Source organism: Melozone crissalis, unplaced genomic scaffold (genome assembly GCF_028551555.1).
Source record: "Melozone crissalis strain CALT ecotype California unplaced genomic scaffold, PUWL_Pcris_2 ptg000086l_1, whole genome shotgun sequence".
In the NCBI taxonomy this organism is placed as follows: domain Eukaryota; kingdom Metazoa; phylum Chordata; class Aves; order Passeriformes; family Passerellidae; genus Melozone; species Melozone crissalis.
Genome location: NW_026535863.1, coordinates 735,339 through 977,362, shown reverse-complemented (window position 1 = coordinate 977,362; position 242,024 = coordinate 735,339). Strand labels below are relative to the sequence as shown.

The 242,024-nt window shown below is 52.4% G+C and overlaps 7 protein-coding genes across 8 annotated transcripts; 5 read left to right on the top strand and 2 right to left on the bottom strand.

The window, feature by feature from the left end:
- The first annotated feature begins 3,834 nt into the window (after positions 1-3,834).
- On the top strand, positions 3,835-24,513 carry SYT2 (synaptotagmin 2). The gene is made up of 9 exons (XM_054290741.1): positions 3,835-3,840; positions 18,216-18,398; positions 18,534-18,703; positions 20,347-20,463; positions 20,681-20,848; positions 20,998-21,165; positions 21,570-21,687; positions 22,888-23,021; positions 23,766-24,513. The coding sequence occupies exons 2-9, from the start codon at positions 18,233-18,235 to the stop codon at positions 23,970-23,972; spliced, it is 1,248 nt and encodes a 415-aa protein (XP_054146716.1). The 5' UTR covers positions 3,835-3,840; positions 18,216-18,232; the 3' UTR covers positions 23,973-24,513.
- Positions 24,514-29,748: 5,235 nt separating this feature from the next.
- PPP1R12B (protein phosphatase 1 regulatory subunit 12B) lies at positions 29,749-166,887 on the bottom strand. Of its 2 annotated transcripts, XM_054290664.1 has the most exons (24): positions 166,600-166,887; positions 131,741-131,871; positions 130,412-130,530; positions 127,139-127,298; positions 122,404-122,548; positions 120,016-120,090; positions 117,283-117,362; positions 116,574-116,713; positions 111,523-111,626; positions 107,111-107,308; positions 106,245-106,327; positions 104,018-104,143; positions 97,793-97,975; positions 84,587-84,677; positions 83,466-83,609; positions 82,566-82,749; positions 81,916-82,028; positions 80,573-80,617; positions 46,404-46,420; positions 45,734-45,881; positions 43,976-44,080; positions 43,685-43,738; positions 42,299-42,349; positions 29,749-31,944 (listed from the first exon to the last, which is right to left on the bottom strand). In XM_054290664.1, the coding sequence occupies exons 1-24, from the start codon at positions 166,885-166,887 to the stop codon at positions 31,858-31,860; spliced, it is 2,871 nt and encodes a 956-aa protein (XP_054146639.1). In that variant the 3' UTR covers positions 29,749-31,857. The 2 variants fall into 2 exon arrangements, with proteins under 2 accessions (XP_054146639.1, XP_054146640.1); XM_054290665.1 differs by lacking the exon at positions 97,793-97,975.
- An 11,485-nt stretch (positions 166,888-178,372) lies between these two features.
- On the bottom strand, positions 178,373-182,539 carry LOC128946742 (serine/threonine-protein phosphatase 4 regulatory subunit 3-like). The gene is given in 4 exon segments (XM_054290686.1): positions 178,373-178,634; positions 178,636-178,876; positions 178,879-178,963; positions 182,477-182,539. Coding segments are annotated over 4 exon segments (651 nt in total).
- Positions 182,540-186,741: 4,202 nt separating this feature from the next.
- Positions 186,742-202,826, top strand: CSRP1 (cysteine and glycine rich protein 1). Its single transcript, XM_054290676.1, has 6 exons — positions 186,742-186,885; positions 193,832-193,944; positions 198,794-198,962; positions 199,903-200,029; positions 201,945-202,038; positions 202,427-202,826. Exons 2-6 carry the CDS (start codon positions 193,833-193,835, stop codon positions 202,501-202,503), a joined length of 579 nt encoding a protein of 192 aa, XP_054146651.1. The 5' UTR covers positions 186,742-186,885; position 193,832; the 3' UTR covers positions 202,504-202,826.
- Positions 202,827-208,075: 5,249 nt separating this feature from the next.
- Positions 208,076-208,892, top strand: PHLDA3 (pleckstrin homology like domain family A member 3). The gene is made up of 2 exons (XM_054290678.1): positions 208,076-208,427; positions 208,771-208,892. Exons 1-2 carry the CDS (start codon positions 208,076-208,078, stop codon positions 208,890-208,892), a joined length of 474 nt encoding a protein of 157 aa, XP_054146653.1.
- A 12,772-nt stretch (positions 208,893-221,664) lies between these two features.
- On the top strand, positions 221,665-224,064 carry TNNI1 (troponin I1, slow skeletal type). Its single transcript, XM_054290679.1, has 4 exons — positions 221,665-221,796; positions 221,879-221,968; positions 222,433-222,609; positions 223,957-224,064. The coding sequence occupies exons 1-4, from the start codon at positions 221,671-221,673 to the stop codon at positions 224,062-224,064; spliced, it is 501 nt and encodes a 166-aa protein (XP_054146654.1). The 5' UTR covers positions 221,665-221,670.
- An 8,258-nt stretch (positions 224,065-232,322) lies between these two features.
- LAD1 (ladinin 1) lies at positions 232,323-241,798 on the top strand. Its single transcript, XM_054290672.1, has 10 exons — positions 232,323-232,360; positions 235,499-235,639; positions 236,854-237,331; positions 237,763-237,897; positions 238,599-238,648; positions 239,369-239,441; positions 239,834-239,965; positions 240,244-240,333; positions 241,361-241,438; positions 241,755-241,798. The coding sequence occupies exons 1-10, from the start codon at positions 232,323-232,325 to the stop codon at positions 241,761-241,763; spliced, it is 1,224 nt and encodes a 407-aa protein (XP_054146647.1). The 3' UTR covers positions 241,764-241,798.
- Positions 241,799-242,024: the final 226 nt, after the last annotated feature.

Below are 242,024 nucleotides of genomic sequence, written 5' to 3'. Positions count from 1 at the left end.
TGGCTTACACCAAGCACCTCCTGTCCCCAAGGCTGGCAGCTGTCTGGGCCAACCCCTGGCTGTGGGCTGAGCCCCTCTGTCCCCAGGGAAGGGATCTAAGGATTGCTTTAACTCATCCTCCTGCCACCTCCAAGGGTGCCCACCACTCCCAAAGGTGCCTGCTGTCCCCAAAGGTGCCCATCACCCCACAAGGTGATATCTGCCACCTCCAGAGGGCAAGTTGCCCCCAAAGGTGCCCATGGTCCCTGGGAGTCCCCCTGAGGGGCTGGAGGTGGGTGATGCCAGTGCCTCACCCTCCTGCCCCCTCGAGCTGCTGCTGCCTGGTGGCCTGAACCTTACAATTTTAGCTTTTTTCTAATAAACACAAACAACCTTTTTTTAATTAAATAAAAGATGAAATGGACAAATTCCTGTTCTAGATTATCTGTGTAATTGACTGGGTTTTGTGTTTCTTAACTGCATGGTATTCCTGCCGAGGGGTTTTATAGCACTTTTTAAATTTCTCTTTAAGATTTTGGTCCAGATTTCTACTCACGCCTGTCTGTTTTTGCTTTTTCCTTGCACCCTCCACGTTTGTAAACTCGCTCCATTTTATACCTGATGTTGAGACCCAGCCCCACGTTGTATATAGCTGCGGGAACAATCATAGGGAACAAACAAACACCATCTGGACTCTTTCCACGATTAGTTGTTTTTACTTCAAAGAAATTTTAAAGGAAACATAAAAGGAAGCCAGGAAAAGGCTTGAGGATATTCTGAAAAGACAGAAACAAATCCAGCCCTGCACCAAGTCAGCTCCTGCTGCCCACACTGCCCGCACCAACTGGCATGTCTCTTCTCAGTCGTCTGTCTAACACCATTGGATTCAATAAAGTGATCTCCTGTACTGTCGGCTCCTGGTCCTGTGTCTGTGGCTCTGGCCCTGTGTGGCAGAGGGGAGGGCAGTTGTACACATCACAGAATTGTGATGGTTTGGGGAGGGACCTTAAACCTCATCTCAGTGGAAGGGACACCTTGCACGATCCCAGGATGCTCCAAGTTCCTGGCCTTGAGCATTTCCAAGGAAGGGGTGACCACAGCTTCTCTGGGCAGCCTGAGCCAGGGCCTCACTTCCCTCACAGCCAAGAATTCCTTCCCAATAACCCATCTAACCCTGCCCTTTGGCAGTTTGAAGCCGTTCCCCCTTGTCCTGTCCCTCCAGGCCCTTGTCCAAAGTCCCTCTCCAGCTCTCTTGGAAGGGAGAGGGACTGGAAGGGGCTCTAAGTTCTCCCCAGGGCCTTCTCTCCAGGCTGAGTGTCCCCCACCTCTCCCAGCCTGTCTCCAGAGCAGAGGGGCTCAAGCCCTCAAAGCATCTCCCCCTGTCCTTGGTAGTTGCCTGCCTGCAAAACATGAAGGGAGGCTGAGTAGAAACGCTCCTGGGTTGAAATCTTGGCTGTTTTCAGGATGCTGGGAGCAGTTTTAGGGATTGGGGAACCTCTCTCCTGAGGTCACACTCCTGTAAAGTCTGGGGTGGGCAGAAATGCTCCTGATTTGGAATCTTGGCAGTTCAGGACATGGAAAGCAGCAGGTCCCTTTCCTGGTACAGGAGAGACAGGTCCTGCCGAGGTGAGCAGGGGGAGGAGGGCTCGGGGTGGGTGGGCATTCCCAGGGCCCCTTTTGCCTCCCCAGGTCTGATCTGATCTCCCATTTGAAAGGACACGATGGTGGCAGATGCCACATCAGCGCAGGGGGACAGAGCTGGGACGGTGTCCCTTGTGCAAATCCAGTTTCTCTGCCTGCAGCAGAGCACGGCTGGAGGCTGGAGCAGGCAGGGAGAGCCCGCTCTTCCCGCGGCGCCTCCAAATCTGTTTTCTCCCCTCCGGAGAGCGATGCTGGAGCAGGGACAGATGCTTCAGGAGCCGCTAATTAATGACGGGATGGCGATGAGCTGTAAGAGGCTGCAGTGGCGGATCCAGAGCCAGGAGAGGGCTCTTCCCATCGGCTCCTGCTCCTCCCGCAGGGCGAGTTCACACGAGTTCCTTACGTTGGGTGCGGTCCCGGACAGAGTGGGACCAGTTTGGGTGACGCCCGGCCCCTCGTCCGCAGAGATGTGCCCAGTGCGTGCACCCCGACCTGTGCTGGCTCCGAGCCCTGTACAGGCAGCAGAGCAGGCGGGACAGGAGGCAGGGGAGCGGCAGAAGGGTCCCACACATCGTGACTGCGGGATTTGCCACGGCACAGAGCCAGAGCAATCGGTCCGAGCCATGGAGGGTGGGGGGCATGCGGAGGGACCACACGGAGCTGATGCTGACGCTTCCATTTCAGCGTTTGGGAACACTCAGCGCCCTTTTCAAGAGTGATGGGCAAGGTTCGGTTCGGGTAACCAGCACCCCTGGGTGCTGCAGTGGGGATATGGCCCATGCAGGGCCCCTCCCCTGCCCCGCTATCCGCTGGGAGCTCCTGCCTGGCTCTGTGGTGTTGTCGGGGGCTGGTGCAGGGCTGGGAGAGGGGTTTGCTGCAGCAAAACTGGGGTGTGCAGAGGGTTTGGGTGATGCAGCTCCCAGCTGGGCAGGGACCCCGGGATGCTCCCCCTGCTCCAGGCACCAGCTCTCCAGAGTGTCTCTATCTGGAGCGGCTGGAGCAGCCGGCGCCTCCCTGTGTAGTTCAGATGCTCTGGCTGCGGCACTGGGACTGGGGCTGCTGGAATGGAGGTGACAGATCCTCAGCTGGAGTGGTTTGGCGTGAACCCACAGGGCCCCTGTCCCTGCCTCATGTATGGGGAGTAAGGAGTGTCCAAGGGCTCCCTTTTCCCATTGGAGACTCCGTTGATGGGAAGGGGATCCCACAGCACAGCAGGGGCAAAACTGTCCCCACACTGCTCTCTGCTCCTCACCCGGGCTCCTCGCTTGTATCCCATCAGCTTTTTCCTCACGTTTTGGTTCTAAAACCAAACCTGGGTTCCCAGGAGCCCTCTGGATGTGGGGGGAGGCACGATGGAGATGCCACCACCACAGCTGCCCCCAGCTCCTCTGTCCTGTGGCCGCAGCAGGACGTGGCAGGTCCGTGTGGCGGTGGCAGTGGTGGCAGTGGTGGCAGTGGTGGCAGTGGTGGCAGTGGTCGGTGACTGGCGGGTGGCGATCTGGGCAAGGTCACTGATGAGGAGGGACCAGCGTGCGTGACCAGTGCAAGGTGATGGCCGTGAAGTGTTTGGTGCTGGTGCCCAGTATCAGTGCCCAGTATGAGGTGCCTGCTGTCAGTCCCTGGTGTCAGTGCCAGGTGCCAGCGCTGGCAGTGTGTGAGGTGACCCCAACGCGGGGTGCCTGTGCCCCGTGCCCGTGCTCGGTGCTGATGTGAAGAGCCCCGTCTGAGGAGACCCCAGTGGGGGTTTCCCGGTGCCCAGGGTGAGGTAGCCCCATGGGGTGCCCGGTGCCAGGAATGAGGCGGCCCGATGGGGTGCCCGGTGCCGGTGGGGGTTTCCCGCTGCCCGGTGCCCGGTGTGAGGTGGCCCGATGGGGTGCCCGGTGCCTGGTATGAGGCGGCACCATGCGGTGCCCGGTGCCGGTGCCCGCACGCCCGCGGGCGGTGCCGCTGCCGCTCGAGCCCCGGTGCGCGCCGGGGGGGCCGGGCGCGCCGAGGTGCGGGCGAGGCCGCGGGCGGGGCCTCCCGGTGGCGGGAGGAGCCTCGCGGAGCCACCGCACGCGAGCCCGGAGGGGCCGGGGCTGCCGCAGCGCCGCGCAGGTCCCGCCGCCCGCCCCGCACCGACCGCGCCGACCGCTCCCCTCCCGCCCGCCCCCGCCGAGCGCTGCTAGCCCGGACCGGACCGCACCGACAGCACCGACCGCACCGCTCCCGCCCCGGCCGGTAAGTGCCCGCCCGCACTCCCGCCGAAGTTTCCCCGGTGCCGCAGCGGCGCGTACCGTGCGGGACGGGGCTGCCCGAGCTCTCGCCGAGCCCGTCCCGGCGCCGCCACCCGAGGTGCGATCGTCCCCCGTGGGGTGGGATGGAGTACTCGCCGTGGGCACCGGGTAGTGCAGCTCGCTTCTCCCGGTGCCGGGAGCAGGGCAGGGACCTGCGCTTTTCCCGGGAACCCATGCCGGGACACGGGTCCCAGAGCTGCCCGTGCGGGGCTGCGCCCAGAAGGCGGCTGGGGACGGAGCGTGGAGGGATGGGGAGGGGGCGGCGAGTGGTGCAGGAGGCTGCGGAGCTGGCGGGGAGCGCCCAGGGGGGTGGGGACCCTCCCGAAAGCGTGAGACCCCCTGGGAATGCGAGGCTGCCCCGAGGATGCCGCGCGGTGCCGCCGGGTCAGAGGTGCCCTCTGGGCGCTGCGGGATGCCCCAGCTCCTCATCCCTGCGGTGCCCCACCATGGGTGCCCTTGGGGTGCTGGAGTGGCGGGGGCGCGGGGCTGTTCCCGCAGCATTGCGGGGAACCCACCCTGGTGCTGGGAACCCGGGAGCGGCGTGGCCCCAGCGTGGGCAGCTACAAGCCCCGCTGCGCTGACGGCTTCTTTGTAGCGGCCTGGCCCGGAGCCAGCTCCAGACAGACCCTCCGTCTGGGTTCCCCCGCCGTGGCTGCACCATCTCCGGGATCCTCCAGCACTCCCAGGCTGGCTGGGTGCCCTCAGGGTGCAGCCGTGCACAGGAGGGGTTCGGGATGTCACACTGGGGTGCCGCAGCCCTTGCTGTGCTCAGCACATCGCTGCTCACCTCAGCCTAGTTTTAAAGAGTGATCCCAAAGGAGCTCTGCAAATTGCGCAGGGGACAGGCAGCGTTGCAAGGTGACTGTGGCACAGAGAGGGGGGGGACACAAGTCTGTGTCACCCATTGCTTTGTGGTCTCCAACTGTATCAGCGCCTCTGTGTTTCTCTCCGCACGGGCGCTCCTTGGCGCAGCGCTCTTCTGTACTCGAGAGCGAGCGGCCGGAGTGCTGCGGGTGTCACCCACTGCAGAGCGTCCGACAGCACAGCCTCCTGCGCTGTGGAGCTGCAGGGCGCTGCTGGACTCCCCGCCTGCTCCTCTGCTGCAGCAAAACTTCAGTCCTGAGCGCAGGCTGGTACGGGAGCTGCTGCTGCAGCGGGGTTACTCCTGCACGCACCGAGCGGCAGCGCAGCCACCGGCAGGAGTCTCCAGCCTGCTGCATTATTGCTCGCTAGCACAGAGCCTCGGCCGCACGCTGCCGGAGCTGCCGGACCCCTGGGCACCCCCGGGGCATCCCCGGCGCTCTTCGGCCTCGCTGCGCTGCGTGCGGTGCTTTTGGCCGCAGGGTTTGCGTGGGAGAAAGTGCGGCTCGCGGTGGTCTGTGTGCAGGTGGAGTGAGACATCAAGGGGGCGGTGATACACCCAAGGTCATTGAGGCCAGCAGTGGCAGCGGGAGTCATCTGTGCTGCACAGCCCAGCACAGCCCAGCCCGGCACCCCCGCGCCCCCAAACCCGAGCGCCTCTCGGGGTGATGCCATGTCTCCTCCTTGCTTATGGGTGTAGTGCAGGAATGGGTCTGACCTTGCCCGATCCCCTGGCACCTTGCCCGGCCTCCCCTGGTGAGCACCCCTGCCCTGCTTGCCGGGAGCCAGCCTGGAGCCCTGGTGCCCCCGATTCTGCAGGGCGAGGACGCGTCCCTGGCTGCCTGAGCCCGGGTGGCAGCGGCGCTGAGCAGCACCCGTGGCACTGTGTGCTGCCTCTGCACCCAGGGCCCAGAGGAGGGAGGACACACAGATCCAGTCATACAGACCCTGTATGTACATGTACATAGATATATATTATATATCCATGGCAGGGGGATTTCCAAACACAGCCACTGTGGGATTGCTGCTGACTGCTCCCATGGGAGCTGCCTCCTGCTCCATAAGCCCCAGGGATGGTCACTGGGCTGGAGCTCGAGGCCACTGAAGTGAGCTGGGACTCCCACTCCCCCGCAGGCCCTTCCTCCAGTTCACCATGGTTTTGGCAAAGTCCCAGCTCTGGGAGCCGGATGACTGCGGCTCCTCATTACGACTGGAATTTCTCCTTCCCCGGGCTGCGCAGAGAGCTGCGAGCTGGCAGCCCTGATGTCCTCCAGCAGGATCAATGCCCAGTGTACAGATGGGACCCAGTGCCCACTGGTTTAAAATCCTGGGTTTTTTAATTCCCTACTCCCGGCAGTGCAGCTCGGCACTGTGCCCGGCCGTGCTCCTCCTCAGCCTGGTGGCCACCAGCACCTTCCCCGTGCCAGTTATCTGGAGCTGCTGGGAAGTGCAATCAGCAAAAAGCTTTTGCCCTTGGCTGTGCTCGGCCTTTCCCTCCTGGGTGAGCACCCGGCTCCTGCCCTCAGCTCAGCTCCTGCCTGAGCCTGCGCTCCCCAAAGCGCTCTTTGATTATTAGCCCTAATAATTGTGTTATCGCATTGACTGAACTGTTTCAGATGCCAAAGCTAATTTTGCTCTTCATGCCTTCCTTCATCAGTAATGGGATTTTGATAACATCACGCGTCCAAAAGTATTGGATAAACTTGGCATAATTCCCCATTTATTAATTAAACCGTAAATTAGGCAGCGTGCGTCTGGAACCTGAATGCCCCACTCTGGTGTGATCCTGCTGCTGCTGGGGATGGTGCTGGCCCATTCCTATCAGCCCTGGGCTGTGGGATCCTGGTGTCTCCTGCTGAGTTTGGGGGCTGCCACATCCCAGTGGGACCACCTGCTCCGTTGCTTCCTGCCTGCTGGAAGTTGTGATGTTTCATCAGATCTGGTGTTTGGAGTAGGAATTGTGTTGTCTCTGAATTTAGCTGCTGGTCAGCAGAGTCTGGCAGAGCTCCCTGTTCCCCCAGGGCGGTTCTGCTGCTGCTGGTGCTTTGGGAGGGGTGACTGCAGCCAGCTCTGGCAGTGCTGGGCTGTGCCAAATTCCTGCTGTCTGGAGCCACATCCCACTCTCCCACACAGGAATTTGTCTGACTGTTGCACCAAACCCATCCCCACTGGCTGTGGCCCCACTGGCCTGGAAGGTACTTGTGGCACTGACAGGGTGTCCTTCTCCTTGTGCATCTTAAGGAAAGCTGATGTGTTTAATTAATCTGGGGTGTTTCATGCTCCCCAGCCCTTCAGGGTGCAGCAGACGTGGACTCTGGGCTCGTGCATTCCTGGGGATGTGGGGAGATGGGTATCAAAGTGGGTGCTTGTGGCATGAGGTGTAGGTGGGGGCTGTGGGATGTGATGGGGTAGTCCAAGCCCTGAGTCTGGGCTGAGCTGGAGGTGGCCTGGGGGGTCTGTCCTGCTGCCAGGGACCCGGGGAGCTGCTCTGGGGCCAGGCCATGGGCATTGGGGTGTCTGTGAGCAGCAGAGAGTGTGACATGCCTGTGTGCCAGGCTGCTTTGGGCTCAGCAGAGATGATCTGGCATCTGACATTCATTCTGGCAGTGCTGGCATGGGATGAGGCATCCCTGACTCCTGTGAGCCTCATGTGGTGCCTCACACCACAGCAATTCCACCAAAACACCCCAGAGGTGGGATCAGCCCCCAGACTGCTCAGCATTGTCCCAGGGAGATGCCTCCTACCTTCTCCTGCAGGACACAGGGTGTTCCTGGGGACATGCTGGGACTGAGGGCTGCTGGTTCTGGGGAACCCCAAGTGGCACCACAGCTCCCACCAGCCTCGAGCACAAGGAGGATTCAAGGAAGAAAACAACCCCAAATTTCAGAGCCATGTGTGGATTTACAAGCTCCCTGCGGGCTCTGTTGCTGTCATGCTCTGTTCCCAGGGGAGTCCCAGGGTTTCCTCCAGGAGCTGAGGCCTGGCAGAGCTGGGTTAGTGCCTGGATGCCCACTCTGCCCATGCAGCATGGTGGCACCAGTGCCTGGCGCTGTGTGGGGCTGTGCCAGCTCAGCCTCTGCTCTGTGCCACGGGAGAGCCCAGCAGAGACCTCCTGGTGGAGTGGTGTGGGCCTGGCCATGGGGGACCCTTGGAAGGGATGGTGACCACCAACAGCAGTTCAGGAACCAGGGTGCTTTGCATCTGGTTTTTCCAGGGGAGGAAGACCTGGAAAACCTTCTCCAGGGTGCACTGGTGGAGCAGCTCCTCTGTGCAGCCCTGAAAACGTGTGCTGCTGTGCTGACAGAACACTTGGACTCACACAGGGATGCAGTTCAGAGGGGCTGGGCAGGGACAGATGATCCCTCTGTGGTGTTCAGGGGCTGTGCTACCACCCCAGCCGTGCCCCAGCTCTCCCAGTGACATTTGTCCATCTGCACATGGTTTTTTCATGGAACTCAGTCCTGTGTCCTGGCCTTGGTGGGGCTTTGTGCCGCAACAAAATCCCCTGGGCTGCTGTGGTGCTGTGTCCTTGCTGATCCCATCACTGTGTTTCCTCCCTTCCCTTTGCCACCCCAAACGCCACAAGGCTGGCAGGCCCTGGGGACACAGAGCTCTGCCCTGCCCCTGGGCTGGACAAGCAGCACCAGCACTGCTCCCACAGGATCCAGTCCTGGGGGACCGAGCCCAGGCTGACAGGGGGAGGGGGGTGAGCATTGCTGGGAGCTCCCCAGGGATGGGAGATGCTTTCCTGGATTCTAACACCAGCCCATCACAACCTGGCGCTTGCCTGGGAGCTGTGGAGATCTCCCTGGAGCCTCCCGCTGGAAATGGCCCCTGGTGGCTTGTGCCTGCTGGTTCAGCCGTGCTCTGAGCGGGGAGCCCACGGGGCGTGCCCTCCCTGCTCCGTCTGGGATCGATCCCCGCGTCTCGCCCTGCTCCTGGAGCCGCTCCTGGCTCTTCCCCAGGAGCTGACCTGGCTCCTTTGCTCTCCTCCCTGCTGATCTGGAGCCATCAGCGTGGCACCGAGCCATGGCCGGGAGTGCTGGCAGCGTGGCTGTGGTGCCAGCAGCATGGTGCCCACCCGGGAGGGCAGAACTTGGAGCTCTTGGCTCTGTGGTGGCTCCAGAGTGCCAGGGCAGCTCAGCCCATCACCATCTGGTGCCCTATTTAGCTGCTCTCGTGTTGCCTTCAGAGCAAGGCACTGCTGCTGTGGCATCACAGAGCTGGGGATTGGGCTGGGCTCTGGCAGCACCTGGTACCTGTTTCTGGGAGGCTTCTTTGGCCATTCATGGCTCTGTGTGCCAAGGGTGGGCTGAGTGAGCTGCTGGGGTTGGGGTGAGCCTGGTGGCTGGCTGTGGCAGTGGTCAGTGCCATGTGGGATGTTCCACATGCCCTGCTGGCCTTGGCAACAGCTGTGTCCCCACAGCTCAGGGTGGGGTGTGCAGCATCCCCAGCTGCCTTTTCTGCCTGCGGCACATGGCATGAGCCAAAACCCTCTGGAGGAAGTGCTGGTGGTGAATGTGCCTGCAGCCTCTGCAGCATTCCTGTGGGATGAGCGAGCAGAGCAGCAGTGATGGGAGACAGTGGGAAGCAGAGAGCCACAGTGGAGAGGGGGACAAGGTGCTCATCAGTCCCTTTGCTGTTGGTACCCAAATTTCAGGTGGCAGTGGCTGTGGCACCAGTCCCAGCTCAGCTCCCTCCTGCCCTTCCTTCCTGGGGCAGCTGCAAAGCAGAGCCAGGGCCTGATCCCTCTAGAAAAAGTGGAGTTTGGGGCATCAGCACCTCTGGGTGCCAGGCAGGGCTCTGAGTGCCCAGCAGTGGGTCCTTCTCTCCTGTGATGTGGGTGTTGGCATTGTGGGCTGTCACTGCCCTCGTCCCCCATTTCTCCTCGTTCTGTTCTGATTTTAGAGGCAAAGGCACAGAAAATCCCTGAGCTGCCTCACTGGTGCTGGTGGGTGCCAGCAGTGGTCCCCATGCTGGGAGATGTCCCTGGGCAGGGACAAACCTGCCATCTTCTGAGTCACAATGCTCTGGGGGGCCCTGCCATTGCTGAGAAGCTCCCCAATACCTGCTGGGTGTTGGCTGGGGGTGCTTTGCAGGAGGAGATGCACAGGAGCGAGCAGGGCAGGGTGGGATCATCCCTTCCCCACACTGACCTTCAGGTGTCCATCCAGTGGGAGAGTCCTGGCAGCAGGAGCTGATGGTTTGGCTTGGGAACACCAGCAGCCATCAATCTGGAGCCCAGATGATGGACACAGGCTGCCTTAAGGCTGCATTTACTGCCAGACCTCGCTTGGGTTTGCTGTGAGTAACACAGATCCTCTCTCACAGGCAAGCTCTGGCTGCAAAACCACCATCAGTTTTAATTATTTTATTTTACAAACTCCCCATTGTGAGGCAGGGGCTGAGTTCATTCTTCCTTGAGGCCAGGGGCTCCATGATGAGGAGCCCAGATTCCAGCTGTGGCAGTGAGGCAGGAGCTGATCCTGAGCTGGGCAGTGAGGTGTCCTTCTTGGATTCCTCATCCCTGGGGAAGAGCCTGGGGCTGCTGAATGCCAGCAAATCTTTAGTTTTAATTAGGGAGCTGATGAGGCCATGGGTGGAGTGTGCCCTGCTGGGAGGAGGGTGCTGCCAGCTCTGGTCCCATCCAGAGATGCTGCTGGAGCCTGCAGGATGGGGAGCAGTGCTGGGGGTCCCAGTGAGGTCTGGTGGCTGTCACTGGCACACTCAGAGCTGGGGGAATGCTGAGCTTCAGCCCTGCTCTGGGATTTCCTCTCCCAGGATGCTGCTTTCCATGCTGTGCCTCAGTTTCCCTTGGAGAGTGGGGGTGTCTGGCCAGCAGCTCCTTCATGGGTTTGGGGACAGGAACATTGTCCCTGAGAGGGTGATGTCTCAAGAGCTCAGATCCCGTGGTGCCACTTGCTACTGGAATATCCTCACCCCATCACACCCCTGAGCTGTAGGAATACCCTCCCCTGAAAAATGTGGAGCTGGGAGAGCAGAGACTGCCCTTGCCCTCAGCACAGCGGATCAGGGTGGGAATGTGGGGGGATCCTGGGGGAAACTGCTCCCTAAGCCCTGCGAGCTGCTCCACCATGCTGGGAGCTGAGGGTCTGGTGTGGCACAGCTGATGCAGCTGCTGCGGTGCTGTGCTGGGGAAGGGGAAGGGGAGCAGGGATGGGATTGCACAGCTCCCTGGGCTGTTGCAGAGTCCCTTTGCGGCAGGGTCCTGCAGCATCTCCCCACCAGCACCCCCTCCCCTCCCTCCCCCCTGATCCTTTGGTCTGGTGCCTTCACACATCCCTTGCCCGGGATTGCTTTGTTTATTAAATGACCATTAGAAGCCAAGTCATGTTTTTGCCTTAATTAGAGTCTCCTGTCTCACTGCTGTGAGCTGAACCTCGGGCCCAGCGTGTCCCCTCCATGTCCCACTCAGGCTGGGGGAGCGCTGGGGAGCAGCTGTGCCCGCTCAGGGATGCCTGGGCACTGTGGGGAGCGGCTGTGCCCGCCCAGGGATGCCCGGGCACTGTGGGGAGCGGCTGTGCCTGCCCAGGGATGCCCGGGCACTGTGCCATGGCCCAGCAGGGATGGGATCTCCCCCTCCAGCTCCTGACCCCTAAACAAAACACCTGCTGGCATCGAAATCCAGATGGGGCACTGCCAGTTATCCCAGCTGTACTCTGGGATCTCTCGTCCCCAGGCTGCACTGCAGGGTTGTGCAGGCTCTGTAGGGCCCAGGCTTCCCGCTGGCTTTGGGGTGAGAGAGGTCTTACCTTGAAACGGGCTCAGGATTTTCATTCATGACCATCCAAGCCCAAGCCCTGGCACATTGCAGCACAGTTTAGGGCTCAGCTCCTCGTTCATGGTGCTCTGGGGGGTTCCCACATCCCTGCCCCAGCAGGACAGTTCAGACCTGGCTTTGCCATCCCCTAAAGGAGCAATAACTCATCCCACTGGGCCCTGGGCTGCCCTTCCTTAGCTAACAAGCCTCCCCCAGGTCGGGGTCTCCCTGGGACACTTCATCCCTCTGGGCTGGGGGGGCCGGAGCTGGGACCCCCCCGTGCCTGCCCACACCCAGCCCATGCTGGGTCAGCACTGCTGCTGCTAATTGCTGCCTCAGCCTCATTAATCCTCATTTGTTGCCGTTCCTGCTCTCCATCATTCCCGCGGTCTTCACCATCCTGGAGGGGAGAGGTTCCCGCTGCTGGAGGGGGAGGTTCCTGCTGCCCCTGCAGAGGAGCAGCTGGGTTCCCCCAAAGCCTCACCCTGATGGGGACTGAGCTGTCCAGGGACATCCCGGTCCTTCTGTGCATCCCCAGATTCTCACCCCGGGTCTGGTCCTTGGCAGAACATCCTGGCTGATGAGAGATCCTCAAAGTCCCCCAGCCAGTGACTCCCCCCTCCATCCTTCCATCCCACCCAGACAGGGAGCTGCTGCTGGGGCAGGGGATACCCATGATAACCATGGAGAAACCCCAAATCCCCTTTTTAGTGCCAGGTGCTACAGCAGCAGGAGGGTGATGTCTGGGATGGAGTCTTTGATAGAGGAGGAGGAGGAGGAGGGATGAAGGGCTCAGGAAGGGGATTTTTCAGTGTGTAAATTGCTTTTCTGTACACAGGGGATGCTCTGGGGATGGATGGGGATGGGATTGCCGGCTCCAGCCTGGGATTTGCATCCCGCCAGGCCTTGGGGTGGTGCCGGCAAACAGAATGCAGCAAACGGAATGAGTGCAGGGGGGGACACCCCCACCCCCTCTGCTCCCCAAAACCAGCGATGGAGCCAGGGAGGTTTACACCAGGAAGGGCTGGGTTGGAGCTCAGTGCAGTTTCTCGGGGCTCAGCATCAGCTTCACCGCGGGGAGGGGGGATGGAAACCTGGGGCAGTCTGGGGGCTGAGCTTGGAGGGACCTTGCTGGATCCAGCGCCGGGGGGTCCTAGGCCAGATGTTTGCAGCTGGGGGACACTGTCTGAGGGGTACCGGGTAACACAGTGTGGGGTGCAGAAGGGCTTTAGGGGCTCTGAGAGTGGTGCAGCATACAGGTGCATACCAGGAATGGGGCTGGGGTGATAGGTCAGGGGGTCTGGGAAGTGCTGCAGGCACAGTGTATGGGATGTGCTCTGGGGGTGGGAGTGCTGCAGTGGTGCATTTGGGGTGCTGCACTGAGGGGTGCAGGATGAGGCATTGGGGGCTGCAGGGGGGTGCATTAGGGGAGAAATGCACCGTGGAGGTGATGGGTTTGTGGGGTTCAGGGTTACACACTGGGGGGCTGGAGCAAGATAAAGCCCTGTGGGGGCAGAGGTGGCAGCTGGGGCCCTGTGGGTACCCCACACCGCAGGGGCAGTGTAATGGATGTGCGTGGGCGATGTGCCACTCTCCCCACCCGCTGCCCCTGTGGGTCTCTGCAGCAGCTGCCGAGCTGAAGCCTGTCCTGCTCCATGGGGAGCTCCTGTGGGGTTTATTTTGTGGGAGGAGGGATGCAGTGCATTCCCATGGGATGCATTCCCATCACCCTCCCCTGATGGATGCTGCACCCCACAGAGGGGCTGGGGCATCCCCAGGGACCAGCAAGGCAGCAAGGGGCCCCTTCCCAGCCAGAATTTATTCATCATGCCTTAACCCATGCTCGTTCTTCGGCCAAGGACTGATAGAAATGGTTAATTATAACCCTCATATTTTCTTTGTCCCTAACCTGCGATCTTGGCAGGGGGGGACGGGAGCAGTGGGGGATGGCAGGGAACAACTCCAAACCAGGCAGAATAAAGAGGAAACTTGAAGAACGGCAGCGAGTCCTCGGCAGGGGCAGCCCAGCGGGGTTCGGGGTGCGGTGGGGATTGCGGGGGCCGAGCTCCCTTCCCGCCCGCACCGCCGGCCCTCGGCTCCTCGCCAGCGGCTGCCGCAACTTGCAAAGAGGAGGGGAAAAAATTGCAAAAGGAATGGAAAAAAAAAAAAAACCAAGCAGGCAGCGGAGCCGGAGCAGGACTGCAATGCAGTGCCGCAGCCGTGCCCGCACGGCCCCCGCCCGCCGCCGGGGAAGGGGCCGGGGCTGGGACAGGCGGCCGGGACGGGCCCCACCCCTGAGAACCCGAGCCCGGGGCTGGCAGCAGCTCTGCCCCCGCAGCTGAGGGCTGGGGCTGCCCGCCTGTGCCTGCTGGGGACACGGGGTGTGCCCGGGGACACCCAGGGAGGCACCGCGGGGATGGGACCTGGAGCTGAGGGGGCATCCCCGAGATCACAGTGCCCCCCTGGCTGCTCTCCGTGCCCCACAGAGTGCCCCTCTCCCGTCCCTCCCAGCCTCCCGTCCCTCCCCGGCTGCCCCACGGCACTGCCCTGCCCTGCCCTGCCCATGCCAGGGGCAGATCAAAGCCTGGTGCCCCCGCCTGAGGGCAGGATCAGCCCCCGCCCCATGGCAGGGCCTGTGGGGCGCTCGGCTGAGGGGAGCAGCAACAGGGCCTCCATTGCCTGGCTCCCGCAGGCAGCCCCGGCCTCAGCTCTGCCAGCGCCCGCTGAGCACCACACGGGAGCAATTAGTGATGCTAATTAGGTTGCCCGGGTCAAAAGCAGCCCCTCCAGCGAGGCCTGATGCTGCCTGCAGCCCCCAGCCCCGGGCAGCCCCGCAGAGTTCCCGCAGCAGCCCCTGAAGCAGTAGTTCCCTGGATAAGGGTATGGGCTGCATCTGTGCCCCACAGCCCCCCTGGCACCCAGCTGGCACTCGGGGCTGTGCGGGTGTGTGCAAGCCTTGCACAGGCTGCGGCACCCGCACACACACGGCTGGGTGCTGGCACAGCCACACGGGCCCTGCCTGAGGGGACAGGTGACACAGCCCGGGCGGGTGTGCATGGCCCCGGGGACAGCCCCGGGCACACACTGCCTGTGTGTGCACTCACATACAGCCCCAGGCACAGACTGCCTGTATGTGCACTCACACACAGCCCCGGGCACTCACACACGGCCCCGGGCACACACTGCCTGTATGTGCACTCACACACAGCCCCAGGCACTCACACACAGCACCAGTCACACACTGCCTGCGTGTACACTCACACACAGCCCTGGGCACACATTGCCTGTGTGTGCACTGTCTGTATGTGTCCTCACACACAGCTCCAGTCACACACTGCCTGTATGTGCACTCACACACAGCCCTGGGCACACACTGCCTGCGTGTACACTCACACACGGCCTCGGGCACTCTCACACGGCCCTGGGCAGCTGTGCTCGCACCTGTGCATAGCTATGGGTGCACGCCCGAGCATGAGCATTCACACACACACACACATGCACACACACACACACACACACACACACACACATATGCACACATACACACACACACATCCCCATGCCCTGTGCACGTTCACACACACACCCCCATATCCTGTGCACGTTTGCACATGCACGCACACACACACACACACACCCCTGTATCCTGTGGATACACCTTGCACAACCATTCACACCTTCACACATCTGCATGTCCCATGCACGCCTGTTTGCACAAGTGCATGGCCACACCTGGACCTCCATTTCCCCCAGTGTGCAGACACACAGACACTCTCTGTGCACACACACAGACACTCCCCATGCACATGCACAGACACTCCCCGTGCACACACACAGACACTCCCTATGCGCACACACACACACACACACACTCTCCCCATGCACACACACAGACACTCCCCATGCACACGCACCGGCCCTTGCACACTGATGCCCACCCCTGCACGCTCGCAGTGCACAGACACCCCGGCATGCCTCGCTCTGCCCATGCCCGCCTGTGGTACCCTGAGATCATCCTGTCCCGGATGGCAGCGGGGCCCTGCTGGATCACCCCGGGCAGTGCTGGCCTGAGCGCCCGAGGGAGGAGAAACAGCTCAGCCAGGTGCCCCCTGTGGGTGCTGCCCACATTGTGTGGCAGGTTTGGGTGCAGGCGGGTGCCTTGGGGTTTGTTGTGGTGGGGGGCAGCCCTGGGGTCCCCCACCTCCTGTTTTCTGGGGAGCTTGCAGGGTGTCAGTGGACTGGACCCCACCCATTTGTCCCTGGTTTCCAAACCCTGGCTCTCCTCCCACCCACCCTGGTGCACATGGGTAGTGATGGGGACAAACCCCTGGAGTGGTGGGGACAGACCCACACACACATCCAGATCTCAGCTGCTGGAAGCTTTGGGGAACCTTCGAGGCCTTCAAGATCAAATAATCCTCATCTGGCTAGGGGTGTAGGAGCTACAGGAGACAGGAGAGTCAGGACGGATGGAGACAAGAGATCTCTGCAGCCAGGGCTTGGAACTTGTGGGTTACTGCAAAGGGCCTGGGTGCAGGGCCCTGCTGGGAGCTGCCAGCCACAGCTGGAGCAGGACTGAGAGAAGAGAGGGGCAGAGAGGATGAGAGAGAGAAGATGAGAGGGTAAGAGACTAAGAGAGCAAGGTTCCTATTACAATACCATAAATCTTCTTCTGTGCTGAATATTCTCATTCTCACTAACCAATCTAGTACAAGATACAAATCCTATAGCATTTACACACAGCCTATAAGAATCATTACATTACCACACTATGTTACATTTTAAACCCTAAAAACTCCTCTTTGGGCCCCTTCTGCCAAGCTGTAGGGTCTGCTCTGACCCTTGGGCCTGTCTGCAAGCAGAGGGTGTTGTTCCATCAAAAGGGGATCACCTTCAGCTGGCCACACCATTGTTTTCCTATTGTTCAATAACTGAGGTATCTCAAAGCTTGCTTTCATTTCAATCTCGCTTGTAGTTTCCATATTCTCAAACTCTTTTGCCAGGCAATCATATTTATAAGGCTTTCCTGTTTCATCTTCCCCAATATAGGGGTTAAATGCAGCAGCTCCTGGCTCATCCCAATAAGGATGGGGTTATGGGGGACCTCCAGCCTCCTGCTGCAGCCCCCAGTGCCAGGTTTCAGGGCTAGGTGATGCTGATCTGGTGTTTGGGCTATGACAGTCCCTCAGTGGGTGGGAAGGTGACTGTGGCCAAGGGTGACAAAGCTGCAGCAGCGACCTTGTCTAGGTGGGGGTCACATAATCACATTTTGTTGTGTGAACGACTGTCTCTGCCTCATGGGGGGCCCCCCTAGGTCCCCACACCACGTTCCCCCAGAGCAGGGGTGCAGGAGGAAGGTGTCCAGGGGTGGAGCCACACTCTGGGTAATTCAGTGCTTGATTCACCTGCGAGGTGGATAGAGACACGAGGCAGTGTCAGTCTGGGGCAGCAATACCCCCAGATCTCTCTGGCTGCCTTTTTTGAGGTGAGAACACTCCTTTCTGAGTTCTGCAGGAAAGGAGAGGAGCACCTGGCCCCAGGGGATGGTGCTCTGGCCAAGAGGCTTCTGAGTGTGAGGAGGAAAGAAGAAATGCAAGGAAGGGGGTGCACTCAAGCCACAGCTCAGCTGCCCCCAGAAACTCCTTCCTGGGTTGTCTGTGATCCTGCTGTCTCTGCCTCCCCTGCTGCAGAGCCTGGTGTTCTCCTGAACCCCACTGGCACTGTGCATTCCCTGGCATTCTTCCCTGCTTTGCTCTTCTCTTGCAAGCTGCTTTCTGATGGGGTTGTGGAGGCCCTTTGGGGCTGGAGCTGGGGTTCTGGGGGTACTTTGTACCAGGTTTGCCTGCAGGAGTCAAAGCCACATTTACAGGCTGATGGCTGTGCCCATCCTTGGTGGGTGCTCAGACCCAGCTGGGCTGGGGAGGGGGTGCAGAGCCTGTTGGGCTGTTTGTGACCTGAACCCCTTCCCTGGCTCCATGGAGGAGCAGAGCTGGCCAGGACAGCCCTGTGGGGTTGGGAGATGTGGCACTCGGGACAAGGTACCTGTGACATGTGGGTGGACCCACTGACCTGCACACTGAACCTGCCACTGCTGTGTAGAGCCAGCTCTTCCCTGCTTCCATCCATCCTCAAAACGTGCCCTGCCAAAGCTCCCTGGGGGCTGGCAGAAGAGCAGTTTTGCTGCTGTTCCCAGACTTGGAAGCTACCCTGGGGCTGGGAGCATGTCCTGAGGTCCCACACCAGTGTTGGGTCCCTGTGGGTGCCCCATGCCTGAGAAAAGGAGGAGATGGGAGGGCTGGATTTGTCCCAACTGATCTCATTCTTCTCTCCTGGGGATGCAAACCCCCTCGTCACATCCCAAGGGGCCTTGCCAGGTGAAGTCCTCCCAGGAGTGTCCCCATTGTCCCCAGGAGGCTCAGAGCTGGCACCATCATTGATGCAGGGCTGGGTGATGCTCCCAGTGGCTTTGGAGATGTCAAGGACTGGGAAACCCAGAGGCCAGCTGGGCTTCCCATGGCTTGTGGGGGATCCAGGTGACCTCTCACAGCCATTGGGTCTGTGCCCCTCCAGCAGAAGATGAGGTGTCCTGGTGCAGCCCTGCTGCAGGCGCTGTCCTGGGGACCGTGGGCAGGAATGGGGGCAGCAGGGCTGTGTGACTGTGGGTGATGTGTTCCAGGGAGCCCCTGGCCCACCATGACCTTCAAGCAAGCATCCATGATGGCCCCGGAGGCCACGGCCAGCACGCTGCCCATGAGCACCATGGAGAACTCCACGGAGGCTGCGGGGCCGGGCGAGAGCAAGGAGGACATGTTCACCAAGCTGAGGGACAAGTTCATGAATGAGCTCAACAAGATCCCCTGTGAGTAGCTCCTTGCCAGGTGTCACCCTCCTGATGGTCTCCCCACCGTGCTGGTCCCAGCAGAAGCTGTGGAACCAGGTTTGGGTGGCTGGCAGGGAGCTGCAGGGCTGACCAGGACATGGCCTTTGCCCACAGTGCCACCCTGGGCCCTCATCGCCATCGCTGTCGTGGCTGGACTCCTCATCCTCACCTGCTGCTTCTGCATCTGCAAGAAGTGCTGCTGCAAGAAGAAGAAGAACAAGAAGGAGAAGGGCAAAGGCATGAAGAATGCCATGAACATGAAGGACATGAAGTCAGGCAACCAGGTGATGTCCTCCTGGGCTGCTTGGCCAACAGCCCCTCTGGCTGAGTTATGGGCTGCGTCAGGGCACTCATAGACCAGGCAGCAGATTGCAATGGAGCCACCAGGACCCCGGGATGGGACAGTGGAGCCAGGACCTGGGACAGCAGCACTGTCCTCTTCCAGTGTCTGGTGGCCCAGATGGACCAGGCTCAAGCTGGCCTGGACCTGCCAATGCTCCACCTGAGCCAGGAAATGTTGATTTAATCCCACCTCCCTCTGGGTCAGACTCATTTCTCTGAGCCTTTAGCTGAGAGGGGAGGCCCACCAGGCCAGAACACCGGGCAGTTTGGGATCCCCAGAATGTCTGTGGTGAAGTGGCAGGTGCTGGTAACTCATCCTGGTGGCCAGCCCAAGGCAGGCTTTGGTACCCACAGGCTTGGGGCCACCCCAGCCTTTTCAATGGCCGTGACCCATGGGCATTTGGAGGGGGTGGGAGAATTTGGGTATCTGTTCCTGCTCTTCAGAGCCATGTGGGCACCATGGGCGTGCAGATAGGGCTGGAGCAGGAGAGGGGGCAGGTGTGAGGTGTGATTCCCCAGGTGGCACAAGCCCTGATCCCCCACCCTGCCAGGTCCCTCAGTGTAACTCAGTGTCTGTGTAACACAGTGTTGGTGTAACTCAGTGTTGGTGTAACTCAGTGTCTGTGTAACTCAGTGTCTGTGTCTCTCTTTGCCCACGGTGCCCTCGCTGTCCTGCCCTGGCTGCCTCTGCTTGGGGACACCCTCCACGTAAGTGTCACCATGAGCCTCCTTCATCATCTGCCTCTGGGTGGGATGGGGGACTGGGGACACATCAAAGAGAGGGCAAGGAGCTGGGGCTCCCACCCCATGGACTGTGCTTGGAGAGGCAGCAAGAGGGGTGGATTTCCTGGGGACAATCTATTTCTGAGCATACAAGGCCTGGAAATGGCCCTGACAAGCCCTTAGCTCTGGCTGTGGTGCTCCTCCAAGCACAGGCTGGGGGCACAGGACCCACCAGCTGCAAGCACCAAACCTCCCTCCTCTGCAGTCAATCTCTTGTCCTGGCACCCCTGGCAGCCCCCCTCTCATTTTGGCTGGACCAGCACTGGGGCCTCCCTGGCAGCTGGGTGGCTGTGGCACAGCCAGTGCCACCCCAGTGCCACCCTCAGTGCTACCCCCAGTGCCACCCCAGTGCCACCCCAGTGCCACCCTCAGTGCTACCCCCAGTGCCACCCCAGTACCATCCCAGTGCCAGCCCCAGTGCCAGCCCCAGTGCCACCTCAGTGCCACCCCCAGTGCCAGCCCAGTGCCACCCCAGTACCATCCCAGTGCCAGCCCCAGTGCCAGCCCCAGTGCCACTTCAGTGCCACCCCCAGTGCCAGCCCAGTGCCACCCCAGTACCATCCCAGTGCCAGCCCCAGTGCTATCCCCAGTGCCACCTCAGTGCTATCCCCAGTGCCACCCCCTACTCTGTCCGTGCTTCCTGTCCCCAGCAGGTGGGTCCCCTTCCCTGTGGTGGGGAGACCCTGGCTGTTGGGACACGAGGAGGGTTGGGGTGCTGGGGTGCCCGGGGCTGTGGGGCTGGGGCCGTGGGGCTCTGTCTGTCCTGCTGAGCTGCACCTGGCTGCCATTGCAGGACCAACAGGACGACGATGACGCAGAGACGGGTCTGACAGAGGGGGAAGGTGAGGAAGAGGAGAAGGAGCCAGAGAACCTGGGCAAGCTGCAGTTCTCACTGGACTATGATTTCCAGGCAAACCAGGTGATGGAGGGGCTGGGGCTCAGCTGAGGAGTGGGCTTTGCCTGGGGGGGAGTTGAGAGGAGGACAGGTCTGTGCTGGACCTGGGAGGCTCACGAGGGGAGGAGGAGCTGGGTGCTGTGTCAGAGGAAGTCCTGCCCCATGCTGGACTGGAGATGAGCCCTTGGCAGCTGCAGGGCATGGCTGGGCTCTCTCACTGAGGTCTCCTCTGCCCTTCCAGCTCACAGTGGGGATCCTCCAAGCTGCTGAACTGCCAGCTTTGGACATGGGTGGCACCTCAGACCCTTATGTCAAAGTGTTCCTGCTCCCTGACAAGAAGAAAAAGTATGAGACCAAAGTGCAGAAGAAGACCCTCAACCCTGCCTTCAATGAGACCTTCACCTTCAAGGTGAGCCCTGCATCCATAACAAGGACCTTGTCTCCCCCTCCAGTCCTTCCCCTGGCTGTAGCAGCCCCGTGTGCTGACTCTCCCTTCCAGGAGCAGGTGGTCCTGGCTCAGAGCCCCCCTTGCAGCCTGGTTGCTGTCCCTTTGTGCAGGTGCCCTACCAGGAGCTGGGTGGGAAGACGCTGGTGATGGCCATCTACGACTTTGACCGCTTCTCCAAGCATGACATCATCGGGGAGGTGAAGGTGCCCATGAACACCGTGGACCTGGGCCAGCCCATCGAGGAGTGGCGGGACCTGCAGAGTGGGGAGAAGGAGGAGGTGAGAGCAGCCCACAGCTGAACCTGGCTGGGGGCCTGGCATGGGGCTGGCCATGGGTGAGCTCTGCTTCCAGGGCCATCCACAGCTCGGGGTCCCACCCACTGTGGGGTCCCACCAGGGTACCACGAACATCCTGGCAGTCATTACTGGGATCTGACCTGTTGTTCCTCTCTGTGAAAATGTTTCTATAACAAAAAAATCAAGACTATAAAATGTCTTGAGTGCTGTGCTGGGCCTAGCTTGTCCTGGACTTGGTGATCAAACCCTTGTGTTGGTGCAAAAGGTGCCAGCTTGTGCCTGGGCTGAGCAGGGTCTGGGGGGACCTGCATGTGTGATTGTGTCCAACCACTAGAGTCCCAGGCACTGGTGAGGCTCTGATCTCCCCTCCTTGCTGTGCTTGGCAGCCAGAGAAGCTGGGAGACATCTGCATCTCCCTGCGGTACGTGCCCACGGCCGGGAAGCTCACTGTCTGCATCCTGGAAGCCAAGAACCTGAAGAAGATGGATGTTGGGGGCCTCTCAGGTGGGTGTTGCTCAGGGGCAGCCTCCCCCTGCCCTGCTGGGGGCTCTCAGGGTCCTCTGTGGGAAAGGACTCTGGGGTCTCCTGTCTGGCAGAGCTTGGGAGAGCCCCCAGGGCCTCCTCGTGCCTTGCAGGCAGCCCCAGGTCTGGCTGGGGATGAGGGGAGATGGGCATGGGATGCATCCCTGACTCTTGGGAAGGAAACTTCAAACATGGCCCCCAGGATGCTGCAGGACCTGGGTGGTGAAAGTGTCCTCTGCCATTTGCTCCTGCTCCTCCTTGACCTCGTGGCCGGGGACCTTGGTTGCCAGCATGTTTTGTGCTTAAAGTGTCTTCCCAGCCCATCCTGGGGCTCAGCTCTGTGCCCAGGGGTCCTCAGCTCTCTCTAGATGTGCTTTAACCATGACAAGAGCAGTACCTGCATGGCTGAAAGGATTCAGCTTTGTTGTGGGCTTTCCTGCTCCAGAAACAGGGGTCAGGCCAGAGCCCACCCAGTGTCACTCACCTGACAGGCCAGTTGTCACTCTGCTGTCCCTGCCTTCCTACAAGGGGCCCACAGCACAGAATCCCAGAATCATTACTGTTGGAAAAAACCTCCAGGACCATCGACTTGTGCCTGGTCCTCACCTTGTCACCCAGACCAGAGCACTGAGTGCCGTGTCCACCAGGCGTTGCTTGGGCAGCTCCAAGGATGGGCACTCCACCACCTCTCTGGGCAATTCCAGTGCCTGACCATCCTTTCCATAAACAAATTCTTCCTGATGTCCAACCTGAACCTCCCCTGTCTCAGCTTGAGGCTGTTTCCTCTTTTCCTGTCCCTTGTTCCATGGGTGCAGAGCCCAACCTCCCCTGGCTGCCCCCTCCTGTCAGGGAGTTGTGGAGAATGAGAGGGTCCCCCTGAGCCTCCTTTTCTCCAGGCTGAGCTCCCCAGCTCCTTCAGCCTCTCCTCACTCTCCTGACTCTCCAGACCCTTCCCCAGTTCTGCTGGACGCAGAAGAGCTCCATCCCTTGGCCACTTGCTCCCACAAATCTTCTCCAGCCCAACCATTTTGTCTTTGGCATCCATCCACAAACCTCAGACTGTCTGTACTCAGGGCAGTCTCTCCCTCACCCTGGGTTGTGATGTCTCCTGTGAGCAGGAGGTGTCCCAGGGGTATCCCCAGGGCACCCCAGCCCTGGCTAATGTCCCATCCTGACCCCCAGATCCCTACGTGAAGATCCACCTGCTGCAGAATGGCAAGAGGTTGAAGAAGAAGAAGACCACAGTCAAGAAGAAGACCCTGAACCCCTACTTCAATGAGTCCTTCAGCTTTGAGATCCCCTTTGAGCAGATACAGGTTTGTCTGATGACTCCCCTGGGGTGGAAGATGTCCTAAAGCTGCCTGAGCCCTCATCCCAGCCCTCCAGCAGCCTGGGCTGCTCCTGCTGAGCTCCTGGTCTGGTCACCCAGGAGACTCTTCCAGTCTCATCTGGGGCCTGGGCTGATGGTGAGGGCAGCTGGTATGGGGGCAGCACCCATGGGAGATGAACCCCAACCCAGATCACAGCTGAAATTGGGCTTTCCTCTGCTCCTGATCCTACAGTGCTCACCCTAAGCATAACAGGATGGTCCTGGGGGCATTTTGGACTCTTGGCCCTTGCCTTCTGCCCCTCCATGTCCTGTGCAAGGCCCTGCATCTGCCCCTTGGTTCTGCCCAGCAGCCCACAGCTCTTGCCCAGCCCCACACCACACCTTGGTGACCTTTCCCAGGTGAATCAGATCAGGATGAGCTGGGCCCCCACTGGGCTCTGCACTCCTCAGAGAAGGACGTGAAGGAAGCAGGGAGGGGGCCGAATGTAGTTATAGTAAAACCTGATACAAGAAAACTGAGATTTTCTCAGATACAATATCCAGCAGCAGTTTGGATTCTAAAAGGGGAAGATCACTATCTTAAAAAGATGATTTAAGAATGTTTTCTTCACATTTGTTAGAGATTTTCATTGCTTCTTCTTGGGGCTCATCCTTGGGGGATCCCTGGGCCTATGGAGCTGTCATGGCCACTGCACTTTCCCACCCCTCTAAACAAAGTTTCCTCCTTTAGAAAGTGCAAGTGGTCATCACAGTGCTGGACTACGACAAGCTGGGGAAAAACGAGGCCATCGGCAAGATCTTCACGGGCTTGAACTCGACGGGCACGGAGCTGCGGCACTGGTCCGACATGCTGGCCAACCCGCGGCGGCCCATCGCGCAGTGGCACTCGCTCAAGCCCGAGGAGGAGGTGGATGCGGCTCTCGGCAAGAACAAATAGTCTGCGGACAGCTCACCCAGAGCTCTGATACCTCAGTTCTGCACCCTTCCTTTTGGTTTTTGTTCTGTTCCAAGCTGAAATGCCCTTCGATGCCTCTGGAAGGGTATCCAGGCAGTCCCAATCGCTTCCAGGGGAAGAGGTTAAAGACATGGATGGTTCTTTTTGTTCTTCGGCATCGCTCCCTTCTGCTGCATGTCCCATTGCCTCTGCTCGCCATCCCTTCCCAGAGCAAAGCCAGCAGCACACCTGGGACCTTCCCCAGCAGCTGTGTCACCAGCCTGCAGCATTGCTGCCACCATCCTGCCCTTGGGATCACGTGGGGAACCGTGGAACGTTGCGTGGAGGTGATGCTGGAGCCTGATGGTGTGAGATGACCAGACCCACTGTGCTTGGTTGGGCATCACCGGCAGTGAGACAGAAAAATTGTGCAAAGATCCTCTGAAGAGACCCAGATGCCTCCCCCTGGCCCTCCCCAAGGAAGGCTGAGGGCCCCTGGCCAGCTCCAGGCTTGGGTTCTCTGAGGAGAGGCTTGCAGAGGCCATGGATCCTGCTGTGCTGGTGGGGTGCCGAGCCCTCAGTGTTGCAGCAGGAGCTGTGGAGGCCAGTCTGGGCACAGGGAGCCTCAGGAGGGCTGCTCCAAGGAGACACAGTGTGACGTGGATGCACCAGCAGCACTGTGTGGATCACCACCACCAGCAGCTCCACAAGCTCTGTTTTGTCTCCAGAGGGGCAGAGCTGGGTGATTTGCATCTGTGTCCCACCATGCTTGGTGAATCCCATAGATCAAAATACTTCCATGAGGCAGATTTACAATGACAGGTCTCCAGATGGGATGGGGGCAGCTCCCCAGAGCTGCACCAGGTATCTCCCCAGGGACTGTCCATCACATGTCCCGTCATTGCTGTGGGCACCCCAGCCTCAGGGCAGCCAGGGGGCCACGGGGAGCTCCAGCCCCACCTGCTGTGGGTGGGGATGGCAAGAGCAAGCCTGGGGCCAACAAGGGACCACAGCTCCCAACCCCCATGAGCTGCTACTCCCCACCAGGCCATTGGCTGTTAAACCCACCCCATCCTGCTCCCCTTGGGGGTATAAGCCATATCCATGACCCTGACAGTGGCTAAGAGCTTCTCTAGGCTACTGTCTCCCACTGTCCCAGAAAAGCCCCCGAGCCAGAAAGCCAACACAGTTCTCTGCAGCTGGAAGAGGGTCCAGCAGCCCTGCCCAGTCTGTACTGGAGCACTGATGTTAGCTCGTGTCCCTGTCCCAGCTCCAGCCCCACAGCAGCCTCACACTCCGCTCCCTTTGGCGTCCCTGGGCTCAGTGCTGGGGGTTCCAGCCCTGCAGCACTGAAGGGTTGAGCCCCAGGGATGTGCTGGCACTGGGGACGCTGCTCTGGGGGTTCAACAGCTGGGCTGGGACCGAGGCCCAGGGACACAGTGCCAAAACTGAGCTCATCCCAGAGCTGTTGGATGCTTTAGCAGCTCCCACAGCTCTGACTTCCCAAAGTCAGACTTCCCCTTCCTGGCCCTCCCCAGAGGTGGGGAGATGATGGGACACTTGGTGACAGTCACCAGGTTTGAAACTTGGCTCAAGGGGTTCAAATGAACACGGGGACCAGCCCCCGTCCCTGGAGGGTTGTGCAGCTCTGGGACAGGTCCCCAGGGCAGGACATCTCCATCTGTGGCAGGTTTGGGGCTCGGGTGGCCGAGCTGCAGTGTGGGAAGGGGATGTTGGACAGGGACCTCCAATGACCACCTCCACCACCACTGCAGCTGCACTTGGCCATGCCCTGGTGAAGGGGGCACTGGGGCCATGCTGGGTCTGCAGGGGTCATGGAGTCAGTGCTCTCTCAGGGCCATCTCCAGCTTTAATTAGTCCCTTTTCCTAATGGATGTGTCAGTGTCAACAGATGGGGTCCTGCCCTGCCCCTGTAGCCAAAGGGAGAAGAAGTCTTGGGATGCTTTTAATAATGGGGAGCTGGAGGGGGGCTGATGTCCCATGGTCAGGAGCACTGGTAGGACTCAGTCTCATTTTGGGGTCCATCCAGGCATTGGGGGAGAGGGAGTGTGGGGTGTGTGGGGGCATTTGCCTTACATGGAATGGGTTAAAAGAGGAGGAATTAGAAAAAGCACTGAAATCCTTGTTTGCAGCCAGTGAATGTGCTTGGCCCTGCAGCCTTCCCAGGGAAGCAGGTGGAGATGTGTTCACCTGCACACCTGTGCACCTGCACATCTGCACATCACACCTGTACACCTGCACACCTGCACACCTGTACACCCGCACATCACACCTGCACACCTGCACACCTGCACATCTGCACATCTGCACATCTGCACATCACACCTGCACACCCCAGGTGCACCCCCTCCTGTGCTCCCCCCGCCCCCAGACCCACCGCATCGGCCGGGGTCCGGGGATCCAGGCCAGGAGCGCCGATCCCACCTGGCTGCTTTCCATTCAGACTCTCTAAGCCTTTGGGGAGGGGGAAGACTGTGACTTTAATACATGATTTATTTTTTTTTTTAATAAAAAAGGGAAAACCAACCAACATCCTGAAGCCATCTGCGCTGCCTCTGACCCGCCCCTTAGCTGTGTGTAGGTAAATTATATGGAGACATAGCTGTATATACCACGAGCAGTGCATGTGATGCAGCCACGTAGCAGCAGCAGCAGCAGCAGCAGCAGCAGCAGCAGCATGGCCCCATCTCCGGCTCCGCCACGGAGGAGGCGACGACCAAACCCCATCGCTCGAGAGCTCTCCACTGCCCTGATTCTTTTCCCCCCAATTAAAATGAAAATCCCCGATTAAATCATATAAAAGAAGAAAATAATGCCAAGAAGCAAAGCATGCCAAGCCCGACCCGCCAGCGGAGAGTGAGCCATCACCGCCGCGGCCGTGGCGTCCATGTGTGTCGTGTTCCTGTGTCTTGTCGCGTTTGTCCCATGGCCGGGTAGCAGCAACATCGTGGCTTCGGTGTCCTGTGTCGCGTTGGTGCATTTCACCGTCAGAGCAACTTTAGAAGCCATATTAGAGCACGGTGCAGCGGGACCCCGCGGGGACAGCCCGCGCTGAGCCGTGACCCTTCCCCCGTGTGTCCCCCGGCCCGCGGGGCTCGGGCTCGCTGCCCTGGGGTGCCGCTGTCACCCGGGCCAGGGACGGACAGCGCTGGGCACGGATGTGGGGCTCGACCTGCCGGTGGTGAAAAGGCTTTTCAGAGCAATTCGGGTTATTTCTGCCATGCCCAGCCGGCGGTTTCTGTTTTGGGGACGAGGGCTGGCACTTCCCTCTCCTGGCGGCCCCGCGGAGCAAACCCGGCTGTGCCACGGAGATGCTCCCGGGGGTACCAAAGGAAATGAACCCACGAGTCCCGGCAACAGGCTCGGGCTCCTTTCCTTTTCTCTGCCGGGCTGGGAGGGAGGAGCGGCTCCTCTGGAGTCGCAGGCTCGGCCACCCTTGGGCGGCGGTGCCGGCCCCGCTCGGGCCGCGCCAGCCCCGCAGCGCTCGGCTCCGGCGGAAGCTGCTTTTAATGCCCCTTCCCCTCGTGTGGACTCTGTCGTTCCGTCTCTGATCGTTTGATGGTTATTTTGTAATGATTTACGTCTCCTTATTAAAGAAACGAGCTGAAAGGAGCTGGCTCCCTTCTGGTCTTGCTGCTGGGGCTCACGGGGCATGAGGGGCAAGAGCCAGGGCAGTGATCCCAGGGACAGTGGAGGGATGGAGGTGTGGGTGGAACCCCACAAGGGCCCAGGTCCCCCAAAACACAGAATCATGAAATCACTTAGGTTGGAAAGGCCCTCTAAGATCGTGGAGTTCAACCACTAACCCAGCACTGCCACGTTTCCCACTGAACCATGCCCCAGGTGTCACATTCACAACCACTTGAACACTTCCAGGGATGGCGATTTCGCTGCTGCCCTGGGCAGCTGTGCCAGGCCCTGACAACCTTTTCAGGGAAGAATTTCTCCCCAGTATCCAACCTAAACCTCCCCTGGCACAACCTGAGGCCATTTCCTCTTGTCCTGTCCCTGTTCCCAGGGAGCAGAGCCCAACATCCCCTCCTGTCAGGAGTTGTGCAGAGCCAGAAAGGCCCCCTGAGCCTCCTTTTCTCCAGGCTGAGCCCCTCAGCTCCTTCTGACTTGTGCTCTGGGCAACCTCAAACCCCAGCTGAGCGAGGCTGGACCAGACCTGGGGCACTGGTGGGAAATACCAAAGGCCCCACAGAATTCTTCACCCCCAGCACACTGAGTCTGGCCCACAGTCACATCCTGCTCCACCAGCCCTAAGGGAAGAACTCAGCCTGCACCAACCACCTCTGAACACTGGAACACGTGGAGATTCCTGCAGTCTCACCCAAGACAGAGGTTCCCAGATGTGACACCACCTCCTGTCTGTGCCACACTTTGTGCTGACCAAACTTGTGAGCAGAGCAAAACCAGGGCTTGCCACCAGAGTGGGAAACGGGCCTGATCCCCAGTGTGATGTTGTGGAGGAGATGGGACCCTCTCCTGTTTTCCCTTCCCACTGGTGGGTGCTTTTCAGGGATGTGCATCCCAGTTCCTTCATTTCAGCTTCCCCTGAAAAGGCACCTGTGTTGTAGCTGCAAAACTTTTGTGCTTTTAGGGATGATGGACATTGTTACGTCACAAGAATTTTGGGAGAAACAGGGAATTTTAGCACAAACAACTTGTAATTTCAGAAAGATGGAAGCAAAGTCAAAGCTTCTATTTTATCAACTCTTACTTTATTCATTTATAAATACTGTTGTGTTTACAAGCATCATAGCTGTGAATATTATTCCCAAACTTTCAAACACATAATACTTATAATACTATATAACAACAACCAGTAAAACAAATCATTCATCTCAGGGTTTGAAAGGCCACTCAAAAGTTGCATAAAAATACATTCTCTCCCCATCTCATCAGCCAGTCCTGCTTCTCCAAGGACTTTATTTACAAAGAGCCATCACCAAACTTGCAGCCACAACAGGTGGGTTCACCCCAAGCGATAAAAATTAACTCACCCCAAGCAATTGCTTAGAAAAAAAAGCTCATGTTCCCCGAGGGAGACCACGTCTGGCAAATGCTCTGGTTCCAAGAGGGATCAATTTTAAAAACCTATTTGCTCTGCACCTTGTGCCAAGCACAGGGTTTGAGGTGTCCTGTTTGTCACCTCCTCAGTGCACTGGTTATGTCAGGCATGAAGTGAGACAAAGAAAATCCATTCTCAAGAATGTGATTTGCAGTTGCGCCGTCAGCACGGGACGCTCACAGCTTTGGCTGATCAGGGACACTGAGCTGAGGGGCCCAGGGCTCAGAGAATCCAGTGCTCAGCAGCCACTGCAGCTGCAGTGGTTTGGCTTTGCAAGGTGCCACTCAGAACGAGCCCCCACAGCCTTTCCACTCTGCTCCTCGGGAAAAAGGCAGCGAGTGTCCTGGAAGAAGGGGCAAAACATCAGTGCAGGATGGATTTGTCAGATTGGGTTGAACCCTCTCCCTAAAACAGACACCAGGCTTCTTCCTACTGCCAGGAACCTGTGAGAAGGACAGGATCTTGATTCTGAACTCTCCTCCTCATCCTGCCAGGATGCACGGCCTGAGGCTCCAGCCCAGCTGGGGAGCACCTCCTGCTCCACGGGCACAGAAGGTACAGAGCTCCTGACTCCTGGGCACAGAAGGGACAGGGCTCCTGATCCTTGGGCACAGAAGGGACAGGGATCCTGATCCTGAGCCCTGAGCACAGAAGGGACAGGGATCCTGATCCTGAGCTCCTGAGCAGAGCAGAGCCCGAGGCTGAAGTGAGGAGTGGTCACCAAGAGAGAAAACACCAAGAACAGCAGAAGGACTCACAGAAAGAGTGCACCAGGAGGGGACGGCGCGCAGGGCAAGCACTGACTGGATCTCAAGACTTGAAGCCATTAAATAGCGCAGGGTTAAAATCAAGGAATATAAAAAGGATGCCTGGCTTAGGCAGTGCTCTGCAGAAACCCTGATGCCTTTACCAGCTTTGGTCTCTTCCTCCCAAAGCTCAGCAGCAGAGGCAGGGCCTCTGTACCAGGAGAAACGGTGCCTCAGCTGCACAATGGCTCCACCAGCTGAAGAGCAACTTGTGGTCAGAGCTGCCTGGGGAGAACTGGCAGCTCCAGGAAGAGCAAGAGAGGTGGAAACAAGCAGGACAGGGAGGGGAAGGGGGGAAAATGGAGAATTAGGGGGGTGAAAAAGAGAGAAAACCCCAGAGAGAGGAAAACAGAGATGCTTTCTGAGGCAATAACCAGCAAAAGATTTGAAAAAGCCCAGGATTGCCTGACAGAGAAGTTTTACCCTGCTGAGCAAGCTCAAGTATTCTGCTCATGTTCAAGTATCTCATCTCTCTGGTAGTGGAGAGTCCCCCCAGCCAGAGCTGCTCAGGAACGTGGCAGAGCTGCCCCATGGCCACCCCCAGGTTCGGGGACCAAGAACTGCTGCCCTTGGCCAGACAGAGCCTGGGGAGCTGAAGGACAAAGGGGATGAAAGGATGAAAAAATGGAAGGATGTAGATGGGAGAATGTCTGGATACAGCAGGACATCTCTGGGAGGGAAGGTTCTGTTTGAGAGGAGTCTGTTAAAGGGAAGCTGAACAGAACTGCTGACGTCCCACAGCATGGAGAGAGGAGCCAATGTCTGAATGCCCATGGGAGAGAACAATTCCAAACTGTTTAGAGTGCATGTAACATTAAAGAGGAATAATTCTGGGGGGTTCCTTCAAGGTCAAAGCTTATCACAAGTTTCTGACAGGTCAGAAGACTTTATTTACCATGATTCAGTTACCAGCAGCTCCCTGTCCCTCTGACACTGACACACCCTGGCCTCTCCAAGGTGTGTGGGACAGGATGCTGGCATTCTCTGTCTATAAATCCTGCTGCAAATCAAAGGGAGGGTACCTGAAATACCAGACCAGGCTCTGCTATGGGCTCTGCCTTCAGGGAGGCAGCGGGAGAATGTCCCAGATGGCTTTTGGGAAGGGGAGCCTGGTTTCTGGCACGGGCACAGCTCCCTGCAAGGTGACTCAGGCTCACACACAGGTGAGAGCAGCAGAGGGTCTGTAGGGGTTCAAGTTTGTCCTTCAGAAAGCTCAGCAAGTGCCTGGGATATGTCCTGTCCCAAGGGACAAGAGTCCAGGTGGCAACAGGATGCTACCAACCATAGAGACAGGAGCCCTGGAAGGACACAAAGTGACACAGGATCTCCCAGGCTGGGGAGAAAGGGAGGCTGAGGGACAAGGGTCTGACACTGAGCATCAGCACAGCACTGATGGTACTGAACAGGCTCAAAATCTTATCTAAAATAGAAGACTCAGTCTGCTGGGGCAAGAGGAGAAGGTGTCTGTGCAAAACAGCTCATCAGCCTGTGACAAACATGAGCTCTGGTGGCTTTCACAGCATCACATTTAACCAGAGTCCCACATCTCAGTGGGCTGATGTGCATCCTCAGAGTCCCAGCCCAGTTCACATTTCCCACCTGTAAAGGGCTTGGACATGCTGGGTTAGTTCTTCAGATGTCACTTTTTACAGTAGGAGCTTCCCACTCCAGGTCAGAGTCCAAAACCAAACACTGAGCTTTTGGAAGAAGTTTTGGCAGCTCAAACCCAGTCCTCATGTTTCTCCCTTGAATAAAATGTCCGAGATACCACAACATGCATAAATTAAAAAAAATAAAATGGCAGGGGGTGTGTTGGGGAAATAGGGCTAGAAAGGGAATGTACAGCAAAGGGCAGGGCAAGGCAGGTGTGACATTGATCCCACAGCTGAAACACTTGCTGTACTGACGGGAAGGAAGGGGTAGGGTGGGTGGTGGGGTTGGCAGCTGGTGTAGGACACCCCTCCTTGTCCTCCCTTTGCTCTGATTCCTATTTGGAGAGTTTGCTGATGACTCGAATGAGGGCTCCGTTCTCATCCTTCAGCCTTTGGTTGTCCGACTTCAGCTCTGTCAAAATCTGTGGAGAGACAGAGACAAGGTGGGATCAGAGGGGCTCCAGCAGCACCTGCCATGGCTCTGCAGCATCCCCAGAGCTCTCAGGGGTGAGAGGGGCCTCGAGCACAGCACTGAGCAGGGAGCCCTGGTGCAAAGCAAGGCCTCAGCCCCAGCAGCAGGGCAGGAACCATTTCTGAGCTGCTACATCCCAAACCTGCGCCCAGAGGCCAAATACAGCTCAGCAGACAAGTAAAGCTGGTTTTCCTGATATGCTTTTTCCATTTTGCCAGGACTGGAAGGGAAACCAAAGGTCTGGAATCTTCATTTAGGACTGGACCTTGCCAAATCTCTTTAGAATACCCCCAAATCTCCTTGGGACCCTGCAGATGTGTGATACAGCCCCAAATGCTGAGGCCAGAGGACTGGTAGAACACACTGACACTGGAGGTACCTCCTGGGTGCTCAGCTGAGGTTGCAGCAGACAAAAGCCTTTGGAAACAGAGAAGAAATGGCTTCAACAAGACCCTTCCAGCATTTCCCATTGGCACAAACCCTGCTGGCTTCCTGTGCTGCAGCCAGTGACCTTCCCTGGGCTGACCCTGCTCCTGTCTGGGGGTGGCACACATGGGGTCGCTGCCACCACAGGTGACCAGGGCTGCAGGGACACCCAGGGCACAGTGGGGTCACACACATGGCACCTGTATGAGCTCAGCCACAACTCCTGTCTGCCAAGTGCATCTTGGGGGAATTCACTCAAATTAAAAATCTGCACTGAATCTCCTTCCTCCTAACCTGGTGTTTCAGCTTTGACCACAATGTTCTGCCCCCTCCCTGCTCACCAGCTCTGAGTGGGGGCAGCTCCTGGGGCAGCTCCAGCTCCCACCAGAGCAATTCCCTTCTTACAAGGTTGGCCAAGCCATGGTGGGCCCCAACATCCCCAACTCCATCCCTGTGGGCACTGCTGGGGGAGGTTCCAGCTGAGAGGGAGGAGAGGCTGGTGCTGCATGGTGGGACATTGTGGGAAGGGCAAATCCACGTGCTGGGCTGGCCAGAGATGCTGAGTGTGCCTGCCTGGAGCCAGTGCTGGTGTGACACCGTGGGGACAGGACAGCACCCGTGGCTCCCTGTGCCATTTCTCATGGCCAAACAAGAGGCATTGCCATCACCATCACCCAAGGGATCAGGAGCTCAGAGACACAGCAGAGCTCCTGGTATCTCTGCACTCCTCTGTCTCCTCCTGAGCTCCACCTGCCACACTCACACTGGGCCTCCCAGTGCCTGCAGGAGCCCTTCCACCCACTGGGCAGTTCCTCATGGGGGGCTTCGTGTGACCTGTGTCACTTATTTGAAATGAAGGAGTGTGAAATAAATGCCTCTGGACACGTTTCCTGGTCACAACCCAGCTCCACAGTGCCCACTGAGGCCTCCTGACAGCTGCACATCAGCCTGAGACAACACAAGCCCAGGGTGTTCCTCCCTTGGAAGCAGAGTAGCCTCAAGTCAGGTGAAATGAACCCCAAGGGAACTGGGGTTCCAAGGCTGGAGTGTCCAGGAATGGTGAGCAGGGATGTGGCCCAGCCCCAGGGAAGGGCAGGGCTGGCCATGAGCAGTGCTGGTGTCACCTGGGTTTGGGCAGAGCAGCAGGGCTGTGTGCCACCTGGGACACTGGGGAACACTCACTGAATGCACAGGGCTCCTCAGAACCCAACTGCCTGCAGGAAAATGGGATTCACTGAGAAGCTGTGCTGCCAGAGCGTGGGACAGCTGGCACAGCCTAACCCAGGGACAGCTCTGCACAGCTGTGATGGGCACAGACACCACTGAGGCAGAGTTTACACACAGCAGCAGCCGCCTGTGTCAGACCTACTCAAAGAGCTGGAACTAAACCAGCAGAGCTCACAGACCATGGCTGTGCCCAGCGTGGGCACTGGCAGGGAACTGCAAACCTGTGAGTGAGTGAGTGAGGAGTGAGTGAGTGAGTGAGTGAGTGAGTGAATGAATGAGTGAGTGAGTGAGTGAGTGAGTGAGGAGTGAGTGAGTGAGTGAATGAGTGAGTGAGGAGTGAGTGAGTGAGTGAGTGAGTGAGTGAGGAGTGAGTGAGTGAGTGAGTGAATGAGTGAGTGAGTGAGTGAGTGAGGAGTGAGTGAGTGAGTGAGTGAATGAGTGAGTGAGTGAGTGAGGAGGGAGTGAGTGAGTGAGGAGTGAGTGAGTGAGTGAATGAGTGAGTGAGGAGTGAGTGAGTGAGTGAGTGAGTGAGTGAGGAGTGAGTGAGTGAGTGAGTGAGTAAGTGAGGAGTGAGTGAGTGAGTGAGGAGTGAGTGAGTGAGGAGGGCAGTGAGAGCCCCAGAGCACAGGGGATGCAGGGCAGTGATAATGTGGGCACGTCCTGGGAGGAGGAGAGGTCACTTGCAGGTTGTGAAACATCAGTTCTTTTTCTGGAAATAATTTTGCCCAATTTTCTCTCTCAAATCTCAAAGCATGTGGGGAAGGAGAATGACTTAAACTCACAGTTTATGAGAAGAAATGAGGCAGGGTCAGGCTGGAGGATAGTTCCACAGATTAAACCCAGAAAGGCTGTGAGATCATTTCACCTGACCACCTGCACAATCCAGGGCACACAATGTAACCCCTGACTCTCCTGGCCCTTGTGACACACATGTGGGCTTGAGCTGAGACTCCTGGAAAGGGGAAGCCACAATTCCCCTGATTAGTTTGTTTCTATGGTTAACCAGCCTTGGTATAATTTGTGTGCTAAGAATAGATTTCTTTATTCTGTGGTGCCGCTTCCAGCCCACAAGAGCACACAACTCCTTGTGTCCCAAGGGATGTGAACATCCCTACTAACCTGCAAAGGACAGGCAGGGCCCCCAGAAAGGAGCACTTACAGCTTTATTTTAGCATTGAACCAATGAAGTAGCAGGAAGAGATGTAATTTACTGTGTGATGTGTGAAGGCAAAGCTTAGGAAAGACTCATCCTTGGGTTTCCACCACTAATTGTCCAGCACTGGATTTAAAACAGGAGATGAAAACACAGAGTGCTCCTGGTCTGGCTCCTGCTGCTTCCCCCACCCTGTGCCAGCCCACAGGAGATGGGGGTGCTGAGCCTGTGGACTCACACTCAAAAATTTCAGTTCAAAATAAGGAAAGGAGCTTGTCCTTTTTGTTCAAGTGACCAAGAAAACCTGCTGAGGACAGTTCACTTTGTAGTTTTTCTAAAAATACCCTTTCTGTCTATAATAATTGCTTTTCACAACATCCCTGAAAATTTCCTGACTCTGGATAATCTGATTTGCTGAGTGCCAGCTTCTCCCTGAACTAAGTCCAATTAAAAAAGAATTCTATTCCAAGCAGACGTGCATAAATCACTGATTTTCAAGTGTCCAAGGCCAGGCTGGATGAGGCTTGGAGCAACCTGGTCTAGTGGAAAGTGTAGGGGGTGGAACGAGATGAACTTTAACTTAACCCCTTCCAACCCAAACATTCTGTGGGTCTGTTTGAAGGCCAAGTACCAGGCAAGGAGCTGCTGGCACTGCCAAGCACCCCAAAGCCATAACCAGAGCTAAGCTGGCAAGGGCAGCAGCATCTGCCAAGCAGAGCAGGAGCCAGGGGGGAGCAGAGCTCCAGCAAAGCCCTGCCATGGCAGCAGCACCGTGCCCTGGGAATGCAGAGATGCTGTGCCACAAGCTCTGAGCCGCAAGGCAGCCTGGGGAGCAGAGCAGAGCCGAGACCTGCCTGGAGGAGAGGAGGAGGAGGCAAGATGAGCCCGAGGGAAAGCAGCTACAGCTCCTCTGATTCCTTGGGCTTGGAGGGCAGAGAGAGTCTGGCTACAACCCGGGTCAGAGCCCTGTTCTCAGCCAGCAGCTGCTCATTCATCTGCCTTAGAGTGTGAATCTGTTTGAGCTGGTGGAGATTCTGCAGAGAGTGAGAGGAGTGGACAGAGAAATACAGAGAGAACATCATGGAAATGAACAGAAATGGGCACAGAAATGGGAGTTTAGTCCATAGGCAGTGAAAGAAAAAAGAGAATAAAAGAAATTAGTAGCAGTGAGTGCTGGATGGGGAAAGCCTGACAACACACCAAGGATATTTTGGGAATCAGCCCTTTCTCCAGGGGCCCCCAAAATTTTAAAAAAGGTCAAATACAGGGATTTCCACCACAAAGCAGGATTATATTCTAGTTTACCCAGACAGCCCTGGGACCTGGGAACTGCTGTGAGACCTAACACCAGTGACTTAACACCTAGACAGGCTCTGAAAGCTCTGCTAGGAACTGAGAATTTCTTTAAAACTCCTTTTCTTCATGTATCTCTAAAAGCCAAAGCAGCCGTGTGGAGCAAAGAGGAATCAGAGCTTCCTGAAGATCCCAAAGGCAGAGACTGAAGCACCTGAAAGTGTCACTGTCCCACAGCAGATCACCAGGACAGGCACTGTGTCTGCTTGTGTCCCTCATCCCTGAGTGATGCTCCTGGCTCTGCCCAGGCCAGTCCTGCCAAAACCTCTGGGGTTTGGTTTCTCATCCATGCCCAGATTCAACTCATCTGTCTCAGGGCTCAATTTATCCCTGACCTTCAGAGGGGACAAGTCTGAACCTTAAACTGCTCATTCTAGGAACAGGAGTCTGAATGAGAGCATCTCCCACAGTGGGGATGTGCCAGGAGGGCATTCCTGGTGACAAAGGCAATGAGGGGCACAGGACAGGGCAGAGACCAAGCCCCACACTGGGACTGGCACAGGAACCAACTGGGCATGGGTACAAACTGTGTGTGAGTACAAACTGGGGCTTGCACAGGTACAAATTGGACATGGGTACAAAACTGGGAATGGGTACAAACTGGGGCTTGCACAAATACAAACTGGGCACAGGTACAAATTGGACATTGTGGGTACAAACTGTGTGTGGGTACAAACTGGGCACAGGAACCAGCTGGACATGGGTACAAACTGGACATGGGTACAAACTGGACATGGGTACAAACTGGGGCTTGCACAGGTTCAGCAGCAGAGGGAGGTCAGGAACAGAAGAGCCATGAGGAAGCAGAACAGGGAAATGGTCCAAGCCATGCAGACATCCCAGTGCCACAAGGATGACACTGTTCCCAGTAATACCAAAGTGAATTCATGTGCTGGACATTCACACCACTGCAGGTGCCAGGAGATGCTGTGGAGCTGCTTCCTGAGCAGCATCCCTGCCCTCCTTCCCCCTGAGAGGTTGGGCAGCTGGGCCACAAGAAAACAAGAACCCCTCCTGAACAGGAACCCATCCTGCATGATGGAAGGAGCCCCAGCACTGGGCAGGGGCAGGCAGGAACCATCCACAAGAAGAGTTGTAAATTCAAGTGGCAAATTCCCAGTCCCAAACCAAAGCAGTCCCACAAAGCACCATATTCCTCCCCATGTCCACTTAGTGCAGAAGAAGACACAGGCAAGGGTTTATGAGGAAGAGGGTTCCTTTCTACCATTTCATTAGCAAAAAGCACTCAAAGGAGGTGCTGTCTGTCCTGAACAAGGAGCACCATGAAAGAATCTACTGGGACACAAAGACAGTGACTATCCACCCAACCTGCACTACTCAGGGTGCCCAGAGAAGCTGTGGATGCCCCATCCCTGGCAATGTCCAAGGCCAGGTTGGACAGGGCTTAGAGCCACCTGGGATGGTGGAAGGGTCTCTGCCCATGGCAAGAGGTGGAATGAGAAGGGCACCTTCAAACCCAAGCCACTGGAATTCTCTATGACCCAGAGCTGACCGCAGCTGGCAAAGAATCTGCTGTGTCCCCGGGCATTCTGTCCAAGGGCTCATTCCTGCACAAAACTGAAGCACTCTGTACACCCCCAACCATCAGCTCTGTTCTTAGCTGCCCCAAAGCCCTACATTAACTCTCCATGACAGAATGAAGACACCTCTTTGGAAAGCTTTGCAAAACCAAGGTAAGCAAGACAGGAAGGCAGGGAGCCAGCACAGGATGGGGTTTGAGCCCCTGAGATCATCAAACTGACAGAGCAGCTCCTGGGACACACACACAGTTCTGACACTGGATAAATCAACAGACCCCAAGACAGAGCTACAGCAAACAACTGCAGGAAAGCTGCAGTGACACCACAGAAGTGAGAACCCTGCTCACCATATCCCATCCATCCATCCATCCATCATCCATCCATCCCCCATCCATCCATCCATCATCCACCCATCATCCATCCATCCATCCATCCATCCATGGATTCCATCCATCCATCCATCCATCCACCCATCCATCCATCCATCCCCCATCCATCCATCCATCATCCATCCATCCATCCATCCATCCATCATCCATCCATCCCCCATCCATCCATGCATCCATCCCCCATCCATCCATCCATCCATCCATCCATCCATCCATCCAACCATCCATCCATCCATCCATCCATCCATCCCCCATCCATCATCCATCCATCCATCCATCCATCCATCCATCCATCATCCATCCATCCATCCATCCATCCATCCCCCATCCATCATCCATCCATCCATCCATCCATCCATCCATCCATCCATCATCCATCCATCCATCCATCCATCCATCCATCCATCCCCCATCCATCATCCATCCATCCATCCATCCATCCCCCATCCATCCATCCCCCATCCATCCATCATCCATCCATCCATCCATCCATCCATCCATCCATCCATCCATTCATCCATCCATCCATCCATCATCCATCCATCCATCCATCCATCCATCCATCCATCCATCCATCATCCATCCATCCCCCATCCATCCCCCATCCATCCCCCATCCATCCATCCATCCATCCATCCATCCATCCATCCATCCATCCATCCATCCCTTCACAGCCCAAGATTTGCTGGCTGCCACTGCGCTCAGTGAGGACAGACAGACAGACAGACAGGCAGACAGACATGGCACAGTGTCCTGTGACACATCACAGCAGGAGCTGCTGTTAGATGGCTGTACTGGAATAGCCCCTTCTTTTGCTAGTACCAAAACCAGCTGAGGATACTTGGTCTGTTCACCCTGGAGGAGCCTGAGGTCAGGCCCCACTGGGGGCTGCAGCTCCTCCTGAAGGGCAGCTCTGATCTCTGCTCTCTGTGAGCAGGGACAGACCCCAGGGAAGGGCTGGCGCTGTGCCAGGGCAGGGTCAGGCTGGATTTCAGGGAAGGTTCTTCCCCCAGAGGGTGCTGGCACTGCCCAGGCTCCCCAGGGAATGATCACAGTCCCACTGCTCCAGGAGTGTCTGGACAATGCTCTCAGGGATGCCCAGGGTGGGATTGTTGGGGTGTCTGTGCAGGGCAGGGGTTGGACTGTGGGTCCCTTTCCATTCAGGATATTCCCTGATTTTATGATACACAGATAATAAAGCCCCTGTGTTTTATAACATGGCTCACAGCTGGCAGAAAGCATCTAACACACATGGCAGGGGCATGGTGCTGTGTGAGGTGGAAAGGACTGTGACCATTTCAGAGACCACCTTTGTTTTTCCACACCAGCACAGCACAGAACCTCAGCATGGTCCCATCAGCCCCTGCTCAGCCTCCACACCTGCACAGCCCTCAGAAAGGATCATTTATATAAAAATGTGTGTGCTGCAGGTAGGCCAGGCTCCTGTTTATGCACCAAATCCAGCAAGGGCTGGGAGGCTGGGACTGAAGCCAAGGGCAAAGAGCAGGATCTGGATGATACCGCTGCGATTGCTTATCACTCTGCTTGATACTTGGCTTAGCAAAAGCAGGTTTCTCAGTTCTCTGTACCTGCCTTCAATTAACAGATTTTGTGCCTGCAACACTAAATAAAAACGCCCAGAGCCTGCATGATGCTGCAGCACTGCCATGGAATAAAGGAGCTTCTGTGACCTTCAAGAACAATTGCTGTGTTAAGTTGGGACCTCAGGCACTTGGCATTGAATTCAGCTCAGTGCAAATGTTAATTTTCTTTCTCCTGCCTCAGCCAAGGTTCTGGATCTCCAGTTGAATTGTGCAGTCACTCAGGGAATGCTGAGTGTCTGTCAACTTTGCAAGAGCAGCTCTGAGGAGCAGCTCTGCCACCAAGGTTCTTGAAGTTACCAAGCCTGTCTTGCTCCTCTTCACTTCTCTATGGCTTTGGTAGCAGGGGTCACACTCCAGACAGGAACAAAGCTCACTCCCTCAAACACAGGCTGAAGTATTGCACATTTCTGCCACCTCTGCCTCCTCTTCCTCAGAAGTCAGCTGCAAGGAGAGGGCAGCCCTGGCCAGGACATCTCATGTGCACACTGGACATAGACACCCCTGGATCCAACAGCTGGATGTGAGTCTTGCTGGATTCAAAGACTAGTGGGAAGAATTCCCCAAAACAGCCTGAGACCTCATCACCTGACAGGTTTGTTGTTTCCACATGAAAGGAAATTGGTGGATTTGCCTTTTCCTTCACGACTCCATCCTTATTCTGACTCTGCACAACAGCCACTCTGGTAGTGCAAGGAGCAAGAATGAAAGCCCAGCCAGAATTTGCAGATTTTCCTGGCTCAACTCCCACAGAAGTGACTGACAGGGATGCTCTGCAGAGGTTATCTCCCTCCAGGCAAACACAGCAGGGCTGCTTCTCCCACTTCAAGGCATCGTGAAAATGGACACATCAGTTTCCTTTTGGAAAGGTCCAATTCAATGCTTCTTTCTTAAGAGATTTTATATTCCTTTGTTTGGAGTAGATGTCAAACAAGGCATGTCACAGTGCCCTCAGGTACTCACTGCATGCTTAAGGTTTTACAAAAACTAGTAAAAATGTAGTAGTACCGCAGAATAGAGATTTTCCAAATCCTTGCCTATTTGTTCTAGTAACAAAAGGCCACTCTGGTTGTCCAGTGCAGCAAGAACAGGTAGAGAGCAGAGTCAGCACCACTGTCAAGGAGCTGAAGCTCATTTTCAGCTGGAGCAGAGGTTCCTTCAGCTCTTGTCTCTTGAGGCAGTGTGAGAACACGTCCAACCTCCACCAATGCTTCTCCTCCTGCCCTCCCTTGGCTTCCGTGGCTCTGCAGCTCCTCCCGAGCTGGAGGTGCCCTGGCTGTGTCCAACAGACCCTGCAGGAACCTTCCCTCATTGCTTCCTGCCAGAGCAGCATGTTTCCAAACTGAGGCCACTAGAGGCCACCACCTTTTCTTCTTACTCCAAGGGCTGAATCTGCAGGTTTGCAGTGCTCTGCAGAGCTGAAGGACCAACACAAATGCTCATGTCTGTATCTCTCTTGAAGACCACAGTGCTGTAATTACAGGAAAGTCTCTGTGCAGTTGAAGGTTCCTACCTGCTCACTGAACAAAGAGTTTGGAATTTAGACATATTCAATGCTTTCTCCTCCTGGTTCACACATCCAGGCTTATTTTCCCCTCTCTGAGAGAACAAGGGCCTTTACAGAAAGAATCCACCATATTGTTGTGCTACTTATTGCAGCAGAAGATGCAGCACAGGCCTTTCAGAGTTATGTGCTTGGTAGAAACAAAAGCTTCAAATAGAAACAGAGCTGGAACCTCCTCCAGGGTGGCAGGGAGTCGTTTCTGTCAGTGCAGGGAGAGCCCTCAGGTGGGTCCTTCCTTCTGTCTGAGAGCAGCGTGGTCCCACCTGCTGATGTTGAAAGGGAAGGAAAGCAGGGGCAGAGCAGAGGGGCACCCACTCTGTGAACACAGCACTGACATCCAGCAGAACTGCAGTGCTGCTGAGCTGGGAGAGGCTGTGGGGGTGTGAGAGCAGCCAGACACTGCTGGGCCCTGCAGGGCTCCCCTCATGGCCACAGCCATCCTGGAAGCCACACCATGGGAGCAAGAACGTGCCACAGCCCCAGTGGCCGTGGCTGGTGACAGCAAGCCATGCTGCACATCCCATCAGGAAGCAAATTCCTCTCTGCTGGAATTATCCATCCCAGGCTGCCGTGGTCTCCCAGTGACATGCTGTGGGAAGGGAGCACAGGAACACAACCACTCTGTGTTTTCTCCTGGCCAGTGTGCGTGAGCTCAAAGCCAGCTTTGTCTTCTTACCCATCCGGAGAGAACCTCAGAGCCTTTACTCGGGCTGCAGACTAGTCAGAGCACAGGGGGTCAGCACACTGGAACTCAGCGATGCCACAGAAAGTTAGTTGGGGAAGGCATTTAAGGAGAACAGCTTTCACCATTCTCAGATTAAACAGCAGAACAAATCAAACATAGGAGCAATCAGATGAATAAGAACCAGGACAGTTTATTAGCATTTCATGTTTGGAGAACAGGGCCATTAAAGCAAGTTCTGACTGCAGAAAGGAAAATGAGATCTTTCCCATGGACACCTTTAACATCCTCCTCCTGGGTGGCAATCCCCAAAGACACGAATACAAAGCATATAAAATGGAATAGACACAGTGAAGATTATTTCTTACCTTCATTTCCTCCTCCATTTCAGAGAGTTTCCGCTCCAGGGCTCGCTTCTCCTGTTTACAAGGATTCATGACAAAGAAGGTCACAAGGATTTGGAAGAAAAATTTACAGTATATTTTCTTTTAAAGACAAATAGAAATCTTGTGTTTCTGTAGTAGCATTCCCTGAAGAGGGGAATGCAAGGCAGAGGTTACAACCAGGAGCTGATCAGATGGGAGAGGGCAGCTGGCAAACCAGCAGGGATATAAGCTGGGCCTGTTTGGGCAGAGCACAAGCTCTACTCATACCCCTAATGAAATTATTCCCCATTTTCAGTGATCCCAGTTCTCAGGAGCTGCTGATATAATGTGATTTTGAGCTCTGTAGGTGAAGCCCTGGATTTACTTATATTCCACTGAAGGTGGCAATGAGAAAAGTCCCTGAGCCGCTCAAATAGGAAACAGCACATGGAAATTCCCTGCCTGGAAATCCTGTTCCTCCCAGATAATCCAGGGCTGCGAGCTGACTGCTTTCAGTGCACTTTAGAAAGTGAGGATTAGACTCTGCTGTGTGAGTGGCCTCAGCTTCACGTGTGCCAAGGTGAGGAGAAGTGCACTCCTCAGTGACTTTCCCAACATGAAGGGGCTCAAACTGCTCCAGGGACATGCCCTGTGAAGGGGGAATGAGAAACATGCATCAAGAACAAGAGTTACACTCTCTGCCCTGCTCCTTTGCCCTGTGGAAAGAGCCATGAGGCCAGGAGAGTGAGGAAAAGGCAGCTTCTGAGTGTGCTGTGGATGATGAGTTCTGGGGCACTTTTTGCCCACAGCACAGTTCACCCAGGGATTCATCAGTGCAAAATGCATAAGCAGTCCTGGAAACAGTTAATGCATCTTCACTGAGAACAGTTGGACATGTTTTTGCTTTCTAACTCACAGAATTTGTGGCTGTTGTGATCCTAATTCAACAGAAGTTATACAGGATGCTGCCCTGAGTCCAACAAGGCCAAGTTCAAGATCCTGTCCCTGGGCTGGGGCAATCCTTGGTACCAACCCAGGCTGGGGAAAGAAGGGATTAAGAGCAGCCCCTCCAGGATTCTGCCTTGTTCCTCCACCACCCCAAATCAGCCTTTATTTGTAAGGATCAAGAATGTTTTAAAGCATAATGGACCAACAGTCTGCCAGTGTGATACAATCCATTGGTCCTCAGCTGCTTAGAACCAAAGAGAGGAATCAGAATAAGCTGAGAGCAGCAGAGTCTCAGGCCCTGCAAAGGTCAGAACACAATTATCATTGTGCACTGCTCCTCAAAGCAAAAATACAACTTATCTTTAATTAACACTTCCCTTCTAGAAATGACTGCCCTGCACGAGGCACAGCTGTGACTCAGAAGAAAGCAGAGACACGTACCCTCTTCTCCATCTCCAGCATGCTGGACCGGTCAGAAGTTTTCTCCTGTTTCTGCTATGGAAATTAAAAATAGAAAGTGATTAAACCCGAGAGCTCTCACAGGGTGCTGCACAAAGGCCAAGACAGCCTACAGATGCTCTTGCTTGGGATGCAACATGTTGATTTACAAAATTATTTGCTTATTTCTGTTTCCTCTATGACACCTTCCCTCCCTTTCCCATTCTGGAACAAGTGTTGCTTTGTCATGGCCAGTGCTCAGTTTCTCCAGTCAGAACCTGGATTTTCCCTTACCTGGGCTGCTTTTTCCAACTTTGCTTTGATATCAGCCAGCTCAAGCTGGGCTTCTTGCAGCTTTGACTTCAGCTTTTGATTTTCAGACAGGGCACTCTCATATAACTGAAATGCAAAACAAGAGCTCAATTAACCAGGCTGCTCCTGGTTAATTAACCCCATTCTGCCAGGCTGAGCAGACACTGCCCTCAGCACTGAGCTAAGGGGTTCACTTTGCTCCCACACATCAACAGATGAGAAAGGAAAACAAAACCAACTTGGATGCTTTACTTATGTTTTCATAATTCATGAATTAGAAATAAGAAAACAGCTGTTGAATTTTGTAGGGAGTGTAAATACAACCAAGAGGGGACAGCTTTAATTTAGGTAATTCTTTACTCACAGGGTGGTCAAGCCCTGGCACAGGGTGCCCAGAGAAGCTGTGGCTGCCTCTGGATCCCTGGAATTGCCCAGTGTGAGAAATGGTTACTCACTTTTCATAGTTTAGGAAGGTCTATTAAACCTTATCAAAAATACAACAGAAGACTGAATAGAGAAAAAAGGTTACAGTGCAGGGAGCAAAGGATTTTCCCCACCATGTGCTCTCTCTCCCACACAATGGATCCTTTTTAACCCTTTAACCCCTCCCAAAGTTCTGTCCATCAACCCCTTCTTTGCTGTCCAGTGGTGGAGATCTCTTCTTCAAATCCTGATTGGAGGTCAGGCGCTCCATAGTGACAATCTGACCCTCCCAGATGTCCCAACTCCAGCTGTCCCTTGATAACCACACGAGGGGGTACAACATAACTATAAATCTATAAAACTTTTCTTAACCTATATACATGATATTTGTCTGTTAATTGTGAGAATCAATCATCACTCATCTGTCACAGTGTCCCAGATTGCAAGGCAAGATGTATTCTATTTGCCATCTGCATGGCAGTTGTCTTCTGTTATGTGGGCAGTTTTCCTTATCTCTTCCACAACTACTCCTCCCTCTGGATAGACATCTGCTGATAACAGCTATTGGATGTCCCTGCATGGCTGATAAGAACTACAGCATCCCATTGGGAGATGTGAGCCCAGAGGGAGGAGCCAAGCATTCCTACCCAGATATAATCTGGAGATTCTGGAACACCAGCACAGCTTCTCCACGGGATTGCCCAGAGGAACAGCAGCTGCCTCTTCTTCCCCTGGATCTTCAGAAGAACAATACATCCTTCTCTACAGATCCCCCTTGCTCCAGAAGAACCAGCCCTGACACTGCAGGAGGGCTGAGCCTCAATTCCAATGGGACTGCTGCCAACAGCCTGACCCACAGGGTGTCAGGCTGGGTTCTGACTCTGTCAGGGTTGCTTTGATTCACTGCATTGTTTATTTTATCCTTTCATTTTCTTCCCTAGTAAAGAACTGTTATTTCCTGCTCCCATATTTTTGTCTGAGAGCCCCTTAATTCAAAATTTACAGCAATTCAGAGGGGTGGGGAGGGTTTACAATCTCCATTTCAGGGGAGGCTCCTGCCTTCCTTAGCGGACTCCTGTCTTTCAAACCAAGACATACAGGAGCAACCTGGGATAGTGCAAGGTGTCCCTGCCCATGACAGGGGTGGAATGGTATGAACTTTAAGGTCTCTTCCAACCCAAACCACTGGATTCTTTGAAACAGAGAAAATGAACATAAACATCTTCTCCTTCTTCCCACTGATTCTTGGGGCTGGTTTGTGCAGAACAGGCAGGTTCTGCAGTGTGTGCAATGACAAGAAGCAGTTTAAACCCCTACTTTCTTGTAGTCCCTGTTGCTCTCCTCCTCGGCACGGCTGCTGAGCGCGGCGAGCCGGTTCTCCCTGCGGCTGTAGGCGCTGGAGCGGCCGGAGGCGTGCTCGCCGTACGACGAGTCGCTCGTGCTGGGGTTTGTAGCTGCCTCCAACCTGAAACACGAGCAACATCCAGCACTGTGGAGCTGTGGGAACTTGGAACAGCCAGCACAGAGCCCAGCTGGTTGGGACTGCAGGGAGGGCAGACCCAGCTGAACCAGGGCTCTGGGGTCTGTGGGAGCACTCTCCGCTTGGCCCTGGGGATCACTGCCCAAAACTGGCAGCCACCATCACTAAAACAACTGGAAAAATCCCAGGGTACCAGCCCAGCCTCCCATGGGCACTGACTTCCCACAAACCTCTCATCTCCAGGGTGGGAACCAGTTCCATTTCTAAGAGGGCACCGAGGTTAATAATTTGGGGAGTAAAGAATAGAAGCAAACTGAGTAAGCGCAGGAAAGGACCAAATAGCCAGTACCAGATTGGATTTGAAGCACACACAGGAAAGGACCAAATAGCCAGTACCAGACTGGATTTGAAGCACAGGGAATCCTCAAAGGCATACAAAAACATGCTGCCAATAAATATTACACAGAAAAAAAAAAGAAAGAAAAAAATAAAAAATAAAATTCTTACCTGGAAAGTCTTTCATGCTGATGGAAAAAAAAAAAAAAAGGAAAAGGTAATTAATAATGAGAATGAAACATTCAATTCAAAACTGCAGAGCTTCCAGGCAGCAGCAATTTCCCACCTCAGATATCAGCACCCAGCTCAGGCCAGGCTACACAGAGATTTCCCAGCTCAAACTGGGAATCTCCAATCTCTGCCTGAATCGTCAACTGCTTCAGCTCCTCTGAAGCACTTATTTCACTCACCTAAGAAATCCTGAACATTGCTGTTCAAATTCTCATTTCCAGAACTGAAACACCTTCCCTGGAATCCAAACTAATCTACTGTTTCCCTTTTCCAGTGAAGTTATTCTTCCTGACTATGATCACTGTGCTGAGTGATGTGGGTGAGGGAGATGAACAGACACAGGGATCTCCCAGTGGTTGTGCTGAACTTGAGAAAATCACAAACACTCTTCTCTCCATGGGCAAGCAGCTCCCCATGGAGGAAAGCTTCACTGTGGCAGACAGAGACACAACAGCAGCTGCAGGAGGGAGGGAGATCCTTACACCAGGGTGGTTGGAGCCTCTGTTGGGCTCTTCTTTCCCCATCAGCACCCAAACCTCTGCTGTGCTGTCCTGGGCTGCCTTTGGACACTGGGAACTGGAATGTGTCCAGAGAGGGGAACGGAGCTGGGGAAGGGTCTGAAGCACCAAGAGCAGCTGAGGGAGCTGGGGAAGGGGCTGGAGCACCAGGAGCAGCTGAGGGAGCTGAGGAAGGGGCTCAGCCTGTACAAGGGGGGGCCTGGCTCTGGGCCCAGGGAACAAGGGACAGGACACAAGGAAAGGCCTCAAGTGATGTCAGGGAGGTTCAGGTTAGGTGCATATCAGGGAAAATTTCCTCCTTGAAAGGGTGGTCAGGCCCTCACACAGGTTGCCCAGGGCAGTGGTGGTCACACTCCCTGGAAATATTCAGAAAATGTACAGATGTAACACCTGGGGTCATGGTTTAATGGTGAACATGGCAATGCTGGGGAAAGTTTGGGCTCAATGATTTTAGAGGGCTTCTCCAACTTAATAATGATTCTATGAATATCCTACAGAGGCTTAATGTAGTAAACCACTATTTCAATGACATTTTCTGGATTGAACAGTTCCTTCCTACAGTTGCATAAATCCAGTAGTGACAGCACCACTATCCTGCAGGACATGCCACACTGACAGTCACCTCCTCTGACAGACATTTACTCAAATTCCAGGTGCTTTCCAACTCTTTATCCTCCCTTGAACTGGAAGTTGAGCCCAGTATTCCTCTGTTGTTTTATCAGTAGCATCATTGTTCTGAGGGAGCACAAACCTCCCACAGGCACTTCCAGCCAATTCCCTCAGCTCTTTTTAGCAGAGTCAACACAAAGGACATCACAGAGCAGATGAGAGGTCAGGCTTTTTGTGCCCAGACATGCTTGCACTGCTGTGCTGCCAGCTACACCAGTAAATCCAGTGTTAGGGCCTCACTGGGAGGCAGATGTGCTGCCTGTCTGGCACCCACTCCTGCCTGGCACCCAGACAATGCCTCTGATCATGGGCAGGGATCTGGGACTACACCCCATGGAGAGAGGGATTAAGTCACCCAGTGGACAAGTGACCCAGCCACCCCTCCACTGCAAACCTGAGGAGCAGGGGGCAGCTCCCAGAGCATCCTGCCCCATGCCCAGCCCTGCCTGCTGCTGGCCAGGACACAGCAACCCACTACCTGCACCTGGCAGCTGAGGTTTGAATTCATCCCAGCCTAATGTGACCCTCATCTGGCATCCTGATTCAAGACAGGAAGGTGCCCAGGGAGTCTGCAAAGCGTGGGCTGTGCAGCACAGCCTCTGACACGCTGTGCTGTGAGCACCAGCACCAGGAAATGAACTGCTGGACCCTGCACGTGGAGCCTCGAGGATGGACCACAGCTCCGGCAAAGCTGCTACCTGCAGAGATCAAAAGGACAAGCAAACCCTACTATGGATTAGCACATTCTCCCTCCAGCTGTGCCCACAGGGCCATCCTTAGCCAGGCCCTTGCTTAGGTCTAGTGCCTGTCTTAGGTTGCAAGATGCAGCTGGGGGTGTGTATTCTATCACCATCTGTCACAGGTGGGGCAGTTCTCTGCTGTTCATGGGGCAGTTTTTTCTTTATCTCTCCCACAGCCAACTCTCCCTCCAGGAGATCTCTGCTGTCCATGGCCAGCGAGTGTCCCTGCAGGGCTGATCCAATTCCAGCATCCCATGGGGAGATGCTCCGCCCAGGGCAGGAGCCAAGCATTCCTACCTGGATCCAATCTGAGCCTGGCACAGCACAGCAGCCTTTGCCCCCTGCATTGCCAGAGGAGCAGCTTTCTGCTGCCCTGCATTGCCAGAGGGAGCCCAGGCCCATCTGCAGCAGCCCTGGAGCGGCAGAGGAAAACTCCCCCCTTGTGCAGGATCCCTGCTGCAGCAGAGCCACAGCTGGCACTGCAGGAGGGCTGAGCCCCCATGGGATGGGGCTGGGACACCAGCCTGACACACAGGGGGTACGGCATGGTCTGACTCTGGCAGTGGTTTTTTTTGGTACTATTGCATTTGTATTTTTAATTTTCCTATTAATGAACTGTTATTCCTACTCCCATATCTTTGCCTGAGAGCCCCTTAATTTAAAAATTATAATAATTCAGAGGGAGGGGGTTTACATTTTCCATTTCACAGAAGGCTACTGCTATCCTTAACAGACACCTGGCTTTTCAAAGCAAGACATAGCCCCACCCTGTAGACACCACAACCAAAGCTCCAGGAGGCCCCAAGCCACGGGCCCTGAGCCACAGCAGTGGGTCCAGCCTGGCACTATTTTATTTGCTCTAATAAAATCTCTTTCTTCTTTTCATCTTAGAGGTGAGAAATCTCCCAAGGAAGACAGCAGATGCATTTCCACCCTGGCTAAGCCCTGCTGCACCTCCACAAGCCATGCTGGATGCTATCTGGGCAGCGTCTCATGCCACTCAATGTCGCGAGAGGGACACAGCCCTCCTGTCCAAACAGCCCTGGCTCAGGCCATGCTCTGTATGACACCAGGCAGCAAGCTGGGACAGTTTCTGTACAGATGGCTACTGCAGAGGGCTGTTAGAAAGACAGACCACAAATCCAACCACATTCCGGGCTCACACAGGGCAGGGGGAGATTCTGCCCCCTGTGCCCAGCTCAGGTGAGGCCCCACCTGCAGAGCTGCCCCAGCCCTGGCTTCCAGCACAGGAAAGAACTGGAGCTGCTGGAGAGAGCCCAGAGGAGGCCACGGAGCTGCTCAGAGGGCTGCAGCCCCTCTGCTCTGGAGCCAGGCTGGGAGAGCTGGGGATGTTCACCTGGAGAAGAGAAGGCTCTGGGGAGACCTCAGAGTCCCCTCCTGTGCCTAAAAGGGCTTCAGGAGAGCTGGAGAGGGACTGTGGACAAGGATCTGGAGTGACAGGACAAGGGGGAATGGCTTCCCACTGCCAGAGGGCAGGGTGACTTGCGATATTGGGAAGAAATCCTTCCCTGTGAGGGTGGTGAGGTCCTGGCACAGCTGCCCTTGCATCCCTGGCAGTGTCCAAGGCCAGGCTGGACAGGGCTTGGAGCACCCTGGGCTGGTGGAAGGTGATCCTGCCCATGGCAGGGCTGGGAGTGGATCACTTTTGATGGTCCCTTCCCACCCAAACCAGTCTGGCATTCTAGGATTCTACAAAGGGTCTCCCATTTTCAGCCACACATGCTGATCTCTCCATGGTGCTTTGTTAGCTGAGCTTTCAACATTTGTTTCCTAAACCCCCAGCAGCCTGAGAGCTCCTTTTGAATCCTGGCCCAATGACCCAACCTCCCCTGAAGAGCTGGAGAAGGGAATTACACTGATGAAAAAGGCTCTTGTTGAAGTTTTTTGTGCACTTCATGCTAATCCCCTTCAGTGATGACTTTTGATACGATGACAAATGGCTGGGCAAGTAATCCACTCCTTAGCAAGCCTGAGTTTACTGCAGCAAATGCACGTGCTAAAGGATTTGAACAGTGCTGGGAAACACCCCTTGGCTGGGCAAGGTGACATGGTCAGGTCCCTGAGCCAGCCAGGGCACTTACAGCAAGAGGAAAAACCACTTCTGTCCTTTTTCCCTCTAAGAAATGAGAATTTCCATATGCAGGGGGAGCAGGGGCATGCTTCCACAAAGGAAGGCTGGGGTAAGAAGGAATCACCTTAAACATACACAGCAAAAAGGGGGAAACCCCTCAGGTTTATTGTATTTATGACTTTGCTGTGATGGATACTGCAATGGCTTGGTTCAGACTGTGACTGTCTGTGTGTGTTTAGAGAAAAGCAAAGTGCCAGATGAGAGGGGAGGCATTGCTGCTGCTGTCAGCACTGAGACAGCCACCCTGCCGTAACCTGGAACCATGGAATGACAGCACCATTAAGGATTAAAAAGCCCTCTAAGAGAAGAACAGTGAAGCTGGGGAAGGGTCTGGAGCACCAGGAGGGGCTGAGGGAGCTGGGAAAGGGGCTCAGCCTGGAGCAAAGGAGGCTCAGGGGGGACCTTGTGGCTCTGCACAACTCCTGACAGGAGGGGACAGCTGCGGTGGGGGTCAGGCTCTGCTCCAGGGAACAGGGACAGGACAAGAGGAAACAGCCTCAAAGGGAGGGCCAGGTTGGATAACAGGGAAAACTTCTTCCCTGAAGGGCTGGTCAGGCCCTGGCACAGCTGCCCAAGGCAGTGGTGGAGTCAACATCCCTGAAGTGTTTAAAAACATGTGGATGTGGCACCTGGGACATGGGCTAGCAGGGAACATGGCAGTGTCCACTCAATGATCTTAGAGGGCTTTTCCAACCTCACTGACTCTGAGATTCCACGATTCTATGGAACACTGGAGGAGATGTTTAACTGAGACATCCCTGCCATTTGTTCAAAGAGAGACAAATATCTTCAGAGGCCACTGGGATGTCACACTGGAGACAGTTTCAGCAGAGAACAGCTGCTTTCCTGCTCAGTTCTGCCCAGTGTTTGACCACAGCATCTTTGGAACCCTCTCCATGTGCTTCCAGCTGCACCTGCTCCATCAGAGCAGCCCCCACTGGCCCTGCCTGCACTGCCCTGTCCTGTCCAACAGCCACCAAATATTCACTGAATTCCAGCAGCACTGACTGGCTCCCTGTGCTGCCCATGGCAGTGAGGAAGGAGGTTGTTTGCTCAGAGAGGAAATTCCAAGGTGAGAGTGAGAAGGTGAAGGACAAAGCTCCTCTTCCTCCATTGCTGGGAAGAGAAGTTGGGAATGAACAGAGGGAATGAAGAGCTGAGGCATCACACATGCACCTGACTGAGCTGGCGCAAGAAGGGTCTTTTCCTTCCTGACTTTCCTGAAGGGAATTGTTAGGGTTTGTGAGGGGATGCTGAGAAACTGCTGTATCCACTCCAGTCATTATCAACAAATGCACTGGAGGCTTTTTTCCTTCCCTGGCAAATTTGGAGCAGCACTGCAGTTTTGCCCAGATTCATTTATTTCCCTTGGGATCAAAATTCAACTAAAAACATCAAGAGCCAGGGAAGCATCGAGTTGTGAAATTATCCTTCCATAATCTAAAGAGGGTCAGAGCACTGCAGGGGTTGGGGTGGGGGAACAGGCTGTCCTGGTTCAGAATCCAGCTGAGCTGAGCCTGGCTGCTGCTGCCCACACACCCATGGGGGTGACTTCCAAAGGAAAACAAAAGCATGGAGCACTTGCAGACTTGCTGCTCTAGATTGCAAGGCAAGATGTGTTCTGTTACCATCTGTATGGCAGTTGTCTTTTGTCAAGTGGGCAGTTTGCCTTATTTCTCTCTGAGTGATCACAATCACACCTCCCTTGGGGGAGGAACCCTGCTGATAACAGCTATTGAATGTCCCTGCATGGCTGATAAGAACTACAGCAGCATCCCACTGGGAGATGTGAGCCCAGAGGGAGGAGCCAAGCATTCCCACCCGGATATAATCTGGAGATTCTGCAACACCAGCACAGCTTCTCCACTGGATTGCCCAGAGGAACAGCAGCTGCCTCTCCTTCCACTGGATCTTCAGAGGCAGAGACTGCACCTTTCTCCAGGATCCCTGCTCCAGCAGAACCAGCCCTGACACTGCAGGAGGGCTGAGCCACAATTCCAATGGGACTGCTGCCAACAGCCTGACCCACAGGGTGTCAGGTTGGGTTCTGACTGTCAGTGTTGTTCTAGTGTACTGCATTGTTTATTTTATCCTTTTATTTTCTTCCCTATTAAAGAACTGTTATTTCCTGTTCCCATATTTTTGCCTGAGAGCCCCTTAATATAAAATTTTATAGCAATTCAGAGGGGTGGAGAGGGTTTACATTCTCCATTTCAGGGGAGGCTCCTGCCTTCCTTGGCAGACTCCTGTCTTTCCAAACCAAGACACATGCTCACAAGCCTCTGGTAATCCTCAGGTCTTAGAGCTCTCACCACAGAGATCCCATCACCTTCCCTCCCATTCATCTCATGGTGGGCAGCACATCCAGGTAGGGCTGAGGTGGTGGAGGACACTGAAGGGGTTCAGCCCATTTTGCCAGCTCAGAGATCATCCAACCCAGGAGGGCTGGAAAATCAGCAGGATCTGAGATGGGACCCAAGAAAAAGGGCAAAGAACAGCACAGAACCATGGAATCACTGGATGGTTTGGGGTGGAAGGGACCCCAATGCTCATCCTGCTCCACCCTCTGCCATGGGCAGGGACACTTTGCACTATCCCAGGTTGCTCCAAGCCCTGCCCAACCTGGCCTGGGGCACTTCCAGAGATTCTCAGGGTGCTGACATTGGTCAGTCTGAGGGAAAGGCACAGCTGAGTACTGGCTGTGGTTCCACCTACCCAGGTGCTGGGATGCTGCCTTGTGCCAGGAATACCATCCAGGACTGATTTTACAAATGTACTTGGAATGTGGAGGGCAGGAGCCTTCCCTCAAAAACCAGAAAATCTTGCAGCTGTTGGGAGCTCAGTGATGAATAATTTAAACCAAATTCCTCATGGAAGGTTTCAATAAAATACAGCCCTGAACTGCAGTGACAAAAGGGGGATTGGCTGCTGCTTTTGCCAAGGCAGAAACTGCCCTAATTGCTTCCAATTGCATTCTGTGGCTGAGGTTGGAGCCAGTGAAGGCACAATTCACTTCTATTTACATTTTTTCAAGAAAAAAGAAAAAAAAAACCAAGGAAGAAAAGGAAACAAAACAGATGCTTTGGGAACATTTTCTACTTCTTTATATCCAACTGGCCAATCTCAGGACTGTGTACACTATTTTAAGAGAGTTGTCAAGGAATTTATTTTGGTGTGTTTTGTCTCAGTAATCCTGATCAATGCCTATGATTAATTAACCACCATGTAATGAGATGCAGGGGCACAGCTCCAGCTCAGTCCTTCTTTAAGCAACAGGGGAAGTTTTAGAAACCCCTCAAATTATACTCTTGTGCTGGCAAATATCCTCTTGATGAGCTGTGTTTATTTTAGAAAGTAAATGTAAAATAAAGCCAGCTGGTTTTGGGGTTCTTTCCGTTTTATAAGCAAAAGTCACTATGTTCCTGCAGTTACGTAGCTCAGCTGCTCCTACATGAGCTCCAGGCTGATGTGTGCTCCAAAGGACAACCTCCCCCTCTTAGGAGCATCAAATCCTGAGCTGGAAGGCGTCCATGAGGATCCAGCTCTCCTCCTGGCCCTGCACTGACACCCCAATAATCCCACCCTGGGCATCCCTGGCAGCGCTGCCCAAACACTCCTGGAGCTCTGGCAGCCTCAGGGCTGTGATCATTCCCTGGGGAGCCTGGGCAGTGCCAGCACCCTCTGGGGGAAGAACCTTTCCTGATACCCAGCCTGACCCTGCCCTGGCCCAGCTCCAGCTGTTCCCTCAGCTCCTGTCCCTGCCACACAGAGCAGAGATCAGAGCTGCAGCCCCCAGTGGGCTCTGACCTCAGGCCCCAGGATGAACAGACCAAGTGCCCTCAGATGTTCCTCGTGTGGCCCCTCCAGACCTTCCCCTATTTCTGTGTCCCTCTTTTGGACACTCTGCAACAACTTCAGATCCTTCTTATATTGCAGTGCCCAAAACTGCCCCCCAGACTTGAGGTAAGGCTGCACCAGGGCAGAGCAGGACACTGCTGGGGGCAGGAATCCTGCAGGAGCCAGTGCAGCCAGAGCTGAGCTGGAAGGAAGAGAAGGCAGGAGGAGGCTGCCTGGGACACCTCAGACCATCCCCAGTGGGTACAGCTCAGGTTGGTGCTCCCCTCCAGCTGCATTTGTCATTCCAGGCAGGAATGGCTGGGATCAAGTTTAGTTTTTCAGTGGGCGCAGAATAATTCGAAGGTCTGGCTGAACTCTACTTTTGAGAGTTATTTTGAGGTCATTGCCTCCCTCAGAAAGCTGCTCCTCTGACCTGAGAGCTGTGGTTTGTGCAGCATCCTGTTAGCTCCACTGGTGTGATGGATGTGCTGCTTCCAGCTTGAGCCTGCAAGCGTGCAAATGCAAGGATTCCAAAATCCTTGGATGTGATTAATAATCCAGTGCAGCCAAACCACCTCCATGTAACCTCCAACTCCCCAAAGCCCGATGCAAAATATATTTTCTCAAACTATAAATCAATAAACTTTGCTTAAGAAAAACTGCTATTACTGAAGCATAACATTAAAAGCTTCTCCAAGATGGAATAGTGGCTTTGGCAGCTGGCTGCAGCAGATCCCATCGTTTTCAGTACAAACAGCACATATTTAATCAGAAACAAACATCCAGGGCTGTGAGGGACTGATGGCCACATCTCCTGCCATCCCAAACAAACTACAGTTGGAACAGTTGTCATGTGTACCATGGCCAGCCTGTGCTCTGTGCTCCAAAACTCTCTCATGGACCATGGGCTTTCCAGCAGCTGCAGTTTATTCCCATTGTCTCTTGGGGATAAAACTCACCATGTAAAACATCAGGCTGGATAGTATTTTAATTTAGGAAAGGCCATAGTTCTGAAACCCAGGGTTCATTGCCCTTTTTCCCTTCTTTTCTAAGGGACCAAATTTTATTGGTGAAAAATTTAATTTCGCAAAGCGACGTGATCTTAGACAAAACTCTCCAGACATGTGGAAATAAAAACTGAGCGGCCAAGTGACATTAGAGGAAAAGATTTCTACTCCTAAATTTCTTCCAGATGAGAATGCCATAGGTCTGCAGGAACCCCTTCCCTGCCCTGAAAACCTCTGGCAGGATGTTCTCAGATGTTTCATTAGGGATTTGAATACTCTTGAAGCAGCAGTGAGGGTGAGAGCTGCCAGAGCCAAACAGCAACTTTTCAGTGTGAAGTTCACTCCAAGCTCCAGTGAACAGCTCCTGAGGCAGCAGCCACATTCCCACAACAGCACTGTGGGCACAGGCAGCACATGGAGCGAGACTGGAATCAGGGAATCACAGAACTCTGAAGACTGGAAAAGCCCTCTATGACCATCAAACCCAAATGTTATCCCAGCACTGCCATATTCACCACTAACTCATGTCCCCAGGTGTGATATCCCTGGTGCCACATCCACATGTTTTCTGAACACTTCCTGGGATGGTGACTCCATCTCTGCCCAGGGCAGCCAAAGCCAGTGCCTGACCTCCTTTTCATGGAAGAAGTTTTCCTCAATATCTAACCTGGACCTCCCCCAGCACAACTTGAGGCCATTTCCTCCTGTCCTGCTGCTTTTCACCTGGCAGCAGTGAGTGATGCCCACCCAGCAGTGCTGGGTTCATGTCTGCACTCAGTGATCTTAGAGTGCTTTTCCAACCTTAATGATTCCATGATTATGATTCTCTGCACCACCTCCCATGAAGAGCACAAGTAGAGCAGCCAGCACAGAGGGAAATGGATGAACTGGGCTCTGTGTCTCTTCCAGCCCTATTTTTGATGGGTTTGTGTTCATTTTATGAAAACCAGAACTCCAGTGGGCCCCTGCAGGGAAGCAGACACTGGTTTCCAGCTCAGCAGCATGAAGTGGTTTGCTCTCACAGAGGTTCCACCCACTCTCCCCATCACTCCTGTGGCTGCTCATTCCCATCCTGCAGCACGTCCCCCTCTCTCTGCCCCTGGTTTTGTGGCTGTACCATTAACTGACCCAAATTAAGGGCATTGCTTTTCTCCTCCTCCCTTCTGATTCCCAGCTCTGGTGGAACCTCAAGCTGCCCCTGACCTTGTGACCTCCTGCAATGAGCCGTGGTCCAAGGCTGAGCTATCCTGAGGGATTGCTCTCCAACTGCTTAACCAGCTTCTCCAAAGACAACACCTCTGAGCAGGCAGCTGAGGGTCAAACAGGAGCTGTAAATGAGGCTGAAGTGTCACATCAGCTCCTTTCCAAATCATCCATGGCCCTCAGAGCCTTTAACAGTTAACAGCCTCCCTGCTCCAGCTTTGGCTTGGATCAATTCTGCTGCTGGGGAGGGAGGAGAGCTGAAGGAACTTCAGCCTCAGGGACAGAGGCTGTTCAGCCCACGGGTCACAGCAATGCCCTGACCCATCTTGTTTATTCAGCCAGATGCAGGAGCATCGTCTGGCTACTGAGTCACAGCAGGGAACATCTCATGGGTGGTGCCCTGGGAATTACCACAAGTTCCCAATATGCTTCCAGATATGGACATTTACAGAGGAGAACTCAATAAAAAAAACCCAAGGACAAACAAGGGAGAAGGATTTCATCCTGATACCCATCTGAGAAACACTGTGCTGGAGGAATAACCAGAGACAGAACAAAGCAGGGTGCTGGAGAACACAGACAAAGGTTAATTGCCTGAAAGTTCAAGTTTCAGTATCCCACATTTTTTGTTGGCTGCTGGGAGAGAAGGGAATCATTTCCACAAACACTGTGTAACTAGTCAGCAATCCAGAAATGAGACAGAAACTGTCATGACACAACTTAAATTTGATCCTCTTTCAATTTATGCGGCATCACTTTTATCTCAACCAAACGGATCCAAGCCACTAAATGGAAACCCAGGAACATAAAGGTTCATGGAAAAATATTTTCATAACACTTTCTATTCTGTAATACACTGGCAGTGGCAGCACAGCAAGTTCAATGATTCATAGTAGAAAACCCCATGTGAGAATAAACCTGTGACCAGGAATATCTGAAAGGGATGGAACCTGTTGCAAAAACACCACAGAGCAAAAACTGACCATCTGACACATCTCTATTCCAAACTGGAGGAAGGCTGTAATCCTAGCACGCGTTTGTAATGACTTCCTAGCACTCTGGGACATTCACTTTTTACATGGGCAAGTGACAGGACAAGTGGGGGGGACAGTTTTAAAGAAAGAGAGGAAAGATTGACCTCAGATATCAGGAAGAAATTCTTCCTGCCCCATCCCTGGAAGTGTCCAAGGGCAGGCTGGATGGGGCTTGGAGCAACCTAGGATGGTGGAAGCTGTCCCTGCCCATGGCAGGGGGTGATGAGATGAGCTTTAAGGTCCCTTCCAACCAAATAGTTCTGGGATTCCGTGATTCTACGATCACTGAAACATTAACACCAATCCTGTCAGTGTGATTTGCATGCTGACCACCTGCAGCTCAGCCACTCACTCACATTTCTGTGCATTAGTTTTTCCTTTTGCTGCAAGATTGGCTTTGCCTTCCCGCCGTGTGTGTGCACAGGAGCGAGGCAGCCTTGGTGCATTTGCTGCCATGGCAATCAGTGCTCAGAGCAGCTCAGGCTCGTGTGGGACTCCTTAACACAGACACTGATTTGGGAATGGCTGCTTTTTATACTCAAGCATTGCTATCAAGTGACTCGCTGCAAACATACGGCCCATAAAAGGTGATGCTCCTACATCCCATATTTCACCCAGCACGGCTCCTTCAGATGCTCCAATGAAAGGCAGAATAAAATAAATCAGTGCAGACCACTGCATACACTTAGAGCTTTATTGCTGAGCTCTTCCTGAGAAAATTCAGCTGGAAAGCTCAGGTTATGTACTCTGAAGGTGGCTTAACAAGGGAGGGGTCTAACATCAGAGGGAAGAGCCTTGCAGTGAAAGTGTGAGCATGGACAGAACAAGGAGAATTGTACAGACTCTCTTGGGGAGTGAGTATCAACCATCAAGCAGCTACTTCACAACTGGGCTGGGCAGAGGATGGAGAGAGAGCAGCCCTGGGGAGAAGGACATGGGAGTGCTGGTGCATGAGAAGGACATGGGGGTGTTGGTGGATCAGAAGGACATGGGGTGTTGGTGGATCAGAAGGACATGGGGGTGTTGGTGGATCAGAAGGACATGGGGTGTTGGTGGATCAGAAGGACATGGGGTGTTGGTGGATCAGAAGGACATGGGGGTGTTGGTGGATCAGAAGGACATGGGGGTGTTGGTGCATCAGAAGCTCAGCCCCAGCCCCGTGCTCTGGCCCCCCAGACCCCCCCTGTGCTGGGCTGATCCCCCAGGGGCAGCAGGGCAGGGGGGGATTCTGCCCCCTGTGCCCAGCTCAGGTGAGGCCCCACCTGCAGAGCTGCCCCAGCCCTGGGCCCAGCACAGGGAGGAGCTGGAGCTGCTGGAGAGAGCCCAGAGGAGGCCACGGAGCTGGCTCTGAGGGCTGGAGCCCCTCTGGGTGTGTCCAGCCTGGAGAAGGTTCCAGAGAGTCCTCAGAGCCCTTTCCAGTACCTAAAGGGGCTTCAGGAGAGCTGGAGAAGGACTTTGGACAAGGGCTGGAGGGACAGATCAAGAGGGAATGGTTTCCAGTTGCCAGAGGTCAGGGTTAGATGGCTTATTGGGAAGGAATTCTTGGCTGTGAGGGTGGGCAGGCCCTGGCACAGGGTGCCCAGAGCAGCTGTGGCTGCCCCTGGATCCCTGGAAATGTCCAAGGCCAGGCTGGACAGGGCTTGGGGCAACCTGGGCTAGTGGAAGGTGTCCCTGCCCATGGGACAATGTGGGCTTTAAGATTTCTTCCAATCCAAACTATTCTGGGATTCTAAGTGATGACAGCCACTACTGAAACAGCAGCCCACACACATCAATGACAATTTTAAATCTTGATGGTCTTTTTTACAGCAAAAAATATCAGCTAATAAATCAAGAAGGAGCAGTTTATATAAAAGCAGAAGGTTTGACAAAGAGGTGGAAAACAAATAAAAAGCTGCAATTGGAATCTCTGCAGAAAGTTAGGAGCATGCATTCTCCTTAACCTTCATTTTCCCACCTAACCAACAGCCTGTGGAGAAGCACAAGGGTTACAAAGTACCACCAGAAACAGATGGATAATCTAAACACACACTACATGGTACTTCCTTTCATATGAACAAAATGACCAGCCCAGCAGTAATAGGAATGAAAAAAAAAACCAAAAAATTCAGTCCTTGACATCACTCTCACCCTTCCAGTCTGTCATTTATTTGCTTAAATGCACACAACAGGTTTCATGCCACTGGATGCCTATTACATTCTTGGAAGTGAAAATTATTTTTTTCAGGAGGAGAAACCTCAAGCTAAATCACCATGGTGCAAAACATGATGACAAGGTACCCACTGCCAAACACTTGAAGCTTGTCCCAAATATTCGGACCATCTGAACTGATTTCAAAGGGGTTTGGGTTTCCTCTTTTGAGGAACATCCTCATTAAAGCAACACTTACCCTGGGGGATTGAACAGGATTTGTGTATTTTAGTTTGTGGTGGTCCCAGGGCTATGGGACAGTGCTGCCCTGGCACGGGGACCCCATCCCACCATCACCAGAAGCTCCTGTGCAGGATATTCCCTCTCATGGACTGCATGAGTTCACTGCAGAGTGCTCCCTTCCTCAGCTGTGCATTTGGGGACTTCTCATCAATCAAAGGAGGAAAAACCCCAGGCAATATTATCCTAACTCCTAAGGAGCGGCATTCCTGAGGAAGCAGCAGTGCAGCTGCAGAGGGGATGTCCCAGGAAACTGCTGGGCAAATGACATCTAATGGAGCTTTTGGCAGTGACACCTTGACCAGTCAAACCTCCTTTGCTGGGCCTGCTTCTGCAGGAGTTTTGTCCCTGTGTGCACCATGTGTGAGGCTCCTGCCTGCCTGTGTGAGCTCACAGCCCTGCTCAGAGCCCACAGCTCTGCTGGTGTCAATGGACTGCATGGAAAGATAAAAGACCCCAAGATATCACATTCCTACCTGCTTTATGAAGGGTGGTGGCTCCTCGTGGCACAGGCCTGTTACTGTGGGCATGGGGCAGTGGGTGGGGAGGAATAAACACATGGGAGAAACCCAGAGTAAACCAAACTCCCTTCTCTTGCTCATGGCAAAATTACATTGTCTTGGAGAAAGAGTTAACTGAGATCCTTATTTTAGCCTGAAGTCACTCCTGCCCTAATCAGCCTTTTAAGGCATGGGCCATTTCCATAACCCAGATAGCACCAGGGCTGTTTCCTACCCTGACTGAGTCCATGCTGCTGCATCCCCCACCTGGTTTTTCCCTGCAGATGCTGTGGAGTCACAGCTGGCACTGCCTTACCACTGCAAGGATTTCTGTGCTCATGTGTTGGCTTTCATCAAAACCTTACTAACAAGCAGCTCTTCTCCAGGCCCTCATTCCCACCTGGCACCTTTCTGTAACCACCTGAGAACTCCCACCTCCTTCTCCGATACCCACAGCTCTCCAGGAGCCTGCAAATCTCATTGTGGTGATGGAGAGAGAAACGAGCACCTCCTCAACCCACCTGAGAGTTCCCAGCACCTTCTCCAACACCCAGGGACCCTCAGAGTTCTGCAGTCCCCCCATGGCTCTGGACAGAGGAACCAGCCCCTCCTGTCATCTGCTCCAGGCACAGCTCAGGGCTCTTGTGAGATGTTTGTCACTCACACGTGTGCCCAGATGCATAAGAGGGAGAAATGAGTCAGTCTGAACATGCCTGACTTAAAAACTTGGGGTTTGAAAGAAATGAAACCATTTCCAGCACACTGGGATGGTTCCCCACCTGTTACCAGGCTGGTGATCAGCAGTGCAGCCCTTTAGGGAGGAGTGGTAAGCACAGTGCTTAAACTGATGAGGGAAGCCCAGCCAAGCCCATGGGGGAGAGTTTTAGATTATCTGAACCATCACAAAGCCACTCCAGCTGCAAAAGGAAGAAACCACCTGCTCCTGGTTACAGTTAACAGCCCAGGGCAACCAACAGCCACAGAAGCCTCGAGGCTGAAGTTCCCTAGGTCAGGAACTGCTTCCATTAATGCCACAGCAGTGGGTTAGAAATCAAATATTTCGGGCAATACTTCTTCCAGACCAAGATCTGTCCCTTCCAACAGAGCAGGCAATGCATATTTGATTTGAGCAAATACCAGTGCTGGAATTAATTTAATGCTCCCATCTAAAATTAGCCTGGCTGTTAAAAACTAATTCCTCCAGGCTTTGACTCCAGCATGATAATATTTCTTGATGGTGAAGAGGCTGCCTGCACAATGATACAGACCCAGAGGGTTTGTGACAGCTTCTCCCATGACAGAAGTTAGCAGCAGCACTGCTGGGAAGCATTCCCAACTTCCCAACACCTTGGGAGAGGAGGATACAGCTCTGGTTTGGGGAGTACAGATACCTGCTACAGGTGGTCTTACTCAATTTTTTTGTGGTGTTGAAATTACTGAACTACAGCACCGGCCAGCTCAGCCCCAGGGGTGAAAGCTGAACATAAACCTTGTTTCACCAGCGATATCAAAGTGTTTATGGAAAAAGCGCAGTTTAACAAGCTGGTCAGGTTCTGCCTCGTTTTTACCAGGGAGGTTTTCATCCAGCAACAGCCTACCAGGAGAGCCACGTTCCAGGATAGGTGGAAACTACCATCCCAGCCATTCCCTCCACAACAACACAGCTAATCCCAGTGCAGGGACTCTGGCAGCTGCTTAAAACCTGTTGCTGCAGAGGCACCATCCAAAGCTTCATTTAAACCATCCTCTTTCCAAAGGAAACCACAGGCACAGGTCTCCAAGGGTAAGACAACAAACCACCAGCACTGGGCTGTACCCAGAGCATGTGCTGAGCAGGGAATACAGAAAGGAAAAAGCTGCTTACTCTGAGAGTCTTTGCGATCGGGGAAGGAGAGGACGGGGGAGAGTCTGACTGAGCCTTCCTGCTGCGAGTGTAATCCTTACTCCTGCTGTACAGGGACGACATGGCCTCGCGGGCTCTGAGCTGCAACACCAGGCGTGCTCTCCTGTCGCTCTCCGGTGCTGGGCAGGTCCTTCTTCCAAGGTCAGAACAAACTAATTAAACTATTCACAGCTCTGGTAATTAAACCCTCCTGTTTAGGGTGTATAATTTTAGGCATTAATCTGCTGCAGGAAGACCTGAGGCTCCACCAGGTTTCTTGTCCGAGCAGAAGCAGAGAAGGTGTCAAGGACTCGCTGTGCTCCAGTGCCGGGCGCTGCTCTGTGCCAGCCTCACTGCCTGGGCCCCATCCCGGCTTCTCCGCAAAAGGACATCTCCCCTGCCTCGGGCCCAGGGGGATCAACCTCTCCCCAGAAGTGCAGGAGGCAGAAACTCCCGCCTCAAGGAGAGAGCTGAAACTGGCTGGGTATATCTACACACGAAGCTTTTGCCAAAAAAAGCTAAAAAAAGGAAAGGAAAAGCAAACCCCGATTTACTCCGGAGCGCGGCCGCAAGCTCTGCCCCTGCTGCATGGAGCCGCACGTTTTAAGTGAAACACAAAAGCATAAATCAGGAACAAACGCTGGTTTGGAAAGGGGCAGTCCAGCTGAAGTTGGGTTTCGTTCCATCCTCCTTCTCCTCCTCCTCCTCCTCCCCCCTCCGGCGCCCTTACCCACGCACAGGCTTCTCCCGTCCCTTCCCTCCCGCCGCTGCCTCCTGACATTCTGACATTCCAGATCCTGACTCGCTCCAAGAGGAATGCTGGAGGGCAGCCAGCAGCAGCGATTCACTTTCAGCTTGGGATTTGGGCTGCCAAATTGGGTTTGGGATTGGTTTTGGGATTTGGGCAGGAAAAAAAATGAAAAAAAATGGGAAGGGAGAGAAGAGAAGAGAAAATCCCTCTCGAGCTTCTGAGGCCTGGTGGGCTGTGAGTGGGATGTTGGAGGTGAGCTGACAGCACTTTGCTGAGGCTAAATTCCAGAAGCTGTGTGTGGCTGCAACAAAGGGAGATGATTTAAAGGCCACGGAGCAGCTCATGCCATGAAAGGGAGGACACACTTGGACAGCACAACAAGATTTCTGTTGTTTGCTCACAAGCCTGTTTGAGCTGTGCAAGGGCGGCAGAGCTTGTGTAATGTACCCTGGTTCAAGGGAGCCTTTCAAGGAGGAGGGAGAGGAACTCGGGTGAAAGGACAGAGGGTGTGGGGAGCATGTGCCTCTCCCAGACTCCCCTCTCTCTGCCCAGCTCTGCTGCTGCCCAAGCTCACTGGAAGGGGTGAGATGGCTCCCTGTGAAGGTGGGCGTGTGTCCCTCATGTCCCACTGCAATGGGCCCATGGGATGTTTGCTTGAAAAATGCCTCAAACAAGCTCACAGAACCACAGAGAACCACAGAATGGCTGGGGTTGGAAGGCACCTCTGGAGATCATCCAGTCCAACCCCTCTGTCAAGGCAGGGTCACTTAGAGCAGGTGCCTGTCCTGCCAGTGCATGAGCAGTGTCTGTCCTGCTCCAGCTTCACATCTGCTTAATATCAAACATTTCCTACCAAGGCCAGGCTGGAAGGGGCTTGGAGCAACCTGGGACAGTGCAAGGTGTCCCTACCATGGCAGTGGAGTGGAGTGAGATGAGCTTTAAGGTCTTTTCCCATTCAAACTATTCTGTGAAGTGCAGAATAGTATCTATATTAAAGTATTTTAAGAGTATTATCCCACTCTGTATTGCTCTGAAATCTTGCTCCTTTCTGCACCCTGCTTGGCACCTGAGTAATTTAACTGGCACAGAGCTGGGGAAGGGACTTGGAATAGCAGCTACAATTCCTCCTGCCATCCAGCATCTTCGCTTTGCAGGGGCAAAGCAGCATCACTGAGTAGCCAGGGAGAGCAGGAGTGGGGCTGCCAGATTTTCCTGCTCTAAGAAAGTCACAGTGATATCAGGTTTCTCTGTACCTCTTCACAAGGAGGGAGGGGACTAATCATCCACTGACTGCAGGAGAGGGGAAAAGGGGTTAGGAGAGGTCTAATTCTGCCTGGTAATATCTCTGCATTCCCCTTTCAAGGTAAGGAAATGAAGCCCAGACACACGAGCAGGCAGTGAGAGGCACCCTGCTGCTCCAGAGGGCTGGGGCAGGACCTGCATCTTTCCAGCCTCCATCTGCTGCACTCATCACACACCCCTCCCTGTACCTGGAGCCCAACTCTGCTGTACAACGAGGTAATTCAGATGCTTCAGAGGCATATTTATAGCCCCTGCACACAGGGTGATCCTTTCACACCAGTCTCAGTTTCTGCAGTTTCAAAACAGTGTAAGCGAAACTGGGCGAACTGGCTGGTGGTGCACTGGAGTGTCCCAATCCCAGCTCCAGAGCTGACAAAGCCCAGCTTAATCACCAAGGTGGAGCTACACAGCTCTCAATTGCAGTGTTTGGCTTCCCCTCCCATCCAGTCCCAAATAAACCACTCTCCCATCCCTCCACAGTCACGTTTCTGCTGAGGAGGGGCAGGAAAGCTCCAAAATCAACATTTTGGTACAGAATTCACAGCCCAAATCCAAAATACACCCTGAGCCATTCCACACTAATTATTTAGTGACCCAGTGTAGATCTCACCCAGACTGATTAATACAGCTTGGTGGACACTAACTCAATTTAGAGAGAAGGGGAGGCTTGATTAGCCAGGACACAGAGAGCAGCAAGAGATGCAATATGGCAAAACACGCCAGGTTTCAGCATTATTCCAACAAATGCCTGATTTAGGGGTTTCTTCCTGCTGGTTTGTACAGTTTACTTTCAAGGAGTCCCCAGTGGAATTATGAAACATGACTCTCCTTCACAGTGCTGCTATTCCTCACAGCCTCAGCTCTGTCATGTTCAAGGTCATTGTTTAGATCTGACTGTTCCTGTCTGTTCAGGAGATTCCTCAGTCAGTACCAGGCTGGTCCATGTGCTGCTGTATACTTTATAAGGAATATTTATACAACTTTCAGAAAGACGTGCACAAAAATCATCTTCCATGAGCATTTCCACAACCACTGCACACAATCCCCTGAGGCTGTCTGAATGCTGACCTCATCCTCTGGCCTATTTCTGGGCAAAATCACCTTAAAGTTTCTTCTCACCTTAGACTATAGCAGCACAACTATACTACAGCATTGTGTCTTTGCTATATTCATAGGAAAGAGTGTTTTCCCATAGTTAGAGTTTGGCCTTGGCTATGATCACTCTTCATACACCTTCACCCAAAAATTGCTCAGGTTCTTCCCCCAGAGGGTGCTGGCACTGCCCAGGCTCCCCAGGGAATGGGCACAGCCCCGAGGCTGCCAGAGCTCCAGGAGTGTTTGGGCAGCACTGCCAGGGATGCCCAGGGTGGGATTGTTGGGGTTTCTGTGCAGGGCAGGGGCTGGACTGGATGGTCCTTGTGGGTTCTTTCCAGCTCAGCAGATTCTGTTACTTCCTTTTCCATTCAGATGTGTGTCCTCTCCCTTCCTCTGGTGATGATGCCTGTGCTTGTACTCCATTTTTACAATTAGTTAGACAGGAGAATTCATATGCAGGAAAATGATGTAGCAGAAATAGGATGAAACCCTGAGCTGAATATTTGAGAGGAAAATACACACACCCTTTTTATCTGTGTGGAAAATCTTCACCTACAGAACATGATGCTGGTAAAACAAATGTCAGCAGTGCTGCAACACTCCAACCTGCAGCAGACAAAAATGGGAAACAAATCTGGGAGTTAAAGCCAGAGCTGCAGTGATGCTCAGGGATGATGCAAGCCCACAGCACATTCCCTGAGAGCAGAGGAGGAGAAGCCCTCTTGGGAGAGCAGAACTCTAACACAACTTGAAGAATGAGAGTAGTTGGTATTTTTGGAACAAATTATCCCAAAACTATCTCCTGAAAGTCCTAGCTGTCATTTTTCACACCAGGTTTACCACGTACCTCACTGGATTCCTTCCCATCCAGCTGAGCTCTTTCATCTGCAGCCAAACCTCCTCTATCTCCAGGTGCAGGCACATCCCAGGGAGCACAGTGGTGTCTCCAGCTACACAGGGCTCAGCTGGGGCAGAAAACACAAACTGGGCCCACACAGCACCAGGACATTCTCAGCACTGTGACCTTCCCCCAGGGCCTCCCTGCCTACATCTGCTAAACTAACCACAGCCAGGGACCCCCAACACACAACCCTGTGATCACTGAGCAGGGGGAAGGTCTCTGGCACCATCTTGTCCTTGGCCAACCAGGGCTCCTCTGGGTACCACTGAGCACTTTGGGTACCTCTGGGCACTCTGGGTATGTCTGGGCTCTCTGGGTACCACTGGGCACTGTGGGTACCACTGGGCTCCTCTGGGTACCACTGGGCACTCTGGGTACCACTGGGTACTTCTGGGCACTGTGGGTACCTCTGGGCACTCTGGGTACCACCGGGCACTCTGGGTACCACTGGGCACTCCTAGGCACCATTCCCAGCAGGCCCCTTGGACCCTGATCTGCAGGCTGGGAGGATTCAGTCCCTTCCTCCCCAGCTGGCCTCAGGGCCAGCAGCAGGTTGATGGCACTGTGTTCCTGAGCCTTTGAGGCTGGGCTCTCACAGCCCCTGCTGTAACCCCCTCCTGTGATACAATATCATGGGGCAGCACAGGTACCTGTGAGCTACAACCCAGCTGGAGGGGCAGAACAGGGAGAGGCAGGCAGCAGGATTCATGTTTTCCTTTGAACCTGTCACAGAATCACTGAGGCTGGAAAAGATCTTTGAGTCCAACCATTCCCCATCCACTGCCATGTGTACCATGAAACCGTGTCCCCAGGTGCCACATCCACATATATTTTGAACACTTCCAGGGATGCTGATTCTACCATTGCCCTTGGCAGTCTGTGCCAGGGCCTGACCACCCCTTCAGGGAAGAAATTTTCCCCAGTTTTCAACCTGAACCTCCTCTGGCACAACTTGATGCTGTTCCCTCTCCTCCTGTTCCTGTTCCCTGGGAGCAGAGCCTGACCCCCACCTGGCTGCCCCTCCTGTCAGGGAGTTGTGCAGAGCCCCAAGGTTCCCCTTTCCTTCAGGCTGAGCCCCCCAGCCCATCACTGAGCCCACTTTGCTCACTCTTCTTCGAGAAGCAGAGACCCTCCATAATTGCTTCATGCCACTCCTGACACTTCTGATACCTGCTGGCACCTCCTTCTACAGAGTTCAGCTGTTTGCTCTTCAAGTGAACAAATCTTCCCAATCCTCCCCTTCTGGGTTTCCCACTGCAGGAGCAGAATGTGCTGTTTGTCTGTGGAGTCATGTGCTGGTCCAGGGAATCACTGAAATCTGTAATTTTATGCAGTACCTAAATCAACTGTAACACTGCATTTATTCTCATGCCACTTCTCTGGAGAAATGGAACAAAATAATCTGGCAGTTGTTTCCAAGAGTCAGGCTACAAAGTCATTATATGTCCAGAAAATAATGTTTCTAGGTATAAAGCAGTTTTGTAAAATATCCAGAAAAAAAAGAGAACCTTGGAATGGTTTGGGTGGGAAAGGACCTTAAAGCTCATCTTGTTCCAAGCCCTGACATGGTCAGGGTCACCTTCCACCATATTGCTCCAGCCTGACCTTGGGCACTTCCAGGGATGAGGCAGCCACAGCTTCTCTGGGCAATCTGTGCAGGAAACTCAGTTTAAACATAAAAAACCATTTACCATTGAACCACCCTCATGGGTTCTAGAGAGCAGAGTCAGAATTTGATTTTCTGCCGCTTTTATCTCACTGGATTTGCCCACAAAACTAAAATCCATAGTGCCACAATCCTGCACCTCCCCTGTGCATCAGTGGGCAAAGATGAATGATCCTGTGATTGGCATCATCTCAGGGTGTCCTATATTGGTGCTTCCTCCAGCCCAAACCAGCAGCCATCCTTTGTGTCCCCATTGTCCCCACCTCTGCTTTGCTCCTGGAACAGGAACAGGAACCTCCTCACCTCACACTTGTCTCCCACTACACCCAGAGCAGAGCAAGAGCTGGAATATGCCAAGGACGAGCCATGACCAGCCCGAGGGTGGCTCCAACAGCCAGGAACAGCTCTGGTTTAGCACTCAGAGCTGCACAGCCAGAGAAGGGGTTACACCCAGTGGGCCATTGCACCAGGGAAGCAGTCACTGCTCTTTCCATATGGGATCTTGCAGGAAAATGTCCCTATCCTATCCTATCCTATCCTATCCTATCCTATCCTATCCTATCCTAATCCTATCCTATCCTATCCTATCCTATCCTATCCTATCCTAATCCTAATCCTATCCTATCCTATCCTATCCTATCCTATCCTATCCTAATCCTATCCTATCCTATCCTATCCTAATCCTAATCCTATCCTATCCTATCCTATCCTATCCTATCCTATCCTATCCTATCCTAATCCTATCCTATCCTATCCTATCCTATCCTATCCTATCCTATCCTAATCCTATCCAATCCTAATCCTAATCCTATCCTATCCTATCCTATCCTATCCTATCCTATCCTATCCTATCCCATCCCATCCCATCCCATCCCATCCCATCAGGAAAGGAGTTCATTGGAAGGAAAAGGCTGAGCCTTGCTAAGCCTCCTGCTCTCACCTCTTCATTCACTGCACCCATCGCATTCTGTGCAAAGAAATTCTGGAGAGAAACTGCCCATTCTGGTGCATAATGATTGAATTTGGAATTGGCAGCACAGTCACTTGTCCCAGGGGATGGGACCAAAAGCCAGTCTTCAAAAGTGACCACAGAACCCAGAAAATCACAATGTCATTAAGTGTGGAAAATATCACAAGTCTTCTCACCTATTCTGTGTTCTGGGTGGTGTTTGTGGGTTTTTCCTGACAAGGATTTTCTGCTTTGGTTATTGAGATACTTACAGAGCAGGAGAAGGACTGGACTCCAGCTCAGGGGTTGATGACACTGGTTGGTTGGTTGTTTTCTGTGTTTAATTGGTCTTTTTTAACCTAAAAAATGTAACTCAGCTCCACTCTCCCCCTCTGCATTGCTTATTAACAGTCATGTTCTCATGACACTGGGGAACCTGAGCAGGTAATTTTGACCAAGTATGTATTTGAACAGTGAGAGAACTAAAACTGGCTCCAAAATACAGATTTTTATTCCTGAGGTATAGTCATGGGCAGCTGAGGAGCTGCTGGATTATAGAAATTAATGTGCCATACAGCAAGTATAGCCAAGGAACTGTGTGTACAGAAGAGCAGAGGAACTGTCTGTATATGGATGTATAAACATACATATATGAATTCCTTTAGCACTAACAAGGCCAACACCTATTACCTTTAAAATAAGTTATTAAAACATGACTCGTACTCTAGTCTACAATTTGTACTTCTGGGAATTTGATTTAGCTTATTTAATGGAACTTTGTATCTCAAGATGTAATAATTCAAATTATTAATATTATTATTATTACTACTACTACTTCTATACAACAACTGTACATGATATATAAACCCTACTGTAAATAAATGACTTTTAAATCAGCCTCAAGCTTCACCAGGGTCAAACAGAGCTTGCAGGGTTTATTTAGCACTGCAGAAGCACTCAGGGTTATGCTGGGCTGCAGGACTGGAGCAAAGCAGCATGGTCAGGCAGAAGCTGCTCTGTAAATGGGATGTGCAGGCTCTGCTGGAGTTTTCCATACATGGAATCTGAACTGGAGGAGGGAACACTTCCATCTGCAGGGCCCAGGCCAGGGTTCCCAGGAGCAGATCTGCCAGGGTGCCATGCAGATAGGGAGAGGAAGGAAAGGGTCTTCCTGTCCTCCAGGCACACACAGCAGCTGAGAGTCCATAACTGCATCTACAGCATCATTCTTCTCCCACTTTTTATTCCCATCTCAAAATTTATCACAAAAAAGCTGGAAGCACCATGCATTAGGCACACCTGGATTAGCACTGAGCAGCACATGCAGATCATTTAGTGGGGGCTGAGAATAGCACATTTTAAATAAAAAATTTCTGAGTTTTTTTTCTTTTTCCTTTCTTATAAATAGAGGTAATAAAGAGAGAGGGTAAAGAGTTCAAAAAGCAGCACTCTCAGCAGGGAAACATCATTTTAGGACCTGCAAGTGCCCCATTCTGCATGCAGGAGAAACATCTTCCAGCAGTTCTGTGGAGCAAAGTTGAGTTTTTGGAAGAAAAGGTGTCTCAGACACTCAAATCCAGCAGGTAGAGCAGGATGAGAAGCTGGGCTGTTCAGTGACCCCTCTGGGGACATCCCTGACTGCAGAGGGGAGAACTGGATCTAAAGCAAAGGCTGCAGAGAGGGAGATGTTTCACTGTCATGAGTTCATCACCATTTGAAGATAAAGCTCAGGACAAGCCCAGTAAACCAATCTACATCTGCACTTGTACAGCGAAGGCACAGGGAACCTGAGACAGGGCCTGGAGGGGGCAGACAAACCCACAGTTGGAGAGTATCAAAGGCAGAAGTGCTTCTGAGAGAGCCCACAGATGTTCATGTTCCCCCATCCAGTCCAACCCCTGTCCTGCACTGGCCCTCCAACAATCCCACCCCATCTGTGGCAGCGCTGCCCAAGCACTCCTGGAGCTCTGGCAGCCTCGGGGCTGTGCCCTTTCCCTCTGCAGCCTGGGCAGTGCCAGCACCCTCTGGGGGAAGAACCTTTCCTGATACCCAGCCTGACCCTGCCCTGGCCCAGGCTGATGGTGAGAGGTCACAGAAATGGGTGGTGACAGTGGCAATAACCAGAAACAACAAACCACCAGATTTCTGCCTTTGAAGGGGACAGATGTGTCAGCTTTGCAAAATATAAATGTCTCTAAGATCACAGACAGGATTCCATTCAGGCTGTAAATGCAGCCATGGGCACAACCCCTGAGGCAACCCCAGCACTGCCCATTGTCATGTCATAATCCTGGCCAGGTCTGTACACCAGAGATTGGCCTGGTGGCTATGGAGAGGTTGCTTCATGTCCACCCAAAACCTGGCTCTTTCCTGAGCTCGGTATTGTGCTTTGTTCAAAAAAAGCATCACAATAAAATCAGAGAATCACAGGACCAAGGATTGTTGGAAAAACCAATGAGCCCAACTGTTCCCCCACCACTGCCGTGTTCACCACTAAACCATATCCCAAGTGCTACATCCACATGTTTTGTGAACACTCCCAGGGATGGTGACCCCACCACTGCCCTGGGCAGCTGTGCCAGGGCCTGACCAGCCCTTCAGGGAAGAAATTTTTCCTAATAACCAACCTGAACTTCCCCTGCCTCAACCTGAGGCCATTCCCTCTTGTCCTGTTCCTGGGAGCAGAGCCCAGCTCCCCCCAGCTGTCCCCTCCTGTCAGGAGTTGTGCAGAGCCACAAGAGCCTCCTGAGCCTCCTTTTCTCCAGGCTGAGCCTCTCCAGCTCCCTCAGCTGCTCCTCATCAGAACTGGACTCCAGACTCTGCTCCAGCTCTGTTGCCCTTCTCTGGACAGGCTTCAGCAAACCCAGGGAGATGCTTTGCTCTGTCCACTCACAAGTCCAGTTTGAGCATTGCTCATGCAAAAAATCAATTGATTTCATCCGGTTCCAACCATTAAAGGATAAAGTAGTGTTGGAACATATTATTTCCCAGGGGAAGCTGTCTGGCAGTTGCACTCAGCAAGTGTTTCCTGACAGGTTCCCTCTACCCACCCAGGTTTCTCACAAGGAGGAACACAACAATTTGCACAGTTATGAACAGGCCATGCCAGAGAAGCTGAGAAAGCAAACAGCAGTACAAGAACCAGATGGAAACAGCTATTTCAAGCTAAGGGACTTTCCAAAATATGACATAGAGAAATAAAAATCTCAGGGCTCTCACAATAGTCATGATGCATTCTGCCCTTTATCTGCATTGATCAGATTCTCTGTACCCATGGCTGTAAAACCTGTCTGCCAGCTCAGCTATGGAAGTGAGTGGCTGGCACACAACAATGTCCCAGTGCCACTGGCCAGGCAAATCTGTAACTTCAGCACACTGTCACCTAACTGTGCTCCAGCCCATTTCTGACCATCCCTCAGCAGCAGCACGCTGTGGTACAGAGGGTCATGTCCTCTGTCAAGGATGAAATCTAAGATCAATGAAAAGTTAACAAATGTGATAAAACAGCCACTCAAACCCAGCTAGCACTGGGTACCTGGTAGGTACCTACTAAAGAATCACAATGGCCTGGGAAGGGACCTTTGAAGGGACCTTAAAGCCCATCCTGTTCCACTCCTGCCATGGCAGGGTCAACCCTCACTATTCCACAAGCCCCATCCAGCCTGGCCTGGGACACTTGTCAGGGATCCAGGGGCAGCCACAGCTGCTCTGGGCACCCTGTGCCAGGCCCTGGCACCCTCACAGGGGAGAATTTCTTACAAGACCTGATCTAAACCTCTCGTCTGACAGTGGGAAGCTGTTTCACCTTGTCCTGTCACTACATGCTCTTGTAAAAAGTCTTTCTCCATCTTTCTTTTGGTTCCCTATAATGAGCAATGAGGTGAAAATTAACCAGAGCAGGTGGGAAATTCCTGCCAGAAGAAGTTTTGCAGCTTAAGGATTCAACAACTTGACACACCAAACAATGGAGCAGCTTATGCCACATAATGTTACTTTTCATAGGGCAAGTCCATGTCCAAGAGCACAAAACTAACAATGACTTTCCAAACATGGTTTTTTTCTGAAGAGAGGCATGTGGGAGGATATAAACTCTGAACAAAAAGTGACCTTTTAGAGACACAAGGGACAAACCACATCACCACTTATATCACAGCAACATACCATTTGTCCTACAGTGGTTGTTTCCAAATGATATATTATTGCCAGAGAATTTGACTCCAATTTTCCAAACAAATTTAGATTAATCCTAAGTTCTCTGCTAGCCATGAAGCAATACAGCTTCTGCTTTTTGTTCCTTCTGGACATGTCTGGGAGATAAATAATTTACTACATAAATGTGTGATGGCACCAGCCTGCACAGGATGGCAGGAGATGAGGACAACCAGCTTCTGGCTTTGCCAGAGAGAAGCATCCATAGAATGCTGGAGTCACAGAATGGTTTGGGTTGGAAGGGACCTTAAATCTCATCTCATCTCACCCCTGCCATGGGCAGAAATCCTGCCATTTCACTGACCAGGTTGTTCCAAGCCCTGTCCAGCCTTGGACACTTCCAGGGATCCAGGGGCAGCCACAGCTGCTCTGGACACCCTGTGCCAGAGCCTGCCCACCCTCCCAGGGAACAATTCCCAATAGCCCATCTAACCCTGCCCTCTGCCAGTGGAAAGCCATCCCCCCTTGTCCTGTCATGCTATGCCTCATCCAAAGTCCCTCTGCAGCTCTCCTGGAGCCCCTTTAGGCCCTGCAAGGGGCTGTGAGCTCTTCCTGGAGCCTCTCCAGGTGAAGACCCCCAGCTCTGCCAGCCTGGTTCCAGCAGGGGGGCTCCAGCCCTGGAGCAGCTCCATGGGCTCCTCTGGACTCATTCCAGCAGTTCCACACCCCTCCTGCGCTGGGACCCCAGAACTGGAGGCAGATTCTCACACTGGGGAGAAGGACCAGCCAGCAGAGCCTGGGCATGGCACATCCCAACTGCATGTGCTGTGATATGGGGTCTCCTTGAGCCAGGTCCTTTGAGCCCTTGGAGGAGGTCTATGTCACACCTGAGATAGCTCAGCCACCTCAGATGGCATTAAATCAGCAGGATGGCTTCTGTGTTGGAAGTGTTGGAAACAGAAAAGTTTTAATAAAAGGCAAAATAACAAAGCTCTTTACAGAGAAAAACTGAGCCAGGACAAGAGGTTCTTGCTCCTGGTAAAACACCCCACAAAAGCAATTAGTTTCTTTTTCTAATAAATTGTTTAGGCAGAACTTTTTGGCTCCTGTCCAGTTGGCTATCCTTAAGGTGGCTATCCTTGAGGTGAAGCCCCCAAGGTCCTATGAGGTGTCTTTTTACCTAAATGAGGAGAGAAACTTCTGGGCTTTTCTCCCTTTTTAGGAGACAAAGGATAATTTGGTCACTCTGTAAACAGAGGGTACATTCCTACAGTGCTGCAGCCCCCCCACTGTCCCCAGTCCCCTTCTCCAGGGCAGACCCTGTGTCACCACAACACAGCCCACCCAGGTATCCACTGCTCCAGGCAGGAATTTTAATTCAGCAGATCAGATTTCTTGGAGGATGACTTCAATCATGTCAGGAGAGACATCCTCCCCCAGCCCCGTGGATGACTGACACTGAGGTGGGATCATCAGCTCCCAGAGGGGCCCAGAACCTGCTCCAAGCAGCTCAGCAGTCACAGACTCCTTCCCATAGTTCTGAACATGTCACAAGGAGACAGATTTTGACAGTTTCCCACAAAAAGTGGTGGGATGCTCTGGTACATGTATAAGTGCAACCACACACTGTTAACCTATAAAAAGTCAAAAATTACAAACAGACATAAAACAATGGTGAGATTTATTCTGTCTCTGGGATATGGGGCAGGAGCAATGCTGCTCCTCAGGCTGGTGGTTCTGGGCTGACATTCACCCTGGAGTGAGCACTCCCATTTCCTGTAGTGGCTCTGCTGTGTGCACACAGCACTGGAGAGAAGCACACACGTGTCATGGATCCTGTTGTCACCCTGTCCATCACACTGCTCCCAGCTCCTTCTGGGAAGAAAGCAGGAGAATCCCAGGACCCTGTGCAACAGCTGCCATGGGTGCAAAGGAAAAGGAGCCTGGGCTGAGCTGGGATCAGCTGAACTGACTGCCCAGGCCTCCCAACAATGCCAGCAGCAGCCAAGGGAGCTGTGGGTGGCTGCTGCAGGGCCAACCCCAGCCCATGGCTGCAGGGGAATGACTTACCAACAACTGAGAAGGATCAATCACCTCAGACTGCACCACAAGGCTGACAGCAATCTTCTAACAAGATGCTACAGCATAAAGTTACCTTAAATAGTTATGAGTTTGTGACCTTGGGAAACACTCCTGGAGGACTGGCTGTTTTGCTTCATCTTCCCAGGACTCACAGATTGGCTTTGAGCTGGTTTTGTGTTACCCATCCCCATCCTCACCACTGCTTCACATTACACCTTCCTAATTCAGCAACTTGGTGAGTTAGAGGAATTCACCTGAAGGCATTTAGCTGTAACCCTGTAGTCACATAACCCACTTGGGTCACTTGGCTTTAGGCACAAACAATGTTTTCCCAAAGCTGTAAACTGGTGCTCAGGGCCAGGCTGAGGAGAGAAGTGCTGTACCAGCACGGAGAGCCGCCACCCAGGCTGGTGCCCTTCTCCACACACTGAGGTTAAGAAAAACCAACACAAGCACACCAGGCTGGAGACTCACAAGGCAAATCCTCTGTGCAGATGTGAAGCATTTTTGTAGGAATATTTGCAGAATGAATTTTAATTTCTGTGCTGTCTGCCTCCTTCACCTCCCAGAGCGCCCAGGGCACTCTGAACACACTGAGGACGTTCTTCACCACGTCCAACTCCATGGCAAAGCCTCAGCTCCTGCTCCTTCCTGCAGCACTTTGCTGCTATTTCATATTGCTATACATATTAAAGATCTTTCCTTGCAGCATACACAGCCCATTAGAGCAATTTGTTTATAAACAGGACTAAACAGAGCCAATCTCTGCCAGCCTTATGTTACACAGAATTAAATGCTCTCCAATTTAACTACATGATGCAAGTGACGCATAGTGCCATCTACGTGCCCTTGGACAGGAGCCAGATGGTTTCCTTCCCACATCATACCACATCTCTTCTAGAAATAAACATTCAAGGGTAAAACCAGGGGAAAATACTCATATCCTTCATCCCCAGAAGGGACCCCAGGCCAGCAGCAATGAAGCAGAGGATGAGCACCACCATACAGCACTGTCTGGATTGAAAGGGTTTCAGTTTCTTATCAGCTGGCCAGAAGTTCACCTATTTTGCTCCTTTTACTGGTCAACTTTCCCTTGTATCCCAGCAAAACAGCTCAGCGCTTGCAGACATACCTTACCATATTAGGCAATGTGAGCCCTGAAAGTGGAGGACTCTGAGCCTTCCTTGGCTCCCAAACACAGTCCACAGGCACAGGGATGGCTGCATGGCACTGGGAAAGGGGCAGCAATGACTGGGGACTCCCAGGGCTCCCAGTACACCCAGCGTGGCTTCAACAGCACATGCACAAAGCACTTAACAAAAGCTATTCCTGATCTTCTAGTTATTCATCACATCCATCTTTCACAGAAAGGCAAACAGCATGGTGACAAAAGCTGAACTGAAGCCTCTGCGGAGGGATAAAGTGGAACTAAAAGCAAAAATATAGGTGAAAAATAGGGCACACCAAAATCAGGACTCCCAGGTCATAGCTCTGAATCAGCAATAACATTAAGACATTGAGTTTGTATAACGAATTTTCCAGTTCATTGGTCCTCCCTTAGAACTTGTGGAATTAAGCTTGGAAATTCAGCCCTTCTAAGACAGAAATTTAATTTATATTGGTATCCAGTTGCATCTGGTGATTTGATGGTACCAGTACAAGTAGGCAGAACACTTATTTACAAACCAGAGTGAGCCTGGTTCATTCCATAAATCAAAGCGCAGGGAGACAGGAATGGAGCCTATTTAATCCACTTACTGCAATTGTAATTCACAATCAAACGTTTCAGTGCTATTCCTCCATAAAACTTAATTCCATTAGTGTGTCTGGGGTTTATACTGGGCTATACAGACTGTCCTGAAGGCAGTTCACGACAACAGACATTTTGTTTGATACTTTTACTGCTCAGAAATTGTTATTTTACGAACACAAGACCCAGTGTCTTCCTCTGAATTTAAAGTTTTCCTTTGACAAACTCTCCTGTGGATGAGGCACATCTGTAATCCTCCAGCAGAGAACTGCAAGGAGAAACAATCCTTTAAATGATTATAAACATTTTCTACTTGTTCTCTATGCTCTGTCATTTAACATATACTTTATGTTTCTAATTGTTCCTGCTGTGTAACAGCAATGGCAGAAGTTCCCCAGAGCAGCTGTGGCTGCCCCTGGATCCCTGGCAGTGTCCAAGGCCAGGTTGAACTGGGCTTGGAGCCCCCTGGGGTAGTGGGGGTGTCCCTGCCATGGCAGGGGTGGCACTGGATGGGCTTTAAGGTCCCTTCCAATCCAAACCAGTCTGTAATGGATTCCATTATTTTAAGTCAGGGCCAAGTCAAAGCCAGCAGAGTCAGGGATAAAGAAAACCTGCTCTGAAATGGAACACTGGAACATTCTCTTTATTCTTCATCATCATCATCCTCCTGCTGCATCCCAGATGAGCCCATTGATCCCTGCCCACACTGGCTCTGCTGCATTTGGCCTCACCAGGGCTGGAATTCCCACTGGCATTCTGCAGTCAGTGGCCTGAGGGAACAGGGAAGGTTTCCCTGCTCCAGCCTCCCCCCAGCTCAGTCTGGGTACAACATGAGCTTTTGATTCTCCCAATCTTTATTTTCTGAGAAACAGAGACAAGACTGTGGCCAAGCTTCTCCCCCACCTCTGTTTTGAGCTCAGGTCTCCCCAGACCACACAAAAACTCCTTCCTTTGCAGCTCCTTCCCACTGGAATCACGGAAAAACTTCTCCTAAAGCTGCTTCCCCAGAGGCTTTTTCCAGCTGAAGTCCTTGTACCCTTGAACATTTATTCCACAATAAAACTTTGTCTGCTCTTCCAACTTTCCACAGTGCATCCAGGCAGTCTGTGTCCCAAGGAGGGAGCTGGGGTGGGAGCAGAACACATGGAGGACACTGACACATCCCACTATGGGACCTCTCAGTTGCCTAAAGCTCAGCCAAAGTGTCTGGGCTGGTTTCCCACTCTGGTGCTCATGAGCTCAGCCAAAATAATTCATCCACTTCTCAGAATCAGAACAACATGTATTTGCTCCTTTTTTTTTCCTTCCCAAAACTGCCTTTACCTTTTCTGTGTTAGTCTCCTGCACTGCAGAGCTTGGAGGAAGGATTTCAAGCAAGTTCTTTTTTTGGCTTCCATGAAAATCATCCTGATATCAGCCAAGATATAAACACTGGAGGAAAAATGTAACTGTTCCCACAAAATCAGATTCTTTGGGGTTCTGCTACTAAAATGGGACACACCAGACTGTTCAAGTTCACAACCTGGTGACATTTGGCACCTGCCATTCTAGAACTATAGTTACTGAAGAATTAATGATTATTAACTGTACTTTCTTATTGGCACTAGAACTGAAGACAGAGAGCTGTTCCATGATTCCTGCCAAAGTGATGGCCAGTTAGGACAGAAATATCTGATTTGGATCCCAAATAAACCAGGGAAGACTGACCAAGTGACATGATGCTGGAGGCATGCATTCAAGAAAATAAACTGGGAACTGGATAAAAACAAGAGGACTGGGAAAATGGGAAAATCAGCTCTAGCAGAGTGGGAGGAGAGTCTGACCCAGGTCTAAGATATGTTGGGTGCATAAGAAACCATGGTACTGGTGCCATGAAGCACCTGCACAAAGGGGATGATGGAACTGAAAGGAAGTTGCTCTGCTTTTAGATGGATTCCACAAGAAAATCACATGAAGTGTTAGACAAAAGGAATCCTTGCTGTTAATTTGGGGAAAACCAGCATTATTCATTCTAAGAGACTGGGTGACCTTGACTATTTGGGCAGCTGGGTTCCCCCAAAGCGCAGCTCGTCCATTTACATGAGCAGTGAGGACTGTGCTCAATAAAATCCTCAGCAATTTTAGAACTAGACTCCAGGAAGCCTCCAAACCTGCAGCCTCAGCTACTCTTTTGTCTTAATTTAGGTAATCTGGGACAACTTCCCAGAAGAACAAGACATTCCCAGCAAGTCCCAAACATGCCTGCTGGAAACAAGGTGTCCCTATTATGATTATTACTTTTACACATTATAAAACTCCCCTCCTTCAGTCTTAGTGTGAGGCAGCAGAAATGTCAAAACAATTTTAATGACGATAAATGGCCGAGTCTTTGCTACAGGGCTCAGTGAGGATTTCAGGAAGCTCTGCACTGTGATGAGCAGAAACTCCTGTGGGAAGAGCTGGCCTCCTTGAAGCAGGTGATGCTTCTGTGAGCAGGAATATCTCACATTTCAAGTGGAGTAAAGTGCAAAGTAAGCACTGGGAAAGCAAGGGCTGGCATGGAAAGATAAGCACATGCTAAACACCATCCCAGCACCACGTGAGGCTCTGGCCCCAGCAAGGCTCGCCGTGACTTTGCCGCATTCTGACTGAATATTGCAAGAATGAAAACAAAAACACAGTCTGAAGAGTGTTATTGCCAAATTTCAGCAAAGAACCAGTTAATTCCAACTAAATGATGCTTCAAGCACTCTACTGCATTGCAAAGTACAGGCAAAGGCTCCTCCAGGTTCAACATTTCCCAGCAAAAATGGAACATCCCACAAGCAGGCTGACCCCTAGGCAACCTTACATTTGCTGCTTCTCCCAGGTCTTCCACACTGCACTTTAATAGCTGGGAAATGTATTTGGCTTTGACATTGTCAGAGTCAGTCATGTTGTCAGGCTCAAATGTGTTTCAGACAAAGACAAACAAAACCAAAGGAAACCAAGGCAATTTGGAAAGACTCAGTAATTATTATAAAATGAAAGAAAGGGCCTCAAAGGATGAGACTATTGCAAGAACAGGGGAACACTGAACAACCTCTGATGTGCTGCTTGCAAAGACCATTTCCCGCAAGAAAACAAATCCATGAGACAGGAGAGCAGATTCCAGAAATACAAAACATCCTGTCCAAAACAGCAGTGATTCCAAGATCCAAGGTCACACCTGCCCCAAGACACTTGGGATCCCACTGCCCCAGCACTGCAGCCTCACTGCTGCATTCCCTCCGGGCTCCACAACTCCTGTGCAGCTCCCCAGGAGCCAACACTGAGCTCAGGCCACTCTGCAGATGCACCTCATCTTTCACAAGAGAAATCAGTAAGGAAATTGCTGCTTGGAGCTACCTGCCTGTTCATACTCCTGAGCAGAGCCTGAACTCTCTTATAGACAAGAGTGAAAGGCACAGAACACTCTGCCACCAACACCCAAGAGTGAAACATCAGTGATTGAGACACATGGTCTCACTTACCCGAGTTTCCTTCACTTCCTCATTTCCATCAACTTCATCTTCATCCTAGGAGGAAAGGCAAACAATAAAATTAGGCAGCTCTCGAGACAACAAAACTTCATCCCAAGAAGATAATGTATTGTTTTACAGAATCACAGAATAATTAAGGTTGGAAAAGACCTCCAAGACCAACAAGTCCAACCTTTGAACACATCATGCCAACTCCACCACAGCACAAAGTGCCACGTCTGTCTGTGTTTTGAACCCTACCAGGAATGGTGACTCCACCACTGCTCTGGGCAGCCTGTGGCAGTCCCTAACATCCTTTCAGTGAAAAAATTATTTGATGCTAATGTTAGGAAAACTTCTGTCAAAGGAAATGCCTGTCCAAATGCTTTTGGGTAAATATCAGATCCGGTCTGGTGTCCTAATGGCCATTTAGAAGATCTTGGTATTGAGGACAGAATCACTCTCTTGAGATGGCTCCTGCCATTCCAATGCCTCTCAGGAGCTGGGAGGAAGTCCCTAATACACTGATGGAAAAAAACTTGGAAAAACTGCACATCTGAAACACTGTCACAGTACTGACTTCCTGTCATAATATTGACTTCCAAAGGTATCTCCAGCTCAGTTAGACTGCAGGTGGAAGGACTCATCATCCCAGGTATCTTACACTTGCATAGCCTCTCTAAGCCACTGCCCTTAGTAACTGTTCCAGGATTTCACAGAGCAAATGTGAGCTACCATGGCATCCCAGCTGACTCTGGACTCAACTCATTAACCATAATTTCATAGTTCTTATTCTCTCCTGGAAAAGGTGATCTATTTTCCTAGCTGAGGCTCTAACCAAAGTTTGGAGGGTTGGATTTCTTCCCTCAGACTGAAGAAATCCTCTGAAACCAGGACTAAGAGAAATGACCATGACACAGACAGCTCTTCTGCCCTTATGCTCTGAGTGTTCCCTGGTGCTGAGAGGGGATCCAGACACGAGTGTTCTTCCTATTGTCTTTCTTTCAGGGGGCCTAAAAAGCAGACAAATTTGGGCTTGAAGAAATTTGAAAATACTTCAGGTGGCTTGTGACCTCCTTCCAAAAGAATCTGACTGTGAATCTCTCCTCTCCCATGTGGCCCTTCTCCAGTCCTGCAGGGTTCCATGATATAGCTCAGGAACAGGCTGCCCAGAGCTGCTGCTCGGTCTGACAGAGCCCAAACAGGGATGTGAGACCTTGGGATAGGCCAGTCTGAAAGAGAGCTGGAGAGGGAAGAACTAAGGGGAAATCAATGGACTGGGCAGAAAATCCTGAAGCTTGGAATGGGAAGAAAATTGACCCTGGAGTTTCTCTTTCTAAGGAACTCAAACTCACATCTTGTGTGGAGAAGATGATGCCGGTGCCTCTCCGTCTCTCCTTTGGCCGCCGCAGCTCTCGGATCGACTGTTTGTTCAGGGATCTGTCGTCTGAATCCTGATCTTCACACTCTGGCCAAGCAAAGAAAGACTGCTTTGGTTTCAGTGATTTACATCTGTGCTTTTGCTAAGGTTCCGGGGTTCTTTTCAAGCTGATCAAGGTCACCTTGCCTTGTGTTATATTACAAAGGAGTTATTAAATGAAATGAAATGGAATCTCAGTGTCCTACTACAGCTGGATACTGTATATATACACTCCTTCCCTCATCAGAGCCAGGAAAGTTACCCCAGCTGCCAGCTCTCCCCAAGTCATCCTGACTTACTCCTCAACCTGTACTAGGGGAACCTCTTTCCCCAGCTCTAATAGCTAAATGCTCCCTGATCACTGTCTCATTTATTTATCCAAAATGAAAAATATCCTTTTATCCCTCTGTTACAAGCAATAGGAATTTGTTTAACTTCATTTAAACAAATAACATTTGTTTTGTGACATGGCAGCCTCCCTCAGAGTAACAGGTAAACATGTTCTCTGCATCTGTACACACTGGAAGTTCTAAACCACAAGAAAACCCCTGAGCTTTGTCTGTTCTTCACTCTCCTGGTACGCACCATTTTTCTCCATCTCTGTGCCTGTTGCTCTGAAATCTGCTGGATTCACAGAGTCCAGCCCTAGATATTTATTTGTTCGAGTCAGGTATGAGCTGGTATAGAGCAGAGGAGCTGCTGTGGAAGGAGACACAGGCGTTGTGGGTTTGTCAGGCTGTGCTGGGCCCCTCAGTCGCCGATAGACGGTCTAGAAACAAAGAGCCATGACAGAAAAATAGCACAATGAAAAGGAAGTACCAGATTTTGGATTTCAAGGAATGCAGTAATTTTTCAGAGTGCAATGTTTTCTTCACTGCTGCTGGAAGTGATCACCTGCACTTGCCAGATTAGGTCCATTCTATCAGATAAGGATGGATGTTAAAGTCATTGCACAGCTACAGTGTAAAAGCACCCTCCACAGCTGGGAGATCTGGGATCAATCCCTTTGTTCCTACAGCTCATGGCAGGAGACACAAGTTATCTAATAGAAAGATATGATTTAGAGTGAAAAAAACAGAGGTGGTAGCACGGGCAGAAAACTGGTCTCTCCAGCTTTCCATTACACATTGAACATCTGTGGAAAAATGTGAACACAAAGGCTCTGCCTAGACTGCACAGCAGGATGGATCCAGGCCACATTTCTATCATTAGCCTTCTCATTACACTTTCTGGGATTTACACCGTTTTATTTTCTGGCAAGAGACAGAAAGGTGAAATTCCCAGAGGAGAGCAAAGGCAGAGCTAAGCTCCAGCCCCTCCACGTGCACCTCCCTCACACCGAACTGCTGCTCCTCAGCCAGCAGTGCCTCTTTCCAGCCAGGCTGTCCCCTCAGAATAAAAAGAGAACTGCCAGGGAACATCTCCTGATGTCAGCTCTCCCAAACGGTTTTGGCAGCTCTCAGGCAAGGGGTGCACAAGGATCACCTCGTCGTCCGCGCTCCGTGCCCAGCGTGCGGCTCTGTCCCCGCTGTCCTCGGCTCTGTCCCCCTGCGGTTCCTGTGCCTGGCGCTCCGCGCGCGACCGGCTGAACGTGCGCTCGGCCTCCTGCAGGTCTGTCAGGGTCACTCCCTGCCGGGAAAAGCAGCTCCATTCGTGCACACAATCACACAACCCCACACTGCTTTGGCTTGGAAGGGACCTTCAAGCTCATCTTGTCGCACCCCCACCAAGGGCAGGGACACCTTCCACCAGCCCAGGTTGCTCCAAGCCCCATTCAGTCTGGCCTTCAACACTCCCAGGGATCCAGGGACAGCCACAGCTGCTCTGGGCACCCTGTGCCAGGGCCTGCCCACCCTCACAGCCAAGTATTCCTTCCCATTATCCCATCTAACCCTGGCCATGGGAAGCTATTCCCCCTTGTCCTGTCCCTTCAGGTCCTTGCTCAAAGTCCCTCTCCATCTCTCTTGGAGCCCCTTTAGGCACTGGAAGGAGCTCTACAGTCTCCTTGGAGACTTCTCCAGCCTGAAATTACATTTTCAGTCTTCCAGGTCAGTTTAAAATGCCACAGACTCACATCTGGTGAGGCTCATGTTTCATCCCTATGGTAAGAGAAAGGGAAGAATTCTATTGACTTTACTGTATTTCTCAGCGTACTGACATAATCACTGACTCAAAGCAACCCAAATCCATGTGATCACACTACAAACTAAGAGGTAGGTACATTGCAGAAAGCAAAGCTTGGAAATCTAACTCATGTATGTCTGTGAGAGGATTTTGTAATAACTGTTTGAAGGAAATTTTGCCAGAACCTCTCTAAAACAGTGTGAGTGCAGACAAGTCCCTTGCCCTAAGAAATAACACAACAGAAAAGAAAATCCTGCCTCTTTACAGAATCATGGAATGGTTTGGATTAGAAAGGACCTTAAAGCCCATCTATTCCACCCCCTGCCATGGCAGGGACTCCCCCAACTATCCCAGGTTGCCCCCATCCCTGTCCAACCTGGCCTTGGACACTTCCAGGGATGGGGCAGTCACAGCTTTTCTGGGTAACCAATTAACCAGCTCTCTTCATCCCACACATGAATGTGAACATTTCCATTCTGTACCTGGGTAGACCTGCGAGTCTGCCGGGCCTGTCTGGATCGTGCCTTCCTCAGTGACTCTGCTTCCTCATCCCGCACCGGAGTCAGATATGACCTGGAAAAAAAGAAGGTGCAGAAGAGGTTAAAGTAAAAGCAGATGATCTGCCTTCCTGTCTCTGTAGACTCCTGAGCTATTATTCTCTTTCTCATGGACAAAAATTAATTTTAGCTTCATCTGCTATTGCTGTTTCTTTGGGAGAACTTCCCCATGAGCACACAATACACACATGTTCACAGCACCTTCTCCCCAGAGCCTCTCAATAAACCCTTTAATTCTGTTTAAAAGATGCACCTATTCCCTAGATTATTTGCTCCATTCCAAATCATTGCATTAGGAAAAGAACCCCACTCCTCATAAACGCCCTCTCACTCAGACAAAAATCTCAGAACAGAAATCCTGTGCTGGTGCATTCCTCAGACCCTCCTTCCTGTCATTACAGTCACGATCATATTCCTGCAATCTGCTGCCTTCATCAATATGAAACCCATCACGCTGGGAGCCACTGAACTGCAGCACACAGACACACCTTGGAAAGAGCTATGGAAATAAAGAAATGACCTTCACACTCTGTGTAAACCAAGATCCTTAACACTGAAAACCCCACAGCTAAACACAGACCTGGGCACAACTAGATTCAAAAGAATTATTCACAGGAGAAAACATAAACTGCAGCCTCTACCCTGGCATTCACTGGGAGGAACTGGTGAGGAATTGAGCAGTGCTTTGACTTAAGGAGTGCACAGCAGTAAATGATTTCCATGCTGGAGGAGAGGCTTCAGTCTTATGAACAGTTAATTAAACTTTACTCCTCAGCCTGGTTAATATGGAATGATTATTCACACTGTCTCACTGTACAGGGAGGAGGGTGCAGGAATGCTCTTTGCAGGTCTATCACTGCCAGGTTCACACTGTACCAGAGGCCTGCATGTGTTCAAAGGGCAGGGAGCTAAGTGAGGGATGAAGGTGAATACACTTCCTCTGTCCTTGGACTCTTTCCCCTGTTTTAGTCCACCACCTTCATGGGAAAGGTAATGGGCTGAAGAGGATTTGCATCTGATCCAGTATGTTAAGACATTTATTAGAAAGTTCACTAAACTGCTGCACTGTGACAAAACCACAGAGAATCTGGAAATTTGGATCATTCTACAATAATCTGCCATGGTGGGTTTTATCCACCCTCAGGACTGTGTTCAGTGCTGGTTCAGCTGTGCAGTAAAAGCAGCATGGCTTCCAGAGAGGAATCCCCTTTACAGGGTTTCTTGGCTTGTGGGAGGTACAGACAGTCACCTCCCAGCTCCTCAGGTGTTGTGGGCTCATGTGAGAGCCTTCTCACCTGAAACTGGTGCAAGGATAATGTGCTGAACATCCCTGATCTCCAGAGGCCAAGGAAAGTGCAAAGGACTGAGTCTATGCCAGGGATGCTGCACTGGAGACTTCTGGAGGGGCAGGCACTGATCTGCGCTCTCTGTGACCAGGCACAGACGCGGAGGAATGACATGAAGCTGTGCCAGGGGATGGTCAAGCTATTGTGAAAAAGGCTCTTCCCCAGAGGGTGCTGGCACTGCCCAGGCTCCCCAGGGAATGGGCACAGCCCCGAGGCTGCCAGAGCTCCAGGAGTGTTTGGATGATGCTGTCAGGGACAGACTGGGGTTGTTGGGGTGTCTGTGTACAGCCAGGGGTTGGACTCAATGATCCCTGAGATCCTTTCCCAGTCAGGAGATTTTGTGATTCCTTGAACTGTGCCCTGGGAGCTGCCTGCAATGGAGATGAGAGGCCTTGCAGAGCTGCACTCCCAGGGTGTGATTTTTCACCTTCACAAGGAGCCTCCAGCACAAGGCATGTGCATGCACTGCAGAGGAGCTCATCTCTTGCCATTGATTATCCAGACAGACACAGGAGCTGTGATGGATATGCCAACACGGAAGCGCCTACACTCCAGAGGGATGACTGTCTCTCAAGGATCTGCTGTTTCATGAACAAAAAAAGCTGCTGTTTGATGACTGAAAGCTGGGCAACTCCTAATATTGCAGAGCAGGAGCTCTCCTGCTCTCTCTGCTGCAGTGTGTGCACTGTCCAGGTAATGGCACATTAAGGAAACAATAAGCATTTTCTGCAGCTTTTGAGACAAGCAGAATCACTGCTGTTTGCCCAGCAGTCAGAAGCAATAAGCCACCTACAGGAAGAAGGCATTTGCAAAATATACTGCAAATGAAGTTCAGAGCAGTAGTAAAATAAGATAAATTCCTGAAATGGATAAACCAAGTAAATTTATAGCTCAGTACAGCAGGCACTTTGCTGCAATGGCTTTGAATCAGTGGAATTTAAATCAGTGGAATTTACTCTGCAATGAACACACAGGTATGTAGGAGCTACAGGTACAGAGAGGACAGAACAGGTTTGCAAATGAGTTTCAGGAATGGTTTGGCAAATCTGTGGGGACCAGGTCAGCCCCAGGCATGGGGAGGGGCTCTGCAGAAGGGGCAGCCCAGGCACTGACAGGAGGCTGCTGCATTTCCCTGGTGTGGTTCAGCCACAGCTTTGCTTTGGGTATGGCAAGAGAAAAACCATTTTGGGTCTTTTACCCCATCATCCTCCCAGGCTTTTTCCCCTCAGCTCTCCCAGAATTTATCCAAAAATACAGACATCTTACAGCATCATCAGCCATTCTGGGAGTCCAACCTGTAAGAGGGACTTGATGTTCAGCTGAGCACACCCTGCAGGTCAGCACGGCTCAGCCTGGGCCACAGCCGCAGTCATTCGCCAACTTTTGGGTTCTTTCCATTTACACAATTCATCCCTTCCTGGAGCTCACCCAAAGCCATTTACAGCATGAGATAACTGAATTTTCTGAGGCAAGTCAGCAGAGCCACCGCACAGTGACAGAGCTGGTTTATGCAAGGGAGCAGCCACAGCCTGCTCCATGTGCCAAAGGAGGGGCTCTGCTGTCAGTACCTGAAACTGCAACAGCAGCCTGGCAGGGCAGGCCAGGTGTGTCCTGCTCGGGACCCTGTGTGCTTTGCTTTTTAATTCTGGGGGAAGGCAGAGAAAAGACAGATTTTTCAATGTGTCACTTTGCTTACAAACTGAATTTTGTGAGACCTGAGTGTGCTAAATGGGCAGGAAGAGTGAGAGAGAACAAATGCACAGGAAGGAGACAGCGAGTTGGGTGCAGCTCAGGGCTGGGCTGGATGGCACAGGCAGAGCAGCACGCTGCTCTCCAGAGCACAAACACTGCAGAGCACAGCAGGCTGCAGGGCACAAACACCAAATGGGGTGTGAGGCAGCCTCTGAACAAGTCACTGAGTTTTTAATTATGTTTTAAAGGAACATGCTGTTGCATCAAGTGTGGCGCCTGTGTCACCCTCTTAATTCAAGCAAATATCTCAGGGTCCAAGCAGATCTTCAAAGGAAAGGCCCTATGTGTTGTGTTTCCTTGCAATAAGCTTTCTCTGAGAAATACTTGCAGTAAGAGCAGCCATCACACCAAGCTCAAGGCATGTATAAAGCAGAACAGATTTTTACCAGAGTTTTGGCTGTAAGTTCAAGGAGAAGAATACAAATTGTTCAAGATGTGTATGTGAGAGTCAGCAAAACAACTGCAGAGGTTTACAACTCCCACAGACAGAGAAAAGTGTGTCCTGCTGCCCTGAGAGAGCTACAGGCTTCTGGTTTGTGTATTACCTTGGAAAAAACCTGGAAAGTGACTGATGAACCTGGCTTCAACTTAATTCTGCCTGTTTTCAAGAAAACACCTATCTTCATCCTTCAATTCTTTCCTCAAGGACAGTGTAAAACTCAAATGGATCCCAACTACTCATCACCACATGAAGGCAAAAGGAGCTGCAATACAATAGTAATAGAAGGGGAGATTCAACCCAGGAAATAGGAGGGTTGGGTATACAGGCTGGCAAACCAGGAATACATGAGCAATCTGTATGTTAGAGAATGCTGGCCAGAAGGAAAGAAAATATTGTGAGGAGAAACCCCTCCCAAGGCAAGGGTGAACGATGCAGAAAAGAGAGGTACAATGCTCTGTTGGTTGGTGCATGGGTAACAAGAACAGAAGATTAATTTCTCCAAGAAACATACAGTCTTTTGATAATCCTTCTACGACACTGGTCTCCATCCTGCCATCCTGAACTCCTTCAGGCACTCAGAGCTTTAAGTGTTTCTGGCAAACACCTTTCACCGCCATGGAGTCCTTTGGCAGAACATCACCAAGTCCCAGAGGGAACAGCAAGAACGTGCAAAACTTGGAGTTTTACACCATCTACATGTGGCAGAGCAGCTGTGGCTGCCCCATCCCTGGAAGTGTTCAAGGCCAGGCTGGACAGGGCTTGGAGCCACCTGGCCTAGTGGAAGGTGTCCCTGCCCACAGCAGGGGATGGAATTAGATAATCTGTAAATTCCCTTCCAACTCAAACCCTTCTGGCATTCTATGAACACCTAGCAACGAATTTGGAAGCTAAACATCCACCAAGTTTTACAGCTGCTCTCTTCTCAGAATTTCTTCAAGGAATTTCATTCTGCTGAACGCCAGGACTGGAAATTGAGATACACCCCCACCATGAGCTGCATTGGGCCATGACAGGTTCCCTCCATCCCTGTCAGGTCCTTCTCCAATAAATCCAGGTCCTGCAGCACAGTAAGAACATGAACTGCACACAGTAACTGGTTCACTATCACAGTCTGCCCCAGTCTGTGGAAACGAGACTGTGCTGGTTGTGAACTGGAGCTGGGCTTGATGGGCTCTTCTGCAGGGAAGCTCTTCCTAGGCCTCTCCAAATCCTCTCACTTCTTTCTAGCTTAGAAATGACTCTGAACTACTAGACTGGAACCAACAGTGACAGTTTTCTTGGAAGCCAGGACAGATTTTGGCTCTTCCAAATCCAGGTAACACAGCTCAGGGGAGCCAGGCACAGTTTGGCTCCCTGTGCACAAGGAGGTGTGTTCACCACATGGAAAGCTATGTGGCTACTCAAACTTAAAATGTTTGAAATTTCTCTTCTTAAGAAGAGTACAGTATCCTTATTCCAAACACTGGAGTGATTTAAAATGTCTTTGTCACACACAGAGATCTATTTCTCAGGCATACATACACACATATATATGTTTATATATACATGTATGTATATTAGAAACTCACATGCACTGTGAAAAAAGGAAGATAAAAATAAAAGTCAGCAGAAGTCTCAAGTACAGATACTGTTCTCTGGAAACAACTGGAAAAGTACAGCATCCCAGCAATGCATTCCTCCCAACTGGAGAGTTGCCATTAGCAAATAACTATCTGCAAGCTGGAGGAGGGAGGAGAAGCAAGTGCAAGTTCTGCAGGCAACAATGCTGACAGCAGTTCCCAAAATACAATTCCTTAAGTTAGAAAATGAACTATGCCCCCAGCAGCAAGTCAATCATTGGCAGCTACATGGATAAAGAAACTTTTCTGCTCTCTTATCCAAGCAACAGGTTTTGGTTCTTCTCTGAATTTATCCCTGTGCTGACATGTTCTGCCCATCAGCCTTCTGCAACTGGAAATAGCCATCAGAGAAACTGCCAGAAGCTGGATGTGCTCTGAGAGACCCTTCCAGGCATGAGAGAAGGACAACACATCAGACTGTGAGTGCTGGAGCTCGGAATGAGGGGGGAGACAGCCTGACAATGCTGAGTTATTTAATAAGCTGAAGACAGAAGGATAACAAGATCATAGTCCTAAAGCCTTTCACAGCTGGCTCGAAAAGGCTTGGCTAACAATTCTCCATTTTCAGGCTCTTGCTGCTGGGAGCTGTTGAGTTTCAATCTGGACAATGAATTGTCAGCTCCTGCAAGTTTCAGTGTCTGAAACTTTGGATGCAGGTTGATTAGGAGGTTCACTAGCAGCAGATTAACTTCTTTATTTCCCACAGCACTGCTTTGCTCAACATGTTCAGGTGCTGATCCAAGAGATTAAGAGATTGTGATCTTTGCCACTTGTTAAACAGAACAACCCTTTGTACCTGCAGAACTCCTCCTTCCACGGGACATTTACAAGGGGGTGAGGTTAAATGTGTGACAGCTGAAGCTGCAAGAACACTTCCCATCAGGAAGTTCTGAACAATTCTGGTCCCTTCCCATGCCCCGTCCCTGGAAGTGCTCCAGGCCAGGCTGGATGGGGCTTAAGGCACCTGGTCTAGTGGAAGGCATCCTTATGATGAGATGAGCAGATCCTGACCAACCTCCCAACCCAAACCAAAGCATTCCATGGTTCCATGTTCAGTTCTGGGTGTGCCCCTCACACAGCAGAGCTGCTCCTTCTGTGCTGTGCCCCCACAGCAGCTCCTGGTGCTTCCCTGGCAGCCTGGATGGCTCCAACACGAGCTGAGGAGTGCTCAGGTTGCAGATCCAGCTGGGAACACAGCCCTGCAATCCCTCTGCCAGAGGAATAAAATACAGCATTGGTGCTCCTGAGAGCTCACCAAGTTTGGGGCTGGGGGAGTCAGCACATACATGAGAGGCTTTTAATGATCTATGTAATCCCTTCACATTAATTAACGTCACTCAGCATTATGGTGAAGAGTGAAAAGGCAACAAACACCACAGTGATCACATTCCCTAAAGTGGCTGCAGTAACCATTGCTGTGAACTCAGACCTTTAAACTTCTGCCAGAAGAGGAGAACACTTACTTTTCTAAAAACCAAAAACAAGCCAGGAATTCTCTCTGTAAGAGAAAAGCAAAGAGTGCTGCAACCCCAGAGCAGAGACAGCCAACACCACCTGAGCTGGCAGCATGACCCTGTCACTAAACGTGTCAGCTGCGACCATCACCAGCACAAAGCTTACCAGGATGGAACATTTTGGAATTGTTTATGCTCAGCACAGGACTCCAGGTGTCAACACAGCACTGAGTGGGTTAGCACTGTGATAGGGAACAAGGTGCACTGTCTGCAGTTCTCAGGAGCTGCATCCTTGCATTAAAAACCTGCTGCAGGAATTGGAACAGGATGGAACTTCCTGACACTGCCAGAGGAAACCAATGTCCTGCCCCTGTCAGCATCCCTCTCATTTGCAACTGAACCAACACAATTTGACATTTTCAACACCTTTAAGCAGACCTGTTAGAGCTTTCCCAAAAGCTAGTTCACAGTCTGAAACAGGAAATTTCCAGGGCAGAAAATCCCTGGGGAAACAAAAAAAAATTACTAGGCAAAACTCTGAGTGTTTGGTAAATTGTCTTCTGCAACTAAAAAATAAAGTAAAATCAAAACTTGATGGTGATCAAATTCAGCAAGCCTGAGGAGCAGTGTTTGCCTGGCAGTGCATCCCAGCAGCCTCCCACTGCCACCTTGTGGGAGCAGGAGATGCTTGAGCAGCTCCAAGGAACAGATCACAGATCAGCCCCAGCTGAATTATGCAAAATATAACTGAATATTAATAATGTATCAAAGATTTCCATTTCCTACTGAGCTCACACTGCAATTTCTTAGCCAGTGGCTCTGGTTCAATTTTCAGTGTCTGCTGTTCTCGGGTACAGAAAATTAAGCCTGCACAAAAACTTTTCAAATAGAAATGCCAGGGAGGTTACTTGGCTTCTTTGGCTCCTCCAACTGTCACATCCCCAGGTCAATACCATGGAGCACAGATTTAAATCAGACTAGCTGATTTAGTGCTGAATTAGCTCTCAGCTAGTGACACACAAGACCTCTATAAATATTTCAGGTACGTCCTTGGCTTTAATAGCCATTTTGGGCCCATAGAAGTAGCTGAATTTGTCAAAGTTAGTAAAGCCCAGCCCCAGAACACCCAGGCAGTGGCACTGGGATGGCACTGGAGCCAGAAGGTGCCATCACTGCTGTCAGACCCAGGGAGAAGCAGGTGCAGCAGGGCAGTGGTTCCCATTAGTAAGCCAAGAGGAATAAGTGCACACACACTGGGCATGGACAGGGCTGGGGAGGAGGCAGTTTTACCTGCTGCTTGCTCCACGCTGCCAAGCTGCAGTTCTTTTACAATGCTTAGCTCAAGTGGTCCCTGCTTCCTTTCCTTGGCCATTCCTGAAGGATCCTGCATGGATTCCTGCTTTTGTTAGCAGGGCCAGCCTACAGCCTGGGCTCCCCCGCTGAAAGCAAATGCCAAAATATCCACCCCCTTCCCTGAGGCCTGGCTGGACAGAGCCCTGCTGGCTGAGCATGCAGCACACACCTGCTCACCACCCCTACAGGAAACAGACTGACCCCAGCCCACACCTCGACCTCACTCAAAATAAAAATGCAGCCTGAATTCTGATCCAGCAGGAGCAACCTCGCCTCTTCCCAACATGGACAATCCCAGGCCAGCAGAATTCCTGCCCTCCCACGTCATCTGCACCAGCAGCCTTTGAAAAAAGGGACAGCTTTATCTGAAGGTGATTAAGTGCAGAGGCAGAGGCAGTGGCAGGGAAATGCTGTCACAGCAGGTGCCAGATGATGGTTCAGCTCTTCACAGGAGAGAGAAACCTCTTAACTTCTTGTTGTCCACTGTGTGGTGTGGACAGGAATCCTCCCCTTGCCTTGCAGCAGCTCCTTGCATGAGCATCCCTCTGCTCTGCTTCCCCAGGGACCTTTCCCAGGAGATTAAGACCACTCAGCTTTACATCAGCCAGTGATAAGGATTATAGAGTCAAATGCTATTAAAAATATGGCAGCAGTGAACTATTGCTCACAGCCCTTTCTGCCAGCTCCTCTCAAGTGAAATTTAAACACTCTTTGAATGCAAATTTCATAGTTTAGCTTTCACAGAGGTCAGGGTCCTTTATTCCATCAGATCATAAGGGTTAAAGGACATATCAGGTGACACATCCATGCTCTTCCTAGAGGAGAAGCACTCAGAATGCCCAGAGGACAAGAACCACGAGGTAAAAGGACTTGCCAAAAATTGTTCATCTAGCAGTACTGGTGGAGGAGGACTCAGTTATTAATGTATTAATAATATATGCCACTATAATTAGCAGCTAGATCCTTAGAATGAAAAATAAATTCCTCTTGGGAATGAAGCAGGAAACAGAAGTGTTTGTCAAACACAGTTACCTGGCAGGTCAGTGAATTTCCTTCAGCTGAAAAGTATTTCTAGGGGAGACTTTAGAGGGCAAGAAGGCATGGGCTGAGCAGAGATCAGACCCAAAGCTGCCCAGAAAACAAGGCCACCTCACTCCTGCTCTGGATTTGTCATAGAATCATGGAATGGTTTGGTTTGGAAGGGACCTTAAAGCTTATCTAGTTCCACCCCTGCCATGGGCAGGGGCAGCTTCCACTCGAGCAGGTTGTTCCAAGTCCTGTGCAGCCTGGCCTTGGACACTTCCAGGGATTGGGAGTTATGTGAGAAACTGGTCAGAATAAATGAAAAAGTAAGGAGAGAGATGAGTTTCCTGTCTCTAGGAGCATGTCAGATGGCAAGTGCTGGAACCTTCCTGAGGAACAGGAAGAACACACACACAACAGCAGAATTCACTTGTATAAACACAATGGTGGGGGGGGAGTTAAAAAAAAAAAATCCTAATTCTTGGCAAACCAGGAGAGATTTCAAATTCAAGAGTCCTTTCAAACTGGCCACATAGCTGAGAGCACAGACTTGCCTTTCAGAAGTTCTCAGGCAAAGTGTGTCCCACCCCATGTGACAGCTGTGGGCTGCGTGGTCACATTAACAGCTGTTCTGGGAAGTAAGAGTTCCATAGGAAGAGTATGAAAAGCTTCAGCCAGATCTCCCAGACTTTCTTTCCAGCACAGATATCTCATGGCTCAAGAGACATTCCAGTCACTTGGGTGGAATTCCAGCACGGCAGGATCTCCTGCAGCCCCTTCCTAAGCCCAGGGGACAGAGCCCTGAGCAGCCCAGGCCTGTGACACCAGGAACACTCTGCTGGGGGCTGCAGTGCAGGACAGAGCCCTGCACAGACAGGATGCAGAGAACTTGGGTAGGAAGTTTTTGGTGGCACTAGAGGCCGCTGTCACCCTGGATGAAGGTGGATAATCCAGCACTGGGCTCCAACCAACAGGAATCCTCATTCCCCACCATCTACAGGCACACAGCAGAAATGAGGAAGCTGTTAGTTCTGCCCTAGGAAGGGTCTGTGTGAGGTACTGCAGGCACAACACCCACACAGCTGAAATCCACCCTCAGCAGAGCCAGGGCTGTTTGAGTTCAGTGGACAAACACACTGACAATGGGAGACAATTTGCTTTTGGCAGGAGATCATCCAAATGGCCAGACCACACTGATCATCAGCAGCTCCAAAATTCCCAGAAAAAAGCCAAAAGAAACTGCCTGGCACAAGCAGAGCTGTGGGAGATGGCACATCTCCAGCTCACAGCATCAGCACACTGCAGTGCTGCAGAGGAGCACCAGGAGCCTGGCATGTGCAGCAGGACACACAGAACACATGTGGTCAGGAGGCTGGGATGTGCAGCAGGACACACAGAACACATGTGGTCAGGAGGCTGGGATGTGCAGCAGGTCACATGGAAAGCTGAGATGTGCAGCAGGACACACAGAACACATGTGGCAGTGTCAGGAGGCTGGCATGTGCAGCAGGACACACAGAAGGCTGGCATGTGCAGCAGGACACACAGAACACACGTGGCAGCAGCCAGGCCCCAGCCCTGACCAGGCACGGCTGGCACCACGTGGCATCGCTCGCCCCAAGCAGATCTCTGCTCCACTGCCCCTCTGCTGTTTGCTCTTTCCTCCCCCTGTAATTTACACCATTTTCCAGCATTTACTGGAGCCTGACCAGTTCAGCTGGAAAACAAGGAGCAGGTGAATCACCATGGGTCACACTGTGGTGGGGCAGGGTAAGGCTTACTGGCCACCACAGGATGCAAACCAGCACCCCAGAGCACAATGCCAGTCGTTCATTCCCAGCCCTAAGCTGCCTCTTCTGCTTTAACCTTTTGGCTTCACACAGATAATTTTAAGGCCACAAGCTCGGAGATATCCCTGTGATCTAAAATTAGATGATCAGGCTGTTTATGTTTTTGTTGCTAAGAGCAAGCTGGTGCTTTGGAAACACCGAAGCAGCCCAAGCACTCCTGCAACAGCTGCCACTGGGAACTGAAATCCATACAGCACTGCCCTGACAACTGTTTGCCATTTGCCTTTTTATTTTACTGGAATTGGTCTCCTTCCCTACTAAGCTTTTGCTGTTTAGGTGACTTCTCCTGTCTCCCTGGGTCCATGTGTCCTGGTTCCAATGCACAGGTAGCTCCCAGTCACTTCATCCCACTGTGAGGACATACATTCATCAGTAAGGTTTCCTCCCCCATGAGCACAATGGATAATTTCTGGGCTTTTTTCTTCTCAGTAGTTTCAAAGCATCAATTAAAGGTGGGAGGAATTTTCTGGTGTTTTCTCTTTACATTACCATAATTCACAGGAGATGGTTCTCTAATAAAAATGCAGGAGACAAAGAGATCTTCTGTATTATTTATAGAAACAGATTTGGCAGTAAATGCCAATGCAGTAATAGTAATGGATGCTTTTTTGAACATCTACAAGTAACCATCCCAGTCCAGTTCTTTATCTGCAGACAGTGCCAGAAGTCTGGGGGGACTGTGAGCAGCCCACTTCTGCAGGGAAAAACCTGCTTCTGCAACTTGACTCTGGGCTTGCTAAAATGGAGAGACCATTGTGAAAGGTCTTTAGTGAGAACTGAGAGCACAATACTCACTCTGTCCCCTTGCACAACCTCACTGGGCACTGGCAGTATCTTCTGGCAGCTCATCTCGATTCAATTGCAAATGACCCCAAGCCAAGTGACCTCCAGGTACACAACAGGAGCACACAGAGGCACTTTCAGGGCTAACCCAAATGTTTTCACACCAAAGATACCCTGCACTGGCTAGTGCAAACTGTCCCTGCACACAAAGCTGATGAACGTGGCTCCTCATGAATGTTTTAATACCTTCCAAGTGCTCCCTGTGCAAGCTCTGGGAAAAAAAAATCCCAAGCAGCATTACAAGTTTGAGTATTTTCCAACAGCACAGCCCACCTTGCTTGGATGTGCTGCAGGTGAAGCTGAGCAGCAGCTCAGCCCCATCACCTTTAGCCCTGTAAGCTGATAATTCCCATTATTGCTTTTGCCATCCTTCAGCCTCAGGCCATTTAAGATGTGTCAGAGCACTATCTGCACTCAGGAAGGGCTGGATTTCAATAAATCACTATGACAGTTTGGAAGAATCCAAGCACTGGGTACTCTGCATGAACTCACTGCTGGTTAGAAACACCCAGTTCATCACTGCATTTTGTTTATTACTATTTGCTTTCACTGATGCCATTAGAAGAGACAGGTTTTGGAAAAGTTAACCTGTTTGCAGAAAGAATATATGGACCATTTCATACTCTGTAATTAATGCATAGGGTAGAGCTCCTTTGAAAAGAGCTCTGTCTCCCCAGGTTTGTATTTCCCCAGTCTGAAAATAGCACCATGTGATAAGAAAGAGATACCACCAGCTGGAGTCAGAGTCATTCCCACTGCTGCTACTGCTGGGACAGCCTCAGCTGCACATGGCAGCCTCCTACCTCTGGCCTGTCCAGTCAACCAAAGCCACACCTGCTGCTGGAGTCCATCTCCTACTGTGTCACACACCTACACACCCCAGGAATGTGTCTTTTCTCCCAGTAACTGTAAAGGGAATCTGGGAGACCTGTGCAGCACAGACATCTCCATCAAGGCATAAGTAAACACAGCTGAGCTGAATCAGAGGGACAGATTTTATCTGACTGTATCTCAGTGCAATGTTCTTTTTAGGATGGAATTCATTTTACAGAACCCACTGTGAGTGGACACACTCTGCTGTGTGTCCCTGCAAACACACTGGGATGGGCTGAGATTAGGAGCTGAGATTAGTGCTAAAGAAAAAAGCTGAGATGCTGAAGAGACAAGAAGAAAATTATGAAACTAAATTTAAGCCAGGGACGATTCCTTCAGACAGAGTAGGGACAGCAGCCTGGGAACTTCATGGAACTAAATTATGAACTAAATTTAATTATGAAACTAAATTTAACCTACAAGCCAGTGACGATTCAGTTCAAAACCTTCGACAGAGTAGGGACAGCACCCTGGGAACTTCATGGAACACCTAAAAACCAGTCCTTACACCCCCACCGTCACCACCATGTGAGAGCTGCCCACGCAGAGGGCCAGCAGAGCCCAGTCCTCACTGACCTTCTGCGCTCCCTGGCCTCCTCAGCCGAGAGGTCCTTCCCCGGGCAGGCAGCCCCGGCATTCGCGGCGCCGTTGGCAGCGCCGAGCACAGCATGGTTTGTGATTACACCTAGAGGGGCGCTGCCACTGCTGCCCTCTGTGTTTTTCTCTACAGCAGAATCACTTTGTTGCCTGAAAGGGGCTCTGAAATAGAGAAGACATATGGAAAGCAAAGCAAGTGAACTCCAGTGCTGACCAAGCCCAACCTCCTCGACGGAGCATGGACGGTTCATCCTCCTCGCTTTACGCTCATGTGTTTGTAGAGAACAGCCACAGCAAAATGAATTTTACAAAACTTGGAGAAGAATGAACAGGAGGAATTAATAGCCTTCACATCCCTGTTGGCAGCAAAAATGATCAGAAAGTGTACCTGGTGAAAAAGCAGAAGGAAGGAACTCCAAGAGCTTGTACACTGAGCACCCGAGGGCAGCCTGGGCACGCGCTGTGTCACAGAGGGCACAAGGGACACACTGTGGCTGTCACCTGCCTGCCAGCCACACCCACCATAGGACTGTCCAACACCACCATCCTGGGATTGCTTATCACTGTGGAATGGCTTATCAGCACATCCCATGTGGAAGCACACCTCCAATCACTACTCCACTCCAGAATTCCAACCCAAACGCTGATTTTTGGAGCGGTGTCTCTGGGAGCCATTACCTGGTGCTGTGCAGGGCTGGAGCAGGAGTGTTCACACCGAGAGAGGTGGGGCAGCAAGAGACAGGATGCCACGGGGTGCCCAGGGAGGTAGATGAGCCAATGGCACTGGGTGAGGTAGCTAGAGATGGACTGGCTGAAATGTAGGGACTGCTCAGGTCACTACTTCTACCAAAGGAAGCACTGTAAAACATCACAAAACCACGTCCTTCAGAGCACAGCAAATACTCAACAGCACATCCCACAGCTGGGCTGGCAGCTGGGAAGGGAGCAGGTACCACAGGGCAGCAAAAGGTGTGCAAGGAGATCAGAGAGCAGAGGAGCTGCTGCTGGTTGCCCACACAGGCCAGTGCCTGCAGAGCCCTGCTCAGCCAAGCCCAGTTCAGTTCCAGCAAGAGAAAAATGGCATGGGGGTGAGCTGGAAGGATCAGGGAAGGAAAAAGCCCTGCTGCAGTGAAAGCAGGGCATATGGAGCACCCTGTGCCCTGGGGAAAGGCAGGGGCAAGGATGAGGATGCTTAAAGCAGGAAAGGAGAATGACAAAAGCTGGGCTGGCTGCATGACCCCTGAGGATGCCCAGGACTTCCAGTTTTAAGAACTTATTTCCAGTGGCTTAAAGTTTTGGCAAAGATGATCAGTTCAGACTTTAACTCTCTTTAAGACATGTTTGGCACCAACTGTATTTCTGTATTTCTGGAAAATAGCTAGCACAGCTGTCCAAAAATATTCAAGAATGAGCAAGGGAAATAATATTTTGCCAGTTTAAAGCAAGCCCTGAAAACCAATCTTACTGAAAAGCTGTGTTTGTGTTCATATTTTGGAGAAGATGGAGGAGGAAAGGAAAAGGGCTCCTATACAAGGATGGACTCTTTCACTTTTTCAAAAATTCACCCTAATGGGACAGAAAATCCATTCTAGTAGGAAAAGCTGCATATATCTGAAAACAGACTTGATGAAGTCTGGCAGAATCTCCTTCTCACACAAGTCCAAGCCCTGCACACAAGCTGCTCCCTGCCTGCACAGAGCAGTCCAGTGGCTCCTAGGGTCCTGCCACACCTTTCCCAGCACCTGGCATGCCTGGTTGCTACTGGTCAGACTGGACTGTCAAGGATCAAAGCCTAGCAAGGCTGGCTCTCACCTTCTGCTCCTAAAGGCTCCCAAGGCAGGGCACATGGACCAAAGTGGTTGCACAGGAATAAAAGCTGACCTAGAGGAAAGAAGCAGGCCAGGACAGAGCTGCAGGCTTTAGGGAAACCAGGGTGTGAAAGTGGAAGTCAACTCTAGAGTAAGAATCCTGAGAGCAGCCCAAGGCTGAAACAGCACTGGGAAGGGGCAGGAGCACAGCCAGGGACAGGAGGCCAGAGAAAGGATCCAGTCCTGCTCACCCAGGTACCAATTTACAAGCCAGTTTTATATGCCAAGGCCCCCAGCAAGCCCAGCATGAGCAGCTGGTCCCTGGGGAGCCAAAGGACAACAGAGCATCCTGGAAGGCCTCCACAGGGAGGAACCTCCCATTTGGGCCCCTCATTTGATGGCTGCCTGCCACATCCAGGTCACACAGGAACAAGCAAGTCATTGTCACCAGGTAGCAACCTCTGCCAGACCCTACAGAGAGCTTTCTCTGCAATGCTCCATGCCTGGAGCAGGCAGGAGCAGCAGTTCCTTCCCTTCTTGGCTCTCTGCTCCAGAGGGAAAAGCCAAGGCCTGGAGATGGGCTGGGAGCAGGGGGGGAGTGGGAAGAGGAGCCTGGCTGGGGTGGGTGTGTGGAGCAAGGGCAGTGGAGCTGCATGAATGAGTGTTGTGAGAAGAGGAGGGCACAGGAGCCTGTGTCTGGGGAGGGGAGGAGAGGATCAGCAGGGGAAAAGGTGATGGCAGCCCTGGGGGAACAGAGCTGATGTGGCAGCATCCTAGGAGAGCCCAAGGCAGAGAGGCTGGGGCACAAGGGTGGCTGCAAGGTCAGGAAGGGAAGATGCAGGAGGGTTACCAAAAAAGCCCTGCCAAGGATTGTTTTTCAGAAGGGAAAGGCAATGGGTGAGGAGGATGGAAGCAGCACCAGGTGCCTGGGAGAGCAGTGATGTGGGGGATAAGAGGAAAGGAGGAGGAGGAATGGAAGAAGAGGGCACAGGGATGGCATTGTGCCAGCTCCAACACACATGGGCAGAGAATTGTGGTGCTGGGGCACCAGGAACAGCCTCCTGCTCCAAAGGGAGCCAAGGCACTGCCACCTCCGTGGGAATCCCCCTCCCAGCCTGTCCCCTGCATGGGTGGCACTGCACAGTGGGAGGAGCACTCCAAGGCATTTACTCCATTGTTCACATGTGATCTGAACTGGACCAGAAAATTGCAATATAAAGGTTAGCCAGGGAATCCTGTTAATTAACAGCTGTATCCATAGGAGTCTGTGGAAGGGAGGACTATGAAATTATGCTGAATAATTCAATGTCAGAAATAAAAAAAGGCACTGACACACTGCTCCTCATTCTCTAACATTATCACAACAGAACCATCAGGGAATGAGCAATGAAATGTAAAGCAACATTTCAAAGCAATTTAAAAAAAACCTTCTGACCTTAAGAAATAGTTTAAAGGCATTAAAAACTTTTACTTAAGAACCTTCCCACTCCTAAAAAGCTTCCACATGTGGTAATAAAAAAGGTTCGCACAAAGCACATAACTATTCTTTAAACACACTGCCATGGGGTGTTGCAGAGATCAAACTGGGATTTGGGTATGGAAGTTGGCTGTAGTGGTGGCTATTGAGAACAATGGTTAAATATAACCCCTGGCTCCTCAATTCCTGATTGCTGGAAGCAAGGAGAGTGTGGGAGGTAGCAAACTGCTCTGAAGTTATCCTGGCTCTTGCAACTTCTCCTTCAAAGCCAGCTGCTGTCAGCAACAGTCTGGGCTGCAGGGACTGCTGTCCTGGCTCACTGCAATGGCTTTTATGTGACCAGAACCAGCAAGGAGGTATTTGCAGAAATATGAAATGAAGGAGAATCTGTGTGGCTGAAGGATTTCATTCCAGTGTGAGCCCTTCCTGGGAGGCAGCACTTCTGGCTGATGTCAAAGGCAGGATGCTGAACTAACCCAACCTGCTTTGCCAGTTTTCCTCCACATCCTTTCATTTACAGTCCAAGTGACCTGGATTTTTGAAGGCCAGTACACACTAAAATGGACACCAGGATATTAGAGCAGAGTTCTGTAGATTTCTGGGCCAGTGGCACACACAGAGAAAGCAGGACAACTGCCAGTACCACAACAGAGACAGCATCAATATATGCTTCAACTAAAGCTGAAGAATATTTGTAACATTGCTGCAAGTTATTTTATTCCCTTTTATTTAAAAAAAAAGGAAACAAAAAAAAGGAAAAACCCAGCTTTTTCCCCATCTTAAGATGACCTGCTGCTATTGTTCATTCTGTTTAGGGTGTCACATAAAGCACTTAAAGAACGTAACTAAGGATATTGGGAAGGAATTGTTCCCTGTGAGGTGGTGAGGCCCTGGCACAGGGTGCCCAGAAGAGCTGTGGCTGCCTCATGCCTGGAGGTGTCCAAGGCCAGGTTTGTGCAAGGTGTCCCTGCCCATAGCAGGGGGTGGAAGGAGATGGGATTTAAGATCCCTTCCAACCCAAAGTCTGTGATCTTTATGGAGATCAGTTAAATGCTGAAGCAAAGGGGAGCTGCAGATGTGTACAGTTATCCCCTCAGTGACATCCAAGCATGTCATAATCCCTTGAATTCCTCCTGTCTAAGAAGAAGTTTTCACATTTTGGAGCTGGGTTGAGAGTTTTGCTAATACTTGGAAATGACAAAATGCTTATGTCTAACCAGGTCCTTTCCTCATCTTAGGGGTGGATGCACAAGGCTGGAGAAATCAAAAGTTCAATACAATTGTATTCAATTCCTCTGTGCTCTCCTACAGAATGCTATATGGGACAAAGGTCTAATTGATCATGGTTTTACTGTTTGTATATGAAATGCAAATCCATTGATCTCTCCTTTAAAAGCACATTTATTCCTACCTGACAAAGCTATTCTCTGTACCTTCATGTGAACCAGCCACTCCCTTATGAAAGGGCAGAATTCAGCCTTTATAACAAGAACTCATTACTAGTGACCTCCCAGTGCAGCCTAAACCTTCCCCACTCTCTGTACAGTTTAACCAAGGAAATACAGTACAACTGTGTGAGTGCAACACTAAATCTGGTGCAGGATTAGCTGGGATAAACCAGCAATGTTTGTAAGATTGCCTGGGGGTGTCTGGGCTGTCCCTCAGCTCAGGGAGCAGCACAGGTGTGCCAGCTGCAAGGGACAAGTTTTCCAATGTAATCAGCTGCAGCTTGTCACACCAGCTTCAGAGAGAGACAAGCCATGGGGGTTGGGCTGTCATCACATCCCAGGATAGCTGTGGAGTCACCAGAATGGAGCAGCAGAGCAGAAGCTCCTGCTTGAAGGGGCAGCTTCACCTTTTGTGGCAATGGATCTGTACGTGCTCAGCAATTGGCCACACACACCCTTGAGCACCACTTACCTCTACAGAAACAGCACAGACACTGGAACAAACTGCCTCTTCCCAAGTATCTCAAGCAGTTGTTCTGATTTCAGGACAGTTATTTAGTTCAGGGTGTAGAATCTCATGAAACTCAATCTAGAACCTTAGGCTATTGCTGCTGTTGTCCTTAAGCAGAAACACAATGGCTTTGCAGTGTGACATGTTTATTACAGGCTGTTCTGACGGTCTTCAGTATCAGCTGAAATAAAGGTGAGGTGCTGGCACTGCTGCTCCTCCTGCTCACATGAGAACCCAGAATGCACTGTTTGCTCACCAGAGCAGGGCATTGCTCCAGCTCAACTGAGAGCCCTGAGGTGGCACCTCAAGGACACTGAGGCTCTGTCTCCCAAGGGGGTCCAGGACACTGCAGGTACAGGAGTTCTGCCCGGAACTGCCTTCCTGCTTCTTCCTGGCTCCTTTACCAATAATCAGCCTCTGCAACTTCACACACACTGTGAACAAACTACTTCCTCACTGCCTTACAAAGCAACAGTGGAAGCATCAGTTTCTCTCTTTAGCAAGTGCTGTACATCATGCACAAGAGCACTTCCACTCTCTGATAATACTATAAACATGGACTAATATAAACCAAAATTAGAGATAAGCTATAACTTACTCACCAAGAGCTATCTAAACAACGCTTTTGGACTCTTATTACATTAATCCGTTTTATGATCAATTTTGGTTTTATTCTCTAACCATAACACCAGCATTAAACAGAGAAAACTTTGCATTTGAATTATGTGAAGAAGAGTATTTAAATTCAGTGCAGCAATTTGCAAATTAATAAAAATTATATCCTTTAAAACCACTATTTAGCATGACAAATCTAATAAATCTTTTCTTTCCTGCTCTCAGCAGAAGAGGGTCCCAAGGCCAGTTACAAGATGCAGGAGGCAACAAGCAGGAGGCTGAGGTGTGGGAGGCATGTTAAGAGTGGTTCTGACTGCCTGAGAGCCCATGGAAGACAGAACATACCTTTTCAAGTAGGTGGATACGTAGGTAGTGGGTGCCCCAGAGTGGGGAGCTTCATTTCCCTTTGGCTCATCCCTCCAGGGCTGCCGGGTGTAGGAGCCACTCCTCACCAGGTTCACAGCAGATTCCCTGCAGCAGCACAGAGCACAGAAAAGCTTAGAAAAACCTCTGGAGTCTGCTTTTGGCTCTTTCAGTTTCACAACACAGATCCTTCCCTCACACCTAGGTGCTCCATTGTTCAGGTGACACAGCTCAGAGAAACACCTGCTCTGGCCTTAACATCAGCTCCTGCTCCTGCCAGCTCACTCAAGAACCACAGATATGTCATGTTTTGCATAAAGAGGAACAAGATCCTTTTTAGTGAGAAAATTTGCAAATGAAATTCAGATTGTCCCTAAAAGTAATTTAACATATTAAACAGTGTCATTTAATATTCTCACTGCTGTCTGTATCAAACAACAAGGTATAAATGGGCAGATATTGGAAGTGCTGGGCAGCTTTTCTTCTTCAAGGTATCCAGGCAAAGACAAAAGCAATTCAGCACAGCAAAGCCTTTCACAAAATCATTAGGCTTGGAGAAGTCCTCTAAAATCATTGAGTCCAACAATTAACCCAGCACTACCACATCAACCACAAAATCATGAAGCAGAAAACAACAAACAAAATGTTTATAGCATCTAAAGCTACTTGACAAGTTATCAAGAAATTCCCAGTAGTCCTGTTTACCCTGGTTATCTGAAAACAGGGCTCTTTCCCCAAAGCTAATGCACACTCTGGCAGTGCATCCTGCTCTCTGCTGGTGTGGACAGGACCTGGAGCTTGCAATGCAGCACTAATCCATTCCCTTATCAGCAAGCAATTATTTCTCATTTCCAGTTGTCATGCCTAGACTGGTGCTCTATCAAGACACCTGTGGGTTCCAGAAAGGAAAACTCAAATGTTTTGAAAGGAAAGACTATTGGGAAAAAATCTGTACTACACAGCATGCCTGGGCACCATCTGTTCCTGAAGGCCAGTACTGCTCAGGCAGTCCCAACTCCACCCAGAAAGGGACACTGAGCTCCTACAGCTGAATGTGCCACTCAACAGCAACCTCTGCCAAAGCTTCTTGAGCTGATCAACAGACACAAACTGTCTGTAAAACTCTGGATCTCAGACTGCCTGAGAGTGAACAAGAGCACAGCAGGGAGGTTCCAGCAAAAGATCAGCACAGATTCTCAAGCTGTGCTGAAATTCTCTCAGGGTGTCATCTGCCACAGCTCCTGCCCAACAATTACAGCCCACAGCCACTGCTCTGCATGTGCCTTTCCTCCTCTGTTGGGGAAGTAGCTGGAATTGAGACTAAGGTCAAATTTTACTCCTTCTAGTACAAACTGAATCACAGAATGGCCAGGGTTGGAAGGGACCTTAAAGCTCATCCTGTCATACCACCTGCCCAGGCAAGGACACCTTCCACCTGCCCAGGTTGCTCCAAGCCCCATCCAAACTGGCCTTAGACATTTAAAGGCTTGGGGCAGCCACAGCTGCTCTGGGTAACCTGTGCCAGGGCCTGCTCACCCTCACAGCCAAGAATTCCTCCCCATTATCCCATCTAACCCTGCCCTCTGGCAGTGGGAAGCCATTCCCCTGAGTTCTGTCACTCCAGGACTTGTCCAAAGTTCCTCTCCAGCTCTCTGGGAGCCCCTTTAGGCACTGGAAGGCCCCTGAAGAAGCTGCTAGAAGACAGCAGCTCCTCAAAAACATCTGGAATTCCTGGACATACACACACCATTTACACCATGGTTAGGACCAGGGCCATTTACACACACTGACTGTAAAAACAGCCATGCAATGAAACAGTTCCCACATGGCAGAGTTCACAAGCTCGAGTGAATCTCAAGTGACAGAGGTGTGAACAAAGGGATTGAAGGTGACTGCTGAGCAAGTGACAACTACAAGTGCAGGTGGCAGCTAGGAAATGAGGCACTTGCATATTAAAAGGAAAAAGGATCCATAAATCTGATTGCCTGGATGGAGCCTGTGCCTGTGTGAGTACAGGGTGGAGGAACCAGTCTGCTGATTCCTGCTCACCTAAATGAAAACCAACGTACCAGAGCTGGCTCTTGATGTTGTGAATTCCTGTGTACTTGAGACTGCTGAGAAAATATACAGAGCATGACTACAGAAAAATTATATTCCAGAAGTACTATTGACAGAAGGGAAGCTGAGCATTAACTTCAGCCAGTCTCACCTGTTTTCTTTTTCTTCTGTATCACTCGTACTGCTCAGTCTTCTGGGGACTATGGTGGCAAGATAACTCTTGTTGTCTCTGTCCTGGTGAAGCAAAAGAGGAACTTCAGCTACACATCTCTTATCCTTCCAGCACATTCAGTGGTAAATAAATTCATGCTCAAATGTCTTCAACTAAGAAAGCATTCTCCTACCACCTGGTTTAAAGCAACTTCTTGCTTCTCTAATGTTGCTTAAAGCAACATAGCACAGCATAGAAATATCAGTTCTGAAAGGGATTTCCTGATGACCATGGTAGTGAATACAAGCATCTTCTAACTTAGAGAATTCTGTGATTGGCAAATCACAGAATTGAATTCAATCAGAGAATTTAATCCTTTGGGTTGGAAGGGATCTTTAGTCCACTACAGCAGAGCTCCATCCAAGGTGGCCCTGAATACCTCCAGGGATAAGGCACGGGCAGAAAAGTTACAGTTACTGAATAGGTGGGATAGGATTTACAAATGCAGCTGGCAGATAGAGGAGGAATCCATATAAATGATGGAGAAGGACACTCTCCACTGCAGGTACGTGCTGTTGTCTGGATTGGACATTTTCTGGTAAAGAACAGGTTGTGCCAGATTGGCAGCCCCTGTTTAGTGGCATCCCAGCCCAAACTGAGTGGGAATTGGGCCAAAGGGGCACCAAACTCCAGTTCTGGAGGAAAAACTGACAGGAGGAAAATATTTTTTAAAAGAAAAAGAAGGTAAGAATGAAAGAGACCCTTGTTTGTTATGGATACAAACCCCAGCAACAACTCAAAGGGAAAGGGGTTTACACCTGTGGGGTGAAGTGGATGCACTGAAATATCCTTGCTGAAAGCCAAACCTTTTCCTTGTTGTCCAACAGTGCAGAAATGCGAGGGCTGGACGAGGAGCGATAGATGGAAGAAGTTTTGTCCCTCTGTGCCTCACGAGTGGCAGAGACCTCACTCAGCATGTTGTGGCTCCCAGTCTTCCTCAGGCCCAGGCGCCACGACGAAGGCGACTCGTCCTTCTGCTCGTCTGACTTGCTGAGCCAACTGAACTGTGGAGGAGAAAATGAACATTTGGGAAAAGGAAGAGCACTGCAAGGCACACTCTAAATTCAGAAAGTGTTTCAAAAAGCTCCAGTTTTTGCTGGGCAAGACTTGGAAGGTAGAATGACTTGTTTCCTTCTTCACTTTAATTACAGGACCGAGCTCAAGGTGAACTCACAGGGATGCAAACTGCTGTGGTGCCTCATCCCCAAGGACAGAGGATGAAAGGAATCTTCTGTCACTGTGCAGGTCTTTGCCTACACAATGTCCTCCTCCAGCTTTGAGGAAAGAATATATGGAACAATGAAGCTTTTATTATCACCCATTTAGGAAAGGGGGATTATTCAGTGAAGGCAGAATTCCAAAAACAAATACTCAGGTCTTATGGAGCTAGCTGCAAATAAACCCCTCACACCAGTGGAGTCCAGAAGAAGCCATTGAGATCACCAGGGAGCTGTAGCCAACAACACTGCAAAGGAAGAAACTGAGACAATCTGGATTGTTCAGCATGGAAAAGAGAAGGCAAAGACAGGATTTAGTTGCTCTGCCACCTGGGGGTGGGTTTACAGAGGATATGGAACCAGACTTCTCTACAGTCTACAGTGAAAGGAGGGCAACAGACAAGTTTCCACTTGGGAAATCCCAGCTGACATGTAACTCCTGGCAGGATCAGAGCTGCACTGGGTCAGAGAGTAAGGGAGTAGAGAATCTGCATCCTCAGAGACATTTTAATACTCAGCTGAGCTCAGGTAGGACAAAGCAACATGACATGAGCTTAATCCTGCTTTGAGCAGGACGTTGGATTTCAGCCTTGCTAAGGCCCCTTCCATGGGCAGGTAACTGCACAGCACAGAAGGGGCTTTGTGCTTTCTGTTACATGAGGCACTTGTGACCTGCATGTATTAGTCCTTAAATGTACAACTGCTTCCATGTACAACTGCTTCAATGCACAACTGCTTCAATGTACAACTGCTTCAATGTAACTGCTTCAACATACAACTGCTTCAATGTACAACTGCTTCCATGTACAACTGCTTCAATGCACAACTGCTTCAATGCACAACTGCTTCAATGTACAACTGCTTCCATGTACAACTGCTTCCATGTACAACTGCTTCAATGTAACTGCTTCCATGTACAACCGCCTCAATGTACAACTGCTTCAATGTAACTGCTTCAATGTACAACTGCTTCAATGTACAACTGCTTCCATGTACAACTGCTTCAACGTACAACTGCTTCAATGTAACTGCTTTAATGTACAACTGCCTCAATGCACAACTGCTTCAATGTACAACTGCTTCCATGTACAACTGCTTCCATGTACAGCTGCTTCAATGTACAACTGCTTCAATGTAACTGCTTCAATGTAACTGCTTCAATGTACAACTGCCTCCATGCACAACTGCTTCAATGTACAACTGCCCCAATGTACAACTGCTTCAATGTACAACTGCCCCAATGTACAACTGCTTCAATGTACAACTGCTTCAATGTACAACTGCTTCAATGTAACTGCTTCCATGTACAACTGCCCCAATGTACAACTACCCCAATGTACAACTGCTTCAATGCACAACTGCTTCCATGTACAACTGCTTCCATGTACAGCTGCTTCCATGTACAACTGTTTCCATGTACAACTGCTTCAATGCACAACTGCTTCAATGCACAACTGCCTCCATGCACAACTGCCTCCATGCACAACTGCTTCAATGTACAACTGCTTCCATGTACAACTGCTTTCATATACAACTGCTTCAATGTACAACTGCTTCAATGTAACTGCTTCAATGTAACTGCTTCCATGTACAACTGCTTCCATGTACAACTGCCCCAATGTACAACTGCCTCCATGTACAACTGCTTCAATGTAACTGTTTCAATGCACAACTGCTTCAATGCACAACTGCTTCAATGCACAACTGCCTCAATGTACAACTGCCTCAATGTACAACTGCTTCAATGCACAACTGCTTCCATGTACAGCTGCTTAAATGTACAACTGCTTCAATGCACAACTGCTTCCATGTACAGCTGCTTAAATGTACAACTGCTTCAATATAACTGCTTCAATGTAACTGCTTCAATGTACAACTGCTTCCATGTACAACTGCTTCAATGCACAACTTCAACTACAGTGATCAAGTCTTTCAAAAGGCTGCATACTGCCATTCAAGAATGAAGCCTGAGCATCACAAGAGATACTTGTGCAGGGCTAAGCACCAACTTGTACAAGAAATAAAGCAAATAAATTATTAGGAATTTTTGGCAAAGTACAGAATACAAACCACACAACCACTGTGGCTGTGTTACTGCAGGGTACAATCACACCTTTGGTACCACACACAGCTCAGGTCCAGCAATCAGCAGCAGTTGACAAGAAGGGAAGAGTTCAGGGAAAGGCAGCAAGAATGAGTAGAGCAAGAGAGGTTGTGCATGAGGAGATATTCAGTATTTCAATAGTCTCCAGGCTGAGATATGACCAAGCTACATGAAACCTTCAGTGGAACACAGAAGGGTGAGTAAGGAACAATTATTCCTTGGTCCTCCCCATAAAGGAATGAGGGACAGCAAACAAACCCAGTGTGTGGTTGGTTAATGGGACAGGGAGCTTTGTAGAGTTTTGAACTAAGCTGAAGGACTGGACATTAGAGGATCCCAATTAAAAAGTGACTGCATAAAGGAAAAGTCCAACAGGGGCTACTGAAAACCAAAAATACACCAGGGTCAGCGAGTCCCTGAAATGCCAATTGCTGGACTGTGGGAGGGAACTCCTGCAAGACTGTGCACTCCAGTAGCTTCTGATGGTCACTGTTGGGCAGGACAGTGGGCAGACAAGACTTTTGATCAAAGCTGATCTAAGCATTATTATACCATATTCTATGTGACACTAATCAGAAGAAATGGAGCTACTGGAGAGCTCTGCCCTCAGACTCACTGTCTGAAGATTGCCAAGCTGAAATTATCCCTCCAGTATTTGAGCAATGTTTTCAGCTCGTGTCATTTCAATGCAGATGCAAAGGGTTAATCTGTACTCCACCATTTCCAGCACTGCCAGTCTACTGAGCTACACAGCTCTAACATTTTCATGTGGTTTTGATGCTTTCCTCAGAGAATGCTCAAAACCACAGCAAAAGCTGCCATCTGTAAATTCTGAACAACACAGGAACAGGACATACTAGTAACTCCCCTAATAGAGGGCAACACTATGTAAAGCCCAGTCTGTCAAAGAGAACTACAGAAAAATCAAACAGGTGAGAGAAGGTAAAGAAGCTGATCTTAAGTGACTGAGGTCAAATCAATAATTTCTCCTCTCACAGGTCAGCTCCTACACCCTAACATCTTTATTCTGTGTTCAACAGCTCAAAGGAGTGAGAGACCAAACCTCTGCAGCTGGGAAAAGGTTAACTGAAATACTCACACTTCCCAGCATCCTTCTCCCTCTAACAGTTCCCCTGCTAAGCCAGCCTGAGCTGAACAATGCCCAGAGGAGCTCTGTTTCATTTGATCTTGGTTATGCTCTGTTACATGTGAAAAATAAAAAATTGTGACTAAGCAAGAAACACTTCCTCCTGACAAGCACCAAGAGCTTCAGCCCTGGGCCAGGTTTCTGTGTTGTTTTCTCCACAGTCTGGTGCAAAAAGAAAGCAACAGCACACAACAGGAGTCCTGTGCAGAGCAGAGTCTCCTGGTGCCATCTAGCTGAGTGATCTGAGAGCTGGAGGATTCAATCACACAACATTTCAGTGACCACTTCACCTTTCAAAGCTTTCATAGCCCAGCTGGCCAGCCACATGCAAACCACCCTCTGCTTGCTGGGCAGCAACAGCACACCACTGACTCAGCTGGCTTTGGCAAGTCAGAGGCACTTTAAATGATGGTGCTGAACTCACCACTGGCACACAGGCAGAAATCAGCTCTGGTGACAGATCTGCTGAGAAGACATTGGCACCAGCCCCCTGAGAACTGAGCACACAGAGCACGTGCTCTAGGCTGGCTTTCTTCACCACAATTGCCTTTGGAGGTCAGAGATTCAAGAGCAACCATATTGTCCCTACACTGCTGTTAACACACATCTTTATCAGAATTTCATACTACCAGGCTTTTCTAAATTCAAGTCTTTAGGTGCTCTGAAGACTGGTTTCAGAGCATCCATCTCCCAGTAACACCTCCTGCTTCTGAGCACTCCTGGGGTCCCCAGGGATCCACATTCACTTACTCTTCTGGCAGATGCAGTGAAGGAGTTGGGCTCAGGTGCTGGCTCAGGGATGCTGGGCCTGGATTCCCGGCTCGAGTGGTTGGCAAAGGGCTCTTCCTTCCTCTCTACAATTTTAAACAAGAAGAGAAACCAAATGTTTCAGTATTGCACTTCTGAGGCCCTTCCTTACCCAGAGTGTGGTCTGCACTCCAGTTCAGGGCTGTGTGACCTCCCTGGATCACAGATGGCAGTGCCCTCTGCACTGGCAGTGCCAGGGCTCTCTGCAAGGAGCTCCCCACTTCCTAAAGAACAGCATGAACACACTTGCCAGGCAAAACTTTTGTACTTTATCCTCACAGACAAGCAAAATCTTTGCAGAAAGCACCATAAAGAGGACACATAGGTTTTTGTTATTCACAATTTTGTTTCCTGTCTGGGAATTTCTTCCCTGGTAAATCCTGGGATGAAAAGGGGCACATGCTGCTCCTCCTTCCTATACACAAGTGTGGTACAGCCCCCAGCCATGAGTGCTCAGTGCTGGGTTTCATTGCACAGTTCTCTGCACTTGCTTGTGCTGCTGGGCAGAATTTCTGATCTTCTGCAGCAAAATCCATTTTTTACAGGAAGCCAGGACTGCTGCCCAACAAAAAGCCTTACTTGGGCTCCAAGCAAGCTAAGCAACCCTTGTCCAAGCTCACAGCTGGCTCCCTGCTTGTTAGATAAGAGCAGCTGTCCAGTATCACGTTTATTTTTTGTATCTATGCACATGCTTGACAAAAGAACATTCAGCAGACATTACCAGGGGGAGAGGAAGCAGAAAGTGTGACTCAGGCAGCAGGTTCACTTGACAGGAGAGCACAGGCTGGAGACAATTATTCATCATAAACCCAGGCACATGGAACCTGCCTGAGAAATTATGTACCTGCACCCACCAATCAAAGCTTTCCTTATAGCTATGAGTGCTCACACAGTCATGGCTTGGAAAAAATAAAGCAATTTTAAGCATAAGCATCCCAACAGTCCTAGCAAATAACCTATGTGCAGGGAATAAAAATCTGCTGTTCCATATTTGGAGCTGTTTGGGATGGAGCATCTGGAGGATGGCACCTTGGAGTGTCAAGATCAAACTTTCTGTAACAAATATTCTCAGTACAAGAAAAATAAGGATTCAAAGGACACAAAAAATCAGAAAAGAGCAAGGCAAGAGAAACATTTTAAAATAGCAGGAAGTTACCAGGCTTGACAGAGCCTGAACTAAAGAGACAAAGACAGAATAAGGAATCTCCTGAGTTGAAAAGGACACACAAGGATCATCCATCAATCCCTGCCCTGCACAGACCCCACAACAATCCCACCCTGGGTATCCCTGGCAGCGCTGCCCAAGCACTCCTGGAGCTCTGGCAGCCTCGGGGCTGTGCCCATTCCCTGGGGAGCCTGGGCAGTGCCAGCACCCTCTGGGGGAAGAACCTTTCCTGATATCCAACCCAAACTTGCCCTGGCACAGCTCCAGCTGCTCCTGTGGGTCTGCAGAGGAATGGATTCCCAGCCACTTTCCCCCTCTGTGAAGCAGAAATGTCAGTTCTGGAGCAGAGCTTTCACCCAGCCTCCCTCACTCCTCCCTGCAGGCCCTGCCTGCCACCTGGGCATCCAAGTGCATGGAAATGCCCATTTTGTGCCAGCTGCTCTCTGCTGTGACTGGGGCTGTAGCACAGAGCACTGCAGGCAGGGAGGGTGGCAGCAGCTCCCCAGGCTGGGCTGGATGGGCACTGGGAGCCTGCTCTGCAGTTCACAGCACACAGGACAGCTTTTAAGGTCAAGCCTAATTAGAAGGGCACAGGATAAAGTGGTAATGACAGCTTGGGAAGGACTAACTGTGAGCAATGTGACTGGGACATTGTGGGACATCTTCTGTCACTGCAGAAAGGGACAAGCAGAGGGACTCTGTGCTGGCAGGGCTGATCCCACATTTTATTTTTATTTTGGGCAGGATCCCACATTTTATTCTACCAAAATTTCAGTCATAAACATTATGAATTCCAGACAAGAAAACCTGGAGAGGATTAGTTCAATCTCCTCAAAACAAATTTGCTAAGAGTAAAAATTTAAGTTTCTAATTCCTTTTCTGTAAGGGTTTTTGGATAAGGGTTTTTGTTTGATTGCTTTCTAAACAAAACAACATTAAAAGCTTCCTTGGCCTGCTTTAATTCCCAATAATTACATATTGTAATAGTTGCCAGCACAGATATTTTACACTGATCTTTCTCTTGTTTACAAGAGTTCAATGCCAAATTAATTGTCTTCAAAATGAATAAAGTGACATGAATGCTCTTAGTTTCCTTTGTCTGAAGAACAAAAATTTCTTACAGATTATAAGAAATACTACTCTGAAGCCTTCCAACAATTTCACTGCTTCCCTCATCCAATTTCTTCCTCTCACAGTCTCTGCAAATTCAACAAATTAATTGCAACCTGAGACTCTTCAAAACACACCTCAAAATAAACTCGTGTGTTACACTGCCAGCTTCTACATGTCCTGCTTTTTGCTCAGCTACCAAAGGGGTTGGGATTTTTAGGTTTAAAAAGACCATTCAGAATTTTTTTCATCTGGACTTTGAACACTTTGGAACAACAGCCATAATCTATGTGTCCAGCACTGCTCAGAATGATAAAGGTATGGGAATATTACAGAAAAGGAAGAGGAATAAGGGAATAATAATCATGTGTTCATACCCCTGCCTCCTGTAGAATACAAACATGTAAAATGCTGACCAGATAAACACAGAACCACAGATTCCCAGACTGGTTTGAACCAAAAGGAACCTTAAAGCCCATCTCATTCCACCCACTGCCATGGCAGGGACACCTTCATCTATCCCAAGCTGCTCCAACCTGGCCTTGGCCACCTCCTGGGATCCAGGGGCAGCCACAGCTTCTCTGGGCACCCTGTGCCAGGGCCTGCGCACCCTCACAAGGAGGAATTTTTTCCTATTATCCTATCCAAACCTACTCTCTGTCAGTCTGAAGCCATTCCCCTTTGTCCTGTCGCTCCAGGCCCTTGTCAGCAGTCTCTCTTCATCTTCCTTGCTGGCTCCCTTCAGGTCCTGGGAGGTCACAATGAGGTCACCCCAAACTCCTCTTCTCCAGGCTGAGGAAACCCAATTCTCCCAGCATTTCCTCCCAGCAGAGCTGCTCCATCCCTCTGATCCCCCTGGTGCCTCCTCTGGGCTCTCTCCAGCAGCTCCAGCTCCTTCCTGTGCTGGGCCCAGGGCTGGGGCAGCTCTGCAGGTGGGGCCTCACCTGAGCAGGGCACAGGGGCAGAATCCCCCCCTGCCCTGCTGCCCCTGGGGGATCAGCCCAGGAACATCATTATCTGTCTTTGAAATCAGTAATACTGTGACATTTGTTATTTTTTGTACCAAAATGAAAAATCCTACTTCTCTTTGGAGGCTCCTACCATGTGGGCTGATGCTGTTACCTTCCAGAATCTTGTTTTAAAAGAGTACCAAGGATGTGACCCTCCACTCACACCTGCAGTAAGTGAGAGCTCTGTCTCCATCCAGCTGAGCAACTCCACACTCATTTTAGCAGAGATTTCAGAAGTTTATAAGGTGAGGTTTCAATTTCTCAAAGGACCCAGTAATCTTCCCAGGAAAGGAGAGCACAGGTAACAAAGCCTGCAGCTGAATCACTGCCTGAATCCTTGTTGTCTCCCATTTCTATTAGCTTCAGTGGTTTAACATATACTCCTATAATGCGCCTTGCTCAGTGAATTAATGCAATAAAAAGACCAGTTCTGGCTTTAAACAAAATTTAATGCTGAGTGCTGTAGACCTTTCCTTGCTGAAGGATCTTAGGCTGCTCCTGACTCAGTTAAACCCCACACTGCTCCAGGTCTCAGAGGTGTGCAAATATTTGAGTTGTTTTGGTCAAACTGCTACTGTGTTTACAAGGATTATAAACAATGACACCCAGCTAGACAGATATAATTATATTATATAAATATGTATATAATCAGGGTAAATCCCTGATTTATGGAGAAAATATATGTGACCTGTGCTGCATGTCTCTTTCTACCCCTGACATGTCCACTAGACTTGCTTGATTCAAAAGCCCCAAGATCATTTCTCTGTGTTCCTGCCATGCCCATGAGCTGGGGCAGCAGAGCCCAGCCAGGATTTCCCACCCTCACACCCTGCCCCAAAGCATTCACTGATACAATCCTAACACAGTGACAATTTCACTGGCACAAAGCACAACAAAACTTTAAACTACACTTCTCAGGACCTACTTCTTAGTATATTGGATATAGACCAAGTGAGTTGATGTTAAAAGTAGCTTAACCTTTAAACACATCATAGTCCAAGATCCATCTGTGTTTACAAAATATTAAATACAAATAAGTCTTGGCTTACTGTACAATTAAGTATCTGCATTTAAACTTTCTGTGCTGCACATAAACACCTTTGAAATTAATTAAGGTAGCCACAGAAATTATGGAAAAGGAATGGGAGTAAGATGCCAGCAATATACTGTAATGTAAATGCTACTGTGACTCTGTGTACTTAATCGTTATTTTCCACTATCTTTTGCAATCATTATTCATTACAGCCTAGAAAACAGAAGTTCCTCACTTCTATAATCAGTCAGAACAGCTTCAGTCCTTCATTTCAGACTGACCCAAACACAACAGGCTATTGCCTCCCTACACCTTCACCTGCTTCCCTACCCTCCTGAAGGATTCCTCTTGAACTGGGCCAACAAGAAAAACACCCTGTTTGAGAACAAGCTATGGACAATGTGTTATTTTCAATACATGTGAGATGGAAGTATGAATTAAAACAGGATCTGAAGGATTTTAAAAAAATAATTATGCTGACCTGTGAGTCAGCATTTGAATCATCTTTTTTAGCACAGTAGCTCCAGGTTTCTCCAAATTCTGTACATATACACCAGAAGTAAAACTTTCAGCATGTCCTTAACAACTAATTATATAATTAGTTAACAATAACAACACCATAAATAATGGTAATAGCTAGGCTAGTTATTAAATCCAAGGCTGTACTAAGTCTTACCTGACTCCTTTTCAGCATCTGACTCTGAAACTTCATCTTCAGCTTCTTCCTCTTCAGAACTAGAACTGCTTGAGTCCTTGTTCTCTTCCTCAGTTTCCATGGACTTCAACGTGTCTTCCTCATAAAGAATCTTCTCTTTGCTGCAAAATAGGAATTTTTTAGGACTAGGCAAGCAAGTTGTACTTCTCAGGAAGACACAGACATTATTTACTACATACAGAACAAGCAAAGGATAAAATCCATCTACAGACTGAACACTCCAGCACTTCCATCATGGCCAATTTGCCACGGATTCCACTCCCAGTCTCACATTTTCTAATTCTGCAAGCATTCTTCCATCCACAAAATTGTGATCTCTCCTCTTCTAGTGCCACACGACGCAGCAGTTGGGTTGTTGGGCTTTGTGCAACAAAAAGGTGCAGTTCTCAGCCCAAAGATCTGATTGATCCTCAGCCACAGCAGGAGCTGGAGAACCAAACACCAGCCCAAGCCCTTGATCCACCACTCACTGGGTATGTTAAGACACAACACAAACTGCATTTGACACAACTAAAACTGTATTTGAGAGTGCTCAGATTAAAAAAAATGCATGAACTAACCAGCAGTGAATGGTTTTTGACCCAGCTGAGGCCAGCTGCCTGTGAGAGCTGAAGCTGCTCTCCCATTACTCTCTGGGCAGTTTTTTTTCAATTAAGAAGGAGAGACTTACTTGGTGAAGAGTCTGTTTTGAGGCTTGCCATTCATGTCAGCTTCAATCAGCTTATTCCTTGTCTCCTTCTCACTTCGCAGCTGTTCACAGTCCAGGGAGATGGGAGACAGAGAATGGGGACAGACATTAACCAGCCCTGTCAGCAGAACCCAGTGAGCACCAGCACAAGGTCAGCCAGCCTTGTTACACCAACCACTGCAGACTGGTGTGAGATGCCACTGGGACAGCAGCACATCTGCAGTGGCACTGTGAGCCTTGGGCACAGCACCCAGCATGTCCTTGGAATGCAGCTGCCATTTACCAAAAACTTTAAAGTTTTTATTAGCAGCTGCCCCTGCATGACCAGGGATGAACCTTGAGTGCTGCCCAGAGAGTTGTGGGCTCCCCCATCCCTGGAAGGCTCCAAAGCAGGTTGGATGGGGCTTGGAGCAACCTGGGATAGTGGGAGGTGTCCCTGCCCATGGCAGGGGTTGGAATGGGATGAGCTTTAAGGTTGCTTCCAGCCCACACCATTCTGGGATTCTGCTGGAGGTCTGTCCATGTGTGTGTGCCCATGAAATCAGAACAGATTCAGCTGAAAATCTGCTGCCTTTGTGGCTGTTACTGACTTGCTGTCAGAGGAAAGCATTCCAGTCTGCCCTGTACAGGCAACCAGGGAACTCCTGTGAGGATGGGTCACTTCTAAAATCTCTTAAATGCATAAAGTGATTGCATGGGAATAACTGGGATCACACAGAAATGGAAAGATTTTGTCTAGAGAGTAACAATATTAATTTTACCATCAGTGGCCAAAACAGTACCATCAGTAACCAAAAATTGTTTTAGTGCCTTCCAGAAGCACAGAAAGAGCTGAGGCAGAAGTAGGGATGGCAGTTAGGGGCTCAATTTAAGGTTGACTCTGCTGTGTCATGGCTCACCTGGTTATTCTTTTTCTTTTGACAGCAGTTGACACCAGGCAAAGGAAGTAAAAGCACTGTAAATTCTCAATCATAGAATCCCAGAATTATTTGGGTTGGTAGGAACCTTAGAGGTCATTCAGCCCCTGCCATGGGCAGGGACACCTTCCACTATCCCAGGGTGCTCCAAGTCCCATCCAGCCTGGCCTTGGGCACTGCCAGGGATCCAGGGGCAGCCACAGCTGCTCTGGGCACCCTGTGAAGTGGGAAAAGCTGCATGGATTCCAGGGAAGAGCAAAAGTCTGTGCTACAACATTGTTAAACTGACCCAACTGCTGGAGCACAGCAAACCGAGGTGCAGGAAACAGCCTGCTCCATTCACAGGTAATTCAGTAACTGGGAAAAAAATCCAAACCCAAACCAAATGAATTGCTTCCAGCATACAAAAATCCTCCCTGCTTTGCAATAATGGCAGCAGATCTTTCAGCAAGGGTAGTACAGTGCTCTGCCTTTGACTGAGAAACATATCTGGTTTGAAAGCCATTTTGGAAGTGAAATAACATCATGGAACTGCCTGTTTTATTCTTAACAAATATAAGTTTTCTGGTTTTAAGTGATAGAACATGATAAACACATAATAAACTGGCTTTTCCACTAAAAAAACACATCCACTAAAAAAAAAGTGTAATAAAATCTGGATTCTTCTGCTCAGCTCTACACTGACTGAATAAATGGAGAAGGCCTTTATATAGTGCTTCTATATAGAGAACAGGGGGTTGTAGCCCCTGCAAAGCAGCCCTAAAAATGGATGAGCAGTCACCCAAAAAAATTCTTCTTTTTCTTTCTTTTAAGAAGTGCAGTTATCTGCAAAAATGCTGGGTAGTGAGAGAGAGGAGAATCCAAAACACAACCCTGATAGTATTTATCAACACCTCATTTAGGGAGAAGCTGATTAATTTTTAAGAGGTTCCTGTGAATACTAAGGCTGCAATTTGAGGATGGCAGCAGCTGTGTTGTGATCAGAGCTGGAGTTCTAACCACCCACACTGTCAGTTCCTGAAAATCCCTTCCTGGGTTTATCAGCAGTGCTCCCATTCTGTCTCTTTCTGAACCCAATGTTTTAAGTGATACTTACAGATTTTTAATTCTTTTGGAAAGAAGGTTAGTTTGTGTTTTGGAAGCACCCAAATGAGATTATTGAGTAGACCAGATGAAATAGGAAAAAATTCAATCCAAACTTTCTGGCTTGACAACTGCCCTTACTTTGAACAAGATATATTTTGCTTTCCTTTTTTATGCCAACTTTTGGCTTATAATCCCTTCCACTGCATTATGAAATGGCAATTTAATATAATTTTGAAACCACACATTTTTTCAGTCCAGAATTCCCTGAAGTTTATAATTTCTTCTTCCTCAATCCAAAGCCTCCCTACTGTAAGAAAGGCAGACATGGTAACAGATCCCTTTCTCAACATTGACAGTGTATTTCCCTGGATGCAAACACAAAGCTGACTTGGGTAATCACTCATTGGGAACAGAGCTCTTTGATGCTAGAGAGCCTGCCAGCCAACAAAGCAACTGCAGGATAGCAACAGTTACAAAGATGAACACAAAATCCTTACCAGTTCCCATAATTCTGCATGCCATCACACTACTGACCTCCTTGCTGCTGTTATCTATATTTCTAGCTATTAAAAATGTTGCTGTGATTAAAGATTGCAAATGAGTAACTAAAGAAAATAGCTAGGCCTCAGCTTCCTGCATCTGTTGGCACCATATGTCCTGGAGAACACCTGGGTGTGAAAAGGGAATTGGAAAAAGATCTCCAGAAACTCACCACAGTCTGTTTCTTCTGCAACATTTCTAAATGCTCCACAAGTCCCTCATCAGCAACATCAAAGGGTGTCTGGCCCTGGTGCAAAGAGAGAACACAAGAGGATGTCTGAGATGGCACAGTGGGAATATTCCAGAAAGTCCCATTTCCCAGAGCATATGCTCCACATCCTCCCTCCCCAAGTGGTGAGAGACACTGTTTCACTCCAGAGCAAGGAAACCCATGTGATAACAGTGATCATGGAATCAGAGAACCATTCTGGCTGGAAAACACCTCTAGGATCATGTTTATCTTCAGTGAGCAGCTTTTCCCAGGGCAGTGCAGCTCCCTGGTTGCTGCTGTTCAAATCCAACAACCAGGACTACGCTTGAGTTTCCAAGTTTCTAAAAAGGACACTCTTGTATTGAGAGGGAATGTGATCAACCTCTCCTTGTGCTGGATCTCAGGAAAGGCTCTTCCCCAGAGGGTGCTGGCACTGCCCAGGCTCCCCAGGGAATGGGCACAGCCCCGAGGCTGCCAGAGCTCCAGGAGTGCTTGGGCAGCGCTGCCAGGGATGCCCAGGGTGGGATTTGGGGTGTCTGTGCAGGGCAGGGGCTGGACTGGATGGTCCTTGTGGGTCCCCTCCAGCTCAGGAGATTCCTGATTCTGTGTCACTTTATCATCATGTATTTAAACATTCTGACAGGCTGCCAGCAAGCCAAAAAAATTGGGATCCATTTCCACATCCATGGGAATTTATCAACTAAACAAATCAGAAAAAATACTCTAGTGCACAAACCAAGCAATTGGTTACATTTTCACCTAACTAAAACTCTAAATGCCATTAATAATCTGAAACCCAATGGCTACAGGTCAAAAAATAAAAGGCAGCTTTGTCCATCTGACCCAACAAGGAGACAATTCTGGGCTGGAAGGCGCAGGTAACACAATAAATACACCTGTAGCTGTTTCAGGTATGGCATGATACAAGACCCCATACACAACGTGAACAATGAACAGGAAAAGCACCTGATGGCATTTAAACCGAAAAGATTCCTCACATTTTGGGTGCCAAAGAGCTCCTCAGGCTGAAAGGGCTCCTCATGGGGTATTTGAGTTCCAGCAGTTTCCAGCACAGCTGGATGCACTTGAACACACAGGGCCCTCTCTTATCACCCCCTCCTGCCTGCCTTCACCCCCTGGTGCTCCTCCAGCACACTCAGCCTTCCCTCCTGCCCAGGGGCAGCCACAGCACACCTGGCCCAGCGGGAGCAGCTCACAGATCAGTGTGCACATCCCAGCAGGGATGGAACACCAAGAGCAGCCCTGGACAAGCTCCTGAAAATCCAAGGGCTCCTCAAGGAAAAACCTGCAACTGTTAGAAAGGAAATGGTTTTGCTCCTTTTCTTCCATCCTATTTTTCTTCGCTCATGTCTCACAAATCTTCAATTTCCTTTTTTATTACCAATACATAGAAGAGGGAGGATTTAAAACTGCCAGTTTCTCCTGGGTTCACTTGTTTTCAGTGCCTTATACCTTAATATTAATATATTATTTGCACTCCAAGACTGTTTCTTTGCTGCGGTTTGATTTCTCAGGGTTACACTAACTCAGGATGGCACAGATCAGCTCCTATCCCTTCCTACAAGCTCAGTGCTAAAGTTCAATCAGGTCACATCTCCCATAATATTTGAAACCTCTTCTGTCTTCTGCCAGTCTAGATTCTTCATTTACTGATGTATTTAAAGTATCCATTGCACAGGCAAGGAGGACTGCAATGACTTTGTCATGTAAATGGATCATGATGTTGGATCTCTTATGAGACCCCAGCTGGATCTCTGTGTCCAGCTCTGGAGCTCCCATCTCAGGACAGACATGGACCTGCTGGAAAGAATTGAGGGGTCCCCTAAACTGACCACAGGGCTGGAGCCCCTCTGCTCTGGAGCCAGCCTGGGAGAGCTGGGGGTGCTCACCTGGAGCAGAGAAGGCTCCAGGGAGAGCTCAGAGCCCCTTCCAGTGCCTAAAGGGGCTCTAGGAGAGCTGGAGAGGGACTTGGGACAAGGGCCTGGAGGGACAGGACACAGGGAATGGCTCCCACTGCCAGAGGGCAGGGTTAGATGGGATATTGGGAAGGAAATTTTGGCTGTGAGGGTGGGCAGGCCCTGGCAGAGGTTGCCCAGAGAAACTGGGGCTGCTCAATCCCTGCAGGTGTCCCAGGCCAGGCTGCACAGGGCTTGGAGCAACCTGGGACAGTGGAAGGTGTCCCTGTCCATGGCAGGGGTGGGATGAGATGAGTTTTAAGGTTCCTCTGAACACAAACCAGTCTGGGGTTCTATGATTCCATGATCAAGCAGAAGGCATCAGTCACTATTAATGTGGCTATAGAACACCCTGCATTAGTTGTGTACTGACCAGCTTGTTCCTGATGTCCATGTCACACAGAGCCTCAGCCAGGATGGAACATGCTTCCTTCACTCCCCAGTGAGCAGCAGCGTGGAGAGGAGTCCAGCCATCATTGTCCTGGACGTTCAGATTAAACCCAGCCTGGATCAGGAGCCTGAGGAAAGCAGCAGCATTGATCTCTGCCCCTCAGGAATGACTTCCTGACAGAGCACTTTCGCCTGCTAGGCACCAAGTGGGCAGCCTGGCTCCATAACAGCCAGGAGCTTCTGGACTTGTTTATTAACCAAAGCAACCTCCCACCTGATGTGCTCAAAACTGCAATGGAAAGGGCAATGAACAAAAAGTGACTTCAATGTAAAACCTGCTGGAACATGCCAAACTGATAAGGTTCCCTTTCAGCACGTCCTGAACTGGGAGAACACCTTGACTTCTCATCTGGCACTGCTGACCCAGCCTGAACTCCTGCTCCAGCAGAGGAGAGAGTCTGGAGTGGCTCAGCTGCATCCCTGTGCCAGGAGAGAACATGTGGGAACTGGAGAGGGACAGGTGGGAACTGGAGAGGGACATGGGGGAACTGGAGAGGACATGTGGAACTGGAGAGGGACATGGGGGAACTGGAGCTCCAGCTTGATTCTCTGAGAGCACAAGGCCACAGTGGGGGGTGGTCCTCAAGGAGACCAACAGGACTGCAGGGAAGCACCAGGGACACTGACAGAGGTAAAATGTGTATGGTAAACAACCCTCATTTGGATTAAACAACCCCAAATCCATTTTTTCAAAGTAGCCCTTGGACAGTTCAAGCAAATCTTCCACAAGTGAACTTGCCTGGGATCTCCTTCCCTTACCCTCACTTCTGTGCCCCTTTCAGCCTCCCTTCCCCATCAGAGGAGAACACTGGTGTTTCACAGCACCTGCAGCTTGATTATTTAACACCAAAACAAACACAAAAGGTTTGGGGTAGTCTGGAGCTCCAGAGCCATGTGCACAATGGTGTGGCAGTAACCAGGCAAGAGCTCTGAGCAGCTCCGGTATCAAAACTATTATCCAAATTGCTGAAATAGTGAATAACATCCCAGGGGAATCCTCCAAGTCTGGTCAAACTGCTCCTGAAAATTTCCATTGTGGGAAATTCCCCCATGCAGAGCCACCATTGCACAGCATGAGGGAAATCCAGCAGGACCCCAGCATGGCACCAATGCTTGGAAACTCCTGCAGCTTTACACCAAAGTGCTACTGTGCTAAATAAAACACAGCCACAGCAGAGCAGCTGTGGGCTTCTCTGTGAAAGAAATTGTAAATTAGGTGCTGAGTTTCTGTTGATTTTCCAGCTGGCAGAAAGGAGAAACAAAGCTGCTATGAGACTCAAGGTCACAGACAAATTCCATGTCTCATTTAGAGTTAGCTGGCTCCTGGCTGTCAGCCCCCTTAGTTTAAGTCACTAAAGCTCTGGATTTGAACTTCAGCACAGCCACCACATACACAAGAGTGAAACAATGGCAGCTTGCTGTGAGATGTGTTTATCATTACCACAATTAATGCCAAGGAGAGAGTGTCCAGAGCTAAGTCATCCTGCACACACTGAACTTCATCAAGGAGCACTGGACACACAACCCTCCCCTGACAGGTGATGGGACCAACACCTCCAACTCAGAGATGTTTCATTTCTATTCACATGAGCTGAGTTAGATTCCTGTTCTTGGGCACAGTACAGGTACAGACAGCTCATCACTCAATTACAAGTTCTAATGACTGAATACAAATCAGAAACATGAAGTACAGTAAAATGCTTGGGCTTGATATGAAACAGCTCTTCAACATCAAGTCATGTCACTTAAAATTATGAAACTTAGGATCAAGATAGATGAACACTTCCAGAATGGATTTTAACACAGGCAACAGAGTAAGCTTGTGTGCTGGTTACACAGCCTGGCTTTTGGTAGCAGGCAGGCCACAGAGGTGGCTTCTGTGAGAAGCTGCTCGAAGCTTCTACCATGTCTGGCAGAGCCAATCCCTGATGGCTCTGAAGATGGACAGGCTGCTGGCCAAGGCTGGGCCAGTTAGAGAGGCTGGTGACACCTCTGTGACAGCAGATTTAAGAAGGAAATCAAAACAAAGTGGGCATGCACAGTTTTTCTTCTTGTCAGAGAAGAGGAAGTGAGAACATGCGAGGGAAACAACAAGGAGACACCAAGAAGAATGAGGGGAGGAGGTGCTCCAGGCACCAGAGCCCAGATTCCTCTGCAGGCTGTTGTGAAGCAACTGTGCCCTGCAACTCATGGGGATCCACAGGGGATACAGAGATCCATGCACAGCCTGTGGTGATCCATGGGGATGCAGAGATCCCCCCACAACCCATGGGAATCCACAGGGATGCAGAGATCCACCCAAAGCCCATTGGGATCCCTGGGGGATGCAGAGATCCACAGGGATGCAGAGATCCACCCTCAGCCTGTGGGGATCCATGGGGATGCAGAGATCCCCCCACAGCCTGTGGGGACCCACAGGGATGCAGAGATCCATGGGGATGCAGAGATCCACCCTCAGCCCCCTCCCAGGGGAGGTGCTGACACTGCAGTGGGTGGATGCCTGGAGCAGGCTGTGATCCAGAGGCAGACCCAGTGGAGAGAGGGGGCTCTGTTTCCAGGCTGGAGCAGCCTGTCCTTGGAGGACTGCACCCCAGGGGAAGAGAGACCCAGGCTGCAGCAGTTTTGGAGGACTGTGAGCCTGTGGGGGGAATTCACATTGCAGCAATTTTGGGAGGTCTGCTGCTTGTGAGAGTGAAGCCACACTGCAGAAGTTCACAGAGAACCCAGGGTCTCACAGGGGCAGGATTCCTCTCCCAGAGCAGCAAAGAAAATCTCAGTGATGAACTGACCAAACCCCACACCCTGTATCCCTGTGCTGTCAGTGGGAAGGAGGGAAGGGCTGGGGGTAAAAGGTGTTTTAGAGGCTTATTTTACTTCTCATTATTCTCCTCTGATTCTGCTAGTAATAAATTCACTTTGCAACTTTAAGCTGAGTCTGTTTTGCCCTTGAAGGGTTTTCTCCAGTCCTTATCTCACATCATGAATCCTTTGTTAATTTTTTCTCTCCTCTGCCCAGCTGTGGAAGGGGAGGGTGAGTGAGTGAGTGAGCGAGCGAGCGAGCGAGCGAGTAACTCCTACTATGACACTTTGGAAAAACTATTTACAAGAGCATGTAGTAACAACACAAAGAGGAACAGATTCACATGGAGAGAGGGCAGGATTAGATTAGAATGAAGTAAAAATTCCTCCCTGTGAGGGTGGGCAGGGCCTGGCACAGGTTGCCCAGAGCAGCTGTGGCTGCCCCATCCCTGGAAGTGTCCAAGGCCAGGTTGGACAGGGCTTGAGCACCCTGGGCTAGTGGAAGGTGTCCCTGCCCATGGCAGAGAGTGGGATAAGATGAATTTTAGGGCTCCTCCCAACCCAACCCAGTCTGGGATTCCATGAGCTCTATGTTCATGGGCAGCTCCAGCCACAAATAAAGAGCAGAGAAGAAAGCTTTATTGGTGGAAAGCCTGATTTGACATTACCTGTAACAATATTAATGTTTTTTTACCAGGAAATGCTACACTGGGCAGGTTTATGGTCATAATAATCTTATTAGTGCCAGGACAGCAGAGCTGTGAGGTGCTGGAATCCCTCTGTCACTGCAGGAGCAGTAACAAGAAGGGGCAGAGGACAGTGAGACAGGGGTGGACACTACATTTTCCCACAAGACTGGTCATGTTTGTGACTGTCATGCAGTATGTGTTGCCACTCTGTATGTCAACATTATACTTTTATCCCCTACTGCTGTTTAACTTGCTAGTCCTGAAACTGTAACAGTGAAAATCAGACCTTGTGATTAAAAAAATTAGAGCTCTCCTAATTTATGCCTCATTCTCCAAAAAGCTTTCATTACTCTAAAAAGGCCTGGAGGTATGAAAGGGAATCCTCCAGTCCCTGTGTATTTCTGCGTGAACCACTGTGGTCGTAAACATAAAATCACAGAGAAACAGCAGCCTGGAAATCCCAGTATGGTGTGGGAACTCAGCACAGCAGTCGTGATGTGCAGAGTCACCGAGACCACCCTTGGGGGGCTCGGAGGTCCTGGGATGTTGCCAGAAGTGTCTGGTGGTTGGACTTTGATCCTGCATGGGAAACAACACCTGTATGAGGATGGGAGGATCACACGGGGATAAATGGTGAAGAGATAGATTAATTATAGTGTGAAACACAGGTTTTGGAATCTCGGTACAGGGGGGTTCTAGGGAGACAAGATGGAGGAATTAGGGCGTGTCCTGTCCTTCTTCTTCTTCTTCTAGTCGTCCATCTTCTGTGGTGATGGTGGCACTTTGGGATTGGCTCTTACTAAAAGTGCACTTGTCAATAAGGGTGAAAGGCATTGGGGAAAATAGGTAAATATCTTACACGTAGTTTTGGGTATAAAGATAAGTGACCGCCCCGAGGGGTCTCAGTGTGCTCATGGCTGATGTGCTGTGCAGACCTCTGTCAGGTCCAGAGAAAATCTTGTAGATAAAAATTAATAAACACTGAAGACCGAGAAAAACCCTGAAGACTCCTTTCGTCCTTTGGAGCGCGGGCTGTCCCAAGGCCATCCCGAGCCTTTCCAGGCCATCAGAAACAGCCAAGAACGGGACAGTATGGAATAAATTTCTCTGAATGTAAAGCAAGATGTCTTCAGCCTTAATTTCATGCATCAGCCCTGGAGGAGCTCCTACCTCATGACTTCAGAATATCCCTTGGCTGCAGCAACATGCAGAGCTGTGGCCCCTGTGCGGGGCTGCTTCACATCCTCGATCCTGCCGCTGTTCAGCCACTGCCGGGCGTCCTGCAGCATCTGCTGCTCCTCCTCCTTCCTGCACAGCTCCAGGTCCACACCTAGGGGGTGAAGCACAGAACAAAAACCAACAAGAGATGAAAGTCTGAAGTATTTGTTACACTTAACCTATGCCTCATTTGCTATATATTAGCAAACTATTTCTGATCTTCCACAAAACAATCAGCAAAAGCCTCTTCTGTGTCATTGACAGAGACTTCAAAAACTGCCTGAGTTAAAAATTTTGAAAGCTGGGCCAGTGCTTGCAACCCAGTCCAATTAGCTAAAAGCTCAGGTGTGCATTAAGGGTGTCCCAGACTGAAATAACAAAGTCATGAACAACAGCTTAACTGACTCAATTGACCTGGTATCATCTACAGGGAAGGTCTGAGGACCCTCAGGTGTCTCCTGCAAGAGCACAGTGATGCCAGCTCTGTGCTCACTCCACATTCAGGACACTGCATGTGACACACACAGGAACCTGCACTGCTCCAGAGGCATTCCTGACAGGCATGCTGAGAGAAGTGCTGAGTTATTCCACTGAGCAGCACACCCCCAGATTCTGACAAAACACAATTTGAAATAATTTTGGCATTAGAAGGCCAGAAGAAGTCTATGCTGATGGCCTAAGTGACTGCTTAGGGGCAGGTGGAGGTGTGGGGAGGCAGGAGGATGATGTGGAGAGGGAGATGTCTGGCTGACCCACTCATTAAACCAATGAGAGGAAAAACCAACTTTGACTTGTTTTCCTAAGCAATGAGATCATAGAAGGACAATGTATCAATCACAAGTATTGATACCAATCCAAACAAGATTAATCAGAGTAGAACTCTCCACTCAGGAAAACACACAAATTAGAAGATGACAAATCTCAAAAATCAAGAAGGGTCCTGAAGAGCAAGTGCTCCTATGGATTAATACTTTCAGTATAAGAATGACATAATTGCTAATTAAATTATGGGGCATTAGGTTTAAAACAGAACCAAGGAAAACATTTAACTCAGAGTGAGGCCCTGTGACACCCACTGTTGCAGGATTTTGCAAAGATCAGAAATAAAATGGCTTCAGACCAAGGACTAGACAAGTTTGTAGCTGTTACACACAATTCCTGAACATGCTGGAGTTCCCAAGGAGGGCTACACAAGCTCAGGAAACAGAAAGCCACGGGGCACTCACAAACACACAGAAAGCCAGTTTGGCTCAGGAATTTCTGGAGGCACAGTGGCTGGAAGCTGGGAGGGCAATTGTACACACTTGAGCTGTTGTTACAGCCTGCAGCAGGCATCTGCTCACAGCCCCTGCTGAGGACAGGCTGCAGAGCTGGACAGATGCTTATTTAAAGTTCAACTCCATTTCCTCCAGCAATATGATCTTTTAAACTGTGAGATGGGAATCTTCATCTGGAGACAGATGGTTGTTTCAGGGTATCTTAGCAGGATGCCACTAATGTGGTGAGGCAATGCAAGCAGAATCCCAAAAAGTGTCAGACAAAAGACCTGCAGGTAAGGCAGAACCACTGCCTCAATGTCCTGTAAGGTTTCAACCACATTATTGTCATTTAAGGAACCTGAAGGTGCACAAGTCCACAGAACCTGGTGAGATGCACCCAAGGGAGCTGGTAGAGGAAGTATCTAAGTCACTCTTGTATTTGAGAAGTTGTGGCAGCCTGGTGAACTTCTCATGGACTGGAAAATGGAAAACATAACCCCTATTTTTAAACAGGGACAAGAGAAAGACCTGGGGCACTACAGGCCAATTGGCCTCTCCTCTGTGCACAGCAAGATCATGGAGCAGATCCTCCTGGAAACTGTTAAGGCCCATGGAAAATAAGGAGGTGACAGCCAGCCTGGTTTCTCTGAGGGCAAGCTGTGCCTTTGGTGGCCCAGGAACATTAACACGGGTGACAAAGCACCAAGGGACTGATTCCTGCCTAACTATACCTTAAAAAACAAAGTGACCACCATGTGTCAAAATATATCTGATAGAGGGACTGCATTCAATCCAGCATGTAAGCAACCACCCCAAACCTGCAGGAATAAAATGATCCAGAGCAGAGTCTTTGGGGCTCTGTAGCCCCAACACACACTCCAAGGAGAGTAACTTCAAAGCCAGATGAACCAGCTCAGACATGAATGCAGCTGAGCTTTGCCTATGTCCAAGGATAGAAGCTCCAGGAATTCCTTGGATTCCTTTTCCAGCATTGTTGATGAAATTCATAGACATGATTTAAACTTCTCAGACACACATGCAGACGTTCAACCACTCCCAAATGAATTCCATGAGTATGAAGAAAATTTTAGCCTGATAAAGCAATTCTTTATTTTAACATCAGTCCCAAACTACTCTTCAGCCAGGGATGTTTATGCAGGGACAGCCTGGAGAGCAGCCCCTCAGCCAGGCACACCTGCTGAGAAAGGGGATATGGCAGAAGAAAACTAGGGAAAGATCAGGATAAAGCATGTCACTCCAGGCCTGGAATATTCATTTCCTGGTCCCTGCCTTTGGCAGTCCCATAAATCTTGTGGAGGAATTTTGGATAGCTGACCAAGAATTGGGAGGGTGCTGGACCCAGCTAATCTGGGTCCCTGCACATGCAAGGACACTGTAGCCTTGAACATAGCTGGATTACAATAACAAAGTGCTGTAGGTGAGACAAAGACGCGAGAATAAGTAGATGTAAGATATAAAGAATGAAGAAGTTAGAGAGGAGCGGATAATGATAGTATAACCAATAGATTGCTTAGCTTACAGAATATGTATGAGCTTATTACTTGTTGTCCATAAATGTCTGATGCTCTCTTCAATAAACAAAGCTTGCTGATTCTCATATTGAGTGTCTGAGTCTTCCATCACCACGACAAATCTCACCTCAGTTTTATCAAGCCTTAGTGAAACAAGACCTTTCATTGGTATCAGAGGTCAGAATTAAATCTCACTCTAAAAGTAACTAGATCTGATGAATCAGATTTCAGGACTGTGGTGCTTTGAAGAACCCCAAGGACAGAGACCACAAACCTCCTGTATCTGCTCCACTGTCCTGACAACAAAGCAAAATTTGCCTGCTGCTTCCTGGGCCAGATCTCAGATCTCTTCACCAACAGACAGAAAGACAGCAGAATTCTCACACAGAAACTCTCAGGGGTGCCAGCTCTCACCATTCAAGCCCCTCCTTTACCTTGTTTCTTGACTTGCTCCAGGAGCAGGTCCTTCATGGCCGCCTCCTCCGCGATGTCGGATGGGACCTCGCCCTCACTGTTCACAGCAGCCACGTTGGCCCCGTGGCTGATCAGGTACCTGCAGCAAGGACAGCTTGATTATCTTTTGATTTTCTTTTAAGAAAAGGAAATTTTACTAATTTTTAAAAAAGCCTCATGAAGTATCATCAATTTTCAAATTTTCCTCTCATAACTTTGACAACAGACATCTTCTTTGGCTTGCACATCTTTTAATCAGTACAATTCTTAGAAGTAAAAGAAGTATCTATTTAAGCACACAAATATAGGAGGGTGAGGTTGCCTGGTTTTATAATTTGTTTTCAATTCATTTAAGAAATAGTTATCTTAATTCAAATTTTGGAAACTTTCTGGTAGCTGTGGTGGACTAAATATATAAGCATGGTATGACTGGTGTTCAGCCTGGAGAAAAGGAGGCTCAGGGGGGACCTCGTGGCTCTGCACAACTCCTGACAGGAGGGTGCAGCCAGGTAGGGGTTGGTCTCTGCTCCCAGGGAACAGGAAAAGAGGAAATGACCTCAAGCTGCACCAGGGGAGGTTCAGCTTGGAGATTAGGGGAAGTTTCTTTTCAGAAGTAGTGGTCAGGCCCTGGCACAGCTGCCCAGGGCAGTTGTGGAATCACTATCCCTGGAAGTGTTCAAAAAAGGAGTGGATGTGGCACTTGAGGTTTAGTGGTGAATGTATTGGTGGTGCTGGATTGACAGCTGAACTTGAAAGTCCCCACTTAACCACAGCAGTGCTCACACCAGTCTGTCTGTGGAAGGAAATGCACTCACAGAATCCCAGCCTGGTTTGTGTCAGAAGGGACCTTAAAGCCCATCCAGTCCCACCCCTGCCATGGCAGGGACACCTTCACTATCCCAGGTTGCTCCAAGCCCTGTCCAGCCTGGCCATGGCACTGCCAGGGATCCAGGGGCAGCCACAGCTGCTCTGGGCTCTGTGCCAGGGCCTGCCCACCCTCACAGGGAGCAGCTCCTTCACTACACATCCCTGCAGCAGCTGTCCCATTTTCCTTTCTGCTTGGCACTTTAGCTGAAGTATCTAATGAATCATGAGACAGTCTAATGGCAACAGAAAAAGGCAACCAGTTGAAGGCTTCACCTTCATCCTCAGAAGTTCAGAATTCAACACCAAGAGAAAAGCACTTCTTTTAGCATTGCTTTCCAAAGCATTGAACAAGTCTTAGAGTATTCATCACCTGTGTACCTGCTCTGAAGGGAAAGGCACAGGGAAGTGTCACAAGTACCCAGCACAGCCCCAGACTCACTCACTCTGCTATGTTCAGGTAGCCACACGATGCCACTGCGTGAAGAGGGGTCCAGCCCTCGTTGTCTTGCTGGTTCACATTGGCTCCATTTTCCACCAGGAACTTCACCATGTCCAGGTTCTCATCAATACAGGCCTGAGGGAGGATGGGAGGGGATGTCCAGGGGGCAGAAGGATTGAAGGGAAAAGAAAGAGAGAAAAAAAAAATTGTGTTGGTGTTAAATCAAACGTACAACCCTCACTGGCAGTAATATCTGGGTTGAACTTCCCCTGCTGTGAGCAATCACACCTTAAAGCTCAGGATAAATTCAATCTGTCAATGAAAACAAATTAATTTCAGAATTTTCAAAAATTAACTGTAACCCAGAGTTCCCAGATGGACAACCTCTGAATTTGCTCCAACTTCCCTTTTCACCAGAGATCTCCTTCCACTCTCCCCCACAGTTCCCTCCCCACAATGGGGACACTAACATGATGGATCTGTGGTAGTTTTAGGTACAGCATCAAATCCCTCTAAGCAAGGCAAGCTGTGCATTTACTTAGATTATACTGGTCCTCAAAATGTCAGTGAATAAGGTTGTAACAGTGAACACAATGAGGCCTCACTAGGGGCAGGGATGAGAAGGGAAAGCAGCAGCTCCAGGAGCCAGAGGAGCTCAGTTACAGAGGTAATCATTGCAAAAGCAGAGTTCTAGAGAACTTATTAACTTCTTTATTCAGCAGTACCTCTTTGTTTTCCTGAGTCTGACACAGGAAACTTTCCCTGCTTGTTCTACAGCCCCATGAGCTGCTGAAGAGAATGACAGCCCTTGATTAGCTGCTGTAGTCATTCCTGAGCCTGCATTTACAGAGAGCTCCCTGCTTTGAAGTTGCCAGAAGAAAACCTAGCTTGATTTTCAAGTCTCAGCACTTCTGTTGGGTGGAATTCCTCCTTCCTCAAATTCCTGTCTCCAGCACATTCTGTGTTACATTTACAGTTCACTGGGAGCTGCTCTTCAAGGATGAGCTGGCAACTTCATCCACACATCCCAAAGTGTGTGCCTCTGCTGGGAGCACAGGGCATGACCAGGAGGTGCAAGGACTGCTTTTTACCACATGTCCATCCCCAGGCAGAAACACAGCTCCTCATCACTAGAGAGGGAAAGAGCTTGTCCAGGATTCCTCCAGAATCCCAATCCTTTTGCACAGTTTGATGTGGCACACCTATTGTTTACAGCAGTCAGGTGACTCCCAGATGACCCATCTCAAATGAGCAGCACTGACTATCCATCCATTCCTGTCCCAGCAAGGGAAAAAATGAGGAAATCCTCTCAAACCTATATCCACACACCCCAAAAATAAACAATCCTGGTTTATCCACATGTTCTTCTGTGCTGCATTGCTCAAGTCAAAGGAGAGGCATGTCCTGGACCAGGACAGCCAGCTCTTGTTATTTTTACTGCAAAGAGAGTTGGGCTGGATGATCCTTGTGGAGCTTTTCTGACTCAGGACACTCTGGGATCCTCAGTGCAAATCCCAAACTGCCCACTTAGGACACAACCACTCCTCCATTTGCTTGGCTCACAAGCAGCCATGCACAAGCCCAGCTCTGAAACCTCCAAGGAAGCACATTGCAGATAACTAACTCCTAGTGCAGGTACTTGGCAGACATGGCACAGCACAGGGAACATCCACAGCAATGGGAAGGGATGCCCCAGGAGCAGGCTCACATCCCAGCTGAGCCTGTGCTGAAGCATCAGTGTGTTTCCTGGCCCTGCTTTAGACTGGTTTACCTGAACCTTGGCCAGAAAAGCACAAGCAGAAATCTAGAAGTCGTTTACTTCAGGGGCTGCTCCTAACCCAGAACGGCTGAGCCCAGTCTGGACTGGCTCCATCCCCACTGCTCAGTCCATCTCTGATCTCCCACCCTCAGGCCCAAAACAGTTTTGTCCTGTAAACCCTGCTCTGAGAGGCTTCTCTTAGATGATTTCAAGAAGTAAAACTAGGAAAAAAACCAAACCAATCCAACACAAACAAAAAACCTTGGGGACTGAAGAGCAAAACCATAAGGTTGGAGGAGCCCCAGGTCCAAGCATGATGGGGCAGGACATGGTTACATCTCAGCAATGTGGGTGCAAACCAAGTTCTACCACCAGCCTCAGGAGCAAGGGTTTGGTCTTTCAGTTTATCTGGTCTGACCCCCTGCTCAAAGCATGGCTAAATCTTGTTAGACCACACAACTCAGGGCCTGCCTCAGTTCAGTCTGCTGGGATGGACACTCCCTATCCCTGTGCTTCACCATCCTCTCTGTGGGTAATTCTCACAATCTAATCAGGATTTTCCTTGCAACTTGTTCCTTTTGCTTCAGCAACACAGATGCAGCCTCCAAGTCTCAGTCTGTGGAAGGAAATGTACTCAGAATCCCAGCCTGGTTTGTGTCAGAAAGGACCTTAAAGCCCATCCAGTCCCACCCCTGCCATGGCAGGGACACCTTCCACTGTCCCAGGTTGCTCCAAGCCCTGTCCAGCCTGGCCTTGGGCACTGCCAGGGATCCAGGGGCAGCCACAGCTGCTCTGGGCTCTGTGCCAGGGCCTGCCCACCCTCACAGGGAGCAGCTCCTTCACTACACATCCCTGCAGCAGCTGTCCCATTTTCCTTTCTGCTTGGCACTTTAGCCAAAGTATCTAATGAATCATAAGAGAGTCCAATGGCAACAGAAAAAGGCAACCAGTTGCAGGCTTCACTTTAATCCTCAGAAGTTCAGAATTCAACACCAAGAGAAAAGCAGGAGTGCAGGATGGGCAGAAAAGTGATGAGGGCAGGAAACACAAGTCAAATATTCCAGTGTCCAGGAGAACTCAGCGTGCCCAATGTGCATCTGATTAATTTTAAGACACACTGTAAAAAGGGTAAGTGCCTGATTTCCATGATCCCACAAACAACACAAACAAATCTATGAATTCTTCTGTCTGTACCAACACACTGAAATGCAGAAGGAAGGCAAAGGATGTGATGTATAGAGAGATGCATGGAAACACATGGATCCATAATAATCCCTCTTCAGCTCAAGGAGGAATTCTCTGAGAATTCAAGTCTGATCCTGCAAAACTAAGATCCAATCTCTGTTTTGCTGCCACTTACATTTATTGTGATTTACTTCAAGTTTTGCCCCAACACATTTAAAATAAACTGCACTTAACATCTTCCTGATGAGTTACTTATATTTTGACCTGGAACACCACCAGAGTTGACTTCATCTAAAAGCATATTGCCCTGGAAATAGCCAGGCAAGGCTCACCCACGCAGTGCTTTTCTTTTGGACACAATCCCTAGTGGCTGCCCACAGTCCTGGAGCCTCACAGAGGAATTTTATCAGCCAAAGCAGCAAGGTGGATGGATGGATCCTGCCTACACTCACTACTCTGCTTTGTTCAAGTGTTACCTGGAGCTGGAGTGTGAATCTAAATTTAGACTGAAGAATGTCTCCAGAGCGTGAGCTTTGTACATATTTGACAGAGAATTTTATTTACATTGTTTATCAAACACACCCACTACATCTGCACAGCCTGGGAATCAGCCAAGGGAAAAGCACAGTTCTTGCCCAAGCCACTGGATAAACTGAACTCTACAGTCAAATGCCTGTTTAAATATATAAAGAGCCCTGTCACTCTTTTAAATTTCTCCCTGTTACTGGCCCTGCTGTTGTGCTGTGCCCACCCTGCCTGGCTCTGATGGAATGCATGCTGGAACCAGCAGGATGATGGGCTCAATCCCCACCTGTTCCTACACAGAAATCTGCAGTGATTTGCCTCTCCTGGCTCCTGCAGACAGCAATGATGAGGAGTCAGGGCTCTGTGGGTGCTGACAGCACCAGGGACTCCCAAGGGAGCCAGGACCATTTAACACCTGCTGTCTGCACTTACCACCAAGAGAAAGCCAAGTGCAAAGGCTCCACCTTTATCCTTAATGCAGCAGGAGAATATTCTCTAATTTGTAAGAGAAATAACCCTCCATCCCTCTTCTGCAGTTCATGAAAAGCTCTGTTCAATGTATGTGATCAAGGAAAAGCTGCTGTTGCACGTATGTAATCCAGCCTGGCAAATATTGATTTTAGTACGAGCTGATGACACACAGGAATGGAACTGAGACAGAGCAGAGCAACATGAACAGTTTTTTAACTGACAGGTATGACCATGCCTACCTCAAACACTAAAATACAAGATTTGTTTTGCATTGTTGTATCATTACATGCAAATAATTACATTGGCTGAGATTTGAAAAAGTGAGGTGGAAAAGGAGTTTCCAAAACCGGCATTAGACAAGAAAGTACTGAGTAACTCCTACTCAACTCTGAAAATCTCATCATGGTGTCATGCAAGAAACTGTCAGGCAAGGGATTATTTACATAATTTTTAGTCAAACACCCTAAAAGAACACACTTCTCAGATCTTAACATGATAATGACATGTTTAACACAACTCAGAGCAAGAATTATGAGGTCAACAACTTGGATAATGAGTAAAATTGGTAACTTCTAAAGATCTTCTGAATTTTAAGAACTTTAGAAAGCCTTTAAAAATGTTACAACAGATTAAATGGCAACTTTTAGGGGTTGCAATGTATTTCTGTGAGTACTTGTAAGGTATCAACTGATTAACACTGATGTTATCAGAGAATTCACACTTGCACATACATCAATGGTATTTATAGTTTCATACATGTCACCATTTAACCAAGATACACAGTAAAGAACAAAATTCTCACTGTTTAGAAGAACTTAGGGCACACATTTGTCCACCTAAAATTTTTGAGAGGCCTGACTGCTGATACCCCTCCAGCACATCTCTGCTGTGTGTTTTCTTGTGCCAATCTACTGAAATTAAGCACTGTGAGCCAGCCTGCAGGAAAAATGGCCTTTCTGGGGTTCAGGGGTACAGCTCACCTTCAGGCTGACCAGCTGGGTTACCTGAGGTTACTGGAGGAAGGAGAAGAGGACAAAGAGGAAGTAAAGGGGTAGATATGTCCTCCTTTAAGTACTACTAATCCTGCAACAGATTTAGGAGAGTGGATAAGTTTAGTAACCCGAGAGGATCTATTGCTATGCAGAGTTCTCCTCTCTTATTTGATCCCACATTCCTCAGGAACATGGTAAGGACCACGACCTCAGGGAGCAGAGTCACAGAGCAGACACCTGCCCTCAGCCCCCAAAGGGAGGGGAGACAGTCAAAAAGAGTTGGTTCAGAACTAATGTTGCCTTCCTGGTGGGTAGTTTCTTCATGTGAGGAAACACTCCTTCTCTTAAACTGCCCTTGGAATCAGGCATGGAGAAAAATAGAGGCATAGGCTTAATTCTTTCCATTTCAGGCCTTGCTGACCCTCAGCTGCTTGGTTCACACGTAGGAGAGGCTAAAAGCAAGGTTAGCTACAAAGCATAGCAATTTTGTCTTGAAATTTTTAATTCCTTCTTTATCCTCTGCCTCTGTACAAGCTCTAACACAACCTTCAAGGTGATGTGACAGGGTGGGAGTAGAGGGTGAGTATCTCTCCCTCTCATGGTGGATCTTCAGCAGGCTAATCTCTTGCCACCCCTGTATTTTTCTTGGCACTTGATAAGCTTCAAGGGCTTCTGGAATGGTACTAATGTATTACAGTTTTAGCAGTCCTTGATGCAAACCACATCCAGTGCCCAGAATTACCCACTCAACACGCAAAGAAAGTTGGCTCATAGGATTTAAATCCCAGGCATCGCTGGGCAAGCCTCCATCCCCAGCTCATGGTGTTCCTCCAGCTCCTGGCAGGAGACCAGCATTTAGCAGTTTTTCCATAGGGAGGAAGTGCTCAGTTTCTAAAATTTGCAGATATGGCATATTAGCTTACCCCCTCTGCAGTGAACAGGTGGAGCCCTTTCCAGGCAGGGACGCTCGCTGCAGACTGGAGTTTGCCAGCAGCTCTTGCCAAGGCATTCTTCTTCCCAGCATGAAGTTTACATTACAGTAAGGAAACGGGGACACCAGGAAATGGGACAGAACAACTTGGCTTGTCAGGCAAGGCTTGTCCAGCAACCAGACAAAATCTGATCTTATCTTGAATGAAACCTCATTATTACAATGGTGTTGTGTTTGCTCTTTCCTCTGAGCACCCAGAACGCACAGGCACTGCTGAGCCTGATGAGGATCTGCTCCAGCTGCCTGCCAAGGGCTTTGCATATCTCCTGAGCATCCCCTGGTCCTGAGATTGGAGGATCAGCGAGGAAAAGGAGACAGATGGGATGAGACTGAGGGTTCAGAGGACTGGGAATCGAGCTCCAAGAAGGTGTGAACAGTGTGACACTGCTCACTTTCTAGGGGTGCAACACGTTTAGCAAAGCCCCTAGGACTGGTGTTACATTTCACTACATATTAGATACACACAGGATAGCAGTGAGGAGAGCATCTAAACCACCTCACAAATTCCTAAGAAATTTCTTGAGATCAGCTGAGAGGGGAAAAAAACCCACCCTTTTCACCTCCTCAAGGAGAAAAGTGGTTACAAACACTTACAAACCCAGGAGAACACAGATGCCAGGCAGTAACTGCACATCCACAGTGCTGTGACAGGCACCCACGTGGACGTGGTTGTTTTCTCTACAACTTGTCCAATTGTTGGTGATTTAACATAAATACAAGAACGACATTCAGCACATCTGTTTGCAGGAAGAACAATTTTGGCCAGGATGTCAGTGAGAGCCACTCAGCAGCTGGGCCACGTCCTGCCCTGTGCCTTCACAAGGTGCTGGCCCTGCCAACAGCAACACCTGTAACAAGGGGGAACCTGGCTGGGAGCACAAGGCTCTGCTCCCTGCAGCCCCTCTGAGCCAACAGTCAGTTTACAAATAATATGTCACATCTGCCAGTGTCATATGATCACAGGATAAAGCAGCATGTAGACACTTGGCATCAGCCAGCCAGGAAACCTGTAATAACTGCTGGGGGCTAACTTTGGCTGAATTTAATTCCCTGGTGCTCCCAATGTGGTTGGCTGGGATTTGAGAGAGAGAAGCCATGCATCTGCTCCAGGCACAAGGAAAATGCAGGAGGGGGAAAGCAGAAAGGGCTGCATGCTTGGCTGCTGTGTTATGTGTTTCTGCTATGAATACCCAGTCTTGTGACAGAACCCAATCTCAGTGACTTCTCTGCGCACAGTGAAAATCTCGTAATCCTACCGTGTCAGATCCTGGGGTAGCAATCCCCATGGTTCCCACATGGAAATCACACTTGGCAGCTCCCCTTGTCACACATAAATGTGATACATAAACTGCCTGCTCAGGCACATGCTGCCTTTGGAAATGGAGTATGAGCTGCCAGGCCAGGAGAGGCCATGCCTCAGCTCTTCTTGATTACTGCAGGAAATACCAACCTCCAGAGCCTCCCAGCACTATGGCACCCCTTGCTCTATGCAAAATGCTGCTGCTGCTGCTGCTAAATCAGATTGCTCATGAAACCCCCATTATTAATTCTTCTACCAGACTGTCCTCCAATCTAGAAATCAAGTGTTGGACCATGTTTACACACCCAGCCCTTCCCTGACATGGTTTGCTTCCCTCTGTTCCACCACCAATCCAAATTTCTGTAACACTTGAGTCCTCTGAGATTCTTCCACACAGCCACACATCCATCATTCCTGCACTGATCTTCAGGAGCTTTCTCCACACATCCATGTGCCCAGAAGGCCACTCCATCCTTCCATCAGGTGAAAGCACTTACAATTCAGATGGAGAGACCCTCAGAGCAGGGAGCAGCTGCTGCTGCTTGAAGGGCACCCAGCTCTCAACAGAGCCCAGTGCCAGTCAGGCACAGAGCAGGCACAGACACCGCAGGGAACCAGGGCAGCTGGGAAGTACCTCTGGAGACTCCTGACCCAGTGCCTCCAGGGTCAGCAGGGAATTCTCCTTGCCCTTCTGGGCTGTGTGGATTGTCACATATATGCATATGTACATGTGCATGTATGTTCATATAGGCATACACAGATACATTTATTCCTTGAAAATTCAGGGCACTTTATAATTGTGGGGAAGGACTAGAAGACAGATTTGTGCAGCCATTCTGATCCAGACCTGACTCACCTCCACAGCTTTGATGTTTTATGTGCCCAAGCCTCTGGCTTTTGCCTCCTAAATGATGTCCTCATGCTGAAAACCTGATGTAGACTCGTTTGAGTGACAGAGGCTGCACCACCCAGGAGCTACAAAAAACTCTGCATCAGATATGGGCGAAAAAAGTCGGTTTTGTTTAAACAAACCAAGGGAAGACAGCACACTCAAATTATTAAAAGGTTTGCTCTGTGCTAAGTGAAGTGTGAGACTGAATAGAGGCCATCAAAAGCAGCAGTCTACGAGCAGAATGGTTTCTGAATTCATGTAAGCGCAGTCTGAATTCAGCCCAAGATCACCATAAGAGCCCCAGCAGGTTTAAGCCCAGCCTGCCAGGGTTCCTCCTTCCCAGCCATGCGCTCCCACACCTTGCCTTGCACAGGATCAGTTCCATCCACATTTCCAAAATGTGCCCAGAGGGCACTGCCTGCCTAGCTGGGTGGGATGTGCCTGTCCTTTCCCACTGCCTGCAGGGCAGCACAGAGCCAGTGACACCAGGGGAGCTGAGCCCCACCCTCCAGGACTGACCAGCAGCCACAGGCCACCCTCCTCGAGCCAAGATCCACCAGCTCACCCCTTAGCCTGAGCTTTGAGAGGGCTTTCTTTACAACAACATTTTCTACATTTTCTTTACAACAACATTTTCTTCTACTGGTGTAATGAGACCACTTTGAAGTTCTGGAAATGGTTAAAGGGTTCCTGCAAACCAGAGGCCAACGCTGACACCAGCAGCACCATTAACTGTACCACACTGGGCTGGAGGCACTGGCAGGGCAGTTCAGCCATGCTGTCACAGCACAGCCAAAGGGATTAAACGGCAAGGCTCACTTCTCAACTGTTCTCCTGTCATAAGTCTGAAATCCATGAACAAGGTTAGCCAGCAGATAGGGGAGTCCATCTTCCAGCAAATGCAAGGCAAGAGTAAATACGTGATGTCAACGCACACCTCAAAACCACAAACAAAGGCAGGGCTGATGACAGCTGAACAGCACCAGGGTTAAATCTGGGAGCACAGAGAGAGGAGTTCACAGAAAACAAAGGGAAAAGCGCTCCCAAAATAGCCTGGCAACTGTCAGCACTCGGACTGTCGGCACTGCAGCTATGACCTTGCCATGGTGTCCCATGATCACAGCTCTGCTCTTAAGGGGCTTCTGTCAGAACCAGCACTGCCCAAAAATTCCACCTCCAAGTGATCCCCTATCTCTGGCAGCACAGATTACACTCTCCAGTGATCTGGGGAACAACAAACAGCTCCCACTGCTGCTCCTGCAAAATCACAGAGCTTTTGCACCTTCTCTCTGCTCAGCCTTGGCTTCTGCATGCCCTCATGCCTTGACACCCTCTGTACCACCAACCCAGCTTCAAAATCTTTATGCTCTAAAATTCTTGGCAAATCTAATTCTGAAACAACCACATTAAAACCAGGAGAGAGAGGTAAATTCTGCTTTAAAAAGAACAGAGGAAAGGGAGTGAAATGAGATAAAAAGATTCATTTTCTAGTCTGATTAATTAGCTATGGAGGTTCATTTCTTTAACAGCAGTTGAGTCATACTTCTCATGTAAGCAGGAAGAGAAATATGTGGATTATGTCAGATTTTTCCATTGAAAAAAGCCCCACACACAACGAGAAGTACTCAGCAGTATCCACGTCAGTCATCAAAAGAAACCAACAACAAATCTCTTACAATGATTAGCACAACAAAAAACCCAGCAGAGCACATGGGAAGAGAGGAATATATGCAAAGGCATAATTATGCCATGAATGTAGCATTTCCAAGATGAAACAGCAGCATGAAATGTCAGGTGGAGAAGTGCTTTGAATAGAAGCCACATTTTGAAACTATTCTGAAACTCCTCACACCTTCATATATGTACTGGGGCCATCAAGTTATTTCCAGGGAGTTAGATGTAAATCCCTGCTGCACTAAAGCAGAGATAGCTTGGCTAAATGTCTGTGGGATTCTTTCCAGCTGCCAGAACCCCTGCATGTCCTGCAGAGAGGGTGCTGCCAGTGAGGGCTGGAGCACCACACTCTGCTGGTCCCTGCCTGGGCAGGACCTGCCCTCACCCTGGCAATGCCAAAGCTCCCAGCTCATCTTCTGTAAGAAACAGGAGCCACTGGGAAGGAGAGAGAAGGTCAGCTGGACACTCACACTCTGTGTTACTGAAAGGGGAGGGAAATGGCAAGAAAGCTAAATTGTTTTGCTTTTACTCTCCTAGGATGACAGGTACAGGCATGCAGGATTGCCAGCTCTTTGCCTCTCCTTGAACATTTCTAATCAAAGAGCATTTTGGCAAACCTAGGAAGATCAGCATGGGGCACACAGACATGGATTCACTATGCAAAGAGCCCCAGGGACCAGGGAATGGTCACAGCCCAGGGCTGCCAGAGCTCAGGGAGGGTTTGGACAATGCTCTCAGACACAGAGTAAGATTGCTGGGGTACCTGTGCAGGGCCAGGAGTTAGATTCCATGACCTCTTCCATCTGAGGACATTTTATGGTCCTATGAACCCCTCCAGCCTCACAGTATTTGTGCTCCCATGTGTTCAACAACTGGCACTGAATTCACCTCTCACCCAAACAGGGCCCAAGACGTTGATTTGCCACTTCCACAGTGCTCCTCCTCTGCAGCTGACTGACTGGTTTGCCATTTGTGTTTACAGCCCACAACACAGCTCTAAGCCAGCACCAGGCCATGTGGGACTGACTTCAAAATTCACTATAGATCATAATTTTACTCCCTTCCTTTTCTTCTTCATCATCATCATCATCATCATCATCATCCCCCTAGTTCCAGTATGATTTTTAATACCCATTATTTCAACAGCAGAGGGTAATGCTTGGTACCATCTGAGAAGAGCTTGAAATGAGTCCAGTACATGATTGACTGCCAGCACTAAAAATAAAGTCTTTCTGTCACTAAAAAGCAGGGACTGCCAGTTTTCTAATGGTGTGGAACAGCACTGGCTTTTCAAGTCTCACCAGTTTAGTCATTCTGACCACTGAGTATGTAATTTCTCTCCCCCTCAGCCAGCGCTCCCTGGCACTCAATCAAGACAGTCTATATAAAACCTTGCCTTTAAATTACTGAAATTTTCATTCCTGCCCAAAATAACTATGTTTTATAATTAGAAAACTCACAAGCATCTCAATCCTGAGTGGAAAATGGAAATTTTAGGTACTGCAGGTTTGCTTAGCAAAGAAATGTTCAGCTAACAATCCTTTGACCTGACAGGAGCTCCATCACGGGCTACACTGCACTACTTAATGCAGTTCCTTAAGACTTCATTTTCACAACACAAGCAAGTATAGATATGGTTCTGCCATCATCTCTACAACACAAACACATCCTAAACTTCCAAGATGCAGCCTTAGATCAGCTTCAGCCAAACCAAGGTGGTGCCCTGCAGGCCAGGGCTGACACTCACCCCAGTGCCCTGCAGGGCCACTGGTGGGGGTTAAGCAGCACAGTATGGCCAGTGCCAAATGGGGACTCTCCTGGTGAATAATGGGAGGAAAAAATGCAGAATCACTTTGTGGCCCACTTGGAAAGGTGGCTCCACTCACAGCACACCTGCTGGAAGGGCAAGGTGGGGTGGGAAGGCCAGGCAGGGCCCCTCTGCCCTGGCAGAGAATCCTCTACAGGAAGAGCCTCTCCAGGTCTCCTACCCCAGCAGAGACATGGAAAAACAGCTGCAAATGATTTTAGCTACAACTTGGCAAACTAAAGGTGAGATTTGTGTTGCCTAACTATAGACCTCAAAGGCAGACAGAAAAATCTCTGTGGATCACTGCAGGCTTTCTTTAGTCTCTGCCATGGCAGGATTTTGCAGCAGGCTCTGCTGAAGGCAGGGCTGCCCTCTTACACCTGATCCCCTGCCAGCAGACCCTCTGCCCCAGCAAGGGCACTGGCACTCATTTGATACCCCACTGAACAGATCCAGGAGCTCAACTGGCTCACAGTGGGACCAGACCAGCACTGGCACTGGTGTCAAAGGCACATGACAGGAGCAGCAGGAAGGGCAGCACTGAGATAGTCTTAAGCTGCCACATAATACCTTGCTTATGTCAAGACAGACAGCTCATGCTGCCTACAGCCCAGGGAAAAATGGATTTTTCAACACAGAAAGCATTCAAGTCACTCCAGGGCCAGTACTGCCTTCACAGAAACTGTACAGACATGAAAGTTCATGTACAAGAACTTTCATGAACTCCTGCAAATGCCAAGAATGCTGAATTAGCACTAAGGGACTGGAAACCAGTGGCTGTGAGAAGAAACACCTCAACACAACCCCAGGTGAAGAGCAAGAGGAGATTCCTTGGAAGGATTCATTGTCAGTTTATTCACAAACAGACTGTCAGGCCCTTGGTTTCCCTGCACATCCCTGTCTTGCTGTCTTGCTGTCTTGCCACCACATCAAGTTTTGTTTCAAGATCTGAATTTTACCTTTGTGGCCAGAAAAAAAGAAGGTGGTATATAAAGAGAAAAACATACAGTCAGTAATTCTACTTATTCATTTTCCTTTCCACTCTGGCAGCATGCAGGAAAGTTTAAATTTGCTACTTTGCAGTTTTATATTCAGTGGCTAAAACCTCTCTAAGGATCAGTCCATGTGCTCCTAGAGGCAAAAATCCTCCCCAGGCAGATGTGTGGCAGCTTGCTTGGGCATTTTCCAGTCCCATGCCACTCAAAGCCTTCTCAGTCATGCAAACAAGGGGTTTTTCTGAGTTTTGCCACTGTTCCTGCCCACACCTGAGCAAGAGCCTCGCATCCACCATGGCTCAGCTGCCACAGTCACAATTCCTAGCAGGAAAAGGCTCCACAGCAATCAGAGGACACAGAATTTTCTTTGAAGCAAAACAAATGATGGAGCTGACAAAGAGGGGGCTGGATAAAGAAATCTTTCTAAAAATAAAGTCATTCCACACTATTCCTGAAAGGCCCACAGCCACGATTTTGCAGCATTTCCATTTCTAGTGCCATCATTGGGATTTGCAACATCACTTATCACAGCTCAGCTTTAAAGAAATGCTTTCTTTAAAATGCTGCTGAAACCTTGATATAATTAGATTTTACAGCAGAAGTTAAGCATTTTCCCAAAACACAGCAAATAAATCTACCTAGAGATAGCAATTAAAGCCTGGACTGCAGCTGGCATTTTTAGTGTAGCAGGTAAAGGAGAACACAGGAGTTCATGGTCCTGTGACAGAGTCTGCACATCCCTTCACAGAATCCAGACTGGTCTGCGTTTGAAAGGAACTTAAAGCTCTGAAGTGTCAGAACTCTGCTCTGACACCAGGCTGGGAGAGCTGGGGGGGCTCAGCCTGGAGAAGAGAAGGCTCTGGGGAGACCTAAGAGCTTCTTCCAGTGCCTAAAGTGCCTCCAGGAGGGGCATGGGCAGGGACACCTTCCATTGGCCAGGTTGGTACAAGCCCCATCCAACCTGGCCTGGGACACTTCCAGGGATCCAGGGGCAGCCACAGCTTCTCTGGGCACCTGTGCCAGGGCCTGCCCACCCTCACAGCCAAGAATTCCTTCCCAATATCCCATCTATCCCTACCTTCTGGCAGTGGGAAGCCATTCTCCTGTGTCCTGGCATTTCAGGCCCTTGTTCAAAGTCCCTCTCCAGCTCTCTTGGAGCCCCTTCAGGCACTGGAAGGGCCCCTATAGAGTCTCTTAGCCTTCTACAGGCTGAACACCCCCTGCTCCCCCAACCTGGCTCCAGAGCAGAGGAAAAATGTTTTCAAGAACTCCCAATACTGGAAAAGTATATATGTTTGAGGATCCAAGTTGTGTGAGTCAGGCAGAGCTCATTTGCACTTGCCTTTATTCACAGGAAAAAAAGAAGAAAAAGAAATCAATTGACACTGCTAGGGCCGCTTGGTCACAGCAAAGCGCCTTTGAGTTTTTTTATTCTTGTGGGAAACAAACTAAAGCAAATCTCAGCACAGCCACCAGTAACAAAATCCTTCACTGCTTGTTTCTGAGCACATTCCATTCCTGCTGCCATCAGCAGCCCAAAGAAAGGGCAGGGAACTCCATTCTGGTGATGTCTGTGGAAAAGAGAAGTGGTGGCCAACATGGTACAGAGAGCACTGAGCTGTTAAAGAAAATGACCTGTGGAATAAGGTCACTGCAGAGGGAGAGGAACTGCCTGACTGCCCTGTGAGATCTCCCAGGGTAGCTGAGTGTGCCAAGGATGTGGCCATGCACTGCCCCTTGTCACAGCATGACATCAGATACCTTGGTAGCTTGAAAGATGGACACAGCTAAGGTGTCAGCTTTCCCCAGTGGCATGAATCACATTTCAAATCTAATCACAAACTGTGGTCTCCATGATCTAAGAAATACAGACCTGATACAAACTTTGATGTGTTCCTCAGAGTAACATAAAGCCAGTCACTGCCTCAGTGCTGTGCACATACCCCACAGGCTGAGGTCTGGCAGCCTGCTGTGAACCCTGCCTGAGTGCCCCAACAGGACTCCCAAGCGTCACACACATGAAAAAAGGTCACAGCCAGACATGGTGAGAGCAATGAATGCATCCAGTAAAGGGAGGGCTGGCAGCAGAGCAAACTCCCCACCTCTGGAGCCACCAGGAGCACCAGCCAGGCAGCTGCCTGGGCTTACAGGTGAACTACAGCCCTTACTCATCCCTGAAGTAAATCAAAAGCTGGTGCAAGTCCAGCTGGAGGATGGTGAGTTCTCTGTTTATTGCACTCATGAGTCTGCCCTGCAGGTGGGTGGCACAGGAAATCCTCAGGAACAGAGTGCTACAACCTGCATGGTGAACAGGAGAATCAAGGAGAGGGTGAGGTTTGCCAACAAAGCCCAACTGCCAGAGGCATGGAACAACCTCTTGTCTGAGTGCATCACCCCAGCCAGACAAAGCCACCAAGTGAATCAGAGGGATGGAGCACCTCTCCCATGAGGAAAGGCTGAGGGAATTGGGATTGTTAGCCTGGAAAAGAGAAGGCTCCAGAGTGACCTGATTGTTGCCTTCCAGTGTCTTAGAGAAATTTAAGGGAAAGATGTGGCAAGACTATTTACAACCTTGCTATTTACATGAGCATGTAGTGGCATGACAAGGGAGAATGGGTTCAAATTCAGCTTTAGATTAGATCTTAAGAAAAAATTATTTACTGTGAGGGACGTGAGGCCTTGGAACAGGTAGCCCAGGGAAGTTGTGGATGCCCCACCCCAGGGGTGTTCAAGGCCAGGCTGCATGAAGTTCTGTGCAACCTGGTCTAGTTGAAGGCAGGGGGGCTGGAATTAGATGGGTCTTAAGATCTCCTTCCAACCCAAACAATTCTATGATTCTATGGTTTCTGTTGAAGAGTAGAGACACAAAGAACACCACACAGGAAGACATTCAGAGGGATCAAAATGCAGCCCCATCTCTGTGCCAGCTGTGAAGGAAGAGCTGAAAGGAGGAAGCAGTGAAATGATCCTTGGGAGAGCAATCCTGTGTTTCTCCCACTGCAACATGACTGCAGAGCCCCAAAACCATGGATGCACCCCTGAGTTCCCAGCCTGAAGCAAAAGCCAGGCCCTAAGCAGGCGGATTTCAGGCATAAGTGTGGGCAGGTGGTGATGGCCATGGGATGCAGGTGAGCTCCTCCTGCAGGCATGGCAAGCACAGCCAGGGGAAGCTCCAGAAACTCCAAGGCTTGGAACAGGAGCTGGGCAGCAGGAGTGCTTGGGCAGCAGGACTGGAAACCTCGTCAAGGCTACACCAGAATCATGGAATCTTCTGAGCAGGAAGGGACCCACAGGGACCATCCAGTCCAACCCCTGCCCTGCACAGACACCCCAACAATCCCACCCTGGGCATCCCTGGCAGCGCTGCCCAAGCACTCCTGGAGCTCTGGCAGCCTCGGGGCTGTGCCCATTCCCTGGGGAGCCTGGGCAGTGCCAGCACTCTCTGGGGGAAGAACCTTTCCTGATACCCAGCCTCACCTTTCTCTGGTATAGCACCAGACAAATGGACAAACAGCAAGTGTGTCACTATAGGACTAAGATGGAAAGTCGCTGAAAAGTGAAGAAACTCCTGGAATGGAGAAAGGGAAAGATTTCACCAAACCCAAGAACCATCAACCTGCTGGGGTCACTTTAGTGGAAGGCACAACGCAGAAGAGCAGGTGTATAAGAAATGGTTGTATTTTGGAAAATATCCACCAAGGCTTTTACAGAGGGAAGTCATGTGACAGAAAGCCATTGGAATCTTTTGAAAGGTAAATAAGCATGCAGACAAGGAAGGTGCAGAGGTGACATTCAGCTCAGATACATGATGTGACTTTTTGGGTTGTCCTGTGCAGAGCCAGGGCGTGCACTTGATGAGTCTTGTGGGTCCCTTCCAGCTCCAGAGATTTTATGAGATTTTCTAAAGGATTCTCAACAGACCTCTCACTGTGGCTCCTGAAGCCACTGAGTTGCCCAGCTAAGATGGAAGATTCTTACACAATTAAATGTATCTTGCTGGTGAGGAGACCAGAATATGAGACAGATCTTCCTGGAGAGCTCTGCAGAAGGCTCTCTCCCAGGGTCTGTGCTACCAAATGTGCTGCAAAAAGGACTTTGAAGAGGAGGCGATCAGTGAGGTGAAGTTTGCTGGTGAAACTATTCAAGGGGTAAAGCAAAGGACAAACTTGAAAAATCTTACAGTACTGAGCAACTGCTGATAAAACAGCAGATGAAATGCAGTGCAGATCACTGCAGAGTGAATCACAGGCACAAAATACACCCAACAAAACATACCAAAATGAAAGGCTCTGAGCTTATTACTGAGTTCAGGGAAAAGCTCTTAGGATTATAACAAATAGCTGTAGGAAAATATCAGCTCCAGGCTCAGAAATCAAAGCAAATTCTAGAAATTACTTGGAGCGGAACAAAACAAAGCATAAAATATCATTAGGCCTCTATAAAATGCAACAGATTTTCTGTATCATAAGAAATTCTGGTCTCCACAACTGAGAAAGACACAAGATATGAATAGGACATGAATGAGAAAAAGCTTAGCTAAAAAAATGAAAAAAAAAACCAAACAAGAAACAAAACTCACTCCCAAAAAACCCAAACAACTTCCCTTATTTTCCAATAGCATTTCTTAAGGATTTCTGTGCCATCACAAATATGGTTGATGCTATTTCTAGGGTACCACAGAAATAAACTCCTTGGATAAAACAAACTGGCTGAAGAAGATTTCAGAAAGATAAAAAGAGAACAAGCTGTAAAAAGTTGGGGAAACCAGGATGTTTGTTCCACATTTGCTCCCCACAGCTGCTGCCCTGACCCACTGCAGCCACACAGCAGGGCAGGGAATCCATGGAATCTAATTATATCAAGATTTCAGCAGCATTTAAAAGAAAGCATTTCCTTAAAGCTGAACTGTGATAAGTGATGTTGCAGTTCCCTGAGTCCTCCAAAGGTCCCACACCAGCACAGCCTAACAAGGCCCAGCTCTGTCCCTCCTCTTCAGCAAAAGGAGAATCAGAGCTCACCTTTTACTGGTGTGAGATGAAACCAAAGCAGAGAAGGTGGAGAGCTCCAGAGAGCACAGCCCAGCCTCTCATAAACAGTCCTACAATGAAGCAAAATAGCAATATTCCTACATTTAGGTGGGAGAATCTAAAGGCAAACCAAGCACATAAAGGCCACAGCACTGGGGATCTCTGAGGAGGCCAGAGCAGCCCCAGCCCTGCTGTGCTGAGCCCTGGCAGCTCCCTTGCTGCTTCCTGGGGGTCTCTGTCCTCCACCAAGCCCTCACTGATGTGTTGCTACAGCACCAGTGAATGAGAGCTCTGCTTTAACCCAGCATTTGTGCCCTCCTCTGTGTCCCCAGTGGGTAACTGAGGCTGGCTGAATGACTCACAGGGTGCTGCTGAAGAACATCTCCCATGGTTCCAGCTGAGCCTGCCACCACTGGGGCTCTCACCCTCTGGGGAAGGTGCACAAGTGCTTTGTGATGATGTTTGGGAAGGGGATCATTAACTGTCTTTTCTAAAAAGCTCTGATAAACCTGGTCATGTCTCAGTACAGAGGACTGAACTGGAAGGGTTTCTGTGACCTCTTCCAGCTGTGCCTGGAACTCTCCAACAGCACCACCTGCCCTCACCTGTCTGTCACCAGAGACAGGTGACACTCACCATGAGACAGCCCAGTCTGGTCTGTGGGCAAGCAGCAAGAGGCCAAACACATGGCAGCAGGAGAGGTGCAGCTTCCAGCACCTACCACAGAAGGGGAATTAGCCAAGCACTGCTCCAAGAAGCCAAGGCATCAGGAAACAAGTTTGACCAAACTGGAGAAGAGGTGAATGGCTAGAGACTGAGACCAGGCCAGCACAACACATTAGCAGGACAGGGGTGGCTCCTTCTCCCAGGCTCCAAGGGACAGGACAAGAGGAACAGCCTCAGGTGGGACATCAGGAAGAATTTCTCCACAGAAAAGGTGGCCAAGCATTTCAAGGGACTTCCCAAGGAGGTGTTTAAGGACTTCCCCATCTCTGGAGGTGTTTAAGGACCAACTGGAGAAGGCACTCAGTGCTCAGGTCTGCCTGACAAGATGGTTGGTCAAAGGTTGGCCATGATGATCTTGGAGGTGTTTTCCAAACGTAATGGTTCCATGACTCTATGTTTAAAATAAATAAATTACAAAAAGAAGGTAGAAGCTTTGTCAACAATAGGTATCACCCAATCTCCAGGACTCTGAAGGTTTGTTTCATCACCACAAGACTGTAATTTAAAAGATGCAGCAGTTCTTGTTTAGGCCAGGGCTTGAACTGAAATTCCAATCACAATTTGGAGGAAGTTGGGTGTGCTGTCAGCATATGGATCCCCTCCCAAGGACTACAATCAATGTTTTATTCCTTGTTCACTTTCTGCAACATTGAACCATTTCCTCACAGACTGACAGCACCTAAACTAAATGGAAAAGAATGGATTTTGAGGACAGAGTTGTAGACTGTAGAGAAGCCAATACTCAGAGTAAGTGTAAGACAGGATTTGGCCTTAAGCACAGGGCTCCTTCTACAGCAGCTATTAATATAAGGGAACAAAAATAACTCTTGCAATATGCTCTGAAGTTCAAACCCTGGCTCTGCTGCTGCACAGGCTGGCACAGCCCTGAAGTCTCTCATCAGAGACAGACACATTTACCACTTATCTTTTTCAGCACGAGGGAATGCTTGTTCAGAATGACTCAAGTGATGTTCATCTAAAAGACAAACCATTTAGGGCTGTGAAGGTCAAATTCTGTTTGTCACTCATCCAAGAATGAAAAGAAAAGCCAGTGCAGATGATGAAGAAAGAGGAAATCCATCCTTGCATGAACACTGGGACACTGTGTTCAGTCAGATGTTCAATTTAGTCCACTATGAGCCAGGAAGAGAAAAATGCTCAAAACCTCCTGGATTAGTGAGATGATATCCCACACATATACATACTTTTTCTAGTTTAGAGGATATTATGAAATACAAACTTCACACCACTGCAGCAAGTTACCAAAAATTCAATAAAATTGCCCACTAAGCACTAAGCAGAACTGCCACAATTTCTGCAGGACAGTGTTATGAGCCCTCTAAAAAGCACCAGGTTTTAATTCTGAAACTTTTGCTTTAACATTTGAGAAGGTTTTTGGCCTTACTAGTTTTCCCATATCTTATTTTCTCTTCTTGACTTCACCTGCACTAAATACTGTTTTTATTATTAACTGCTTTTCATATCTTCCACCCATCCTAGAGCTTGGCAATCCAGAGCTTAATTTACACAGCTAGAATTGTACTCACTATGCAGATTCTGAACACACTGAAGCTTTTGGCATGAGCTGTGTCCTAAAGCAATTAGTTCCACAGCTGAATTTTACACTGGATGAGAAAAAGTGTTTGTTTTAAAACTCTGATGTCCTTAAATCCCTCCTTGTAGGAAAAACTGAACATCCCTAATGCCATTTTACATATAATTTTGGAAACCTTTATCCTATCTGTTCTTGTGGCTTTCTGTCAGTCAGAAAAAAATCACAAAGTTCTGCTCTTTCCTGGTATAGAACCCAATCCATGTCTTTGATCCCTTTGATGTTATTTCCCATCTCTTTCCCTTCACTACATATTTTTTTTGAGGTGGTAGAAAGAGAACTGCACATACTAATCTACACATGAGCCCAATACAAGCTTTCCCAGCTGTGACAGCTGGATTGGCAGCCACTGTTTCCCAATTTACAGACCAAATTTTGCCAGCCATTTTATCAGTGAATTGGCCAATGCAGAACCCCTCAGGGCCAGCTCACACTTCAGTACCTTGACTGTGCAGGAACCTTTGCAAACTGTGACCTTGCTCTATTCCCTTTGTTATGAGTAGAAAAGTTGTCCACTTGGTAAAAAAAGTTGCAGAGTTAACAGGTTAAACCAATTGCTGCTAAGTTGGAGTTTTAACTATTTGTTGTTAATAATTTCATGTTGCAATCACCTGCTGTTAATAGTTTTCCTTTAATCACCTGTTGTTGATAGTTAGAAATCCCCTTTGTTGAGTATCCCCCTGCTGCTTCCTGGAAGGTGGCACCTGGGACTGTGAGGAGGAGGTGACATGCAAATGTGGAAACCCCTCACCAAATCTAGCAGGAAAAACCCCTAAACCAACGAGCCACCATGGAATTAAGAGAGCAAAGTGATGTCTAGAGGTGAGGAACCAAATCCAGTGTCTGCTAAGACCCTTTTTATCTTTCACCCTAATCTAAAAGGATGCTAGAAAGAGGACCCTGAATGTCAAACTAAAAAATGGGCATCTCCTGATGCTCTTGTGAGGATGGAATCCCAGCTCTGCCTGCAGAGCAGCGGACACAGCTGCACTTTTACTCCTCCTCCTCCATACCTCCCCTGGGAGCAGCGGTGGTGTGAGCGTGACCCATCGGCTCTTCCCACCCAAGCTGATTTTTAATAAAGACATTAAAAAGGAGAAAGATCTCCTGCCCTATTTATTTCACCTTTCCTGCCTCACACAAAGGTGTGCAGAGCAGCACAGACTGCAGAGGAGATGCACAGGATAACTCTCCTTCCTTCTGCAAACTGACCCCTTATTGCCAGCCTTTGTGCTCTCTCTTTCAGACAGTAATTAATAAGATCTCTTTATTTCACAACAGCTTTGTTTCTCAGAGCTTCCATAGAGGGATATTGTCAAAAGTGTTTTAAAAATCCAAACACACCATCTCCACCAGATTTCTCCTCTCCACATGCTTGTTGCCTGCTTTGGGTTCATCACCCCCCAGGTTCTTGGAGTCCCTTTTGAAACTCTCATTTCCTGCAGACATCCCCTGGTAGCTGCTTTAAATGATACATCACACACAGTGGATAACAGCTCAGTGACTTCGTGTGCCAGATCCAACTGATGCTGAAGACCTGATACTTCTCATTTGTCTGAGCAGTTCTGGAACCTGTTCTGTCAATACTACAGCTTGGGAACGCTCAGAAAGCTGAACTTTAATTTTTTATATTAAGAGATGTTTGTACAGGAAAGACTGACAGCACACAGCCCTGGTATCACTGAGTAAACACTACAAAACTATTCAGCACACAATGCCAAAAGTGGGACAGATTTGTCATTTGAAACTATTCTCTTGAGCTGTATCCAAGACTCAGATTCTCCCAATACATTCAAAAAAATCCCCTCAAAAACAGACACAGTGTGCTCCCTGAATAGAGCATGTACCTATAACAATGATTTATGATAGAGAAGAGAATGCACACAGGCCACAACATATAAAAGATATGTCACAAGAACAATATATCATTCTTTCCAATTTGAAATAATTAGATTTAAATTCTTCTAGATCATCACTTTTCTATTTTCTTCATTGGAAGTCCTGTTTCATAGGTCCAGTGTGTAGATGTTTGCCGGAGTACCATGTGTGTGCAGCAAATATGCTCACCCTCACAAACCCATTCTCCCTGTACACCCCACCCTCCAGATCATGTGTGTGGGAACAGGGAAGGGGCAAACCCCAGCAGAGGTGTGTCCAGGTCTGATCTAACCTGGAATTTGGAAAGTTCATGCCCAGAGCCTTTGCACAGAGGGCTGACACACCAATACCTGAGCACCTCTGTCTACAGCAGCATTTTGGGGGCAGCTCAGATGGCACTGGGCACCACAGAATCACAGGATGTGTCAGGATGGAGAGGACCCCAGTGGCTCATGTGGTCCCACCTCCCTGCTCAGGCAGAGTCATCCCAGAGCACAAGGCCCAGGATTGTCTGGAACAGTCTGAGATATCCCCAGGGAAGGGACTCTACACCTCTCTGGGCAGCCTGCTCATGGCTCCATCACTGCCCAGGGATGAAGTTCTGCCTCATGTCCAGGTGGAACTCCCTGGGCATCAGCTGCTGTCCATTCCTCCTGTGCCAGTGCTGGGCCCCAGGGAGCAGAGCCTGGGCCCTGCTCTGAGCCCTCCCTGCAGACACAGACAGGAATGAGATCTCATCTCAGTTATCTCCTCTCAAGGCTGAACAGCCCCAGCTCCCTCAGCCTTTCCTTGGCAGGGAGATGCTCCAGGCCCTTTCTCATCTCTGCAGCCTCTGCTGGCCCCAAACCAGGAGCTCCAGGTCCCTCCTGAGGAGGGAGGTCCTGTCCTGAGGAGCCCAGACCTGGACACAGCACTCCAGATGTGCCTCCCCAGGGCTGGGCAGAGGGGCAGGATCCCTCCCTGACCTGCTGGGAATGCTCATCCCAATGCACCCCAGGACACCACTGGCCTTCTTGGATGAAAAGTGGACCCCTGAGGACCCAGCAGGAACTCTACTGCCTTTCAGCTTTTCACTGAATTAATCAGATTAGGTTACTAGAGGGTCTGGGAAACAAATGGCAGTTGATAGGAAAGCAACACAGGGACTGGCACAAGCTCAACAGCTCCAGGGAAGTTTGAAGCTCCAGAGCAGCACTTTGGTCCAGAAAGCATCTGGGCAGCCCTGGAGTAGCACTGGGGATGCAGAGCAGCCAACACATGGTGGAACTGCCCAGGAAGAGCAAACAAACAGTCCCACCCAGGACTATGCAAAGGAACACAGAGCCACAAGCTGTCAAACAGGGCTGCTATCCTCGCTGGTTCCTTCCCCTCCCAGCCAGAGGCTATTCCACTTGGTCCAAGAGAGGGACTGCAGCTGCCAAGCCCTGCTCTCCCCTCACTGCCCTGCCTGCTGGTCTCCAAACCTCAAGTGCCACTGACTCCAACCCACCCAGTCTCCTCATCTGCTGGCAGAAGCAAGGCTGTGCCTGCACAAAGCTCTGGCACTCAAAGCTACTCAAACCCAGCTCCCCAGGGTGGCACATGTGTCAGCTGGGCACATGGGACTGACTTGTGACAGGCTCATGGAGTTAACAAGTGGGATAGGGACATTCTTTTTTGCAAGGACCAAGTTGAGCTTTTCAGTCTTATGGCTGCTCAGTCTTGAGCAGCTGTCACTGACAGGCTGTGCATCCTCCCCAGAGCCCAGCCCCTACCTGGTGCCTCCTGCACTCCCTTCCCATATTCAGAGAGCACTGAGCAACACTTAATATCTGAAGTGCAGCAGTGATTAAATTGGTAGCTGGGCTGGAAGTAGAAAGGGCTCCACTAAAGTGGGCTCAGGAACCAAAAATGTCTGTTCAGCTCTGTAGCATTTCCTACAGTGTCAGCACACTGTAGCAGCGAGAAGCATTCCTCAGCAACTGGAAGCAATTGCTAAGCCCATTAACAAAATTAAGACAGCCAAGTTCTATAAGAGAATACCTCCAACCTTAGGAGCTACTAATGTCTGTGCAGGATGGGGAAGAAACATTTACCAAAGTGGTAGCAGAAAGCAGAAATCTACAGCTATCATCTCTCCTGGAAACATGAGGAAGCAGCACTGCTGATTGTGTGTCTGCTCCTGAAGAACAGAGGTCACAACGTGCCTCAGAACTGAACTGGAACTGAGGGTGAAGTGCTGTGCAAGTTTGCACCAAAAAGCAGGGAAGGCACCACAGGCATGACACAACAGCTAGTGCTCACTGGCTGCTCCTGCAGGACTGAGTGCTGAAGAACAGGAGACAAGTCAAGTGGAAAGAACATCTCCTATTTCCCTCCTGGCAGGGACTTCACCATGAAACTTGCATTTTGTAGAGGGGGATGGGGAGAGGCAGGGCAGGGCTGGTGGAGGGGAAAATCAGGGAAATGAGGAAATCAGGAAAATGCCCTACAAATGGTTAGTTTGTGCTCCCAACCCTGCAAGTGTCCAAGGCCAGGTTGGACAGGGCTTTGAACAACCGGATTCAGTGGAAAATGCCCCTGCCATGGCTGGAACAAGACAATCCTTAAGGGCTGCTCCAACCCAAACCCTTCCCTAGTTCTGTGATTCTAGGGATGTCTTACAGTCACTGCAGAGTCAGAGGCCAGTATGGCTGAAGCTCCCTGCAGGCCCACAACTCCAGCAGTGCTCCTGATGACAGCCCTGGTCCTACAGGAGGGACACATGCTCGAGGGAACAGACCAAGTGCAGGTCCCAGGAAGCACAGACGTGTCCTGTTAGCCCCACTGTGCAGCACCAGAGCCCAGACCCAGGGAGAGAAGGGGAAGGAATGACCGTGGAACACTTTTGAGACAAGGTGGGATGCAGACATGGCTTAAGAGGGAGATGCAAATCACTATCAACTTTCAAACGTCATGGTGACAAAGGGAGGCCTGATGACATGCAAACACCACCCCACCATGTTAGAAGGATCCAGGGAACATCACACATCTCAGTCTCACTGTAGCCCCTGCAAAGGCTGTGTAATAAATCCTCCTGACAGCCATTTCCAGCAGCAGGTGGAACAGCCAGCGTGGATTTACCAGTGGCAAATCTTGCCTAACTTGATTGCCCTCCAAGCTGCCTGTGTGGAAGACAGGAGAGCAGGTGTGGTACACATTTGACACATCTCTGCCAGTGTTCAACAGGCAGGAGCTGGACTGCAGAAGCAGGTGACTGACACTGGTGAGAATATCAGGCTCAAAAGCTGTACAAAGTCCAGCCAGCAGCTGATCACCAGCAGCATCCCTCAGGGCTGATATGGGGTCAATACAAATCCACGTCTTCGTTAACAAACTCAATTAACACCAATTATGGGACAGAGAGGGTTCTCACCAAGTCTGCAGATGATACCAAAGTGCTGGCATGGCTGGGGCAGGAGATCCTTCTCAGAGGGACCTGCACAGCCTGCAGAAAGGGGCTGATGCAGGGTTTATGAACAGTGCCCTGCCCAGGACAGAATTGCTCTTGCACCAGCACACCCTGGGACAGCTCTCTCAGCTCTGCAGCAAACCTGCCAAGCTCTCAGGGAGAACAAGGGGACAGAGGCCAGACAGACACAATAAACTGCTCCTGCAGATAATCCATACAACTGTCTGGAAGACTCTGCAACTCAACAGTGACTTTCTGCCTCTCAAAAGCCTTTGAAAGAGTCCCTTTGAACACAACTTCTACCTTTCAAAGCCTTGCAGGGTACACAGAATCCCCTAAAAGGGTGTGATGAGAACATCAGCCCACACTAAGTGGAGCTGGCTGAAGCATGGAGCAGATCAGTCAGCTTCCTGAGAACACAGGGAGGGAGCATGAAGCCAGGGAAGAACTGAGAGCCAGCATCAAGTGATGGAACCCCCTTTGAAGGTTTAACCCAGCAAGTCAGCAGCTCTTTCTACCTCTGTTCTAGAGAGCTATTTCAGCCCAGAAACCATAATTCTGCTTGACATATTTGCTGCAGACTCTTAAAAGCCACATTGCACATAAAAATGGAAGATGATCTGGTAATAGGCTAGAATGTAGCATTTCACTGCCATCAAGTTGCTTTGAAAGCATCTTGGCCTGTGGAATGTTTTTTGATAACACAAATGATTACATTAAACCAACATGTCAGTCATACCAACATCATTTGTGATGTTCATTAAAAGGCTCAAGAAAAGGCCTAGGGCTCACTGCTGCAGAAACCACCACAGGCATGTTCACAGCACTTGAAAAAAAATTAAATCACACACTTGGCAAGCATGAAGTGTGTCACAGGTGCAGCCAGACTCCTACCCAGGCTCAGGATGTGCACCTCTTCCTGGACATGTGTTTGTTCTGCTAATGTAACCAGTAGCTCAGATTTAGGTGCTATCCAAAAAACACCAAAGCTGTCTACACTGAGTGTGTCATCTCACAGGAACCACAGAGCAAATGGGGTAAAACAATAGCTTGTTAGATAAAAATTTAGAACATTTCATCCTCCAGTACCACAACAGTATTTAAAGTAAATATTCTGATTATTTCTGTTGGCACAGGCAGGGTCTCTGCTGATGATGTAACTCAGAGCAATGATATAATATATACATATATACACACATATATATTTGGGTTTACTAAAACAATTAAAGCAAGCCACAGCACTCACAGCTGGGTTAGAGCTCCCCTGTCCCACCAACCTTCTATGGGGAAAATCCCTATTTACATGTCACACATAAAGTATTAAATTGTCAGAGATCACAGAATCCAGCTGGTTTGGGTTTGAAGGGAACTTAAAATTCATCCAGTTCCATTCCCTGCCATGGGCAGGGACACCTTCCATTAGACCAGGTGGCTCCAAGTCCTGTCCAACCTGGCCATGGACACTTCCAGGGGTGGGACAGCCACAGCTTCTTTGGGCACCCTGTGCCAAGGCCTCCCCACCTCCACAGGGAAGACTTTTTTCCCAATATCCAATCTAAACCTCTTCCCTTGTAGCTTAAAAGTGTTCCCCCTTGTCCTATTGCTATCTGCCTGTATAAAAAGCCACTTTTTAAATAAAGTTCCTGCTTTTTATAATTGTCACTCAAGATAATTCATAATTAATAGCCATTTTGGGTAAGGATGTCAATCCATATGAATTGAAATCCTGGAAGATGAAGATGCTTCATACTTTGACTTCAGAATGAAACCAGCAGCACTTCTGGATGCTTCAATTCAAGCACAAAGCCCACGTGGTGAACTGGAAGCAGCCCCCTGTGCAGGCCCTACCAGCTTCATGCTGGTTTACATTCCTCTGGGGGATGCTACTCCATTTACAGGTCCAAACCAAACAGACGTAAGCTGGGTATGGGCAGAGCCCACACACACTCACCTCACCTCCCTAAAGCACTGCTGGAGTCCCCTCACTGAGCCAGCACTTGTGTTTGGACAAGCCTGGACCAGGACTTGCTGCTATCCCACGTTTCAGATGTAAAACCCACCAGTCTTTGATACAAAACCACATTAACTGATACAGCAGGGAATGGCAAATTATAAATAGGAGGTGGCTTCAGAGAGATTCCAGAAATGGATGGTGAGCAATCACTGTGGCAAATCAATGCTCTGGCTCAGGGGATCAAACAGGGACCAGGTTTAGTTTTACCCTGAAAAGGCAGTGACACATAAAAAGCTAATGGCAGGTGGTCACTCTGCATTCTGTACATCTCACAAAGATTTATGAGCAAGGCTGAATGCTGGAAAAGCAACGCTGAAGCTGCTTGTGTCCCTCTGCAAGGTCAGCTTATTGTATTATAGAAACATTTCCAGTGAAACTCCTAGAAGTTAAGAGTGCTTTATTTTGTCCAGCCACAGGAAACAAGTTACAAAAATCCCAAACAAATCAGCATTAAAGGAAAATAAATCATACCATTTACTCTCAAAGAGTGAATTTTCAGTTATTTTGGTTTTCAGAGCAGCAAAGACTATATTTAAACTTAGAGTTTAAAGCTGGAAGGAGACTGATTTTTCCAAAATTTGTTTAACAAGGAAAATATTTAACAAGAGAACACACAGATGTATTTTCTAAAATATTGATCACCTGTAAGCACTGCATGTTATAATTATTATGAATGAAAACTGACATGAAAAATTGTGTAGGTGTCTCAATCAGGAATTTTGATGCCCTTGATTGTCAGCTTGATGTGAAAAGAGAAGCCTGATTGCAAGGATCTGGCTATGTGTGGTATTGTGCTCATTAGCCTGGAAATGCAGAAAAGCAAATTTCCTCTGAAAATCATTTGAAGCCTTAGGTATTTAAGAAAGGTTGTGTTTCACTACAGTGAGAGGGGGAACATCTCAGGAGGGGAAGAAGGAAATAAAATGTGGCTCCCTGAAGCTGTGCAGGTTGGAGCTTCATCTCACAGCCACGCTCTGGCTTCCACTGCTCCCATTTGAAGTTCACAGCAGCTTGAAGCATCTCTGCACAGGCCTGGACAGACTACACTCACCATGAGCTTGTTCTTAAGTCCATTCATGCTGAAGTGAACCCCATGAAAACAAACACATAAATCCCCACTAAATCCTTCACAGAATCACAGACTGGTGTGGGTTGGAAGGGACCTTAAAGTTCATCTCACTGAACACCATGCCATGGACAGAACACCTCCCACTAGGCCAGTCTGCTCCAAGTCTTGTCCAACCTGCTCTCAGATTTTCAGCAAGTGAATTTTTCCTGCTAAGGCCCATGGCCCAGCTCCTCGGGCAAGCTGCACCTTCCTCCCCGTGCAGATCAGTTTGCTGCAGCCCAAGAAAGGAGATTGCAGGGACAGCTGTGGCACCTCCCTACAGAAGGACAGCTGAAAATAAACTGCAGACTCAGGCCCCAGGATTTATACTGGGCACCCTCACCATCCCATCATCACTAGGTCAAAAGGTTCACTCAGCTGGGATCCTGTCACTGCATAGCAGGGGCTGCCATTCCCCTGAAAGGCTCTGGGTTTCTCTTTCATTCTTTACCCCAACCCTCTGCACAAATACATTTTTTTAAAAAACATGTTTCAGAATATTTAATGCTCCACCTGCCTTCATTTGTATTCAAAAGTTAGAGAGAATAAATATCAATTTATACAACCACTTACATAATATTCCCTTCTCCCAGCCTTCTTAAAACTGATGGCTCTAATATGCACAGTCTGACAGGCCTTTTTGACTTATGGTATATAATAATCCTCAACTGGGAGCCAGCATACCAATTCAGAAGTCCTATATTTTAATATTAGTCAGTTATTATCTCAGTATATTACAAAGCACAGCACTTGTGATGTCTCACAAGCCCCACAGTACCAAGCCTGAATTCTAAATCTCTAAAACTGTTTGAAATAGAAACAGATCCCAGCCCAAACACTCCCTGTTAAAATAAGCAAAAGACATTATAAATTGCAAAAAAATAATGCCAGGATGATGGGAGCTTCATCTAGCTTACAGCTGAGAGTTGTGCACATAAATGTACTGAATGTTTGAGCACAAACACTGAATGTTTCCAGCCATGGCAGCAGGAGCTGTGCTGCTGGAGCAGGGACTGGCCAGGCACTGCATTCATTGCTAATTCCTGCATTTCTGCTGAGCTGGCTTTCAATCTTATCGAGCCATGTTGATTCAGACAAGTATGCAGCATGGAAAACTTGTCTCCATCTCTGATGCAGGCTCAAGAATTTCATTAGCACGAGTCAGAAAGCTTTCAGCACACATTAGGCATAACAAGCTTTCCCTAAAACACCTTTGCTTTCCAAATGAGCCTTCCATTTCCCTAAAACACCTTTGCTTTCCAATGAGGCCAGGACTCCAGACTGCCCAGCAGCTCTAGTGGAGATGAGAACTTTTCCACACGCAGCACTAAGGGACCAGGGTCAGCACTTCCAGCTGCTGCCATGAAGGAAGCTGTTGCTGCAAATCCCACCAGCTCCCCTGCTCAGGGTTTATGGGGAGCAGCAGAGCCTGACACATGGAATCACTGGGGAGGACAAACAAAGGCTGAGGAAGGAAGCAATGAAGATGCACATTTCCCCTCCCAAACACCCATTTACTTACTAAAATGCAGTTTCCTCCCAGGCACCCAGTACTGAGTAAATGATGTGGTTGTCTTCAGCTTCCAGAAGCCAAAGCAAGCAGCTGAAAGTGCCCCAAAGCAAAGCAGGAAGGCTCCTGCCCTGCTGCCAGGAGCAGCAGCTCTCCCAGGCTCTAACTGCAGCTCAAGGTTAGCTTGTGTAGTCTACAGTTCATTCTGCCCACTCAGGAGATTGCTTGGAAATAGAGATGCAAGGGAAACACAATTGAACCCTTGATGAAAGTATCAAGGCAAAACAGGGACTGAGTAAGCCAAAAGGAGGAAAATAAAAGGACGAGGTTGATAAAACAGCACTGCAGATTTTAACTATTTTGTCTCATAAATTCCTTGTGTACTGTAGCCATTTTCCAAGCTATCTCACTTTATTCTGAGCCCTGTGGGATGGTACATGCTACTAAATTCCCATTTACAACTGAAACCCAAAAATCCCATTCCACTCACCCCAGTGATAAACCCTATTTTTGACAGTGCCATATTTCACTTTGACAAGCAGTGTTACATGCAGCACAAGAAGATTGCAACTTTTATTTTTCCTGGCAGAAGAACACCTTCAGAGAAGAACTCTGCACAGCACAGTGGGAAAGGTATGACTCTCCCTAGATAACCTTCTATTCCAGGAATGAATGTATTTTTAGGCAATGCAGCCACCCAATCTTAAAAAATGCAGCCTGATTTATGAGGCTATCATCACCAACTTAAAGATCAGAAGCTGAACTACCTTAAAACACAGCTGTGATGCCCCAAAGATGGGCACCTGAACATTCATTCCAGAGTTATCATGCAACTGGAAGTTGTGTTATCTCCTCACCTTTCAAGGCACAGACTGGCTGCTACCTTTCAGGGATTAAGAAATTCTGTGTCCAGAGAAGGGAAGGGAGCTGGGGAAGGGGCTGGAGCAGCTGAGGGAGCTGGGAAGGGGCTCAGCCTGGAGAAAAGGAGGCTCAGGGGGGACCTTGTGGCTCTGCACAGCTCCTGACAGGAGGGGACAGCTGGGGGGGATCAGCTCCCAGGGAACAGGGACAGGATGGGAAAACAGCCTCAGGCTGTGCCAGGGGAGGTTTAGGTTGAATCTTATGGAAAAGTCCTTGCCAAAAGGGTGGTCAGGCCCTGGCAAAGGAGTCACCACCCCTGAAAGTGTTCAGAAAGTGTACAGTTGTGGGACCTAGGGACATGGTTTAATGCTGAGCATGGAAGTGGGGTGGGAATCCTTTCCTCCTTCCCCCTCAGTCTCCAGATCTTGTCCCAGTGTCAGCACCTCAGTGACCCTTCCAACAGTCTCCAGACTGCTGTGATGGGCAGGGTGCTCTCTAATATCTCTGTCTGGTTTCTGGACTGTCCAAAAATCCTGCTGCTTCCTGCTTTGTTACAGCTGCACACAACCTGTATGAGGAAATTGCAAACTTGCTGAGCAGCACCTGAAAATTGTCCAAACCTTTTGACACAGATGCCACCTTCTAAAGCTCTGAGGAACACCCAGACATGCCTGCAGTTTTACAGCTCTGGCTCAGAAGGAGGAATAACAAACTGAGAACAACAAACAGCCTCCACCTAACCCAGAGTTACTGCACAAAGTACCTGACTATTCAGGAAGCAGCTCCTGAATTATCACAGGCACCCAGCACCTGAAAACAAAGTCAACAGCAAGCACCAAGGTACTGCAGAGTGCTGTAAATGACACAGGAGCTATTTCATGAGCAACTCACTGCTCCTTGGAATAGGCCAAAGGGAAACAGAGAGTAAATCATCAAAGGGCAGACAGAGGATAAACAATCTTTGCTGTCATCCTTTGTGAACCAGTCCTTGAAGACAACCAAGCATTGCTATTATTACACTGGGAGATGCTTCACCAACTAGAAGCAGCAGAATGTTTTTCCCTTAAGACTCAATTTCCACAGAGTTTACTCTTTGGTTTTATCTGTCACCCAGGAGACAGAGGAGCAGTTCATTCCCATTTCCCACCACCTGCAAACACCAGAGAAGTTCAACTGCCACCAATAGCTCATTTCACCAACTGGTAGCTGCTTTCTTGATGGTTTCTAAATGTTCACTCACATTTAACTAATATCTCCCGTTCCATTTTGCATTAGACACAAAATCATTGTCAAAAATAAGTCAGTGAATATAATTAAGTTAATTATTGAAAATACACGACTGATGTTCCTCCAGCAACATTCTGCAGGCACTGAGGTAGACAAAGCACAGCTGAAGCCACCCTGCAGGTTCCAGACACGGTCTGTGGTGCAGGTCTGTGGGGCACTTGATGCTTCCAAGGAGGGCAGTGACACAGGCTGCAGGCTCAGAAACATCACTGTAATTTAAAAGGGTATTTTCAAAATACAGCTTTGTGGCTATAAATAGCCAAGGCAGCTTCTCACACAGCAAGCACACAATGGGTCTTAGCCACAGCGGCCCAGATACCAGAGCAAGTGTAATTTTACCTTTGTGAACACACACAATATTGGGGCCACCCTGCACTTCAAACAAACTAACCTGATTTGTAAGATTGGTCTTAGGTTTTGTGGGAGCAGCTGCCGAGTCTGACAAATTAAGTCAATTGACTTGGTTAACCCTTCCATTACCTAAAAAGACCTGATGCGCATCCAGAACAAGTCTCATGTACTAAATTATTTAACCAAAGAAAAATATTTTACCTGATCTTTCTGTCAACAAAGACAGCTCCTTTCAATGTGTAGGATTTCCTTCTGCATTGAGTGGCCATTTGGTTGCACAGGTATTAGACAAGGGCAGACTGTCACTACCACCTGCCCTGTAATGTAACATGGTTTCTAACACTAAGAGAAGTTATTTAAATATCCTCACTTGCACTACATCATTTCAGCTGTCAACCAGTGCTCTGGGGATCCCCAACCCAACTGGCCTTGGCTGATGCTTTACCATAGGCAGCACCATTCTCCAAGCAACACGAAAACAAATCTGTTTTGGAGAGGTTCAGAGAAAGGAACTCACAACAACCTCCCCGGCCATGCTAATAACCATTTTCACCTGATAGACATTTACAGACTGAGGATACACATGCACAGCAAAACCTTTTACAAAACAGTGTTTATTCCATTTGGGTGTGCAAGAATATCTTGTCACTCCTCAGCAAAACTGTTATTACAGCCATGGGACGTTGGAACAGAGTTTTTATTCCAACCCCAGTAAGGTCACCCTCCCTTTCTGTCAAGTTTGTGAAGAAACACTTCACGTAAGCAGCTGGCTGGTACTGCCAGCATCTGCTCCACCACTCACTCATCCAAGCTCTTCCAAGTATCAAGCCCTAGGTGTTACTGGTCAGTGTCACCTGATACTGTGCTCCTAAGGCACATATGGTACAATTCTGTATCCTTTACGTACACAGAATTCAATTTGCAGCCTGCCTGTCAATACATGGCCTGCCACAGTCTGCAGGAGTGTGACCTTGCTGAGCTCAGTGCCTGCCATCAGACCCAGCACTCACCAGACACCTCAGAGTACAGAGCCAGGCCCCTCCAAGGGGATCACAATCCATCCTGGCTGGAAACCCCTATGAAGTCATCCCAACTCTACCATGTTAAATTCCACCTCAAATTCACCCTTCTTGGCTGTCAAAATGAACAACCTGCTTTTCAGTGGCTGGTTCTTACCAGTGTCCACAGGACTACTTATTTACCTGATAATAAATGTACACGTGCTGTGCTGGAGGCTACCAATGCAGGGCAATTTATTTGCTATTGCTACACCAAACTCCACAAATAACCAAGAAAAAGGCCCGTCCATTACAAAGGTCACTGCTTTGCCAGCTGAAGCCTCATTCAACCTGACAGTCTGTAAGCTTGCATGCTCCATACTTCACTACTTATTTTTGGAAGCCTAAACCAAAATGAACACATCTCCCTGCCCCTTGCTCCCTGACAGCCAGGAGCCAGCAAGCTCCTAAACCACCTTGTACAAGTCCCAAATGCTTCTCTAACATCAGCCCAGCAAAGAAAAGCTCCTGATTAACTCAAGAACTATCCTGCTATTTGTGCTGTTAACACATTATTCTTTACAAACACATTAGTTCCAGATGTTATTCCTGAGCTGTGCTTTTTTCCCCACTCCTGTTGCTACACTACATGCTTAATCTACACTATCTTGTGCTCAGAAAATTTTCTTCATGAAGCTGGCCTGGATCCAAATCAGATTCATTTCGCTGACCAGATGCACCAATCTGGGACACTGATTTCACACATTCTGCTAAGTCCTCAATCAGTCTTGGACAGCAACAGGTTTCCCAATATTCTGTGGAGGCAATTTTGCATGTTCCCTCGCATTCCTGCTCATTTCTACAAGAGCAGCCAAAGCTATGGATGGAACAGAGCACATGTTTCTTGACAGTCAAGGCTTTACCACTCAGCAGCCAATTCCTGCAACCACTTTGTATCATCTTCACATTCGGATGAGTATTAATAGAATCTGTGTCGCTTATCGGCCATGCGGCCACTCTCTGCTCCCTGCCAAGGAACAGTCTGGGGAGTTTCAAAGAAACTCTGGTAAAACACAACACGGGAATTGGCCAGAGACCCCTGATCTTGCAAAATTCGCGCTCCTGCCGGGAAATTTTCCCGGCATTTCAGGAGACCCCAATCACATTTTAAGTTTTAAAAAAATTAATACACTGGCTGCCTGGTCAGGCCCGCAGCCCTGCCAGCCCTCGCTTTATTTTGCTAATTAAGCTACTTAATAACCCTGTGAAAGTTGGTACATCCCGCTGCCCGAGTGGAAGCAGCCGGTCTGTTCTGTGACACGGGCTGAACGCGCCGCACGGCGCTCGGACCGAGGCGCACCGAGCCCTTTGTTTACCGACACCCCCGGCCGGGGCTCGGGTACCGCCGCGCCCCCGGCCCGGTGCCGACCGAGCGCACTCACAGCCGGGCCGCCTCCCCGGCCCCGGTACCTGGTGCAGGGCTGTCAGCCCGTCCACATTGGTGGTGTTGATGCGGGCGCCGCGGCCCAGCAGCCTCTTCACCTCCTCGGTGTCGCCGCTGGAGCAGGCGGCCAGGAACACGGCGCCCTCCTCGAAGCGGACGCGGGACCCCCCCGCGCCGCGGTGCCGGCCACGGCCGCCCCCCGGCGCCACCGGCTCCTGCTCGGTCAGGGAGCCCTTCCAGCGCCGCAGCTGCTCGGCCCGCCGCAGCCGCGCCGACTCGGCCCGCTTCCCGCCCAGGTGCTCCGGCTCGGACATCGCCGCCGCCGCTCTGAGGGCCGCGCGGGGCCGCGCCGCGCTCAGCCCGGAGCGGGGCGCAGCGCCCCCGCCGCCATCTTCGCTACGCCCCCGCCGCCGCCGCGCCCGCGCCGCGCGCGCCCCGCGGCACCCCGGGACATGTAGTTCGGGCGGGAGCGGCGCCGCACCTGCCCCGGGGCGGCCGCGGCTCCCGGCGGCCCCCGCGCGGCGCCGCACCTGGGCGCGACCGGGACTACAACTCCCGGCGGCCCCCGCGCGCGGGCGCGGTCGGGCGCCATTGCTGTGGCTTCCTCGGACCCCGCCCTCCCCGCAGTCACGGAACGCCGGCACCGCTGAGGGCGGGGAGGAGCTGCGGGAGCATCGGGGCCAGGCTGTGCCCGATCGCCACCTGGCCACCCACCCAGAGCTCTGAGTGCCACGTCCAGTCTCCCTTAGGCCTCGAGCCTTCAGGGATGGAGACTCCACCGCTGCCCCGGCCAGCCCCTTCCAACGCCTGACCGCCTTTCCGGGAAGAAATTCTTACTGATATCCAACCGAAACTTTCCCCTGGCACAACTTGATGCCGTTTCCTCCTGTCCTGTCCCTGTTCCCAGGGATCAGAGCCCCACTCCTCCAGGCTGCCCCCTCCTGTCAGGAGTTGTGCAGAGCCACAAGGGCCCCCTGAACCTCCTTTTCTCCAGGCTGAGCCCCTTCCCAGCTCCCTCAGCTGCTCCTGGGGCTCCAGACCCTTTCCCAGCTCCGTTCTCGTCTCTGGAGCCTCGGGATAAATGTCCCGCTGCCATCGGGACGGACAGAGGGGTGCGGAGCTCCCAGAGCTGCTAGTCTAAAATCAGTCACACAAGTGGCTGATTATTTTATTAAGTGCTGGAACCTGCACATTTGCAAGCAAGAACTAAGCAATAATCATATAGGTCTGTGAAAACTCTAACCCTGGCACAATGAACATTAAAAAAAAAAAAAGTATGGCATTCTGAAACCTTCGTGAAACCAAATTCATCCTCCTTGAAAAGCTCAGAAGGCAAGAAGGCTTCTCAGAACTTTGTGCAACTCTTCCGCTGCACTAATACAGGATTTGTGCAAGGTTACACTCATTAGAGAAGAAATATTACAAGAATTTTTTATTCTCTGGGCATTTAAAGATGTATTTAAAGAATTCCTGGGGAAAATAGGGAGGGACAAATGTGAGTGATGGAATACATTCAGTATTTCAATGTCTGGTTAGCCCCGAGCCCGGGCGTCCCCGGGAGGCGAGCGGGACCTGCGGAGCTCCCCCGGCACAGCCCAGGCCGCTCTCTTCCATCGGGGCTCCCCCGGCACAGCCCCGGCTGCTCCCTTCCATCGGGGCTCCTCCGACACAGCCCAGGCCGCTCTCTTCCATCGGGGCTCCTCCGGCACAGCCCCCGGCCGCTCCCTTCCATCGGGGCTCCCTTCCCCCGGCACACCCTCGGCTGCTCCCTTCCATCGGGGCTCCTCCGGCACAGCCCCCGGCCGTTCCCTTCCATTGGGGCTCCCTTCCCCCGGCATAGCCCCCGGCCACTCTCTTCCATCGGGGCTCCCTTCCCCCGGCACAGCCCCGGCTGCTCCCTTCCATCGGGGCTCCCTCTGGCACAGCCCCCGGCTGTTCCCTTCCAGCGGGGCTCCCCCGGCACAGCCCCCAGCTGTTCCCTTCCAGCGGGGCTCCCCCGGCCGTTCCCTTCCATTGGGGCTCCCTTCCCCCGGCATAGCCCCCGGCCACTCTCTTCCATCGGGGTTCCTTCCCCCCGGCACAGCCCCGGCTGCTCCCTTCCAGCGGGGCTCCCTCTGGCACAGCCCCCAGCTGTTCCCTTCCAGCGGGGCTCCCCCGGCACAGCCCCCCCCGGCCGCTCCCTTCCAGCCGGACCTGCTGCAGCGCTCAGGGCTTGGGACCGTGCGTTTGCCTTGGCTTCGTTGTGCCTTCCCCGAGCCCCCTCTCGTGGCTGCGCGTCCGTCCCGTCCCGCTGAGCATCACACAGCACCCCTGCTCTCGGAGAAGGGGCTGCCCCTCTCCGTCAGGTTGTTCTGTGGTACCCAGCTGCCGAACGGAGGATTTGCCTCAAATTGTTCACTGGAGGAATCTCAGGACGGCAACGCTGCTGAATGATCAGTAACAAGTCCCCCCAGCGCAGATGGCATGTGCTCGTTAGCCTCAAAACAACTCCAGCAGTTTTCAGCAAAGTTCCAGGGAAAACCCCCAGGAGCTGTGGAGCCGAGTATCTGATATCCCCAGCGTGCAAAATATCATGACCCACTCTAATGAACTGTTAGAAGCCACAGGGCTGTTCAATATTAATAGAATAGCCAAATAATGGTTGACATGACAATATAAAATCACAAACACGGCGTTTGGAATTGCTAGAACAGAAATGGTTCAGTTCAGAGCAACAAGGACAAGGGCTTCACATGGCAGAGTTCCGTGTGGAGCTCCTGGCAGTGGGCGGTAAGGACAGTGGCTGTTGTGGTGGTGTCCGCTCCGCTATAAAAGGAGTCCGCAAGAATTCTTTTTGATAGATTTGACAGACGAAAATAAAGCGCAAATGCAACAATATTATATCTGAGAACCGTTCATTGATAAAAAAGACTAAGTGTTCTTACTAAAGGGGGGTAGGAAAAAAAGAGCAGAGAGGGAAAACGAGAGAACAAAACAGAAGACAGGGCCAGCGTCAGCACAAGAACCCGGCTGCGTGTCAGCCTGGCTTGGCCGACCCAGGGTGTGCGCTGCGAACCGCGCTGCGTCTGCGTGGCTGCCGAGGCGGGCAGGGCGCGGTATCCAAACAGCAGCGGGCTGTGTGTGCTCCTTCCTCCGGACACTGCGGGCAGGGCGCGGTATCCAAACAGCAGCGGGCTGTGTGTGCTCCTTCCTCCGGACACTGCGGGCAGGGCGCGGTATCCAAACAGCAGCGGGCTGTGTGTGCTCCTTCCTTCGCGGACAGCAGGCTGCCGAGGCAGGCGTGTGCTCCTTCCTTCAGACACGGCCGGGCTGCCGAGGCCGCGGGCGCGGCCCTGGAGCCGCCGCCGTTCTCCGGTCGGGGCGCGGTGGCTGCGGGCCGGGGGCCGCGGGAGCAGCGCCCGCTCCGTCGGGAGAACGGCGGACACCGGCTCTTCTCGCGGCACCGGCCAGGCAGGGCAGGGCAGGGCAGGACGGGGGCAGACAGGGACGCAGGAGCACAGGGAGGAACAGGCCAGACGGAGAGGAGGCCGGGCGGACCCTAAGGGCGAGCCCCGCTCCCCCCGAGGTGCCCGAAGGAAACGCTCCCGGTGTGTCGGGAGCCGCTGCTGCCCTGGGCTAACGCTCCCTCACAGCCCGGTTTGGCGGCATCTGCCCCACCGGCCAGAGAGTGGAGGGCTCACTCACAGCCCGATCGTGGAGGCTTTCCCTGCCCTGATTGCCTGCCAGGTGAAGCCTTCCTGGGGACAGGGCTGCCAGCACATCTGCAACCCCTATAAGAATATAGCATATGCTGAGGCATAAATAAAAATCAGATTGGTCCCTCTCAGGTGGGTGTGAAAGCAACAGGACAAATTATTTACAGTAAGTCAATACCAAATCATTCTCTTTGGCCTGAAAGCCTGAAAAAGGCTTTCAGCAGTGGGCTGTTGCAGGCTGGGATTCCTCTGCACACACTTCTGGGGAGCAGGAGACTGGTTGTGGGGTGGGTGATCACCTTCCCATGCTTCATATCATAGAATCACAGAATCCCAGAATGGTTTGATTTGGAAGGAATCTTAAAGCTTGTCTCATTCCACTCCCTGCCATATGCAGGGACACCTTCCACTAGACCAGGCTGCTCCAAGCCCCATCCAGCCTGCCTGGATGAACACTTGAACACTTTCACAGATGGGGCAGCTTCTCTGGGCAACCTGTGCTAGGGCTTCACCACCCTTACAGGGAAGAATTTATTCCCAATATCCAAACTAAAATCTCTCCTCTTACAGTTTAAAACTGTTCCCCCTTGTCCCGTCACTCCAGGACCTTGTAAACAGTCTCCCTTCATCTTCCTTGTTGGTTCTGTTCAGGTACTGAAAGGTTGCAATTAGGTCACCACAAGGCCTTTGTTATTCCTGTCTGAACAACACCAACTCTCTCAGCCTTTCCTTAAATTCTCTAAGTCATCTCTGTGCCCTCCTCTGGGCTTGCTGCAACAGCTTCATGTTATTCCTATGCTGGGCCCCAGGGTGGGAAGCACCTCTGCAGGTGGGGCCTCACCTGAGTGGGGCACAGGGGCAGAACCCCCCCTGCCCTGCTGCCCCCCTGGGGGATCAGCCCAGCACAGGGGGGTCCTGGGTGCCAGCAGGTGTGGATGGGCCATGTCCACCCCTCACCCACCAGGCACCCACAGGTCCCTCCCCTCAGGGATGCTCTCGATGCCTTCATCCCCCAGCCCGTCTCTTCCCAGCAGGTTTGGTTCTTCCTGAGGATGAGCATGCTGGGTCTGTGCTGGAGCAGGCCTGCAGCTGCTGAGCTTTTCACCTCTTGTTTCCAGAATGGAATTCCTTGGGGCTGGAAGCCAGGCTGGCATGAGCTGGAGCCCTGGCCCGAAGCTGTGGGCACGGCCACATTGGTGTCTTTGGGTTCAGCTTTGGGTTCTGGGATCCCCTTCCCTGCCTGAGCTGTGGGATTGGGAGAGAGGCCCACCCTGTTTGCACAGCTGACAAGAGCAGGCTCCTGTGCAAACTGCCTGGCTGGGCTAATCAGCCATCTGAAACCAGGCCTTTCCTTGTCCTGACAGGACTTGATCCTGGTATTTGTGGAGATTTCTGCCTCTTCCCAGGACTTCTGACATTGGAGTGAGCTACCAAAGGCCAAGAAGCCCTGCACAGCCACATCTCTGGAGAACTGGCTTTGACCCACACCAACAGCCATCCCCAAACCCCTGCACTCTGTGCCATTATTTCTGTTTTTTTGTGAAAGATACAGCACATTGGAGTCAAGCTGTCATGTCCATATGAAGACCAGATTATATAATTTGACAGACATCTGGAGCAGTTTCCCAGCCTGTGGGTCCAAGTTTGCTATAAACACAACTTGAGGCAAAGGGAACTGCCTTAGATGCCAAGCTGGGGCTGTCCCCAACAACTGATGTGAAGAGTCATAGAAATCTTTTGAAATCCTCTCCTGCTTTGGCGTGAGGAGAGTGGAAATGAGACCAGGAGAGGTCCCCCTTTCCCCATGGCATTCCATGGCTGACTGCACCGTCCAAGAACTCTCAGGAAACCAGGCAAACATACTCATTCCAGTTTCAGGGAACATTTTATCTGAGTAATATGTATCAATAACACATCATCTACAATTTCAGAGTCCAATGTCAATCTCTGAATTTTACAGCTCAGCCTTAATCTATTAATCTTAACACCTACTTTTGAACAAGCTCAAACAATTTTATTGGGAACTTGAACAGAAAGCAAACTTCTCCATCTTGAACAAACACTACCAACTTGTCTATCTACAGAAAACAGAAAATCTTTTAACAAACAAGAGCTAAACCCAATACAAACTAAACCTATTTAACATCCAACTGCTCCTAGCCTGAAAATCCCAAAATGTGGGTTTCCTTCCTTAGGCCAGATGCTGTCTTTTCTTTGGAATTACTTCCTCTTGATCATCAGCAGACTCTGCTGGTCAAGGTCTCTGCCAAACAGAAAAAAGAAAAAAGGAAATTCTCCTGTTGAAAGAATACTTAGAAAGGTGCAATTTTTGTACACCCAAATGCCATCTCCTCTGTCCATGCCCCAGCCAGACCAGCCAGTGGGCAGGGCAAGATCCACTCCTTAGTGGACCCAGTTCTCAATGACATGGGCAACCAGGGACTTACAATCTTCCTGCAGAGGAACAAAACATGGTCTCAAGTCTCCAGTGGTCACAGGCCAAAGTTCAGAAAGCTTCTGAGTTCCCTTTGCAAAGGAACAGATTCCTTGGCCGACTAGAACACATTTGTCTGGAGCAATCATGAAGCAATTCAGGTTGATCCTGAAGGCAAGAGCTGGAATCTGGAAAGAAGGATTTATCATTCCATGGCAAGAGACACCAGAGTCAGCAGGCCCGAGGCTGTTGGTGACCCTTGCATTGAAGCAGGAGGCTGCACTGGGCCTGTTGAGCTGAGAGGCCATGGCCGTGTCCGAGCTGCAGCTGCTGCTGAAATCTCCAGTCTGAGGAATTCAAAGAGCTCCAGCACAGCCCAGTGGAGCAGGTTGGATGTCGCTCCATCTTCCAGCAGAGCCTGCACAAGGGATGCCAAGAGCTTTCCCTGGGTGATGGAATGGGTATAAAGCTCGTCCTTCAGGGCAATGATCTTCCTCAGGAAGTGCAGAGAACCTTTGTGAAGAGAGAAATGCAAGGATTCCAGACCTACAGGCCAGGGCTGCAGTCCAGAAATTCATTCCCATCCTTTCCCATGAATCCTGAGTTAAATGTCCCCTGGAACACCTTCCACCCAGGACACGCTAGGCTTGGGAGAAGGAAATGCCAAAGGCTACTCACTCAAGGCCAGAAATGTGTGTTGGGAATTGATCAAGAGCACAACTCTTCTTAGCAAATCCCAGTGGAGGATGTAACCCCTCATGTGCTCCTTGTGCTGCATCACACAAAAACTCAACAGCTCCAGAATTAAGACCAGTTGTGCTGTTTGATAATCATCTACAGGAAAAGTAATGCCTTCAATGAGCAACAAAGAAAAAGAAAAGAAGAAATGTCCTGTGCCATCCACCCAGCTCAAGTGCTCCTGCACTTCCTGACATGGTTTTAGAGGACTTTGGCTTTCCTGGGTTGCTTTCGGAGGCAGAACTTTGGGGGAGAACAAAACAGCCAACACAATGGTGACTTTTTGGCACTTGAAGCAAATCTTGGAAAGGATACAAGTCCAACTCCTGAACAACCCTCCTCCAGGAGGTCCATCTGCTACAAAGCACAGCCTGAAGCCAAGTCAGGGAGAGGCAAGAAGGGGCTGAAAGTGCTGCCTGCAGAACCCCTGTCCCTGCGGAGCAGCCATTTTTCTCAGGTGCATTCCCAGCTGATTGCTGGGAGCACCCCTGTCAGTCCCTAACAGATACTAAAGCCTCCAAAGGGGAAAACAAGGAAAAATCCTCGTTTGCTATTTCCCAGGTACCTGTTGCTGCATTGACCAGAAGTGGCACAGTCAGGATGGGAAGACAGCGGGCGTAGAAGGGATTGAAAAATCCAAGTATTTTGGATACCTAAGGGAGAAAATGGCTTCATTAAATCCTGCCCTTGGCAGAGACCTTTCCAGTCAGAAAGCACAGTATGAACAGAAACAGCCTACAAAGAATTCCCTTGGCTCCAACAGCTCTGCCTTGTCTTTCTGGTGAGGCCTGAAGCATTCAGGTGTCCCCTGCACAAAGTGCCATTTCTTTCTTTGGGAGGAAATATGAGAGACATCCAGGCCACCCTGCTATCCCCAAGAGAATCCCCACCAGGGATTCTAATCTCTCATGGCAATCCATCCATGACTCCCAAGGCTTGGCAAAGTGTCCTTCAAGTTCTCTCCAATGCATCATTGCATCATGACAACCTGCCAACCTTTTCCCAGCTACTCCTGTCCATTCCAGGCTATGAACTGTGGATTGGGGGTGCCAGGGCCTCTCCTGGACTCTGCTGTGGGACCTCTGGCCAGACAGGGCTGTGTCCATGAAGCACTGCCTGGGGAACAACTGTGGGCACAGTGCCCCAGACACAGCCCTGGCCTCAGCCAAAGGCTCTGGAAACTTCTGCCTTGGAGCTTCTTGCCATTTAGGCTCAGAGCATGCAGTACAGCCAAGCACTGAGCCCAAGCCCAACCTGTTTGGATGCTGTTTCCACAAGAAGAGCACTTGGGAAGATCAGGGTTTCCCTGGGCTGAGAGAGTCCCAAGTCTTCAGCCCTTTGCATTCCCTTACCTCAGCTGTGGCCAGGAGATTCCCTGGATCAAGCAGAGTCTGCAACAGCTCCATGACCTGATCAGCTCCTCCAAATGCAGCAGCATGATGGCATTACATCATGGTATGAGTGCATGGATGAGGTTGGTACCCTGCAAAAATCCCAGACAAAGTAAGCCCTAAATAATTAGAGTGCAATGGGTTTCCTGGTTTCTATCAGTTTGGTTGATTTCTTTTAATAAAAATGAAAATTAAATAGAAGAATTGAGATTTTGTTTGGCTGGTTTGTTTCCCATTTGCCTTAGGCTGTTCCATCCAAGCACCTCCAAACCACTTTTACTTACGTGGTCCCTTTGCTGGGCCTCTTGCATGACAACTTCTCGGACCAGGAATGGACAAAAGTTGACAAGACAAGATATCTGTGGCAGCAGATGCCACTTGCAGATCATCCATTCCCTAAGAAAAAAAAGAGATTAATTTGGTAGGGTAAATCAGGTTTGCTGTTTCTCATCAGGTAAAGCTGCAAAGAAAAGGGAGTGAAAGCTTTTGGGAAAGTTTCCTTCCCAAGTTTCTCTGAGAAACACAGTAATGTGGTTGCAGAGAAGCAACAATAAACCAGCAGCCTCTTTTGCCCACTTGTGGGCTCCTTTTGAAGGGACCCAAGGGTTTCTGTGAATCTGTGAGTCCTCTTTTAAGCAGGAACCATTCCCATTGTGCCACTTTCTGGCTGGAATAGCTGAGACACTGATCTTCTGTACCTGTTAACCACAACTGATTCATTTTACACCAAAGGACTGATTGTACAAATCAATCTGTCTCTTTCTTCTCCTCATGTCTTCCCCTCATCCAAATGGATTGTAAGCCAGACTAAACAACTCCAGTCCCTGCCTTGTTGTGTGGGTAAGTTAAAGGTGGTTAAGCTTAAGTTTGCCAAGGTCAAGTGTGTGATGGGCCTTCCTTTGCCCGATTGTTGTTTAAAAACTTGTCAAGTGCTTCATTCTGCCTTCATGTCCTCAAGTTTGTGAGTCAAAGGTTGTTCTTGAACTTGCTGGGAATGTTAGTGTTCCTCCCACACAGGGCTGTGAGGGGCTCAAACAACCTTCCCCTAAAGCTGAGCTGAGCAGGGCTGAACAAATGTTTTGCTGGCAGTGCTGTGCCTTGCTCAGTTCCCAGGTTGTTCCTGCAGCAGAGAAAGCCTCTGGAGTTTGTGAGGAGCAGCAGCCTGGTTTGCAAACTCTGAGCCTGGATTGCAATGCTCAGGTGGCAACAGCTGCCCCAGCCAAAGGAGGGACAAAATTCTGGTTTCCCATTGCTGCTCAGGACAGAGAAATCTGCTGCTGCCAGCAGGACAGGATCTTCTGGGGAGGAATGAGCCAACAACCCCAGAGAAGCTAAAAAGACTCTGTGGCCCTGGTCCAACCACAAGCACAGCAGTCCTGGGAAAACATCACCAATGCAGCTGCCCCGTGGCAAAGAGTCTCCTTCCATCTTAACTCTGCCTTGTCCTAAGGACTGCACTGGGCACAGAACTTGCCCCTGGTGCTGTTACAAGGATCAGGGCAGTCCAGGTAGGCACTTGCAAGAGCTGTAGGAACTTTGGCATTGGAGTGGTGCAATCCACTTCCACTCTCAGCAAAGCCACTCTGTGCCAGCAGAGGGACACAAAAGTGCTCAGCAGGTCCAACAAGTGTGCCAGTGGCTCTGGCCTTTCCTGCTTTCAGGAAGAGCAGCTGGAACTTTTCACTTACCAGTAGAATTTCAAGAGCAGGAAGAAGTCCCCAGCTTGGCCAAGCTTTGTAAAAATGCCTCTCCCTTCTGGTGAAACATGAGGGAACAGGCACAGAAGTCCTTCAGAAAATTCACCAGTTGCATAGGAAAAAGAATTTCTGGTGTCTTGGAGTAAGAATTTCCTGAAAGGAGGAAAGGGTTACAATTTCTAGCAGAATTGGTGTCCTGGTTGGCCCTTCCTTGAGAGAGGTCTTCTTCTCGTGGTGTCTCCTCCAAGCTTTGCCAACACCAACAAAGCAAAGCCATGGAAAGGAAACATACAGAGAAAGAAGAAATCTGTCACTTGGCCTTGACCTCAGAAAGACAGGGATACAGAAATAAAGTTCTCTGGGATGCTGAAACATTCTGGGAAGAAAGCAGATCTTGAATTCAAGCCTGTTGGCTCCATGATGGTCCTTTCTACACAAGGAAATCCTGCTTTACAACAAAGACATCAGAGCTTACATTGCCAGAAATATTTCTTTAAGTGAAGACTTGAATGAAGATTGAGCTGCACTGGCAAGGACTCCTGGGTTCCAGAAAGACCTCAAGGACTGCAGAAGGCCTCAAGAGCAGTTTCCCTTTCTCTGCTTCCTCCCTCTCCTTTCAAGCCTGTGAGCACTGACACCAGTTCCCATTGCTGGTGGGCACCTGGAGTTCCATCTGCTAACTGGGCCACAACTTCTGACCAGAATTTCTGGTCCTTCTGTGGAACACAAAAAAGGAACACAACTGGCACGAGCCCTCTGGAAAGGCAAAACTTCCATCCTGAGAGGATCCCCCGCTTCCTCAAGCCCAGCTCTCCACCCCTCCATTCACTGTAGCCCAACAAAGGCCAGTGGAGAGCACACAGATCCCACAGGATCCTTCCTTCCCAGAGCATTGTTTCAGCAGTGCCTGTGTGCAGCAGCAGCAGGGGCAGAAGGCCAGAGCCACAGGGGAAGCTGAGCTCAGGGGAGGCTCCCAAAAGTGCAGCTCCCAAGAGCCAGCTGAGACACAGTTTGTCCCATGCAGCACCTGCCCCACTCCCCCTGCCCTGAGAACATCCCACAGGGATCCCTTTCCCTCTTGTGCAGCTGCAACCCTGCAAAGCATCTTTCAGGCCCCCCAGGAAAGGGGGAACAAATGAACAGGTTCCCAGCTGGCTACAGCCACGGCCTGGTTGCCCTTCCTCACACTCAAACCAGCTCCCTTTGCAGATGCTCTACTCTGCACTTCTGCCCCAGCCTTGGCTTGGTACAGCCACAGCCTCTCCCAAGAAACACTTCAGGACATCTAGGACAAGAGCTCCCTTCTGGGCAAGGATTTCAGTTCACCCATTGCTTAAGCCTCCAGAGGGACAAGAAAGCCAGGCTGAACATCATCATCTTCATCATCATCATCATCATCATCATCATCATCATCATCATCATCATCATCATCATCCTCTCTCAAGGCTTTGGATGTTTCTGCCCTCTCTGTCCCTGCATTTCTCACCACTCCTTCCCATGGGAAGCAGCGCTGGCAGCATTTCCCTGAGCCTGCTCTTTGGCATCTCAGGTTCAGAATGAGTTCCACAGACATTGCACCTGGCCCTGAGAGGGAATCCCAAAAGCTGCTTGTTTCCCAGCTCCCCCCACAAACCAGCTCCAAAGCAGGCTGTTGCTTGGCCATCAAAGAGAAGAACTTGAGACCCTTGACAGCCCATTGAGGAATCTTTAGATCCTTCCCCGAGCTCTTCCCTTATTAAACTACAGAATCCAAGGGAGGAGAAAGAAGGGGGATCATTCCCATCCTGTGGTAATGCAAGCATGTCTGAGGAGCAGTGATCCCTGGGCAACCCCAGCTCCAGGTCTCAAGCCATTGAGAGCAGCTCAGAAGGCACTAACCTCCAATGGAAGATCTCCTCTTTCTTGCAGCTGACGAAGAAGGTGAGGCTGGGCAGAGAACCCTCTCCCAGCCCAGCTGCCTTGGCCAAGAGGACAGCCTGAATACCCTGTGCCCAGAACACCTGGTGGAATTTTTGCTGGAGCTCAGGGTCTCGGATGGGAAGAAGCTCCTTCAGCTGGGTTGTTTGCTGCAGGAGCTGCTGGTGCCATTTGGGCTGTGCCATACCCAAGGCATCCAACCACATCCTTGATACAATCCTGGGACAGCATCACCTCCAGCAGAGCTGCTTGGTTGAGACACAGAATTCCTTGCATAATGGCTGACAAATGCTGCAAGGCCCATCTGAGCTGTAACTCCTCACAGATTTGGAAAAGCTGTAAGAGTTTGGGAATATGGCCTTCCTTCTTCAAGGCCAACACCAGCCTTTCCCTGCGGCTGGCTGAGGAGAGAGCAGAGGTGATCAGCCCAGAACCTCTACCAGTCTGTGGGTTTTGCAGGGAGGAAGGCTGATCCCAGGGCCAGTTGCACACATTTCCTCCTGCTGTTCCTCTGGTGGCTGCAGAAGATGTGGGGAGAGTTCCAGTGCAGGTCACGGCTGCCAAACGGCAGCAGGAGGGAAGTGACAGGGGAGCACAGGACAGAGGAAAGGCCACGCTGTGCTTTCCTCCTGCTGGCTCTGCCCCTGGAGCTGCCTCAGCTCCCTCAGCTCAGCCTCAGCTCCTCTGGCTCTGCAGCAGGAGGCTTCCATTGCTCTGCTCCTTGGCAACCTGGCCCCAGGCTGCCAGAGCTCCTGCTCTCTGCTGTGTCCCCATAACCAACTGGTGGGACTTAAGGAGAGGACTTGCAGAACTGAGGGGACACATCCCAGCAGCCTCCCAGTACCCACCAGGAGAAGGCCACCAGGAGGCTGCAGAGGGACTTTTCCCCACGGCCTTCAGGGGCAGGACAGGGGGAATTGCCTGAAGCTGAGGGAGGGCAGGTTTCAGCAAGAGAAGATGTGGACTCCTCAGGCCTGGAGGTGTGCAGTGGTTTGACCCTGGTCGGACACCAGGTATCCACCAGAACAGCCCTGTCCCTGCCCTCTGCACCTTGACAGGGCAGAGAAAATGGAACCAAGGGTCCCTGGGTTGAGATAAGGACAGGGAGAGATCCCTCCCCCTTCAGCTTCATGGGCAAAACTGCCTCAGTTTTTGGGTATCGACTGAATTGACTACTGCCAGCATCAGGACAGGATCATGAGAAACCAAACAAATCTCACAGTCACTTTTCCCCCAGCCCTCCCTCCTTCCCAATGTCTCCCTCATCCCACCTCCAGTGGCACAGGGGGATGGGAATTTGGGTTCTGGTCAGTTCATCCCACATTGTTGCTGCTGCTGCTCAGGAGAGAAGTTGGAGTCCTTGCCCTGCTCCAGCACAGGGGCCCTGCCACAGGAGATTGTTCTCCAGGACCTTCTCCAACTGGAGTCCATCCCAAGGGAATCAGCTCCCCACAGCCTGCTGCCAGGTGGGTCACTCCGTCTCAGGGTCGGTCCTTCGGGCCCTCCTGCTCCAGCCTGGGTCCCCCACAGGCTCCCAAGGCCTTGCAGCAAACCTGCTCCAGCACACAGGGCTCCTCCCTGCATGGCTCCGTGGGACCCTGCCAGGCCCTTGCTCAGCAGGGGCTTCCCAGGGGCTCAAAGCCTCTCTCAGGCACCCCCTGCTCCATCATGCAGGGTCCTGCAGGGGCTGCCCCCCGTGCCCTCCATGGGCTGGAGGGATCTCTGCCCCCCGTGCCCTCCATGGGCTGCAGGGCACAGCTGCCTCTGCGTGGCCACGCCATGGGCAGCAGGGAAATCTGCACCTGGAGGAGTTTGTCCCAGATTTCAGCACAGCTGCTTTCTCTGGAAAACTGTGTGCTAAATCCCATCAGTCAGGGATTCACAAGGCAGGGCTTGGCCCTATGTAAGTGTCCTGTCCACAGGCTGCTACTGCCCGTGCACCAGTACCCCCAAGTCCTTCCCTCAGGGAACACCACCCCATTTGTTTGAGGTCTAAACAATATTTGTGATGCCTTGGTTGGTTTTGGTCACTGCTTTGGGCACCTCTGGCCCCATCTCGCTGCCCCAGGACACTCCTTGGCTGGACCTTCAGGTGTGAGCATTCCTGAGTGTTAAAAATGACCAGATAATATTTGCTTTCACATTTATGTATTAGCTTTTGCGTGCTGTTATTGATCACAAGTATTTAGATATGGTACAAATTATAACTTTTTTTAGCTGCTTGTTAATACAATATAATCCATCAGCTTATGTAATGTATTGCTCATAGAAACAGTAGTGTAATGAATATGATATCTATGTATCACTTATAGAAATAGTGGTGTGATGAATGAATTGTACTCTAGACCTGAGCAAACATAAGATGTGAAAAAGCTTTTGTGTAACTAAGAACAGTGCAAAACCATCCATTGACTGACTGTCCAAGTGATAAGATAACAGTGACACAAGACAGAGCACCAGAGGAGAGTGGGGAAGAGCTCCTTCACTCCTCTTATCAGAAAAGTGTGAAACAACGAGGATGAAATCTCAGGAAGGAATACAATTTATTGACTTGATCTCAGGATGTCATACAGATAAGTCAGGATGGGAAAGCTAAACACAAAGAGCCCTGCAGTATCAAAAGCTCTTGGGAATATTTAAATAATGTACAAGCTAATGAATATGCATGTAACCCCAGCAAGTAACCATATATAGAGAGCATGATTTTAAGTTTTTTTGTGTGCTCTTTGGCCATTTGTCAAAAGCACACCAGCACTGGAAATATTGTCCTTTTTTATACTATTATTAAAATTTTAAAAATTCTAAAGACCATCGAGTCCAACCATTCCTCCAGAGCTGCCATGCTCAGCACTACCCCGCGTCCCCGAGTGCTACACTCACATCTGTCACAAGAAAAGAGATTTTCTATACTGTTAATGTGGGGAGAGTTACTTGACCCTCTGTCCTGGACTGCCAAGCAAATTGTATCCTATTTGCCATCTGTATGGCAGATGTATTCAGTTCAGTGGGCAGTTTTCCTGATCTCTTCCACAACTGGGGACACACCTGCTGATAACAGCTATTGAATGTCCCTGCATGGCTGATAAGAACTACAGCATCCCATTGGGAGATGTGAGCCCAGAGGGAGGAGCCAAGCATTCCTACCCAGATATAATCTGGAGATTCTGGAACACCAGCACAGCTTCTGCACTGGATTGCCCAGAGGAACAGCAGCTGCCTCTTCTTCCACTGCATCTTCAGAGGCAGAGACTGCACCTTTCTACAGGATCCCTGCTCCAGCAGAACCAGCCCTGACACTGCAGGAGGGCTGAGCCACAATTCCAATGGGACTGCTGCCAGCACCCTGACCCACAGGGTGTCAGGTTGGGTTCTGACTCTGTCAGTGTTGTTCTAGTGTACTGCATTGTTTATTTTATCCTTTTATTTTCTTCTCTAATAAAGAACTGTTACTCCTGCTCCCATAGTTTTTTACCTGAGAGCCCCTTAATTTAAAATTTACAGCAATTCAGAGGGAGCAGGTTTACACTCTCCATTTCAGGGGAGGCTCCTGCCTTCCTTGGCAGACTCCTCTCTTTCCAAACCAAGACACCCTCGGTGTTTAATTTGTCTCAGTGCCCCTGGACAGCCAAGCCTTGTGCCTGAGCAGTCTGTCAGTGTCCCATCAGGAGCCTCCCCAGGCCATCCTGCTGGATCCTGGTGGTGCCACTGACCTTCTCCAGCATAAGGGAGAGCCCTCAGCAGCCCTTCCCACTTTCTGACACCGCAGGGGCCCTTCCTCTTTACAGAGTGTGTTCCCTCCTGCTGGTGACAGCCGGTGCTGGGGAAGGGCTCACCCTCAGAGTTCACAGAATAAATCCCTTTATTGATATAAGACTGTGAGGTTATAGTTCAAGAATTGTCTGTGTTACCACCTGTCAGAGATAGGATTTGTCACTGATAGGATCTGACTGCATAAAGGTGTTCAAAGCAATCCCCAGACAAGCTCTAATCCCCAATTAAAGCATTCAATGTGCACAGAGTGCAGTTCTTACCCAACAGGTCCTGAAGGGGAAGAAGGCAGGTTCAGCCCACTGACTAAGCCCAGCAGTAACCATGGAGTCTTCCCTCACTCCTCCCCCATTCTCAACTTACTTTTTATCAGTTTATTTCTGTTTGGGTGGAACTTGAGTGACTCAAGTCGTGCAGGCCTTTATGTGTAAAATTCCATTGCTTTGCTTTTAAAGATGAGTCACAAAAACCACCCCAGTGAGGGGCAGTCATACTTTTGGGAGAGGGGGTACCTTTGGGATGGAGGGGTGTGTTAATGATACAATTAGACTTTAATGAACCATGTTTATCAGAGGAGAGCATTTTCACCCAGCTGTTGGCTCGGCAGCAGGACATTTCCTCCTCCCTGACGTGGTTGGCAGGTGCTGAGCAGTTTCTCAGCTGCAAAGCACCATTGAGTTTTTTCTAACATCCAACCTGAACCTTCCCTGGGAAACTTGAGATCACTTCCTCTTGTCCCATCCCTTGTTCCCTGGAAGAAGGGACTGACCCTCCCCTGGCTATAAGTCTCTGAACAGAAACTCCTGCTCTCCTGCATCCCTGGGCTCTGCTGGGGAGATGAGAAGGCTGCAGCAGGTGAGAGGCAGAGGGACAGCCCCAGGTTACCGAGCCCAAGAGACACCACTCTGCCACTGGAGAGACACTGGGGGGGTGAGCTGGGATGGCTCTGGGCTCTCTGCACTCCCTGAGGGGGCTGAGAGTGTCCCTGCGGCACACAAGGCATCCTGAGCCAGTGCTCTGGGCTCTCTGCACTCCCTGAGGGGGCTGAGAGTGTCCCTGCGGCACACAGGGCATCCTGAGCCAGTGCTGGAAGGGGCCAGGCCTGGGCCCCACTCCCTCTGCAATGGGATTCTTCACAAGCCTGGTCCCCTTCAGGCCCCTTCAGAGCAAAGACCAGAGATGGCATTTCCAAAGTAGAATTGGGGATACAGGGAACCTTTCTGAAGCTGACAGGCAGCTTTTAATCCACTGGCTCTGCCTCCTCTGGAGAACAGAAATAGGAATAGGAGAACTCTGAAACCTGGCAGCCCCTGCCTTGCTCCTGTGGGATGGAGGCTGGAGGAGGCAGGTCTGCCCAAGGCTGGCATCTGCAGCACCATCTCCTGCAGCCTGCCTTGGACACAGCCTCTGAGCCATCTGCAGAGGCTTCCCAACCCCAGGGAAAGGATGCTCATTCCCAAATGACAGCGCAGTGGTGTCAGCTCTGGGATGTGTGCAATGCTCTACAAGGCCTTGGGATTCCTGTGGGAGATTGTGACGGTGGTCACAAGGGTTTTCAGGATGAGAGAGATGAAAATGCTGTTCGAGAGAGCTCAGTCCTTGATTGGCATTAATTTTAAACATCTAAGATGGGCCAATCACAGATGCAGCTGTTGCATTCCACAGCGGCAGAAAACCATTGTTTACATCTTGTTGCTGAGGCCACAGCTTCTCAGAAGGGAGAAAAATCCCAAGAAAGGATTTTTCACAAAAGACGTCTGTGACAGGGGATCCCTGGCCACCAGGAGCAGCTGCAGGGGGAGATGTTTTGGTGGTCAGTGTGCCCAAGTGGGCAAGGAGGCCAGTGGCATGCGGGCTTGTGCCAGCCATGGTGCAGCCAGCAGGAGCAGTGCCCGTCCCTCTGTGCTGGCACTGCTGGGGCACCTCCAGCCCGGGGGGCAGTTTGGGGCCCTTATGGCAAGAGAGACACTGAGGGGCTGGGGTGTGTCCAGGGAAGGGAGCTGGGGAAGGCTCTGGAGCACCAGGAGTGACTGGGGGAGCTGGAGGGGCTCAGCCTGGAGAGAAGGAGGCTCAGGGAGAACCTTCTCATTTTCTACAACTCCTGACAGGCGGTTGGAACCAGGTGGAGATCTGGCTCTTCTCCCAAGTGGGAGGCAACAGGACAAGAGGAAATAGCCCCAGTTGTGCCAGGAATTTCTTCACCCACAGTTCACAGTAAAATTCCTGTGGGATCTGGTGCCAAAAGCTTTCCAGGTCCAAAGGAAGCAGCTCCTTGTTGCCCTCCCAGTCCTCCTCCCTTCCTGCCAGTTTCAGTTGCACAATGCCAGCAGCTCCAGCAGCCTGGGCTCCCCGGCTCCTGCCCCAGCGAGCTGTGGTGCCTCAGGAGAGGGGTGGGGAAGGGTCCCTGAGCCCCAGAGAGCGGCCATCAGGCTCCTCATGTCAGCTGCCTGCTCCTCAGTACCCTCTTCCATTTGTCAAGGAGAAAAGGCCAGCCCAGGGAGAGGAATTCAATGGGAGCCTTTGCCAATGGCATCCTGGCCTCCCCTGGCAATCCTGCCCATGGCCACTGCCATCAGGAGCTCTGGAGCATCCAGCTCCTCTCCAGCCTCACCTGCTGCAAGGGCTGGCAGATCCTCCCGGAGCACAGAGCCCCAGGGCTGCCAGGGCAGCAGCTCAGGGTGGGAAACCGTTCAGCCACAGCAAAACTGTTCCATTCTCCTGACTTCCCCTGCAGGAGCTTCCTGTGCAGCTGCTCCTGGAAGTGGGAGCCTTTTGCTGACCTCCAGGTCCAGGGAGCAGAACATTGATGGATGGAATCTTCTTGGAATGTTCCAGAGCATTAAAAATGCCTAAGAAAGGGGAGATCCTTTCCCTGTTGGTGCCACCTGGTTCCTGACGCTGTGTGGGCTTTGCTGGATCAGGGAGGGTGTCCCACTGCCATCCCTGCCCTCCTCCACAGGCACAGGGGAGTGCCAGAGGGGCACAGACCCAGGACACTGTTTCCCAGGGGGATGGAGAAGATGGACAATGGGAGTTTGCATCCCAGCACCTGCAGATCCAGCAGGGATGAGCACATGAGGGGACAGCCAAACTCCAGCTGGGACTGGGGTCCTGCCAGGGCTCTGAGCATGGACAGAGCACTCAGGGTGGGGTCAGGCTGCAGGGCCACACATGGATCACCCTCAGCCTTTCAGGGTGCAAACAGCATCCCCTGGAGCCTTGGAATTGTTTGTCACAAGGCCCTGGGCCTTCCTGGGCTCCTGTACTGCCCTGGCATAAAACATGCAGGAAAAGGGAAAAGCAGCTTTGCAGCCCTGCAGCCACACTTTCTGTAGGCTGCTCTGGGAATGTCTGGGCTCAGAGGGACATCTGTGAGGGTACAGAGGGTGTGTGGGACACCAGGGAAGGGCAGCAGAGTCTCTGCTCCTGCACTGCTTTGGCCTCTTCGCTTCTCAGAGCTCTCCTTTCACAGGGAGCCAGGCTCCCACCCGTCCTCCAGCTGTGCTGGGAGCGCTTTCCCAACACCTCTGCAGCCTTTCCTCTGCAGTTTGGGGCTGTGCATATTTCTCCACCCCATCTGTCTGCACCCAAAGCAGCACTGTTGTGGTGGGTTCCCATGGGAGCCATTGCCAGAGAACCTCTCCTCATCCCCTGCTCTGAAATTTGCTATGAGAGACCCATAATTCCAGCCTGGGCTGGTTGGAAGGGACCTCAAAGCCCATCTTGTCCCACCTGTCCTGCCAGGGACACCTTCCCCTACCCCAGGTTACTCAAAGCCCCATCCAACCTGGCCTTGGACACTTCCAGGGATGGGGCAACCCCAGCTGCTCTGGGCACCCTGTGCCAGGGCCTCACCACCCATATTGGACAACAATTCTTGCTGAAGTCCTATGAACTCCTTTTTATCTGTGGAGAAGCTGCAGTAAGGCTTCCCTGGAGAATCCTCTTCCCCAGGTGAGCATCCCCAGCTCTCCCTGAGGGGCTCCAGGCCTGGAGCAGCTCCGTGGCCTCCTCTGGGCTCTCTCCAGCAGCTCCAGCTCCTCCCTGTGCTGGGCCCAGGGCTGGGGCAGCTCTGCAGGTGGGGCCTCACCTGAGCAGGGCACAGGGGCAGAATCCCCCCCTGCCCTGCTGCCCCTGGGGGATCAGCCCAGCACAGGGGGGGTCTGGGGGGCCAGAGCACGGGGCTGGGGCTGAGCTTGTCATTCACCAGCACCCCCATGTCCTTCTGACACACCAACACCCCATGTCCTTCTCCCCAGGGCTGCTCTCCGTCATTTCTCCAATCTTGCAACTCTTTTAACTCAGAGTAAACCGCCCAGCAGAACCAAGTACCGCCGAAACGTGGGCAGCGCTCCCGCCGCCCGGAGCCAGCCTGGGGCTCTGACCCGGAGGATCCCGGCCCGGGTGCTGGGACGGGGCTCCCGGGCAGCCTCAGGAGCTGCTGAGGCCGCTCGGGCCGTGCCGTCCCCCCCGGGCCGTGACATCAGTGCCGCCCTCCGGGCCCGCCCTGCCCCGCCAGCGACAAAAGCGCCGAGCGGCGCCGGCCCCGGCGGCTCCGACACCGGCAGCGGCACCGACACCGAGCCCCGGCACCGACCCGGCACCGAGCCCGGATCTGACACCGAGTCCGGATCTGACACCGAGCCCGACACCGACCCCGGCCCGGCCGCAGGTGGGTGCGGGGCCGAGGCGGCCGCCGGGTCCCGCCGAGCGCAGCGGAGCCGCCTCCGCCTCCCCTGCCGTGCCCGGGGCTGCCTCCATCCCTGCCCATCCCTGCCCATCCCTGTCCCTGCCCTGAGGGTGCCCCAGCCCCGCGGGCCGCAGGGGGGTGCGGGGCTGGGAGGGGCTCAGCCCCCCGTGTGCCCCTGGGGTGGGCACGGAGCCCCCCGAGCTGCCCGCGCTGCCGCGCACATGGCGGGGTGCGGAAGCCGAAGCTCTTGCATCAGATCGGTGCTCCGTACAGCTCGCTGCCAGGGAGCCTGGGCACCTCTGCTGGGGGCTCGGGTCGGCTCGCAGAGGAGATTTGCACTGCTGGGCACCGGGCTGGGCACAGGCTCCAGCACAGCTCCAGGCGCTGCTTTTCAGCCTCAGAGCCCTCAGCCCGTGCGAGGGAGTTCAGGAGCACTGGGCAAAGCCCCGGGTTCTGCCAAGTTCCTGTGTCAGATCTTCTCTCTTTGCCTGCATGAGAAGGGGCCAGTGCTACAATAGTGTGAGGGGTGAGGCAGCTTTGGGCGCTGCTCCTGGCTCTGGAGCTTGGGGAAGGGTGAGAAGAGAAGCCCTGCAAGGAGCAACTGTGCTCGTGTGGTCTGATCCTGCTGGAGCAGAGTGGCCTGAGGTCAGAGCTCCCCGGGGTCTGCAGCTTCCTCCCGAGGGACAGCTGTGATTTCTGCTCTCTGTGAGCAGGGACAGGACCCCAGGGACGGGCTGGAGCTGGGCCAGGGCAGGGTCAGGCTGGGTATCAGGAAAGGCTCTTCCCCCAGAGGGTGCTGGCACTGCCCAGGCTCCCCAGGGAATGGGCACGGCCCCGAGGCTGCCAGAGCTCCAGGAGTGCTTGGGCAGTGCTGCCAGGGATGCCCAGGGTGGGATTGTGGGGTGTCTGTGCAGGGCAGGGGTTGGGTGTGATCCTTGTGGGTCAGTTCCAGCTCAGGATGTTCAGTTATTCTGCTGGGATATATACAGAGCCCTTCCCAGGAGCTCAGGGCTGTGCTGCTCCAGTGGGGCACGGGCTCTGTGCCAGCCTCTGCTGTCCCCTGGATCAGGGGCTCTCCAGGCAGCTTGGCAGTGCCTGAGAGCTGCCTGAGAGCGTCTGAGCTCCCTGCTCCTGGAAGGGGAGGATGCGACCAACTGGGGCATTTCAGGGCTTTGGGGAAGCTCAAGTGGGCTCAGTCCAGTGATGGATCTTGATCCCTGTGGGAGTCAGGAGCTTTTGTTAGCACCCCTGAAAATGCTGTTTCTTTTGTTCTGGATCAAGTTGGGATTTTCATGGAGAACCCTGCTTCCAAGGAGACACAGTCTCAAGCTGTGCCAAGGGAAATGTAGGTTGGATATCAGGAAAAAGTTTTTATGAGAGAGTGATAAAGTTCTGGCGAAGTTCTGAAGAGAGTGATAAAGCCTGCCCAGGGAGCTGGTGGAGTCACCATCCCTGGGTGTGTTAACAAAGCCTGGATGTGGCACTGGGTGCCAGGGTTAGTTGAGTGTTAGGGCAAGGGTTAGACTGGATGATCTGAAGGTCTCTTCCAGCCTGGTGATTCTGTGAGTTCTGTGAGTTCTCTGTAAGCCAAGCCTGGGAGCTGTGTGTGCAGGCAGGGGCCCGTGGCTGTGAGAGCTGTGTCTGGCCAGGGGCTCAGCTCTCTGCTGGCCTCTCTCAGGCCCCTGCTCTGCACAACCTGAGGCTGCCTTGGTGGCAGAATCATTTGATTGCTGCTGGAGTCAGGCCTGACTGCTCTTGGAGTCATAGAGCAGATGAGCCACACGTGAGCATCACCCTCGAGATCAGAGTCTCTTCACTTCTTCCCTCCTATCCCAGCAAAGCCCTCAGAGGCATCTGATGTGACCCAGCTGCATCTCCTGGGGCAGTTCTGTGATTTTCCCTGGTAATTCCCAGTGGTTTTCCATATCTCTGAGCTCACCAGCCTCAGCCACCATTCTCATTGCTCACCAGTTCAACATCACTGGGTCACACATGACCTTCACTCATCCTTGTTTATGCTGTGAGTGGCCCAGAGTCCGCTCACATTGCCGCTCCTGCCAGCCCATGACACAGCAGGGACAAGGGGACAGCTCTAGCTTGCCCCTTGTAGAGCTGTTCCCACCTGTGCCCAGGTGATGGGGAAGCTGCTCTGGGACAGCTCCTGGCTGCCTGGGGCAGGGTCCCCGTGGCTCTGACTGCAGGTCCCCACGCTGCGCCCCTGGTGCCACATGCCCAGAGCAGGGCATGTTCCCTGCTCTGTCCTGGGGCTTTCCCAGGGGATGTTCCCTGCTCTGTCCCTGGGAGCTGCTTCCTCTCTGCTCTGCTCACATCTCATCTGTCTGGGTCCCTCTTGCTTCAAATTTCTGCCCATTTTATGGCCATGCCAGCTGCTCTCTAAACTGGCAGGCTCTACTCAGACCCCTGGGCTTGGGGCTCCTGCTGTGGCTTCCTCCCCTTTGACTTTTCCCTTGGCCAGAGCATGGATTAATTCTGCCTGGACTGCTATGAACATGCTTAGGAGTGAATTTTGTGCAGCACTGATGGTGCTCTTCTGTCATTCACTTGTTTTAATGCCCCCATTCAGAAAAAAAGAACTTTTTATATGGGTCAGTACAAGTCTGCTGTTCCTCAGTGATATCCAAACACAAAGTGATTGCTCTGCCATTAACTACTGTAGGATTTTAGTGGGGCACAGACACAGGGAAATTGTTCAGCTATAGCAGAAGGTTAGGTGGTTGAGCTGACATCCTGGTGGCTGCAGGGATGTTCTGGAGTGTCAGGAGGACCTGCCCTGCCCTGAGTGCTCCCATGGAGCTGCATCCCCACAGCCACAGGCCCTGCCCAGCTCCAGCAGCTCCCGCCCAGCTGCTCTCAGGATGGCAGGGCTGAGGTGTCAGCTCTGGGGGCAGTGACAGGAGCACACTGAAAAAGAGGATGAGTGTGTCTGTGCTGCCTGATGGCTGCAGCAGCTCACTGCTTCCTCTTACAGCCAGTGCTGACATCCCAGAGCACCAGCACATCCTGGATCCATGCTGGTTTATGCCTGGGTGTTCAGTGTGGCTCACACTGCCTCCCAGGCTGGTGCAGCATAGCACTGTGACCGTGTTCACAGGGGTCTGAGGATGAGGGAAGAGATGAGGATCTGACTCCACGTTTCAGAGGGCTTGATTTATTATTTTATGAAATATATTACATTAAAACTATACTAAAATAATAGAAGAAAGGATTTCCTCAGAAGGCTAGCTAAGAATAGAACAGCAGAGAATGATAACAAAGGTTTGTGGCTCAGACTCTCTGTCTGAGCCAGCTGACTGTGATTGTCATTAATTACAAACATCCAACATGGGCCAATCACAGATGCACCTGTTTCATTCCACAGTAGCAGATAATCATTGTTTACATTTTGTTCCTGAGGCCTCTCAGCTTCTCAGGAGGAAAAATCCTAAGGAAAGGATTTTCCATAAAAGTTGTCTATGACACAGCACCTCTGAAACGTGTGTGAGCCTGAGCCCAGATTTCATAGAGCCACAGCCAGGTTTGGATTGGAAGGACCTCAAAGGTTACCCAGTGCCACCCCTGCCACAGGCAGGAACACCTTCCACCATCTCAGGTTGCTCCAGGCTCCATCCAAGCTGGTCTTTGCCGGAGAGCTGGACTGCTGCAACATCACCCTCTGGAACTGGGGTTAATCTCCAGCAAGTGTCAGCCTTGGCTGGTTCTGCACAACCTCCCCATGTCTGTGCTCCCCACGGTGCAGCTGCTGCTGAAGGGTGGGATCTTGGTTTGGGGCCTCTTCCCTTATCTCTGGTGGCTAATGGAGTGGCTCCATGGCCAAGCCCTGCTTGGCACTGACAGTGGTGTTTGTAGGGCTCTGGGTGTGTTTACTGGGAGTTGTGGAGCTGCAGGAGGAAGGAGAATAATCTTGGTTTGTTTTGGCAGCCCCTTGCCTGTGCTCAGTGAGGTCATTGGCTCTGGGATTGTCACCTCCTGTTCCTTATTTTGCACGGGGCCCAGAGTGACTTGGAGAAGTGTAACTGTGGTCACCAAGTGTTGCAATTGGGCAAAATATGCAAAGTATTCTGAAAATAATGCTGAAGGGATTGTAAACACTCTGACATATCTTGAGTGGCCATTCCTTGGGGAGCTGGGAGGGAGGATCTGTCTGGATGGCATTCGTGAGGACGTGGCTGGTCAGGTCCAGGCACCCAGAGCAGGGATTTCCTATCCCTTTTTTTGCTGCTGCTGGAAGCCTGTAGCACAGATTTGGGCTGTGTGTGGCCTGCTGGGCTCACAGCACGTGGTGGTGGTTTGTTGTGGACTAACAGGGAATTCTCAGCAACTTAAATCTTATCTCAGGTTTTCTCTGTGTCTGGCTGTGAGCCCTCACAGGGATCCCCAGGACAAACTGATGTCCATGGTCTCTGCCCTCAGAAAATCCACCCTGGTGTGTGCCAGGAGGTTTTGCTGGGATGGGGCTTTGCTGGGGCTCTGTTTGTGCTGCATGGTGAGAGTCACCTGCTCAAATCACGTTTAATCACATCATTTAAACTGAGTGGAGGCACCTGCAGCCTTCCCGTGGTGGATTGAGGAAAATCAGCAGCAGCAAAAGGGCTGGGGCTCCTCTTGTGACAAATGTCAGGTGAGCTTCACCTACAATCAGGTTTTCTCCTCTAACTTTAGGCTTCCAGGCAGCTCAGGGGAAGGTGTCCCCACTGCTGATCTCAGGGTAGCCTTGGTGTTCAGGACAAACCAAGTTCAGAGAATGTGAATGCCACATTTTCAGGATGAAGAAGACCTGAAGATGTGGTATTCCACATTCCAAACCAAGCCTCTTCTTTCACTGCTGCTGCTCTGAGGGGAACAAACGTGCTGTGGAGGCAAAGGGAGCAGCTGCTCCCACACCATGGGGTGCACTGGTGGATGCCCTGGCTCTGGGCTGCCCCAAAAGCAGGGCTGGCAATCCCAGAGATGGGATCCTGCAGAGGGATGGGGGCCAGGGATGTGTCTGTCATTCCTGACTGGGATCTGACACAGGGGCTGTGGGCTCCCAGCCCGTGCAGGGCTCAGGGTGCTGCTGGATGTTTCTGCCCTCCAAGGAAACTCCCGAGCCAGGTCAGGCCGTCCTGATGGAGGGGAAACAGCAGGAGAGAGCAGCCTGTGTCCTTTTAAGGCAATCCAAAGGCTGGGACTGGGAGGATCAGGCTGGAAGGGAGGGGTTTGGCACGGTGGGGAGCCCAGCCTGTGGAGAAGAGGCTTCCCAGCTGCTGTGAGCACAGCCCAGACACGCTCCCAGCATCCCGGGAGCCAGCACAGCCTCCCCAGCCCTGCCCTCCCCTCCTCTGTCTGTCTGTCCTGCCCTGAGACCCTCCGGGCACCTGGGAGCTGTGCCCAGGGTCCAGTGGGGTCGGTTCTGACCCTGCCCTGGTAGCCAGGCTGGGATCAGTTTTCCTGACAAAATGCTCTCACACAGGGAAGATCTCGACTCCCCCTGGCCTGGGAGGTGCAGGGATCGGGCTGTGCCTGTGAGCCCTTGGTGCTCCCATCTCTGCTTGGGGCTTGCACAGCCCCAGCCCTGCAGGGCTCAGCTCCCACCGCCCGCCGGGACAGCCACAGGGCCTGGGGGGCTGCAGCTGACCCAGGATCTGCTCCGCGGGGGCTCCTGGTGGGCCCTGCAGACCCAGCTCCCCTCCTCATCTCCACACAGCTGAGCTGAGGGAAGTGACGAGATCCTACACAGATGGAGGGCTGGCAAATCTTGTACTGTGAAAATGGGGTTTGGTTTTGGAGACCCCTGCCCTGCTTTAGCTGTTCAGGGGTCAGGAAGCACATGGTGACTCTGCTGCCTGTCCCCAGAGGGGAGCAGGATGGGGAATTCCAGAGGTGTTGATGGAAAGAGGCCCCTGGAGAGCTCTCAGGCTGCAGCTTGTGCCTATTGACCTTGCTAGCATCATTGGGCCCCTCCAAAAAGTATTTTATTGTCTTTGTAGCAACCCCTGCTGTTTGATCCTCCTTGGCTTCCTCTTGGAAGCCTGGTTCCCTCAGGATCTCCTTGCAGGACTTTGTTGTGTGAATGTTTCAAGGTTTATGGTCTTGACAAGTGTCAGGGCCCCTCTGGGCTGGAGCTCTGCTTGTGTAAGCAGCTCACAGGATTTTGGGGTTATCTGCAGATCCAGGGGCCTCTTGATGGTGTCTCATCAGACACAGTTTAGGAATGAGAAGAGAAATAGAAGCATTTACAGCCTGCTGAGGAGCTGGATGTGCCTTAGGCTGGAGCTCAGGTCTTTGCCCTGCTCTGTCTTCTTGCTTTCAGGTTCTGCAGGCTGTGACTCTGCCTGCAGTCCTGGGGGAGACTGAGAGTGCAGGGAGTGCCTGGGAGGGAGGGTCAGGTCAGGCAGGAGCTGGTGGTGCTGTGGGAGCTGTGCCAGAGCCTGGCTTTGGTGGTGCCAGGGGCAGCCCTGGCTGTGCCTGAGCTTGGTCAGGGAGGAGGAGCTGGCACTGCCCAGGGCAGCAGCAGCAGCTCTGTCACTGCAGCACCAGAGTCACCCTGGCCATGGCAGGGGTGGCAGCAGGGCTGTGCCCCCAGGAGGTGCCTGGGTGGCTCTGTGGGTGCTCTGTCCCAGCATTGTGCTGCTCCTCCCTTTTCCTGGCACTGCCAGGAGCTGTGAGGTCCCACGGCTCCAAGGCAGGGATTTGTGCAGACAGGACCAGTGCTCCCTGGGCTGCAGCTGGCACTGCTGGCGCCCTGAGTTCCAATGCTTCTGCCTTTCCCTGCCTTTGGGGATCTCAGGCCCTGCAGTGTGTGCCCCTGCAGACGTTGTGGGTGCTCTCTGACCTGTGGGAAGGTGCTGGAGCTCCAGGCCTGCTCTGGCTGCCCCATCCCGGCCCCACAGAGCCCTGGCCCTGCTCCTGACTCTGCTTTCCCCTGCAGGATGCCAAACTGGGGAGGAGGGAAGAAGTGTGGGGTGTGCCAGAAGGCCGTGTACTTCGCTGAGGAGGTGCAGTGTGAAGGCAACAGCTTCCACAAGTCCTGCTTCTTGTGCAGTGAGTACTTCCCTTCCCTTCCCTTCCCTTCCCTTCCCAAACCTTCCCAAACCTTCCCAAACCTTCCCAAACCTTCCCAAACCTTCCCTTCCCAAACCTTCCCAAACCTTCCCAAACCTTCCCCACTCCCTGGGCAGGGTTCCTGGGATCTCTCCCAGCCCCAGCCTGGCAGGAGCACAGATCATCCCAGGACACGCTGGCTGCCCAAGCTGCCAGGGCTGAGCTCAGCCAGCACCCACACTAATCCTTTGTCCATCCCTCCTGCAGGGAAGGGCCAGGCTGGGTCCCCTGCTCTGTGTCCAGATGTTCAGGACTGCAGCAGGAGCCAGGGGGTGGCAGGAGGGTCCCAGCAGTGGTGGCAGGGCAGGGCAGGAGGTGGCACATGCCATGCAGTGCTGCAGGAGGGGCTGCCTTTGGCCTGCTCTGTGCCTGTGCCACACTAAAGGTGGCTGAGCCTGGGGAGCTGCCATGGAATCTCCTCATGTCTGAGGGGATGATGGGGAGGAGATGTGGTCCTGTCCTGGCCCTGGTGCTGATGGAAAGCCTCCTGAGCAGTGCTGAAGCATCACCCCCAGCCTGTCTGCAGATCCCCTGTCACTGAGGGTGTCTCTGGGCTGTGTTTGGGCCCAAGTGTCTCCTCTGGGGAAGGGCAACAGAGCAGGACCTGGCTGCAGGTGATGCAGTGCTGAGCCCCCTTCCTCTGCAGGATCCTACAGATGCTGCTGGGGTCCTGCTGCAATCCCCAAACACCCTTCCCTGCCTTTGGGGATCCCATAGCTGGTGGTGTTGCAGTGCTGAGAGCAGCTCCTTAAACCTGGAGCATCCAGAGGGGCCGCAAGAGGTTTGATTCAAAAACGAGCAGTGTCCTCAGCCTGTGTGGTACCAGATCACTGTCCTCTGTCCCTGGAGACTGACACATATCAGAACCAGTGGTTCTCCTGTGCCTACAGGAGATGGGGCATGGAGCAGCCTGGGCTGGTGGAAGGTGTCCATGCCCATGGCAGGGGTAGGACAAAATGAGTTTTAAGGTCCCTTCCCACCCAAACCTCTCTGGAATTCTGTGGACAGGAGCACACACGTTGTCTTTGCCTGTGATGGCTCCTTGAGACATTGATCTGTCACAGAGCAGCAGAAGTGCATCTCCAGGCTGGCCTTGCAGCAGGGCCCCACTGAGGTTTAATGTTCCCTCAGCTGGTCCCAGTGCCCCTGTCCCAGTGCCCCTCAGCATCCCATCACAGCAGGGAGCACAGCTGGGGTCTTTGCCATGGGGGCAGCAAGCAGAGGTGGCATCTGGAAACAAGGCACGCTCTGGAGCTGATCCCTTCCAGCAGGAAACTCCAGGGCCCTCAGGGGATGATCCTGTGGTGCCCCTGTGCCCACCCAGCCTGGCTGCAGGACCTGTCCAGCCTGGCTGGGCACAGCTGGCACAGCTGGCACAGGAGCTGCTGCTGTGCCTGTGCTCCCTGAAGGGCGGCCAGGAGCTCCCATCTGGGGCAGTTTCCAGCCTGCAAACCTGCTTTGGCTGGAAGGGCTCAGTGGGAGTTGTTGAGGCGTTTCCTGGGCAGGATGAGGCTGACAGGCTGGGTTTGTATGGCAGCTGCTCTGCAGAAGGAAATCCTGTTTGTGCTTTGGGCTCAGATAAGGAGGGTGGGAGTGCTGCCCTCACCCCCTGTGCACACAGCTGTTTGTCAGGGAAATGCCATGGGATGCTGGGCAGGCCTCCAGAGCCAGGGAATGAGGCCCAAGGCATTTCTCCCAGGAGGGAATACACAGCCAGAGAAGGGAGGAAGGTGCCCCGTGTGTGATTGTAGAAGCAAATGCCCAGGGAGGGGTCCTGGGCTCAGGGCTGCTGTCCCTGTGCTTTGAAGGCATTTGTTTTGCCATTCCACAGGTACCCAGCAGCTCTGGCTGTGGCTCCCCTGCCAGGCTGTGCCTCGTGTGCCAGCCCACCCTGCTGCCCACTGTTCCCAGGCTGTTCCCAGGCTGTGCATGGTGCTCCTGAGCTCCTGCATTCCCAGCCTGTTCCCCAGTGCTGCATTTGGGCCCCATCAAGGAACTTAAAACCATTATCTTTAGGGGAGAATAACAAATACTTCAACCAGATCTGCCAAAAACATCATCTAAAAGGAGCCAAGCCTACCACAGTGCATTAGAGCTCGGGGAGCAGCTTGGTGATTGACTCCTGGCCGTGGTCCAGCTGCCTGGGTAGTGCAGCAGAAACGAGCTGGAATGAGCCCTGTGGCCTTGGAAAGCAGAGGCAGCTCTTGTCTGATTGTTTTGGGAGCAGCTCAGCTGCTCTTACAAAAACAAAGGGTCCTTAACTCCTGAGTGCAGTGCCCTGGAATTTGTGCAATGCACAAACCCGGGGGCTGGGTAAGAAATTTTTCTGTTGCCTCTCAAAACTCTGTGAGTACAGATGGGGGACTGTGAAAGGTTGGGCTGGAGCTCCAAATCCATCCAGATCCCACCGAGACCGTTCACTGCTGCCCCCGGGCAAAGCTCACACAAAACCCTTTGAAATGCCAGCGAAAGTGCCCAAATTCCTTCCCGATGGTGTGGCTGAGCAGTGTCACTGCAGGGCAATGCAGAGAGCCCAGGAGCAGCTTTGGAGCCTGTTCCCTGCTCTGGTCTCTCCCAGCAGGGATCTGTTCTCCATCCCAGCTCCTGCTGTGGTCAGGGCATGTAGCCAGGGGAGGACTCTGCCAGAGCCTCCTTAGATGGCAGGAGATGCTTCCCTTTCCTCCTCCTTGGCCCAGCAGAGGCACACGGGGTTCTCCTGGCTGTATTTAGTCATGGAAGGGCTGCCTTCTGCCCCCGCTCAGTTTGTGATGCTCCGAGGGGAGAACTCTGCTCTGTTTGCATTCCTGTGATATTGGGAAAGGCCCAGGAGCTGCTCTGCTGGCCCAGAAGCTTCTGGAAGCCTCGACATTTAAGGCATGGAGAGCAGGCTGGGGGAGCTGTGGCAGCTGCAGCTGGATGTGTGTGGGGCTGGCTGCCAGCGCTGCAGGCTCTGCCCCAGGGCTGCCACCCTGCACAGGGCACAGGGACACGGGGCAGCACCTGCAGCCTGGGTGCTGGGGCCTGCTCTGCCTGGGCGGAGTGAAATAAACAGGAGATCTTTTTCCTTTGTAATGACTTTGTTAAAAATCAGCTCCGGTGGGATGAACCAACAGGTCGCGCTTATGCCACCACTGCTGCTCCCAGGAGTGGCATGGAAGAGGAGGAGGAGTGCAGCTGTGTCTGCAGGCAGAGCTGGGTTTCCATCCTCACCAGAGCATCAGGAGAGTCCCAGTTTTTTGGTTTGATGTTTGAGGGCCTCTGTCCAGCCAACATCTTTTAGGTTAGGATGAGGGATAAAAAGGGTTTTAGCGGATACTGGATTCTGTTCCTCAAGTGTAGACATCACTTTGATCCCTCAATTCCATGTTGGCTCAATGTTTTTAGGGGTTTTTGGCTAGGTTTGGTGAGGGGATTCTTCATTTGCATGCCAGCCCCAATGTCCCCTGCTCTTCACCATCCAGTGCCATCCTCCTGGAAGCAGCAGGTGCCACCCGACAAAAGGGGGAACTCTTAACCATCAAGGACAGGTAGTTAATGAAAAAGGTGATTACAACAACAAATAGTTAGAACTGCACCCTGGCAGCAGCTATCCCAGCCTATGAACTCTTAAAAAAACGGGCAGCTGTTCTACTCATAACACAGAGGGTTTCAGGAAGGGCTGGGAAGGAATTGGGCAGCTGTGGGCAGAGCTGGGACAGGAGCTGGTACTCCAGGAGCTCATGGGGGTTATAAAAGAGAGGCAGAGTGACTTAAAATGCAGGCAGATAATGACTGGGTAATGGGGGATGTTTTAAAACTGAAAGAGGAACATTCTAGATTAGATATAAGGGAGAAAGTTTGGATTAGATATAAGGAAGTAATTCTTTACTCAGAGGGTGGTGGAGCATTGCTTCCCAGAGAAGCTGTGGCTGCTCCATCCTTGGAAGTGTTCAAGACCAGCTTGGACAGAGTTTGCAGCAACCTGGGATAGTGGAAAGTGTCCATGGCAGAGGGTTGGAATCAGATAATCTGAATTGAAGGTCCCTTCCAACCCAAACCAGTCTGTGATTCTATAGAAACCTAAAAATCAAGAGAAGGTCTGAGCCCAGCACCAAGCTCAAGCTCAAGCTCTGGGTGGGTTCAGCAGGGCCCCTGAGCCTGGCTGCCATCTCCTCCTGTCCCACCTTGCATCCCACATTGACCCCCAGGGCTCAGACAGCCGGCTGGGTTAGGGTTCCTCACCTGAGACCCCCCATGCCCACCCCAGACCCACGGCTGAGGTGTCAGGGGAGCCTTTGAGCTCTGGACAGGTGACTGTGCCCAATGTGTGAAGCCCTTGCAGTGCCTCGGGTGTGGCAATGGCCACAGGGCTGCTCTGGGATGGCTCTTGGTCTGTCCAAACACCAGCAAAACCACATTTGCTCACATTTCTCTGCCCCAAGGGCTTCCTGCTGTGGATTTGCAGTGGATAAGGCGTGGGGCTAGGACATCCATCCCAAGTGATTCCTAGGGAAAATTCACCCCCATGGTTTCAATGCAGCTGCAGGAGAGCAGCGCCCAGGGAGTTAAGAGAGCTTTCCTTCCCTTGGTATCACCCTGTTGGCTTTGATGGTTGCTTCCTTTTAAAGCCAGACACCGCTCTTGTTGTGATCCTTATCTGCCTGGTTTGCATGTGCTCCCTGCAGCTGGATCCTGGCGAGGCTCTCCCTGCTCCTTGGGAGCTCTGCTGTCCCTGGGAGGGCTTGTTTGCCCCAGCTCATTAGGAGCTCTGCAGGAGCAGGCTGGTGCCACTCCCTCCCCTCTGTTCCAGTGGTCTGTAAGAAGAACTTGGACAGCACCACCGTGGCCGTGCACGGTGAGGAGATCTACTGCAAGTCCTGCTACGGGAAGAAGTACGGCCCCAAGGGCTACGGCTACGGGCAGGGAGCTGGGACCCTGAGCACGGACAGGGGAGAGTCCCTGGGAATCAAATATGAAGAGTGAGTTGGAGCCTTGTTCTCGTCACTGTGCTGTGGTGCTTGGCTGTGGTGCAGCCTGTGCTGAGCTCCAGCAGTGTCCATGGGCTGCCTGGCCCCTCTGCTGCTCCAGGGAATCCCACTGAACCCCCTTTGGTGGCTGGGATGGGATGGGATGGGACATGTCCCCATTGCCTGAACTCACTGCCCACCCCTCCCAGCACACAGCCCCCCGGCTGAACTTTCCATTGGGCTCACTGTTCTGGAAGTTCCCTGTGACTGTGTTTACAGGGGTCCCAGGATGAGGGAAGAGATGAGGATCTGACTCCATGTTTCAGAAGGCTTGATTTATTATTTTATTATATATATTATATTAAAACTATACTAAAAGACTAGAAGAAAGGATTTCATCAGAAGGCTAGCTGAGAATAGAAAAAGAATGAATAACAAAGGCTGACCGAGACAGTCCATCCAGCTGACTGTGATTGGCCATTAATTAGAAACAACCACATGAGACCAACCACAGATCCACCTGTTGGATTCCACAGCAGCAGATAATCATTGTGTACGTGTTGTTCCTGATGCCTCTCAGCTTCTCAGGAGAAAAAATCCTAAGGAAAGGATTTTTCAGAAAATATCATGGCTACAGTTTTCGACACTGGGGCTGTGGGCACCTTCTCCCCACACCTGTGCTGTGGTGCTTGGCTGTGGTGCAGCCTGTGCTGAGCTCTCAGCAGTGTCCATGGGCTGCCTGGCCCCTCTGCTGCTCCAGGGAATCCCACTGAACCCCCTTTGGTGGCTGGGATAGGATGGGACATGTCCCCATTGCCTGAGCACACTGCCCACTCCCTCCCCCAGGCTGAACTTTCCATGGGGCTCACTGTTCTGGAAGTTCCCGTATAAACTGGGCTGGGATTTGGGATCCACCTTGCACCCCTGATCGTGAGCTCCCTGCCACCCACAGGGGCCAGCCCCACCGACCCATGAACCCCAACGCAGCCAGGATGGCCCAGAAGGTGGGAGGATCTGACGGGTGCCCCCGCTGTGGGCAGGCCGTGTACGCGGCCGAGAAGGTCATCGGAGCTGGGAAGGTAACGGGGATGGGGGCACTGGGATGGGGGGCACGGGGATGGGGAAATAGGGATGGGGGGCACGGGGATGGGGGGCACAGGGGTGGGGGCACGGGGATGGGGGGCACAGGGATGGGGGGCATGGGGATGGGGGCACGGGGATGGGGAAATAGGGATGGGGGCACGGGGATGGGGGCATAGGGATGGTGGGCATGGGGCACATGAATGGGGGCACAGGGTGCTGCATGGCATGGACACTTCAGAGAGGGTCCAGATCTGCCCTCAGCCAAGGCTATGCTTGGCTCCAATGCCACGTTCACCTGGAAGCCTGGCACCAAAAGGAGATGTTGGCATGTCTGGAAGCCAGGCTGTCCAGGCTGCAGCTCTCACAGACTGGTAGATGGGGGACAAATACATTTTATGTTAAATATTTCTGGCCCTGCTCAGCAGAGGCCACAGTGGACATCCTGTATGATGTGCTGGGAGGGTGAGCAGTGACATGTGCCATAGCCAGTGTCCCTGGTCACTGAAAGGTGCCTCTTTCTCCCCTCTGTGCCACAGGCCAGGATGCTGTGGCCAGGCCTTGGGGCAGGCAGTGAATTCCAGTGGTCAGCACTGCCCACAGCTCGGGCAGGGTGCTGGAGTGTGGCCATGGGTTCGGTGAATGGTCCTGGGGCTGTTCTGGTGGGGCTGGGTCAGCTCAGGTTTGGTGTACAGGTCACTGTCACAGCCCTGGCACCCCCTGTGCCAAGCTCATCCCTTCACCAGGGTTCTTTGCACCCTGAGCTGTGACCTGGCCCCAGCCCAGCTCCTCTGCAAGGCCTGGGGGTCCCTTCTGCCCTGCCAGCTCTGGGACCCCAGATGAGGCCCCTGCCTGGAGCTGCCCTCCTCACGTCAGGCACATGCAGGGCCTGTCAGGGACACCAGGCCAGGCTGCCAGGCTTTGTGCCGTGGGGACAGGGTGGCCATGCTGGGACAGCCTCACTTGTGATGAGGCTTCACTCCCTGACCTGGCTGGGCTCTGTCCTCCTGGGGCTTTGTGCTTGTCCCCTGTCCCCAGAACAAGGAGGGGGTCAACAGAAGGAAGGGGCCCCTCAGCATCATCACCCCCCAGCTGGCTTGTGATGGACACGTTGAGGCTCAGCCCAGGGTCAGGAGCTGAATTTACCCTTAAAACCATGATCTGGGCTTCCTGGTCAGCTTCTGGCCCCAATGTTTACTGAGAACCAAAGTTGGTGAAGCAATTACATCAAAGTAGACCCACAGAGGATTCCAGAGCATGTATTTCATGTGCTAATGTTTGCTGTATGACTGCATCCAATACCTCCTCCTCCAGCCCATGAATTTCACATTTTCTTCCAAAAAAGGTTTCATGTTTTCCCAAGTGTTTGTTTAAATTCCTCGGTGAGCAGCTCTGGCTACTTTAGGTCTGCCTGAAGGCTGTGAGCTCATTTATCTCCAGGGGACTGCTGGAACCATGGGGGGTTATTTTTAAACACTGTCTGGTTTTGGCATTTTTCCTCTCTGTTTTCTGCCTTCCTTGGAGCTGTGGTTGTGTGGGGCAGTTGTCCCATCCCTGCTGCCACCCCAGTCATGGGTTTCAGGGGGGATTTATCTCACTGGTTAAGAGAGGGCAGTCCAGGGGGGGATTGCTCCTTACAAATTATTCTAGAAATTACTGCACAAGTGACTTCTTAAGAGTATTGGCAAAAAGGTCTCCAAAGCCAGATCAGCACAGGAGCAGTGCCCACACCTGATGTTTCCTCTCTGTGTTTTCCCTGTGGGGCTGGGAGTGCTTTCCAGGGAAAAGCTTTTATCCTGTTCAGAGCTCTTTGCCAGCCCCTTTGGATCAGAAGCAGGGCAGGGAGCCTGGCTGGTAGCAGAGCCTGGCTGTGCTGTCCCTGGGCTCTGACTGGGCTCTGCTCCTGTCCCACAGTCCTGGCACAAGTCCTGCTTCCGCTGTGCCAAGTGTGGCAAAAGCCTGGAGTCCACCACCCTGGCAGACAAAGATGGGGAGATCTACTGCAAAGGTGAGCCCCACCCTCCCTGCTGGCTTGTCCTGGGCTCCGAGGGCTGGGGGGGACAGGACCCAGAGGGGATGGAGGCTGGGAAGGGGTGAAAGGACCGAGGGGGATGGATGGAGGCAGGGAAGGAGTGAAAGGACCCAGGGGGATGGATGGAGGCTGGGAAGGGGTGAAAGGACCCAGAGGGGATGGATGGAGGCTGGGAAGGGGTGGCCCAGCAGCTGCTTTCAGGACAGACTGTGCCAGCCACAGAGCTGGGGAATTTTCTGCTGAGCCAGGGCCTCTGTTTGCCCAGCAGATCTGGCAAACCTTGTCGTGGCCAGGCAGGGTGTGCCCCTTGGAGGGACTTGCTCCTGTGCCAGCCTCACCCGTGTCTCCCTTCCATCCTTTGCAGGTTGTTACGCCAAGAACTTCGGTCCCAAGGGCTTTGGCTTCGGGCAGGGCGCCGGGGCACTGATCCACTCGCAGTGAGCCCCAGGGCTGAGCCCTGCCCTCGCCCAGGGCTGTCCTGAGCTGCCCGCCTGCCCCACGCCGCAGTGAGTGCCCCCCTGTCACCCCCTGTCACCCCCTGTCACCCCCAGCCACCGCTGCTTGGCAGCACCAGCCCCTCCTGCCCTGCCCCGGTGCTCCCCACAGCCGGGGGCTCCCAGCCTTGGCCCCGTGGGGTCCTGCTGGGGCAGGGGGCACGGGGGGAGCACTCCCTGGCTCTGCAGAGACGCCCCGGTGCCCGAGTCCCGCCCGTCCCGTGCTCAGCCGTGACACCGAGCAAGCAATAAAACATCAGCGACATCAGAGCCTGGCCCTGCCTCTGACTGCGGCTGGGGCTGAGGGCCCGGGCTGGGGAGGGGTTCGTTTGCAGCCCTGGATTGGAATGGAAGCCCAATGGCAGCAATGTGGGGTGCAGTCTGACACGGGGTGGGCTCCCCCTCTGCTCCCACCAAGAATCAGCATGGAATGGTTTGGATTGGAGGAGACCTTAAAGCTCATCTTGTTCCACCTTCCACTAGCCCAGGCTGCTCCAAGCCCTGGTGAAGACTTCCAGGAATGGGGATAACTATTCCAAAAGCAGAGGCTGATGCTGGGAGGCCAGGACAGCCCTGCTGGGTGTGTTGGTAGCACCACACACGTGCTCAGGCTCTCAAAACCCCTATCAGTGCTTTAGGTGGCACCTCGCCAAGAGGTGTGCCCAGCAGTGCCAAGTAATTAACAGCTTTTCACCTACTCCCTGCGTTTTTACAGCTTGTGGATCATTAAGCCTCCAGTTTGGCAGCTGCCCAGGTCTAATTGGTTTCCATCTAAACTCTTCACTCCCTTTCTGTGATTCTCCTGTTGGACTGGTGGGACAGACTCGGATCAGCCTTGCTGCAGCTTAGGGGCTCCACAGGCAATTGGGTTCTGGGGTTTTTAAAGTTATAAACATTGTGGTTGAGCAAATGAGATGAGGAGTGTTCTGAGAAGCACAACAGAGGCAGAAATCCTTTTTTGGGGCAGGACTGGGGCTCCTTTATCAACCTCAGTGCTTTCTCCTGTTCATCACACCCTCAGCTTTACATGATGTTTATGAAATGCACATGGGGAGTTGCCATCTGCAAAACGTTTACCATCTCCAAAACCTTCCCCCTTTAGATTCCAGCAGGACCCACTGCTCTGGGCTGTGGGGTGGCTGGGATGAGGGGTCTGGTGTGGGGGGCAGACAGCCCAGGCTCAGGAAGGGCTGGGAGCTGCAGCACAGAGGGCTCAGGTACCAGCCTGGTGTGGAGACCCAAACCTGCCTCCCTCGCTTGGCAGAGGCCCTGCTGCTCCACCACAGAGGTGAGGGGGGCCTGTTCTGGAAGCTGCTGCAGGGATGGAGGGGTCAGGAAGCTGCTGCCTTCTCTGTGAGCATGCAGGGGATGCTGTGCTGCTGCTGCTCTGGCATCTCAGCTGGATGTGCCCCAGGTGGGATCGTGCCCAGGCAGTGCTGGTTGCTCAGTAAAGCTACAATGAGTATTTTGTCCCTTCCTCATGCAGCTGTAGGGGTTCTGTCAGAGAGAGGGGAGGAGAGGGAGCCCCTCTGCTCCGGAGTCAGGCTGGGACAGCTGGGGATGTCACCTGGAAAAATCTCCAGGGAGAGCTCAGAGCCCCTTCCAGTGCCTACAGGGGCTCCAGGGGTGCTGGAGAGGGACTGGGGACAAGGGCCTGGAGTGCTGGGACAAAGGGGAATGGCTTTCCACTCCATAGGGCAGAGTTAGATGGGGTATTGGGAAGGAATTCTTGGCTGTGAGGGTGGAGAGGCCCCAGCACAGGGTGCCCAGAGCAGCTGTGGCTGCCCCTGGATCCCTGGAAGTGTCCAAGGCCAGGCTGGACAGGGCTTGGAGGAATCTGGGACAGTGGAAGGTGTCCCTGCCATGGCAGGGGGTGGAACAGGATGGTTCTTAACCTTTCAACCCAAACCAGCTGATGGTTCTATGAGATAGTGACATTTCACATGTTGGACCCCAGAGAGGCCAATTCCACTTGGAGGCCTGGTCAAAGCCAGGAGAAAATGCTAGATTTGGTTTTGGAGGGCCATGGATAGATGTAGGTTGGAAGGGACCAGCAGAAGCCTTAACTGCTTAAGGCAGGGTTCCAGAGGTCAGGTTGGCCAGAGCCTTTGGTGTCCACTGAGGTACAGGAACCCTCTGAGGATGGAGGTCCCACCACTGGGGATCCTGTCACAGCATTGGGCCACACAAGCCTTGGAAGGGTTGTTTCATCACTGAAAGGATGGTCAGGCCCTGGCACAGCTGCCCAGGGCAGTGGTGGAGTCACCACCCCTGGGGTGTTCAGAAGCCCTGTGGGATGTGAAATATGGGGACGTGGGATTGTGGCAGTGCTGGGGGAGTGATTGGAATGGATGGTCTTGTGACCTGGGAGGGATTTTCCAACATTAATGATTCTTTGAATCCCTGCTTGCCCTGTTGTGCCCCTGTGCCTGGTGTCTTGTGTCCTTTTGCCAGGCAGGGCCATGTCTCCGCAACCTTTCTATAGACAGTGGAAAACTGAAGTTCAGCCTCCCCAGGTCCTCTTTTCTCCTGCCTGGTGGGTCCCTGCTGAGCTCCCAGCCCCAAAGGTCCCAGGACAGGGACCATGTCCTGGGGGTTTGCCCTGGGTGCCACACTCCTGCTGACCCTGCACTGGTCACTCAGAGTGGCTTGGGGGGTGACAGAGCCCACCGTGAGGACACCAGGATGGGATCACGGGGGCTGCACATCCCGACAGAGGCGTGAGGGGGGCGGGAGGAGGTGCTGGGACACGGCCCAGGAGAAGCAGGGTGGGACTAGAGGTGCTTTTTGGGCACCTCCTGCCCGAGCTGCAGTGGGACAGCTCTGACCATGCTACCCTCGGCTGGTTAGCAGCACAGCAGGGCCCAGCCGAGTCTGCTCACCTGTGCCAGGTGCTGTCCAGCTCCCCCTCGAGGCAGCTCCCGCCCTTGGGAAGGGGCTGTGGCACCCACACCTGCCCTCAAGGGACAAACCAGCGAGTGGCTTGTGCCCAAGCACCCTGGAGCCTCGAGGTGATGGCACTGCTTGGGGGGTCAGAGTGGAGCCCCCAAGCCCCACTGTGAGGGGGGATGTCACCCTGTCACCCAGCCCTGTGGGGATGTCACCTCGGGGCAGGGCTGAGCCCCACAGCACTGTCACCTGCCCTGAGGGCCCCGTGTGGATGGGATGAGCCGTGGGCAGCCCATGGAGCACAGCAGAGCCCTTGGCTCACCCACAGCCTGACACAGTGGGTCCTGCAGGGTTTGCTGCAGGGCAGGAAGTGCCGTGTGCCCCTGGGCAGCCTGGCAGGGTGAGAGCCCTGCCCCTGCTGTGTCTGGGGAGATGGGAGTGGAGAAGGACGTTCCCAAAGCTCCTTCACACCCAGAGCTGCAGGACCAGCTCCCTCCCTTGGTGGCTGGTGCCTGGAGAAGCAGTGACTGTGGTGAGCAGAGGGGCCGGGTTGGCAGCCCTTGGCTCTCCCCTGGGCTGTGAGGATGGAGCTGGAGCTGGATGATGAACCAGAACTGCCCACTGACATCCCAGCTTACCAGAACAGTGACAGTCCCAAAACTGCTCCCCCTGAGCTCCCAGGGCTCAGCATCCCTGGAGCTGAGCGTTACCTGTGTGTGGGAAAGCAGCCTTGCTGAGGGAACCCACCGTGCTCTGCTCTGCTGAGGAACCCCAAAATGCTCTGCTGGGGAACCCACACTGCTCTGCTCTGCTGGAAGAACCCACAGTGCTCTGCTCTGCTCTGCCAAGGGAACCCAAACTGCTCTGCCAAGGGAACCCACCCTGCTCTGCTGGGGAACCCACACTGCTCTGCCCCCTCCTAAGCGCCGGGGTGCTCGGGGTGACCTCCGGGGCCGCCCCACGTCAGGAGCCCGGGTCTCCTGGGACAGCCGGGATCTCTGCCAGCGTGGCGAGGTTGGCCCCAGGGAGCACGAACCAGTTCCTGGCTCCGCCAGCTGCCCTGCCCTCTTAATGAGGGATAATGAGGTGCATCTCATCAGCGCTGCAGACTTGCCCGCTGGCCACGGCGGCTGCCGGCAAAGCCCCCGGCAGGGAGCGGAGCGATAGAGGGGCTGGGGCAGGAGGGGACTCCGGCCGGGGCTCTGCGGGGCTGGGGGCTGTGGGGGCTGCAGGAGCAGGGTGTGTGCCAGGGGCTGATCCAGCCCCTGTCAGTGACCCCGGCACATTCCCGGGGGGATCTCTTCCCATTGCAGACCTCATCTGGGTGAAGGACCCACTCTCTCAGCGTTTGCAGGGGCACATTCAGCTGCCCAGCCGCCTGTGACCGTCACCCCCCGTGGCAGCTCACAAGTCCCCAGGTGCCCCCCCCGGCAGCCCGGCCCGGCCCGGGGAACCCTCGGTGCCAGGCGCTGGCACAGGAACAGACGGTGCTGCGGTGGCCGGGAACGGGACGGGCTGGAAAGGAGACGGTGCTTGCCGGCAGGGGGGGGGAGGATCAGGCAGGAGGAGCGGGCTGCGCTGCCCCGGCCCCGCTCCGCGGCTCCTGCACAGGTCACAGGGCTGGGGATGCTCCTCGCTGTGGGACAGCCTGGGCGCTTCAAACCCCCATCTCAGGGCCTTTGAGGAATGGGAGCTCTGTGTGCTGAGGGGTGGTCCGGCACCCTCGGGTGACTGACTGGGGGTGAGTGGCTGTCAGGGGTTGTCCCCATTGCTGCTGTTCTCCGCTTTTGTCTCCTCCTGGGCTGCACTCGGGGTCCCCAGAGCCCCTGCCTGGCTGGTGCTGCAGGCACAGCCTAATGTCCCAGCTGGCACTGCACCCAGCAGCCCTTGCCCTGGCACTGCAGCCCATTGTGCCTTCTTGGCTGGCACTGCACCCCAGCCCCCCTTGCCCGGTAGCACTGTACTCTGTACCCCTGCCCGGCTACACAGAGCCCCCTGCACCCTACAGCCCTGTGCCCGCGGGGCTGCACCCCCAACACCCGGTGCTGCACCCCCAAGAGCTGCTCCTGCCCCTCCAACATCTGTGCCTGCACCCCGGGCTGTCGTGCACAAGTCCCCGAGCCCTGTTCCATCCCGTCCCTGCAGCGCTGCCATGCAGCCCCGTCCCTCACACACCCTGCAGCGCTGCCATGCAGCCCCGTCCCTCACCCTGCCTGTTCACACGAAGGCCCCGAGGCCGCGGCTGCCCTCGGGCACCCCAGAAGCTCCTCCCGGGTGAAGCGGGGCTGCGCCGGGCCTGGTCGGGCTTCGCCTGGGCGTGAAGGGAGCCTGGGAGCAGGAGGGGCCAGGCGAGGCGCAGGAATGCGAGTGGGAGAGCGGCCGGGCAAGTAGCGACAGCTCCTGCGAGCGCGGATCCCACACGCGGCTCGGGCAGGGAGCGGAGCCCGGCACGGGCCGGATGGGGCTCCCCGAGCCTCGGCCCCTCTGAGAGCCGCGGCGGGAGCGGCCAGGCCCGGGGCAGCACGGCCCCCGCGGGTCCCGGCCCCGGGAGCTCGGCTGGGATTCCCCGGCGGGTAATGCCCGGCTGGGCAGGCGCAGGGTGCTGAGGAGCCCGGGGCCGAGCAGCCGCGATGACCCCCGAGAAGGTGCTGAGGGAGGGGGTGCTGGAGAAGCGGAGCGGGGGGCTGCTGCAGCTCTGGAAGAAGAAGCGGTGCCTGCTGACCGAGAAGGGGCTGCAGCTCTTCGAGCCCAAGGGTTCGCGGCACAAGGAGCTGAGCTTTGCCCGCATGAAGGCCGTGGAGTGCGTGGAGTGGAAGGAGCGGCACATTTACTTCACGGTGGTGATGGACGACAGCCTGGAGATCGATTTCCGCTGCGCCCAGGAGGACCCGGGCTGGAACGCCGAGATCACCATGGGGCTGGTGCGCTTCAAGAACCAGCAGGCGATGCAGGAGGTGCGCGCCCGGCACAGCTGCCGAGCAGGTACCGCAGCCCAGCATGAGGGCCCTGGCCGCAGGTTGCCATCCCTGAGTGGTTTGGGAACCAGAGAGGGGGTCCCGTGGAGCGGGGTGGGTCTGCAGGTTGATGTTCCCATGTCCCCCTGCACTGGCTGGGGGACCCCCATGGGTTTGGCCTCTCTGTATCCCTGGACAGGGACTTTCTAACATCCTCCCTCTGTCCGGGGTGGCCTAAGGGATACAGGGCCCTTTGCTATCCTGCACGCAGGATAGGGTGGGGATGGTGTCTGGCCCCACTCCCCAGTGTCCTCAGGATGCCCCCTGTCCCAGCGCTGGCCCAGTGGGTGACAGGAGCCTTCTCTCTGCAGTGGTGCAGCTGGACACAGCCCCGGTGGCGCAGCCCCGGGAATCGCAGCTTCCCAGGAGCCGGATGGAGATGGCACTCGGCTCGGCAGGAGCTGGGGAGAACGGGATTCCTGCGGGCAAGTGAGGTCACCGCTGTGCAGCCCGAGGACAAGGACAATGGCCCCGGGGAGGCCGGTGCTGGCGCTGGCACCCCCCTTGCCGGGGCAGGACAGAGGCACCGCAGGAGCTGGGCTGGCACAGCCACCTCCCCTCGGCACAGCGGGGCACAGGACACAGGCAGGGCCACCACCTGGCACTTCAGACAAGGCAGGAGGTGACATCCCTGCCAGGGGCCCACCGCTCTTCATTCAGCTGTGTGCAGGACCTTGGTGCACTGCTGGGGACCCCAGGCCTCTCCTGCAGGACAGGGGATGGATGAGGCTGTGCCCGAAGGATCTGTGCCACAGGGAGCTCTGCCTGTGTGACAGTGACACTGGAACAGATGGATGTGGCTGGGCCCCAATTTTAAAAAGGGTCTGGAAAGCTGCTGCTGCAGTAGGGACCCCTCAGCAGGGTACTGAAACGATGCTGTGGTGACACAGCCATGCTGCTGGACATTGTCTCACTCATTGTCTGGGATGTCCTTGGGCTGTGGGGGAATGCTGGGGACCCCAATTCCCTGTACCAAAACTGTCCCTTAACAGGACTTTCAACTTCTTACCATGGTGTTGCTTTGATTTGTGGGACCCACAGGGCATGGGAGAGCACAAATACTGCACAGAGCTTTGCCAGTCATGACCCCTAAGCCAGCATCCCCCTTTCGGGCTCCAAAGCACCCCAGTAGCACCCCGAGGCTCCCCCCAGAGCCCCCCAGTAGCGCCCCGAGGCTCCCCGGTCACCAGTCCTGCTGCGCCCGTGTCGCCAGGGATTCCCACGGTGGTTTGTGCGCCGGTGACGCGGGAGCAGCGCTGTGGCTCCGCAGCAGGGAGGGACGGCCCTGCCCCGACAGGCAGCGCAGACAGCAGCGCCTGGAGCCAGCAGCGCTCCGCAAGCCGGAGCCTGAGCCCAGCCCGGGGCCGGAGGCGCTGCGGATCCTGCCGGAGATTTCCCGGCCGCGTGGGAACCACGGAGCGCGGTGTCCTTATTGCCCGGGCCAGGCAGCCTGCACCCAGCCTGAACCTCAACCTGCACCCCGGCCTGAACCCCAATCTGTACCCCAGCTTGAACCCCAGCCTGCACCCAGCGTGAACCCTGATCTGCACCCCAGCCTGAATGCCAATCTGTACCCCAGCCTGAACCCCAATCTGCACCCCAGCCTGCACCTGCACCCCTCTACCCCAGCCTGTACCCCATCCTGTACACCTGTACCCTAGCCTGCCCCCCTGTACACCAGCCTATACCTGTACCCCAGCCTGAACCCCACCCCATACCCCCGTACCCCAGCCTGTACCTAGCCTGAGGGTCCTGTCCCCGTGCCAGGGCAGCACCGGTGGCTTTGGGGACGGTGGCAGGGCTCTCTGTGCAGGGCCAGGCTCGTGCTGGCTCGAACAGGCCCCGGGGGTTCCACCCAGCAGAGCCTCCTTAGCCAGGGGGGACTCAGAGCTGCATTTACCAAGACCCTCCCAGCTGGGGGTGCAGAGGGGCAGGGGCCAGGCTGGGGCTGCAGATGGAGCCAAATCCAAGCACTGCACAGATGGGGCACCCAAGCACTGCACAGATGGGGCTCTGCACCACCCCAGAGTCATGACAGGGACAAGGGGCCTTCAGGGGTGGTGGGACCTTCCACAGGACATGCTTCAGGTGTGGTGCCCTGTGTGGACAAGCCCCAGAGCAGGTCCCAGCACACGTGTCAGGGGGGAATGGGGTGGCCAGGAAGGTGCTGCTGCTTACACAGCATTTCCAGGGCAAGGATCCCTGTCCTGGGCTTTCCCCTGAATCCCCAGCTCCCAGAGCCAGGATATTCAGTGAGGCTCAATGAAAGCCATGTGAGCATCCCAAGCCTGTGCCATGGTGGGTGCCAGGGTGAGGAGCATCCAGTGCCAGGGGTTCCCAAAGTTACCAGTTTTATTCAGTGTGACTTCTTTTTTTTCAAATTTTCTGCTCTCTTGCCCCCTGTAAATAGATATTTTCTGTTTTCCAACTGTCAGCAAGGAAGTGTCAGAGAAAATTATCGAGGAGAGCATGTAAGCACAGCCCTGGCTGTGGTACATCCCTGGGCACTGATGATGAGGCAGCAGAGAGGCTACGGTACCCCAGATCTGGGGAGAAATTCAGGCACACAGTGCAGGGAGGGGACAATAAGAAAAAACAAATCCTGTGTCAGTGTTTCAGGTCCAGGCAAAGTCAAGCTTCTCCATCCTCATCCTGAGCCCTTCATCCAGTCGAACACCCATCCAGGCTCCCTGCCTGGACCCCATATCCCCCAGGGACTTCAGAGCTCCCCAGGCCTCCAGGTTTGGGATTTCCCTTCTGAGCAGACACCCACACCTGCCCCATCCTCTGGGAGTGGATTCCCAGGCTGACCCTGGAGCAGGGGCTGGGTCAGAGCCCAGGTTGATCCTGTGGGGGTGGAAGGTGTGCTGGCTTCATCTCCCCTGGGAGGCCTGAATGTCTCTGCAGAGAAAAAATCACCCCGAGACTGAAAAACAAATAAACAGCCCAGAGAGCCAGCCAGGGAGTGGAGAGGGGCCAGGGCCAGAGGCTGGAGCATCCCCAGCACCAGGGACGTGGAGCCAGCGCCCTCCCAGGCAGCCTGCAAAGCAGGAGAGGACCCATGGGGAGCATTTCTAATGCCCCTGGATGTGGGGAAACTGAGGCACAACAGGGGATGCAGGGTGGGTTTGTGGCCCCTCAGCCCCTCCAGCACAGGGGCTCCCATGGCCAGACCCCCAGGGAGAGGAGAGAGATGCCCTGGGGCACCCAGAGTTCAAAGGCAGGAGCCTGAAAATCTGGCTCTGCTGCTCCCAGTCCACGGTGCCCTGTTCCAGCATCCCTCCCCACACTTCTGTGAGGGTGCCCCAGTGCTGAGGCTGCTCTGGGGGGCTGCCCTGTGCCCCCCACCCTGGGCAGGGGCACCCACAGGGACTGGCACCTTCCCTGCAGCACCACAGGGGTGCAGTGGGTGCACAGGACAGGAGTTTTTCCCACCTGAGGACATCCCAGGTCTGGCTTTGGGATCAGTTTGGGGCTGGCTGGACACCCTGAGTGCCAGGGAGGGCACTGGGGTCACAGTGCTGAGACAGGGAGGTGCAGCCTGATGGTGCCAATGCTTTTGTCACATGGGACCTCTTCCATCACCAGGTGCCCTGCAGAGAGCCTGGCACTGCCCCGCTTCTCCTAGGATCATCCCTGAGCTCGTGGGTGGCTCCTCTTCAGATAAAAATGAAAAAAAGAAAAAAAAAGAAACCCCAGCTGTACCAAGTAGCATTCTGCTTTTTGGCTTTAGGTCACCTGTCCAATTTCCTCCAGATGCTCCTAAAATGATTTCATTGTTGGCCATCCTTAATGACAATTCCTAAATCACTGGATTTTGGTTTGGGACACGGCACCCACCCAGAGCTCTGCTGTCTGTGTGTCCCTGCTGCAGGGAGCAGAGCCTGGGATATCCCCAGCACTGCTGTGGGGGCTTGGCCATCCCCACTGAATCCTCCTGCACTGGTGTGTAGGAAGAAGTGACTCTGCTTGCAGCACAGCCCCTGGGGTGCTGCAGGGCCAGGGCAGGGACTGCAGGGTCACACCTTCACTCCCCTGCCGGAGGGACTCTGCGTCCCAGGGGGTTCAGAGCTGTGCCTGTGACATTCCCAGCAGTAGAGCTGAGGCTGTGGGAGCCCAGGAAGGGCAGGGACTCACCAGGAAGAATCAAAACAAGGACCCAGACATTGCTGGAGCTGCAGGGGGAACAACCAGCACCTGTCTGTCCCCAAGCAGGAGCCGCTGAGCGGCTCTGGGGGCAGGGGTGGCACAGCCAACCCAAAGTGGATACTGAGATGTGTCTCAGAGACAGATGCAAAGATCTGCAAATGTTGTCGTATACATCGAGAGTTCTCTTATCATTATAGTGCAAGGATTCCCTATCACCAGAGTTTCATACCTCCTCAATGTTTCTTGTAGGTAGCTCCTCCAAGCACTGACTGTTCCTGGCCCTTGCAGCAGCCATCTGACTCCTACCAACCCACTCTTTTATAACAATGTTCTGATTTGCTACAGGTGTGGCCTGTTAACATCAGGCCTGCTCCTAATCTTTAGTAATTGGTTCAGCTGCAATTCTTTAGGGGATAAGATTACATTCTATACCCATACTGTATCCCCCTACATGCAAATACCCTGAAAATGTCCAAAAACTCTGTCAGGGTCCCTGCCTGGGCCAGAAATTTTGAATTATTTGGAACAGGCCTTTTTTGCTTATGTAGAATATTTTGCCTTAGGCTGGAAACCAGCCTGGAGTTTGTGATACTCAGACTGATGTCACTGCTGAGCCATGGCTGCACTGGCACAGAACAGCCCAAATCCCCCTCCTGGTGAGAAGAGCCCACAGGATCAGCACTGGGGAGGTTTCATGTGTCACTGGCAAAGCCATTGAAAGTTTCAAGTCTTCAGCGGGTGGCTCCATTTCAATAATGTCCTTCCACTATCCCAAAGTAGGTAATTCCTCCTCATTTAACAAAGCCTTTTCCGTGTGCCGGAGGCACAAGGCAGGAGCCTGTGCTGTTCCTAAAGGGCCCCTTGACTTTTGGGGGACCCTCCCCAGCCTTCTGCAAACATTTCAGGCCTCCCCAAAGTATTCAAGCAGAAAAAAACAAACTGGCCATGGTATTTCTAGAAGTGGAAGGTGTTTCTTGCATTTTGGGATATTGTCCTGCTTGGGCATCCAGCCGCAGAGCTGCCTGCAATGGATTTGCCCTCTGTAGCCAGGTGGGGAGGGTGAGTCTCGTGCCCAGCATGGAGGGGCTGGCACGGGCACCCTCCTGAGCTGCACCAGCCCAGGGGGGCTCCAGAGCTTGGGGTTCCCAGAATGGGGCTGGGACAGGAGCAGGACATGGGGCAGCACATCCCAAAGGGATGAGGAGCCTCTGCCCTGCCAGGCAGTGGGAAATGGGGATGTCCTGGTGGGGCTGATGCAATGGAGTGAAGATCTGTGGGGCAGACGAGCTGAGAGAGACCTCTCAGTCCCTGGGGAATATTTGGGGTCTGGCCTGGGGCTGTGCTGGTTCCCAGGCTGGGCTGTGATGATTATCCATATTCTGCCCCCTTTCCATCTAGGGGCATCCCTCAGGTTTGGTGGGATTTGTTCACAGATGCAGCAGGGGGAGGAAATTCCCCCCAGGGCTGCAGGAGGCATCAGCTCTTAGAGAAGCATCCCAGGAGCTTCAACTGCACTGTCTCCAATCCACAGAGCAGGTGGGACTGGCTGGGTTCCTGCTGGATGGTCTGCAGGGGGAACACCATGGGGGACATTCCTCAAGACATGGCCCTTCACCACTTCACTGCCCCCTGACCCTGCAGCCTTGCAATCACCCAGCTTAGGGGGTGACCTCGCTGTCCCCTGGTCCCTGAGCTGTCCCACACCAGCACACCAGAAGGAAAACCTTCTCCCACACCATGGTGAGTCTGTAGGGCATCATCTGTCCCAGTCCTGTGACAAGCCTGGTGCAGCTGGGGGCTCTCCTGTCACCCCCCAGTGCTGGACTCTGAGTGTGGCAGTGAGGATCAGCGCCAAAGGACACCAGAGATTCAGTCCCAAAGGACACCAGGGGCTTTGTCCCATGGGACACCAGGGGCTCAGTCCCACAGGACACCAGGGGCTCAGCCCCAAAGGACACCAGGGGCTCATCTGTCATTTCTAAGCCTCTCCTGGATGCTCTGGGAGCTGTTGGCTTTGTGAATTCCATCGGGGTTGATGGAACGAGGATGGTGGTTGGGAGAGGGTGAGGACAGGATGGGTGGGAAGGTTCCAGAGGAGGGGGAGAGATCCCTCCAGCATTGCTTCAAGTCCATTTCCTCAGGGAGATTGGCTTCATGTGGGGCAGCTGAACTGCTCACAGGAGTCAGGTACCTCTGCATGTGGAGTCTCCAGACCTTGAGGAGCCAGGGACCATGGGCAGCTCTGGCAGCCCCTGCCATGGGTGTGGGCGATCCACCAACACTCTCCAGGGACTTGGAAAGTCCAGAGGGGGAAATGCCCCATCCTTCTAAACACATGCCAGGGGGTCCACCTGCAAGAGACTAAACACAAGTGACCTGTGGATCCCAGGGACATTCAGGGACAAGCAGCTGTCCCTGGGGACCTGCTCCTGCCTGGCTCTGGCCTCCCCATACAGCTCTCTGGGAAATGTCTGCTGGCATCCATCCCCTTGGTAGCAGCTCATGGGGAGCCCTTCCCTTCAACCAGTGGCTCCCAGTAACAGAGGGATATTTGATTTGTAGCAGCAGCACCACATGGAGAAATCACAGAATGATGGAATAGTCTCAGTTGGAAGGCACCCACAAGGATCATTGGGTCCATCTCTAAAGTGAATGGGGATCAAACCCATGACCTGGGTGTTATCAGCACCCAGCTCTGACCACCTGAGCCAATCCCAGATATATTTTTATTATTTTGCTCTCAATTTGCCCTCAGCACTGCTTTGCCCTGTAGATTTCCAGCCTGATCCTTCCCACCCCCAGCAGCTCAGAGTGGAGTCCATGGCCCCGGTGGCACCTGATAAAACAAACCCTCGCCTGGAGACAGCTCCTTGTGCTGTGTGAGCCCGGGATGGGCACTCAGAACGTCCCTCTGTGTGAGCTGGGGAGGAGGGATGGGATATCCCCGTCCCCTGCCAGTCCCTCTGTGCAGCCCCCATGGCAGAGCCGGGGCTTTGAAATCCATGGAAAAACCCCAAATCTGGGGGTCCCATTGCCCCATCCCGCTCCCTCCTCCTGTCCCCGGGTCTCAGCAGAGGGTGAAACCCGAGCCTGGAGCAGATGGCATCCGGAGCAGCCCCCGCCCCATCCCCGGGGCCGCGGGAATGCAGCGCCGTTGTCACGGGCTAATTTTGGCTCCTCTGTGCTCCGAAAACAATTCCAAGGCATCCGGGAGGAAAGATGCTGGAGACCTGGCCCCGAGGGGGCTTTTCCTTATAAAGGTCTGACGGGGCTGGCCTCCTCCTCCTCTTCCCCCTCCTCCTCCTCCTCCTCCTCCTGCTGCTCGAGGGGAGAGCAGATCCTCTGTGCTGGCCAGGGAAGGGTCCTTGCAGGGTCCCGGGTGGGCTGGATACAGGGGGGTTTCTCCCCTGCCCACTGGGACTTGCTGGGTGCAATTCCCACGAGGATGGCACTGCCACTGCCAGTGCTGCTGTCACCCATCTGCCAGGCAGGGGGAAGGAGCCGGGAAGGCTCTGCAGGATGGGGCTGTCTGTGCTCCCCACCATGGGAGCTGCCCCACTCCTGCAGCTGTGTGTCCCTCTGTCCCTCCTGGCCATAAAAGCCCCAGGATTAACATGCCAGGCATTGTCCCTGCTGGGCCCCACGTTGGGAATTGTTTGCTCCTAAATTTGTCCCTAAAAATATCGCGGGGAACAGGTGCTGCCTGCCCTGCAGCCCTTGTCATGCAAAGGGACACTGGGCAAGGGGCTTTGTGGGGAGCAGTGGGACAGACAGCAGCTTTTTCACTGCTTTTTCACTGCTTTTCATGGGGAAAACCTCAGGGCCTGTGCGGGGCTGGGAGCTGGCTGAGCATGCCAAGCTGCAGTGCTGTGCTGGGGAGCGGGGCTGCTCCTTTTCCCTAGAGAGGGGACAGTGCCCTCTTGGTCCCCACCCCACCTGGCCTGAGGTGAGACCCCCACATTTGCTGGTTTTCACCATCACCCCTCAGCAATGCAGCCTGGCCTGCTGGGGTTCCCTGTCCTGCTCTGGTGCCTCTGGTGGCTCCCAGGAGTCTCCTTGGCCAGCGCTGTCCTGTGTGCGCCCCACGGTGCAGGGCAGCAGCTCCCAGGCTGTTCACACCCCTCCCCTGCCTTCTGCAGCCTCTCTGGAGCTCAGTCACACCAGAGGTGCCAGGAGGATGCAGCCCATGCCCAGGGCATCCCCAGCACTGGGCAGCCTGAGCCTGTGTGTGTGACCCCCAGAGCCCCCATGTGAGCAGGGGATGTCCTAGGGCATCCCAGTGCCCAAAGGGGCTCCAGGAGAGCTGGGGAGGGACTGGACAAGGGATGGAGGCACAGGACAAGGGGAATGGCTTCCACTGCCAGAGGCTGGGATACAGGGGATAGTGGGGAGAAATTCTTCCCTGTGAGGGTGGGCAGGCCCTGGCACAGGGTGCCCACAATGCACAGGACTGCCCCATGCCTGGCAGTGTCCAAGGCCAGGCTGGACAGGGTTAGAGCAATCTGGGGTAGTGGAAGGTGTCCCTACCATGGCAGGGCTGGGACTGGATGATTTTTAAGGTCTTTTCCCACCCAAACCAGTCTGGGATGATTCCCATGCAAGCAGCCCTGGAACCAAAGGGGGGTTGTGGGTGCCCTGGGACCCAAGTGCAGTGACACAGGGGTGACCTGTGTGTGCCCCTGTGCTCCAGGCAGGGCCCCAGGTGTGAGCAGCAGTCCCAGCACGCCCGGGGTTGCAGCAGATGCCGGCAGAGGAGGGGATTTGTGCTATTTTTACCGACCACTTGCAGGCAGGGCTGGGATTCAATATCCCCTCTCAGCCCCAGCCCCAGCAGAGTGCGGCTGTCCCAGCCAGGCGTCACCTCCCTCCTGCACAGCCAGGTAAGGCACTGCCACTGCCCTGTCCCCTGTCCCCCGGGGTGTGCTGGGGCTGAGATGGGCACGAGACCCCCAGCACTGGCACAGGACACAGAGGAACCCCCAGCATGAGGATCTGCCTGAATTTCTGCCCCTCTCTGAGGGGCTCAGACATTTCCTCTGCTCTGGGAGAGAGGATTGGTGAGGCTGCAGTGGGGACAAAGACTTTGAGCTGATATTTGCCTGTTTTTTCCCAAACCATGGCAAACAGGACTGTTTGAGGAGCACTTGCTGGGTGTTCCAGCCTGGCTCACTGGTGGGAGGTTCAGGGTGGGAACAAAGGGAACAGAGCTCCCTCCTGGTAGTGGGAGAGGGCTTGTGCTTTGTCTCCAGCCTCCTGGGATGGGGGAATTGACTGTAGTTGTGTTTATGGGATTATTTCTTTTAAAGATTTCCATGATCCAGTGGTTCAATAAGCTTTACAAGCTTTTCACAGCTGGGCCAGTGCAAATATTACAGAATTACCTTGCCCAGATCCTCTTGTCCCCATCAGGGACCAAAGTCTCTCATGGATGCTCCAGATCCAGCTGGAGCCCAGAAGTCCTGGCACTGGGGATTGCTGGGGATGTCTCACTGGCACAGCTGAGTCCCTGCAGCTGTTTGGGAAGCCAATTTTGGACCATTTGGCCCTAAAATGTGACTGACCTTGGTAGAGGTCGTGAGCTCGAGGTGTGGTGTGGATCCCACCCCAAGGAATGCCGGGCTCTGCTCCAGCAGGGGACAAAGGAAAGGCAGGGAAAGAAAGGCTCCTCTGCCACCCCCAGAATAAACCCAGAAGCAGGAATAAACCCACGCTGCTCAAGGCACCAGTGCTGCCTGCTGTCCTCTGGGATGTTTGTCACAGCACCAAATACCTCCACAAAAGCAAGAAACTGAATGTTTGATGTGGTTTGAGGACAAAGAAATTCCTGTTCTTGGGATTTCTCCTTGTAAATCTGGGGATTTGGATTGGGAGGCTCTGGGGAAGATGATTCCAGCTGGGATTTTATTACACTCCCCCCATCCCCCAAACTTCGTTTATTTAGGACATATCTGGCTGAGCTGTGGGGGCATGGGGAGGGAACAGGGACAAGGGAACAGAGCCAGGATGTGCCCTGAGATTTGCTTGGCTCAGGCTCCACACAAACCTGTGAGCAGCTGTTTGAGACCAGCTTTTCATTTCCCCCAGCATGAATCCTTGGGGTCTAAAACAGTTTCCATATATCAGGGGATGCAAAAGGATCAAGGCAAAAACATCCCAGCTTGTCCATTTCACTCCCAAGGAAAAGCACTAAACCCATGCCTGGAAAATGCTGTTTGAGGGGGAAAAAATATTAAAATTTCCCCCCACGTTTTTCTGCTGCTTGGGCTCACAGGGTGCCCCGGCTGCTCAGCACAGCAGGGTCAGAGCAGGGCCAGGGGAGCAGCGTGGGCTGGAGCAGCTGCCAGGGCTTGGGATCAGCAGGCAAATGTAAAACAGGAAACCCTGAGTGTTTCACCTGGAATGTGACTGCTGAAGGAACCTGTGGGATCTGACTTTGAGAATACCTGAATGGTTTGGGTTGGGAGAGACCTTAGAGCCCATCCAGTCCCACCCCTGCCATGGCAGAGACACCTTCCACTGTCCCAGGGTGCTCCAAGCCCTGTCCAGCCTGGCCTGGGGCACTGCCAGGGATGGGGCACCCATGGCTGCTCTGGGCACCTGTGCCAGGGTCTCACAGCCAAGAATTCCCTCCCAGTATCCCACTCATCTCTGCCCTCTGGCAGCGGGAAGCCATTCCCCTTGTCCTGTCCCTCCATCCCTTGTCCCAGAGTTCCCCTCCTTCTCTCCTGGAGCCCCTCTGGGCTCTGGAAGGGGCTCTCAGGTCTCCCTGGATCCCTCATTTCTCCAGGCTGGGCACCCCCAGCCCTCAGCCCGGTTCAGAGCAGAGTTGTTGCCCGTTGCTCTGGCGTTCCCCGGTTGGTTTTGGCTCTCCCATCCCTGCCTTGCCCACGGCAGCTGCAGGACAGGAGCCGATCCAGCGGGGAACCCCCGAGGCACCCCCATTTCTCTCGGTGTTTCCAGAGCTGGGGCGGGCGGGGGAGCAGCTCGGAGCTTGGGAACAGCCCCGAGGAGCCGCGGGCCGAGCCCTGCAGGGCCGGCTGTGCCCGCCGCAGCTTGCCCGGGCTGCGGGCGGGGTGTCCCGGAGCGGGATGGAGCCGCGGGGCCGCTTCCCAACGCCGACAGCGCGGGGCAGCAGCGCCTCGGCATCGCTCCTGCTGCACGGGCCTCTGTGAACCGCGATTTGCTCCTCGGGTTCAGCCGCTTTCTCTCTCGGCAGGAGCAGCCCCGCCGCGATGCCGGAGCCGTGAGTAGCTGCGCGCCCCGGATCCCCAGAGCCTCGGCCGGCTGCGCTTGTCTCTTTGGGGAGGGTTCGCTGGGAGACCCTGCCCTGCCCCACACCTCTGTGCCATCCCCCTTGCAAAAACCGGCTTGAAATGCAAATTGTTTGCCCTTTCAATGTCCCAGTTCAAACCTCAGGGCTTTCCCAGATCCCCAAATGCAGATTGGAGGGGAGGGAGGCGCTCTGGATTTGCCGTGAGGCTCTCTGTAGCATATTGCACAAATCCAACACATTCCCTGGTGAGCAGAGAAGGGAGGAACTCCCTGTAAAGCTTTCCTGGAGCAACGACCTGGGGATGTCCCAACCCTGTGAACCTGAGCAGCATCCAAGCATCCCGAGCCAGCTGAAGTGGGACTGGGGCAATGAGGGTGTCTGAACCACAGGGAGTGAACCGGGCTTGGCACGATGGGCACAGTGCCAGCTCACCTGTCACACCTGAGTGACATTTTGGCTTTCTAAGCTGTGGCCCTGAGCTCCCACTGCATTTCCAGAGGGCACCTTCCCCTCAGGCCTGGCTCACGTGCTGGTGGCAGCTGTGAGATACAGAAATAAGGAACCAACTGCAACCACACGAGATGCATTCCTTGACTGTCCCCTCTTTTTTACTCTCATTCCTTGATGCCCTGTTCTCTTCTCTTGTTCTTTCTGCTGCTCCCTGGCTGCTGCCCTGCCTGCAGGGAGGTAAGTGCCTTTCCCTGGGAGAGCCCTTGGTGCTGCTCTGCCTTTGCTGCGCGTTTGTTTTCAAAGGGTGTTTTCCTTCCCTCCCCTTTCCCCCAGAGAAAATCCAAGATCACAGCCTCACGCAAACTCTTGTTGAAGGTGAGTCCCGAGGGCTGGAAACTCCCTGGGGTTTGTCTCGCTGGGGGAAAGGAGCCAGGTTGCAGCACATTGGTGGGACAGGGGCGAGGAAAGCTCAGGGATGGGCTGTGGGGAGCAGCTCCCACCCACCTCTCTCTTCTCACTCATGTGGGATTTGTGGTCCAAACAAACCTCCCCTGCACTGGGGTGGGGAGAGACCCCCACACCTTCAGCTCTGAGGCCTCAGCCTGACTGTGCTCCTGCACAGGCCTGGGAGCTCCCCGGGCTCTGCTTGGGGTAAACATTGCCTGTCCCAGCAGGGCCAATGGCAGCAGCCAGCAGGAGCAGGGACCCACAGACCCACAGACCCACAGCCCCATGGCCCCACGGCCCCACAGCCCCACGGCCACACAGACCCTCAGCCCCATGGCACCAGAGCCTCACAGACCCACAGTGCCACAGCCCCATGGCCCCATGGACCCACAGCCCCATGGCCCCACAGATCCATGGCCCCACAGCCCCACATCCCCATGGCTCCAGAGCCTCACAGACCCACAGACCCACAGTCCCACAGCCTCACAGCCCAACAGCCTCACAGCCCAACAGACCCATGGCCCCTCATCCCACAGTCCCACAGCCTCACAGCCCCACGGCCCCACAGTCCCATGGCCCCACAGTCCCACAGTCCCACAGCCCCACAGACCCACGGCCTCACAGCCCCATAGCTCCATGGCCCTACATCCCCATGGCCCCACAGCCCCACAGGCCCTACAGCCCTACGGTCCCACAGCCCCACAGCCCCACAGCCTCACATCCCCACGGCCCCACAGACCCACCCAGCTGTGGGGAGGCTCTGATGTGTTTGGGGACAGCAGGGAGGGGGTGGCACATGAGTCTGTCCCATCCTACAGATGTGGTGTGAGTGGCTCAGGGCAAACAGGGGCCTGTTCACACTTGTGCCATTTCCTGGTGCTCACAGAGTTTGATGCTGGCCAAGGCCAAGGAGGAGTGGGATCAGGAGATTGTGGACAAGCAGGCAGAGAAGGAGAGGTACCTGTCTGAGAGGGTCACCCCACTGCACACCAGCGGGCTCTCCCTGAGCCAGCTCCAGGTACTGCTCAGCCCGAGGGTGCACTGGGCTCCCTGGGAGCGTGAGGGGCCTCACTCACCCCTCTCCTGTTTTCTTGGCCCAGGACCTGTGCAGGGAGCTGCACGAGAAGGTGGAAATTGTGGATGAGGAGAGATACGACATTGAAGCGAAATGCAACCACAACACCCGGGAGGTAGGAGGGAGGACGTGCTGGTTCCTTCTGGAAACTCCCTCCCAGTGGCAGCTCTGCCCTGAATGGGGATGTGTCATGGACCAGGCTGGGCTGGGATGTGGGACAGGCACCAGGGTTTCTCAGGGCTGGTGTTTACTCTGCAAGGCACCACTCAGAGCAAGGTTCATCCCTGCCCAAGGGAATCCCAAGTGTCCTCGGGGTCCACAGAGAGGTTCCTCACTCTCCTGGTCACCCCTGTGGGTCTGAGAGCTTCTGGTGGCACAGCTGCCCCCTGAGCAGGCTGGGCCCAGCCCATGGCCCAGCTCTGAGCCTGGTGGGGCAGAGCCCTGGTGGGGATGGTCCCGCAGGAGAGGAGCAGATCCCCCTGGGGCTTGGTGCTGCCAGAGCTCCTGCTTCCCTCTGGGGGTCTTTGTGCAAGGCAGCCAAGCAGTGACCTCCCCCCCGCTCCTCCCCTGCCCCTGCAGATTAAAGATCTGAAAATCAAAGTCCTCGATCTCCGGGGCAAGTTCAAGCGGCCTCCCCTGCGCCGGGTCCGCGTCTCGGCCGACGCCATGCTCAGGGCTCTGCTGGGCTCCAAGCACAAGGTGTCCATGGACCTCAGGGCCAACCTGAAGTCTGTCAAGAAGGAGGACACCGAGAAGGTGGGTGACTGCTCTGGAGGCTGGAGATGGTCACACTTCCATGGGGTGCCCTTGCCCTTCTCCAGGGCACCCTGTGCTCGCCCCCGTTAGCCTTGGAAAGAGCCCTGTGACGCCATTCCCACTGTGGGATCTTGTGGGACCGTGTGGGACCAGTCTGACTGGGCCAGGTGGATGGAGACTGGTGGGATTTAGGGATCTGACTGGGCCAGGTGGATGGAGACTGGTGAGATTTAGGGATCTGGCTGGGCCAGGTGGATGGAAACTGGTGAGATTTAGGGCAGTGTCTGTGGTGCTCTTCCCTCCCAGAGTGTGGGGGGGTCTCTCACCAGGGCCCCCCAGCACCATGGCTCAGCTGCACATGCAGAGTTTGATCTTGTAGGGAACCACAAGAGCTCCTGCTGGGCACAATCACACTCAGAAATCTCCCAGGGAACTCCCAGACTCAGATTAGATAAGACAGAGCAGCCCAGCAGTTGGCCTGAGATAAATGGCCCAGTCCCCACCTGCTTGGCAGAGGTGTGAGAAGGGAAAGTCTCGATGCCAGCGATGCCCAAACCTGCCTGGGGTGTGCAGGTGCCCCAGCAGCAGGAGCTGGGCCTCATCTCCAGGCACAGCTGGGGATCCCCTCTCCCCAGAGGGCTTTCACCAGCTCATTCCAGCTCAGCAGAGTGAATGAGGATTGGATGAGCAGAATTGGATGAGAATCTCAATTTTCAGCAGTTTTTCATTTGTACCCCCATTGTGGTATAGCACTTTTCCAGCCCTTTGGACAGAAAACTGTGCTTACAGCCCTGGGCACCAGGTGGAGAACAGATCTGGGATTGTTCTAGGTGTGGTGGGATGGTGTTGGGTCACAGCTTGTGATCTATGAATGCTGGGGGGCAGAGCAGACACCTGGGCTCCCAGAGCTGCTGTCACCTGCCCAGAGCTGCTCTGGAAGTGTCTGCCAGGCCCCCACTGTCACACCAACAATCCCAGTCACCACCAAAGGCTCAGGGAAGGTGAGGGCAATTCAGGAAGTGGTTTTACTTCAGTACAAACATTTGCCCCACTGTGCTGCTGTAAACCCAAAGTCCCACGTGGTTTCTTCCTCCTAAAGAAATCTTTCTGGGATTATTGAGCCTTCTGGTGCATGAAAGCAGCTTGGCCAGGCTTTGGGGAGGGGAGTGCCCACAAAGATCCAGAGCTCCCTGTGGAGATCAGGGCGCTGTTTGCCACCTCCCCAGGACACATGGCAGAGGGACAGGGGCTTTGCCAGGGGCAGCAGTGTCCCAGCTGGGGTCTGTGCAGGCAGGGGAGGGTCGGGCAGGGCTGCCAGAGCCTCATGCCCAGCCCTGTGCTCGGCAGGAGCGCCCTGTGGAAGTGGGAGACTGGCGCAAGAACGTGGAGGCCATGTCGGGCATGGAGGGCAGGAAGAAGATGTTCGACGCTGCCAAGTCCCCCACGGGGCAGTGACAGGTAGGGCTGATCCCCCTGAGCTCCCTCACCTCCTGGGCTGTGCTTGGAGAGACACAGCAATGTCCCCACTCCCTACAGAAAAGGCCACCCGTCCCCATATCCCACCCCACACTTTGCTGGGGTCTGTCCCACACCTCCCTGCCATGGGGTGCCTGCCAGCCCCCTCCTCTTCTGCTGGGTGCTGCCCTTTGGGTGTGCTGCCTGTGCCACCCTCATCCCAGAGCACCAGCCACAGCCAATGCTGCCCCTCTGCCCTTCTGGCCCTCTGCCCCATTGCCCTTCTGCCCCTCTGCCCCTCTGCCCCTCTGCCCCTCTACTCTTCTGCCCCATTGCCCTTCTGCCCCTCTGCCCCTCTGCCCCATTGCCCTTCTTCCCCATTGCCCTTCTGCCCCATTGCCCCTCTGCCCCTCTGTCCCTCTGCCCCTCTGTCCTTCTGTCCCTCTGCCCCTCTGCCCCATTGCCCTTCTGCCCTTCTACCCTTCCTCCCCTCTGCCCCTCTGCCCCTCTACTCTTCTGCCCCTCTGCCCCTCTGCTGTTTCTTTCCCACAGGAGCACTGGGAGGAGGACCGTCCCCGTCCCTGCTGCCAGCCTGCCCTCGCTGCTCCCTGTCCCTTTGTGCCCGTCCCTGAATCCCCCCTGAGCTGGAACACGAGGACAGCGGTGTGGGAAGGAGACCTGAGCTTCTTCCTTCCAGCACTGCCCTCAGCCCTGCTCCTGCACAGCGTCCCCTCAGCAGCCACAGGCTGTGCTGTCCCCAAGGGCCACTGCCACCCACCCCTGACAGCCCTGCAGAGCTGCCCCCCGTGCCCCCCTGTGCCCCCAGTGCCCCCTGTGCCCCGTGGCACCCCGAGATGTCCCTGATAGCCAGATGTGCATTAAAGGACTGTCCTGGGCCGAGGCTGTGTGCACTCCTCACTGGGGAACTCTGCCCAGGGCCAGGTCACCCTGCAGTGTCCCCATGCTGCTCCCCATGAACTCAGATGCGTTCCCTGGGCTCACACAGGCTTTGGGCTCGTCCCTTCCAGCCCTGGGTTGTTCCTCAGATCCCACAGCCCTGCTGAGCCCCCTGGCCCTGGGCAGGGCCAGCCCTGCTGGGCTCAGGGCTGCAGAGCTCCCCAAGCACCAGCCTGGGGGAACAGAGCTGCCTGCTCTCCGTCCCCACTCCTGTGCTTCTGGAAAAGCCTTCAGAGCTCCAGACACCAGCTCCCCTCCAGCTGCCCACCACAAGCACTGTAGCTGTGGCAATTGGGGCATTTCAAGGGTTAATTCCAGAGATTATTCCATATTTCAGGCCCAACATCCCGTGCTTCCCCCCAGCCCAACCATTTCTGTGTCACAGCCCCCAGCCTGCAGCTGGGCAGTGAAGGCAGCTGGGAATGTGCCAGCTCCTCTGGAGCAGGGCTGAGGGAGTGAATTTGTGGGAATTCAAACTGCTGGGGTCTCCTGGCTGGGGGCACTGCAGGAGATGCTCAGCCCACAGGCAGAGCTCTCTTGGCAGTTACAGCAGGGCCTTGTCTGTGTTCCCAGGGCATCCAGAGAATTGCAGCACCCCCAGATTGAAGCCCACACCACACCAGGGTGTGCTGCAGCACCCCCCATCCCTTTGGAGTGAGCCTGTAAAGTGCAGAAAATGCAATAAACTGAGAGCAAAGGGCAGGTCCCAGGCAGGGCTGGAAGGGAACAGCATCAAACAGTGTGTGGGCTCCAGAGAGATCAACCTTCCCAGGAAAACACTGCATTCCCAAAGCAGGGCATGGGACAGGATGGCCCCATGCAGGTGCTCCTGCAGGACATGGCTGGCAGAGGGAGTGAGGGAGAGGCTTTGGGGAGTGGGTTTGGGTTTGTCTCCAGGACAGCTGAATTCCTCTGGCCTCACATCCCTTCCTTTGGCCAATCTGGGGATCCTGAGCCACTCTGCTCACTGTCCCTGGCCACAGAAGGTGAGGGGGACACTACTGGGGACACCTGTCTATCCCAGCCACCAGCATTCAAGGCTGCCACAACACCCTGCAGCTCCTTCAGGGAGGTTTCAAAACTCAAATGCAAACTCTTCCCCAGATCAGGATTGGAGCAGAGGAGGCTGCCATTGGAAAATCTGCTCCTTTAGCTCAGGCTTTGGGATGCTCTGTCCTTTCTTCCACCTGGCCCTTCACCCCCTCAGCATCCCCTGCAGGACTGGAGCAGTTGAATGGCACACAGAGCCTTTCCCACCCATTTTTATCTTTTCAAGCTTCATTTGGCCAAGCAGCTGCAGCCTAGCAGGGTGCCAGGACCCCTCTGCCCTCATCCCAGGTACCCCAGGACAGGTTCCAGGCAGGCCCAGCCCTGGGAAGTGTCTCTGTTGTGGCCAGCACGGGTGGCTCAGCTCCCAGGGGTGTGCGGTGAGACCCAGGGCCTGCCATGGTGCCCACTCTGGAGAAAGAAGGTTCTGGATTGCAGCTCTCCCCTCCAAGCCCAGGGCCCAGGCAGGGGCAGGGCCCAGGCCTGAGATCCTGGGATGTCTCCAGGAATCCCCAGGGGGAACTCACACAGGTCCTGGCAGAAGAAGAAAGATGTGCAGGGAGAGGTAATAACTGTGACCTGACCAACTGGTAGAGCTGGAAAATGCAAGAGAAGTTTCATGGAAACAAAGCCTTCTTCAGGGCTGGAACAGAAGCAGAAAACGGCACAGCAGGGGCTGAGTACAGTTCTCTGAGCTCAGTACAATTATGCTAATTTAGTAATTAAAAACCAGGGATGGGGTTTGCGGGGCTGGGGAGGGATGGAAGGGAGATGAAAGGCCACAGGGGGGGTGGGTGCTGTGCAGCAGGCCCTGGCCAGTGCTGGGCACTCAGGCTGTCCCTGTCCCTGTGTCTGTCCCTGTCCCTGTGCCCAGCCTGCCCTCGGATCCTGCTCACCCCAAACTGCTGCAGAGCCAAACCCAGGGGCTCCCCAGGGAGAATCTGCAGCCCCAAATGCAGCCAGGTGTGCTCAGCAAGGTCCCAGGGCCCACAGGCCCTTGTCATGGGCTACAGATGGCTTCATGAGGCTGCCTTGTGTTTTAGATTGAGTGGGGAGGGGAAAACCCACCCCAAAACTTTCCCTCTACAAGATTCCCCACTTTTTCAAGGTATAATGCTCCCCAGTTACTGGGTCCCATTTTCATCCCTCTCTGGTGAAAAACCACACTGGCTGCCATGGGAAAACAAAGTTCTACAGATTGCAGTTCTATTAGGAACACAGAAAAAGTGCAGGGGAAAAAAAATCTCTTTTAGTGGGACTGAATCTCCAGGGGAAGATGGACAGTCAGCTCTGAGCTCTCCTGGTTGGATCAGGGACTGATCCAAGCCTTCCTCTCCATCTCTGCCCTGGAGCTGCCCTGTGGCCCTGGGCCAGCTGGGTGCCAATGCTCCCATGGCAAAGGGAAGGCTGAGCCTCCCACTAGGGCTGCAGCTGCCTTCCCTCAGCCACAGCTCTGCAGGGCCATGGATTTTCCCTCCCAGGTGACAACAACCTCAGCTTCTGCTCACTGAATTAGAAAGGAACCCTCCAATACATTTGTACTGAAAATTCAGCCCAAATGGGGGAGTTCATGAGGCTGCTCTCAGGGAGAGGGGCTGATGCTGGAGGAGTCACTGGTGTCTCTTTCTAGAGGAACTGGAAGTCAGCCCTGTCTCCTTGAGCTGAGCAGAGCCCAGTCCCCACTGTCCTGCACTTTTCTCCACTGCAGCCTAAACTCCCAAAAGAAAGCAAAGCAATGCACTAGAATCTTAAAATTACACAAATTTCAAATTAAATTGGACAGAAGGAAAAAAAAATATGATCAAGGCAGTATGGACTTCCAAAAACATCCCTCCTTGTTTGTAACATGGTCCCTTCCAAGTCACACAGGGGCTGTGTGACGTCCTTGCTGACCAGTCACACTCAGAGACACCTGAACTGTGCCCAAAAATTTCCCTGAATATTTGCAGCTCAGCTGGAGTGGTGCTGCAAAGAGAGGATAGGAGAAAGGTCAGTGGTGATGGGAAGGGAGTGAAGTTTATCCCATGGCCTCTGCAGGTGGCTGCAGCATCTTGCCCTGCACAGGGCTGGCACAGGATCAGTCCCTGAGGTGAGGCTGAAACACCACCCTGGGACACCTGAGGGCTCTGGGAGCAGGTCAGACCCCATGGCAGGGCCATGGCACAGCCCCCTGGTCCTGTGTGTCCCCTGTGGTAGAAACCAGGAAGGGATTTTTCCCTCCTGGAGCCCCCCATGTGCTGCAGCTCCAGGGAGGAGCAGGGCTCAGGGTGAGCAGGGCACATCCCTCTTGTCCAGCTGTCCTTGCTGGGCCTGAGCCCTGACCCTCACTGCTCAGGGGCTCCTCAGGAATCACAACCAACTCAGGGGTGCCCAGGGACAGGACAAGCAAGGGGCAATGGCCACAATCACAAATAAGAACTTCAACCTCAGCATGAGGAAGAGCTTCACTCCTTGGAGGGTGCAGAGCCCTGGAAAGCTGCCCAAGGAGGGCCTGGAGTGTCTCTCTCTGGAGCCATCCCAAACCCAGCTGGACATATCCCTGTGTCCCTGCTCCAGGTGACCCTGCCTGATCCCCAGAGGTCCCTTCCAGCCCAGGCACCCTGGGATTCTGTCACTGCCTGTGCTGGGAGGGTGCAGTTGTCACAGAGCTGCTGGCACTGAGCCTGTTCTGTGCAGCACCTGGGAGTTTGCACTGATGGCACTTTTGGGGGATGCCCCTCGTTTGCCATGGTTAGATCTGGAGTGTCACAGGGATGGCATCTGATGAGGAGCCAATCTGCAGGAATGTAAAGGGAACCTGAAGGACAATGAGGCACCATGGTGGAATTTCTGAAGCGAGATTTGTCTTTTTTTTTTTAATAAAGAGCTAAATTCTAAAGGAAAATAAGCCCTCCGGTAGCTGGTGCCAGGCAGTTGAGGCAATAGATACTTCCTTTCCTAGGAATATTTCCTGTCCTAGAAAAGGCCATGGTTCCGTTTCTGAGCAAGCACCAATTCCAGACCCTTCACAGAGCTCTCTCTGCACCATCACACACATCTCTCCAAAAGCTGAATACATTTCAGGGGGAGGGAGAGCCCTGCACCATCCCAGGGATGGAGGGAGACTCCAGCTCCTCCCAGAGCTTTTGAATGCTGGTGGGACCTCTGGGAGCTGTGGTGGATGGAGCCTAGCAGGAGTGAAAACCCCTTTTCCTGGCCATGGAGCCCCATGCCCCAGCTCAGGAGGGAAGCCTGGGAAGAAAATGCAGCTCCACCACGGCAGAGCAGCAGGGATGAGCCTCAGGAGAGAGAGGGGAGCTGAGGCATGGCTGAGGCTGAGGGACCAGCACAGCACAAGGGATGGAGGTGCAGGGTTCAGAGCTGGGCCCCAGGAGAAGCTGAGGAATGCCATAATTACACACAGTTGTGCAAACTTGGAGCTCTCCACCACCCTGTAGCCAAAGAAACAGGCTCTGCACTGTGATGAGACACAGGACACTGTTCCCAAGGGAAAAAGCAGCCCTGCTGAAACTGGTCTAGCTCCTTAGAGGGTATTAATGAGCTCTGCTGATCACACCAGGGGAAGCTCTGGGCTCCTCCTCGGGCAGGTGCAGCTCCCCTGGGCAGAGCAGGGGAGAAGGCTCGGGGCACATCCTGCAGCTCTGCTCCCCGGGCCACGAGCACAGAGCCTTCCCCTGGGGGCTGTGGGTCTGGAACAGCAGATGGGACAGCCTGGAGAATGGAGTGGGTCTGGATAAACACCAGATTGGTTCTCTGGGCATCCCTTCCCTCACAGACTCATCCCTCTGCCTGATTTCATCACCCTCAGCTCTGGGACCTGCAGCTTGGGCTGTGCTTTGAGGATGCGCTCAGGGTGGCCTAAATAACTTTGCTGAGGGAAATCCGGTCTGACAAAGCGACTGCTGTTTGCTGAAGGCATCAATAAGCCTATGGATAAGGGTGATCCGGGACACAAGCATTTTCCTGGGATTCCAGAAGCAAAGACCTTTAGGTCAAACACAGCTCAGAGGGAAAGTCCAAACAGAGCTAAATAATCAACCAGCAGAGAGGAAACAGTAGTGAGATAACAAAGTGCTGATAATTCCTGGGATTTTGTCACAGCAGAGGGGAGACTGGTGATGCAGACATTCAGAAGCGTCTGGCAGCATTGGAGTTTGGGGATAAAATGGCAAAGGAGGTTTACAGGGGTATGAAGTGACACACAGGGGAAAAATCCAACACAACTTCATCTATGAGATGAGGGGCTCTGGACCTTGGCTTTACCTCCTTAGGAGTGAAATTTTGGGGTTATGATGGACATGAAAGGAGGTGAGGAACATCAGGGAAAACAGGAGCTCCATGGCAGCAAAGATCTCCAGACATGAGAGGTCAATGCTCTGTGCTGCTGCACCGCCCAGCAAGACCCATCCAAGATAAAGGAGGAGATTCCCAGCACTGGGGAATCTGGGGAATTTCCAGATTCCCAGCACTGGGGAATGGGCCTTGGGGACTTCTGGCTAAAGGAGATTTTATCCTCTGACCGTTTTCCTGGGTTTGAGGGAAACAGGGCAAACCATGGAGGAGAAAGCTTCTGAGGTATCTTGAATAAAGAGGAAGCTCTGTTCAACTCAAAAGGTTTCTGAGCTGCAAATAAAGCCCCAGGAAGGGGCAAGTGTCAGCGAGGGGGCGAGTGTCAGCCAGGCTCATCCTCTGACTAATCCCCAGGCACTAAATGCCCATCTAGAATTTCTTCAACTTAATAACCAGAGGAATTGCAGACTGGGAGGTTTTATATTCCTTTGCTGTGTAGATCCTAGCTGGGGGTGTTCTTTCACTGCCACGTTTAGTCTAATCCTTTGGAAAACCCCGCTAAGTCCTGTGCTCCAGTGCTATCCTTTGGCAATGAGTTTTGTGAGCGCCGTGCTCGCTGTGCATTAATCACAGAGTTTTTATTGCTCTAGAGGAGCTGCTGATGCTGGGCTGCTATATATAGTCTGTCAGCAATTAGCAGGATGCTTGCAAGGTTATTTAAGTAATTTTTTTCCCTTATGCCACAACTAACTGAATTCTCTGTATATATGAAAACACTTGAAAGGCGAGCGATTACTGCGAGAAGAAAGAAGAGCAGAGAGCGAGCCCTGCTTGGAGCAGGCAGCTCGTTTGACAGGGCTATCTCCTAGAAATGGGATTTTAATCAGGAGCCTTTGATTAAAATCATTGCTCAGGTCACGGCACACCCCTGTGGGCTGGAGGCATGCAGGGCCAGCCCAGCCTCACAACCAGTTCCTCGGGCTGGGGCAGGGATGGATCTCACTGGGAACAGAGCTTGTACTCAAGGGGTCCTGGATGACATTTCCTGGATGACAGGCAGGGAATAGTGCCTGGCAGCCCGAGCAGTGGGGTCGAGGCCATGCTGTGGGAAAATCCGGGCTGGGACCTGGCTCTGCTGTGCCTGGGCCCCCCATCCTCCCCTAAGACAATCCCACCAAAGGCAGTGACCCCATGGCTCCACACCTGCCCTTGGCAGGAAGGGCTGCTCTGAGTAAGGATGGGGGTCTTGGGGCACAGAGCAGGGTGGGTCTGGGTGAGGGATGAACCTGGGCACACAGGCCCTCTCTGGCACAGGGCTACAGCACACAAAAATTGCATCCCCCCATGCCCCAGGCCCTTCTGAGACTGTGAGTGCTCACTGCTGCAGCAAAGCCCAAGAACGAGAAGACCTTGACAGCTCCATTTGAGAATCTAGAAAGGTTGGAAGGAGCAGGGGACCCTCCCAAGCTCTGTTAAGGCCGCACTGCGCCCAGCCGGAGGTGTTTTAATGACTGTTTTGGATCCCCGGAGCCAACCTCCTCCCACTCGGCCCGGGTAATTCGCCTCCTCCGCGGGCTGCAGCGGTTGTTGACGGGCGGATCGCGGCTGGTAGAACAGGTTCTGTGCAGGGAGTTGTCTCCGAAAGCCCGGAGCCGTGCATGGCCCGAGCCGCGGGTCCCGGGCCTGGCAGCGAGGAGGGCACTGCTGGGCAGGGCGGCCCTGGGCCGCTGGCACACAAATCACAGCCCTGCCTGTGCCAGGTAGATAAGGAACCATGTGATGCGGCTGGTGGGAGCAGGCAGGGAGGGTGAAGGTGCACAGGGAAATAACCTTGCAGGGAGTTCCTCCCTCCCTCCGTCCCTCCCTCCTCAGAGCACAGTCTCCGGGCAGCGCCGAGCCCCGGCTCCCTGGGCCTGGATGCCCGCTCAGCTTCTGGGGCCTCTCTGAACTCCCGGCCAGCAGCGATGTCCTTCAGCAGGAGGAACTGGTCCGATCTCTCCAGGTGAGTGCTGGGGATCAATGCTTAACCCTTTAAGGAGGGGTGAGGGTAGCCAGGGGCTTGGGGAGGATGGGAGGAGGGGGCAGCTGCCCTGGGGGTGTTTGCTGTTTGCAGAGGTGAATGCCAGCCCCACGGAGAGCTCGGCGCTGCTGGAGTTCCTTGTGGCTGGGCAAGATCAGAGGCGTTTTTGTTTCTGCTGCCTGGGGAAGCTGGGCCAGGCAGAGGAGAATTACCTGGATAAGCGTTCTCGCGCCATGCTGGATACATTTTGGGTCTGGTTTGCCTTTCTTTGGGGAACAGACCATCTGGGCCGTGCCTCCAGCCTTGCTCTGAGCTGCCTGGGGGTGTTTGCCTCCCTCCATGCCCATGCAGCCCCCGGGTGTGAGTCCTGCTCTGCCTGCGGAGTCTGCAGCCCCTCCTGTGCTGAGCCAGCCCTGATTCAGCGGCACTGAGCAATCCCTGAGCAATCCCTGCAGCACCACCAGCTCCCTCGGCTCCCCAAAGAGTGCTCCAGAGCAGGGGAGGCTCCTGGGCACCCTGGGCTGGGTCAGGCTCTCACACGAGGCTGGAGCGAGGTGGGATCAGCCCTGACCCCCTGCAGACCCCAGGGCAGCCTGGGGTTGGGATGGAAACTCAAACAGAGCAGGAACCCTGGCCCAAATGGATGCTATGGCTCTGAGACTTAATTGCAAACCTCAGTACCAGATATAAGAAGGGGAGTCCACAGAATCCCAGACTGGTTTGGGTGGGAAGGACCTTAAAGCTCATCCAGTCCCACCCCTGCCATGGCAGGGACACCTTCCACTGTCCCAGGCTGCTCCAAGCCCTGTCCAGTCTGGCCTTGGACACTGCCAGGGATCCAGAGGCAGCCACAGCTGCTGTGAGTGCCCTGAGTGCCAGGGCCTGCCCACTCTCAGTGTGAAAAACTTCCTTATCTTAGTTGAGACCCCTCTGCTCAGAGGCCACCAGCTCTCAGCTGCCTCTGGCGTGAGTGGGACAGATCCAGAGGCCCCTCCAGCCCTGTCCTGATCCATCTCCCCTGAGCCAGACCTGCCCCAACCCCAGCCCAGCTGGGTCCTGCGCACCGTGTGCTCCCCAAGCCCGGGAGGCATTTCCTGAGCTCTCCTGAGATGAGGCAGCACTGAAACAGCAGAAATGTCAGAAACCTCTGCACTAATCATTGACAGGGCAGGAGAGGACAAGGCAGGGACACTTGCCAAAGTTTTTTACTCATCTCTTTCAGTTAAAAAAGGTAAGACAGCGAAAAATAAATCCATCTTTGAAAAGAGGAGAGAAAGATTGGCAGAGTGAATCCATAGCCTGATGGGTGGATCACTTAATTACAAATAACGAGGAGCTGCCTGTGGATAGTGCCAGGTTTTGTGCTGCCTCAGAAGGAGCCACGGTAATTCAAGGCAGGAAAATCCCATTTTCACTTGGAAGGAGGCTGTGTAAAATCAAAGAAGTTCCTGGTCGTTGTGAGGATTTAGCTCAGCATTAATGCTCCGTGAGGTCACTGCTTGAGGGACAGGAGTGCAGAGCGCCGGGATCTGTGTCCCCTCCCCGGGAATCTGCGGCTGGGATGTGCGGGCTGGGATGTGCCCGGGAGCGCCGGGGCTGTGCGAGCACGGCCGGGCTGTCCCATCCAGGGGATGCTCCCTGAGCACATCCCATCCAGGGGGATGCTCCCTGGGCTGTCCCAGCCTTCGCCAGCCCCGTCCGTCCCGGTGCTGAGCAGGCATCAGAGCCCGCCCGGAGCTCCCCAGCCTGGGTCCGATTGCTGCTGGGGCTGTTCGGCTGCGGGGCCAGTGGAGGGAAGGGCAGGGCAGGGCAGCCCTGTCCCCAGCCCACACTGCCCTGTCCCCAGCCCTGTCCCTGTCCCCAGCCCTGTCCCTGTCCCAGCCCTGTCTCCAGCCCTGTCCTGCCCTGTCCCTGTCCCCAGCCCTGTCCCTGTCTCCAGCCCTGTCCTGCCCTGTCCCTGTCCCCAGCCCTGTCCCTGTCCCCAGCCCTGTCCCTGTGCTCGCCCCCTCCGCGCTCCGCTGCCCCGCCGCTCCCGCCCGCCCCGGCAGGAGGAGCAGAAGCCGCACCGAGCACTCGCGGGGGGTAAAGCGGATTAATTTATGACCGGCTGGGATTACTGAGTAACTCGGAACCAGCCGCGAGTCCCCGCTCGCAATGCGGCCCTGCCCCTCTGACTTTCACTAAAAGTCAAATTGGTGGCAAAGGCTGAGCTGGGCCGAGCTCCTGGCACGGACCTGGGCAGGGAGGCTCCCCTGGGTGCCCTGCAGTGTTTGTGGCTGATTGAGGGCTCGTGCTGGGGGAGAACCAGGCTCTGAAAAGCTCCATCAGCCAATAAAAATATTTTCCAGCACATTTCATGCACCAGCACAGAGGGTGGGCAGCTTTGGCACAGAGAAAGGATGGCAGAGCTGGTGTTTTCTGGACAACTTTTTATTCCAAGTGGCATTTTATTAAAACAAAACAAAAACCAAAACTAGTAAAACCCAACCCACATTGTGCAAAATAAAATGCTCAAAGATGATTCCAAACCTCATCTTTTTGTCTCAGTCTGTGATTATAAACAATTCCCAGTCCAGGCACATGCAGGGGAGTGGAGCCCTGCCAGCCCCATCCCCAGGCAGAGCCTCTCAGCAGTTGCCTTCAGCCTCTGAGATTTTGCATCTGAGGCTTTTTGCTCTATAAAAATTAAATTGCCATCACCACATCTTGGTTTTGGCCTAATATCTTGCGCCATAGTGGTTACCCTTCCAGTTTGTGTGGTTGAGGTCTGTGTGGTAGCTCAAGGGTCCTGGTCTGGCTGAGTTACAGGTTCAATATCCTTCCCCTGCAAGGTTTGCTTAATGTAGGGACTCCTTTGAAATGAGTGCTCCCTCCAGCAGGAGAAAATGGGAGCTGGGAAGTCAAGTGCTTGCTTTGGGAAGGGCCTGCATCAGCTGGGTGGAGTGAGAGCCCTTTGGGGCGCTTGGCTTGTGCTGGCCCTGCTCTCCTCCAGCAAGGTGACTTCTGCCAGCCCTTGGCCTTGCCCAGGATGTAGCAGTTCCTTTCTTGTCTGGCACCAGGGCTTCAGGGTGCCCATGCAGGATGCAGCCTCCCCATGTCTTTGTGTTTCCTCCCAAACAGCCTGGCCAGGCAGAGGACCCTGGAGGATGAGGAAGAGCAGCAAAGAGAGCGCCGCCGAAGGCACCGGAACCTGCTGTCATCCACCTCCACAGAGGAGGAACCTGCCAGCCCTGCCAAGGACACCAGCCCAGCCTCCAGCAGGTCTGTGGGGCCCTGCTGGCACTGGCCTGGCTCCTGACCCCGGGCCCTGGCAGCTGCTGAGGGAGGGCTGAGCTGTGGGCAGAGCTCACAGCCCTGGGGAGGACGGATGGGCACAAGGGGGGCACAAGGAGGGCACCTCGGGTGGGTTCCCCATGGCACAGGGACTGGAGTGAGGGAGGGCTGGTGCCAGGGCCAGGCTCAGGGTGGGCCTACAGGGGGATCTGCAGCAGGTGAGAGGTGCCCAGCTGTGCAGGGCAGCAGAGCAGGCAGAGCCTGGCTGGCTGTGCTGCCCCTCTGGACCTCACAGTGACGCTGTGGCTCCTTTCCTGAAGTGGGGATCTGAGCCAAGGGCTTTCCACTGGTGCTGCCAAAGTCCCTGGCTGCAGGGAGCTGGGGTTTGGAGGTACTCTGGGACCAGGCTGCCCTTACACAACCTGACCTACTCTCTAAATTGGTCCTGGGAGTGTCCAGTGTTTATGTGGTTTGTGTCCACAGTGATGCTCCCACTCCAGAGGTGTTCCTGTGTTTCACAGGATGGAGTTGGGACACTTGGGCTGGATATGGGGAATGACTAAAATGAACCAGCTGGGAAGGACAAGGTGCTGACACAGGCTGGCCATGTGGTGATTGCAATTCAGGAGGAGGGCAGATGTTATCCCATCTCCTCCCCAGTGCTGGGAGTGTGCAGACACAGCCTGCCAGGTGTCCTCCTGCCCCTTCCCAGGCCTTGTGCCTGTTTGTCTGGGGGAAGGAGGGGAAACAGCTTTTCACAGGTTGTGGGACTGTGGGTGGACCTGCCAGAACAGATTGGCTTCCAGCCAACACTTCCCACTTGAAGTTGGTGGGATTTTTCCTAGTCCAGTGAAGAGTCACAGCCAATTCTTATCCAGCAGCAGACCCAGCACACTGCCCTGAGCCTGGATCTCCTTGGCACAGGACTTGGTGGGTCCTGGTGTCCTGGGATGAGGCTGCAGAAATGCTTCATCTCTATGACAGAAAGGAAAAAAAAGAATTTTAATCCAAACTTTTTCTCAGACAGCCGAGCTGGTGTGATGGGGATGAGAGTGGCTGCAAGCGTGGTCTGCAGGGAGGACTCCAAGATGTTTGTGGGATTTTTATTTCCTCTGCAGAGCCTTTTGCCTCACTTGCAGCACGAAATGCACCCCTCTAGTCCCAGTGCTGAGGTTGTCATCCCATGTTGTCCCTGTCTCTAGACCTTCGTCCCTGGTGAAGCCGCAGTCTCCGGAGGACGGGGAGGAGCGAAAGCTCTCAGAGGTGCTGAAGACACAGGAAGGGAGAAGGACGAGGTGCCTCCCATCCGTGTCCGAAAAGCTGCGGCAGGAGAAGGAGCAGAAGGAGGCGGGGGTGGCCGAGAGCTGCCCGCAGACAGAGGCACAGCCCCGCGGGAGGCAGCAGAGCGGCCGCGCTGCAGAGGAGGCGCCCGGGGGCAGGGGGGACCTGGCCCGGGACAGGAACCCGGAGCCAGCCCCCGAGAGGAAGGTGGTGCTGAGGGCACGGCTCCAGGACACAGAGCAGGGAGTGCAGGCTGCTCGGGGGGAGCAGAGGAAGGAGGTAAAGGAGCCACCAGAGGTGGGGAGCTGCCGGCTCCGGGAGGTGAAGATCCTCACCAGGGTGGGGAACCGCAGCGCAGAAGAGAAAAGCTCAGCGGTGGCCTCATCTGCAGAGCAGCAGGTAAGCAGGAATGGATGGGGCACCAGGCCTCGGGGGGGGAGAGGTTCGCACCTTCCCTGGGTGCTGGGAGAACCAGAGAAAAACACAGCCCAAAAGTACCAGGAGGGAAACGGGACCTGATGGATTTTGAGGAAGGATTTTCGGAGAGCTGCAAAGCACGAGGTGGTGAACAGGGTCCCACCACCTCCTTCCCCTCCCTGGTCTGTGCTGTCCTGATCACCTTCTCCAGCAAGTCCTGCTGATTGCCATCATGGGGACACTGAAGGGCTGTTGGGGACTCTGTATGTCCAACGGAGACAGGAAAGGTTTGGAGGGTTTTGTTCTCGAACTCTGGCCTCCAACCCAGTTCCTGCCCTGACTGTCCCACTCCTGGACCTCAGTCCTCCCTGCAGGCTCTGCAGGGATGCATCTGAAGTCTCCTTTTTCCTCAGCAGCCATCCAGGAACCCCTCAAAGCAGGTAATCCAGCTGTCCCCTCCCCAGGATGAAGCTGAAGAAAAGCCAGAGCCTTCTCCAACCCACGTCACCTCCATCCGACGGGCCAGCCCCAGAACCGTCTCCTTCAGGGTAAGAAGAGCTGAAGCAGGCGGGGAAAGGATTCCAGTGAGGCAGAGGAGGATGGGGGGAAGGAAGGATTGCTGTGGCCTCTGGATTATGTGGGCAGAACCTGTTCCCAGAAGTGTGCTCAAAACTCCCCCTTGGTCTGGGCACTGCAGTCCTGCTTCCATCTTCCCCCTGTTTTCCTTCTCCATGAGGATGAACATGTCCAGTTCATCCATCTTGTGCTGGCCAGAAAACTTATGGGAAGTGATGAGAAAACAGGGAACTCATTGTCCTCAGAATTTCCAGAGCCACAGGAATTGCCATCCCTCTTCCAAGCCTTTCCAGTCTTATGTGAAAGCACAGGATAAAAATAGCATCTATCCTCCCTCTCATCCCATGTTACAGTCTGAGAATATATTTCATTTCAAAAGAGATCTCTGGAATGAAGTGATTGGAGAGGCTGGGAAAGCCTAGAACTGTCAAGATCATCCCTGCTGTGAGTCAGGGCTGACTGGCTACACTTGATTGACTTCCATGAGGCTTTACTGGAAATAAAACTGTTATCACCATAAAGTGTCTATGGTCTGGGGAGCTTTGATATGAGATAAGCTCTGGTGTGGGTGCAAATGGAGCTTTCCTGGGGGAGATCAGTAAGATAGTGCCTCCCATGTTTATCTTGGATAAGCAAAGTTCACTGCAGGATCTCCTCTCCTTGTCTCTTCCAGATCATCTCCAAGAAGCAGAAAGAAGAGAGCCAAAGCCCTCTCACAAGGAGGTCAGCACCTCTTGTCGTGTTGCTTTGGTCCTGCTGGGCAGGAATGGCCATCCTTTGTTTTCCCAGGCAGGAGGAGGTGCTGGGTCCTGGCTCAGATCTGCTGGACATTGGTCCCCAGCCCTGTGGAGTGGCAGGGGACAGGACAATGTCCAAGTGCATCTTGCATCTGAATGAGATCCTGGAACCACAGAATGGTTTGGATTCCAAGGGACCCTGCAGATCTCACTCCAGCCCCTGCCATGGGCAGGAACATCCTCCACTGTGCCAGGTTGCTCCAATATCCCCCAGCAAGCCCCCACTTCTCTGGGGTCATAGAGCTCCACGTTGGTGCTTGTGTGCACAGGTCCCATCCATGGGGACATCAAAACAGCTCCATGAGCAGCCTGACCTGGCTTTGGTGACCAGATCAGGGGATCCTTCCCCCCTCTGTGGGCAGGTGTATGCAGAGCCACACTGACATTGGGGGTGATGCATTCAGGGCTGGCAGGGCTGAACCCAGGGCAGGCTGAGGAGCTCTGAGGTGTTTTGGTGTTGAGTGTGGCCCTGGAAAGGCAGTGACACCCAGAGAGCTCAGTCACCAGCAGGACTGGGCTGCCTGGTGCACCTGACAGATGCAGGAGTGCTGGGTGGGATGGGGCCTCCTCCTGCTGCCCCAGGACCATGGGCTGATCCCAGGACATCCTGGGGGGGCTGTTTCAACTCTTCCCTCTTGTTCCCCAGTGCGAGTCTGAGGATCCCAGGCAGCAACAGCACCATTGGGGAGAAGCTGGAAAAGTACAACTCAGCTGTGCAGGTACTGAGGGCCCTCAGCAGAGCCAGGAGGGGTGGGAGACAGAGAGGGGTGGCCTGGAGCCCAGTGGGGAGGGAGGGCCTGAGCTGCACCAAGTACAGAGCTGATGGGGGTGAAGGAGGTGGAAAGGCAGGAAAAGGGATTGGCCTCAGGGTTTTAGGAGCAGGGACCCTTGCAGGGGTCTGGGGATGCTGCAGCATGGCCCTGCAGGGAGGAGATGCACTGTGGAGAGGCTCTGGGGGTGCTGTGGTCCGTTGAGGGGAGCAGTGCACAAGGCTGAGCTGGGGATGGCCAGCAGGACCGGACCCCAAGGGCTCAGGGTATGAGCCGGAAGCTGGACTTTCCTTTTCACCGCGGCATACAGCCCCGCTGACGCCCCTCTCTCTCTCTCGCAGCGCTCGGAGGGGGTGAAATCCTCCGTGCCGGCCCAGAAGAGCCGCCTGCTCTCCTCGGAGGGCGTGGCGAGCAAGCGCAACTTCTTCGAGCGCAGCGCTCCGGCCAAGGCCGAGCCGGCGGCTCCCAGGAAGGTGAGGCCGGAGCGGGCCCGGAGCGCTCTGAGCGGGGCAGGCTCCGCTCTGGGGCCAATTTCCCCTCTCCCGATCCAGGCTTGGCCTGGCAGGCTGCGGCAGGGATGGAAGAGCCGGTGCCAGGGCTGTCCCGGCGCTGTGTGGGTTCTTGCCGAGCGCTGGAATCTGGGGAGCTGGGATGGAGCCAGTGTGTGGGCTGGGCCCTGCGGACCGGGCCGGGTTACATTCGTGCAGGCAGAGCCACTGCTGTAACCCCGGTGTCCCTCTCTGTGCCTCAGGACAGCCTCAAGATCCCAGGGTCGGTGACATCCCGCATTAATCTGTGGATCAGCCGAGCTCAGGAGCCTGCCAAGGAGGAGAATGGCAAGGTAGCAGCTTGTGTCAGCTTCAAGTGAGAGCCCTGAGAGCAGGCAGGCTCACAGGACATGGTGCTATGCCTTGGGGTGGTGTTGAAGGGTGGATGAACCCTTGGCTGAACCTATTAAAGGGTTTGGGAGCAGTTTGGCCAGGTTCGAGGTGTCGGAGCTGCAGGGCCACCACAATGAGATATCAGGGCTCTCCTTGTTGCTGCGTCCTGACTGTGAGCCCAAAATTCCCAGGACAGCTGATTCCAGCCCTTGAGGTTGAGGAGGGAGAGGAGCCAGCTGGGTGCATGTCCCAGAACACACAGGGGTACCTGACCCTGCCCCCAGCAGGATCCCATCTCTGCCATCCATCTCCTGTGTCTGGATGAGCAGCTCTGCCTGGGGCCAGTGGGAGAGGAGCTGTGTGCTCAGCCCCTCAGCTCTGAGGGTCTTGAGGGGTCTGGAATCATCTGCGCCCCCACTTCAAACCAGCCCCCCAAAATGAGGGGGTCTTGTGGCTGTGGGTGCCAGGTGTCCAGCCAAGGGGACTCAGAGGTCACCACTTGGCCACCGTGCAGGAGAGGGACAAGAGAGCCTTTGGTTGTTTGGTGTTCCTGGAAAGGAGGGGCTCAGCAGCTCCTGGGCAGGGCTCTCTGCTCACAGCAGGGAGGGCTTTGGCCCCTGCTCGTGGCAGCCCAGGAGGGGCAGCTCCAGCCCAGCCCTGCAGCCAGGGAAGGTGGGTCCAGGCTGGGCTGGGAGATCAGCACTGCCCAGACATGTCTGTACCAGCAAAGGGTTTGCTCCTGGGGTGACTCCTGGGGAAAGCCTGCAAGTCCTTGGTCAGTTCTCCTTCAAAAGCACCTGCTCCACTTCTGTGGCTGGAGCTGCCCTTGGCTCTGAGGGTCTCCCAGGTGCAGGAAGGATCCCAAAGCTGGCTGGTTTCACCTAGACACTGTGTGCTTCAAGGTCTGGGTACAGTCACACCAAGACAATGCTGCACAAGATGCTTGGGGAAAACTTCTCCTGTCACTTCTGACTCTTCTGTTTGCAGGAAATCCGGAGAATCAACAGCCTGGCAAAGCGAGATGTCTGGATAAAGCAGCCTGGGGACACCTCTGGAGACACCAAGGTAATTGTGGAGCTGCTCTGGAACCTGGTGCATCATCTGAGGCAGAGGCAGAGCCAGATATACAGGGAGAGGTGACGTGGGGGAATCAGGACCCTGTGACTTTGGGAAGTCAGCAGGAGGGGACAACTGGAGGCATCTGTGAGGGAGAGGAGGACTCTGGTCTGGGAGGAGAAGGGAAGGGGCTGTCATGGGGTTTAGGGGATCCCTGCCTGCCCCATCCCCTGCTGGGCTCAGCCACTGTCCTGGTGAAAGCAGCTGCTCTGGGGGGGGTTGCAGCCTCAGGCACAGCCTCAGTGGTTCCCACTTTGTTTTGCAGTTGCAGTAACACCAGCTGTGCTATCAGACCATCTGGGAAAAACTGGTTTGCTCCAAAGATCAAAGCCCAGCCCTACCCAACCGTCCAGCAGCCACTGCCACGAGTCCCCTGTGCCATGTGTGGGTGCAGCCCAGGGCATGGGGTCCTCTGCTTGTGGGATGGGAAGGAAGAAGCCTTGAAGAGTCTCCCTGTGCCCCCAGTCCCCATCACTGCCTGTCTGTGGGTCTGTCCAGGCCTGCAGGCTCCCCACAGATGCTGAAGGCAAACTCC

Excerpts from the sequence above, each read along its gene's own strand:
- SYT2 (XM_054290741.1), top strand. The coding sequence starts at position 18,233 with ATGACCTTCAAGCAAGCATCCATGATGGCCCCGGAGGCCACGGCCAGC. Across the intron at positions 18,704-20,346 it reads ACATGAAGTCAGGCAACCAG|GACGACGATGACGCAGAGAC; the intron begins GTGATGTCCTCC and ends CAGGACCAACAG. Across the intron at positions 20,464-20,680 it reads ATGATTTCCAGGCAAACCAG|CTCACAGTGGGGATCCTCCA; the intron begins GTGATGGAGGGG and ends CTGCCCTTCCAG.
- PPP1R12B (XM_054290664.1), bottom strand. The coding sequence starts at position 166,887 with ATGTCCGAGCCGGAGCACCTGGGCGGGAAGCGGGCCGAGTCGGCGCGG. Across the intron at positions 117,363-120,015 it reads TGCAGAAGAAACAGACTGTG|CTGCGAAGTGAGAAGGAGAC; the intron begins GTGAGTTTCTGG and ends GACTGTGAACAG. Across the intron at positions 116,714-117,282 it reads CAAAACAGACTCTTCACCAA|CAAAGAGAAGATTCTTTATG; the intron begins GTAAGTCTCTCC and ends CCTATTTTGCAG.
- CSRP1 (XM_054290676.1), top strand. The coding sequence starts at position 193,833 with ATGCCAAACTGGGGAGGAGGGAAGAAGTGTGGGGTGTGCCAGAAGGCC. Across the intron at positions 193,945-198,793 it reads CAAGTCCTGCTTCTTGTGCA|TGGTCTGTAAGAAGAACTTG; the intron begins GTGAGTACTTCC and ends CCTCTGTTCCAG. Across the intron at positions 200,030-201,944 it reads AGGTCATCGGAGCTGGGAAG|TCCTGGCACAAGTCCTGCTT; the intron begins GTAACGGGGATG and ends CCTGTCCCACAG.
- PHLDA3 (XM_054290678.1), top strand. The coding sequence starts at position 208,076 with ATGACCCCCGAGAAGGTGCTGAGGGAGGGGGTGCTGGAGAAGCGGAGC. Across the intron at positions 208,428-208,770 it reads CCGGCACAGCTGCCGAGCAG|TGGTGCAGCTGGACACAGCC; the intron begins GTACCGCAGCCC and ends TTCTCTCTGCAG.
- TNNI1 (XM_054290679.1), top strand. The coding sequence starts at position 221,671 with ATGCTGGCCAAGGCCAAGGAGGAGTGGGATCAGGAGATTGTGGACAAG. Across the intron at positions 221,797-221,878 it reads TCTCCCTGAGCCAGCTCCAG|GACCTGTGCAGGGAGCTGCA; the intron begins GTACTGCTCAGC and ends TTCTTGGCCCAG. Across the intron at positions 221,969-222,432 it reads GCAACCACAACACCCGGGAG|ATTAAAGATCTGAAAATCAA; the intron begins GTAGGAGGGAGG and ends CTGCCCCTGCAG.
- LAD1 (XM_054290672.1), top strand. The coding sequence starts at position 232,323 with ATGTCCTTCAGCAGGAGGAACTGGTCCGATCTCTCCAG. Across the intron at positions 232,361-235,498 it reads AACTGGTCCGATCTCTCCAG|CCTGGCCAGGCAGAGGACCC; the intron begins GTGAGTGCTGGG and ends CCTCCCAAACAG. Across the intron at positions 239,966-240,243 it reads AGCCGGCGGCTCCCAGGAAG|GACAGCCTCAAGATCCCAGG; the intron begins GTGAGGCCGGAG and ends TCTGTGCCTCAG.